Source organism: Canis lupus, chromosome X, assembly GCF_011100685.1.
Source record: "Canis lupus familiaris isolate Mischka breed German Shepherd chromosome X, alternate assembly UU_Cfam_GSD_1.0, whole genome shotgun sequence".
Lineage (NCBI taxonomy): Eukaryota > Metazoa > Chordata > Mammalia > Carnivora > Canidae > Canis > Canis lupus.
In genome coordinates this window covers 58390489-58678846 of record NC_049260.1, presented here as the reverse complement: position 1 = coordinate 58678846, position 288358 = coordinate 58390489, and the positions used below count along the sequence as shown (strand labels likewise).

At 37.3% G+C, this 288358-nt stretch overlaps 1 protein-coding gene and 1 pseudogene across 6 annotated transcripts; one reads left to right on the top strand and one right to left on the bottom strand.

Annotated features, from left to right (window-relative positions):
* The first annotated feature begins 65449 nt into the window (after nucleotides 1-65449).
* Nucleotides 65450-229991, top strand: ABCB7 (ATP binding cassette subfamily B member 7). Of its 6 annotated transcripts, none has more exons than XM_038587745.1 (17): nucleotides 65462-65657; nucleotides 76062-76120; nucleotides 147156-147233; nucleotides 149471-149557; nucleotides 158655-158774; nucleotides 183467-183599; nucleotides 184481-184749; nucleotides 185375-185463; nucleotides 185556-185643; nucleotides 186625-186799; nucleotides 187752-187909; nucleotides 188467-188630; nucleotides 188787-188916; nucleotides 193229-193400; nucleotides 196036-196139; nucleotides 205678-205785; nucleotides 228717-229991. In XM_038587745.1, exons 1-17 carry the CDS (start codon nucleotides 65609-65611, stop codon nucleotides 228930-228932), a joined length of 2199 nt encoding a protein of 732 aa, XP_038443673.1. In that variant the 5' UTR covers nucleotides 65462-65608; the 3' UTR covers nucleotides 228933-229991. The 6 variants fall into 6 exon arrangements, with proteins under 6 accessions (XP_038443674.1, XP_038443672.1, XP_038443673.1 ...); XM_038587742.1 differs by lacking the exons at nucleotides 65462-65657; nucleotides 76062-76120 and adding exons at nucleotides 94951-95122; nucleotides 97792-97936; XM_038587744.1 differs by lacking the exon at nucleotides 76062-76120 and having other exon boundaries at nucleotides 65451-65657.
* Nucleotides 229992-235193: 5202 nt separating this feature from the next.
* On the bottom strand, nucleotides 235194-236389 carry LOC100686568 (annotated as a pseudogene).
* Between the last annotated feature and the right edge of the window lie 51969 nt (nucleotides 236390-288358).

Here is a 288358-nt window from a genome sequence, read left to right as displayed (position 1 = left end):
GTCTTCTATCCATTTTTAACTGTATTATTTGGTTTTTGTATGTTGAGTTTTATAAGTACTTCATATATTTTGGATACTAACCCTTTATTAGATATGTCATTGCAAATATCTTCTCCCATTCCATAGGCTGCCTTTTGGTTTTGTTGATTGTTTTGTTCACTGTGCAGAAGCTTTTTATCTTGATGAATTCCCAATAGTTCATTTCTGTTTTTGTTTCCCTTGCCTTGAGAATGTTGCTAGTAAGAAGATAATATGGCTGATGTCAAAGAGGATACTACCTGTGTTCTCTAGGATTTTGATGCTTTTCTGTCTCAAATTTAGGTCTTTCATCTATTTTGAATTCATTTTTGTGTATGGTGTAAGAAAGTGGTCCAGTTTCATTCTTCTGTATGTTGCTGTCCAGTTTTCTCAGCACCATTAGTTGAAGATACTGTCTTTTTACTACTGAATAGTCTTTCCTGCTTTGTTAAAGATTAGTTGACCATACACTTATGGATCCATTTCTGGGTTTTCTATTCTGTTCCATTAACCTATATGCCTATTTTTGTAACAATACCATACTGTTTGGATCATTACAACTTTGTAATATAACTTAAAATCTGGAATTGTAGGGATCCCTGGGTGGCTCAGCGGTTTAGCACCTGACTTCAGCCCAGGGCATGATCCTGGAGTTCCGGGATTGAGTCCCGCATGGGGCTTCCTGCATGGAGCCTGCTTCTCCCTCTGCCTGTGTCTCTGCCTCTCTCTGTCTCTGTCTCTCTCTGTCTCTCATGAATAAATCAAATCAAATCAAATCTGGAATTGTGATGCCTGCAGCTTTGCTTTCCTTTTTCAAATTGCTTTGGCTCTTCGGGGTCTTTTGTGGTTCCATATATATTGTAAGATTGTGCTACCTCTGTGAAAAATGGTGGTGGTATTTTGATAGGGATTGCATTGAATGTCTTTGGGTAATATAGACATATTAACAATATTTATTCTTCCAATCCATGACCATGGAATGTGTATTACTTTGTGTAATCTTCAATTTATTTCATCAGTGCTTTTTAGTTTTCAGAGTACAGATCTTTTACCTCTTTAATTGGGTTTATTCCTAGATATCTATGGTTTTTCCTACAATTACAAATGGTATTGATTCTTGGATTTCTCTTTCTCCTGCTTCACTACTGATGTATAGAAATGCAATAGATTTCTGCATGTTGATTGTGTATCCTGTGACCCGATTAATTTGTATATCAATTCTAGCAATTTTTTGGTGGAGTTTCTTGGGTTCTCAACATAGAGTATCATCATCTACAAATAATGAAACTTTCTCTTCTTCCTTGTCAATTTGGATGCCTTCTATTTCTTTTTGTTGTCTTTTTGCTGAAGCTAAGACTTCTAGTACTATGTTAAAATAACAATGGTGAGAGTGATCATCTCTGTTTTGTTCCTAAGCATAGAGGAAAAGCTCTGTTTTTCACCACCAAGAATGATATTAGCTGTGGATTTTTTGTATATGGCCTTTATGATGTTGAGGTATATTCCCTCTATCCCTCCATTGTTGAGGATTTTTATCATGAATAGATGTTGTACTTTGTCAAATGCTATTTCTACATCTATTAAGAGGATCATGTGGTTCTTATCCTTTCTTTTATTAATGCTGTGTATCACTTTGATTGATATGTGAGTATTGAATCATCCTGCAACCCAGGAATAATCATGGTGAAAGATTCTTGTAATGGACTGTTGGGTTTGATTTGCTACTATTTTACTGAGAATTTTTGCATGCATGTTAATCAGGGATATTGGCCTGTAATTTTCCTTTTTAGTGTAGTCTTGTCTGATTTTGGAATCAGGTTAATGCTGGCCTCATACAATCAGTTTGAAAGTTTTCTTTCCATTTCTAATTTTTGAAATACATTGAGAATAGGTATTAACCCTTCATTTAATATTTGGTAGAATTCCCCTGGGAAGCCGTCTGGCCCTGGACTTTTGTTTATTAGGAGATTTTGATTACTGATTCACTTTCTTTACTGGTTATGTGTCTGTTCAAGCTTTCTATTTCTTCCTATTTCAGCTTTGGTAGTTTATGTGTTTCTAGGAATTATTCCATTTATTCCAGGTTCCCTATTTGTTTGCATATAATTTTTCATAATATTTTCTTATACTGTTTGTATTTCTGTGTTATTGCTTGTGATTTCTCCTCTCTCATTTGTGATTTTATAATTACTTGAGTCTTTTTCTCTTTTCTTTTTGATAAGTCTGTCTAGGAGTTCATCAATGCTATTAATTTTCTTTTAAGAAACAGCTCATAGTTTAATTGATCTGTTCTACTCAGTTTTGTTTGTTTGTTTCATATCATTTATTTCTGCTCTAATCTTTATTATTTCCCTTCTCCTGGTATGAGGCTTCATTGCTTGATCTTTGTCTATCTCCTTTACATGGAAGCTCAGGTTACTTATTTGAGATTTTTCTTGATTCTTGAAGTAGGCCTGAATTTGTATATTCCCAAATTTCTTTTTGTGGTTGACTTAAAGCTTTATAGCTTTGTGGTTGGAAAAGATGCACGGTATAACCTCAATCCTTTTGTACATGTTGAGGCCTGATTTGTGCCCTACTGTGAGATCTGTTCTGCAGAATGTCCCTTGTGCACTTGAAAAGAATGTGCACTTTGCTCCTTTAGAATGAAATGTTCTGAATATATCTGTTAAGTACATCTGGTCCAGTGTGTCATTCGAAGCCACTGTTTCCTTGTTGATTTTCTGCATAGATGATTTGTTTATTGATGTAAGTGGGCTGTTAAAGTCCCCTCTTATTATCGTATTATTATCAATAATATGTTTGTTATTAAGCATTCCTTTATGTTTGTTATGAAGTGTTTTATGTATTTGGCTGCTTCCAAGTTGGGGGCATAGATATTTACAACTCTTAGATCTTCTTATCGGGTAGTCCTCTTTATTATGATATAGAACCCTTCTTCATTTCTTGTTAGAGTCCTTGGTTTAAGATCTAGTTAATGTGATACAAGTGTTGCTACTTTGGCTTCCTTTTGACTTCCGTTTGCATGGTAAATATTTCTCCATCCCTTCACTTTCAATCTGTAGGTGTCTTTAGGTTTAAAATGAGTCTCTTTTAGACAGCATATAGATGGGTCTTCTTCTTTTTTAAAATCCATCCTGACACTGTCTCTTCATTAGAGCATTTAGTCCATCTACATTCAGAGTAATTATTGTTATATTGTGGAACTTAGTGCCAAAATATTGTTATAAGTGGAACTTAGTGCCATTTTATTAATTGTTTGGCATTGTTTCTGGAGATTTTCTCTGTTCCTTTCTAGTCTCTGTCACTTTTGGTATTTCTTTCCCACTCAGAGTCCCTTTTGATATTTCTTGCAGGGCTGGTTTAGTGGTCACAAACTCCTTTAGTGTTTTTTGTCTGGGAAACTCTTTATCTCTCCTTCTATTATGAATGACAGTCTTGCTGGATAGAGTATTCTTGACTGTGTGTTTTTCCCAAGCAGCACATTGAATATATCATGCCACTCTCTTTCAGCCTGCCAAGTTTTTGTGGAGAGATCTGTTGCTGATCGAATCCACATTCCCTTATGAGTTAGGAACTTCTTTTGTCTTGCTACTTTTAGGATTTTTTCAATCTCTACTTATTGTAGATCTAACTACAATATACCTTGGTGTTGGCTGCTTTTGTTGATTTTGATGGGATTGCTCTGTGCCTTCTGGATTTGGAAGTCTGTTTCCTCCCCCAGATTAGGGAATTTTTCAGCTATAATTTCCTCAAATAAATCTTCTGCCCCCTTTTCTTTCTTCTTCTGGGATTCCTATGATAAGAACATAATAATGTTTCCTGGAGTCATTGAGTTCCCTAAATCTACTTTCAGGATCCAAGATCTTTCTTTGTCTTTTCATCAGCTTCCTTATTTTCCATAATTATATCTTCTGTATCACTTGTTCGTTCCTCTGTCCTCCCATCTTTGAGGTCATTATATCCAGTTGGTTCATATCTCAGTTACTACAGTTTTTCATTTTGGCCTAATTGGATTTAACTTTTTTTTTTAAATCTCTGTGGTAAGGATCTCCCTGATGTCTTCTATGTTTTTCTCAGACCCAACTGGTATCCTTATGATTGTTGATTTAAAATCTGCCTCAGGCATAGTACTTATCTCTGTTTCGATTAGATCCTTGGGCATGACCTTTTCTTGTTCTTTCTGTTGTGATGAATTCCTCCATCTTAACATTTTGTCTGGGTCTTCATCTTCTTTTGTGTGTTAGGAAAGCCTTTATGTTTTCTGATCCCAAGAGTAATGGCTTTATGAAGAAGAGGTCATATAAAATGTCCAGGGCCTGCCACTTCAGGAGGTATCTCTGGTGTGTACTGCATGCACTCTGTTGCTGTGTTTTGGCTGCTTTATACCTCAGATCAGTCCTCTACAGAATTTCTCGTTGCCTGCAGTGGGGAGTGTTTAGAAATTGCCAGAGTATGTTGAGTTTTAACTAGGTGTGCTCTGGTCGGCTTGCTAAAAGAGACCTGATGGTATTTCCACTGGATCTGAAGTTTTGCAGAACTCTATGGTTGATAGATGTGGTGCATGCAGGAGTTTGTGCTGGTCTTCTGAGGGAGAAGTGCACTGAACTGGTTCTCAGGAACACTTGCCCAAAAAAGGGGTACCATCAGAGGGCAGTGGAGCAGGGCTTGGTATAAGTAGCCAGTATGGGTGCTGTGCTGTTTATAGAAGTTTGTCTGAGTTGATGGGTGGGGGAGTTAAATGCTCCCAGTCAGCAATTTTGTTACTGGTGCAGGGAGTTTCTGCTTTCTGCTGTCAGGGAAGCCCTCCCAGAAGAGCAAATAATTTCCCCTCATTTGTCCTCCGTGTTCTTCATATCACTGTTTTCGCACCATCTGCATCTAGGTTGCTTGCCTTTCTGGAGCATCACAGTACGCTTGGGCTCTATCCCAGCCAGTTTTAAAAGTCAGAACTTTAGGAACCTGGTGTGGTAGGACCTGTGCTGGTCTGGGGAGAGTTTTGCCATGCTGATACTGATGTACGTTTGACCCAGAAGCGCAGTCACACTAGAGTGCAAGAGAATGGGATGTGGAGCAAAGCACACTATAGAACCAATGTCCAGGTTAGCCATCCTCAACAGGTGTTGCTGCATCTGTGCTGAGGGGTGGTAAAGGGAAATGGTGCCCACTGGCACTTTTGCCTCCAGAGAGGCAATGCCACCTCTCTCCAGTGTGCTCCAAGAAGAGGGAACAGTCTCTCCCAGCGTGCCCTAGGCAAGCTTTCGATCATACCACCTGCCCTCAGGTTACCCGCATGGCTCTTCTACTGGAGCACTGCAACACCCTAGGGCTCTGTTCTAGCCATACCATGGACTACTAAACCTCCAGTATTTGAGTTCCACTGGCTGTAAAATCTCAAAAAAAAAAAATCAACCCCTTACATTTTCGTAGTCATTGTCTTTGCGAACTGGTTTCCTTGTGTGATCCTATGTACGCTCCTACCTGTCTCTCACACTTCTCTCTACCACCAGGGATCCCTTTCCTCCAGAGCACCCATGACTTCTCCCCGACTGTCCTCTACATATGTCCTACCTTCCATGATGTGGTCTGTTTTCTCCTTCTAGTTGTGCCATCTGTTCTTTCAATCTACAGATTGATTTCTTGGATATTAAGAATGATTTGATATTTATCTATGTGTTTGAGGGACAAACAAGCCTAAGGTCCTCCAAATACTCTGCCCTGTCAGCTCCTCCCCTCTCTCTTTCATTTATGAAGGACAATTTTGCTGGAAATAATATTTTTGGTTAGAAGTTTTTTTCTTTTTCCTTTAAGCATTTTCACTATATTATCTCATTCCATTCTGACCTGCAAGATTTCTGCTGAAAAATCTACTGATAGTCTTATGGGGGTTCGCTTATATGTGAACAGTGACTTTTCTATTGCTGCCTTCAAAATACTTTTGACTTTTTTTATAAGAATTCAATTTGCCAACATATAGCATAACACCTGTGCTCATCCCATCAAGTGCCCCCCTTAGTGCCTGACACCTAGTCACCCCCACCCCCCCCGCCCATCTCCCTTTCCACCACCCCTTGTTCATTTCCCAGTTAGGAGTCTCTCATGTTCTGTCTCCCTTTCTAATATTTCCCAATCATTTTTTTCTCCTTTCCCCTTTCTTCCCTTTCACTATTTTTTATATTCCCCAAATGAATGGGACCATATAATGTTTGTCCTTCTCTGAACAACTAATTTCACTCAGCATAATACACTCCAGTTCCATCCATGTCGAAGCAAATGCTGGGTATTTGTCGATTCTAATATCTGAGTAATATTCCATTGTATACATAGACAACATCTTCTTTATCCATTCATCTTTCGATGGACAACGAGACTCCTTCCACAGTTTAGCTATTGTGAACATTACTGCTATAAACATCGGGGTGCAGGTATCCCAGCGTTTCATTGCATCTGTATATTTGGGATAAATCCCCAGCAGTGCAATTGCTGGGTCAAAGGGCAGATCTATTTTTAGCTCTTTGAGGAACCTCCACACAGTTTTCCAGAGTGGCTGCACCAGTTCACATTCCCACCAACAGTGTAAGAGGGTTCCCTTTTCTCCGCACCCTCTCCAACATTTATGGTTTCCTGCCTTGTTAATTTTCCCCATTCTGACTGGTGTGAGGTGGTATCTCATTGTGGTTTTGATTGGTATTTCCCTGATGGCAAGTGATGTGGAGCATTTTCTCATGTGATTGTTGGCCATGTCTATGTCTTCCTCTGTGAGATTTCTGTTCATATCTTTTGCCCATTTCATGATTGGATTGTTTGTTTCTTTGATGTTGAGTTTAATAAGTTCTGTATACATCTTGGATACTAGCCGTTTATCCAATACGTCATTTGTAAATATCTTCTCCCATTCTGTAGGTTGACTTTTAGTTTTGTTGACTGTTCCTTTTGCTGCGCAGAAGCTTCTTATCTTGATGAAGTCCCAATAATTCATTTTTGCTTTTATTTCTCTTGCCTTCATGGATGTGTATTGCAAGAGTTGCTGTGGCCAAGATCAAAAAGGGTGTTGCCTATGTTCTCCTCTAGGATTCTGATGGAATCTTCTCTCACATTTTGATCTTTCATCCATTTTGAGTTTATCTTTGTGTAAGGTGAAAGAGAGTGGTATACTTTCATTCTTCTGCATGTGGATGTCCAATTTTTCCAGCACCACTTATTGAAGAGACTGTCTTTCTTCCAATGGATAGTCTTTCCTCCTTTGTCAAATATTAGTTGGCCATAAAGTTGAGGGTCCACTTCTGGGTTCTCTCTTCTGTTCCATTGATCTATATGTCTGTTTTTGTGCCAGTACCACACTGTCTTGATGACCACAGCTTTGTAGTACAACCTGAAATCTGGCATTGTGATGCCCCCGGATATGGTTTTCTTTTTTAAAATTCCCCTGGCTATTCAGGGTCTTTACTGATTCCACACAAACTTAAGATAATTTCTTCCAACTCTCTGAAGAAGGTCCATGGTATTTTGTTTTTTGTTTCTTTTTTTAAGATTATTTATTTATTTATTCATAGAGACACAGAGAGAGAGAGAGACAGAGAGACAGAGAGAGAGACAGAGACAGAGAGAGAGACAGAGACAGAGAGAGAGAGAGAGGCAGAGAGACAGACAGAGGGAGAAGCAGGCACCATGTGGAGAGCCTGACCAGGGACTTGATCCAGGTTCTCCAGGATCACACCCTAGACTGCAGGCGGCACTAAACGCTGCGCCACCAGGGCTGCCCACTCCATGGTATTTTGATTGGGATTGCATTAAATGTTTAAAATGCCCTATGTAGCATTGACATTTTTACAATATTAATTATTCCAATCCATGAGCATGGAATATTTTTCCATCTCTTTGTGTCTTCCTTAATTTCTTTTAGAAGTGTTCTGTAGTTTTTAGGGTATAGATCCTTTACCTCTTTGGTTAGGTTTATTCCTAGATATCTTATGCTTTTGGGTACAATTGTCAATAGGATTGATTCCTTCATTTCTCTTTCTTCAGTCTCATTGTTAGTGTATAGAAATGCCACTGACTTCTGGGCATTGATTTTGTATCCTGCCACACTGCCGAATTGCAGTATGAGTTCTAGCAATCTTGAGCTGGAGTCTTTTGGGTTTTCTATGTAGAGTATCATGTTATTGGCGAAGAGGGAGAGTTTGACTTCTTCTTTGCCAATTTAAATGCCTTTTATTTCTTTTTGTTGCCTGATTGCTGATGATAGGACTTCTAGTACTATGTTGAATAGCAGTGGTGAGAGTGGACATCCTGTCTTCTTCCTGATCTTAGAGGAAAGGCTCCCAGTGTTTCTCCATTGAGAATGATATTTGTTCTGGGCTTTTTTAGATGGCTTTTAAGATGCTGAGGAATGTTCTCTCTATCCCTACACTCTGAAGAGTTTTGATCAGGAATGGATGCTGTATTTTGTCAAATGCTTTCTCTGCATCTATGGAGAGGATCATATGGTTCTTGGTTTTTCTCTTGCTGACATGATCAATCACATTGATTGCTTTACGAGTGTTGAACCAGCCTATCATCCTGGGGAAAAATCCCACTTGGTCATGATGAATAATCTTCTTAATGTATTGTTGGATCCTATTGGCTGGTACCTGTTTGAGAATTTTTGCATCCAAGTTCATCAGGGAGATTTGTCTATAATTCTCCTTTTTGATGGGGTGTTTGTCTGGTTTTGGAATTAAGGTGATGATGGCTTCCTAGAAGGAATGGAAGTTCTCCATCTCTTTCTATCTTTCCAAACAGCTTTAGTAGAATAGGTATGGTTTCTTCTTTAAACGTTTTATAGAATTCCCCAGGGAAGCCATATGGTCCTGGACTCTTGTGTCTTGGGAGGTTTTTGATGACTGCTTCAATTTCCTCCCTGGTTATTGTTTTCTATTTCTTCCTGTTTCAATTTTGGTAGTTTGTGGTTTTCCAGAAGTGCATCCATTTCTTTTAGATTACCTAATTTATTGGCGTAGAGCTGCTCATAATATGTTTTAAAATCATTTGGATTTCCTTGGTGTTGGTGGTGATCTCTCCTTTCTCATCATGATTTTATTAGAGTCTTTTCTCTTTTCTTTTTAATAAGGCTGGCTAATGGTTTATCTATCTTATTAATTATTTCAAAGAACCAACTCCTGGTTTTGTTAATCTGTTCCACAGTTTTCCTGGTCTCTATTTCATGAGTTCTGCTCAAATCTTTATTAACTTTCTTCTTCTGCTAGGTGTAGGATCTATTTGCTGTTTTTTCGCCAGCTCGTTTAGGTGCAAGGTCAGCTTTTCTATCTGAGTTCTTTCCAGTTTTGGATGGATGCTTGTATTATGATGTATTTCCCCCTCAGGACTGCTTTTGCTGTATCCCAAAGATTTGAATGGTTGTATCTTCATTCTCATTACTTTCCATGAATCTTTTTAATTATTCCTTAATTTCCTGGCTGACCCTTTCATCTTTTAGCAGGATGGTCCTTAACCTCGACGTGTTTCAAATCCTTCCATACTTCTGTGATTTAGTTCAAATTTCAAAGCATTATGGTCTGAAAATATGCAGGGGATGATCCCAATCTTTTAGTATTGGTTAAGACCTGATTTGTGACCCAGTATGTGGTCTATTCTGGAGAAATTTCCATGTGCACTTGAGAAAAATGTGTATTCAGTTGCGTTCAGAAGGAAAGTTCTGTAAATATCTGTGAAATCCATCTGATCCAGTGTATCATTTAAAGCTCTTGTATCTTTGGAGCTGTTGTGCATGGAATACCTGTCAATTGTAGATAGCGCTACATTCAAGTCACCAAGTATAAGTGTATTATTATCTAAGTATTTCTTAACTTTGGTTATTAATTTATTGATATATTTGGCAGGTCCCACATTCAGGGCATAAATATTGATGATTTTTAGGTCCTTTTGTTGGATACATACTTTAAGTATGATATAGTGTCCCTCTTCATCTCTTACTACCATCTTCGGGATAAACTTTAGTTTATCTGATATAATGATGGCTACCTCTGCTTTCTTTTGAGCACCATTTGAATGGTACATTGTTCTCCAACCTTTTATTTTCAGGTTGTAGGTGTCCTTATGTCTAAAATGAGTCTCTTGTAGACAGAAAATAGATGGGTCTTGCTTTTTTATCCACTCTGTAACCCTGCGCCTCTTGATGGGGTCATTAAGCCCATTCACGTTCAGAGTTGCTATTGAAAGATATGAATTTAGTGTCATCATGATACCTATTCAGTCACTGTTTTTGTGGATATTTCCATTGGACTTCCTCTATTACAGAATCCCCCTAGTATTTCTTGCAGAGCTGGCTTCGTGGTTACAGATTCTTTCAGTTTCTGCCTGTCTTGGAAGCTCTTCATCTCTCCTTCTATGCTGAATGAGAGCCTTGCTGGATAAAGGACTCTTGGCTGCATGTTCTTCTCATTTAGGACCCTGATTATATCCCGCCAGCCCTTTCTGGCCTGCCAGGTCTCTGTGGAGAGGTCTGCTGTTAATCTAATATTTAGCCCCATAAAAATTAGAGATTTCTTGTCTCTTGCTGCTTTAAGGATCTTCTCTTTATCTTTGGAACTCACAAGTTTCACTATTAAATGTTGAGGTGTTGAGCGGTTTTTATTGATTTTAGGGCGGGGATCTCTCTATTTCCTGGATCTGAATGCCTGTTTCCCTCTCCCAATTAAGGAAGTTCTCAGGTATGATTTATTCAAATACATATTCTGGATCTCTATCCCTTTCGGCGCCTTCGGGAACCCCAATTAAATGTAAATTTTTCCTTCTGAGCCTTCATTTATTTCCCTTAACCTATCCTTATGATCTTTTGTTTGTCTCTTTTTTCCTCAGTTTCCCTTCTGGCCATCAAATTGTCTTCTACGCCACTCTCTAGTTATTCTACCTCATTAACCCTCGTCTTTAGGACCTCTAGTTTGGATTGCCTCTCATTTAATTGATTTTTAATTTCTGCCTGATTAGATATAAATTCTGCAGTCATAAAGTCTCTTGAATCCTTTATGCTTTTTTCTAGAACTACCAGTAGCTTTATAATTGTGCTTCTGAATTGGCTTTCTGACATTGAATTGTAATCCAAATTTTGTAACTCTGTGGGAGAGAGGACTGTTTCTGATTCTTTCTTTTGTGGGAAGTTTTCCTTCTAGTCATTTTCCTTCTAGTCTGCTCAATGCAGAGTGGCCAAAAACAAGTTGTACTGGGAAAAGGAGAAAAAGGGAAGAGAGAAAAGAAAAGAAAAAAAGAAGAAAAAAAGAGAAAAGAGTAAAAAGGGGGGAAGCAAACAGAAAACAAAAACCTGGGGGAGGGGCAAAATGGCGGAAGAGTAGGGTCCCCAAGTCACCTGTCCCCACCAAATTACCTAGATAACCTTCAAATCATCCTGAAAATCTACGAATTCGGCCTGAGATTTAAAGAGAGACCAGCTGGAATGCTACAGTGAGAAGAGTTCGTGCTTCTGTCAAGGTAGGAAGACGGGGAAAAAGAAATAAAGAAACAAAAGGCATCCAAGGGGGAGGGACCCCGTGAGGAGCTGGCTAAGGCCGGGGCGAGAGTCCCCAGGACAGGAAAGCTCCCTCCCGGAGAAGCAGGAGCTGCACCAATCTTCCCGGGTGTAAAGGCACCCGCAGGGAGGTAGAGCAGGACCCCAGGAGGGTGGGGATGCCCTCAGGCTCCCTGGGACACTAACAGACACCTGCGCCCCAGGGGGAGAGTGCGCCAAGCTCCCTAAAGGACTGCAGCGCGCGCACGGCTGGCCCCAGGAGCAGCTCGGAGGGGCTCCGGCAGAGACTCCGCATGGAGGGGGATGCGTGCCCTGGGAGCAGCTGGGGGGGGGGGGGCTCAGGCGAGGGCTCCGCGGAGAGGGGGCTGCGTGGCCGGAGCGCGAATCCAACAGCTCAGGCCCAGGAGCAGAGGGCGCGGGGGACACAGCCCAGGATCTGGCCTCTCCCCGGGATACGCAGAGGCCAGGAGGGCACAGGACAGCAAGGACACTCCTGCCCCAAGCGGAGCAGATCAGCGGCCCCACCCCCGGAGCATCCAGGCCCCTATAGACTGAGAACTGCGGTATTTACTGCGGGAGCTGAATCCAGGGCTCCAGAGCTGGCCCCCACCACTGTGGTTGTTCCTCCTGGGGCCTCACAGTGGCCTCACCGGATAAACGTTACTTACTGAGCCCTGCACCAGGCAGGGGGCAGAGCAGCTCCCCCAAGTGCTAACACCTGAAAATCAGCACAATAGGCCCCTCCCCCAGAAGACCAGCTAGACGGACAGGGAAAAAAAATTATTGACCAAGCAGCACTGGAAGGATCCAGGGGAAGTCAAGGGACTTACAGTATAGAGAATCAGAGGATACTCCCCCATATTTTTGTTGTTCTTGTTGTTGTTCTGTTTTTTTTTTGTTTTTGCTTTTAGATTTGTTTGCTTCCCCCACTCCCTTTTTTTCCTTTCTTTCTTTTTCTTTCCCTTTTTCTACTCTTTTTTTTTTATTCTTCCTTTTTTTCTTTTTTCCTTTTCTCTTTTATTTCCTTCTTTCTCTCCTCTCTTTTCCTCCTTTTCCCAATACAACTTATTTTTGGCCACTCTGCACTGAGCAAAATGACTAGAAGGGAAACCTCACCTAAAAAGAAAGAATCAGAAACAGTCCTCTCTCCCAGAGTTACAAAATTTGGATTACAATTCAATGTCAGAAAGCCAATTCAGAAGCACTAGTATAAAGCAACTGGTGGCTCTAGAAAAAAGCATAAAGGGCTCAAGAGACTTCATGACTGCAGAATTTAGATCTAATCAGGCAGAAATTAAAATCAATTGAATGAGATGCAATCCAAACTAGAAGTCCTAACGACAAGGGTTAACGAGGTAGAAGAACGAGTGAATGACATAGAAGACAAGTTGATGGCAAAGAGAGAAACTGAGGAAAAAAGAGACAAACAATTAAAAGATCATGAGGTCTTAACCGATACCAAAAGATTGGGATCGTCCCCTGCATATTCTCAGACCATAATGCCTTGAAATTAGAACTAAATCACAACAAGAAGTTTGGAAGGACCTCAAACCCGTGGAGGTTAAGGACCATCCTGCTAAAAGATGAAAGGGTCAGCCAGGAAATTAAGGAAGAATTAAAAAGATTCATGGAAACTAATGAGAATGGGTGTTATTCTGTATGTTGGTAAATTGAACACCAATAAAAAAAAATTTAAAAATTTAAAAAAAAGAGGCTTAGCAACTTTATAGGGGCCAGTGGCCAATGGGATACGCAGAAAGTTGCATAGTCATGCTGGTCCGCTGAGCCGGATTTCCGGTTAGGGTGTGCCCTGGTCTTTGACTAGGGCAGCGCAGTGCCCTAAGTAATAAGCAGGTCAGCACAAGGCGGGTACAGCCCAAAATAGAGTTAGTCCTGCTCTGCTTGTCCAGGGGTAGGGGATTTTGTTAAATTTCCTGGGTCCCACATTCCCCCCTTTTTCAGAGGATCCTATGCAGGACCCAATCATGGGTCCAGGTTGCTCTCAGAGTGAGCCAGGGGATGATTAAACCAGGATTTTCACCATCCTTGTTGCTGTTCTCGCTCTTATTTACAGTTAAGGCAGCACATACCCCCCCACCCTTTGTTGTAAGAAGACTAATTCTAATCCCCTTCTATTTTGAAGAACAACCTCGGACTAGGGAGTCTTGGAGGTGGGAAATAAGTGAGAATGGCACAGTCTTAGCTTTAGGGGATTGTTCTTGTCTGGTTGGCTTTTCCATTCTGTAACAAAGTCTGTGAGAATGGTGTGTGGGTCTCCACTGGCTTCTGAATCAGGTCCTTATAGGCCAAGGTCACCATCTCCTAATTCTATTTAGAAAATCTTTATTTCTTCCCATCTAGGTGAAAGTTAACTTAACCTTAATAGATTATTCTCAGATAGTCAGACAGAATACATTAAAATTTGTATCTAAACTAGTCCCTAAGTGTTACTCAAAGCCTTAAAAAATGAGTATCTTTTCTAATGTATGGCTTTATCTCAAAAACAAATCATTCCTCTGCAGTGCAGAAGATACCATTTAATGTCACTTTTATCATCAATATTTCCTTGCCCCTAACACTCATACCACAACCGCCATGTAGATTTCAGGGAATTATTCAGCCAAACTCAGCCTCTCTGGTAATCATTACCACTGTAATTAACCATATCTCTGATTAAAGAAGAAATTATTCATGGTTCAGATCATTTGGAATTCCTACTTCAACATAGCTGTCTCAAGGACCTCGTAGTATGGAACAGTAATAGACCTAAAATGAACTCCTGGGAACTGAATAGCCATACCTATGTACACTGATTAAGAACTCTTTTTCTTACAAATAACCCACCACTGATTTTTCACCTAAACTTTGAGAATTCACCAGAGCAACAAGGTAAAGAAATAAACATTTCTTATTTTATCCCTGCAACTAATAAATTGGAGACATTGGTATTTTTCACCAACCAATATGATTCATGTTCAATGTGATTACAGAGTATAATGTATTCCACCTCTAGGGGAACATCCATGGTGAGAGTTAATATCAATGACTAGAGTAAGATCCCTTTCAAATAAGGCAGATTGAAAGCCATGGTTTCTTAAAAATGAGTTAGTTAATTGATTAATTCAATTTCCTATATACTATGTTCCAGGCTTAATGCCAGGTACTATGGATACAAGATAAATAAAATAGAATCTCAATTCATAAAGAGGTCAAGGTTTAATGAGGGAGGAAGAAAGCTATGATATAACATGCTCTAATAGAGATTTGAACAAGGAAGGGAACCTCTAACTGTGCCTAAATCTTCACCAAGGATGTGATATTTGAACTAAGCCTTAAAGGAGGAGTAGTGTATGCCAGATAGAAGAAGGATGAAGAGATGGCTGAAGGAGGGATAAACAAATAAGGTAAGCTGGAAAATGCATGAGCAAAGGCATCAAAGCCTGAAATGAATGATGAGATTGGGAGGTGTTGAACAGATTACTGTGTTTGGAATGTGTAATGTTTTGGGGTGAATGACAGGATATGAGGGTATCCATGTACATCAGAATTCAGTTATAAAAGATTTTTTGGCCCTCAGGCAAACCTATCTTGCCTGGCCACTGCCCCCCTTCTGCTCCAATTTATGGCCATTTTGTCCATTTTTTCATCTATCTACCCCTCTGTTTCTTGGATCAATTTAACTCTCCAAGTTTGCTTCAGTGAGTTTCCTTCCCCATGCCTACTTCAGACAGCTTTGCCCTCTGGTTTGTAATCAGTTGAATATTTATCTTTGAGTTTATAATTTCTAAATATAATGCTTCATAATCCCCCTGTATTCCCTGGCAAGCTGAGCCCCTGACTCCTATTTCCATAGATACTGACACTATAACAACTGTGATATAAACCTATATCCATGCAACTCTTCTACAAATGCTTGCTACCTTTGCAAGCCTAGAATTTCCTCTTTGGATATTCACATTATTTCCTGTTAGTTTGATAAGAGTACAATTATAAACACATGCTTCCTTTTATTGGCTCTCTATTCTAAACTGAATGCAATCCAAATTGCACCAGCTGATAATCAAAGCACATTATACTTCCCCAAAGCTATCTTGCTAATTTATATTTCAGAACGCCTTACTATAACTTCATGCTTCTGTAAGACTTGCTTACCATTCCCCACATAAACTGCATATTTTCCCATTTATGTACTTTGTTTATAACATTCCTTCTTCCTATCACAGTTTCTGCCCCTCCACCTACCCTAATCCCACTGATCTTTCCAGGTGCAATTAAATTTCTGGTTCCTGGGACACCTGGGTGGCTCAGCAGTTGAGCATCTGCCTTTGGCTCAGGGCATGATCTCGGGGTCCTGGGATAGTCCTGCATCGGGCTTTCTGCATGGAGCCTGCTTCTCCCTCTGCCTATGTCTCTGCCTCTCTCTGTGTGTGTCTCTCATGAATAAATAAAATCTTAAAAAAAAACACCTTGCTTCTGATACTAGTCACAAACTACCCAGTGCTTATTTGAGTACATGTATTTGTTCCTACCAAATTGCAAATTCTCTAATAGTTAGGAGCCTATTATATTCAACTTTCCATTCTACCATAAAAACCTAAGGTCATTAATCTGTTATTTAGGTCTCTGTTAGACTTACAGTTAAATATTTATTTTTTATTGAAGCTATTATAGTGTTTTAAGTTTCAGGTTCCAATTGTTCATTGCGAGTATGTGAGAATATGATTTATTTTTGTATATTGGTCATATATTCTGCAAATTTGCTAAGCTCACTTATTAGCACTAGGAGGCTTATTTCCCTGGTAGGTTCCTTGAGATTTTCTAAATAGAAAAGTATGTCATATGCCAATGAGGACAGTTTTATATCTTCCTTTTAAGTCTATATGTTTTAGTTTCCTTTCTTTTTGCCTTATTGAACAGAGTAGGAATTTGATTATTGTATTGAAGAGATGAGAGAAATATAATTGCTTTCTATGTAATGATGGGGGAAAGCATTCAGTTTTGCACCACTAAGTATGGTGTTAGCTATAGATTCTTCACAGATTCCCTTCATCAGGTTGAGGAGGTTACCTTCAATTCCTAGAGTGGAGAATTTTTATCTTAAATGAGACCAGCACAGGCCCCTGACACACCAGGTCCCTAAAGTTTTGAGTTTTAAAACTCAGCTTGCCTGGCTGGGATAGAGCCCAAAGTGCACTGCGCTGCTCCAGACAGGCAATTGACCTGGACAAAGACAGTGTGAAAATGTAACCTGAGAAACACCTAATATGCACAAGAGAAAATTATTCACTCTCTGGGAAGTCTTCCCTGATAGCAGCAAGCAGAAACATCCCACACCAGGAACAAAGGAACTGCCTGGTATCTTTTGCCTCACTTGCCCCTCAGCTCAAACAAACTTCTGTAAACAGCACAGTACCAACACTGACAGCCTAACCACCTTACACCAAGTCCACCTGCACTCTGCTAGAACTGCTTTTCTCAGGCAAATGTGCCTGACAAACAACTCAGTGCGCCCCTCCCTCAGAAGATTAGCACAAAACCCTGCAGCACCACATCTGACCATAGGGTTCTGCAAAGCTTCAGCTCCAGTAGAAATAGCTTCAGGTCTCTTTAAGCAAGCAGACCAGAGCACACCTAGTTAAAACTCGACATACTCTAGCAAGGTCCAAACACTTCTCATTGCAGGTAAGGAGAAACTCTGTAGACAATTGACTTGAGGTATAGAGCAGCCAAAACTAGCCCTTTATCTGAAAGTTCATTTGCAAATATATTCTCCCATTCTGTAGGTTGTCTTTTAGCTTTGTGGACTGTTTCTTTTGCTGTGCAAAAGCTTTTTTCTTGATTAAGTCCCAATAATTCATTTTTGCTTTTGTTTCTCTTGCCTTCATGGATGTATCTTGCAAGAAGTTGCTGTGGCCAAGTTCAAAAAGGGTGTTGCCTGTGTTCTCCTCTAGGATTTTGGTGGAATCTTGTCTCACATTTAGATCTTTCATCCATTTTGAGTTTATCTTTGTGTATGGTGAAAGTGAGTGGTCTAGTTTCATTCTTCTGCATGTGGATGTCCAATTTTCCTAGCACCATTGATTGAAGAGGCTGTCTTTCTTCCAGTGGATAGTCTTTCCTCCTGATCAAAACTCTTCAGAGTGTAGAAATAGAGGGAACATTCCTCAACATCTTAAAAGCCATCTACGAAAAGCCCACAGCCAATATCATTCTCAATTGGGAAGCTCTGGGAGCCTTTCCCCTAATATCAGGAACAAGACAGGGATGTCCACTCTCACCCCTGCTATTCAACATAGTACTGGAAGTCCTAGCCTCAGAAATCAGACAACAAAAAGACATTAAAGGCATTCAAATTGACAAAGAAGAAGTCAAACTCTCCCTCTTTGCCGATGACATGATACTGTACATAGAAAACCCAAAAGCCTCCAACCCAAGATTGCTAGAACTCATACAGCAATTTGGTAGCATGGCAGGATACAAAATCAATGCCCAGAAATCAGTGGCATTTCTATACACTAACAATGAGACTGAAGAAAGAGAAATTAAGGAGTCAATCCCATTTATAATTGCACCCAAAAGCATAAGATACCTAGGAATAAACCTAACCAAAGAGGTAAAGGATCTATACCCTAAAAACTATAGAACAATTCTGAAAGAAATTGAGGAAGGCCCAAAGAGAAGGAAAAGTATTCCATGCTCATGGAGTGGAAGAATTTATATTATGAAAATGTCAATGTTACCCAGGGCAATTTACACGTTTAATGCAATCCCTGTCAAAATACCATGGACTTTCTTCAGAGAGTTAGAACAAATTATTTTAAGATTTGTGTGGAATCAGAAAAGACCCCGAATAGCCAGGGGAATTTTAAAAAAGAAAACCATATCTGGGGGCATCACAATGCCAGATTTCAGGTTGTACTACAAACCTGTGGTCATCAAGACAGTGTGGTACTGGCACAAAAACAGACACATAGATCAATGGAACAGAAGAGAGAACCCAGGAGTGGACCCTGAACTTTATGGTCAACTAATATTCTATAAAGGAGGAAAGACTATCCATTGGAAGAAAGACAGTCTCTTCAATAAATGGTGCTGGGAAAATTGGACATCCACATGCAGAAGAATGAAACTAGACCACTCTCTTTCACCATACACAAAGATATATTCAGAACATTTCATTCTAAAGGAGCAAAGTGCACATTCTTTTCAAGTGCACAAGGGACATTCTGCAGAACAGATCCCACAGTAGGGCACAAATCAGGCCTCAACATGTATAAAAAGATTGAGGTTATACCGTGCATCTTTCCAACCACAAGGGTATGAGTCTTGATTTTGACCACAAGAAAAAATCTGGAAAGACCACAAATACATGGAGGCCAAACAATATACGACCACACAGTGAATGGGTCACCCAGCAAATCGAAGAGGAAATATAAAAAAAAAAAATACATAGAAACAAAACTGAGGGGGATCCCTGGGTGGCGCAGCCGTTTGGCGCCTGCCTTTGGCCCAGGGCGTGATCCTGGAGACGCAGGATCGAATCCCACGTCGGGCTCCCGGTGCATGGAACCTGCTTCTCCCTCTGCCTACGTCTCTGCGTCTCTGTGTGTGTGTGTGTGTGTGTGTGTGTGTGTGTGTGTGTGTGACTATCATAAATAAATAAAAATTAAAAAAAAGAAAAAAGAAACAAAACTGAGGGCAGCCTGGGTGCCTAAGCAGTTTAGCGCTGCCTTCAGTCCAGGGCGTGATCTTGGAGTCCCCGGATCGAGTTCCACGTCGGGCTCCCGGCATGGAGCCTGCTTCTCCCTCTGCCTGTGTCTCTCTGTCTCTCTCTCTCTCTCTCTCTCTCTCTGTGACTATCATAAATAAATAAAAATTAAAAAATCTTTGGAAAAAAAGAAACAAAAATGAAAACACAACGGTCCAAAACCTTTGGGATGTGGCAGAAGCAGACATAAAAGGGAAGTATATTGCAATACATGCCTCCCTCAAAAACAAAAACAAAAACAAAAAACAATCTAACATTCTAACATTGCATCTAAAGGGCCTAGAAATTTGTCAATTGAACAAATGAAGCCTAAAGCCAGCAAATGAGGGGAAATAATAAAGATTAGGGCAGAAATAAATGATATAGAAATAATAAAACCCCCAGTAGACTAGAAAATGAAACCAGGTGCTGGTTCTTTGAAAAATTAATAAAATTGATAAACCTCTAGCCAGTATTATAAAAAGTGAAATAAAAAACTCAAATAAAATCACAAATAAGAGAGGAGAAAGAACAACCAACAACACAAAAATACAAACAAATATAAGAGAATATTATGAAAAATTATATGCCAACAAACTGGGCAATCTGGAAGAAATGGAGAAATTCCTAGGAACATATAAACAACCGTAACCCAAACAGTAAGGAATAGAAAACTTGATCAGACTAATATCCAGCAAAGAAACTGAATCAGTAATCAAAAAATCTCCCAACAAACAAAAGTCCAGATCTAGATAGCTTAGCAGGGAATTCTACCAAACATTTAGAGGAGAGTTAATATCTATTCTTCTTAGACTATTCCAAAACTTAGAAATAGAAAGAAAACTTACAAACTCATTTTACAAGGCAGCATTTCCCTCATTCCAAAATCAGAGAAAGACTCCACTAGAAAGAAAATTACTGGCCAATATCCCTGGTGAACATGGATGCAAAAATTCTTAGCAAAATAGTAGCAACCCAAATCCAACAGTCCATTAAATGAATCATTCACCACGATCAAGTGGAATTTATTCCTGGGTTGCAAGCATGGTTCAGTATTCCCCAATCAATCAGTGTAATACACCACATTAATAAAAGAAAGGCTAAGAACCACATTATCCTTTCAATAGATGCAGAAAAAGCATTTGACAAAGTACAACATTCATTTTTTTAAAAAGACTTCTTTATTTTAGGGAGAGATAGAGATAGAGCAAGAGGCAGGGGCACTAGAAGAGGGACACAGGGGAGGGAGAGGGACAAGCAGACTCCATGCTGAGTGCTGTGTCAGATGCGAGGCTCGATCTCATGATTCCGAGATCATGACCTGAGCTGAAACGAGAGTTGGACATTTAACTTACTGCAGCATCCAGGCACTCCCTACAACATCCATTCTTGATGAAAACTATTGAGACATTAGAGATAGAAGGAACATACCTCAACATCATAAAGGCCACACACAAAAAAACCTACAGCTCATCACTCTCAGTGGAGAACAACTGAGAGCTTTTCCTCAATGGTCAGGAACAAGATAGGGATGTCCACTCTCACCACTGTTATTTAATGTATTACTAGAAGTCCTTGACAATCAGATAACAAAAAGAATTAAAACACATTCAAATCAGAAAGGAAGTCAAACTCTCACTATTTGCAGATGACTTTATATAGAAAACCCAAAAGTCTCCACCAAAAAATTGCTAGAACTGATACAGGAATTCAGTCAAGTTGTAGGATACAAAATCAATGTGAAGAAATTTGTTGCATTTTTGTACACCTATGATGAAGAAGCAGAAAGAGAAATCAATAATTGACCCCATTGACAATTGCACCAAAACCCATGAGATACCCAGGAATAAACCTAACCAAGGAGATAAAAGATTTGTACTCTGAAAATTAGAAGACACTGCTGAAATAAATTAAACAAAACACAAAGAAATGGAAAAACATCCCATGCTCATGGAGTGGAAGAACAAATACTGTTAAAATATTTATACTATCCAAAGAAATCTACACATTCAATGCAATCCTTATCAAAGTACCACCAGTATTTTCCCCAGAGCTATAATGAACAATCCTAAAATTTGTATGGAAACTCAAGGGACCCCAAATAGCCAAAGCAATGTTGAAGAACAAAAGCAAAGTGGAAGCATCACAATTTCAGACTTCAAGTTTTTTTTACAAAGGTGTAGTGATCAAGAAAGTATGGTACTGTCACAAAACAGATACATAGATCAATAGAACAGAATAGAAAACCTAGAAATGGACCCAGAACTATATGGTCAACTGATCTTCCACAAAGCAGGAAAGATTATCCATTGATAAAATGCAATCTATTCAACTAGTGGTGTTGGGAAAACTGGACAGCAACAGGCAAAAGAATGAAACTGGACCAGTTTCTTACACCGTATACAAAAATGAATTCAAAATGGATGAAAGACCTAAATATGAGACAGGGGACCATCAAAATCCTATGCAGTAAACTCTTTGACATCAGCCATAGCAACTTCTCACTAGATATGTCTCCTGAGGCAAGGAAAACAAAAGCAAAAAGTAAACTGTTGCTACTCCATCAAGATTAAAAGCTTTTGCACAGTGAAAGAAATGATCAACAAAATTAAAAGACAACCTATAGAATGGAAGAGGATAGCTGCAAATGATATATCTGATAAATGGTTAGTACCCAGAATCTATTTGAAAACTTATAGAAGTCAACACCTAACTGTTATGCTATATGTTGGCAAATTTAACTCCAATAAAAAATTTTAAAAAAATAAAGTACAAAAAAAGAACTATTCTTATGGAGATTAACAAAGTCTCCTTAATTTAGAAAAAAAGGCAACACCTAACAAATAAGTAATCCAGTTAAGAAATAGACAGAAGACATGAATAGACATTTTTCCAAAGAAGACATTCAGATAACTAACATACACATGAAAAGATGCTCAACATCACTCATCATCAGGGAAATAAAAATCAAAACTGCAATGAGATACCACCTCACACTTGTCAGAATGGCTAAAATTAACAATACAGGAAACAACAGGAGTTGGCAAAGATGTGGAGAAACACTCTTGCACTGTTTGTGGGAACGCAAAATGTGCAGCCACTCTGCAGAACAGTATGGAGTTTCCTGAAAAAGTTAAATATAGAACTACGCTATGATCCAGCAACTGCACTCCTAGGTATTTACTCAAAGGATACAAAAATACTGACGTGAAGAGATAGATGGACTGCAATGTTTATACCAGCATTATAAACAATAGCCAAATTATGCAAAGGGCCTCAATGTCCATGGAGTCGGGAATGGATAAAGAAGAAGTGGTATGTATATATAATGGAATATTACTCAGCCATAGAAAAGAATGAAATCTTGCCATTTGGGATCCCTGGGTGGCGCAGGGGTTTGGCGCCTGCCTTTGGCCCAGGGCGCGATCCTGGAGACCCGGGATCGAATCCCACGTCGGGCTCCCAGTGCATGGAGCCTGCTTCTCCCTCTGCCTGTGTCTCTGCCTCTCTCTCTTTCTCTCTCTGTGACTATCATAAATAAATAAATATTAAAAAAAAAGAAATCTTGCCATTTGAAAAGATGTGGATGGAACTAGAGAGTATTATGCTAAGCAAAATCAGAGTAAGACCAATATCACATGATTTAACTCATATGTGGAATTTAAGCAATTGAACAGATGAACTTAGGGGGAAAAGAGAGAAGCAAAACATAAAACAGGCTGTTAAAGCGAAAAAAGTGAGTGTTGCTCGAGGGAAGGTGGGTGGGGGGATGGGTTAAATAGATGATGGGTATTAAGGAGGGCACTTCTAATGAGCACCAAGTGTTGTATGGAAATGACTAAATGACTAAATTTTACACCTGAAACCAATACTAGTTTGTTAACTGGAATTTAAATAAAAACTTGAAAGAAAAATACAATTTTTAGAACAGATTTAGGGTCCCAGCAAACTGACCAGCAGGTAACACAGCACAACCTCTCCCACTATTAAAATCCCACACCAGAGTGCTACATTTATTACAATCAATAAACCTACATGGACACATCATTATTTTCCAAATTTCCTTTAAGTTTTTATTTATTTATTCATGAGACACACACACACACAGAGAGGGGGGAGGTAGAAACATAAGCAGAGGGAGAAGCAGACTCCCTGAGGGGAGCCTGATGTGGGACTCAATCCCAGGACTCCGGGATCACGACCTGAGCCAAAAGCAGACATTCAACCACTGAGCCACCAAGGCACCCATTATTTTCCAAATTTCATAGTTTACATTAAAACTCTCTTGGTTTGTATTTTCTATGGTTTTTGACAAATGTGTAATGAAATGTGTCTACCACTTATAGTATCATATAGAATAGCTTCACTGCCCTAAGTACTGTCTATGCTCTGCCTGTTTATTCTTTGCTCCTCTAGAACCCCTGGCAACGACTGATCTTTCAATCTTGTCATTTCCGGAATGTCATATACTTGGAATTATGCCATATGTGGTGTTTTCAGGTTGGCTTCTTTCACTTAGTGTAGTATAAATACATTTGAGATTCCTCCATGTCTTTTCATGACTTGTTAGCTCATTTCTTTTGAGCACTGAGTAATATTCTATTGTCTGGATGTACCACGGTTTGTTTATTGATTCACCTAAGGAAAAACAACTTTGTTGCTTTCAAATTTTGACAACTATGAACAAAGCTGCTATAAACATTCATGTGCAGTTTTTATGTGGACATATGGTTTTAACTCATTTGGGTAAATACCAAGGAACACAATTACCAGATCATGTAGTAAGAGTATGTTTAGCTTTGCAAAACGACCAAAATGTGTTCCAAAGGCTGTATCATTTTTCATGCCCCCAGGAATGAATGAGAGTTCCTGTTGCTTCATATCGTTGCAGCATGTGATTTAGTGCTTTGGAGTTTAGCCTACCTAAAAGGTATGTTGTGGTATGTTACTGTTTTTTTTAATTTATTTTTTATTGGTGTTCAATTTACTAACATACAGAATAACACCCAGTGCCCGTCACCCATTCACTCCCACCCCCCGCCCTCCTCCCCTTCCACCACCCCTAGTTCGTTTCCCAGAGTTAGCAGTCTTTACGTTCTGTCTCCCTTTCTGATATTTCCCACACATTTCTTCCCCCTTCCCTTATATTCCCTTTCACTATTATTTATATTCCCCAAATGAATGAGAACATATAATGCTTGTCCTTCTCCGACTGGCTTACTTCACTCAGCATGATACCCTCTAGTTCCATCCATGTTGAAGCAAATGGTGGGTATTTGTCATTTCTAATAGCTGAGTAATATTCCATTGTATACATAAACCACATCTTCTTTATCCATTCATCTTTCGTTGGACACCGAGGCTCCTTCCACAGTTTGGCTATCGTGGCCATTGCTGCTATAAACATTGGGGTGCAGGTGTCCCAGCGTTTCATTGCATTTGTATCTTTGGGGTAAATCCCCAACAGTGCAATTGCTGGGTCGTAGGGCAGGTCTATTTTAAACTGTTTGAGGAACCTCCACACAGTTTTCCAGAGTGGCTGCACCAGTTCACATTCCCACCAACAGTGTATGAGGGTTCCCTTTTCTCCGCATCCTCTCCAACATTTGTTGTTTTCTGCCTTGTTAATTTTCCCCATTCTCACTGGTGTGAGGTGGTATCTCATTGTGGTTTTGATTTGTATTTCCCTGATGGCCAGTGATGCAGAGCATTTTCTCATGTGCATGTTGGCCATGTCTATGGCTTCCTCTGTGAGATTTCTGTTCATGTCTTTTGCCCATTTCATGATTGGATTGTTTGTTTCTTTGCTGTTGAGTTTCATAAGTTCTTTATAGATCTTGGAAACTAGCCCTTTATCTGATATGTCATTTGCAAATATCTTCTCCCATTCTGTAGGTTGTCTTTGAGTTTTGTTGACTGTATCCTTTGCTGTGCAAAAGCTTCTTATCTTGATGAAGTCTCAATAGTTCATTTTTGCTTTTGTTTCTTTTGCCTTCGTGGATGTATCTTGCAAGAAGTTACTATGGCCAAGTTCAAAAAGGGTGTTGCCTGTGTTCTTCTCCAGGATTTTGATGGAATCTTGTCTCACATTTAGATCTTTCATCCATTTTGAGTTTATCTTTGTGTATGGTGAAAGAGAGTGGTCTAGTTTCATTCTTCTGCATGTGGATGTCCAATTTTCCCAGCACCATTTATTGAAAAGACTGTCTTTCTTCCAATGGATAGTCTTTCCTCCTTTATCGAATATTAGTTGCCCATAAAGTTCAGGGTCCACTTCTGGATTCTCTATTCTGTTCCACTGATCTATATGTCTGTTTTTGTGCCAGTACCACACTGTCTTGATGACCACAGCTTTGTAGTACAACCTGAAATCTGGCATTGTGATGCCCCCAGATATGGTTTTCTTTTTTAAAATTCCCCTGGCTATTCGGGGTCTTTTCTGATTCCACACAAATCTTAAAATAATTTGTTCTAACTCTCTGAAGAAAGTCCATGGTATTTTGATAGGGATTGCATTAAACGTGTATATTGCCCTGGGTAACATTGACATTTTCACAATATTAATTCTGCCAATCCATGAGCATGGAATATTTTTCCATCTCTTTGTGTCTTCCTCAATTGCTTTCAGAAGTGTTCTATAGTTTTGAGGGTATAGATCCTTTACATCTTTGGTTAGGTTTATTCCTAGGTATCTTATGCTTTTGGGTGCAATTGTAAATGGGATTGACTCCTTAATTTCTCTTTCTTCAGTCTCATTGTTAGTGTATAGAAATGCCACTGACTTCTGGGCATTGATTTTGTATCCTGCCATGCTACCGAATTGCTGTATGAATTCTAGCAATCTTGGGGTAGAGACTTTTGGGTTTTCTATGTAGAGTATCATGTCATCGGCGAAGAGGGAGAGTTTGACTTCTTCTTTGCCAATTTGAATGCCTTTAATGTCTTTTTGTTGTCTGATTGCTGAGGCTAGGACTTCCAGTACTATGTTGAACAGCAGTGGTGAGAGTGGACATCCCTGTCTTGTTCCTGATCTTAGGGGAAAGGCTCCCAGTGCTTCCCCATTGAGAATGATATTTGCTGTGGGCTTTTCATAGATGGCTTTTAAGATGTCGAGGAATGTTCACTCTATCCCTACACTCTGAAAAGTTTTGATCAGGAATGGATGCTGTATTTTGTCAAATGCTTTCTCTGCATCCAATGAGAGGATCATATGGTTCTTGGTTTTTCTCTTGCTGATATGATGAATCACATTGATTGTTTTACGGGTGTTGAACCAGCCTTGTGTCCCAGGGATAAATCCTACTTGGTCATGGTGAATAATTTTTTTAATGTACTGTTGGATCCTATTGGCCAGTATCTTGTTGAGAATTTTTGCATCCATGTTCATCAGGGATATTGGTCTGTAATACTCCTTTTTCGTGGGGTCTTTGTCTGGTTTTGGAATTAAGGTGATGCTGGCCTCATAGAACGAATTTGGAAGTACTCCATCTCTTTCTATCTTTCCAAACAGCTTTAGGAGAATAGGTATGGTTTCTTCTTTAAACGTTTGATAGAATTCCCCTGGGAAGCCATCTGGCCCTGGACTCTTGTGTCTTGGGAGGTTTTTGATGACTGCTTCAATTTCCTCCCTGGTTATTGGCCTGTTCAGTTTTTCTATTTCTTCCTGTTCCAGTTTTGGTAGTTTGTGGCTTTCCAGGAATGCGTCCATTTCTTCTAGATTGCCTAATTTATTGGCGTAGAGCTGTTCATAATATGTTTTTAAAATCGTTTGTATTTCCTTGGTGTTGGTAGTGATCTCTCCTTTCTCATTCATGATTTTATTAATTTGAGTCTTCTGTCTCTTCTTTTTAATAAGGCTGGCTAATGGTTTATCTATCTTATTAATTCTTTCAAAGAACCAACTCCTGGTTTTGTTGATCTGTTCCACAGTTCTTCTGGTCTCGATTTCGTTGAGTTCTGCTCGAATCTTTATTAACTCCCTTCTTCTCTTGGGTGTAGGATCTATTTGCTGTTTTTTCTCTAGCTCCTTTATGTGTAAGGTTAGCTTCTGTATTTCAGTTCTTTCCAGTTTTTGAATGGATGCTTGTATTGCGATGTATTTCCCCCTTAGGATTGCTTTTGCAGCATCCCAAAGATTTTGAACGGTTGTATCTTCATTCTCATTAGTTTCCATGAATCTTTTTAATTCTTCCTTAATTTCCTGGTTGACCCTTTTATCTTTTAGCAGGATGGTCCTTAACCTCCACGTGTTTGAGGTCCTTCCAAACTTCTTGTTGTGATTTAGTTCTAATTTCAAGGCATTATGGTCTGAGAATATGCAGGGGACAATCCCAATCTTTTGGTATCGGTTCAGACCCGATTTGTGACCCAATATGTGGTCTATTCTGGAGAAAGTTCCATGTGCACTTGAGAAGTATGTGTATTCAGTTGAGTTTGGATGTAAAGTTCTGTAGATATCTGGGAAATCCATCTGGTCCAATGTATCATTTAAAGCTCTCGTTTCTTTGGAGATGTTGTGCTTAGAAGACCTATCGAGTATAGAAAGAGCTAGATTGAAGTCACCAAGTATAAGTGTATTATTATCTAAGTATTTCTTCACTTTGGTTAATAATTGATTGATATATTTGGCAGCTCCCACATTCGGGGCATATATATTGAGGATTGTTAAGTCCTCTTGTTGAATAGATCCTTTAAGTATGATATAGTGTCCCTCTTCATCTCTCACTACAGTCTTTGGGGTAAATTTTAGTTTATCTGATATAAGGATGGCTACCCCTGCTTTCTTTTGAGGACCATTCGAATGGTAAATGGTTCTCCAACCTTTTATTTTCAGGCTGTAGGTGTCCTTCTGTCTAAAATGAGTCTCTTGTAGACAGCAAATAGATGGGTCCTGCTTTTTTATCCAGTCTGAAACCCTGCGCCTTTTGATGGGGTCATTAAGCCCGTTCACATTCAGAGTTACTATTGAGAGATATGAGTTTAGTGTCATCATGATATCTATTCAGTCCTTGTTTTTGTGGACTGTTCCACTGAACTTCTTCTTAAAGGGGAATTTTAAGAGGCCCCCTTAAAATTTCTTGCAGAGCTGGTTTGGAGGTCACATATCCTTTTAGTTGCTGCCTGTCTTGGAAGCTCTTTATCTCTCCTTCCATTTTGAATGAGAGCCTTGCTGGATAAAGTATTCTTGGTTGCATGTTCTTCTCCTTTAGGACCCTGAATATATCCTGCCAGCCCTTTCTGGCCTGCCAGGTCTCTGTGGAGAGGTCTGCTGTGACCCTAATACTCCTCCCCATAAAAGTCAGGGATTTCTTGTCTCTTGCTGCTTTAAGGATCTTCTCTTTATCTTTGGAATTTGCAAGCTTCACTATTAAATGTCGAGGTGTTGAACGGTTTTTATTGATTTTAGGGGGGGATCTCTCTATTTCCTGGATCTGAATGCCTGTTTCCCTTCCCAGATTAGGAAAGTTTTCAGCTAGAATTTGTTCAAATACATATTCTGGCCCTCTGTCCCTTTCGGCGCCCTCGGGAACCACAATTAAACGTAGGTTTTTCTTTCTCAGGCTGTCGTTTATTTCCCTTAATCTATCTTCATGGTCTTTTAATTGTTTGTCTCTTTTTTCCTCAGTTTCCCTCTTTGCTATCAACTTGTCTTCTATGTCACTCACTCGTTCTTCCACCTCGTTAACCCTCGTCGTTAGGACTTCTAGTTTGGATTGCATCTCATTCAATTGATTTTTAATTTCTGCCTGATTAGCTCTAAATTCTGCAGTCATGAAGTCTCTTGAGTCCTTTATACTTTTTTCTAGAGCCACCAGTAGCTGTATAATAGTGCTTCTGAATTGGCTTTCTGACATTGAATTGTAATCCAGATTTTGTAACTCTGTGGGAGGGAGGACTGTTTCTGATTCTTTCTTTTTAGGTGAGGTTTTCCTTCTAGTCATTTTGCTCAGTGGAGTGGCCAAAAGCAAGTTGTATTGGGAAAAAGAGAAAAAGAGAGGAGAGAAAGAAGGAAAGAAAAGAGAAAGAGAAAAAAAAGGGAAGAAAAAAAAACGGAAAAAAAAGAAGAAAAAGAAAGAAAAAGAAAGGAGAAAAAAAGAGGGTGGGGGAGGAAACAAATCAAAAAGCAAAACAAAACAAAACAAAACAAAACAAAACAACAACAACAAAAAAAGAACCACCGGGGAGTATCTTCTGATTCTCTGTACTTTAAGTCCCTTGGCTTCTCCTGGAAGTTGTCCGTCTAGCTGGTCTTCTGGGGGAGGGGCCTGTTGTGCTGATTTTCAGGTGTTAGCAGTTGGGGGAGCTGCTGTGCCCCTGCCTGGTGCAGGGCTCAGTGGGGGTTGTTTACCCCGTGAGGCCGCAGCAGGAACAGCCCCAGTGGCGGGGCCAGCTCTGGAAACCTGGATCAGCTCCGGCAGGAACTCCGTCTGCAGGGCCTGGAGGCTCCGGGGCGGGGCCGCTGATCTGCTCAGCTGGGGCAGGAGCTTCCTTGCTGTCCTGGGCCCTCCCGGCCTCTGCCTGTCCCGGGGGAGGCGGGATCCTGGGCTGTGTCCCGGCGCCCTGTGCTCCGGAGCCTGCGCTGTTCGATTCGCGCTCCCGGAGCCGCGCAGCCCCCTCCGCGGAGCCGCCACCCGAGCCCCCCGAGCTGCTCCTGGAACCGCGCAGGCCCCTCTGCACGGAGCCTCTTCCTCTGCCCGAGCCCCTCCGAGCTGCTCCGGGTCCCACCGTGTGCGCTGCAGCCCTTAGGGAGCTCGGCGCACTCTCCTGGGCGCGCAGTTGCTCTGTTACTGTCTCAGGGAACCCGAGGGCATCCTCGCCCTCCTGGGTCCTGCTCCAACTTCCCACGAGCCCCTTTCCCCCGGGAAGGTCGGTGCAGCTCCTGCTCCTCCGGGACGGGGCTCTCCTGTCCTGGGGACACTCGCCCCGGCCTCAGCCCGGCTCCTCGCGGGCCCCTCCCCCTTGGAGGCCTTTGTTTCTTTACTTCTTTTTCCCCGTCTTCCTACCTTGATAGAAGCGCGAACTCTCCTCACTGTTGCATTCCAGGTGTTCTCTCTTTAATTCTCAGGCCGAATTCATAGATTTTCAGGATGATTGTAAGGTTTTCTAGGTAATTTGGTGGAGACAGGTGATTTGGGGACCCTACTCTTCCGCCATCTTGCTCCTCCCCCCCGTTACTGTTTTTTAATTTGAAATTATCTAATGACAAAGCGTTGACCATCTTTACATGTTTATTTGCCATTTATCTTCTTTGTTGACCTGTCTGTTCAAATATTTTGCCCATTTTTATCAATTTATTTTTTATTGGTGTTCAATTTGCCTACATATAGAATAACACCAAGTGCTCATCCCGTCAAGTGCCCCGCTCAGTGTCCGTCACCCATTCACCCCCACCCCCTGCCCTCCTGCCCTTCAACCACCCCTAGTTCGTTTCCCAGAGTTAGGAGTCTTTATGTTCTGTCTCCCTTTCTGATATTTCCTACCCAATTCTTCTACCTTCCCTTCTATTCCCTTTCACTATTTTTTATATTCCCCAAATGAATGAGAACATATAATGTTTGTCCTTCTCCAATTGACTTATTTCACTCAGCATAATACCCTCCAGTTCCATCCACGTGGAAGCAAATGGTGGGTATTTATCGTTTCTAATGGCTGAGTAATATTCCATTGTATACATAAACCACATCTTCTTTATCCATTCATTGTGGTTTTGATTTGTATTTTCCTGATGGCAAGTGATGTGGAGCATTTTCTCATGTGCTTGTCGGCCATGTCTGTCTTCCGCTGTGAGATTTCTGTTCATGTCTTTTGCCCATTTCATGATTGGATTGTTTGTTTCTTTGCTGTTGAGTTTAATAAGTTCTTTATAGATCTTGGAAACTAGCCCTTTATCTGATACGTCATTTGTAAATATCTTCTCCCATTCTGTACATTGTCTTTTAGTTTTGTTGACTGTATCCTTTGCTGTGCAAAAGCTTCTTATCTTGATGAAGTCCCAATAGTTCACTTTTGCTTTTGTTTCTCTTGCCTTCATGGATGAATCAGGCAAGAAGTTACTGTGGCCAAGTTCAAAAAGGCTGTTGCCTGTGTTCTCCTCTAGGATTTTGATGGAATCTTGTCTCACATTTAGATCTTTCATCCATTTTGAGCTTATCTTTGTGTATGGTGCAAGAGAGTGGTCTAGTTTCCTTCTTCTGCATGTGGATGTCCAATTTTCCCAGCACCATTTATTGAAGAGACTGTCTTTCTTCCAGTGGAGAGTCTATCCTCCTTTCGAATATTAGTTGACCATAAAGTTGAGGGTCCACTTCTGGATTCTCTATTCTGTTTCATTGATCTATGTGTCTGTTTTTGTGCCAGTACCACACTGTCTTGATGACCACAGCTTTGTAGTACACCCTGAAATCTGGCATTGTGATGCCCGCAGCTATAGATTTTCTGGCTATTCCCCTGGCTATTCCCCTGGCTATTCGGGGTCTTTTCTGATTCCATACAAATCTTAAGACAATTTGTTCCAACACTCTGAAGAAAGTCCATGGTATTTTGATAGGGATTGCATTAATGCAATGAGCATGGAATATTTTTCCATCTCTTTGGTCTTCCTCAATTTCTTTCAGAAGTGTTCTATAGTTTTGAGGGTATAGATCCTTTACATCTTTGGTTAGGTTTATTTCTAGGTATCTTATGCTTTTGGGTGCAATTGTAAATGGGATTCACTCCTTCATTTCTCTTTCAGTCTCATTGTTAGTGTATACAAATGCCACTGACTTCTGGGCATTGATTTTGAATCCTGCCACACTGCCGAATTGTTGTATGAGTTCTAGCAATCTTGGGCGGGAGTCTTTTGGCTTTCTATGTAGAGTATCATGTCATCGGCGAAGAGGGAGAGTTTGACTTCTTCTTTGCCAATTTGAATGCGTTTTATGTCTTTTTCTTGTCTGATTGCTGCTTCTAGGACTTCTAGTACTATGTTGAATAGCAGTGGTGAGAGTGGACATCCCTGTCTTGTTCCTGATCTTAGGGGAAAGGCTCCCAGTGCTTCCCCCTTGAGAATGATATTGGCTGTGGGCTTTTTGTAGATGGCTTTTAATATGTTGAGCAATGTTCCCTCATTCTCTACACTCTGAAGAGTTTTCATCAGGAATGGTTGCTGTCTTTTGTCAAATGCTTTCTCTGCATCTATTGAGAGGATCATATGGTCTTGGTTTTTCTCTTGCTGATATGATGAATCACATTGATTGTTTTACAAGTATTGAACCAGCCTCGTGTCCCGGGAATAAATCCTACTTGGTCATGGTGAATAATCTTCTTAATGTACTCTTGGATCCTAATGGCTAGGATTGTTGAAAATTTTAGCATCCATGTTCATCAGGGATATTGGTCTATAATTCTCCTTTTTGGTGGTGTCTTTGTCTGGTTTTGGAATTAAGGTGATGCTGGCCTCATTGAATGAGGTTGGAAGTATTCCATCTCTTTCTATCTTTCCAAACAGCTTTAGGAGAATAGGTATGGTTTCTTCTTTAAACGTTTGATAGAATTCCCCTGGGAAGCCATCTGGCCCTGGACTCTTGTGTCTTGGGAGGTTTTCGATGACTGCTTCAATTTCTTCACTGGTTATTGGCCTGTTAAGGTTTTCTATTTCTTCCTGTCCCAGTTTTGGTAGTTTGTGGCTTTCGAGAAATGCTTCCATTTCTTCTAGATTGCCTAATTTATTGGCGTATAGCTGTTCATAATATGTTTTTAAAATCGTTTGTATTTCCTTGGTGATGGTAGTGATCTCTCCTTTCTCATTCATGATTTTATTAATTTGAGTCTTTGCTCTCTTCTTTTTAATAAGGCTGGCTAATGGTTTATCTATCTTATTAATTCTTCCAAACAACCAACTCCTGGTTTTGTTGATCTATTCCACAGTTCTTCTGGTCTCGATTTCGTTGAGTTCTGGTCCAATCTTTATTAACTCTCTTCTTCTGCTGGGTGTAGGTTCTATTGGGTGTTTTTTCTCCAGCTCCTTTAGGTGTAAGGTTAGCTTTTGTATTTGAGTTCTTTCAAGTTTTTGGATGGATGCTTGTATTGCGATGTATTTCCCCCTCAGGACTCCTTTGGCTGCATCCCAAAGATTTTGAATGGCTGTATCTTCATTCTCATTAGCTGAATGAATCTTTTTAATTCTTCCTTTATTTCCTGGTTGACCCTTTCACCTTTTAGAAAGATGGTCCTTAACCTACACGTGTTTGAAGTCCTTCCAAACTTCTTCTTGTGATTTAGTTCTAATTTCAAGGCATTATGGCCTGAGAATACATAGGGGAGAATCCCAATCTTTTGGTATTAGTTCAGACCTGATTTGTGACCCAGTATGTGGTCTATTCTGGAGAAATTTCCATGTGCACCTGAGAAGAATGTGTATTCAGTTGATTTTGGATGTAAAATTCTTTAGATATCTGTGAAATCCATCTGGTCCAGTGTTTCATTTAAAGCTCTCGTTTCTTTGGAAATGTTGTGCTTAGAAGACCTATCGAGTGTAGAAAGCGCTAGATTGAAGTCACCAAGTATAAGTGTATTATTATCTAAGTATGTCTTAACTTTGGTTATTAATTGATTGATATATTTGGCAGCTCCCACATTCGGGGCATATATTTTGATGATTGTTAAGTCCTCTTGTTGGATAGATCCTTTAAGTATGATATAGTGTCCCTCTTCATCTCTCACTACAGTCTTCGGGGGTAAACTTTAGTTTATCTGATATAAGGATGGCTACCCCTGCTTCCTTTTGAGGGCCATTTGTATGGTAAATGGTTCTCCAACCTTTTATAGATGGGTCCTGCTTTTTTATCCAGTCTGAAACCCTGCACCTTTTGATGGGGTCATTAAGCCCATTCATGTTCAGAGTTACTATTGAAAGATATGAGTTTGTGTCATCATGATACCTATTCAGTCCTTGTTTTTGTGGATTGTTCCATTGGACTTCTTCTTAAACGGGAGCTTAAAGAGTCTCCCTTAAAATTTCTTGCAGGAATGGTTTGGTGGTCACATATTCTTTCAGCTCCTGCCTGTCTTGGAAGGTCTTTATCTCTCCTTCTATTCTGAATGAGAGCCTTCCTGGATAAAGTATTCTTGGTTGCATGTTTTTCTCAGTTAGGATATATCCTTCCAGCCCTTTCTGGCCTGCCAGGTCTCTGTGGAGAGCTCTGCTGTTAACCTAATATTTCTCCCCATAAAAGTTAGGGATTTCTTGTCTCTTGCTGATTTAAGGATCCTCTTTTTATCTTTGGAATTTGCAGGCTTAACTAATAAATGTTGAGGTGTTGAGCGGTTTTTATTGATTTTAGGGGGGGATCTCTCTATTGCCTGGATCTCAATGCCTGTTTCCCTTCTCAGATTAGGAAAGTTTTCAGCTAGGATTTGTTCAAATACATATTCTGGACCTCTGTCCCTTTCGGCACCCTTGGGAACCCCAATTAAACGTAGGTTTTTCTTCTTCAGGGTGTCACTTATTTCCCTTAATCTATCCTCATGATCTTTTAATTGTTTGTCTCTTTTATCCTCAGTTTCCCTCTTTGCCATCAACTTGTCTTCTATGTCACTCACTCATTCTTCCACCTCGTTAACCCTCATTGTTAGGACTTCTAGTTTGGATTGCATCTCATTCAATTGATTTTTAATTTTTGCCTGATTGGATCTAAATTCTGCAGTCATGATGTCTCTTGAGTTCTTTATGCTTTTTTCTAGAGTCACCAGTTGCTTTATAATAGTGCTTCTGAATTGGCTTTCTGACATTGAATTGTAATCCAAATTTTGTAACTCTGTTGGAGAGAGGACTGTTTTTGATTCTTTCTTTTGAGGTGAGGTTTTCCTTGTAGTCATTTGGTCAGTGAATAGTGGCCAAAAACAAGTATTGGAAAAAGGAGAAAAAGAGAGAAGAGAAATAAGGAAAGAAAAATAAAAAAAGAAAAAAGAAAGAAGGAAGAAAAAAGAGAAGAAAAGAAGAAAAGGAGAGGAAGAAAAGAAAATTAAAAAAAAAGAAAAAATCGGGGGCTGGGGAAGCAACCAAATCAAAAACAAAAACAAAACAAAACAAAAAAAAGGGGCAGTATCTTCTGATTCTGTATACTGTAAGTCCCTCGACCTCCCCTGGAACTTTCCAGTGCTGTTTGGTCAATAATTTGTTTTTCCCCTTTTCCCCTGTCTGTCTAGCTGGTCTTCTGGGGGAGGGGCCTGCTGTGCCGATTTTCATGTGTTAGCACTTGGGGGAGCTGCTTAGCCCCCTGCCTGGTGCAGGGCTCAGTGAAAGATGTTTAAACTGCTTATCCAGTGAGGCCACTGTGAGGCTCAGTGGGGGTTCTTTATCCTGTGAGGCCCCAAGAGGAACAATAACAGTGGCGGCGGCCAGCTCTGGAGCCCTGGGTTCAGATCCCGCAGTAACTACAGAGCTTTCTGTCTGCAGGGGCCTGGATGCCCCGGGGGCAGGGCCGGTGATCTGTTCAGCCTGGGGCAGGAGTCTCCTTACTGTCCTGTGCCCTCCTGGCTTCTGCCTGTCCTGGGGGGAGCGCCGGATCTTGAGCTGTGTCTCCTGGCATCCTGGGCTCCCGGGGCCTGTGCTGTTGGATTCGCGCTCCCGGCCCTGCAGCCCCTTCTGTGGAGCCTTTGTCCGAGCCGCCGAGCTGCTCCCAGGGCCTCGCAGCCCCCTCCATAGGCACCCTCGGCCGGAGTCGCTCCCGAGCTGCTCCCGGGGCCACACAGCCCCCTCTGCACGGAGCCGCCGCCGGAGCCTTTCCGAGCTGCTCCCGAGTCCAGCCATGCGCGTGCTGCAGCCCTTTAGGGAGCTCGGCTGCTGGGTGTGGCGTGCTCTCCCCGGGGCGCAGGTGCTCTATTAGTGTTCCTGGGAGCCTGAGGGCATCCCCGCCCCTCCTGGGGTCCTGCTCTAACTCCCTGCGAGCGTCTTTCAGCCCGGGAAGATTGGTGAAGCTCCTGCTTCTCCAGGCGGGCCTCTCCTGTCCTGGGGACACTCGCCCCGGTGTTAGCCCAGTTCCTCGCGGGCCCCTCCCCCTTGGATGCCTTTTGTTTCTTTATTTCTTTTTCCCCCCGTCTTCCTACCTTGATAGAAGCGTGAACTCTTCTCACTGTAGCATTCCAGCTGTTCTCCTTTAAATCTCAGGCCAAATTTGTAGATTTTCAGGATGATTTGAAGGTTATCTAGGTAATTTGGTGGGGACAGGTGACTTGGGGACCCTACTCTTCCGCCATCCTGCCCCACGCCCCAGTTGACCACATTTATGCAGGTTTATTTCTGGGTTCTCTCCTCCGGTCCACTGATCTATTTGTCTGTTCTTTTGTCATGCCACACTGTCTGAAATACAGTAGCTTTATAGTAAGTCTCGAAGTCAGGTAATATCAAGTCCTCCAAGTTTGCTCTTCTCCTTTAAAATTGTCTTGGCTTGGGCAGCCCAGGGGGTGCAGCGGTTTGGCGCCACCTTCTGCCCAGGGCATGATCCTGGAGACCCACACTGGGCTCCCTGAGAGAAGCCTGCTTCTCCCTATGCCTGTGTCTCTACATCTCTCTCTCTCTTTCTATCTCTCTCTCATGAATAAATAAATATTTTTTATTAGAAGAATCTGCTCAGCCATTAGAAATGACAAATACCCACCATTTGCTTCGACTTGGATGGAACTGGAGGGTATTATGCTGAGTGAAGTAAGTCAATTGGAGAAGGACAAACATCACATGGTCTCATTCATTTGGGGAATATAAATAATAGTGAAAGGGAATCAAGGGGAAAAGGAGAAAAAATGAGTGGGAAATATCAGAAAGGGAGACAGAACATGGAAGACTCCTAACTCTGGGAAAGAACTAGGGGTGGTAGAAGGGGAGGTGGGCGGGGGGTGGGGGTGACTGGGTGATGGGCACTGAAGGGGGCACTTGTTGGGATGAGCACTGGGTGTTATGCTATATGTTGGCAAATTGAACACCAATAAAAAATAACTTTACAAAAAAATAAATAAAAGAATCTTTTAAAAATATTGTCTTGGCTATTCTGAATAATGCCTGTCCATATAAACTTTGGAAGTAGTTTTATTGATATTCACAAAATAGCATGGTGGATTTTGATTGGGATAGCATTGAATCTATAGATCACATTGGGAACATCTTTTTATACTTATTATTGAAATATACTTGACATACAATGTTATATTAGTTTCAGGTATACAGCACAGTGATTCAATAAATATAGTCATCATACATTATTAAAATATTACTGTCTATTTTCCATATGCTGTTCTTTTCATCTCCATGACATTTATTTTTTAACTGCTAGTTTGTACCTCTTAATCTCTTTCACTTATTTCACCCATCTCATCACCACCACCACCCACAGTTTGTTTTCTGTATTTATGAGTCTGTTTCCATTTTTATTTCCCTGTTGGTTGGTTGTTTATGGTGTTTTAGAAGTTATTTATGTATTTATTTATTTTCTTAAGTAGGCTCCATTCCCAACATGGAGCCAAACATGGGACTTGAATTTACGACTGTGAGATCAAGACCTGAGATGAGATTAAGGGTTGGAAGTTTAACCAACTGTGCCACCCAGAAGCCCGTTAATTTTTTATTTAAATTCCAGTTAGTTAGGAATGCCTGGTTGGCTCAGTGTTTAAGCGTCTAACTTTGGCTCAGGGCATGATCCCAGGATTCCGGGATCTCCCCTGCAAGAGAGCCTGCTTCTCTCTCTGCCTACATCTCTGCCTCTCTCTGTGTCTCTCATGAATAAATAAATAAAACCTTAAAAAATCCAGTTAGTTAACATACCATATAGTATTAGTTTCATGTGTACAAGACAGTAATGCACCACTTTCATAGAATACTCAGTGTTTATCAAGACAAATGCACTCCTTATCCCCATCACCTATTTAGTCCATCTTTCCCCTCATGTCCCCTCTGGTAACCATCAGTTTGTTCTCTATAGTGAAGAGTCTGTTTCCTTTTTTTACTTTTAATTTACGTGTGTCTTTATACTTAAAGCTGGTTTTCTGTAGACAAGATATAATTGTATATTGGGGTTTTTTTCTGTCCACTCTGACAATTTCTGTCTTTTAAGTGGTATATTTACACTGTTGATGTTTAAAGTAATTATTGATGTAGTTGGATCAGTATTTATCATGTATTACTGCTTTGTATTTGTTTTCCTTGTTCTTTGTTCCTGGTTTTGTCTTCCAAATTTGTTCTGCATTTTTTTATTTCGATTGAGCATTTTATATGGATCTCTATACTCTTTTATTAGCATGTCAGTTCTACTAATCCTTTTTATGTTTTTTTGTACTTGCCCTACATTTTGCAATATATATTTACAACTAATCAAAGTCCATGTTCAAATAACGAGTGAGGGACATAGAAGACAAGTTGATGGCAAAGAGGGAAACTGAGGGAAAAAAGACAGACAATTAAAAGACCATGAAGACAGATTAAGGGAAATAAACGACAGCCTGAGAAAGAAAAACCTACGTTTAATTGGGGTTCCCGAGGGCGCCGAAAGGGACAGAGGGCCAGAATATGTATTTGAACAAATCATAGCTGAAAACTTTCCTAATCTGGGAAGGGAAACAGGCATTCAGATCCAGGAAATAGAGAGATCCACCCCTAAAATCAATAAAAACCGTTCTACACTTTGACATTTAATTGTTAAGCTTGCAAATTCCAAAGATAAAGAGAAGATCCTTAAAGCAGCAAGAGACAAGAAATCCCTGACTTTTATGGGGAGGAGAATTAGGGTAACAGCAGACCTCTCCACAGAGACCTGGCAGGCCAGAAAGGGCTGGCAGGATATATTCAGGGTCCTAAATGAGAAGAACATGCAGCCAAGAATACTTTATCCAGCAAGGCTCTCATTTAGAATAGAAGGAGAGATAAAAAGCTTCCAAGACAGGCAGAAACTGAAAGAATATGTGACCACCAAACCAGCTCTGCAAGAAATTTTAAGGAGGGCTCTGTAAAAGAAATAGGAAATCCAAGGAAACAATCCACAAAAAACAGGGACTAAATAGACATCATGATGCCACTAAATTCATAACTTTGAGTAGTAACTCTGAACGTGAATGGGCTTAATGACCCCATGAAAAGGCGCAGGGTTTCAGACTGGATCAAAAAGCAAGACCCATCTATTTGCTGTCTACAAGAGACTCATTTTATTTTATTTTTTTAAAGATTTATTTATTTATTTATGATAGACATAGAGAGAGAGAGAGAGAGGCAGAGACACAGGAGGAGGGAGAAGCAGGCTCCATGCCGGGAGCCCGACGTGGGACTCGATCCAGGGACTCCAGGATCGCGCCCTGGGCCAAAGGCAGGTGCTAAACCGCTGAGCCACCCAGGGATCCCCCGAGACTCATTTTAGACATAAGGACACCTACAGCCTGAAAATAAAAGGTTGGAGAACCTTTCAAATGGTCCTCAAAAGAAAGCAGGGTAGCTGTTCATATATCAGATAAATTAAAGTTTATCCCAAACTGTAGTAAGAGATGAAAAGGGACACTATATCATACTTAAAGGATCTATCAAACAAGAGGACCTAACAATCATCAATATTTATGCCCCAAATGCGGGAGCTGCCAAGTATATCAATCAATTAATAAACAAGTTAAGACATACTTAGATAATAATACACTTGTACTTGGTGACTTGAACACAGCGCTTTCCACAATCAACAGATCTTCTAACCACAACATCTCCAAGGAAACAAGATCTTTAAATGATACACTGGACGAGATGGATTTCACAGATATTTACAGAACTTTCCTTCTGAACACAACTGAATACACATTCTTCTCAAGTGCACATGGAACTTTCTCCAGAATAGATCGCATATTGGGTCACAAATCAGGTCTTAACTGATACCAAAAGATTGGGATCACCCCCTGCATATTTTCAGACCATAATGCTTTGAAACTAGAACTAAACTAAATCACAAGAAGAAATATGGAAGGATTTCAAATACGTGGAAGTTAAGGCCCATCCTGCTAAAAGATGAAAGGGTCAATCAGGAAATTAGGGAAGAATTAAAAAGATTAATGGAAACTAATGAGAATGAAGATACAACCATTAAAAATCTTCAGGATACAGCAAAAGCAGTCCGGAGGGGGAAATATATCACAATATAAGCATCTATCCAAAAAGTGGAAAGAACTCAAATAGAAAAGCTAACTTTGCACCTAAAGGAGCTGGAGAAAAAACAGCAAATAGATCCTACACCCAGCAGAAGAAGAGAATTAACAAAGATTCAAGCAGAACTCAATGAAATAGAGACCAGAAGAACTGTGGAACACATCAACAAACACAGGAGTTGGTTCTTTGAAAGAATTAATAAGATACATAAACCATTAGCCAGCCTTATTAAAAAGAAGAGGGAGAAGACTCAAATTAATAAAATCATGAATGAGAAAGGAGAGATCACTACCAACACCAAGGAAATACAAACGATTTTAAAAACATATTATGAACAGCTATACGCCAATAAATTAGGCAATCTAGAAGAAATGGACGCATCCTGGAAAGCCACAAAGTACCAAAAGTGGAACAGGAAGAAATAGAAATAGAAAACCTGAACAGGCCAATAACCAGGGAGGAAATTGAAATTGAAGCCATCATCAAAAACCTCCCAAGAAGATATTTGCAAATGACGTGTCAGATAAAGGACTAGTATCGAAGATCTATAAAGAACTTATTAAACTCAACAGCAAAGAAACAATTCAATCATGAAATGGGCAGAAATCTCACGGAGGAAGACATAGACACGGCCAACAAGCACATGAGAAAATGTTCCGCATCACTGGCCATCAGGGAAATACAAATCAAAACCACAATGAGATATCACCTCACACAAGTGAGAATGGTGACAAGTAACAGGCAAGAAACAACAAATGTTGGAGAGGATGTAGAGAAAGGGGAGCCCTCTTGCAGTGTTGGTGGGAATGTGAACTGGTGCAGCCACTCTGGAAAACTGTGTGGAGTTTCCTCAAAGAGTTAAAAATAGATCTGCCCTATGACCCAGCAATTGCACTGCTGGGGATTTACCCCAACGATACAGATGCAGTCAAACACCAAGACACCTGAACCCCAATGTTTATAGCAGCAATGTCCACAATAGCCAAACTGTGGAAGTAGCTTCAGTGCCCATCGAAAGATGAATGGATAAAGAAGATGTGGTATATGTGTACAATGGAATATTACTTAGCCATTAGAAATGACAAATACCCACCATTTGCTTCGTCATGGATAGAACTGGAGGGTGTTGTGCTGAGTGAAATAAGTCAGTCGGAGAAGAACAAACATTATAGGGTTTCATTCATTTTGGGAATATAAAAAATAATGAAAGGGAATAAAGGGGAAAGGAGAGAAAATGAGTGGGAAATATCACTCAGTGACAGAACATGAGAGGCTCCTAACTCTGGGAAAGGAACAAGGGGTAATGGAAGGGAGGTGGGAGGGTTTTGGGGTGATGGGCACTGAGGCGGGCATTTGACGGGATTAGCACTGGGTGATATGCTATATGTTGGCAAATTGAACTCCAATAAAAAATAAATTTAAAAATATAATAAGAAGAAAAATAAAATTTTCTATTTTACCTTCACTTACTCCTTCTCAATGTTCTCCTCTTATGCAGATCTGAGTTTTTGACCTGTATTATTTTCCTTATTTCCTTTTTTAAAGATTTTATTTATTTATTCATGAGAGACACACAGTGAGAGAGAGGCAGAGACACAGGCAGAGGGAGAAGGAGGCTCCATGCATTGGGACTTGATCCCTCGTCTCCAGGATCAGCCGCTTGGCTGAAGGAGGTGCTAAACTGCTGAGCCCGGACTGCCCTATTTTCCTTATTTCTGAAGAATTTCTTTTGACATTTCTTGCATGGCAGATCTACTGCGAGCAAGGTTCCTCAATTTTGTTTGTTTTAGAAAATCTTTATTTCCTTCACTTTTGAAGATAATTTCCATAAGCACAGAATTTTAGAATGGTGATTTTTTTCTCTCAACACTTTAAATATTTCACTCCATTCATTTTTATTTGCATGGTTCTAAGGAAAAGTTGAATACAATTTTTTTCTTTGTTCCTATATAAGGTGTTTTTTACTCTAGTGTCTTTCAAAATTTCTTTCTTCATCTTTATTTCTCTGCGATTTTAACAAAACATGCCGGAGAATAATCGTTTTGCTCTTTATTCTGCTTAGAGTTGTCTCATCTTCCTGGAACTGTGGTTTGGTGTCTGATATTAATTTGGAGAAATTGTCAGTTATTATGGTTTCATACATTTCTTTCATTCCTTCCTCTCTTCTCCTTCTGGTATTCCCATTATGTGCATTTTACACCTTTTATAGTTGTCTCAGAGGTTTTGAATATTCTATTTTTTCAGTATTTTTTTTCTTTTTGCTTTTTAGTTTTGACAGTCTTTATTGACATATCCTCAAGCACAGAAATTCTTTCCTCAGCCATGTTCAGTCCACTAATGTGGCCACCATAATGTCATTCATTTCTTTAATAGTGTTTTTTTCTAGCATTTCCTTTTGCTTCTTTCATACAATGTCCATCTTTTTGCTTACATTACCATGTTCTTGCATACTGTCTATTTCATCCATTAAAGCTCTTAGCATACTAATCAGTTGTTTTAAATTTCTGATGTGGTAATTCCAATGTCCCTGCCAATCTAAGTCTGGTTTTGACAGTTTTCTCTCTTTAAACTGGTTTTTGCCTTTTAGTATGCCTTGTAATTTTTTCTTGATACCCATACATGATGTAGTAGGTAAAAGGAACTGCAATAAATAAACCTTTAGTAATGTGGTGTGAGATGTGGGGAAAAGAGAAGCATTTATAGTCCTATAATTACATCTCAATCTTTTACTGAGCCTGAGCTTCTGGACTGTGACCTTCACAAATGTCTCTCTGTCCACTTTCCTGTAGGTGGACCATGATGACTAAGTGGGCTGGAATTGTGTATTTTCCTTCCCCTACATGCAAGGCTAGAGAGGGCTAAAGTTGTGTATTTTCTCTCCCTTATGTGAGTTAGTCTATGAAAAACACTTAATAGTTTAGGATCTGGTCTTGATTTTCATTTTCCCAATTATTAGTGATGTTGAGCATTTTGCATGTGCCTCATGCCACATATGTCTTCTTTGGAGAACTGTCTATGCTAAGTGCAATAAGTCAATCAGAGAAAGACAAATGCCATTTGATTTCACTCATACATGGAATTCAAGAAACAGAACAAATAAACAATGAAAAAAGCAAATATTGCTTTATTAAGAGCAAATATTCCTGTCATACTATTCTTTATTTTTTCCATTTATGGAATTATATTTAGTTAAAACTGTTTTAAACATTAAAAAATTACAGATTATATTACAGATTAAAAAGGAAAAGAGTTTTTAAAAAACAATTAGATTATAGGAACTAAGTGCAGAGGTAGAAAGCCATTTATACAATATTTCATAGCAAGTTAGAAGCAGAATAATGATTAGATTTCAAGTTTACCGATACTTGAGTCAACATTAATCCCACAGTTTGTGGTGGTTTTTCTGATTCTTTTTATGCAGCCCACAAGTTAACTCAAGAACCTTTGTGAGAAGAGCAAAACAACCTATAATTAGTTACTTTCTAACAGCAGGCTGGCTGCCCAGGGCAATGTACTGCTGATGCTAAGATTTCGACAGATGGTTTTCTCTATTCCTTTCCAAACTCCAGCTAGACGATAAATGAATCATGTCTTTCTCACTACACTGACAGGATTGCTGCTGTTTCCACTGGCCTCCCTGTGCTCAGTCTAGGTTTATTAGTGGAAAGAAAAAGGAACACATAGAGATTTGGGCCTGAGACTTGGCTTTTTAACTTGTTTCCAGGTCATAGGAAAACAGAACACATTCTGGTTAAGAAGATCTCTCTGATATACAAGTTTTTTTTATAAACAAACCATACCCTGAGGCCTGTAGTTGTGAGAAAAGGCAAGGAACGACAAACTCTGGAGGTACCAAATTCAGTTTAATTCAATTCAAAACAGTCTCTTCGACATTCCAGGCACTGTGATACTTCCTGGGGTACAACAATCAATGAAGTCGCTGTTTCCGTCTTCAAGAAACGTACAGCCTGGTAAAGCTCATTGCCATGAACACAAGTCAGTATGATGCAAGTAAATTTGAAACAGTGCTATAAAAAAATCCAGGTAGTGGGCAGCCCCGGTGGCGCAGCGGTTTAGCGCTGTCTGCAGCCCAGGGTGTGATCCTGGGGACCCGGGACCGAGTCCCACATCGGGCTCCCTGCATGGAGCCTGCTTCTCTCTCTGCCTGTGTCTCTGCCTCTGTGTGTGTGTGTGTGTGTGTGTGTGTGTTTCTCATAAATAAATAAATAAATCTTTAAAAAAAATCCAGGTAGTGTTCTGTGACAGTACAGAAGGCAAAATGGCTACTTTCCAGTAAGGCAGGCAGGATTAGCTTCATAAAAAGAATTATATTTGAGTTAGGCTCTGAGGGTTAGGAATTTAATGACTAGAGAACAAGGGCAAAAGCAGAGGACAAAGGCCAGGAGGTGTGAAATGTACTGACTGAGTTCCAAACAAGAATTAATTTGGAGGGTGAAGAGAGGGATCGTATAGAAAGCCAGATTGTGGAAAACTTGAAAAGCCATGTTGAGTGTTTGGATTCAAATATGTAGGCATATTTTTGAGAAAAAAAATGATGTGATTCAAACTGTTTCAAAAGAATAATTCTGACAGCAGTGTGGAACTTATAGCAAAAGGTAACGATACTAGAAACAAGAAGCTATTACAGTAATTCATATGAGATGGTGATGGTCTTCACTAGACCAATGTCATAGGAGATGGAAGAAATAAGCTAGATCAAAAAGATACTCTGGGGATGTCTGGGTGGCACAGTTAAGTGGCTGACTCATGATATCAACCCAGGTCATGATCTCATGGATGGTGAGACTGAGCCCCCCAGTGAGCTCTGCACTCAGCAGGTAGTCTGCTTGAGATTCTTTCCCTCTGTCCTTCCCTGATCTACTCTAGTTTTCTCTCTCTCTCTCTCTCTCCAAAGTAAATAAACAAAATCTTTAAAAAAAGATACTCTAGAAGTGGAATAGATGGAATAGGCAAATTAATTTAGTGTTGCTGGTGAGGAACACAAAGGAGCCAAGGAATTTCAGTTGTGTGACTAAAGTAATGATTATGTAGAGGAGGAAGTAAAGAAGCTATAAGTAAATAAAGTAGGAAATAGGAGAAGCAAGTTTGAGAGGTGGGGAGAAATTTTGAATTTGAGGTGTCTATGGTTATACAAATGGAAATTATTTGGTTAGCTGATAGATATAAAAGTATGAAGCTCAGGGACACCTGGGTGGCTCAGCAGTTGAGCATCTGCCTTTGGCTCAGGGAGTGATCCCGGGGTCCCGGGTTCGAGTTCCACATCGGGCATCTTGCATGGAGCCTACTTCTCCCTCTGCCTGTGTCTCTGCCTCTCTTTCTGTGTCTCCCATGAATAAAAAAATAAAATCTTTAAAAAAAAAAGAAGTCTGAAGCTCAGAAGAAAACCTACACTGGAAGTCAAGATTTGAGAATCATTGAAACATGGCAGCTGAAGTCATTTTATGACACCAGCCACAAAAAGGATAAAATGAGAAAAAGAAGAGAACCAAAGGTGCAATCTTCAATAATCCCCTAAATGTCCAAAATTAGGGTCTGGATTTATCCTTCTATTATGTGCAGAAATATGTGTAAATTAATGTGAGAGAAGACTGAATTGGGGAATTTTCACTTTTTTCCTTCCCACAGTTATTTTAAAAAAAGATTTTATTATTCACTCATGAGAGACACAGAGAGAGGCAGAGACATAGGCAGAGGGAGAAGCAGGCTCCTCGTAGGGAACCCAATGTGGGACTTGATCCCAGGACCCCAGGAGCACACCCCAAGTCAAAGGCAGACACTCAACCAATGAGCAACACAGGTGTCCCTCCACAGTTCTTTAGTCCCTACACATTTTGTCACAAGCATTACTTACACTTAGAAAAGACAGAAAGAAAAAAGAATTATATTAAGGAAATACACTATACAATTTTAGAAAAGAAAAAGTTATATATTGCCATTAACTTAACAAAACTATTTTTATTTCTCAAAGTTCCTTTCCAGTCTCTATTCACAAATTTATAAAAATGCACTTACATAGCTGTAATTGAAGTTCATGTACTACTTTTATTAAAAGTATTAAAATTTAGGGACACCTGGGTGGCTCAGCAGTTGAGTACCTCCATTTGGCTCAGGGTGTGATCCTGGAGTCTCGGGGGGGGAGTCCCACATTGGGCTCCCTGCATGAAGCCTGCTTCTCTCTCTGCTGCCTATGTCTCTGTGTCTTTCATGAATAAATTTTTAAAAGTATTAAAATTTAATCCTTTATTAAGATTTTATTTTCCATTTTATTTTACTTATTTTAAGTTCTATTTAAATTTCAGTCAGTTGGGATGCCTGGGTGGCTCAGTGGTTGAGCATCTGCCTTCAGCTCAGGACGTGATCCTGGAGTCCCAGGATCAAGTCCCACATCGGGCTCCCTGCATGGAGTCTGCTTCTCCTTCTGCCTGTGTCTCTGCCTCTCTCTCTCTATGTGTCTCTCATGAATAAATAAATAAAATCTTAAAAAAATAAATTCCAGTTAGTTAACATACAGTGTCATATTAGTTTCAGGTGTACAATGCAGTGATTCAACAATTCCATACATCACCTGGTGCTCATCTCTTCAAATGCACTCCTTAATCTCCACCTCCTATTTAACCCTTCCCCCCACCCACCTCCCTTCTGGTAACCATCAGTTTGTTCTCTATAGTTAAAAGTCTGTTTTTGGGATCCCTGGGTGGCGCAGCGGTTTGGCGCCTGCCTTTGGCCCAGGGCGCGATCCTGGAGACCCGGGATCAAATCCCACGTCGGGCTCTCGGTGCATGGAGCCTGCTTCTCCCTCTGCCTATGTCTCTGCCTCTCTCTCTCTGTGTGACTATCATAAATAAATAAAAATGTTAAAAAAAAAAAGATTTAAAAGTCTGTTTTTTTCTTTGCCTCTCTTTTTCTCTTTGTTCATTTGTTTTGGTTCTTAAATTCCACATATGAGTGAAATCATATGGGATTGGTCTTTCTCTGACTGACTTATTTTTCTTAGCATTATACTCTAGCTCCATGTCATTGCAAATAGCAAGGTTTCATTCTTTTTGTGGCTGAATAATATTCCATTGTGTGTATATACACACACACATATATATATATATCACTTCTTTATTCATTCATCAGTTAATGGACACATGGGCTTCTTCCATAACTTGCCTATTGCAAATAATGCTGCTATAAATACAGGGGTGCATGTATCACTTTGAATTAGTGTTTCTTTTATTCTTTGGGTAAATTCCCAGTAATGTGATTGCTGGATCATAGGGTAGTTCTATATTTAACTTTTCAAGGAACCTCCATACTATTTTCCACAGTGGCTGCACCAGTTTGCATTTTTATCAACTGTGAAAGAGAGATCCTTTTTCTTCACAACCTTGCCAATACTGATTGTTTCTTGTGTTGTTGATTATAGCCATTCTGACAGGTGTGAGGTGATATATTATCGTTTTGATTTGCATTTCCCTGAAGGTAAGTGATGATAAGCATCTTTTCATTTGTGTGTTGGTCGTCTGTATGTCTTCTTTGGGAAAATGTTCTCATATTCTGCCCATTTTTTAATTATATTATTCATGTTGGGGTCAAGATTTCTACCCCATACCTTACATGCTCTATATAGTCACTTCCTCTTGGGTGTGGGCAGATTTTGTGAAAATAATGGGATATTACTCTCTTGATTTAGGTAGGTTATATGGCAAAGGTGAAGGAAATTCCAAATGTATTAAGGACCTTAATCAATTGACTTTAAAATAATCAAAACAGAGATTATTCTGAGTGGGCCTCACATAACCAAGCAAACCCTTTATAAGAGGATCCAGGCTTTTCCTGAAAGAAAGATTCAAAGTAAAATAATGACCAGGGGCATAAGCCCTGCAAGAAATATTAAAGGGACCTCTTTGAGTGGAAAGGAAAGACCAAAAGTGATTAGAAAGATTAGAAAGGAACAGAGAAAAACTCCAGAAACAATGAGAAAACGAGTAGTAAAATGGCACTAAATACATATCTATCAATAATTATTCTGAATGTAAATGGAATAAATGCTTCAAAAGACAGAGGGTGTCAGAATGGATAAAAACAAAACACATCTATATGCTGCCTATAAGGGACTCATTTTAGAACTAAAAACAACTACAGATTGAAAGTGAGGGGATGAAGAAATATTTACTATGCAAGTAGACATTAAAAGAAAGCCAGAGTAGCAATACTTCTATTACACAAACTAGATTTTATTTTTTTTTAATTTTTTTTTTTAATTTTTATTTATTTATGATAGTCACAGAGAGAGAGAGAGAGAGGCAGAGACACAGGCAGAGGGAGAAGCAGGCTCCATGCACCGGGAGTCTGATGTGGGATTCGATCCTGGGTCTCCAGGATCGCGCCCTGGGCCAAAGGCAGGCGCCAAACCGCTGCGCCACCCAGGGATCCCCACAAACTAGATTTTAAAGCAAAGAATGTTACAGGAAATGAAGGAGGGCACTATATCATAGAAAGGGGTCCATCCAACAAGATCTAAGAATTGCCAATATTTATGCACCCAAAATGGGAGCACCCAAATATATAAAACACTTCATAACAAACATAAAGAAGGGACATCTGAGCGGCTCAGTGGTTGAGCACCTGCCTTTGGTCAGGGTGTGATCCTGGATTCCCAAGTTTGAGTCCCACATCAGGCTCCTTGCATGGAGCCTGGTTCTCCCTCTGCCTGTGTCTCTGCCTCTGTGTGTGTGTGTGTGTGTGTGTGTGTGTGTGTCATGAATAAATAAATAAAATCTTTCAAAAAATAAAATGAACACTTAAAAACAAACATATTATTGATAATAAATGCAATAATAGTAGGAGACTTTAATAGCCCACTTACAGCTATGGACAGATCATCTAAGAAGAAAATTAACAAGGAAACAATGTCTTTGAATGACACACTGGACCAAATGGACTTAACAGATATATTCAGATCATTTCATCCTAAGAAGCAAAATACACATTCTTTTCAAGTGCACAAGGGACATCCTCCAGAACAGATCCCAAGTAGGGCACAAATCAGGCCTCAACATGTACAAAAAGATTGAGGTTATACCATGCATCTTTTCCAACCACAAGGCTATGAAACTTGAAGTTGACCACAAGAAAAAAATCTGGAAAGACCATAAATACATGGAGGTTAAACAATATACTACCACACAGTGAATGGATCAACCAGGAAATCAAAGAAGAAATTTTAAAAATACATAGAGACAACTGAAAATGAAAACAAAAAAGTCCAAAACTTCTGGGATACAGCAAAAGTGGTCCTAAGAGGGAAGTATATATAGCAAAACAGGCTTACCTCAAGAAGTAAGAAAAGTCTCAAATTTAAAAAATCTAACCTTACACAAAAGAAGTTAGGAAAAAAACAATGAATTAAGCCTAAAGCCAGCAAAAGAAGGGAAATAATAAAGATTAAAGCAGAAATAAATGATATAGAACCCCCCCCAAAAAAAAAACCTCAATAGAACTGATCAATGACCAAGTGGTGGTTCTTTGAAAACATTATCAAAATTGATAAATTTCTAGCCAGACTTATCAAGAAGAAAAATGACCCAAATAAATAAAATCATAAATGAAGAAGACAAGCACTACAGAAATACAATTATAAGAAAACCTTATGAAAAAAATTATATGCCAACAAATCGGACAACCTGAAAGAAATGCATAAATTCCTAGAAACATATAAACTACCAAAACTGAAACAGAAAGAAATAGAAAACAGACCCGCAACTAGCAAAGAAATTGAATCAGTAATAAAAAAATCTCCAACAAAATTCCATGGTCAGATGGCTTCACAGGAGAATTCTATCAAACATTTACAAAAGAGTTAATATATATTCTTGAATTATTCCAAAAAATAGAAAAGGAAGGGAAAATTCCAAACTCATTGTTAGAGGCCGACATTACCCTCATTCCAAATCCAGACAAAGACTCTGCTAAAAAAGAGAACCACAGGCCAATATCCCTGATGAACATGGATGCAAAAATTCTCAACAAAATACTAGCGAATCAAATTCAACAATACATTGAAAGAATCATTCACCATGATCAAGTGGGATTCCTGGGCTGCAGGGTTGGTTAAATATTCACAAATCCATCATCATGATATACTACATTAATGAAAGAAAGGAAAACAACCACATTATCCTTCCAATAGAGGCAGAAAAAGCATTTGACAAAGTATAACATGCACTCATGATAAAAACCCTCAACAAAGTAGGGTTATGGGAACATACCTCAACATTTTGAAGGCCATATATAAAAGACCCACAGCTATCATCCTTGATGGGCAACAACTGAGAGCTTTTCCTCCATGGTCAGAAATAAGATGGGGATGTCCACTCTCACCACTTTTATTTAACATAGTACTGGAAATCCTAGCCTTAGCAATTGGACAACAAAAAGAAATAAAAGACATCCAAATCAGCAAGGAAGAAGTCAAGCTCTCCCTATTTACAGATGACATCATACTCTCTGTAGAAAGCCCGGAAGACTCCACCAAAAAATTACTAGAACTGATACATGAATTCAGTAATCACATGATACAAAATTGATGCACAGAAATTTTGCATTTCTATACACCAATAATGAAGCAGCTGAAAGAAATCAAGGAATCAATCCCATTTACAATTTCACCAAAACCCAAAAGATACCTAGGAATAGACCTAACCAATGAGATAAAAGATCTGTACTCTGAAAACTAAAAAACACTGATGAAATAATTTAAAGATGACACAAGGAAATGGAAAAACATTCCATGCCCATGGATTGGAAGAAAAAATACTGTGAAAATGTCTATACTACCCAAAGTAATCTAGAAATTCAATGCAATCCCTATCAAAGTACCACCAGCATTTTCCCTAGAGCTAAAACAAAAAATCCTAAAATTTGTATGGAACCAAAAAAGACCCCAAATAACCAAAGCAATCTTGAAAAAAGAAAAGCAGAGACGGAAGTATCACAATTCCAGAGTTCAAGTTATATTACAATGGTGTAGTGAATCAAGACACTACATTACTGGCACAAGAGCAGACACAAAGGCCAATAAAACAGAATAGAGAACTCAGAAATGGACCCATAACTATATGGTCAACTAATCTTCACCGAGCAAGAAACAAAATCCAATGTAAAAGGCAGTCTCTTCAGCTAATGGTTTTGGGAAAACTGGAGATCAACAGGCAAATGAATGAAACTGGATCACTTTATTATACCATACACAAAAATGAATTCAAAATAGATGAAAGACCTAAATGTGAGACAAGAAACCATCAAAATCCTAGAAGAGAACACATGCAGTATTCTCTTTGACATAGGCTGTAGCAACTTCTTAGTAGTTATGTCTCCTGAGGCAAGGGAAACAAAGGCAGAAATAAACTATTTGGACTTATAAAAATGAAAAGCTTTTCTGCAGAGAAGGAAACAATCAACACAATTAAATGGCAACCTATGGAATGAGAGAAGATAGATGCAAATGACGTATCTGATAAAGGGTTAATATCCAAAATACATAAAATTATCAAACTTAACACCCAAAACTCAAATAATCCAGTTACAAAATGGACAGAAAACATGAACAGACATTTTTTCCAAAGAAGACATCTAGATGGCTGACAAACACGTGAAAAGATGCTCAGCATCACTCATCATCAGGAAAATACAAATCAAAACTACAATATTACCTCACATCAGTTAAAATGGCTAAAATTAACAACATAGGGAACAACAGGTGTTGGGGACGATGTGGAGAATGGGGAACCCTTTTATACTTTTGGTGGGAATGCAAACTGGTGCAACCACTATGGAGAACATTATGGACGTTCCTCAAAAAGTTAAATATGGAACTACCCTATGATCTAGCAATTGCATTCCTAAGTATTTACCCAAAGGATAAAAAAATACTGATGTGAAGAGATACATGCACCCTGGTGTTTATAGCAGCAGCATCAACTATAGCCAAAGTATGGAATGAGCTCTAATATCCACTGACTGATGAATGGATAAAGAAGATGTAGTTTATACATATATGACATAGTGTCATTCAGCCATCATAAAGAATGAAATCTTGCCATTTGAAACAGCATGGATAGTGTAATGCTAAGTGAAATCAGTCACTCAGAGTAAGACAAATACCATATAATTTTACTCATATGTCCAATTTAATAAATAAAACAATGAACACAGGGAAAAAGAGAGAGAGGCAAAGCATAAAACAGACTCTTAAGTATAGAGAACAATCTGATGTTGATAGAAGGGGAGTGGGCATGAGGATGGGTTCGGTAGATTATGGGTATGGAAAAGGGCACTTTTAATGAGCACTGAGTATTGTATGTAAGTGATGAATCACTAAATTCTACACTTGATACTAATATTACAATGTATGTTAACTAATTGGAATTTAAATAAAAATTTAGGGAAAAATAACTAATCCTTTACATGAGTTCAAAAAAATTAAATAGATAACTATAATGAAACACTCCATGGTGTAGTAATAAGAAGTATGGCTTTTGACTCAGACCCTCTGGATTTGGATATCAGCCCTACCACTTCCAAGCTATATCCTTGGTCAACCCCTAAGCTTTCTTTCTTCATTTGAAAAGTAAGTGTTATATTAGAACCTATTCTGTATGGGCTTTTGAGAGTACAAAATTAGATGATAAAGTTAAAGCACTCAATTCAGTGATTAGAAAAAAATAAATATCCCCCCAAAAGTGGGGGAAAAGTAATAAACATAACTTTATTACATCGACTATTTATTTTTATTATTTTTTAAAGATTTTATTTGTTTATGCATGAGAGACACAGAGAGAGAGAGGCAGAGACACAGGCAGAGGGAGAAGCAGGCTCCACGCAAGAAGCCTGATGTAGGACTAGATCCTGGGACTCCAGGATCACGCCTTGGGCCGAAGACAGGCACTAAACCTCTGAGCCACCCAGGGATCCCCTCGACTATTTATTTTATACTGTATTCTTTTGAAATCCTAATAGTAATAAATGTGGATATGTGTGTGTATGTATGTATGGTATGGTATATATGGTGTGTGTATACATATGTGATATACATACATATGTATGTATATATGTGATATATATATATATCTTTGTATTCTGCTTTACTCAACACTATTTCATATATACTCTTCCATATACTGACACAAGTCCATATACTTTTCATGTCATTGTTGTCGAAGTTTTTCATTGCATTACTTTTTGAAGATTTGGGATTTTTTCAAAAGTTGCTAAAAACACTGATATAAACATCTTTAGGCAATTTACATACTCCAAACACACAGATAAGTAGGATAAAAATCACAACAACAACAAATTACACCTATATCTTTGGGGCAAATACCCAGTAGTGCACTTGTTAGGTCATACCCCAAAGATACAAATGCAGTGAAACAGCAGGACACCTGCACCCCAATGTTCATAGCAGCAATGTCTACAATAGCCAAACTGTGAAAGGAGCCACAATGTCCTTTGACAGATGAATGGATAAAGAAGATGTGGTATGTATATATACAATGGAATATTACTCAGCAATCAAAATGGATGAATACCTACCATTTACATCAACATGCATAGAACTGGAGGGTATTATGCTGAGTGAAATAAGTCAGTCAGAGAAAGATAATTATCATATGGTTTCACTCATATGTGAAATATAAGAAACAGTGCAGAGGATCATAGGGAAAGGGAGGGAAACTGAGTGGAGAAAAATTAGAGAGTAAGACAAACCATGAGTGATTTCTAACTCTGGGAAATAAACAAAGGGTTGCAGAAGGGGAGGTGTGAGGGGGAATAGGGTAACTGGGTGATGAGTATTAAGGATGGCACATGATGAGATGGGTACTGAGTGTTATACTATATGTTGGCAAATTGAGTTTAAATAAAATCAATTTAAAACAACAGCAACAACCTACAACACTCTCCCTGCCCAGTTTTAAAAATTACCTAGTTGAGTTTGAAAGCAAACAAAGAAACTCTCTAGGGGTCCTAAACAGAAAGGAAATGCAAAGCCAGAACAATAAACAACATTGAAACCACATGACCAGTAGAGAAATCAGATATAGATGTGAGACAAAATCTAGGGTATTTTAAAAATATTTTATTTATTTATTTATTTATTTATTTGAGAGAGAGTGAGAGAGAGGGGAAGGGGCAGAGGAGTAGGGAGAAGGACAAGTGGACTCAACACTGAACATGGAGCCCAACATGAGGCTCCATCTCACCCTGAAATCATGACCCAATGACTAAATGATGCATTCCAGCAAGACTGAAATTTAAACCAGGTAAGGAGTGTGATGTAATTAAGCAACGTTGAGCAAAGAAATTGGTAAATAGTGTTGAAAAATTCAAGTACTGACTGTAAAAATATCATGATAATAATCAATCAGAAAATATTACAGAATAAAATTTAAACTACTATAACATGGAAGATAGAAGGGGAAAGTTGAGAGTTCTAACATTGTTGTCATTTTGAGGAGGAGACTAGAAATGTTAACTTTAGACTGTTAGTAAAATGTATAGTAGTATATATCTTTAAAATTGTAAGTGGGATCACTGAAAAATGTAAATCATGAGTAGAAATCAAGAGTTGGAGGCTTAACTGGTGGCACTTCCCAAGTACCCCTTTTCTTTTCTTTTTCAAATTAAGATATAAAGTAAAATCAACCTTTTGATGTACAATTCTTCAAGTTTTATTTATTTATTTTTTATTTATTTATGATAGTCACACACAGAGAGAGAGAGAGAGAGGCAGAGACATAGGCAGAGGGAGAAGCAGGCTCCATGCACCGGGAGCCCGACGTGGGATTCGATCCCGGGTCTCCAGGATCGCGCCCTGGGCCAAAGGCAGGCGCTAAACCACTGCGCCACCCAGGGATCCCGAATTCTTCAAGTTTTAATAGATGCATATAATTGTGTAACCGCCATGACAGTTAATATAAGAAACAACACTATCATCCCCCAAATTCTTTCACGTTCCTTTATAGTCAAACTCTTCCTCCATCTCCATTTAACTGGGGTTTTAATGCCATGCTGAAATGGGTGGGTGACTACAGATCCAGTTTTTGTGGTAAGCTGGAATTGGGCCTCCTGAAATAAGAAGTACTACAAAAACTGACTGTTGGCCTACAAATGTATGCTTATAAACAGGAAACCCATTCTCAGCTGTGGGTTCTCCATGAAAAAAAAAATGCACTGGAAAACAAAACCTAGAAACCAAAGTCTGCTCTCAAATTGGTAAATTCTATAGGGATATTGCAGAAACAAACACACAACTGTTCCATAGTGACACCTCTACAACTTAATGTATATGCAGAATTCATGGGGAAGACAACTGTCTCTAAAAGAGTTCAGGGGATCCTTGGGTGGCTCAGCGGTTTAGCACCTGCCTTTGGCACAGGGTGCGATTCTGGGGTCCCGGGATCGAGTCCTGCATAGGGCTCCCAGCATGGAGCCTGCTTCTCCCTCTGCCTGTGTTTCTGCCTCTCTCTCTCTCTCTGTCTCTCTCGTGAATAAATAAATAAAATCTTAAAAAAATAAAAATAAAAGAGTTCATAACAGAAAATTACAAAGCAAACAAGGAATCTTACTACCAAAACTAAAACCAAATAAAACAAACCAGGATATGTAATAACAGGAACATTTTGGTTCAAAGAAAATCTAATTGAATAATCTATCAACTTAGAACTTGATTATCACTTGAAGTATTATACAGAAATTAGAATGAAATAAAAGTATTTTCAGGCATCCTAAGTCTCAAAGTTTACTACATATAGGACTTACGTAAAGGGATCACTAAATGATGCATTCCAGCAAGACTGAAATTTAAACCAGGTAAGGAGTGTGATGTAATTAAGCAATGTTGAGCAAAGAAATTGGTAAATAGTGTTGAAAAATTCAAGTAAGTACTGACTGTAAAAATATCATGATAATAATCAATCAGAAAATATTATAGAATAAAATTTAAACTACTATAACATGGAAGATAGAAGGGGAAAGTTGAGAGTTCTAACATTGTTGTCATTTTGAGGAGACTAGAAATGTTAACTTTAGACTGTTAGTAAAATGTATAGTAATATATATCTTTAAAATTGTCAGTGGGATCACTGAAAAATGTAAATAACACCCAGAATGGGCAAACCAGTAGGAGGGAAAGCTTAATCAATTTATCTGAAGGCAGAAAAGAAGGGGAAAAGAAGTGAACAAAAACTATAGCAAAAATGAAATACAAAGTAATATGATAGAAACAAGCCCAAATATATTTATAATTAATATATAAATGTAAACTAATAATAGGTGTCTATTAAAAGAGACTCTCAGATTGGATATAAAAACAAAATCCAGGGACTCCTGGGTGGCTCAGCAGTTGAGCATTTGCTTTTGGCTCAGGGCATGATCCCGGATTCTTGAGATCGAGTCCCACATCGGGCTCCTTGTATGGAGCCTGCTTCTCCTCCCTCTGCCTGTGTCTCTGCCTTTCTCTTTGTGTCTCTCATAAATAAATAAATAGAATCTTTAAAAAAATCCAAGTGTATGTTGCTTACAGAAAACATACCCAAAACAGAATCACACTAAAAGGCTAACAATAATGGGGTAAAAAATACACTAGGCAAAGATATGGCAACATCAGTATCAGATAAAAGAGAATTCATGGTGAAAATTAGTAACATAGGGACACCTGGGTGGCTCAGCGGTTAAGCATCTGCCTTCAGCTCAGGTAGTGATCCTGGAGTCCTAGGGATCGAGTCCCACATCAGGCTCCCTGCATGGAGCCTGCTTCTCCCTCTGCCTATGTCTGTCTGTCTGTCTGTCTGTCTCTGTCTCTCATGAATAAATAAATAAAATCTTAAAAAAAGAAAATTAGTAACATAAATAAAAAGGAAAGGACTTAATCTTTTATCAGCCACCAATAAAGTATAATGATCATGAACCTGTATGTACCTTATAATATCAGCTTAATATAGAAAACAATAGTTGAGCAGTGGGACATTTTAACACTGATATAACAATAACAAAGCATACAAATAACCAGCAAAGATTTAGAAAATCTTTACAAGTTAAAAAAATTGTATCCTCAATGGAATATTAATTATTTTGAGTTGACATTTTGTTTATATATAGGTCTTTTTTATCTGGAAAATGATATAACCTACAAATTACTACTATTTTCTCTCTTTCAATCCTTATAATTTTTGTTTCTATTTCTTATCTTCTTGTATTGACCGTTACTTCCATCCAACACAATGTCAGATAGGAATTGGGTAAATGGACATCTTTGACATATTCCCATCTTTAAGGAGAATACTACTAAAGTGTCTACATTAAGTAAAAGTTTGAAATAGACTTTTTTATGGTGGGAGAGATACCTTTTATCAGTTTATTTATTTATGCATGACACACACACACACACACACACACACACAGAGAGGCAGAGGGAGAAGCAGGCTCCATATAGGGAGCCCGATGCCCAATATGGGACTCGATCCCGGGTATCCAGGATCACACCCTGGGCTGAAGGTGGTGCTAAACCGCTGAGCCACCCTGGCTGCCCACCTTTTATCAGTTTAGAGAGGATCCTTTCTATTCCTAGTTAACTAAGAGTTTATTTTTTAAAAAAAAGATTTTATTTATTAGAGAACGAGAGCAAGAGAGTGAGCGAGAGAGCACAGGCAGGGGGAGCTGTAGAGGGAGAAGCAGGCTCCCTGCTGAGCAGGTAGCCTGGTGCAGGGCTCTATCCCAGGGCCCTGTGATCATGACCTGAGCTGAAGGCGAATGCTTAACCAACTGAGCCACAGTAACACCCCAACTAAGAGTTTCAATAAGCCAAATTATGGAAGCAGCTCAAGTGTCCATCAATAGATTAATTAATAAAGATGTGGCATGTATATATATGATGGAATGTTGTTTAGCCACAAAAAGAATGAAAGCTTCCCATTTGCAATAACATGGGTAGAGCTAGAGAGTATAAAGCTAAGTGAAGGAAGTCAGTCATAGAAAGACAAATATCATATGATGTCATTCATATGTGGAATTTAAGAAACAAATGAGCAAAGGAAAAGAATGAGAAAGAGAGACATATCGACGAACAGACTGTAAGTATACAGAACTGGTGGTTACCAGAGGCAAGGTAGGTGGGGAAATGGGTGAAATAGGTGACGAGAGTTAAAGAGTACACTTAGTATGTTGAGCACTGAGTATTGTATAGAATTGTTGAATCACTATATTATACACCTGAAACTAGTATAACACTGTATGTTAGTTATACTGGGACTAAAACAAAATCTTAATTAAAAAATAGGGCCTCTAATACTTAGGATGCAATGAAAAGCTTATACAAATATGTAATTTTAAAGAAATTACTTAAAATTGCCCTAGAATTAACTAGGAACAGGGTTGAAAGAAGAGTTTAATGAAATGGAAACTCATGAGTGGTGATCAAGAAAGTGAGAAGGCAAAAACAGTGACTCTACAACTAGTGGCGTGTAGTGGATCTGGAGCGGAAAAAAAGGTTATCAGACATTGCAGGATATCTAAGACCAGTTTTTGCCATTTTTCCTTAAATTCTAAAAGAAAGTCATTGAAATATGTGATCTTCTGTGGGGCAGAGCAAACTCAAGAAACATATTAAGAGGCTTTAATTAATATTGAATTTGAGAGACACTTCGGTGGCTCAGTCAGTTAACCATCTGACTCTTGATTTTTGGCTCAGGTCATGATCTTAGGGTCATGAGATCAACTCCTGCATTGGGCTCTGCATGGAGTATGCTTGGATTTTTCTTTCCCTCTCCCTCTGCCTCTACCCCTCCCCCAGCTGGTGCGTGGTCTCTCTCTCTCTCTATTAAATAAATAAATCTTTAAAAAAATAATAAAATCAAATTCAAATCTAAAAAATATTAGAGTCATAAAGAAAACCAATTGGGTTTTGGGAAATCTTTAAAAGTAGAGTATTTGGTATTAAGCAATAATACCAATTGGCCTGTTGAGAAACAGACGTAAGGTGGAGCACATATGCTGAACTTTGAAAATGATTCTATGGTAGAACTGTTTATGGTCCATGGAGAAGCTGAAGAAAAGACATCTGGGGGTGAAGGTCATGGTCCCTTTGGGTTTGGGGTAGGGCTATTTGAAATATCCAAAGGAGCAAATCTGACAGAATCATGAAATAAACTAGAAAATTATTTGACCATAGTGAAAAAAGTCAACCGGTCTTCTGTGATTATTGTTAGGTAAAGCAGGTGAAATTTATTAAGGATTCAAAAATTTTAATAATGCAATGAACAAGCTTGACCTGATAGAACTATATTGCACTATATTGAACTTAAGCCTTATATATGAAATAACTGAAATAAATTAATTTCAAAGAAAGTTTTAACAAATATGAAATATTTTAATCAATTAACTCCGCTGCTCATTTAGTAGTAATATTTTTGAAATAGTACATTAAATAATTTAAAAATATTAAAAAGTGGGCAATATTTCTAATGAATAATTAGAAATTTTTAGACTTAGGGGAAGTGAGATAGCTGCAAATTCTCAGACTAGGGTAGATGCCTGACAGTATATGTACTAGATGTCAAACTCTGGAATTTATAAAAATAAGCACTTGAGCAATGCAGCTAATATATAATAATAGAGTATAACATTTATAACAAAATTTATAGCTGATATTATATGTAACATAATAAAAATGAATAGAAGTAATAATAAAATAGGTTTAGTGCAATGTTGAGAAAAATGTGAAAAAACAATAAACAGTATAATCTAAACTAAAATCTCGAATGAGTGTTAAATTTTATTGAACACATTTTCTGAATTATATGTTTTTTTCTGTAAATATTTCCTTTTAAAAATTTGTCTCTCATACAGACAACAACTTTAGTGTAAGGGACACATAGGTAAACACTACACCCAGCAGTTAAAGAATACATATTACTATATGTACATATATTCAGCCATCTTTGCATTTCTGGGATAAAACCTACTTGGTCTTGATGTAATTTTAAAAAGATTTTTAATTGTTTGAGAGAGAGAATAAGAGAGAGAGAGCAGAGCAGGGAGGGGAGGGGCAGAAGGAGAGGGAGAAGCAGACTCCTCACTAAGCTGGGGGCCCCATGCAGGGCTAGATCCTAGGGTCCTGGGATCATGACCTGAGCTGAAGGCAGACACTTAATGGACTGAGCTATACAGGCACCCCTTGGTGTATTTTTTAAAATATTTATTTATTTATATGAGAGAGAGAGAGAGCGAGCGCACAAGTGAGAGGGACAGAGGGAGAGGGAGACAGAGTCTCAAGCAGATTTCACGCTCAGCACGAAGCCTGACATGGGGCTCAATCCCCAGGACCCTGAGATCATGACTTCAGCCAAAACCAAGAGTTGGACACCCATTGGACTGCATCATCCAAGCACTCCTGGTATGTTTTTTATACATCAGTACTGGATTGAGTGCACTATTTTTCTAGTTTATCATTTATGTTCATAAGTAAGATTGACATATATTTTTCTTGTTTAATCCTTGTCCATGTTTGGTATGAAGTTTGTACTAGCCTCATAAAATATATAGGACATCCGGATAATTCCAGTGGTTTAATTAAGTTTATTTGTCCCCTCTGCTTTTCAAACTCCACCCAAATAACAAAGATTTAAACAGGAATGCATCTATAAGGACAAGGGGTAATACAGAGGTCTTTGCTAAATTATTATTTTTAAGAGCTAATGAAAATACAATAAAATGGTTAGATATGACTAAGCTGGGTTGCAGGTCCATTACCATTTCTTTGTAATTTTTAGTTATGATGAAATATTTCTTTTTTTTGATGAAATATTTCTTAATGTTAAAAATACACAAAAAATAAAGATGTTAATTAAAGAAAGTTAATTAGTTAGAGAAAGTTAGAGAAGCTCTAAAAGTGCTTCTCAAATTTTAATGTATATATGAATAACTTAGGGAATTCTTATTAAAATGCAGATACTGAATCATTAGGTCTGGAGTGGGGCCTGAGATTCTGCATTTCTTTTAGGGTTCCAAGTGATGTCAATGCTGGTGGTCCGTGGATCACCCTTTGAGTAGCAAGATTTTAAGGTAAATAAAACAAGGCAATGTGATAGAGAGTGGCAGGAACAGGAAGTAGTTTCTTTAAATAACGTACTCTTGAAAAGTTTCTGTGAACAGTGATATTTGTGTCATTAAAAAGTCTCCAGGAAGAAAGGATGTTCCAAGTAGAGGAAAACACAAATGCAAAGGTACTCAGGTAGAAATACTTCTGGCATTTTCTAGAAACAGAAAAGGCTACTGTGGCCTTCTTAAAGGACTTAAGTGTTTTTTCCACATTTCAGGTGTAATTAAGTGGAATTATCACTGTATTTGGAGTCACAAATCCTAGGTTTGGTTTTCATCACATTAGTTCTGGGACCTCTGTCATGTTACAACCTGTTTCCTCATAAATATGTGAATATTAATGAATAATACCTATTATCCGGTATTGATGTGGGGATTAACTTTTAAAAAGCACTCTGTCGGGCAGTTCTAGTGGCACAGTGGTTTAGCGCCGCCTGGAGCCCAGGGTGTGATCCTGGGGACCCCGGATCGAGTCCCACATTGGGCTCCCTGTGTGGAGCCTGCTTCTCCCTCTGCCTGTGTCTCTGCCTCTCTCAATCTGTGTGTCTCTCATGAATAAATAAATATTAAAAAAATAAAAAAATAAAAAGCACTCTGTCAAAATACTGCACACACATAATTATTGCCTAATTAAAGTGCTGTCATGTGATCTGAGTCTGCAGCAGCTATTTATAGTGGCTTTTATTGTGTGTTCCTATGTCTCTTTAATCATTTCAGACACTTATGTGTCAAGTTGCTATTGGCCCAGTTGGTCTGTCGGTGCAGTTCTCTAACAGTGCATGACTCTTGCTAGAACTTCATGTTCTATTTCTGGGTGTGATGGAAATTTTCTTTGACTGATTTGGCTCATGTTTGACCCACTTTAGCTCATCAGAAAGTAACTACTTGGGTATTCCAATAGGATTCATAGGATTCACATTTCTTAATCAGAAGAGTTGACTTATAGAAAATACTACTTCAGTAAAAATACGTTGACTCCAAAGAACTCTTAACTGTTGATCCATGCCAATAATGCCTTTAGATAATTCTAATGAAACTTCTCAAGAATCCTGAGAAATTATCTATAAATTTAGGTGTTTCAGAATTCTGAGGTCTTAGCTCGTTTAAAATCTTAAGATTCTATATGGCCTCTAGACTTTCAATTAAACCTTGTCTTTGGGGACATCTGTGTGGCTCAGCAGTTGAGCATCTGCCTTTGGCTCAGGGTATGATCCCTGGGTCCAGGGATCGAGTCCTGCATTGAGCTCCCTTCGAAGAGCCTGCTTCTCCCTCTGTCTGTGTCTCTGCCTCTCTGTGTCTTTCATGAATAAATAAATAAAATCTAAAAAAATAAACCTTGTATTTGAGTTATAGACATCTTTAGGGTAAGGAATAGTGGAATTGCAGCCACGATACCCCTGTTCTAATTCTGATTCTAATACCACATGGCCCTGGTCTTCTTTATCTACTAGGAATGAGGAATACTTCAGAAAGCAATTGTTAAGAATGAACAAAATAATGTGTATGAGTGTTTCTGCAAGTATACAAATTCAGAATATTACTTTGCCACATAATATCTAACAATCACTCACAAAATATAATGGTACATAGATTACTATATTTCTTAAAAAATAGAACGTTAATGTAGAATGCTTTACCTGGGTAAAAGATACAGTGCCAACATTCAGCCCTAGTAGAAATCACTGGTAGAGTCTAGGGTTTCTCTAGTGTAGTTTTGCTCTTAACCCAGAATAGATGCTGAGTAAATATTTACTGATGACGATGTAGACATTAATAAGAGACCATTACTGATCTCTCAGCAAGATAGTAATAAGCCAGAAACATAAAACTGGTTGCTAAGTCCTGTCAATGCTATCTCCATAGTATCTCTGGAATTGGTCTATTGCTGCTGCTACTGCTAGGTTCAGGTCTTTATTTTATGACTGAACTATCGTATTAACCTCATGACTCCAATATGAATTCCCTTTGACCTTTCCATTTGAGCCAGAGTGGTTTAATGTACATACAAATCTGATCATGTTACTCTGCTGATTAAAACCCTCTCTCTATTGGCAAACAGGATCAAGCATTAACTTCTTAGAATGAAATACAAAGTCCTTCACCAACAGGCCTCTGCTTACCCAGGTTCATTTCTTACTACTTTGCCATATACTCCCTAGAATCTTGAAGATGGGAGTATTTTCTTATACCTTCTTGCTTTTAAATATGCCATTTCCTTTACATGAAAGGGGGTTCAACCTCTTCAATTGGAAACTTTATTCTTCTTCAAATAACTGCTCAACCATCCTCTTCTCTGGAAACTTGAGTGTAAAATGAATTTTGAAACAAAGTAACTGCGTGTGCCATGCATTTCCTTTGTCTTCAACAGACTTATCAATTAGTCCACGATGCCTCTATGTAAGGAGTTCATAATTATTTGCCTGTATTGTGTAAAAAATTTGAGAACGCAGCAATGAATATAAAATTGCAATTGCATCACTGTCTACAGGGTTTTAGACAATGATAACACTTGGAAATGCAGTTTTGCAGAAAACTGTAAGCATATTTCATTATCATTTTGTTTGATGATAATGATGAATGATATAGGAAAAGATATTAGGGTTCTAAGCCAACAGCAAGAAAGAGTTCTTAAGACATCTTTCATGGGAGAAGGTGGTTTTCTTGAAGCACAGAGACAGGACATGTGGGCAGAAAGAGCTGTACTGGGGTCATGGAGTGGCCTATTATATATTTTCAAGTTGGGAGGGGGTTAGGGATAGTGTAAGCCTGCCAGACATTTTGGAAACGTTTCCAGGATGCTGAGGGGGCTACCTGTTGTTAGGAAAGGTCCTTTATTACTGTTTAGTAAAAACTCTATCAAAATATTCTTCCGATGTATATCGGTGGGTCATATGCTTGGAGGGTGATTGCCAACATGTATCTGGGGTGGTGGGGGTAGAAATAAAGGAAGTTTGCAAAGAAATTTTTAGATGTTAAAGTAGACTTACAGGATCCTCTGGTGGGGGTGGGGGAGCGAAGGTTCCCTTTTTCCCTTAGTGATAGGGAGAGCTAGGTTCTTATCTCATGGAGTCAAAGAATCAATCTCGCAAAGGAGAGTGAATAAAGTGATAAAAGTTTTTTTTAATATTTTATTTATTTATTCATTCATTCATTCATTCATTCATTCATGAAAGACCCACAGAGAGAGGCAGAGACATAGGCAGAGGGAGAAGCAGGCTCCCTGCAGGGATCCTGATAGGAGACTTGGTCTCAGGACCCTGGGATCATGACCTGATAAGAATACGCAGAGGGAGGGACGCCTGAGTGGCTCCGTGGTTGAGCATCTGCCTTTGGTTAGGTTGTAGTCCCTGGGTCCTTGGATCAAGTCCCCTGTCAGGCTCCCCTTGAGGAGCCAGCTTCTCTCTCTGCCTGCGTCTTTGCCTCTCTCTCTGTCTCTCATGAATAATTAAATAAAATCTTTAAAAAAATAATATACAGAGGGAAAATGGAGTGAAGCGTTGCACTGAGTTGGGGGCTGTAAGAGAAAAGTGGAATGCTTGGACAAGATAGGGTTGGCAGATTTAGCAAATGCAGTATTTGAGACATAATTATACTAAAAAAGTGACTCGTTTATCTCAAGTTCAAATTTAACTGTGAATCCTGAATTTTATGTGGCAAATCTAGGAAAAGAGAGAAAGACACCGTTATTCTGATATTACCGGTTGTGTAAAACACTAAGGACAGGCTCAGGAAGATAAAAGCGGTTGAGCACAAGCATCTGACTCTTCACGGAGAAGCTATTTCCGGTCTTCGGCCGTGAGGAAGATAAGGGGGAGGGGAGAGAAGATTACTGGTGCTGAGTTGGTCCGCTAAAGTCCCACAATCCTCTGCTCTTGGTGTCCTTTTCCTCGCTTAAGATGGCGCTGCTCGCGATACGTTCTTCACGTTGGGTAGCTGCAGCGGCTTCTTTGGAAAAGCGCCGGCTTGTCGTGTTTCTGATCCGGCCTCTAGGTTTTGTCCGTGGCGCTGGTACTCAATGGAGATCACGTCAGCTCCGCGCCTCGGGAACCGCTCGAATTTCCCAGGTGAGTTGCCATTCACATGGTTGAGTAAGGTGAAGGACAAAGGGACCTATAGCGAAAAGTTTGCCCTTCTCTCCTTGGGTCAGAGAGAGCACCAGTCAGACAGGTTGTCAGGGCTAACTCACATCAGTAAATGAAGGAAATTGGGGTTAGTAATTGAAAGAATGAAAAAAAAAATCTTAGTGGCATTATAGCACGGGACGGAGGGTTCCGGGCAGAGGGCACCTGGAATGCTAGTGACTCTCACAGGATTTACGTGTTGTTGTTGTTGGTTTTTCCTGAAATTAAGGGGCGGGTTAGACAGAATTCCCAGATTGGTTATCCTTCTAAATGTAAGGAAAACAGGGCAACTTTCCAAAGTTAAGTGGAATGTGGGATCAGTATGTCCATGGTTCAGATTTTACTCAGTTGGAAGTAATAATTGGGGTAATTGCTGTAAGATGACAGCAAAGCTACCTGTAAACAAGAGGCAAATTTGAGTTGGCGCTAGTTAACTCTGCTGACCGTGCTTCTTGATAGGCCAAAACCATAACAATCTTTCTCTCCAATACATTGGCCGTCCAAAATTCGTATGTAAACACGATTGTCCTGTGATCTGAAAATTGTGTTCTTCTGTGCATACAGGTCACTTTGGAAACCATAAAGCTAGTTATCTTTAATGTAGTTTTTGTTATCGAGCCTCTTAATATTTTTGTCCATTTATGTTATACTTGACAACTTTGAAAAATTATTTGTACTTGTACTTTAGTATATCTTCTTATAAACTCTTGCCAAAAGTTTAATTGCCACCACTTGTTCATCAGTATTATTGAAGCATTGTCAGCTTTGTATGAGGAGCACCCTCATAAATTTCAATTCTGTGTGAATACATGTTTAACATCTACTGTAATCATAGGGCTATGCTCAATAATGGGGGTACTAGGAGAAACATACATTAATGTCTTCAAGATTGATCAATTTAGTTAAGGAGATTAGATCTGTGCATTACAAGAATAACTAAAAACAATGTAGGTTATATATCAAATAGTGTAAAAAGGGCAGTAAGCATCTAGAGGAAATGGTGAAAATTAAGGATTAGATTACAGAGAGAATTTCATGCTATTGAAGAACTGGGGAGAACATTTTAAACAGGGCAAATATGGAATGACACTAGGCATGTGGAATGCTGGAGAAATTATATCCATTTGTTCATCCAATAATTACTGAATGCTTTTACAGCAGTGAATAGAATAAAATATAGCTTGTCCTTAAGAGTTCATAATCTAGTAAGGGAAAAAGGTAAACAGGCAATTATAACACAGTAGTGCAATGATGGGGAGGGTACAAAGTACTGGAAGAGTATACTTGAAAAGCTTCAAGTCTAATTTTGAAGTGGGAAAAATGCTTTGAGTATCTATGGAAGCCAAGACCTTAAAAATTAAGTGCATTAGCTAGCTAAAGAGGGAATAGTGTGTGCAGAGGCCCACAGCTAAGAGAGAACATGGACCTTTTGTAGAACTACACGTAGTTTAGGTTACTGAGGAGTTTAAGATAGAATTGGCAGATGAGGCTAGGGAAACATCCAGATTATTTTCTTAAGGTTTTAAGAACACTTTATAGTTGAAAGTTTGTAAAACATGATTTCTTGGGAACCCTTCTTGTTCCATAGCCCTCTAAAAATGTCTGGTGAAGTTAAGATAAAATTTGTAGGACTTTGTCAGGCTGGGAGGATGGGGGTGGGGGAGAAGAAGTCATTGGTAGTTTCAGAGGATGTGATGGAAATAAAAATTAGCTTTCTCTGTTTTCATGAACACTATCCCCACAGCTTTCAGTTATAAGGCTTTTAAAGTTTTTTTTTTTTAATTTTTATTTATTTATGATAGTCACACACAGAGAGAGAGAGGCAGAGACACAGGCAGAGGGAGAAGCAGGCTCCATGCACCGGGAACCCGACGTGGGATTCGATCCCGGGTCTCCAGGATCGCGCCCCGGCCAAAGGCAGGCGCCAAACCGCTGCACCACCCAGGGATCCCCAGTTATAAGGCTTTTAGTAGAACCTGATATAACCTGAGCCACCTTCAAATAGTGATTTGTGATTAAGATCACAAAATAGAGGGGGCGCCTGGGTGGCTCAGTCAGTTAAGTATCTGACTTCAACCCAGGTCATGATCTCAGCGTTCTGAGATTGAGCCCCTGCTCCTTGCTCAGCCAAGTGCCTGCTTCTCCCTCTCCCTCTGCCTCCTCCCCTCAGTTTATGCTCTGTCTCTGTCTCTTTTTCTCTCTCTCAAATAGATAAATAAAGATTACAAAGTAGGGGCTCCTGGGTGGTGGTTGAGCATTTTGGTTTCAGCTCAGGTCATGATTTCAGGGTTGAGATTGAGGTCTGCATTGGGCTTTGTGTGGAGTCTGCTTAGGTTGCTCTCTCTCCCTCTGTGCCTCCCCCCCCCCTTCAAATAAATAAATAAATAGATAAATAAATAAATAAATATTTTTAAAAAGATCATAAAAGAGAATTACTACATGATTTTAGGACAGTCATTAGTGTATAGCATAATATTTTAGAGCTGAAAAGAACACTAAGGTACAGTGTTATCAAATCATGTTCATAGATTGGATCAGCACTTTTTTATATGAAATTCAGTAGAATAAGAAAGTATCAGTGCTTTCTACGTATGAATGGGAGTATTGTTTTATGTAGTGTTGTTTTATGTGTATATATAGACTCCCACATGTATGTGATTGCACACAGAAATGTGTTTTTCAGACAGGATTATACCCTAGAACTGTGCTGTGCAATACGGTAGTCACTAGCTTCATGTGGCTGTGGCTGTTTAAATTAAATTAAAAATGTAATTCCTTGATTGCATTAGCCGCATTTCAAGGGCTAAAAAGGCACATAGGTATGGAACATTTCCATCATTGCAGAAAGTTCTTTTCAAATGGTGCTGCTTTAGAGAAGATGATATCCAGCCTTCTAATTTTAGAGATGAGGTAACTAAATCCTAGTATAGATAAATGACCATTTATCTTTAAGGCCATTCTTTCGTTGATTGTCTTCTGTGTGTCAGGTATTTATATAAAGGCAAAGAAGATTCTGGCAGACATTAAGCATACAATAAATGTTGAATTGTAAAGATACGTCTAGTAGAGCACTGTTTGTAGAGAGGAAACACCTTAAACATAAAAGTTTTTATTAAAATTGTTAGTATTAGTATGGTAAGATTTAAATTGTAATGATTTATTATACAGTTGCCTCTCTGCTACATTAGTTAATATTAAAAAGAGGAATTTTGAGTGATACAATTTTTTCATCAATAATTATTTGGTAGACCTTTTACATAAATGGAATCATATGTCTTTTGAGACTGGCTTCTTTCACTTAGTATTATGTTTTCAAGACACATCCATGTTATGGTATGTATTAAGTATTTCATTTGTTTTTATGCCAAATAATATTCAATGTGGATATGCAATGTTGCCTTTGTGCATTCATCAGTTGGTGGATATTCAGTTTTTTCCCCCCATTTTTTGACTGTTATGAATAATGTTGCTGTCAATATTCATGTATAAGTTGTGTTTTCATTTCTCTTGGGTGTGTATCTAGGGGTAGAATTGCTGGTAACATATGATAACTCTATGTTTGATTCTGTAAGGGAACTGCTAGACTGATTTTCAAAGGACTGCACCATTTCACATTACCAGCAGAAGTACATGAGGGTTCCGGTTGCTCCATATCCTAACCACTTGTTATCCTAGCGAGTGTGAAGTGTTTTCTCATTGTGGTTTTGCTTTGTATTTCCCCGGTGACAAAAGACACTGAACATCTATCCATGTGCTTATTGGCCATTTAAATGTCTTTTTTTGAGGAATGTCTTGTCAGGTCTTTTGCCCATGTTTTAATTGGGTAACTAGTCTTTTTATTATTGAGATATCAGAGTTCTTTAGATATTATAGATCCAAGTCCTTTATCAGATATATGATTTGCAAATATTTTCTCCCATTTTGTGCATTATCTTTTGACTTTCTTGATAACGTCTTTTGAAGCACAAAAGCTTTTCATTTTGATAAAGTCAAATTTATCTATGTTTTCTTTTATTGGTCATACTTTTTGTGTTATAGCTAAGAATCCATTGCCAAATCTGAGATCTTAAAGATTTACCATGTTTTTGTCTAAGAATTTTATAATGTAATCATAGTGAGATAGAAACATTACTCTTGTGTAATTCTACTTCCATTTCCCCACTTTATTGTTTTAATATATATTACGTTTATAAATGTTAGAATCCTAACAATTCATTGTCATAATTATTACTTTATATAATTTATGACTTTAAAAGAAGCTGAGAGAAGATAGGAAGGCAAGTAAATACTATAATAATAATACTAGCCTTTGTATTTATCATTTCTGATTCTCTTTTATTTCTTCTCTTGTGTTTGATCTACCATCTGGAGTCATTTCCTTATCCCACTCTAGCTGTGCTCCCACCCATCTCCTTTGTGGTAGTATTGGCAAATATATTGCATCTATATATGTTGTAGGCTCAACAATTAATTTTATCCATATTATTTTATACAGTTGCTTTTTAAATTGGTTCAAAATGGAAGTAAAAAAGTGCATTTATGCATTCTGGTGCTCTTTGGTGTGTGTGTGTGTGTGTGTGTGTGTGTGTGTTTGTGTTTGGATTAAAGTTTGGGGTCACTTGTTTTCAGCTTAAAGAGCTTCCTTTAGTATTTCTTGTAAGGTGGTTCCATTACTAACACATTTTCCCGGTTTTGTTTAAATGGGAATGTCTTTATTTTGTCTTCATTTTTGAACAGTACGTTTTCTGGATATAGGATTTTTGCTTGACATTTTTTTTTTGAGTGCTTTGAATGTTATCCTACTACCTTCTAGCCTATGTATTAGTTTTGCTGAATCAGCTGTTAATCTTATTGGGGTCCCCTTGTTATTGAGGAGTCTTTTTTTTCCTCTTGCTACTTTCAAGATGTTCCCTTTGTTGTGGCTTTTAATGTTTTTACTATAATGTGTCTGTGGGTCTCTTATTATGTTTCCTCCTTAGAGTTTGTTGCACTTCCTGGATCTGTAAATTACATAATTACATTTTAATAAGTAAGTTCTTTTTAATAAGCTTTGGCAGTTTTCAGCCATTTTCTCATTTTTTCATTGAATAGTTTTTCTTTCCCTTTATCTTTCTCCTTTCTGTTATATTCATTATGCGTATGTTGGTGTGCTTAATAATGTCCTACATTTCTCTGAAGCTCTGTTTATTTTTCTTCACTCTTTTTATCTTTATTTTTCATATTGCATAATCCCTATTGTCCTACCTTCAAGTTCATTAATTTTATTGCCAATTCATATCTGCTGCCAATCCCCTCTAGTGAATTTTTATTTTTTTATTTTTATTTTTTTATTTTTATTTTTTCCCTCTAGTGAATTTTTAAATTTAGTTACTGTAATTCTCAACTCTAGAGTTTCCATTTAGTTCTTTTTAAATAATTCCTATCTGTATATTGATATTCCCCTTGTAATGTTACCTTGTCATCACACCTTCCTTTATTTCTTTAACATGATTTCCTTTAGTCTTTGGACATATTTATAATGACTATTTTGAGGGCTTTTTCTTTTCAATCTGACATTTGGTCAAAACCACAGACAGTTTCTCTTGCCTACTTTTCCCCAGTGTATAGATTATACTTTCCTGTTTCTTTTCATGTCTTGCAATTTTTTGGAAACTGGACATTTTAAATAATGTAGTAATTCTGGGTACTCCTCCCCTCCTTCCCAGGCCTTGTTATTGTTACTTACTTGCTTATTTGCTTAATGATTGGCTGGATTATTTTAGTGCTGTTTTTCTCCATCCTCCTCCCTGCTTCCCACTCCACAGTGTTAAAGCCTCTGACATTGCTCCTTAAGGGGCATAGGCTTGGGTATGTCCACAGTTAACCTGGGATGACTGTGGTTTTGGTGGGGATTCCTCTCTTTCCGTTATTTTCTTTAATTGCAGGCAGATTGCCCTGCTGTTTTCAACAGTGCCCTGGGGCAGAAATTGTTCCACAGACTAAAGAAATCAAATACCAATTTGATTTTCCTTTGAAGTGATAGTTCCTAAGGTCAGTGTTTGAGATTTGTTCTGACCCCAGGCAGGCTCCTCCCAGCTGTCTCTCTTGATTTTCTGCTTCTATGGGGTCACCCAGCCAACCTACAGTTTAGCTTCTATGTCCAGTGAGTCCATCAGTTTTCTCCCACTTGGCCTTTCACCAAAACCTCCACTGTTTTTGAGAGCAACCTGAGGCTAGAATTTCTCCACATCAAGTTGTAAGTGAAGTCAATTCCTGTGGAAAGAGATTAGGAGCTCTGTTTTAGGGCCTTCTCCTCCCAGGCAAAAATCTGCCAGCCACAGTTCTGAAGCTGGGGCTGGGGACAATGGTGGCTTTTCTCTGAGTGATAGCCCCACTTTAAGTGTTGAGTGCTAGGGCGGAGTAAGAGGAGTTCTTTTTGGCATACCTCTCCTGGTAAGGAACCAGCCTCTTAAGGGTCAGGGTGATTGGGCCTTCAACAATCAAATATTCTCAGTGGTACCATACACAGGGTACAGCCTCTGTCCCTTCTGTGGGGCTGTGTGGAAGAAGGGAGCCCCTACTTCTTGACCACCTTAGCCCAGAACTTAATTTCAGCAATAGGTCATTGGGGGAAAGATGAGAGAAATGCTGAAGTCCTGTCTTTCCCAGAAAGCTAGTTTTCTGACTAGGAGCTCATTAAAAGAAGGGGATGGGGAATGTACTGTGCTCTTGGCTGTACCAGTCTCAAGTGAATTTCCATATTGCCAAACTGGGAGTTGGGAGGCAGGGAGTATGTTCAAACACCACAGACTTGCTATTCTTACTATTCTTACTGAGCTCTAGTAGCTTTTCTTGAGTAAATGTTATTTCATTTGCTATATGCCCTACGACCATTTCTAGGTACTTTAAATGGTTGTCCTTTTATAACTTTTACCAGTTTTGCTAGGGAGTGTGTCCAAGGAGATCCTTATGTTGACAAGCCAGAAGTGGAACTCTCTTGTTTTTTGACTGGCTCATGTTCTTTGGTTTATACTGCATGCAGCAAAACGGTCTATCCTTTCTGTCGTTTGTAGAAGATATTCCCATTGAGGTCTGGCACACCTTATACTTTAGTTTATTTACATTGTATATTCTTTTTTTTTTAAATTTTTATTTATTTATGATAGTCACAGAGAGAGAGAGAGGCAGAGACACAGGCAGAGGGAGAAGCAGGCTCCATGCACCGGGAGCCCGACGTGGGATTCGATCCCGGGTCTCCAGGATCGCGCCCTGGGCCAAAGGCAGGCGCCAAACCGCTGCGCCACCCAGGGATCCCCTACATTGTATATTCTATTTAGTCATTCTCTTGGATAGATACTGTTTTGTTTTCATTTGTTGGTTCACATTTCATTTGTTTTCATCATGGACAAAGATGAGAGCTTTAATATCTCCCAGTGGTAAGTTCCTCCTTCCTGCACTCCCACTGCTGACTGGCTGCTGCTAAGAGACTTTACTTCTGGCCTTCATATTAACTGAAGTAGAATATAGTAACACTAGTGAACTAATCCTCTTACTTTGCTTTTTAGGGATCCTAGTTTTAAGATTTGGGTTTTATATTATAAGATGCATATCAGGAAATGACAGAGATTACTGAGAAGACATAAAGAGTAATAAGAAAATTAAAAACAGCTTAAGAGGAAAAAATTAAGGGTGTTTTTAAGTAAATTTTGTATGGAACTTAAAGAACATGGGAGGTGATTCAGTAACATTTAAAATAACTGAAGGAAAAAAAAATAAAATAACTGAAGGGCAAATTTTTTTTTTTTTAAGTTAAAAGCTATCCTCCTAGTAGTTCAGTGATACCTGAACTTACCTGGAACATTAGTTTACAAAAAGAGACATAGTCTTCAGTTGTAGGAAGAGGGATTTAATGTGCATATAAAAAAGAATTTCTTGGGATGCCTGGGTGGCTCAGCGGTTGAGTGGCTGCCTTTGGCTCAGGGCGTGATCCCGGAGTCCTGGGATCAAGTCTCACATCAGGCTCTCTGCATGGAGCCTGCTTCTCCCTCGCCTGTGTCTCTGCTTCTCTCCCTCTGTGTCTTTCATAAATAAATAAAATCTTTTAAAGAAATAAAAAAAAATTTCTTAGTCTTTTTATTGGGTGAGCAAGAAAGACCTTTTAAATGACCTAAGGGGAATAATAAATAATCATTAATTATAATTTAAATAGATATCTTTTTGAAGATAGAACTGACTTAAATTTGTATCATTCAGGATAAAACTAACTTTAAAAGAGGTGATTTGGCAGACAGAGAATTGGTAAACAGAAGAGTTGGGTTCTAGTCCTGGCTTTGGTGTTAGGAGGCACTAGGACAAATCATTAAACAATAATTTACAATCATTAGAAGAATATAAGTTACTAAAAAGCTGTGGGTTAGTGTTGAGAAAAGCAAGACATACTGTACCAATTCAGTTCTTCATATGAAAGAGTGACAGAGTACTTAGAAGCATAATCTTTTTTAAAAAATTTATTTATTTATGATAGAGAGAGAGAGAGGCAGAGACACAGGCAGAGGGAGAAGCAGGCTCCATGCACCGGGAGCCCGATGTGGGATTCGATCCCGGGTCTCTAGGATCGCGCCCTGGGCCAAAGGCAGGCGCCAAACCGCTGCGCCACCCAGGGATCCCATTAGAAGCATAATCTATCTTGATTTCAGTAAGGCTTTCAGTTATTGTACCCTGTATCATTCTCACCCAATAAGCCAGGAAGGAATGGTATTGCATACTCTTAAGGGATCTGGAGGTAGTAGTGTAATAGTAAGTAAATCTTACTGGAGAAAATACAGATAATTTGAAGGATTTTGATTTATAAATATTAAAGAGGATAAACAACTGGTATACATAGGACATAACATGATGTAGTGGAATGAGCATTTTCACCAAGCTACCTGACTGCCTGAGCTCTATTTCTACTTTTGATTATCTTGGACAGATCACTTGTTCCTTTGGACTTTGGTGTCTCTAAAATAAGATTCAACTACTTGATCTCTAAAGTTTCTTACATTTCTGTAGTTTCCTGACTCTGATCTTTTGGGACTTGTGCTTTGTATAAACAGAACCTCTACTTTGTGAGCCTAGTTTATTGCTGTTAGTAGTTTTCCAGGAGCAACATAGGCCACATTTAAATTTATGCAAGTTTTTAATGGGGCAAATTTATATTGTTCTGCCTCTTATAGCACTTGTTGACCTAAAAATAGGAGTAGAAAAAATGAGATTAATAATGAGTCTAGTATTTGCTAGTGTTGGGGAGATGGAATTAGAGTGGGGGAAGAGTAAGCTAATTTCTAAAATTATCTATGAAGGTAGAAATAGGTTCTAAGGAGATGGTGGAGAGTGGCAGCAGTGCTGTAAATGTTGTAAATAAAGATGAAGCTTACCTGGGCTATAAATGATAAAGAATGGAAATATAAATGTCTTAGTCTGAAGTGGCACTGGCAATTGAGAAGAGGAATTCAGAGGACCTCTCATTTGAAAATAGTCCAATAAATAACATTTTTTAAGCCATTGACGTAGTTATTAGAATAGGTTATTGAAATTAAAAGGAGAGGGAAGAACAGTTATTATTTCTAAATTTTCTTTCAGAATACTAGGCCCTTCAAGAATCTGATAAAGCAATACACTATTAAAAAGAAAGAATCTGGAAAAAAAAAGAATCTGATAAAAGTCCTGAAACTTCTCCCTAGGAAAATTTGCATACAATTTTGGGGGGAGGGATCAGAATATTGCAGGCTGGAGAGTCTCTAGTGGAGTTCCTGAGTAGCCAGTGGCAGAATAAAGAATACTTGACACTGGGCGGGGTGGGGGAGTGGGGGGTGTAGAAGTGGAACGGAAACTTATTTTGCTTGTATCAAAATTTTGATTAAATGGAAAATACATTGTAATACATTGATACTCTGTTCATCTGAAAGTTTTTGGTTTTTCAAATAGGAGTGTGTTCCTTCCCATATTGTAAGATAGAGTTAAAAATAGAGGCAAAATTGCCTGTTCTGTATATGATGCTTATGATTTTCTCTCCCTATTAATATATTTTCTCTTTTTAATTGTACAAAACTGCATCTAATAAAAGCGTGAGAAAAATAACCCACAGTCTTACCTCTTAAGTAATTTTCCATTTTCCCTTTGAATTCTAGTTATATGTACATACTTTTTACCGTGCTGAAATATTTTTAAATTGTTTCTTTTTACTTATAAGCATTATTTTTCTTGGTGCTTAGTCTTTACCAAAATTAGGTCTTTTAATTATATAATATTTTAGTAATTTTAATAGGTGTATATTTAACTGCAAAAGGTGACGTTTTTGTTGTTTCGTTTTTTTCCTTCCTTTTCTAGGATTTGTCTTCCTAAAGTTCTCATTTATGCTTTCAGCACCCTTGCAGAGTTTGTTACTAGTGAGTAAATATACTTTTCAGGTCTTTTATATTATTATGTCATTTGATCTTCACACTAACTCTGAGGTAGGTGAACATTTCATTGTCGTAACAATGACCTATCCTGTCTTTTTCATTCTCCCAACTTCTTTAGTTTTAGGCCCTTATAACTTTATGCATGACTTTTCCCACTGCCTCCGATATTTAGCCTTCCAATCCATTCCACACAAGACATTAAGATTATTTTTCCTAAAGAACAACTCTGGTTAAGTGTCACTTCTCTGCTTATGGATGTCAGTGGTCTCTATACTTTAGCCTAGTGTTCAAGGCCCTAAAGGATTCCTCACACAACTAGCTTGCTAGCCATATTGTTAAATATTTTCCTATAAATACCCTGCTTTTCTAGGTACACTGGATTGCTCCCTGTTCCTTGGACCTTGTGCTTTTCTGTTTTTGTTCCTTCATTTATGCCATACTGTCTGTCTGAAATACACCTTCTCTAACTCCTGTTTTTCAAATCTTAGCTCAAGGGCCAATTCTATAAAACCATTTAAAAAAAAAGATTTTATGTATTTGGCGGGGAGGGGCAGAGGGAGAAGGAGAAAAAGTCTTAAGCTCCATGGTGAGTGCAGTGCCTGACTCTTGAGTTCCATCTCATGACCCTGAGATCATGACCTGAGCCTAAACCAAGAGTCAGACACTTAACCAACTTTGCCACCCAGGCACCCCAAGAATCATTCTTTATTAGCCTGAAAGACATTGATTTCTTCCTCCTCTGAACTCCTATAACATCTTCTTCTATAAGTAGTTATCATGTGTGTCCTGTTGAAGAGATAAGATTTTAGATATTTAAAAGCCAGATACATTCCAGTCAACTTTTTTATCTTCTACAGAGCCAGGAATGGTCTCTTTTATGTGGTAGTCAGAACATATTTGTGAAATGAATGATTAAACCCTATAACCAAATGACAAAAAAAAAAAAAAGTTTAACATAAAAATAAGTATTTCCTTTGGAGCTGTACATTTGAAATCAAAGGTTCACTTTCTACCCAAAATGTTTATTTCAGCAAAATCATAATAAAATTGTGGAGTCAGTAAGTTTGAGGATAACATCCTTTTTTTTTTTCTTTTTAGAGAGAGAAGGCATGTGGGGTTGGGCCGAGGGAGAGGGGGAGAGAGAGAGAGAGAGTCCCAGGCAGGCACCATGCTCAGCATGAATCCCCATGCAGGACTGGGTATCACGACCCTGAGATCCTGACCTGAACCAAAATCAAGAGTTGGGTGCTTAACCAACTGAGCCACCCAGGCACCCCTGAGGATAACCTCTTGAGTTTGTCCATTGCATTTCTGTCATTAGGTGGTACTGTGCTAGGGTAGTACTGAATGGCAGTTTTTAGTCTGATAATCAAAACATACAGGCTTTTTTATCCTAAAATTTTTGAGTTTAAAAAAAATTTTTTTTTGAGTTTTACTTTATTAGTAGGCATCTTTTGCCAAGAAACAATGACTTAAGAGGCACTTGCAGGGTTTAGTCCGGTTGAGTATCCAACTCCTGGTTTCAGCTCAGGTCATGATCTAAGGGTTGTAAGATTGAGCCCTATTTTGGGCTCCACACTCAGCAAAGAGTCTGCTTGAAATTCTGTTTCTCCCTATCCCTCTGCCTCTCCCCCATTCTCTTATGCACATTCTCTCTCTAAAATAAATAAATAGATCTTTTTAAAAATGACTTACACGATGAAGTTCTTTGAGGAATAAGATATATAAAATTTTACTTTGTAGATATTTTAACTGAAGGTTATGTTTTGGTTCATTCATTAGTTCTCCAATTAAGTTTTCTTTACCACATCCAGAGAGGAAAGAGATGTTGGAGTGGAGAAATTGTATCCTATGGGTGTAGTTTCTCAGATACTGACACTTAAGGAAAGTAGGTTTTTAAACTGTTATCATGCTTTTCAAAGCATAATAAAAAAGAAGTTGAGGTTTCTATTTTGATTTATTATCAAATTGTTTTTACTGGTCTTGAATAACTTGAGTAATTTGTATCATTGTAATATATTCATATTTTTAAGTGTGAATATTTGCCAAGTATGAAGTTCACCTATTTTTAACTATGTTGACTAAGAGCTGTGTGTGTGTACATGTATGTATCAGTTTTCTAGGGCTTCCATAACAAAGTACCATGGACTGGGTCACTTAAACAACAGAAATTTATTTTCTCACAGTTATGGGGGCTAGAAGTCTGAGATCAAGGTGTCATCAGGGTTGATTTCTTCTGTGACCTCTCTCTTTGACTTGCAGAAGATTGTCTTCTTAGCCTTTGTATTTCCTCTATGTATGTCTGTGTCTTAATCTCTTCTCCTGAATACACCAGGCAGATTAGGGCCTACTCTAATGACCTCATCTAACATTAATTACCTCTTTAAAGCCCCAGTCATCAAATATAGTCACTTTTGAGATTAGGACTTCGACGTGAAATTTCCGGAGAGACACAGTTCAGTCCATAACTGCGTGTATGTGTGTGTGTGTGTGTGCACGTACGTGTGTGCAAGCACAGAAAACTTGAAGGATATTCTTAAACTTAGCTCTGAAGAAGGGATGAGTTGGGAGGCTAAAGGACAGTAAAAAGGACCTTTCACTTGATATTGTAGATACTTTGGCATTGTTTGATATGCTTTTATTTATTAACTTATTAGAGAGAGAGAGAGAGAGAAAGAGAGAAGTGAGTGTGCTTATGACCAGAGCTGAAGGCAGATGCTCAACCACTGAGCCACCCAAGCATCCGTATAATGAAAAATTTTATGTATAAGCTTTTCAATTGATGATCTGACCTTTTTTGTTTCTTTGTTTTTCCTTCAATATATTATTTAAATTACTTAACATACAGTGCAGTATTAGTTTCAGGAGTAGAATCTCGTGATTCATCACTTAAATATAACACCTAGGGCTCATCACAAGTGCTCTCCTTAATGCCCATTACCCAGTTACCCCATCCTTCCATCCACCTCCCCTCCAGCAACCCCCATTTCTCTATAGTTGAGAGTCTCTTATAGTTTCCTTCCCTCTCTGCTTTTATCTTATTTTATTTTTCCTTCCTTTTCCTTATGTTCATCTGTTTTGTTTCTTAAATTCCACATGCGTGAAATCACACAGTATTTACCTTTCTCTCACTGACTTATTTCATTTAGTGTAGTACACTCTAGTTCCATCCATGTCATTGCAAATGGTAAGATTTCATTGTCTTGATAGCTCAGTAATATTCCATTATACGTATATACCCATCTTCTTTATCCATTCATGAGCTGTTGGACATTTTTGCTCTTTTCATACATTGGCTATTATTGATAGTGCTGCTATAAACATTGGGATGTATGTGCCCCTTCAAATCAGTATATTTCTATTCTTTCTGATAAATACCCAGTAGTGCAATTGCTGGATTGTAGGGTAGTTCTATTTTTAAACTTTTTGAGGAACCTCCATACTGTTTTCCAGGGTAGCTATACCAGTTTGTATTCCCACCAACAGTGTAAGAGGGTTCCCCTTTCTCCACATTTTCAACATCTGTTGTTTCCTAAGTTGTTCATTTTAGCCATTCTGACAGGTGTGAGGTAGTATCTCATTGTGGTTTTGATTTGTATTTGCCTGATGATGAATGATGTTGAGCATCTTTTCCTTTTTTTAAGATTTATTTATTCATGAGACAGTGGCAGAGAAAGAGAAAGAGAGAGAGAGAGAGAGAGAGAGGCAGATGCTCAACCGCTGAGCCACCAGGCATCCCTTGAGCATCTTCATATGTCTATTACCCATTTGTATGTCCTCTTTGGAGAAATGTCTGTTCAGGTTTTATGCCCATTTCTTAATGGGATTATTATATTTTGGGTGTTGAGTTTGATAAGTTCTTTATAGATTTTGGATATTAGCCCTTTATCCAATATGTCATTTGCAACTATCTTATCCCATTCCACGGGTTGTCTTTTAGTTTTGTTGATTGTTTCCTTTGCTGTGCAAAACCTTTTCATCTTGATGAAGTCCCAATAGTTCATTTCTGCTTCTCTTTTTATTTATTTTATTTTATTTTATTTTATATTTTTTAATTTATTTTTTATTGGTGTTCAATTTACTAACATACAGAATAACCCCCAGTGCCCGTCTGCTTCTCTTTTTAGTGAGAAGTTGCTATGGCTGAGGTTAAAGAGGTTGCTGACTATGTTCTCCTCTAGGATTTTGATGGATTCCTGTCTCACATTTAGATCTTTCATCCATTTTGAATTTATTTTTGTGTATCGTGTAACAAAGTGGTCCAGTTTCATTCTTCTGCATGTTGTTCCTGTCCAGTTTTCCCAGCACCATTTGTTGAAGAGACTGTCTTTTTTCCATTGGATATCCTTCCTGCTTTGTTGCAAATTAGTTGTCCATAAAGTAGTGGGTCCATTTCTGGGTTCTGTGTTCTGTTCCATTGATCTGTGTGTCTGTTTTTGAGACAATACCATACTATCTTGATATTTACTGCTTTGTAATGCAGTTTGATGTCTAGAATTGTAATGCCTCCAGCTCTGGTTTTCTTTTTCAACATTACTTTGGATATTTAGGTCTTTTCTGGTTTAATACAAATTTTAGAATTGTTTGTTCTAATTCTGTGAAAAATGCTGGTATAATTTGATCAGGATTGCATTACATGTGTACATTGCTTTGGGTAATATAGACATTTTGAGAATATATTTTTCTTCTAATCCTTGAGCATGGAATGTTTTTCCATTTCTTTGTCTTCTTGAGTTTCTTTCTTAAGTGTTCTATAGTTTTCAGAATACAGATATTTTACCTCTTTGATTACATTTATTCCTAGGTATCTTACGGTTTTTGGTGCAATTGTAAATGGGATCGATTACTTGATTTCTCTTTATGCTGTTTCATTATTGTTGTAGAGATATACAACAGATTTCTGTATGTTGATTTTATATCCTGTGACTTTGCTGAATTCATGTATCAGTGCTTGTACTCTTCTGGTGGTGTCTCTCAGGTTTTCTACATAGAATATCAAGTTGCCTATGGAGAGTGAAAGTTTGAATTCTTCCTTGCAGATTTGGATGCCTTTTATTTCTTTGTGTTGTCTGATTGCTGAGGCTAGGACTTCCAATATGTTGAACAACAGTGGTGAGAGTGGACATCCCTTTCTTGTTTCTGACCTTAGGAGAAAAACTCTCAGGTTTTCCTCTATTGAGGATGATATTAGCTGTGGGTCTTTCATATGATGTGGGTCCTTTATGATGTTGAGGTATGTTCCCTCTATTCCTACATGGTGTAGGATTCTTATCAAGGAAGGATTCTGTATTTTGTCAAATGCTTTTTCTGCATTTACTGAAAGGATCGTATGGTTCTTGTCCATTCTTTTATTAATGTGGTGTATCACAATGATTGATTTGAGGGTGTTGAACCACAGTTGCAGCCCAGGAATAAATCCCACTTGATCGTGGTGAATAATCCTTTTAATGTACTATTAGATTGTATTAACTAGTATCTCGGTGAGAATTTTTGCATCCATGTTCAACAAGGATATTGGTCTGTAATTCTTTTTGGTAGGATCTTTGCCTGGTTTGGGGATCAAGGTAATGCTGGCATTATAGAATGAGTTTGGAAGTTTTCCTTCCATTTCTATTTTTTGGAATCGCTTCAGGAAAATAGTTATGAATTTTTCTTTAAATATTATCTCTTTAAATAGAATTCCTCTGGGAGGCCATCTGGTCCTGGACTCTGGTTTCTTGGATTTTTAAAGACTGATTCAATTTCTTTGCTGTTTATGGGTCAATTCAGGTTTTCTATTTCTTCCTGTTTTAGATTTGGTAGTTTGTATGTTTCTAGGAATCTATACATTCCTTCCAGATTGCCTAAGATGTTGGCATAAAATTGCTCATAATGTTCTCTTATACTTTTTGTATCTCTGAGGTGTTGGTTGTGATCTCTTTCATTCATTATTTTATTTGGGTCCTTTTTTTCTTTTTTTTCTATTTGATAAGTCTGGCTAGGGGTTTATCAATCTACTAATTCTTTTGAAGAACCAGCTCCTAGTTTTGTTGATCTGTTCTTTTTTTAATATTTCTATATCTTTTTTTCTGCTTTAATCTTAATTATTTACATCTTTCTCCTGGAGTTAGGTTTTATTTGCTGTTCTTTTTCCAGCTCTTTTAGGTATAAAGTTGAGTTGTGCATTTGAGAGTTTTTTTGTTTCTTGAGGAAGTCCTTTATTGCTGTATACCTCTCTCATAGGACCACCTTTGCTACATCCAACAAGTTTTGGACTGTAATGTTTACATTTTCATTTGCTTCCTTGTATTTATAAATTCCTTTTTTCATTTCCTTACTAATTATTCATTGTTTAGTAGGATGTTCTTTAACATCCATGTATTTGTGGTCTTTCCAAATTTTTTCTTGTGGTTGACTTCAAGCTTCATAGTCTTGTGGCCTGAGAATATGCATGGTGATCTCAGTCTTTTTGTACTTGTTGAGACTTTGTTTGTGACGCAGTATTTTATGTGTTCTGGAGAGTGTTCCATGTGTATTCAAAAAGAATGTGTAATCTCCTACTTAGGATGAAATTCTCTGAATATATCTGTTAAGTTCATCTGGTCTATTGTGTCATTTAAAGCCATTGATTCCTTGCTGATCTTCTGCTTCAATGATCTGTCCTTTGCTATGTTAACATCCCCTACTATTATTGTATTTTCAATGTGTTTTTCTAAGTTCTTTATTAATTGATTTATATATTTTGGTGCTCTCAGGTTGAGGCATAAATGTTTACAATTGAGGATGTTCTTGTTGAATAGACCCTTGTATTATGATAGTGTCCTTCTTCATTTCTTTTTTTTTTAAAGATTTTATTTATTTATTCACGAGAGACCCAGAGAGAGAGAGGCAGAGACACAGGCAGAGGGAGAAGCAGGCTCCATGCAGAGAGCCCAATGCGGGACTTGATCCCGGGACACCGGGATCATGCCCTGAGCCAAAGGCAGATGCTCCACTGCTGAGCCACCCAGTTGTCCCTCCTTCTTCATTTCTTATTACAGTCTTTGGTTTAAAATCTAGGTTGTCTGATACAAGATATGGCTACTCCAGCTTTCTTTTGATGTCCGTTAGCAGGGTAAATGGTTCTCCATCCCCTCACTTTCAATCTGGAGGTCTTTGGGTCCAAAATGATTATTTTCTAAGCAGCATGTAGGTAGATATTGCTTTTTTTAAAAATCTGTTCTGATACCCTGTATCTTTTCATTGTATTGTTGAGTCCATTTATATTCAGAGAAATTATTGATAGATAATGTACTTATTGCCATTGTATTACCAGTAAAGTCACTGTTCCTGTAGATTTTCTCTGTTCTTTCTAGACTTTGTTGCTTTTGATCTCCCTTTCCTGCTCAAGGATCTCCTTTGTTATTTCTTCTAGAGCTGGTTTAGTGTTTATGAACTCCTTTAGTTTTTGCTTGTCTTGGAAACTCTATCTCTTTGCTGATCTGAATGACAGCTTTGCTGGATATAGTACTTTTGGCTGCATATTTCTGCATTTAGCATGTTGAATATATCATGCTACCGCTTTCTGCCCTGCCACGTTTCCATAGATAAGTCTGCTGCTAATCTTCTGTATTTAACCTTTTGGGTTAAGGACTTTTTGTCCATAGCTTCTTTCAGAATTCTCTCTTTATCTTTATATTTTGCAAGTTTCATTTTGATACATCTTGGTGTTTTTATAGGTCACAAAATTCTTTAACATTTTATTTCTTCCTTTTCCTATTTGATGCATGGTTTTCACCAGGTCCCCCGCCCCCTCCCCCCCAAAAAAGACTTTCTGTTGCTTAGAGCTACACTCCTCAGTATAGGAGACATTAGCTACATGTGGCTATTTAAATGTCAATTCAAGTTAATTAAATTAAAATAAAATAAACTTAATAGTTTAGTCACACTAGACACATTTCAAGTGCTCAATAGCAACATGTGACTAAGTGGCTATTGTATATGACCACACAGATATAGAACATTTCTATTATCATAGAAAGTTCTGCTGGACATGGCTGGCCTAGGAAATGATTTTAATAGGGGATGATATTATCAGATTTGCTTTAGGAATATGATTCTGGTTGCAGTTTGAAGGATAGTTTGAAAATTAGTGATTGGTGTTATAGAGATCAGTTAGGAGGATACTGAAGTAATGTAGAAGAGAAGTGATAAGTGCCCCTACTGCCTGTCATAAGGAACATTGTCAGGATTTGCCACCAAGCATTCTTGTATTGCGACATTATTTTGAATTTTTTTAAAATATTTTTTTAAATTTATTTTTTATTGGTGTTCAATTTACCAACATACAGAATAACCCCCAGTGCCCATCACCCATTCACTCCCACCCCCTGCCCTTTTTTAAAGATTTTATTTATTTATTCATGAGAGATCCAGAGAGAGAGAAGCAGAGACATAGGCAGAGGGAGAAGCAGGCTCCATGCAGGGAGCCCGATGTGGGACTCAGTCCTGGGACTCCAGGATCACGCCCTGAGCCAAAGGCAGATGCTCAACCGCTGACCCACCCAGGTGTCCCAAATTTTGAAATATTTTTAAAGATAATGAAAGGTTTGGAAGCTGGAGAGTGTCACTTCGCCTTAGCTTCTTTTCTCAATCTCAGGATTTTTAAGCTACACAAATAAGCATTTGAATAAGACTTCAGCTGTCTCCCACAGTTCTGAGGCAGATCAAGTGAACCATGAAGTGCTTTAAATTTTGCTATTACAATTTTTGCCTATGGTTCTGTAATAAAAGCCCGTCTTTTGTAATCAATTTTGTGGGGACTGCCTATAGAACTTATGTGGGTAAACTACTATAACTTCTGTTTTGAATGCTCTTCAAGCGTCCAGTTACACCTTAGCTAATTAGTGACAGAATTGACACTATAACCCAAGGTTTTTCATTCATCTCTTTCCCCCTTCATCTTATTAGCTCTATTTTCACAACTCGAATGGATAAATTTTACTTCTTATTTCAGACCATTTGTGCAATTATACTCTGCTGCATTGATGAATAGCTAGAGTAAATCTATTTAAATAAAACTATAATAAAAATATCTTGTAAATGAATTCTTGTATGTTATTAATTTAGAATATCGTGATACATTCAGAAGTAGCAAAACCATACCACACTGAGGTTTTAGAGTTTACCACAAATGCTCTACATTTACAAAAAATATGTCATCATCTTCAGACAGTGCTTTAAGAAACATATATTGGGTACCTGCCATTTGGCAGACATTGGTATAAGGCACTGGAGCTACAATCACGAGCGATGTATAAGTCTTTGTCCTCCAGGAAATCACAATTTAGAGGAGAAAACATAACCAACGATTCAAATAAGGTGTGGTAAGTGCCTTCATAGGGGTATGTGCAGGATTATATGGGAGCCCAGATGCAGAGAACCACCCTCACCCTAGAGAGGTCAGGGAAGACTTTCCACAGAATTTATAGATGATTATTTTTTTTAAATAATAAATTTATTTTTTATTGGTGTTCAATTTGCCAACATACAGAATAACACCCAGTGCTCATCCTGGTAAGTGCCCCCCTCAGTGCCCGTCACCCATTCACCCCCAACCCCCACACTCCTCCCCTTCCATCACCCCTAGTTCGTTTCCCAGAGTTAGGAGTCTTTATGTTCTGTCTCCCTTTCTGATATTTCCCACACATTTCTTCTCCCTTCCCTTATATTCCCTTTCAATATTATTTATATTCCCCAAATGAATGAGAACATACAATGTTTGTCCTTCTCCGATTGACTTACTTCACTCAGCATAATACTTTCCAGTTCGATCCACGTTGAAGCAAATGGTGGGTATTTGTCATTTCTAATGGCTGAGTAATATTCCATTGTATACATAAACCACATCTTCTTTATCCATTCATCTTTCGATGGACACTGAGGCTTCTTCCACAGTTTGGCTATTGTGGACATTGCTGCGAGAAACATCGGGGTGCAGGTGTCCCGGCGTTTCACTGCATCTGAATCTTTGGGGTAAATCCCCAACAGTGCAATTGCTGGGTCGTAGGGCAGGTCTATTTTTCACTCTTTGAGGAACCTCCACACAGTTTTCCAGAGTGGCTGTACCAGTTCACATTCCCACCAACAGTGTAAGAGGGTTCCCTTTTCTCCGCATCCTCTCCAACATTTGTGGTTTCCTGCCTTGTTAATTTTCCCCATTCTCACTGGTGTGAGGTGGTATCTCATTGTGGTTTTGATTTGTATTTCCCTGATGGCAAGTGATGCAGAGCATTTTCTCATGTGCATGTTGGCCATGTCTATGTCTTCCTCTGTGAGAGTTCTCTTCATGTCTTTTGCCCATTTCATGATTGGATTGTTTGTTTCTTTGCTGTTGAGTTTAAGAAGTTCTTTATAGATCTTGGAAACTAGCCCTTTATCGGATACGTCATTTGCAAATATCTTCTCCCGTTCTGTAGGTTGTCTTTTAGTTTTGTTGACTGTATCCTTTGCTGTGCAAAAGTTTCTTATCTTGATGAAGTCCCAATAGTTCATTTTTGCTTTTGTTTCTTTTGCCTTCGTCGATGTATCTTGCAAGAAGTTACTGTGGCTGAGTTCAAAAAGGGTGTTGCCTGTGTTCTCCTCTAGGATTTTGATGGACTTTTGTCTCACATTTAGATCTTTCATCCATTTTGAGTTTATCTTTGTGTATGGTGAAAGAGAGTGGTCTAGTTTCATTCTTCTGGAGGTGGATGTCCAATTTTCCCAGCACCATTGATTGAAGAGACTGTCTTTGTTCCAATGGATAGTCTTTCCTCCTTTATCGAATATTAGTTGGCCATAAAGTTCAGGGTCCACTTCTGGAATCTCTATTCTGTTCCATTGATGTATGTGTCTGTTTTTGTGCCAGTACCACACTGTCTTGATGACCACAGCTTTGTAGTACAACTGAAATCTGGCATTGTGATGCCCCCAGATATGGTTTTCTTTTTAAAAATTCCCCTGGCTATTTGGGGTCTTTTCTGATTCCACACAAATCTTAAAATAATTTGTTCTAACTCTCTGAAGAAAGTCCATGGTATTTTGACAGGGATTGCATTAAATGTGTAAATTGCCCTGGCTAACATTTACATTTTCACAATATTAATTATAGATGATTATTGAAGGATTTGTTTGTGGGTATTGGTTTGGTGGATGAATGAGGACAAAGGGATATTTTAGGGTAAAAGATACTAAATGATATGTCTTCTTTGGAGAAGCTGTAGTTTGGAGGTGGACAAGACTGAAGTAGACATTTGGTTTGGATGGAACATTTAGAGGGTTTACTGTTAATGGAGATCAGGGATGATGACTTTGACTAAGGCTATGACTGATTATAGAGCTATTTAGGAGGTAAAGTTGATAGGAGTTATGAGTGGTTTGATGCAGAGGATAAAGAACAAATAAACATTAGTGAATAGTTCCTAGTATCTGGCTTAGGCTCCTGGGTGGATAGTGATGCTGTTAACTAAGATTGGAGGAGCAAATTTGAGGGGTTGGAGATGATAGTCCTTAATGTACACAGCATAGCGGCTGAACCATTTTGTATTTTTACCAGTAGTGTGTAGAGGTTCCATTTTCTTAAATCACTTCCAAGATGCCCTATTTTTGTTATTTTTTGTTTGGTTGTTTTTTGTATTTTTGGTATAGCCATCCTTGTGAATGTGAATAGATTGGTGGTTTTGATATGCAGTTGCCTAATGACTAATGATGTTGAGAATAATTTCATGTGTTTGTTGGCCATTTGTATATCCATTGTCAAATTTGAGGTAATAGGAATTTCCTCCTATGTTTTCTTTTAAGAGTTTTATTGTTTTAGCTTTTCTATTTTGGTCATTGATCCAATTTTGGGTTGACTTTTTGAATGTGATTTGAGGTGGGGGTCCAACTTCATTCTTTTGTATGTTAATATCCATTTGTACTAGAACCATTTGTTGAGGAGACTCCTCTTTCCCCTTGGAATGAACTTGGCACCCTTGTCAAAAAAATCAATTGCCATAGTTGTATGGGTGTATTTCTGGACTCTAAATTCTGTTCCACTAGTCTATATGTATATCCTTAAGTCACTACCACACTTTCAATTATTTTATTTTTGTAGTCAGCTTTTCAGGAAGTGTGTGTCCTCTAACTCCCTCAATCCCTTTTGTCTTTTTCTTGCCTAGTTGCTCTAGCTAGGACTTCCAGTAGAATATTGCGTAGCAGTAGTGAAAACTGTTGCCCATATCTTGTTCCTCATCTTAAGGGGGTACATTGAGTTTTTCACCATTGAGTATAATGTTAGGCATAATTTTTACATATTTTATCATGTTGAAGAAATTTCTTTCTATTCCTAGTTCTCTGAGTGTTTTTTTTTTTTTTTAATTTTATTTATTTATGATAGTCACATAGAGAGAGAGAGAGAGGCAGAGACATAGGCAGAGGGAGAAGCAGGCTCCATGCACCGGGAGCCTGACGTGGGATTCGATCCGGGATCTCCAGGATCGCGCCCTGGGCCAAAGGCAGGCGCCAAACCGCTGCGCCACCCAGGGATCCCTCTCTGAGTGTTTTTATCACAAAAGGATGTTGGGTTTGTCAAGTGCTTTTTCTTCATAAATTGAGATGATAGTATGACTTTAAATTTCTTTTTAACTTTTAAAATGGCTTATTGGGATTTTTAAAATTTTAATTCTAGTATAGTTAACATACACTGTTACATTAGTTTCACGTGTACAATAAAATGATACAACTATCCCATTCATCACCCAGTCCTCTAAAAAACTGTTTTAAGTCATCGCTTTTATTAAGTGGCTAAGTAAACATCTTTCCAAAAAATAGATAAAATTGTTCATTGGAATCTTGTCTCTTCCCCCACTTTACTCCCTTGCTTAAAAGTAATCAGCAGCTTCACATTGTTCAAAGTTCAAGTCAGAAGTCACTGACATCGCTCCAAGAGCCTTGCAACAGGTGCCCCTCCAGTTTCCTCTATAGCCTCTCCTGTGGGCCATATCAGCCTGGTGTTTGCCCTTAGGACTTGCCAAACTCTATTCTGCCTTGGAGTATTCATCGAAGCTCTCTTGCTACCTGGATTCCAATATATTCTTCATTACAGCGTTTTGTTCATGACATTTTTCTCATTTCCTAGACATTTTTAAGTGTCAATTTATTTACTTCTGTACTGTGTTTGCCAGACTAAAATTTCTTGAGGGCAAGGCAATTCCTTTTTCATTCCCCACTGTGCCTTACACCTGCCTGGCATGTAGTTGATATGGTGTTTATTTATGTAAATATACAGTGAATAAAGGAATGAATCAGTAAATCAAAGAGTATTGAGGAATACTCAGATATTGCACCTAATGATTCTTCATGCGTTGCATATAGCAGGGATTCTAAAATGTTGCCACATATTAGAATTACCTGGGTAGCTTTTAAAAATGTATACTCTCAGTATACATTTTAAATCTTATACCTGTTATAACAGTTGGGGTTGAGAGCCAAAAATCAGTAGTTTTTATTTTTAAATTGTTTTACACTTAATTTTTTAAGTTTTTATTTTAATTTCAATTAGTTTACATACACTGTTATATTAATTTCAGGTGTACAATATGGTAATGTAACACTTCCATACAACATCTAGTGCTCATCAAATCAAGTGTACTCTAATCCCCATCACCTATTTATCCCATCTCCCAACATCTCTCCCCTCAAGGTAACCATCAGGTTGTTCTCTTGCTTTGTCTCTCATTTTTCCCCTTTGGCTTGTTTTGTTTCTTAAATTCACATGAGTGAAATCATGGCGTTTGTCTTTCTCTGACTTATTTTGCTTAGAAAAATACTCTCTACCGCCATCTATGTCATTGCAAATGGCAAGATTTCATTTTTTTTTATGGCTGAGTAATAATAGTCTATTCTGTATATATATGTATACCACATCTTTATCCATTCATGAATTGATGGACTGCTTCAGTCCATCAGAATTGATGTAGACTGCTTCCATATTATTTTGGCTATTGTAAATAATGTTGCTATAGACATAAGAAGTGCATATATCCCTTTGAAATAGTGTTCTTGTGCCTTTGGGTAAATACCCAGCAGTGCAATTGTTGGATCATAAGGTAGTTGTATTTTTAACTTTTTGAAGAATCTCTGTATTGTTTTCCACAGTGGCTTACGAGTTTGCATTCCTACCAGTAGTGCAAGAGGCTTCCTCTTTTCCCGTATCCTCATCAATACCTGTTGTTTCTTGTACTGTTAATTTTAGGCATTCTGATAGGTGTGAAGTAGTATCTCATCATTGTTTTGATTTGTATTTCTTTGGTGAGGAGTGATCTTGAGCATCATTTCATGTGTCTGTTAGCCATCTGGATGTCTTCTTTCAAAAAGTTTCTATTCATGTCTTCTGCCCATTTCTTAACTGGATTATTTGGGGTTTTTCTGGGGGTGTTGAGTTTGATAACTTCTTTATATGTTTTGGGTACTAACCCTTTATCAGATATGTCATTCGCAAATATCTTCTCTCCCTCAATAGGCTGCTTTTTAGTTTTGTTGATTGTTTCCTTCATTGTAAAGAACTTGCTTATTTTTATGAAGTCCCAATAGTTCATTTTTGCTTTTGTTTCCCATGCCTGTGATGATGTGTCTAGTAAGAAATTGCTATGACCAAGGTAATAGAAATTTCTGCCTGTGTTCTCCTCTAGGATTTTGATGGCTTCCTATCTTAGATTAAGTTATTTCATCCATTTTGAATTCATTTTTGTGTATGGTGTAAGAAAATGATTCAGTTTCATTCTTCTGCATGTTGCTGTTCAGTTTTCCCAACACCATTTGTTGAAGAGACCATCTTTTTTCTGTTGGATATTCTTTCCTGCTTTGTCAAAGATTAGGTAACCTTGTAGTTGTGGTTACAATTCTGGGTTCTCTCTTTTGTTCCATTGATGAATCTTCATTACATTACATTTAACAGATGAATGTGTCTGTTTTTCTGCCCATACCATTCTGTCTTGATGACTACAGCTTTGTAATGTAGCTTGAAATATGCAATCATGATGCCTCCAGGTTTTCTTTTTTAGAATTGCTTTGGCTATTTAGGGTCTTTTGTGGTTCCATACAAATTGTAGGATTGTTCTAGTTTTGTGAAAAATGCTGGTGATATTTTGATAGGAATTACATTAAATGTGTAAATGCTTTGTGTAGTGTAGACATTTTAACAATACTTATTCTTCCAATACATGAACAAGAATGCTTTTCCATTTTTTTGGTGTCCTCTTCAATGTCTTTCATAAATGCTTTACAGTTTTCAGAGTAAATATCTTTTACCTAGGTTTATTCCTAGATATCTTAATGTTCTTGGTGCAATTGCAAATGGGATTGATTTCTTGGTTTCTTTGTTGCTTCATTATTGGTGCATAGAAATGCAACAGATTTCTGCATATTGATTTTATATCCTGCAGCTTTGCTGAATTCATGTATTAGTTTTAGCAATATTTTGGTGGAACCTTTAGGGTTTTCTACATAGAGTATCATGTTGTCTGCAAGTAGTGAGTTTGCTATCTTCCTTACCGATTTGGATGCCTTTTCTTTCTTAGTGTTGTCTGATTGCTGAGCCAGTAGTATATTAAGTAGTAATGGTGAGAGTGGACATCCCTGTCTTGTTCCTGACTATAGGGTAAAGGCTCTCAGTTTTTTTTTCCATTGATGATAGTAGCTGTGGGTCTTTCATAAATGTCTTTTATGGTGTTGAGGTGTTCTGTATATCCATTCACTTTTTTGAGGGTCCATGTGTTTGAGGTCTTTCCAAATTTTTTCTTCTGGTTGACTTTCATAACTTTGTGGTCTGAAAATATGCATGGTATGATCTCAGTCTTTTTGTACTTGTTGAGGGCTAGTTTGTGACCCAGTATGTGATCTGTTCTGAAGAATGTTCCGTGTGCACTGAAAAAGAATGTGTACTGGGTTGCTTTAGAATGAAATGTTCTGAATTTAAGTCCATCCAGTCTGATGTGTCATTTAATGCCATTGTTTCCTTGTTGATTTTCTGTTTAAATGATCTGTCTATTGCTGTAAGTGGGGTGTTTAAGTACACTGTTATTATTGTATTATTATCAGTAAGTATCTTTATGTTTATTATTTATTGATTTATATATTTGTGTACTACCAAGCTGAGTATATATTTACAATTGTTAGATCTTCTTGATGTATAGACCCCTTAATTATGATATAATGCCCTTCTTTATCTCTTGTTGCAATCTTTGTTTTAAAATCTAGTGTAGCTGACGTACACATGGCTACTCTCTGGCTTTCTTTTGATGTCCATTTGCATGATAGATGGTTCTCCATCCCCTCACTTTCAATGTTCAGATGCTTTAGGCCTAAAATGCATCTTTTGTAAAGGAAGCATGTAGATCTTTTTTCTATACATTCTGATACCATATGCCTTTTGGTTGGAGCATGTAGTCTCTTTATACTCAGTGATTATTGTAAGATAAGAATTTAGTGTCATTGTGTTATCTGTCGAGTTGGTGTTTCTGGTGATGTTCTCTGGTCCTTTCTAGTCTTTCTTGCTTTTGGTCTTTTTTCCCCACTCACAGAGTTCCCCTCAGAATTTTCTCACAGAGATGGTTTAATGGTCACAAACTTCTTTAGTTTTTGTTTGGGAAACTCTTTTTCTCCTATTCTGAATTACAGCCTTGCTGGATAAGAAATTCTTGGTTGCATATTTTTTCCATTCAGCAATTTAAATATATCCTTCCATTGCCTTCTGGCCTGCCAAGATTCTGTGGAGAGATCTGCTGCAGTCTGATCTGTCTTGTGGGTTAAGGCCTTTTCTTTTCCTTTCTGCTATCAGGATTCTTTCTTTGTGTATTTTGTAAATTTGACTATCATATGCCTTGGCTATGGTTGACTTATGTTGAATTTAATGGGAGTTTTTTGTGTTTCTTAGATTTTGATGGCAGTATCCTTCCCCAGATTAGGGGAGTTTTTAGCTACAATTTGCTCAAATAAACTTCTGCCCCTTTTTCTCTCTCTTCATCTTCTGAGATTCCTATGCTACAGATATTACTCTGTTTTAGTAAGTCACTGAGTTCCCTATGTCTCCTGCCATGATCTGTTGATCACCACTGTATACCTCTTCTTTTCAACTTCATTATTTTCTATAATTTTATTTTCTGTATAACTGATTTGTGTCTCTGCTTTGTCCATTCTCCTTTTTTATGGTATCCATTTGGTTCTGTATCAGTGATGGCAATTTTAATTTTGGCCTGACTAGATTTTAGTTCTTTTATCTCTGCAGTAAGAGAGTATCTAGTGTTTTCTATGCTTTTCTCAAGCCCAGCTAGTATTGTTATAATTGTTTTAAATTCTATTTCAGACATCTTATATCTGTATTGATTAAATCTCTGGCCATTATTTCTTCCTTTTCTTTCTTTTGGGGTGAATTTCTCTGTCTTGTCATTTTGGAGGAAAAAAGTAATGATAGAAATAATAAAAAAATTAAAGATTGAAAAAAATTAAAATAAAATAAGATAGAATAAATAAAGGAAGCTAGATCCTAGGTATATTTTGGTCTGCTTGTTATGAGAAGCTTGTTACAAAAAAAGGTAGAAAGAAAGAGAAGAAAAAGAAAGAAAGAAAAAAATGAAAAATTAAAATATATATAAAATAAAAAATATAAAAAAACTTGTATTCAGAAAAGGAAATGAAAGACAAAAACAACAAAAAAAAAGGAAACAAATGACAAAATAACCCCAGAGGAAGCTAGATCCTGTTTCTCCTAGAATTGAAGCTTTCCAGCACTCTAAAATCAGCAGACTTGGGGCAGCCCAGACGGCTCAGTGGTTTAGCGCCACCTTCATCCTAGGGCTTGATCCTGGAGATCCCGGATCGAGTCCCATGTCAGGCTTCGTACATGGAGCCTGCTTCTCCCTCTGTCTGCGTCTCTGCCTCTCTCTCTCTCTCTCTCTCTCTGTGTCTCATAAATAAATAAAATCTTTAAAAAATAAAAATAAAATCAGACTTGAAGTGGGTGGGGGGTTTGTGCTGGATTTTTGGGGGAGGGACCTATTTCCATGATTCTCAAGTGGAATTCCTCTAGTGGAGTGTGCCTTCAGGGCAGGCGGAAGGGGTGGGGCTAGGTATAGTGGCTCTGTTACCAACTTGGCACTGTTTAGCACATTTAGGTGGATCAAGCTGGTGGGTGCAGGGAGAAAATGGCTTTGCATCATTCTCCTGTCTCTGGAGTGGGAAATGTGCACCACCTGTTTTTAGTGAGCCCTCAGAGACATGCAAACAATGACCCTTCCTGTGTTCCTGGTTTCTGTCAGATCCCTGCCTTCACCCTGTGTCTGAGGTGTTTGCCTGCCGAATGGCATAGCATTCCTGTGTTTTTTCTCAAGTGGGGCTGTGTTTCAAAACCCCACACTTTAGAGATCCCTGAAGGGCAGATCTGCACTGATCCTCTGGGGGAGAGTTTCTCTGCAATGTGGCTGGTGCTGGCTTGTAGCAGAAGTCAGTGGCAAGATGGTGCTGCAGTTCAGAGTTCATAGTGAATTGCAGCACATAACCAGCGGCAGGTTTTGTAGTCCTCAGCCAGTGTCTTTCTGTATTGGTGGAAGGGGCAGCTCAGTGTCGCCCACAGGGTCCTTTGCCCACAGAGAGGCCAAGCCATATCACCACTCCCAAATGTCCTCAAGCTGTTTCCAGTGCTGGCTTGTTCCAGAAGACAGTTAGTTGCAAGACCATACAGCCATTGGGTGTTTATGGAAATTGCAACACATAGCCTGTGCCAAGGTTTGTAGCCCTCAGCTGGAGTCTTCATTTCTATACTGGTGTTGGGGTGGCTGGATGGCCCCACAGGATCTTGCCCTCAAAGATGACATATCACCTCTCCAAAATGCATTCCAAGCAAGGGAACCACTTCTCCCCATGTGACATTGAGGATCCTCAGGCTGCCTGCTGCTGGGACTCAGCTCCACTCTTCCACCAAAGCACCACTCAACTCTCTAGATGTAAACCTTGGTATGTCACAAGCTTCTGAAACCTCAGAATATGCACTTTGCTGTTTATAGGAAACTGGCAGTATTGTAGCCTTCTCCTTTCCCCCCGTCAATGGTTTTGAGTAATAGTTTTCTTGTATTGTTCTCTGCATATGTTTTTGCTCTTTTTTTTCCCATGCTTTTTCTCTCTCTTTTCCTTGTCTCTCACTACTCCATCTTCTGCCAGAGCTCCCTGCCCTAGGGAGCACCCACCACTCTTTTCTCCTATGTGTGAACTCTCTGTAGTTCCTACCTTCTGTGGGTTGTTTTTCTGGTTTGTAGACATGCAGCATTTTCTCCAAGACTTCCAATTGATTTCTTGGGTGTTCAGAATGATTTTATATTTATCTAACTGTGTTTGAGAGAGGAGGCAAGCTTAGTTACCCTACCCTGCCATCTTACCTCCTTCCTGCCAAAGAACAAACTTTTGCTTGCATTGCTCTCATTCTTTTTTCTTTATTTCATTTAACTCCCCTTATATCTTTATTGTTTCCTTTCTTCTAGTGTCTTTGAATTTAGTTTACTCTTTGTTTTCAACTTAAGATGTAAAGTTAGGTTATTTATTGGAAATATGTCTTTTTAATGTAGGCTTTTAGTGCTATAACTTTCCCTCTGAGCACTACTTTCATTGCAACCCATATATTCTGATATGTTGGTTTCTTTTTAAAATTTGGGTCATTTTTTAATAGTTAAATATATATAACATTTTCCACTCTCACCATTTTGAAGTGTACAGCTCTGTAGCACTAAGTATATTCACGTTGTTGTTCAGTGATCACTATCCTCCATCTCCACAGCTTTTTCTTCTTTTCCAGTTGATACTCTGTACTCATTAAATACCAATTTGCTCTCAAGTCTTTCCTTTTACCTGCCTCTGGCACCCACCATTCTACTTTATGTTTCTATCAATTTGATTATTCTAGGTATTTCATATAAGTGGAATCGTAAAATATTTATATCGTCTTTTTGTGACTGGTATTTTTGACTTAAAATAATGTTATCAAGGTTGATCCATGTTGTAGCATTGTTAGAATTTCCTTCCTTTTTATGGCTGTATAGTACTCCATTTTATGTACACACTGCATGTTGTTTATCCATTCATCTGTCAGTGGATACTTGAGTTGCTTCCACCTTTTGGGTGTTGTAAATGTGGGTGTACAAATGTCTGAGTTTCTTCTTTGAATTATTTTGGTTATATGTCCAAAAGCGGAATAGCTAGATCATATGGTAATCCTATTTTTAATTTTTTGAGGAACTGCCATTGCGTTTTCCACAGTGACTACAGCATTTACATTCTCAACAGCAAAGCACAAGAGTTCCAGTTTCTTATTCTCCTTGCCAACACTATTTTTTGTTTGCGTTTTTTGATCATAGTCATCCTAAAGAGTGTGAATTTATATCTCATTGTGATTTTGATATACAATTTTCTCATGATTCATAATGTGGAGTACCTCTTCATACAGTTATTGCCCATTTTTATATCTTCTTTGAGGAAATGTCTATTGAAATATTTCACTGAATTTTGAAGCTTTTCTTTGTTATTGCCAAGTATAGGAGTTCTTTAAATATTGTGGATATTAATCCTTATCAGACATGATTTTGCAAATATTTCCTCCCATTCCACAGATTGCCTTTTACTCTGCTGACAGTATCCGTTTATATACAAGTTTTTAATGTTGATGAAATCTAGTTTCTTTTGTTGCCTGTGCATTTGGTGTCATATTCAGGAAATCATTGCTAAATCCAATGTGATGAAACTTCCATTATAATTTCTTCTAAGAGTTTTATAATTTTAGCTGTTATATTTAGATCTTTGGTCCATTTGAGTTAATAATTGTGTTTGATGTTAGGTAAGGGTACAGTTTCATTTTTTACATGTGGAATTTACTTTTGCCATCATAATTTGTTGGAGAGAAGGTCTTGACACTGTTGTTGAAGATCATTTGACTGTAGATACATAGCTTTAATTCTTAGCCCTCTCTGTACCATTGGTCTGTATGTTTTTTTTTTATGAATTGACCATACTAGTTTGGTTATTGCACCTCTGTAATATGTTTTCAAATCAGGAAATATGATGCTTCCGGCCTTGTTCTTCTTGCTCAAGATTGCCTTGACTCTTTGGGACCTTTTCTGGTTCCTTAAACTCACGATTAAAACTTCTCAACAAAATAAATATAGTAGAAAGCATTAATCGTAGGATTTTATTCTATGAAAAATGCAATTGGAATTTTAATAGAGATTGCACTGACTCTCTAGAAGGTTTTGGGTAGTATGGACGTTTTAACTATCAGTTTTTCTGAATCATGAACATGAATCTTCCCATTCATGTGTTCTTTAATTTTTCATCAATATTTTATAATTTTTAGCAAGTCTTCCACATGTTTAGATTACTTTATTCCTATTTTAATTTTTTTGTTAATTAGCTACTTGGGTAGTATGTTGTTTATGTATAGAAACATGACTGATTTTTGTGTATTGATTTTGTATCCTACAAGTTTACAGCATTTGTTTATTCTAACAGTATTTTATTGACTCTTTAGGGTTTTCTACATAAATGATCCTGTCATTTGTAAACAAAGATAATTTTATTTCTTCCTTTCTGATTTGGTTGCCTAATATTATTTCTTTTTCTTGTTTAATTGCTCTGGTTAGGACTTCCAGTACTATGTTGAGAAGAAGTGGCCAGAGTGGGCATCCTTTCCTTGTATTGGATCTTAAAAGGGAAAACTTTCAGTTTTTCTCCATTGAGTATGATGTTAGCTGTGAGCTTTTCATATATGGCCTTTATTATGTTGAGGTAAGTTTCTACTATATTTATTTTGTTGAGAAGTTTTAATCGTGAGTAGTTACTGAACTTTGTTAAATGTTTTGTCTGCTCCTACTAAAATGATCATTTTTTTACCCTTCATTTGGTTAATGTGGTGTATTGCATTGATTTACTTATACTGAACCATCCTTGTACGCCAAGGATAAATCTCACTTGGTCATGGTGTATAATCCTTTTAATCTGCTGTTGAATTTGGCTTATTAATATTGTATTGTGGATTATGGCATCTACATTCATCAGGAATGTTGGTGTATAGTTTTGTTTTTGTCGTGTCTTTGATTTTGGTATCAGTATGATGCTGGCTTCATAGAATAGGTTTGGAAATATTCCTTCACTTAGTTTTTGGTAGAGTTTATCCTTGTAGACCTCTGGTCCTGAGTTTTTCTTTGTTGGGAGATTTTTGATTACTGATTCTCTTTATTTGTCATTGTTCTATAGAGTATATTTCTTTGGTTCCGTATTGGTATTTTTGTATATTTCTAGGAATTTATCCATTTTTTCTAGGCTTTTGTTTCTTGACATATAGGTCACAATAGTCTCTTATGTTCGTTTTTATTTTTGAAGGAAATATAGTATTCTCTATTCTTAATTATTTACTTGAGTCTTTTTTTTCTTAGTCTAGCTAAGGGTTTTTATGTTTTTTTCTTTTTCTATTTTTTTATATGTAATACTTTTTTTTATTAATAAAATAATTTTTATTGGTGTTCAATTTACCAACATAACACAGAATAACACCCAGTGCTCATCCCGTCAAGTGTCCGCCTCAGTGCCCGTCACCCACTCACCCCCACCCCCCGCCCTCCTCCCCTTCCACCACCCCCAGTTCGTTTCTCAGAGTTAGGAGTCTTTATGTTCTGTCTCCCTTTCTGATATTTCCCACACATTTCTTCTCCCTTCCCCTATATTCCCTTTCACTATTATTTATATTCCCCAAATGAATGAGAACATATAATGTTTGTCCTTCTCTGATTGACTTACTTCACTCAGCATAATACCCTCCAGTTCCATCCACTTTGAAGCAAATGGTGGGTATTTGTCGTTTATAATGGCTGAGTAATATTCCATTGTATACATAAACCACATCTTCTTTATCCATTCATCTTTCGATGGACACCGAGGCTCCTTCCACAGTTTGGCTATTGTGGTCATTGCTGCGAGAAACATCGAGGTGCAGGTGTCCCGGCGTTTCACTGCATCTGAATCTTTGGGGTAAATCCCTAGCAGTGCAATTGCTGGGTCTTAGGGCAGGTCTATTTTTAACTCTTTGAGGAACCTCCACACAGTTTTCCAGAGTGGCTGCACCAGTTCACATTCCCACCAACAGTGCAAGAGGGTTCCCTTTTCTCCGCATCCTCTCCAACATTTGTTGTTTCCTGCCTTGTTAATTTTCCCCATTCTCACTGGTGTGAGGTGGTATCTCATTGTGGTTTTGATTTGTATCTCCCTGATGGCAAGTGATGCAGAGCATTTTCTCATGTGCATGTTGGCCATGTCTATGTCTTCCTCTGTGAGAGTTCTCTTCATGTCTTTTGCCCATTTCATGATTGGATTGTTTGTTTCTTTGGTGTTGAGTTTAAGAAGTTCTTTATAGATCTTGGAAACTAGCCCTTTATCTGAAAGTTCATTTGCAAATATCTTCTCCCATTCTGTAGGTTGTCTTTTAGTTTTGTTGACTGTATCCTTTGCTGTGCAAAAGCTTCTTATCTTGATGAAGTCCCAGTAGTTCATTTTTGCTTTTGTTTCTTTTGCCTTCCTGGATGTATCTTGCAAGAAGTTACTGTGGCCAAGTTCAAAAAGGGTGTTGCCTATGTTCTCCTCTAGGATTTTGATGGAATCTTGTCTCACATTTAGATCTTTCATCCATTTTGAGTTGATCTTTGTGTATGGTGTAAGAGAATGGTCTAGTTTCATTCTTCTGGAGGTGGATGTCCAATTTTCCCAGCACCATTTATTGAAGAGACTGTCTTTCTTCCAATGGATAGTCTTTCCTCCTTTATCGAATATTAGTTGGCCATAAAGTTCAGGGTCCACTTCTGGGTTCTCTCTTCTGTTCCATTGATGTATGTGTCTGTTTTTGTGCCAGTACCACACTGTCTTGATGACCACAGGTTTGTAGTACAACTGAAATCTGGCATTGTGATGCCCCCAGAGATGGTTTTCTTTTTTAAAATTCCCCTGGCTATTCGGGGTCTTTTCTGATTTCACACAAATCTTAAAATAATTTGTTCTAACTCTCTGAAGAAAGTCCATGGTATTTTGATAGCGATGGCATTAAATGTGTAAATTGCCCTGGGTAACATTGACATTTTCACAATATTAATTCTTCCAATCCATGAGCATGGAAAATTTTCCATCTCTTTGTGTCTTCCTCAATTTCTTTCAGAAGTGTTCTATAGTTTTTAGCGTATAGAACCTTTGTCTCTTTGGTGAGGTTTATTCCTAGGTATCTTATGCTTTTGGGTGCAATTGTAAATGGGATTCACTCCTTAATTTCTCTTTCTTCAGTCTCATTGTTAGTGTATAGAAATGCCATTGATTTCTGGGGATTGATTTTGTATCCTGCCACGCTACCAAATTGCTGTATGAGTTCTAGCAATCTTGGGGAGGAGGCTTTTGGGTTTTCTATGTAGAGTATCATGTCATCGGCAAAGAGGGAGAGTTTGACTTCTTCTTTGCCAATTTGAATACCTTTAATGTCTTTTTGTTGTCTGATTGCTGAGGCTAGGACTTCCAGTACTATGTTGAATAGCAGTGGTGAGAGTGGACATCCCTGTCTTGTTCCTGATCTTAGGGGAAAGGCTCCCAGTGCTTCCCCATTGAGAATGATATTTGCTGTGGGCTTTTCGTAGATGGCTTTTAAGATGTCGAGGAAAGTTCCCTCTATCCCTACACTCTGAAGAGTTTTGATCAGGAATGGATGCTGTATTTTGTCAAATGCTTTCTCTACATCTAATGAGAGGATCATATCGTTCTTGGTTTTTCTCTTGTTGATATGATGAATCACATTGATTGTTTTACGAGTGTTGAACCAGCCTTGTGTCCCGGGAATAAATCCTACTTGGTCGTGGTGAATAATTTTCTTAATGTGCTGTTGGATCCTATTGGCTAGTATCTTGTTGAGAATTTTTGCATCCATGTTCGTCAGGGATATTGGTCTGTAAATCTCCTTTTTGGTGGGGTCTTTGTCTGGTTTTGGAATTAAGGTGATGCTGGCCTCATAGAACGAATTTGGAAGTGCTCCATCTCTTTCTATATTTCCAAACTAGCTAAGGGTTTTTAAATTTTGTTTTCAAAAAATTAACTCTTTGTTTTTTTCTATTGTTTTTCAATACCATTTGTTTCATTTATGCTCTAGTCTTTATGATTTTCTTTCTTCCACTATCTTCAGGTTTAAGTTTGTTCTTCTTTATCTACCTTGAGGTGAAGAGTAAGGTTGTTTGAGATTCTCTTAATTCAGGCTGCTATAATAAAATATCATAGATTGGTGGCTTATAAATACCAGTAATTTATTTTTCAGAGTTCTGAAGGACCAATATCAAGTTGTCAGGAGATTCATTGATGAGAGTCCACTTTTTGGTTCATGATGGCTGTCTTCTTGCTGTCTCCTTCTGTGGTGGAATAGCCTGGGGATCTTTCTCAAATCTCTTTCATATGGGAACTAATCCCCTTAATGAGGCTGTACTTTCATGATCTAATCATCATTCAAAGGCCTCACCTACAAATACCATTGCATTGTGGATTAGGTTTTAACATAAATTTGGGTGGAGGACACAAAAATGCAGTCTGTTGCAAAGATCTTTCTTTTTTTACATGGGCCCTTATCACTATAAACTTCCATCTAACTGCTACTTTTGCAGCACCCAATAAATTTTGGTATGTTGTGTTTACCTGTTTGTCTCAAGAGACTTTTTCTTTTTTAAAAGACTTTATTTATTCATGAGAGACACAGAGAGGCAGAGATATAGGAAGAGGGAGAAGCAGGCTCCCTGCGGGGAGCCCCATTCGAGACTTGATCCCAGCACCCTGGGATCACTACCTGAGTTGAAGGCGGATGCTCAACTGCTGAGCCATCTCATCATCTGCTTGAAGATTCTCTCCTTTGCCCCTCTCCCCAACTTGAGGGGCACCTCCATCTCTTTCTATCTTTCCAAACAGCTTTAGTAGAATAGGTATGGTTTCTTCTTTAAATGTTTGATAGAATTCCCCTGGGAAGCCATCTGGCCCTGACTTTTGTGTCTTGGGAGGTTTTCGATGACTGCTTCAATTTCCTCCCTGGTTATTGGCCTATTCAGGTTTTCTATTTCTTCCTGTTCCAGTTTTGGTAGTTTGTGACTTTCCAGGAATGCGTCCATTTCTTCTAGATTGCCTAATTTATTGGCGTATAGCTGTTCATAATATGTTTTTAAAATCGTTTGTATTTCCTTGGTGTTGGTAGTGATCTCTCCTTTCTCATTCATGATTTTATTAATTTGAGTCTTCTCTCTCTTCTTTTTAATAAGGCTGGCTAATGGTTTATCTGTGTTATTAATTCTTCCAAAGAACCAACTCCTGGTTTTGTTGATCTGTTCCACAGTTCTTCTGGTCTCGATTTCGTTGAGTTCTGCTCCAATCTTTATTAACTCTCTTCTTCTGCTGGGCGTAGGGTCCATCTGCTGTTTTTTCTCTAGCTCCTTTATGTGTAAGGTTAGCTTTTGTATTTGAGTTCTTTCCAGTTTTTGAATGGATGCTTTTATTGCAATGTATTTCCCCCTCAGGACTGCTTTTCCTGCATCCCAAAGATTTTGAACGGTTGTATCTTCATTAGTTTCCATGAATCTTTTTAATTCTTCCTTAATTTCCTGGTTGACCCTTTCATCTTTTAGCAGGATGGTCCTTAACCTCCTCGTGTTTGAAGTCCTTCCAAACTTCTTGTTGTGATTTAGTTCTAATTTCAGGGCATTATGGTCTGAGAATATGCAGGGGACGATCCCAATCTTTTGGTATCGGTTCAGACCCAATTTGTGACCCAGTATGTGGTCTATTCTGGAGAACGTTCCATGTGCACTTGAGAAGAATGTGTATTCAGTTGTGTTTGGATGTAAAGTTTGTAGATACCTGTGAAATCCATCTGGTCTAGTGTATCATTTAAAGCTCTTGTTTCTTTGGAGATGTTGTGTTTAGAAGATGTATCGGGTGTAGAAAGCGCTAGATTGAAGTCACCAAGTATAAGTGTATTATTATCTAAGTATGTCTTAACTTTGGTTATTAATTGATTGATATATTTGGCAGCTCCCACATTCGGGGCATATATATTGAGGATTCTTAAGTCCTTTGTTGGATGGATCCTTTAAGTATGATATAGTCACTCTTCATCTCTCACTACAGTCTTCGGGGTAAATTTTAGTTTATCTGATATGGGGATGGCTACCCCTGCTTTCTTTTGAGGACCATTTGAATGGTAAATGGTTCTCCAACCTTTTATTTTCAGGCTGTAGGTGTCCTTCTGTCTAAAATGAGTCTATTGTAGACAGCAAATAGATGGGTCCTGCTTTTTTTAGCAGTCTGACACCTTGCGCCTTTTGATGGGGTCATTAAGCCTGTTCACGTTCAGAGTTACTATTGAAAGATATGAGTTTAGTGAATGACAGAAAATTTAAATGCAAATTTGGAAATGTAACAAGTGCTATGCTCAGAGATGTGTGCTGCCATGATTTCTGTTATGTATAGTTTGACCTAATCAGAGAAGTTAAAGAGGGCTTTCCTAACCAATGTGGGTTCTCAAGAATTAGTAGGATGTAAGTAGGCAAAGAAGAAAAGAGTGTTTCAGTCAGGGGAAAACATATCTAGAAGCTCTGTGGTGATAGGAAGAGGAGCACATGATAAGCTGCTGCAAGATACAATTGGAGGGATAGGTGGCAACCTAAGTATGCAGAGCCTTCCGGGCCATATTAGTTAGCCACTGATGTTAATGATCATAACAGCTTATTCTTAGGTACTTATGCGGTAGTCAGTTGTTTCAAGAAATTGTGTTGGCTGGGAAACGAACAAGGCGTAGTGGAAAGCGAGGTCGGTAGGGGGTTGCGGTGACTGGGTGATGGGCACTGAGCAGGGCACTTGGGATGAGCACTGGGTGTTATGGTATATGTTGGCAAATTGAACTCCAATTAAAAAAATTAAAAAAAACTGATCCCTGCGTGGCGCAGCGGTTTAGTGCCTGCCTTTGGCCCATGGCGCGATCCTGGAGACCCGGGATCGAATCCGTCGTCAGGCTCCCGGTGCATGGAGCCTGCTTCTCCCTCTGCCTATGTCTCTGCCTCTCTCTCTCTCTCTCTCTCTCTCTCTCTGTGTGTGTGTGTGCGTGTGTGTGTGTGTGTGACTATCATAAATAAGAAAAAAATAAAAAAGAAAAAAAAGAAAAGAAACTGTTGGTCTGTGGTAGGAGTGGGGGGGGATATTATTTAAAAACTCAAGTAATTCTGATAATATCAGGATAAATTCCTGCATATAAGCTTTTAATCTGTAAGTGTATGATTGTACATACTAATAAAACAGGTCTAAATTCTTTCGTGTATTTTGAAGATGCCCTTAGTTTATAGAAAATACATTGAAGGGATTTCTCATAATACTAACGGTATACACACACATTCGGAGTAAACTTATGTAGACTGTTTAAGACCTTTATGACCAAAGCTAATAATCATTACTGAAGATCGTAAAATAAAATTTGAATAATTAGAGAAAATACTAGTGTATTTAATACTATATGGATATTGATTCTCCCCAAATTAATTAATAGCTTTAAATGTATTCCAGTCAAAATTTGTATAGGAGTTTTTGAGGAGACCTCCACAAAATTATCTCAGTAGCTTACCTGGAAGAATAACCTGGTGAGAAAAAAAAAAGAATAAACTGGTGAGAAAAGCCATGAAGATTTTGGTGAATAAAAGTACTGCATGTGTTTTTGGGAGGAGGAACTTATTTTACCAGATATTAGACTATATAAATTAAATATTGGTACCGGCATATGAATAGGAATAATAATGAGACCAAATATCAAATTTGAAACAGACAGATATATATATATATATATTTAGTGTTTCACAAGTTCTTTAAATTTCAAATTAGTAGGGGAAAAAAGACTTCGATTTTTACCTAATACTATATGCAAAATAAACTTTGAATGTATTAATGATTAGATATTATAAAATTATACCTTAAATCAATGAAAATATATGATACGGCCATTTATCTACTCTCAGGGTAAGAGTGGCATTTGTAAGTATGAGAGAATGGCATAAACAAAATGGACAAGTGTGATGGTGTAAATGTACATAATCTTTGTGAAAGTTGATATAACAAAGCAATTTTTGTATAAGAAGCCAATAAAGAGTTGATTTCTCTAACATATAGTGAACTCATACATTTTTTTAAAAGATAAAAATGTCAATTCAAAGGTAGGTAAAGAGGTTAAAAGACCATTTTTACAGAAGGAATACTGGATAAATAGTAAGCAAATGAAAAGATTCTCTAATTCAGTATAAAAACAAGAAACAAAAACAACCCACAAAGAAGTATGAGTTCTAAACAGCTGAATCTTTTACATTCTGCTCAATTGACAACAGTAGAAACATATGCAGTGTTCCTATAGTGAAATGATTCTAGGCAGTGCTACTGGTAATGTAAGGTGGCATAGCCTTTCTGGGGGGGCAATTTGCCAAATAGATTAGAAAGCTTAAAAAATGTTTATTCCTAGGGAGATATCAGCAAATTTGTAGAGTAGTGATATTAGCTTTCTGACCAACCCGAAAAGTAATAATTAGATAGCTACCTATGAAAGAAATAGCCCTGGAGGAGGGGACTCCAGAGTCTAATTAAAACCTATAGGAACAGAATGGAGCAAAAAATAAACAGAGAACAACCATGCAGAAAGGATTGCTGGGGAGATAGGCATAATAGCCGAGACATCTAGAGAAGCTAGAAACAAAGTAGTGTAGGAAACATCAGTAATCAGCCATGGGGCACGTTAACACATGATCCCCAGTGGCCTGCTCTGCTGAGCACCTCAGCAGCTTCTGCAACAGCCTCAGCCTCCCTTTGCAGCTTTCACAGATGATGTTCTCATGATGTTTTTTTTTTTTTGGTGTAAACCCTTGTGGTCTCCTCTGCTGAAAACACTGGCAGCTTTTACCACTAAGGTAACCGACACCATCATACCATGGAGCTCCTCCTCCAAAACATGAAATACTGCTATCCTCGCGTCAAGAAGGAACTTCTGTTGTACTGCCAACCCCCTGCCCACACACCCCTGCCTTGTACCTCAGAACTGTGATCATCCTGCACATGCTTGTGCTCCACACCTTGGCTCTTTGGCTGCAAATTAATAAAATTGATGTACCACATCAACAGAATGAAGGATAAAATCATATGATCATGTCTACAGATGCAGAAAAAGCATTTGTCAAAATTCAACATCCTTTCATGATTAAAAAAGCTTTCAAAAAATTAGGTATGGAAGGAAAATACCTCAGAGTAATAAAAGCCATGATATGACCAACCCACAGTTAGCATCATATTCAATAGTGAAAAGCTAAAAACTTTTACTCTAAGATTTGGAACAAGACAAGGTTCCCACTCTTACCACTTTTTGTTCAACATAGTACTGGAAGTCCTAGCCAGGGACATTTGACAATAATCAAACATTATGTTGAAATTATTTCTCCATTTTTTTTCTTGACACCCTTCTCAAAAATCAGTTGATAATAAATGTATTGGCTCATTTCTGGAATCTTAATCTTGTTCCATTAATCTATATATCTGTGTCCTATGCCAGTACCACTTTGTCTTAATGACTGTAGTTTCATAGTAAGTTTTGAAATCAAGAAATGAACTTTAATTTTCTTCTTCAGGGACATCTTTTATTCATATGCTGGATCATCTTTTCTTATCTCCAATTATGTCATTTTCTTTTGAATCCTTATTTTTCATATACATTTTTATTAATATATACTCTTGTTTTTGTTAAGACATTTTTTGTTGAGTTCATTTGCCCTTGTGTATTTGTTTTTGTGTTCCTTCTAATTTGGATTTTATTTCTAAAATGTGCTTTTTAAATTTCTAATTATTTTTTGAATTCTCATTATTTCTGAATTTCCCCAATTTTGCTTTATGTTTTTATATGTTGTGTCTTTCTCTTAAAATTCATATCTTATTTTGAGGTATTTTATACTTCTGACCTGTTATATAAGCATGTATTATACTTTACTTGTCTGTGGTGCTGTCATTCTATTTTTTTAATACCAAATTTGAATGGGGTTTGATCCTGATAGCTTTTGTTGCTTATTTTTATGTGAAATGATTTTGCCTGAGTTTTTCGAAGGAGGCTTGGTTCGACTAGCTTTTCTTTTCTTTTTTTTTTTAAAGATTTTATTTATTTATTCATGACAGACACACACACACAGAGAGAGAGGCAGAGACACAGGCAGAGGGAGAAGCAGGCTCCATGCAGGAAGCCTGACGTGGCACTCAATCCCCGCTCTCCAGGATCACACCCCGGCCCGAAGGCGGTGCTAAACCCACCAGGGCTGCCCTGCCCTCGACTAGCTTTTCTAACTTCAAAGTTCCCTTTTGTGATGTTTTCAGCTTGTTTTCTGTGATACCCTTTATCTCTTACCCTTTTGTGTGGGCCTTCTTTTCCTTTGTTTCTATTGTCCTTATCATGCCCAATTTTAACTCTAATTCCAACAGTTTCTCCTCGTTGTGTCTTGAAAGGGAGCCCCTGTTAGTCAATTTTGAGGACTCCTGGGATTAGATTGTTCCAGCTGTTTCAGAATTTGTTATCTGAGAATCCTTGCATTGCTCCACTACTGGAATGGATAGAAGGCCTTCCAGTTTCATCTACTGTTCCTAATGTGGCCACTAGGTTTTCCAGTGAATAGTATATGGTTATTCTCCTGGTTTCAGGTCTGCATATGGCCTCTACTTATTACCACAGAATTATTGATGCTATTCAGATCATGTGGCTGTGGTGGTTTCTCTCCTGTGCTTGTATTTTGAGGTTCAAGGGAATTCCTTATGTCCTAAATTTTTTGTAAATGTTGCTTATAAGTTCTGTTCTTGGTTTTGTGTCTTCTGTCTGTAATGTTAGAATTCAAGAATATGAAAATATTATGCTTCCACTGCCCTGCTATCTCTCCTGTCATGTTAATTATTATTTTTTATTGTGGTCAAAAAAAATACCCAGGTCTGGGATTTGTAGTTCTATTTTTAACTTACTGAGGAGTCTCCGTACCTACCTACCTACCTACCTACCGACCTTCCTTTCTCTCTTTCTTTCTTTCCTTTCTTTTCTTTCTTTTCTTTCTTTTCTTTCTTTCTTTCTCTCTCTTTCTTTCTTTCTTTCTTTCTTTCTTTCTTTCTTTCTTTCTTTCTCTTTCTTTCTTTCTTTCTTTCTTTCTTTCTTTCTTTCTTTCTTTCTTTCTTCTTTCTTTCTTTCGATTTTATTTATTTACTTGACAGAGAGAGAGTACACAAGCAGGGGGAGTGGCAGAGGGAGGATAAGCAGACTCCCCACTGAGCAGGGAGCCCAATATGGGGCTTGATCCCAGGACCCCTAGATCATTATCTGAGCCAAAGGCAGACCCCTAACTGACTGAGCCACCCAGGCATCCCTCTATACTGTTTTCCATAGCAGCTGCATCATTGCATGTTTCCACCAATAGTGCACAGGGTTCTAAATTTTCCATGTCTTCATCAGCATTTGTTTTTTTCATAATGACCATCGTAAGAGTTATGAAGTAATATCTCACTGAAGTTTTGATTTGTATTTTTCTTTACTGCCATTTTTGTTACCTTCTGTCTTGTACTTTTTTTGTCCTGCCTTTCATTTCTTGCTTCTTTTGTGTTTCATTGATTTTTTTAGGGATATTCTTTGATTCCTTTTCATTTTCTTTTGTGTATCTTTTTTTAAGTTTTTAAAAAGATTTTATATATTTATTCATGAGAAACACAGAGACAGGCAGAGGGAGAAGCAGGCTACATGCAGGGAGCCCGATGTGGGACTTGATCCCGGGTCTCCAGGATCACGCCCCAGCTGAAGGCGGCGCCAAACCACTTAGCCACCAGGGCTGCCCTTTTTGTGTATCTTTTACAGGTAATTTTTGTGGTTATCATGGGGCTTTCATAAAACATAACAATATTTTTTATGCTAACAGATTTTGATTGTTTATGAAAAATTCTAATTTTACTCTCACACACACACATTATTGATGCAGAATTGTCTTTTTATGCTGTATATTCATTAAATATTTCTAGTTATAGTTATTTATTATTTTTATCGTTTAACTCTATAGTAGAAAAAAGTTATTTTTGTACCACTTTTGCATTATTATAGTATCCTTTGTCTATATATATCCTTTTACCAGCTAGCTGATTCATGCTTTCATATGCTTTTGTGTTACTATTTAGTGTCCTTTTCTTTTCAGTTTGAAGAACTCCCATTATCTTCTCTTGTAAGGCAGGCCTAGCATTGATAAACCCTGTTAGCTTTTGTTTATCTGAAAGTCTACTTTTTGAAGGCTGTTTTTGCTGAATATAGTATTCTTGGTTGGCAAGGCTTTTTTTGTCACTTTGAATATGTCTTCCAATTCTCTTCTGGTCTGTGAAGTTTTTGCTATTAGGCTTAATTGGTGCTCTATTTTCTATGATGAATCACTTTTTCTGTTTTCAAAATTCCTTGTCCTTGAGTTTTTACAATTTGATTATAAATGTGTCTTGTGGATTTTTTTTTGGATTAGTGTTTGGTCCCTTTTGGGTTTTTTAACTCTGATTGTCAGTTTCCCCTCTCTGGATATGGGAAGTTTTCAGCCATTACCTATAGAGATAATTTTTATGCACCTTTCTCTCTCTTGTTCTCAGATTCCCATAATATGAAAGGTGATTTGTTTTTTGGTACATCTTAAGTCCCTTAGGCTTTCTTCACTATTTTTATTTCTTTTTACTCCTATGGGTGGATAATTTCTAATGGCTTTTCTTAAAATTGACTGGCTCATTCTTCTACTTGATCAGGTCTACCCTTGAACCCAAGTATTGAATTTTTCAGTTCACGTTTTATACTATTTAGGTCCAAAATTTTCTTTTTTATATTTTCTTTTTCTTGTTACTTTCATTTTGTTTATGTACCATTTTACTAAGCTCATTGAGCATCTTTTTGACAATTTTTGTCATGTTATTCATATAGCTTCATTTCTTTATTGTCAGTTTCTGAAGCTTTATTTTGTCCCTTTGATGAGACTTTATTTCCCTCTTTTTTTTCATGTTCCTTTTAGCTTTGCATTGGTATCTGCACCTATGGAGAAACAACCATATTTCCTAGTCTTTATGTACTGACTGTGGCAGAAAAGACCTTCACCAATCATCCCAGCTAGACATTCTGAGGGCCTGTGTATATATCTTCTCTGGACTTGTATATGTAGATTTTTAATTAAAGGAATTTATTAGTTTATTTTTGAAGCTTGTAATTTCTTGTTCTTTTGGGTGTCTGTTATACTTTTGGTTTTCTGAAACATTACCACATCACCAAGGTATGTTTTTATTTTCAGCTTCCTCATGCATCTATAATATTCCATGTTTAACCTGTACTCTAAATCAGACAAGACAGAAAATAGACCTTTGGACAGCCTGCTAATAAGCCAGAATGTTGGATATATGCTCCAATCCTTCCCTCCTTCCCAGAGAGAAGCCTTGAGTTGTGCATCTTCTGATCATGGTGAGTGTACTACTCACTGCTTACCACTCTCTGTTCTAAGCAGCCCAAAGGCATCCGGACTGTGTTGGTTCTGTTAGAGCTTCAAGTGAAATGAGACAGAAACCGTTGCCTTGGACAGTACTCTGAAAGGCTAGAAATATGGATGCATGTTTCTCCCTCACTGTCAGGAAGGAAGCCTCAAGGTATGTGCCTCCTCCCGGTTGTGCAAAGTTGTGCCAGCTGTAGAAATGCACCAGCCACTTCTTTTGTTGTTAGCTGCCCCAAGACATCCAAACTATTCTGGTTCCATCAGCATTCCCAAGTAAGCTGAGACAGAAACCAGTACCTTGGGCAATACTCTATATGATTCTAAGATGTTGAACACAAGTTTCACTCTCTCTTCTCCTTAAGGAATAAGTTGCAGGCTGGAATGATCTGTCTTGGAACAGCTCTGCTGGCTTATGGGAAGGGTTCATTGTGGACAAAGTGAATTTGCTCTTATGTTCTTCAGTGCAACTGTTCTCAGGTACTTCAACTTGGAATGTGAAATTCTCCTTAAGGTATTTTGGTCCATGTATCCCTATCAAATCAGTGTTCCTGTGGCAGAATGCTAGGATTTTCTTTTGACTTCTTGTGATGTCATTCCTTTAACTCTAAGTAATATATGAGCAGAAAAATGCAAATGTCACAAATACACAGCTTGATGACTTTTTAAACTTAACAGACCCATGGAAATCTGTATCAGATTTGAAAGGCAATTTAGTTGTATCTAAAACTCTAGGTTTAACATTTTTTTAAAGCTCTAGAAATCCTATACTGTTTTTTTTTGCATTCAGTATAACTTATTGAAAAATATTTCTAGATTCCTTTAGATTATATTATTTTACTTTGATATTCCTAAGTTTTATTGTGAATATGTCTAGGTGATAGGGTTTTTTTGTTATTTCTCCTCTTGGCACTCTGTATGTTCTTCTAATATGAAATCTTCCATTTTTAGTTTTGGCAAATTTAATCTTTATTTTTAATTTTTTATACTTTGTTTTTAATTGAATCATAATTAACATACAGTGTAATCTTAGTTTTAGATGTAGAATATGATTCAACAATTTTGTACATTACTCAGTGCTCATCATGATAAGTATACTGTTAATCCTGTTCACCTATTTCACCCATTCCCTCCACCCACCTCCCCTCTGACAACCAGTTTGTTCTCTGTATTAAAGTGTCTGGGTTTTTTTGTCTCTTTTTCCTTTATTTTGTTTCTTAAATTCCATACATGAGTGAAATCATATGGTATTTGTTTTTCTCTGACTTATTTTATTTGGCATTATACCCTCTAGGTCCATCAATGTTGTTGCAAATGGCAAGATATCATTCTTTTTTTAAGAGTAAGGAATATTCCATTGTGTGTGTGTGTGTGTGTGTGTGTGTGTATCACATTTTCTTTGTTCATCCACCTATAGATGGGCATGCGGGCTGCTCCCATAACTTGGCTATTGTAAATAATGCTGCAATAAACGTAGGGGTGATACATATATATATGTGTGTATATATATGTGTATATATACATATAAATATATATATACACACACACATACACATACACACACAATGGAATATTACTCAGCCATCAGAAAGGACAAATGCCTTATATTTGCTTTGATATGGATGGAACTGGAGGGTATTATGCTGAGTGAAATAAGTCAATCAGAGAAAGACAATCATCATATGGTTTTACTCATATGTGTAGTATAAGAAATAGTGAAAGGGATTATAAGGGAAAGGAGGGGAACTGAGTGGGAAAAATTAGAGAGGGAGACAAACCATGAGAGACTCCTAACTCTGGGAAACAAATAAAGGGTTTGTAAAGGGTTGCAGAGAGGGTGGGGGGATGTGGTAACTGGATGATGGGCACTAAGGAGGGCACTTGATGAGATGTTATACTATATGTTGGCAAATTGAATTTAAATACGATATTAAGAAAATAAACATAGGTGTGCATGTATCTTTTTGAGTTAATGTTTCATTTCCTTTGGGTAAATATGAAATAATGGAATTCCTCGATAATATAGTAATTCTGTTTTTAAGTTTTTGAAAATATGCTTCTTTACATTTTAATTTTTCTTGGTATATTAAGTAATTGTTAATACTTACAGTTTGTGTCCCTTTATTTAACTTTTGTTACTTTTCTTTAAAATTTTATTTATTCATTCATGAGAGACACACAGAGAGAGGCAGAGACACAGGAAGAGGGAGAAGCAGGTTCCATGCAGGGAGCCCGATGTGGGACTTGATCCCCATACCCCAGGATCATGCCCTGAGTGGAAGGCAGAGGCGCCTAACCGCTGAGCCACCCAGGCGTCCTAAACTTTAAAATCTAATATTGCTATTTTCTTTCAAAGTCCTTATTCTCCCAAGCATCTCCTTCCCCAGACTCTTCCTTCCTGTACTTTTTATTTTTATTTTGTTTCCTGCTTGCCCTGTTAATCCTTGCCCCAGGCATCTGCAGCTAGTATATGCCTTTATATGCTTACAACAAATAACAGCACTGAAGGGTGCTCCACATCATAAGATAGTTCTGATGAGTGTAGAATAAGTTAAGCCCCTGAGGCAGTGTTCAGGAAGCTGCCAGACAAGTTATACAACCACATTTCTTTGAGCACAAGGCCCATATTTCCCCTTCTGGTACCAGGAAGCCATACCAAAAACCAGAGATGCTATCCATTCCCATGGCTGCCTCTAATTGGGGAATTGGGGATGGTGGGCGAGTTTGTACAAATGTCAAAACTTTCTACTGAAATTTATGAACCTTCTTCATTATTCACTCTCTGGTTGTTATAAGTTTTTAAATTAGATTCCAGAGTTTTAAAAAAGTTGTTTCTATCAGTTTTTGATAGCTTACTCATTGCTTCAGTGGATGTCACTGTTTTTGGCATTACAGTTGCATTGACGCTCTTATCAAAAAACATCACGTGTCTTATTTTTTTAAGGATTTATTTATTTTTCATGAGAGACACAGACAGAGAGAGAGGCAAAGACATAGGTGGAAGGAGAAGCAGGCTCCTCACAGGGAGCCTGATGTGGGATTCGATCCTGGATCCCAGAATCATGACCTGAGCTGAAGGCAGGTGCCCAAAAGCTGAGCCACCCAGGCGTCCCATGTCTTATTAACAGTAGAAAAATTAACCTAGGTATTTCAAGGTTATCAATCAGGAAGATGGCAGTAAACTTTCTAGGTCCAATACATTGTTGATATTGTTAGTATCGATACTGTTAGGGATCTGCATCTCCAGTCCGCCACTTACTGGCTGTGTGAATTTGGGCAGAGCAGCCGTTTTGAGCCTCAGTATCTAGTCTGTAAAATGGGAATAATATTAGTAGATACCTTGTAAGTATGTAGTGAGAATGAAATAAGATAATATAGCTTTGGACCTAAGACCAGCCAAATAGTGACTACTTGGTGAATGGTAGCAACCATGGTTCTTACTAAAAATGATTATAGCTGTTTCTAATCCACATTGTTTGTAATGCAAAAACACTTTTGCGAACCAAGAGCAGAATGAAAATCTGAAAAGTAGATAAAATACTAACTACTGGGGTGCCTGGGTGGCTCAGTGGCTGGGTGTCTGCCTTTGGCTCTGGTCATGATCCCGGGGTCCTGGGATTGAGTCCCACATCAGGCTCCTAGTGGGGAGCCTGCTTATTCCTTTGCCTATTGTCTCTGCCTCTCTCTCTCTCTCTCTCTCTCTCTCTCTCTCTGTGTTTCTCATGTTTTTACTTTTTTTAATTTTTATTTATTTATGATAGTCACACAGAGAGAGTGAGAGAGGCAGAGACACAGGCAGAAGGAGAAGCAGGCTCCATGCTGGGAGCCTGATGCGGGACTTGATCCCGGGACTCCAGGATCACGCCCTGGGCCAAAGGCAGGCGCTGAACTGGTGAGCCACCCAGAGATCCCCATATAAATAAAATCTTAAAAAAATACTAACTATCCTGGCCTTCAGTGAATCTATTCTGTTGTGGGCTGAGCATCTCTAAGGATGAACTAAAATTGAAGAGTTTTTTGGATGGATGATACTGGGAAGTCAGTCAAGATACATCGTACCATTGCATTTGTATTTCTGTGATATTTATGCCTGCATCTGTTAATTTTATATTATAAACTCATAAGTATAAGGATCATGCATTTAAATTTTTTGTTGCATACAATGTGTAAGATAATAATCTTTTGGTGTTACAACAGTGAATACAATTTAGGAAGGTTTATATGGCAATTTAGAGCAAGGTTTGTTTATTCTTGAAACATTCTAAAGTGACTTTAAGACCTTTTGGTGCTTCTTTTTAAGGCACCCAGGCACCCCAGTAGTTAGTATTTTATTTTAAGGCATTTAGAGGAAAGTACAGCTCTTAAAATGCTTCTAAGAGAGCTGCCAGTTTTCTTCCTGGCGTTATGTGAAAATAAATGTTTTAGTCATTGTGTGAATTATGGTTACCTTATGAAATTTTCAAAGTGCAGTTGAAAAGAGGAGTGGATATTTTTAGAAAAAAACTCTGACAGGTCTTCAGGGCTCAAGTAGATAAATGAGAGCAAAATTAAGATGTTTTTGTGTATGTATGTTTGGGATTGGGTACAGTATCTTTTGAAAAGGTTATTTTTTCTTATTTGAGAAGCTAACTCAATTGTTTGGTGCAGTAATGTGTTACCAGAAATACATAGTTGTGTTTTACATCACATCTCTCTTTAATTAGACTATGAAGAGGTAATGGAATAGAGGTTAGCAACCTTCTCAGGTTTGAGTGCCATTAGCAATACAATTAAAAAATATACAGAGAGAAGAGAGAGAGAAATCTAACACAAAGAGAAACAAAAAAAAAGAGTTGCAAAGAGATAAAAAGGAGACACCCATGGTGAGGACAGTGGCAGATTGCTATCAGTATCCCCTAAGGCCCATGTTTATGTACCTCTATAGTAGAAATTAACTTTCAGCATGCTAGAAACTTGATATGATAAGCTGAAAGGAATTTAAAATTCACAAAACCAAATACTTTCTTTAAAATACCTTTTCCATCTCGTGCTTAACAGAACTCTTAAGGTATTATTTGTAAGCCCTGGAGTTGGGTTTGTGTTTACATCAGTATTCTCTTACTCTGTACTTGTGTTATATAAGCAGAGCTTATGCCACATACTTCTTTTTTTTTTTTCACATACTTCTTACCAAAAGACTGCCTGTTACTAGACTTTTTTGGAATGCTTATTAAGAAAACCAAGGTATTTTGGATATGATTTACATAGTAAGTCTTGCAGAGTAACCAAGTAAATGAATATTCTATCTTGTATGAATTTAGTATTATTTTCTAGGTAACTGACTGATCAGAAGCAATCTGACACGTCCATAGAAGCATTAAACACAAATGAGCATTTATAGAAAAAAGTAACTAAATAAAGTGACAGGTCTGCTATTGATTCAAATTGCCCAGCTATGGAACTTAAAGTTAAGAAATGTGCTTGAGAGTTCTCTACCAAGTCCATATTAGTAAACATAAAGACTGAAAGGTAAAACTGTAAAGTAGCAGAAAAGAGGTTCAATTCCACCTTCTCAATTTCTTTCACATTATCTCATCATTACAGCTGTAGTGTAAAATGTGTGGTAACATCTCCATTTTTTATGTATAAATGTAGTAAGGCTAGGAATCTTAAAAGACCAAGAGATTCATACCAATTTCCTAGAGTTCTTGGGTTCTAATAAGCCAACTCAGTGAAATAATTATGAAATGTGTCTAAAATGTATCTTTAGTGAATTACTCTAACAATAAAGTTCTCTTTAGGTGTCCCCTAATGTCATGATTTAAAAGGCATTGGTTCTAAAATTTTTCCTTTAATATTGTCATTGATTTTTATTGCCTTGAATTTGGCAAATTCATTGTTCCTTGTTACTTTATTAACAAATAGCGTGAAATCTCACATACCACTTAGCTGAAATGTAGGAAGTAGTGACCAAGTTTCATGGTGACAGAAATGTCAAATAAGTGTTATATGAATAGAAACAATGCCTAAACTTCACAGAAGTTGCTTAAAATATTGAAAAACTCTATGAAGAATTTTTATGCTGTGCTCTAAATAGTCCTTGCTGCTGATGTTAAGCTCCAGAGATGTGAAAATTTGGTTGAGGAAGAGGGGAATTTTGTGCATATTGTTTGTTCATGAGTTGTTTTTCTGTGATGGTGGTGGTGGCAGTGGCAGTTTTTTGGATAGAGGTGTTTTTACTTGTTTTGCTATGGCATTCACAGAATCTTTGGAGGCTGCAGGGATTTTAGAAGTTCTCTAGAGCAAGAATTGGCAATCTATGACCCTTAGGCCAAATTCAGAATGACAGCCATTATTAGAAGGCCTCTGTGCTAAGAATTTTTTTTTTTTTACAGTTGGGGAAACCATCAAAAGAAAAATAATATTTTTGTGACATGACAGCAATTATATGAAATTAAAATTTCAGTGTCCCTAAGTAAAGTTTTATTTGAATATAGCCACACTCGTTTATTTATGTATTATCTGTTATTGCTTTTGTCCTACAATGACAGAGTTGATCAGTTGCAACAGATTAAATGCCTACAGACCCCAAAATATTTACTATTTGACCATTTAGAGGAAAAGTTAGCTAGATCTTCTTCTAGAGGCATCAAATTTGAAGCAGTGGAGTTCAATCTGACGATTTGGTGGCTTAGTGAATAAAGACTCAGGTGACAGGAGTTGTTTAAAATGTTTATGCTACACTGCCATTTATTCATTTGTTAAGCAAGCATTTATTGACTAACACAATGAAGGGAATACCTTATCCTTCAACTTTTAGCTGATAAATATTATAAAATCTAAGAAATCTGTCATTTTTTCCCTTTATCCTGCTCTCCCCCTGCTCTCTGTTCCTGTTCCCCTCATCCCCCTTTTCTTCTTACTTCCTCTCAGCTAGTTTCTAGGCAATTGGAAAGAAAATCAATTTTAAATAACATGTATCTCAAGCTTTTGATCTTTTAAAGTAGGTTAAATGTAATTTTAAATTATAACACTTTCTGTTAAAAATTTATTGAGAGCTTAATTTTAAATATTTTAAGTTTTATAATGATCAGATTATAACAATATCTACACATGACTATTTGATATTGTTCATCATCACATGCATTGTGGATGGATATTTGTAAACCCAGCTTTGTTTCCAAAGCTGCATGAATGAAGACTATCTAACTGACTCAAAAATCCCTGATGGGTTGACAGTTTATAAATTGTTTTGTAATCCCCTTTTTTAGATAATTCTTCAAGTCATAAATCCTCAGTATAACTTGAATTATGAAAGTTAACTATTGTAAAAAAGGGTACATTCATATGTAGTAATTACTAAAGAAGTTATTTAATGGGTTTATTTTTAGTAAAGATTGAATATTTACCTTAAAGAATTTAGTTTGATGGAATATGTTTCAATTTTATTAGCCTCCTCACTTAGTTCTTGGTCTTATTTACATGGAGATAGTCTGACAAATAGATGGTTTAGTGTTGAAATTTATTTTATATTTATGGAATGTCTACACAAAGCAAGATATTGTACCAATGCAATTGTCTATCAAGGGTTAATATTTTAAAAGCATTTTTGAGTATAGTTGACACACAGTTTTACATTAGTTTCAGATGTACAACATAGTGATTCAACTTCTCTGTCCCTTATACTGTGTTCACCACAAGTGTAGCTACCATCTGTCACCATACAGCACTATTACAATATCATTGACTGTATTATCTATGCTGTGCCTTTTATTCCTGTGACATATTCATTACATAACTGGAAGTCTATATCCCCCACAAGGATTAATATTTGTAATGATTATTGGATGAATAGTGCTGATCTAAATGAGAGTATACATTTATTTTCAAGGGCCACAGAATCCTTAAATCTTGGGTTCTTCCAGAATTTTCCCCCCCTCAGGTAAAATCAATAGAATTCTACAGCATAAACTTTTTAAATTACCTACCTTTTTAAATGGACTGACACATTGTCATTTTCATTATACTGTATTTATTTGGTATCTGTGTATATTAGTCATATCTATTATCTTCATTAATATATGGTTTGTTGCTTTGTGCGTGTTGCAAGGGATGTAAATAAATTCAGATGCTTGATTTATTGAGCAAATAAGTTATAATCTCGGTTAAGATTTTTAAAATCATGTTTATAGCATCTTTTTAATTTGTTTCATGAAAATCAATGAATTTTAGAGTTAGAAGTGACCTTAGAGGACATCTAATCCAAGCCTTTTAATTTTCAAATCCAGTTTCACAAAATTAATCACCTTGTTTTCTCTTGCTGCCTAAGACCACTTTAAAAAAAATTTATTGAGTTATAATTGATGCATAATATATTAGTTCTAGGTGTACAACATAGTGATTCAATATTTATATACATTGCATTATAAGTCTAGTTACCATTTGTTACCGTACACATTTAAGACAATATTATTGGCAGTATTCTCCATGCCGCATATTAATTTCCCGTGATTATTTTATAACTAGAAGTTTGTGCTTCTTAATATCCTTCACCCAGTTTGAGGCCCCACATCTCCTCCCCTATGGCAAATAGCCTTGACTCTGTATTGCTTTTTTTTTAAAAGATTTTATTTATTTATTTATTTATTTATTTATTTATTTATTTATTTATTTGACAGGGAGAGTATCAGCAGGATGAGAGGCAGAAGGAGAAGCAGACTTCCCACTAAGCAGGGAGCCAACTGTGGGGCCTAATCCCCAGGATCATGACCTGAACTGAGGATAGACACTTAATCAACTGACCCACCTGAGCACTGCCCCCCCCCCCATTCTGTATTGCTATTGTAAATAGTGATGTATTGAGCATAGGGGTGCATATATCTTTTCAAATTAGTATTTTTGTTTTCTTTGGATAGATACCTAGTAGTAGAACTGCTAGATCATATGGTACTTCTATTTATAATTTTTTGAGGAACCTGCATATTTTCTATGGTGGCTACACCAGTTTACATTCCCACCAACGGTACATGAGGGTTCCCTTTTCTTCACATCTTTGCCAACACTTGTTATTTCTTGTCTTTTTGATAATAGTTATTCTAGCAGGTGTAAGGCACTATTTTACTGTGGTTTTTATGTGCATTTTCTTCTGATTAGTGATGTTGAACATCTTTTTATATGCTGATTGGCCATGTATATGCTTCTTTGGAAAAGTGTGTATTCATATCCTGCCATTTTTTAAAAAGTTTTTTTTTATTTATTCACGAGAGACACAGAGAAAGGGGCAGAGACATAGAGAAGCAGGCTCTATGCAGGAGGCCTGATGTGGGACTCGATCCTGGGACTCTGGGACCATGCCCTGAGCCAAAGGCAGATGCTCAACTGCTGAGTCACCCAAGTGTCCCATATCCTGCCATTTTTTTTATCCTGCCATTTTTTAATTGGATTGTTTATGTTTTCTTTTTGTTACTGATTTTTATGGGTTCTTTGTGTATTTTGAATATTAATCCCTTATTGGATATATGATTTGCAATATCTTCTCCCATTTAATAGGTTGCCTTTTTGTTTTGTTGATGGTTCCTTTGCTGTGTAGAAGCTTTTTAATTTGATATGTCCTATCTGTTTATTGTTGCTTTTGTTTCCCTTGCTCTTAGGATCAAATCCAAAAACATCACTAAGACCAGTGTTAGTGAGCTTACTATGTATGTTTTCTTTTAGGAGTTTTATGGTTATAGGTCTTACATTCAAGTCTATAATCCATTTTTAAAAATATTTTATTTATTTATTCATGAGAGACACAGAGGAGAAGCAGGCTCCATGCAGGAAGCCCAACGTGGGACTCGAACCCTGGACTCCAGGATCACACCCTGGGCCAAAGGCGGGCGCCAAACCGCTGAGCCACCCAGGGACCCCCCAAGTCTTTAATCCATTTTAAGTTAATTTTTACATATGGTGTAATATAGTGGCCCAGTTTTGCTCTTTTGCGTATAGTTGTCCAGTGTTCTCAGCACTATTCATTGAAGAAACTGTTTTTCCCCATCGTATAATGTTGACAACTTTGTTGTAAATTAGTTGACTATATATGTATGGGTTTATTTCTGGGCTTTCTGTTCTTTTCTGTGATGTATATGTCCATTTAGGTTACTATAACTTTGTGGTATAGTTTAAAATCAGAGAGTGTGATACAGCTGGCTTCGTTCTTTTTTCTTAAGATTGTTTTTGGTATTCAAGGGCTCCTGGGTGGCTCAGTCAGTTAAGTGTCTGACTCGTGGTTACATCTCAGGTCATATTCTCATGGATCATGAGATTAGTCCCATATGGGGCTCTGTGCTCAGTGGGGAGTCTGTTTGAAGATTCTCTCCCACTAGTTGCACGCACATGTGCTTTTTCCCCTACTCTCTAAATAAATCTTTTTAAAGAAAGCTTTGTTTGGGGTATTCAGAGTCTTTTATGGTTTCATACAATTTTATAATTATTTTTGCTAGTTCTATGAAAAATGCCATTGAAATTTTGATAGGAATTGTATAGAATCTGTAGATTGCCTTGTATTATGAACATTTTAACAATATTCCTTGAAAACATGAACAAGGAGTACCTTTCCATTTATTTGTATCTTCATTTTTTCACCAGTGTCTTGTAATTTTCATTGTAAAGGTCTTTCACCTTTTTGGTTAAATTTATTCCTAGGTATTTTGTTCTTTTTGATGTGATTGCAAATGGAATTTTTTTCTTGATTTCTCTTTCTGATATCTTGTTATTAGTGTATAGAAATACAACAGATTTTTGCATGTGAGTTTTATATACTGCAGTTTTATTGAATTCGTTTATTCTAACAAGTTTTTGGTAGTCTTAAAGTTTTCTATGTAGAATATCATGTCATCTCCAAATAGTGAAAGTTTTATTTCTTCTCTTCTGGTGTTAATGTCTATTTTTTTTTTTTTTTTGCCTATTTGCTATAGTTAGGCCTTCCAATCCTATGTTGAGTGACAGTGGAGATAGATGGCCCACTTGTCTTGTTCCTGATCTTAGAGGAAAATCTTTTAGCTTAGCACTGTTTAGTATGATATTTACTGTGGGTTATTCATATATGGCCTTTATTATGTTTAGGTACATTCTCTCTATATCCAATTTGTTGAGTTTTAAACATAAATGGAATTTCAATTTTGTGGAATGTTTTTCTGCATTTATTGATATAATTTTTAAAAATTTATTTAAATTCAATTAATTAACATATAGTGTATTATTAACTTTAGAGGTAGAGTTCAGCTATTCATCAGTTGCATATATCACCTGGTGCTCATTACAACACATGCCCTTCTTAATGCCTGTCACCCTGTTAATCCATCTCCCCCCGACATCCCCTCCAGCAACCCTCAGTATGTTTCTTAATAGTTAAGTCTCTTGTGGTTTGTCGTCCTCTCTGATTTCATCTTATTTTATTTTTCCCTCCCTTCCCCTATGATTCTGTTTTGTTTTGTAAATTCCGCGAGTGAAATCATATAAATTTTTCTCTGTTTGACTTATTCCGCTTGGCATAATACCCTCTAGTTCCATCCACATTGTTGCAAATGGTAAGATTTCTTTTTTTGATGGATAAGTAATGTGTGTGTGTGTGTGTGTGTGTGTGTGTGTGATTACATACATACATATACACCACTTTTTTATCCATTTATCTGTTACTAGACACCTGGGTTCTTTCCCTAGTTTGGCTATTATGGACATTGCTACTGTAAACATTGGAATGCAGGTGCCTCTTCAGATAACTATGTTTATATCCTTTGGATAAATGCCTAGTGTGGTTGCTGGGTTGTAAGGTAGCTCTATTTTTAAGTTTTTGAGGAAATTCCATACTGTTTACCAGAGTGTTCATATTTTTATCTTTCATTTTGATATCATTGTGTATCAAGTTGATTGATTTACCTATGTTGAACCATTCTTGCATCCCTGAAATAAATCCCACTTGATCATGGTGTATGATCTGTTTAATGTATTGTTGAATTCAGTTTGTTGATATCTTGTTGAAGATTTTTGCATCTATGTTCTTAAGGGATATTACCCAAAGTTTTTATTGTTGTTGATTGTTTTTCGTTTGTTTGCTTTTTGTTTTGTTGTATCCTTATGTGGTTTTGGTATCAGGTTACTGCCAGCCCTGGAAGGTGAGTTTAGAAACTTTTTCTCCTCTTAAGTTTTTTTAGAAATGTTTTCGAATTATAGGTATTAAATCGTATTTGAATATTTGATAGAATTAACTGGTAAAGCCATCTGGTATAGGACTTTAGTGGTTTTTGATTCCTGATTCAATTTTCTTACTACAAATTGTCTATTCATATTTTCTATTTCTTCATGATTCAGTCTTGGAAGACTGTTTCTAGGAATTTATCCATTTGTTCTAGGTTGGCATATAATGACTCATAATAGTTTGCTAAGATCCTTTGTTTTTCTGTGATATTGGTGTAACTTACCCTCTTTCATGTCTGATTATATTTTATATATAATCATATCTGATTTTATATATATATATATATATATATATATATATATATATATATATATGTAACATCCAACCATCTGGTCTAATAAGGCTGATATTTCCTATAGATTTTCTGTCTGGATGATCTGTCCATTGATTTAAGTGGGGAGTTAAAATCCCCTGGTATTATTGTATTACTTTTAGTTTCTCCTTTATGTCTGGTAATATTTCCTTTATGTATTTTGGTGCTCCTATGGTGAGTGCCCATATGTTTATGAGTGTTATATCTTCTGGCTGAGTTACTCCTTTGTTTATTTAGTGTACCCCTCATTGTTTTTTATTGAAGTCTTTGTTTTAAAGTCTGTTTTGTCTGATATAAGTATAGCTACCCCAGGTTTCTTTTCAATTTTTTTTTTTTTTTTTTTTTTTTTTTAATTTTTTTTTTTATTTATTTATGATAGTCACACAGAGAGAGGAGAGAGGCTGAGACACAGGCAGAGGGAGAAGCAGGCTCCATGCACCGGGAGCCCGACGTGGGACTCGATCCCGGGTCTCCAGGATCGCGCCCTGGGCCAAAGGCAGGCGCCAAACCGCTGCGCCACCCAGGGATCCCCCAGGTTTCTTTTCAATTCCATTTTATGAAATATCTTTTTTTCATCCCTTTCAGTCTGTGTGTGTCATTACTTTTGAAGTGAGCCTCTTGTAGGCAGTATATAGATGTTTTATTTTTTTAGTCCATGTGGCACCTCTGTGTGTTTTGATTGGAGAATTTAGTCCATTTACATTTAAAGTCATTATTAATAGTTTGTACTTATTGTCATTTTTTTCATTGTTTCTGTTCATTTCCCTCTATTCCTTTCTTCTCTTTCTCTCTTCCCTTGTGGTTTGCTGAGTTTCCTTAGTGTTCTGTTTATATTTCTTTTTCATTTTCTTTTGTGTATTTGCTATAGGCTTTTGCTTTATGTTTACTGTGACATTCCCTGTATCATCGTGTATATACATATATATATATGCACATATATATACATACACACCTATATATGTGTGTGTGTGTGTTTAGTAACAACTTAAATTTGAAAACATTTCAAGACTCCACATTTTTAACCCCCTTCCATTTTATATTTTGATCTCACTTTTTATATCTTTTTATGTATCCTTTATCTAATTACTGTAGTTTTAATTTCACAACTTTAATCTTTTAACCATCTTAGTAGCTTTATAAGTAATTAATCTACTTTTTTAGGTGATTTTTACTTTTATATGTATTTTTGTTATTTTTTTTATTTTTTATTTATTTATGATAGTCACACAGAGAGAGAGAGAGAGAGAGAGAGAGAGAGAGAGAGAGGCAGAGACATAGGCAGAGGGAGAAGCAGGCTCCATGCACCGGGAGCCCGATGTGGGATTCGATCCCGGGTCTCCAGGATCGCGCCCTGGGCCAAAGGCAGGCGCCAAACCGCTGTGCCACCCAGGGATCCCTGTATTTTTGTTATTAATCAGTGCCATTTCTTTTCTTTTTTTAAAGATTTTATTTATTTATTCATGAGAGACACAGAAAGAGAGAGGCAGAGACATAGGCAGAGAGAGAAGCACGCTCCATGCAGGGAGCCCGACGTGGGACTCGATCCTGGGACTCCAGGACTACGCCCTGGGCCAAAGGCAGATGCTTAACCACTGAACCATTCAGGGATCCCCATAACATTTCTTTTCAACTTAAAGACGTCTCTTAATATTTCTTGTAAGGACAATTTAGTAGTGACAAACTCCTTTAGCTTTTGATCTTCTGTAGAATTCATTATCTGTCCTTCAAATATGAATGATAATATTCTTGGTTAGAAGTTTTTTCCTTTCAGTACATTGAATATGTAATGCTACTCCCTTTAGCTACTGACAGTCTTATAGGGTTTCTTTAAAAAAGAAAAAAGATTTACTTATTTATTCATGAGAGGCAGAGATACATAGGCAGAGGCAGAACCGGCTCCCTGCAGGGAACCCAATGTGGGACTCAATCCCAGACCCCGGAATCATGCCCTGAGCCAAAGGCAGATGCTCAACCACTGAGCTACCGAGGCATCCCATGGGGTTTCTTTCGTAAATAACAATTTGTTTTTTTCTTCTTGCTTTTAAGATTCTTCATCTTTAACTTTTGACATTTTAATTCTTATGTATCTTGGTGTGGCTCTCTTTGGGTCATTTTATTAGGAACTCTCTTTGCTTCCTGGGTCTGGATGTCTGTTTGCTTCTCTAATTGAGGAAAGTTTACAGCCATTATTTCTTCGTATAAGATTTCTGCCTCTTTCTTTCTCTCTCTCTTCTGGAACATGTATAGTGTCAATGTTATTCCACTTGATGTTGTTCTAGAGGTCCCTTATGTTATCTTCAATTTTTAAAATTATTATTCTTTTCTCTGTCTGGCTGATTTTCTTTACATTATCTTCCAGCTTGCTGATCCATAGTTCTGATTCATCCAGAACTATGCTTTTGACACTCTATATTTCGGTTCCATTATGGTAATCTTCAGTTTCGTGACTTCTGTTTGGTATTTTCTTATGCTTTCTATCTTTTTTAAAGATTTATTTATATGAGAGAGGGCACAAACAGGGGGGATGGCTAGAGGGAGAAGGAGACTCCTCACTGAGCAGGGAATGTGATGCAGGATTTAATCTCAGGCCCCGTGGATCATAACCTGAGCTGAAGACAGACGCTTAACTGACTGAGCCACCCATGCATCCTTGCTTTCTATATTTTTGTTGAAGTTCTCACTGTGTTCATTTTTTCTCCCAATTTTGGTACATCTTTAATGATGCTTTATTGTTGTTTTGAATTCTTTAGCAGGTGGATTACTTATCTCTGTATCATCGAGATCATTTTGTGAGATTTTGTCTTGTTTTTTCATTTGGAACAATGAACATTGTTTTTTCATTTGGAACAATGAACATTTCATTTGGAACATGGAACATTGAACATTTTTCCTCTTTTTGCTTGACTCTTTTTATATATCTCTTAGGTAAACCAGCTACCTTTGTAATTCTTAAAGGAGTGGTGTAGTGTAGGTGATGGTCTTCTCATTTAACATTGCCCAAAGTATTGGTTGTCTTTTAAACCTTTGTGATGTTCTAAGCTAGCTGGCTTATTTTTGGTATGTCCCCTTTATGGTGTGCCAAGATCTGTCAGTGATCTAAGGGGAGGAATCTAATTTAACACCTAGTTTCAGGCTGATTGGAAATCAGACCTTTAGGCAGTAGCTTTTGAAGTATGCAAATACATAGAGTTCTGTAGAGCCACAATCATAATCCCTGCAGGAGATCTGGAGGTTTTCCCTGGGCGGCATTTTAAAAAATTAGGGCTCTAGAGAAATATATAACCTCTTTTCTGGTATCTTGTTGAGCTGTAGCAAGGGAAGGGTGGGATGCATAAGGATGCTGTCTTCTTGCTTATGTTCCCTGATAGCTCCTTCTTAATGTTTGGGTATATGGAAACCCCAAAGTTTGTCCCTCAGTCTAGGAGCTCCAGGCTAATAAGTAAATTGGCCTTTATTTATTTATTTTTTTGGAAGGCTGTAGTTATGATTTAGTTTGCTATCTGTACAGTGCCATGGGGGTGGAGGCCTGCTAGGAACTGTTTTCAATTGTTATATTCCCATGGATCTCAGAAATGTCACCCCTCTTGGAACCAGGACTAGGCAGTCAACAGTGTCCTCTGTGTGGTTTGCGTGAGCCCACTTACTTTCTTTTAGCAAGGTGGCTGGACAGTGTAGAGGGCAGGACATGCCACTTGCCTAGTTCAGAAAGGCAGCAGGGAAAGATCTTGACTCTGGGTGCTCATGGATTTTTGTACTGCAGCTACAGAGTGTCCTGTATTTCCCTGTGTGCAGCCTTTAGGCTGTGATTTGGAGAATGCACAACTGCCTTCTCTTGCTAGCCCAAGCCAGGGGACAGGAGAATGTCTCAGTCACTCATGCTCACAGAGTTTAGCTAGAGAGTGGGAGAACTCTGTGTGACTGTTCATACCTGCCCCAACCAGGGAGCAAGGGGACACAAAAACTTCCCTTCCCCATTCCCTCGCCTCAGCAAGTGCCATGGCCACTGTTCCTTCCCATCCCAGCAAATAGTGTAAGTGACACATCTGAGCTCACCTGCCTGTGCTAGCAGTATATGTGGAGAGTGAAGTAATGGTATGAACCAACATCTGTGTCCAGTGAGTGTTTCAACTGTCCTCTACCCCCATTGGCAATGCCCACAGATCAGTAGATGTATCTCCCTCACAGATATTCTAGTCTCTTAAAGCAGCTGTTTTCTTTGTTGTGTCATGGGCACTAGTGAGACCACAGGTTAACTCTCTAAAAGGAGAATCTCAGTTTTCCATAGCACTTTGGGATATCCTGACACCAGCCCATTAGTTTTATAAGTGGGATGTTCTGGAATCTTGTCTCTTCTCTGCAGATCTTGTCTTTCTGCTAGGGTACCCAAAGTAGGGCATCAAAACCTATCTCCTCTGAAAGGTGTTTCCAACAAAGAGATTCCTACTTATTGTGTGTTGCTGAGAGGGAGGTTGATTTTTTTTTTTTTTGCCTTATGTGTCTCTGACTTTCCTACCCATCTCAGTGTGATCCTTCTATTCTTTTTTTGTGGAGATCAGTTAACCTAGTTTTCAGAGAAATGAACCATATGTAGCTATAGATTTGGTGTATCTATGGGAGGAGATGAATTCAAGATTTTCCTGTGCTGCCATTTTGGACTGCTTTCTCCACTCCATTTATATGTGAAAGAGTTTTTGTGATATAAATCCTTCATTTAGGGTTTTAAAAGTAGAGGTAGTCCATACTTTATAAATGTGTTGTATTTCAGAAGTATTTGTAAGTATATTGTTAAGAACCTAGAACATTTTTTATATGAAGAATATTTTTTAATTGAGGTATAATTAACATACAATGTTAGTTTCAGTTGTGCAACATAATGACTTGACAATTCTATACCATTACTCATTTCTTACAATGCTAATTGTAGTCACCATCTGTCACTGTATAATATTATTACAATAATTTAAGAAATTGTTGGGTATAGTTAACACACAGTGTTATATTTGTTTCAGATAGTTTCACCATAGTGATTCAGCATCTCTATTTGTTATGCTATCCTCACTACAACTTTATTAATTATGCTGTACTATTTATTCCTATGTCTTATTTATTACATAACTAGAATTGTACCTCTTAATCTATATCAATTTTGCTGATTGACTCACTTGTCGTTTGGCAACCATCAGATTGTTCTTTGTAACTAAGAGTCTATTTTTTGTTTCTTTGTTTTTGTTTTTGTTTTTGGATTTTACATATAAGTAAAATCATATGGTATTTGTCTTTCTCTAACATATTTCACTTAACCTCATATACTCTAGGTCCATCTGTTAGTGCATGTAGTGAGATTTCATTCTTCTTATGAGTAATATTCTGTTGTAAGAATATACCACACTTTTAAAACTTTCATATGTTTACAGTACAGTGTTATATTAGTTTCTGATGTGCAATATAATGATTCAAAAGTTTTCTGCATCACTCAGTCACAAACTTATTTATCTATTTCACCCATGTCTCCTACTCACCTCTTCTCTGGCAACCACCAATCTGTTCTTTGATTTTCAGAGTCATTTATTTTGTTCTTTCTTTTTTCTTTGCTTATTAGTTTGTTTTGTTTCTTTATCCATTCAGCTATCAATGAACACTTGGCTATTTACAATAGCCATTTTTTGGCTATTGTAAATAATGTCGTAAATATAGATGTTCATATATATTTTCCAGTTAGTGTTTTCATTTCCTTTGGGTAAATACAAAATAGTGGAATTTCTGAATTATATGGTAATTCTATTTTCAATTTTTTGAGGAACCTTCATAATGTTTGCCATAGTCCCTGCACCAGTTTGCACTCCTACTGAAAGTGCATGAGGGTTCCTTCTCCTCCACATCCTCACTAACACTTGCTATTTGTCTTTTTATTCTAGCCATTCTGAACAGGTCTGTGATATGTGCATTTCATTCTGGTTTTGACTTGCATTTACCTGATGATTAGTGATGTTGAGCATCTTTTCATGTGTCTGTTGACTATTTACGTCCTTTTTGAAAAAAATATCTCTTCAGATCCTCTGTGCATTTTTAATCATGTTATTTGTGTTTTGGTGTTGAGTTGTGTAAGCTCTTTTTTTTAATTTATTTATTTATGATAGTCACACACAGAGAGAGAGAGAGAGAGAGGCAGAGACACAGGCAGAGGGAGAAGCAGGCTCCATGCACCGGGAGCCTGACATGGGATTCGATCCCGGGTCTCCAGGATTGTGCACTGGGCCAAAGGCAGGCGCCAAACCGCTGCGCCACCCAGGGATCCCTGTAAGTTCTTTATATGTTTTGGATATTAACCACTTGTTGGATATATCATTTGCAAAAATTTTCTCCTATTCTTTCAGTTTCCTTTTTATTCCGTTGTCTGATTGCTGTGGATAGGACTTATAGTACCATGTTGAATAAAAGTTGTGAGAGTAGACACACACTTGTCTTGTTCCTGAACTTAGAGGAAAAGTTCAGTTTTTCACCATTGAATATGATGTTAGCTCAGGGTTTTTCATACATGTCCTTTATTAAGTTGAGATTTATTTCCTGTAAACCTACTTTATTCAGATTTTTTTTAATCAAAAATGAATGTAGTCCTTTGTCAAATGTTTTTTTCTGCATCAATTTTATCCTTGCTTCTTTTAATATGATATATTATGTTTATTGATTTGTGAATATTGAACCACTCTTGCAATCTAGGAATAAATCCCACTTGATCATGGTGAATGATCTTTTTTAATATATTGTTGGATTTGCTTTGCTAATATTTTGTTGAGGATTTTTACATCTATGTTCATCAGGGTTATTGTTTTATAGCTCTCTTTTTCTGCAGTGTCTTTTCTTGTTTTTCATATCACAGTAATTCTGGCCTTGTAGAATGAATTTGGAAGCTTTCCTCTTCTGTTTTTTTGAAGTTTCAGAAAAACAGGTTTTAACTCTTTAAATGTTTGGTAGATTTTTATCTGTGAAGCCACCTGGTCCTGAGCTTTTGTTTATTGGGAGTTTTTTAATACTGATTTAATCACATTGCTAGTAATTAGTCTCTTCAAATTTTCTATTTCTTTTTCATTCATGTTTATATATTTCTAGGAATTTATCTGTTTCTTTGGGTTGTTCAATTTATTGGTGTATACTTTTTCATTATATTCACATTTATTTTGTATTTCTATGGTGTTGGTTGCTATTTCTCCTCCTTCATTTCTGATTTTATCAGTGTCTTCCCTTTTTTTTTCTTGATGAGTCTGGCTAAAGGTTTATTAACTTTATCTTTTCAAAGAACTAGCTCCTGTTTTCATTGATGTTTTCTATTTATTTTTCTACTCTTTATTTCATTTATTTCTCCTCCAATCTATTATTTCCTACTTTTTACTGGGTTTGGGCTTTGTTTTATTTTTCTAGCTATTTTATGTGTATGTTTGGTTGTTTATTTGAGATTTTCTTGTTTCTCGAGTTAGGCCTGTATTGGTATAATCTACCCTTTTAGAATAATTTTGCTTCATCCCAAAGATTTGGGACTATTCTGTTTTCATTTTCATTTATCTCTGTGTATTTTTCTATTCCTCTTTGATATTGTGGTTGGCTCATTTCATTGTTTAGTAGCATATTATTTAGCCTCATGTATATGTGTTCTTTCCAGATTTTTTCTTATGATTGATTTCTCATTTCATACTCTTGAGGTCATAAAAGATGCATGATATGATTTCAGTCTTTTAAAATTTATTGAGAGTTGTTTCGTGGCTCATCATGTGATACATTCCAGAGAATATTCAATGTGCACTTAGAACGAATGTGGATCTCGCTTTTTTTGGTTGGATAGTTCTGTACCTGTATGTTAGGTCCATCTGTTCTTATGTGTCATTTAAAGCCACTGTTTCCATGTAGATTTTCTCTTTGGATAATATATTCATTGATGTACATTGGGTGTTAATGTCACATACTACTGTTGCTGATAGTTTCTTCTCTTAATAGTTGCTTTAGGTATTTAGGTGCTCCCATGTTGGGTGCATAAATATTTAGAATTTATATTCTCATTTTGGATTGTTCCCTTTATCATTATGTAGCAATGACAAATGTTCTTGTCTTGTGCTGTATCTGTTTTATTTTTTATTTTTTAAAAGATTTTATTTATTTATTCATGAGAGAGAGAGAGAGAGAGAGAGAGAGAGAGAGAGAGAGAGAGAGAAACACAGGCAGAGGGAGAAGTAGGCTCCATGCAGGGAGCCTGACGTGGGACTCGGTCCTGGGTCTCTAGGATCACACCTTGGGCTGAAGGTGGTGCTAAACCACTGAGCCACCTGGGCTGCCCTGCTGTATCTGTTTTAAAGTATATTTTGTCTAATATAAGTATTGCTGTCCTAGCTTTCTTTTCACTTCCACTTGTGTGGTAAATGTTTTCTGTCCTTTCACTTTTGATCTGCATGTGTCTTTAGGTTTGAAATAAGTCTTGTAGACAGCATATAGATTTGTCTTGCTATTTTATCAGTTCAGTCACTGTATTTTGTGATATGAGCATTTAGTCTATTTACATTTGAAGTAGTTAATGATATGTATGTATTGCCATTTTGATACTTGATTTATGGTTGTTTTTTGTAATCTCTTCCTTTCTTCTTCTCTTGCTCTCTTCCCTTGTGATTTGATGGCTTTAGTCATGCTTCGATTCCTTTTTCTTTGTGTTTTTTTTTGTATCTATGATTGGTTTTTGATTTGTGGTTACCATTTGGTTCATACATAACATCTTATGTGTATAGCACTCTATATTAAGTTGATGGTTGGTTAACATTGAAGCCATCCTGAAGCACTTAATTTTCACTCCCTACCCCCACATCTTATGCTTATAGTATTCTATTTTACATTCTTTTATTTTGTGAATCCCTTGACTAATTTTTGTAGATTTAATTGATTTTACTGCTTTTGCAGTTTAACCTCCATGCTGGTTTTATTAGTGATTAATCTACTACTTTTACTTTATGCTTGCATGTACCTGTGAAGTCTTTATCTTTTATAAATTAGTTCTCATTATGGCGTTTTATTTCTTCTCAATTTCTCTTAACATTTCATATAAGGTTGGTTTAGTGGTGATGAACTCCTTTTAAGTTTTGCTTGTCTAGGAAATTGTTTATCTATCCTTGTTTTCTCAATGCTAACCTTGCTGGTTAGAGTATCTTTGGTTGAGGGTTTTGTTTTTTCAGTACTTTGAATATAGTCAAAGTATATTTTTCTGACTTTTGACTATACTCAAAGTACTATACATGTCACTTCCTTTTGGTCTTCTGAAAAGTCAGCTGAAAGCCTTAAAGAGTTTTCCTTGCATGTAACTGTTTGCTTTTTTCTTGCTGCTTTTACCATTCTCTCTTTATCATTACTTTTTGCCATTTTCAGTATTATGTGTCTTGGTGTGGACCTCCTTGGGTGTTTTTGTTTGGGGGCTCTCTGTGTCTTCTGGATGTTTGTGTCATTCTCCAGATTAGGGAAGTTTTCAGCTATTGTTTCTTCAAATAAAATTTCTGACCCCTTCTATGTCTCTTCTTCTGGGATTCATATAATGCTAATATTATAATGTTTGATGATGTTGGTGAATTCCCTTAACCTATTGTCATTTTTTATTACTCTTTTTAAAATTTTTGCCATTTATCTTGGTTATTTTCTGTTACCCTGCCTTCCAGACGACTGATCCTTTCTTCTGTATCCTGTAATCTGCTACTGATTCCTTCTTGCGTATTTTTAATGGCAGTTATTGAGTTCATCTCTGATTGGTTCTGTTATTTTTAAGATTTATTTATTTATTTTTTTTGAGAGAGAAAGAGAGTGTGGAGTGGCAGAGGGAGAGGACCTTCAAGCAGACTCCCTGCTGATCACAGAGCCCAACAAAGGGCTCAGCTTCAATACCCATGAAATCATGACCTGAGCTGAAACCAAGAGTGGGATGCTCAACTAACTGAGCATCCAAGTGCCCTTGCTTGGTCCTTTTTTTTATATTTTCTCTCTTTGTTGAAGGTCTCACTGAGATTCTCTACTCTTCTCAGATCCAGTGAGTGTTTATGACCATTACTTTGTATTCCTTATTGGGCATATTGTTTATCTTTGTTTCATTTAGTTCTTTTATTGTGGTTTTGTCCTGTTCTTTCATTGGGACATATTTCTCTGTCTTCTCACTTTCTATAGCTCTTGGTTTGTTTCTATTTGTTGGGAAAGTCTGCTATGTTTCCTGATCTTTAAAGCAGTGACCTTACTAAAAAGAACTCTATGGTTTCCTGTAAAGCAGGTATATCCTATGTGGGCTGCATTGGCCCTACCTCAGTGGCTAAATCACCTTTACCCTCAGTCTAGTCAGGATAGTTGCTCACTTTGCCTGTTTGGGGCTCACTGAGCAGGATTTGTATCTTTGTTGTTAATGGGCTTGTCTGGACATGTTGCAGGCTTGTTGTTGAGTGGTGTCATTGGCCAGAACAGATGACTACCCTTACTCCATCTACCAGGGCTGTACTCTCACTAATTGGTAGTATGGTCTCCCTGTGCTGCCTCCTGAGAGACTTTCGTTGGTGGGCAGTACTCAAGACCAAGTTTCTGCTCCCAGACTGTTTTTTTTTTTTTCATTGCAGTCACAGGGAACTCTAGGATGCTTTCCCTGCCATTCACCTTTGGAGTTTTTTGTTGGTGGGGCAGGGCAGCAGTCAGATCAGATGCCTACCAACAGTCCATCTGCCAGGGCTACAGTCGCCCTAAACTGCAGGGCACTCTCCTTTAGCTGTCCAGGAATAAGTTTCAGCTGCTCAGACGGTGGGCACACAATTATTTTTTTTTTTTATTGGTGTTCAATTTACTAACATACAGAATAACACCCAGTGCCCGTCACCCATTCACTCCCACCCCCCGCCCTCCTCCCCTTCTACCACCCCTAGTTCGTTTCCCAGAGTTAGCAGTCTTTACGTTCTGTCTCCCTTTCTGATATTTCCCACACATTTCTTCTCCCTTCCCTTATTTTCCCTTTCACTATTATTTATATTCCCCAAATGAATGAGAACATATAATGTTTGTCCTTCTCCGACTGACTTACTTCACTCAGCATAATACCCTCCAGTTCCATCCACGTTGAAGCAAATGGTGGGTATTTGTCATTTCTAATAGCTGAGTAATATTCCATTGTATACATAAACCACATCTTCTTTATCCATTCATCTTTCGTTGGACACCTAGGCTCCTTCCACAGTTTGGCTATAGTGGCCATTGCTGCTAGAAACATCGGGGTGCAGGTGTCCCGGCGTTTCATTGCATTTGTATCTTTGGGGTAAATCCCCAACAGGGTGGGCACACAATTATATGCAGTCATCTTCCTCAGAGTAGGAGTCATTTTGTAGTGGCTTCATTCACTTTCAGGTTTGATTGTAGGGTGTTTGGGGCAGGAGCTGCTTCAGTGGGATGCTTGCCAAGTGGGCCAAGTTGGATGGGGCAGATAGGCAAGAGAACTCGGATGTAGGGCATGTGCTAGCAAGATAGATTGTTCTTGTTCATTCCCTCAATTGTCTGGCCATCTAATCTGGGGTTTGGGGAGAGAAAGCATGCTCACTGTACTTGTTCTTAGGGAGTGTGCTAAAGATCCCTGTCCGCACCAGCAAGCATTCTATAACTAATGAATAAATGCCCATCATATATATCCTAGGTATATTTTAAACTGCTGGTTCTGTGCTGTGTTTTGGATGAGTTATTTTTATGCTGGGTCTTTAAGGGCAAGCACTCCGTTTCCTATGGCCCTCTGGCTTTCCTAGAGCTAAACTAGTTTTAAAGTACCCAGAGTTTATCCCCACTGATTGTAAAATCTCACAAAGTTAAGCCCCAATGGTTAAGTCTCAGTGGGGGGTTTGGTTCTCAGCTGCATCTCTGTTCCTCCTGCCATTTTTGATGTGGCCTTCTCTCTAAGATTAACTGTGGTAATAAGTCTTTTCTGTTAGTCTTCAGGTCATTTTCAGAGTTAGTTTCACAGGTCTAGCTGTTATCTTGGTGTGTCCATGGGACAAGGTGAGCCCAGGATTCTCATACTCTGCCATTTTCCCAGTAGTTGAAGCCACATCTTTTTTAATCTCTTCATCCACGTACACTTGGGCTGTTTCCAAATCTTGGGTACTGTAAATAGTAGGGAAATAAATATAGGGATACATATATCTTTTCAAATTAGTTTTTGTTTTCTTTGAGTTAGATATCCAGTAGTGGCAGTATTACTGGGTGATAACGGTATTTCTATTTTACTTTTTTTAGGAACCTCCATACTGTTTTCCACAGTGTTTGCACCAATTTATATGAAAAAGTTTTCTGTCTCCCTCTCTGTCTTATTCTAGGATTCCTATAATGCTTGATGATGCACTCTTCCCTTATCTTATTCTTATTTTTTATTATTGTTTATTCTTTTTGCTCTTCAGCTTACTTTCCATTACCCTATCTAGTAGATTGATGATTAATTCCTCTGTATCTTCTAATCTGCTCTTGATTCCCTTATAGCATATTTTTTGCTTTAGTTATTGAATTTTTCAGATCTGAGTAGTTCTTTTTTATATTTTCAGTCTCTTTTTTGAAATTCTCTATATGTTTATCCACCTTTTTTTCAAGTCCATTGAGTATCTTTATGGCCATTACTTTGAATTCTTTATCAAATATATTGCGTATCTCCATTTCATTTAACCTTCTGTGGTTTTTTCCCTTGTTCTTTAATTTAGGAAATATTCCTGTTTCCTCTGTGGTGGGACATGCAGTGCTAGCAAGGTAGATGAAGAGTGTTAGTGTTGGCTCCTCCACAAACATTCAGCTTTCTAGGCTGGGAGAGGGGAAGAGAAGTGGCACATGCCAACGCTTTTGTTCCTAGAGAAATCTATAGATAATTTTCTGTCCAGCACACGTCTTAAGATTAGTCAGTAAATCTTCACTTATACCCCAGGGGCTTTTTTTTTTTTTAATTTGAGAGAGAAAGAGCTTAAGCGGGAGGTGGGGTAGAGGGAAGAGGGAGAAGTAGACTCCTCACCGAGCAGGGAGCCTGGCAATGGGCTCAATCCCAGGACCTTGGGATCATGACCCAAGCCAAAGGCAAATGCCCAATCAACTGAGCCATCTAGGCCCCCCTCAGGTACTTCTTAAACTGCTGCTTCTGTGCTGTATCTCAGGCTGAGTTATTTAGTGTGCTGGCACTTTAAGGCTACAGACTGGGTTGCCTTCACGAGTTAAGCCCTGTTGGTATTCAAAGCTAGACTAGATGGGGACTTGTGTTCCCAGTGTGGATTCCCAGTGATGGAGATGCTTGATATGGGATCTGATCCTCTTCTCAGTGCTTGTGATGTCCCTACATGCATAGTCAGTTGTGCTGGGGGTTTAGTTCACAGCCACGTCTTACTCATTTTATCCTTTTCTATGTGGCCTTCTGTCCACAATTAGCTGTGGAAGTTCTGTCAGTCTTCAGGTCCTCTTTAGAGTTATTAGCACATAGATGTAGCTGTTACTTCAGTATGTCTTTGGGACAAGCTGAGCTCGGGATCCTCCTACTCTGCCATCTTTCCTGAGTCTAATTGAAACAACATTTTAAGTGGAGGGACTAGCCCTCAGAAGAAGTTAACCCATTATGTGACTATTATTTTTTCTTTTGTAGTGAAAGATTTTAAATAATCAATGCTGATTCTCTCTGAGGAATAGGAAGCAGATAACGTAGAAGGGCATATCAGAGATTTCTTTTTATCTGTTATTTCTTAAGCTGGATACTGACTGTACCTGTATTCATTTTGTTTCTGAACTTTTATATGTTAGAAATAGTTTATAATTTTAACAATGCTATTTTTAGTACTAGAGGTTCAATTTGAATATGAACAATTTAAAATTATTCACCTTGAATCCTGATGCTTATGGAACAAAATGGTTTGATTAAAGAAGTTTAGATAGCTGGATATTCTGAAGGGGTTTATAGATATTTTCAGGAGTTTATATTTTATGGTAAGTTGTTTTAATTTTGATCAACATCACTTCAGAATGGAAAGTTTTGCTATTTAAGTGTATTACCAACATTCATGTGTTAGATATTGGCCATTTATAGGCATCATTTTGAGAGAGCAAAGAAGGTGGATATTTACTTGAGATAACTGGGCAAAGTTTGAAAGGCAAAGAATATTAAATTGCATATAAATGTGCAAACAGACAAGATTTTCCTCGATGTCTGGTTACTTAAACTGGGAACTTATGGAAAACAGGAAATTTGAGAGTAAAGATTGTTTAAGGTATGAATATGGAGAAAGTCAGTGAGGGAAACAATTGCTTTAAGCCCCCAAAAGGCACCAATTACAGTGGATGGCTTGTGGAGTTTGAGGATATGTAGAGTCATGTGGGAGCTTGGGTTTGGCAAGTCAATATGAAAATAGCCATTAGTATTTTTGAAATATTTATAATTCAGGATATGTATTATATGTTCATAAACATACATAAACAGGAATGTACAACTGCTCATTACATTTTAGAAATCAATGGAGTTAATTTGGTTACCTTTTTTGTATATGGATGTTAGTTTTTGATTGATTTATTTTTTTTCTGTTTTGCAGTGTACAACATTAACATTTATATTGAAACATTAATCCATTTGTACCATGTATTTATAGCTTAAGGAAAGCCTAAGTATTATTTGCCATTTAGGGGAGATTTGACCTGAGAACCATATTTCTTCCTCACTAAATTGAATGTGCATTTCAGAAGGATGTGTGTCCATTTTACAGATACCTCTGGTATTACCATGGAGAGGTTGTTAATTCTGGCTCCTTTCAACTCCACTTTTTAAACATTATTAAAACAAAAACTTGGCCTACGGAATCTTTTGCTGGAGTCCATCTGCTAGTTATATGGACATATTTAGCAAAACTGATCTTGGGACCACTCTTTAAATTTAGCATTTAGATTTAGACTAAACAGGGAACAGATGTGAGGTAGAACATAATAAAATACAGTAAAGGGAGTTAGTAAAAGGGGGGGAGTATTTTAAAAGTGAATAAAATCCATTTAGAAAGAATTGGGGTTGAAGACTTTGAGGACTTCAGGGGGAAAAAAAAGGCAAACCTAGATTAAAAGAAGGAAAAAAGAAAATACAATTTGACCGTTTAAATAAGTGATATAATTTACTTTATACCTGAGCCCCACATTTAATTTTTATTTTTTTATCTTTTAAGGCATATATAGAAGCATAATCATCTCTCTAACATTGCCTGTGGTTTGGGATTTATGTGTATTTATGAGCAATAAAAGAAATCTCTTAAGTTTATTCCTAGGTATCTTATTCTTTATGGTGTAGTTGTACATGGGATTGTTTTCTTAATTTCACTTTCTACTACTTCATTATTAGTGTATAGAATTGCAAGAGATTTCTGTGTATTAATTTTGTATCCTGCATCTTAATTTATCAGTTCTAGTCATTTTTTGGTGCTTTGGGGTTTTTATATATAATACCTTGTCATCTGCAAATAGTGAATGTTTTACTTCTTTACCAATATGGATGCTTTATTTATATTCTTTTTGTTGTCTTATTACTATGGCTAGGACTTCTAGTATTATGCTGAGTAAAAGTGGACACCCTTTGTCTTGTTCCTGATCTTAGAACAGGACTTTTCACCTTCGAGTTTGATGTTACCTCTACGTTTTTCACATATGTCCTTTATCATGTTGAGGTATGTTCTCTTTAAACTTACTATTGAGAGTTTTTATCACTAATGGATGTAGTCCTTTGTCAAATGCTTTTTCTACATCTATTGAAATGATCATATTCTTTTTATTTTTTCTCATTAGTGTTATGTATCTCGTTGATTGATTTGTGAATATTGAACCACCCTTGCATTCCCTGGAATGAATTCCACTTGGTCATGGTGAATGATTTTTTTAAATGTATTGTTGGATTTGCTTTGCTAATATTTTGTAAAGGATTTATACATCTATGGTCATCAAGGATATTGGCTTGTAGTTTTAATTTTTGTGTTTGTCTTTGTCTAGTTTTGGTATCAGCAATGTTGGCCTCTTAGAATGAATTTGGAAACTTTGCTTTCTCTTCTATTTTTATGAATAGCTTGAGAAGAATAGGTATTAACTCTGCTTTAAATGTTTGATAGAATTCACCTGTAGAGCTGTCTGGTTCCAGGCTTTTGTTTGTTGGGAGTTTTTTGATTACTGATAAAATTTCCTTGTGTATAATGGATCTGTTCAAATTTTCTCTTTTTGATTCAGTGTTGAAAAGTTATATGTTTTTAGGAATTTATCCATTTCTTATAGTTTGCCAAGTTATTGGCATATAAGTTTTCATACTGCTAATTTATAATCCTTTGTATTTCTGTGGTGTCAGTTATTTCTCCTTCGGTTCTGATTTTATTTATTTGAGTCATCTCTCTTTTTTTTTGATGAGTCTGGGCTAGAATTTATCAATTTTGTTTATCTTTTCAAAGAACCAGCTCATGGCTTCATTGATCTGTTCTATTGTTTTGTCAGTCTCTATTTCTTTTATTTCTGATGAATTTTTAAAATTTTCTTCTACTTGCTTTGGTATTTGCATGTTCTTTTTGTAGCTCCTTTAGGTGTACAGTTAGGTTATTTTAGATTTTTCTTGTTTCTTGAAATAGGCTTCTGTTGCTATAACCTTTCCTCTTAGTACAGCTTTTCTGCATCGCAGAGATTTTATACTGCTGTGTTTTCATTTTCCTTTATCTCCATGTATTTTTAAAATTTTCTCTTTGATTTCTTGGTTGACCCATTCATTGTTTGGTAGCATGTTATTTAGCCTCCATGTGTTTGTGTTCTTTTCAAGTTATTCTTGCTACTGATTCGTTTTATACCATTGTGTTCAGAAAACATGCATGATATGACTTCAGTCTTTTAGAATTTATTAAGTCTTGTTTTGTGACCTCACATGGGATCTGTCCTGGAAGGGCAGCATGTGCATTGGAAAAGAATGTGTATTTTGCTGTTTTGGGGTGGAATTATGTATATTATGTGGGAAACTCCATAAGGCTATCAGTTGATTTTTCATCAGAAACATTGCAGTTAAAAAGGAAGTGGCATTTAAAAGACTGAAAGGAAAAATATGCAACCAAGAATACTCTGCCTGGCAAGGTTATTATTCAGAATAGGAGCGATAAAGTGATTCCCAGATAAACAAACAAAAGGTTAAGGAGTTCATAACCTTTAAACTGGCCTTCAAGAAATATTAAAAAGAACTCTTTGAGTGGAAAGAAAAAGTCATAATCGGGAGTAAGAAAATTATGAAAGGAAAAAATTTCACAGATAAATAGAATAAAAGTGGTAGATTAATAACTTATAAAACCAGTATGGATGGGCAACCCGGGTGCTCAGTGGTTTAGTGCCACCTTCAGCCCAGGGCCTGCCCTGGAGACCCAGGATCGAGTCCCATATCAGGCTCCCTGCATGGAGCCTGCTTTTCCCTCTGCTTGTGTCTCTGCCTCTCTCTCTCTCTCTCTCTCTCATAAGTAAATAAAATCTTAAAAAAAATAAAATATAAAACCAGTATGGAGGCTAAATACAAAAACATTAAAGACAGTTATATATTCAAACATCAGTCAAGGTATTCATAAAAGAGTGGAAAGTATGACATCATATACATAAAACATGGCAGTAGTAAAAAAATTTAATGCTTTTAGAATGTGTTTGATATTAACAGCTAGTAACCGAATATAGACTGTTACATTTTAGATGTTATTTATGAACCTAATGCTAACCACAAATCCCAAACCTGTGTACATACACAAAAAATAAAGAGAAAGGAATCAAAGAATAACGCTAAAGAAAGCTATCAAACCACAAGGGAAGAGAGCGAGAAGAGAAAGAACTGCAAAAACAACTGTAGAACAAGTAACAAAATGGCAATTAGGTACATACCTGTCAATAATTTATTTAAATATAAATGAACTGAACGCTCAATTTTAAAGATATAGGGTGACTTAATTGACAAAATTGCAAGACACATCTGTATGCATCCTGTAAGAGATTCCATTCAGACTTTTTCCGTTTGTTTGGTTTTTTGTTTTTTTCCTGCTTCTCCTCCCTGTCACCCTCCTCTCTATCTATGCTTTCTCTGTCTCAAATAAGCAAATAAAACCTTTTTTTTAATAAAACCTTTTTAATTGAAGTTCTATTTGCGAACATATAGAATAACACACAGTGCTCATCCCATCAAGTGCCCTCCTCAGTGCCTGTCACCCACTTACCCCATAACCCTACCTACCATCCCTTCTGCAACCCTTTGGTTGTTTACCAGAGATAGGAGTCTCTCATGGTTTGTCTCCCTCTATAATTTTTCCTGCTCAGTTCCCCTGCTTTCCCTTACAATCCCTTTCGCTATTTCTTATATTCCGTGTATGAGTGAAACCATATGATGATGATGACCATATGATGATTGTCCTTCTCTGATTGACTTATTTCATTCAACTTAATACCCTACAGTTCATCCACATTGAAGCAAATAGTGGGTATTTGTCTCTTCTGATGGCTAATATTCGATTTATATATATACCACATCTTCTTTATCCATTCATCTGCTGAAGGACACTGAGGCTCCGTCCACAGTTTGGCTATTGTGGACATTGCTGCTATAAACGTTGGGGTGCAGTTTTCTTGGTTTATCACTGCATCTGTATCTTTGAGGTAAATCTCCAGTAGATTAGTAGTAGCAGTGCAACTGCTGGGTCGTAGGGTCACTCTATTTTTAACTCTTTGAGGAACCTCCACACTGTTTTCCAGAGTGGCTGTAACCACTTTGCATTCCCACCAACAGTGCAAGAGGGTTCCCCTTTCTCCACATCCTCTCCAACATTTGTTGTTTCCTGTCTTGTTAATTTTCACCATTCTCACTGGTATCTCATTATGGTTTTGATGTGTATTTCCCTGATGGCAAGTGATTTGGAGCATTTTCCCATGTGCTTGTTGGGCATGTGTATGTCGTCTTAGGAGAAATGTCTATTCATATCTTCTGCCCATTTCATGAGTGGATCGTTTCTTGAGTGTTGAGTTTGATAACTTCTTTATAGATCTTGGACTAGCCCTTTATCAGATATGTCATTTGCAAATATCTTCTACCATTCTGTAGATTCTCTTTTAGTTTTGTTGACAGTTGCTTTTGCTGTGCAGAAGTTTTTTATCCTGATTAAGTCCCAATAGTTCATTTTTGCTTGTTTCCTTTGCCTTAATAGATGTATCTTGCAAGAAGTTACTGTGGCCAAGTTCAAAACGGGTGTTGCCTGTGTTCTCCTCTAGGATTTTGATGGATTCTTGTCTCACATGTAGATCTTTCATCCATTTTGAGTTGATCTTTGTGGATGGTGTAAGAGAATGGTCCAGTTTCATTCTTCTGCACGTGGCTGTGCAATTTTCCCAGCACCATTTATTGAAGAGACTGTCCTTTTTCCCGTGGATATTCTTTCCTGCTTTGTTGAATATTAGTTGACCATAGAGGTGAGGGCCCATTTATGGGTTCTCTATTCTGTTCTACTGAGCTATGTGTCTGTTTCTGTGCCAGTACCACACTGTCTTGATGATCACAGCTTTGTAGCACAACTTGAATTCCAGCCTTGTGATGCCCCCGGCATTGGTTTTCTTTTTCTCTCTCTTTTTTTTTTTTCCGGCATTGGTTTTCTTTTTCAATAGTCCCCTGGCTATTTGGGGTCTTTTCTGATTCTATACAAATCTTAAGATTATTTGTTCCAACTCTGAAAAAAGTGCAAAGTATTTTTATAGGGATTGCATTGAGCGTTTAAAGTGCCCTGGGTAGCATAGACATTTTCACAATATTAATTCTTCCAATCCATGAGCATGGAATATTTTTCCATCTCTTTGTGTCTTCTCAATTTCTTTCAGAAGTGTTCTGTAGTTTTTAGGGTATAGATCCTTTACCTCTTTGGTTAGGTTTATTCCTTGGTATCTTACGGTTTTGGGTGCCATTGTAAATGGGATTGACTCCTTAGTTTCTCTTTCTTCAATCTTATTGTTAGTGTATAGAAATGCCACTGACTTCTGGGCATTGATTTTGTATCCTGCCACACTGCCAAATTGCTGTATGAGTTCCAGCAATCTTGTGGAGATTTCTGGGTTTTCTGTATATAGTATCAAGTCATCTACAAAGAGGGAGAGTTTGACTTCTTCTTTGCCAATTTCAATGGATTTGGTTTCTTGTGGTTGTCTGATTGCTGAGGCTCGGACTTCTAGTAATACATTGAATAGCAGTAGTGAGAGTGGACATCCCTGTCATGTTCCTGATCTTAGGGGAAAGACTCAGTTTGTCCCCATTGAGAATGATATTTGATGTGGGCTTTTTGTAGATGACTGTTAAGATGCTGAGGAATGTTCCCTGTATCCCTGCACTCTGAATAGTTTTGATCAGGAATGGCTACTGTCTTTTGTCAAATGCTTTCTCTGCATGTAGTGACAGGATCATATGGTTCTTGTGTTTTCCCTTGTTGATGTGTTCTATAACATTGATTGTTTTATGAGTGTTGAACCAGCCTTGCATCCCAGGGATAAATCCCATTTGGTTGTGGTGAATGATATTCCTAATGTACTTTTGAATCCTTTTGGCTAGTATCTTGTTGAGAATTTTTGCATTGGTGTTCATCAGGGATATTGGTTTATAATTCTCCTTTTTGGTGGGGGTTTTATCTGGTTTTGGAATCAAGGTGATCTGGCTTCATAATAGGACTTTGGAAGTATTCTGTCCCTTTTTATCCTGCAGAACAGCTTTAGTAGAGTAGGTTTATTTCTTCTTTGAACATTTAATAGAATTCTTCTGAGAAGCCATCTGGCCCTGGACTTTTGAGTTTTGGGAGGTTTTTCTTGACTGCTGCAATTTCGTCCCTGGTTATTGGCCTGTTCAGGTTTTCTATTTCTTCCTGTTCCAGTTTTGGTAATTTGTGGTTTTCCAGAAATGCATCCATTTTTTCCAGATTGTCTAACTTGTTAATTATTACTGCTCATAATACGTTATTAAAATAGTTTGTATTTCCTTGGTATTGGTTGTGACCTCTCCTCTTTATTTTATGATTTTATTAATATGAGTCTTTTCTCTCTCTCTTTCTTTTTTAAACAAGGCTGGTTGGGAGTTTACCTATCTTATTAATTCTTTCAAAACACCAACTCCTGGTTTTGTTGATTTGTTCTACAGTTCTTCTGCTATTTCATCGAGTTCTACTTGAATCTTTGTTATCTCCCTTATGCCTGGTGTAGGTTTTAGTTGCTGTTCTTTCTCCAGTTCCTTTGGTGTGAGGTTAGCTTGTTTATTTGAATTTTCTCCCAATTTTTTGAGAGATGCTTGTATTGCGATGCTTTTCCCTCTTAGGACTGCTTTTCTGTATCCCAAAGATTTTGAACGGTTGTATCTTGTTTTTCATCAGTTTCCATGAATCTTTTAAATTGTTTTCTAATTTCCTGGTTGACCCATTCATCTTTTAGTAGGATGCTCTTGAACCTCCATTTGTTTGAGTTTCTTCCAAATTTCTTCTTGTGATTGACGTCTAGCTTCAAAGCATTGTCATCTGCAATTATGCAGGGGACAATCCCAATCTTTTGGTATCAGTTGAGACCTGATTTTTGACCCAGTATGTGGTCTATTCTGGAGAAAGTTCCATGTATACTTTAGAAGAATTTGTATTCAACTGCGTTTAGAAGGAAAGTTCTGTAAATATCTGTGAAATCCATCTTGTCCAGTGTATCATTTAAGGCCTTTGTTTCTTTGGTGATGTTGTGCTTAGAAGATCTGTCATTTGCAGAAAGTGCTGTGTTGAAGTTTCCTACTATTAGTGTATTATCATCTAAGTACGTCTTTACTTTGGTTATTAATTGATATATGTGGCAGCTGCCACACTAGAGGTATAAATATTCATGATTTTTAGGTCTTCTTGCTGGATAGACCCTTTAAGTATGATATATGTCCTTCTTCATCTGTTACTACAGTCTATGGGATAAACTTTAATTTATCTGATACGAGGATTGCTTACCCCAGCTTTATTTTGAGGACCATTTGAATGGTAAATGCTTCTCCATCCCTTCATTTTTAGGTTGGAGGTGTCCTTATGTCTAAAATGAGTCTCTTGTAAACAGCAAATAGATGGGGATTGCTTTTTTATCCAGTCCGATACCTTCTGTCTTTCAATGGTGTCATTTAGCCCATGTACGTTCAGACTATTGAAAGATATGAGTTTAGTGTCATCGTAATACCTATTCAGTCTCTGTCATTGTGGATTATTTCTTTGGGCTTCCTCTTTGTTTTAGAGTACCTGTTAATATTTCTTGCAGAGCTGGTTTGGTGGTTATAGATTCTTTCAGTTTCTGCCTATCTTGGAAGCTCTTTATCTCCATCTCTTCTGAATGACAGCATTGCTGGATACAGTATTCTTGGCTTCATGAAGTTCTTCTCATTTAGTACCTTGAAATATCATGCCAGCCCTTTCTGGTCTGCCAGGTCTCTGTGTTGAGGTCTGGTGTTAATCTGATATTTCTCCCCATAGAATTTAAGAATCTCTTGTCTCTCACAGCTTTAAAGATTTTCTCATTATCTTTGGAATTTGCAAGTTTCATTATTAAATGTCGAGGTGTTGTATGGTTTTTACTAATTTTTCGAGTGGACCGGTATATTTCTTGTTTCTTTTTTTTTTTTTTTTTATTTCTTGTTTCTGAATGGCTTTTTTCCTCCCCAAATTAGGGAAGTTCTCAGGTATGATTTGTTCAAATATACTTTGTGGCCTTCTCTCTCTCTCTCTCGGCTTCTTCTGGAATCCCAGTTCTATGTGGATTCTTCCTTCTCAGGCTATCATTTGTTTCCCTAAGCCTTTCCTCATTGTTTCTTAATTGTTTTTCTTTTTTCCTCTGCTTCCTTCCTTACCATCAACTTGTCTTCTATGGCACTCACTCTTTCTTCCACCTCATTAACCCTAGGGGTTGGGACATCCAATTTTGATTGTATCTCATTTAATTGATTTTTAATTTCGGCCTGGTTAGATTTCAATTCTGCAGTTACAAAGTCTGCTTTTTTCTTGAGTCACCACTAGCTTTATAATTGTGCTTCTGATTTGGCTTTCTGACATCGAAGTGAATTCCATATTCTGTAAGTCTGTGGCAGAGAGTACTGTTTCTGGTTGTTTCTTTTGTGGTGAATTCTTCCTTCTAGTCATTTTGTTCAGTGCAGAGTGAGTGTATTAGTGGGCTGAATCAAAAATATCATCCACAACCTAAGTAAAATGCACCCTTGTTTGAATCGAAAACTTTTTTCTCTGTAGCATTCCAGTGTTCTCTCTTTAAATATCAGGTCAAATTCGTAGGTGTGCAGGATGATTTGAAGGTTATCTAGGTAAGTTCGTGGGACCAGAGGAGTTGAGGACCCCTACTCTTCTGGTATCTTCCTCCTCCTCCCAAGACTCCATTCAGACTTAAAGACACATGTCCATTGATAGTGAATGTATGGAAAAACATTTATCATGCAAATGAAGTGAAGGGAAAGCTGGGATAGTGGTACTTATATGTGACAAAAGACACTTTAAAACAAAGAGTGTAACAAGATACAATGTAGAATAGTATTTAATGATAAAAGGGAAAGTTCCAGATTGAGAATATAACAATTATATATGTAGCCAACATAGAAGCATGTAAATATACAAAGTAATTACTAAGTGACATGAAGAAATCGGTGGTAACACTGTAATAGTAATGGTTGAGAACATCAACACTGCTTATATCAGAGATCAACTAGTCAGAAGGTCAAGAAGGAATTAGTAGCTTTCAATGACATTTTATACTAGAGGTTCCTAACGTATATATCGGAGAATAGAACAAACTTTTAATATTACTTACTCTGAAAATTTTTCCTCATTCTTTTCTCTTTTTCAGATCCCAGAATCGTTAAGATATACTACATGGCAGAGACTGGGAAAAGGCAACTCTAGACAGATATTAGATGTTACCAGGGTAAGATTAAGCAGATACTTCTATATATAACTCAGAAAAGTATGCAAGCCCTTTGAACATTTTCAAATTTGTACTACATATTTTGTGTTTCTCATTTTTTCAAAATACTTTTCTAAATACTGAAAGATGAATAAGAAATTACGTTCTGGCTACTGGAAATAGTAGTAGATACCTTGATTATTTTTCTACTCCTAAAGAACTCTCTGAATCACTTGAGATCAGTGCCAGCTAAAGTACCATTTTCAGAATCCTTTTTTAAATGTAATGGCAGCTTGTTGACACTTATATTTTTCCCTGTAATTTGTATCCCTGTAATTTGTATCTAATACAGGGAATGGTATAAGCTTTTCAAGTGAGTGAAGTTCCTTTACCTTAGAAGATATTCAGATGTCAGAGTATGAAGGGACTCTAAGCTTTTTGGAGCCTGATGGTTACTTTACTTGTTGATATGGGTTATTTTACATTGTTAATATAAGTGGAAGACAACTTTACAATTTCTCAGTGCTCTAAAATTATACAGGCAATTCTCCATGATAGAAAAGGCTAGAAAATTAGAAGACAGCCTAGCCTTGAGTACTTCCTTTATTATTTCTTTTTGATTAATGATTATTTGCCACTATAAGGTACAATGGTTTGTTCTAATTTATGCAGATGCTGTAAAAGTGAATTACATTTCAATCTTTTGCTTTGTCAAAGACCTCATTATTTTTTTTGGTATTCATCAGACCCCTTGAAATAATTTGTTGCTTAGTCTTTTCAATGGAGAAAAAAAAATCCCACAAAAAACACTGTAGCACTAAAATTTATATTTCATGTTTTCCTTTTATTTTATTTTTTTTTTTAATTTTTATTTATTTATGATAGTCACAGAGAGAGAGAGAGAGAGAGAGAGAGAGAGAGGCAGAGACACAGGCAGAGGGAGAAGCAGGCTCCATGCACCGGGAGCCCGACGTGGGATTCGATCCCGGGTCTCCAGGATCGCGCCCTGGGCCAAAGGCAGGCGCCAAACTGCTGCGCCACCCAGGGATCCCAATGTTTTCCTTTTAAAACTGCTTTAAGATTGTTGATCCAAGAATCAATAACCCATTTATGACAATTATTTTTTTTGTTCTCCACTAGTATGAATAAGAAGGCACTTTTGCTTTTTGTGATTCCATTTTCATAGCTTGGCCCAAAGCTTATACTATTATAATTTGGCATTGATACACATTTGTGTCTGTAAAGATCTTGCCCTTCATTAATTCAGTAATTGTTGATTATTATGGCTACTGAAGAAACATTATATGTATTTATTTCATTAAGTATGATTTAATTGTGGAAAAACTTTAAATATTAAGAAGTTTAGATTTTGAACCTAAGCTTTACTGTCTTTCTTAACTATTATATTTTCTCAAATGACCATTATATTTTCTCAAGTATAACTTTTATATTTCTCTAACCTAAGAATCTTAAAACCTTTTTAAAAAGTAGAAAGATGTTTCTGTATTTTTAAGGCTAGTTGGGAGATTTATAGATAGGTCTATTTTATAAAGTAATCCATTAAGCATTGAAATCTGTCTTGCCCATGTGCAAGACACTGTGGTATAGACCATGGGAGATACAAAGATAAAAGAGAGTGTCTTTAATTTCAAGAAATTTACCATATAGCAAGAAAGACAAAATATGCATCCATTTTACTATAGCATATGATAGGAAGTATTAAATACATTGATATGTATATATACATACATCTATATGAGCAAGAATAAGGAAAAGAATCAGTTATGTAAAATGAACTATATTAAGGTATAAAGCAAAAATGTATACATGTGGAATGCAGATAAGATATGATGACTTAACTGCATGATATACTTTCCTTGCCAGTGATCTAGTAAAATTATATAGTACTATAGTAGCAAATGACAGTATGAAAGCTTGTATAAAGTCAAATAGAAGTGTAATGTAAGTTTTTAAACATTAATTTCAAAAGCTATTTAGAGAAAGTAATTTATGTATGAGTATTATATTTCAATATTCTTTGTATAAGTGTCTCTGTAAGCTAATTGTGAAGTTGTTTTGCTTTGTTATGCTAAACTGAAAGCTATGCTTATGAATTTGTATGAAGTATATTCACTAGATTAAGCTAAGTCAGGTTTTTTTTTTTTTTTTTTTTTTTTTTTTTTTTTTGCTAAGTCAGAGTTTTAAAGATCCGAAATCCTGTAATAACTGATGGTCAACTTGGTATCATCTTCCACTAGGCTCTCCAGGGCCGGCCACTACCAGAAAAGAGGACATGTTGGCATGGTCATGCAGGAGGAGGACTCCACACAGACCCAAAAGAAGGGGTAAGAGCGAATAACAAATAACTGGAAATTCTTACACATGATTGTATTGCATAGAATACACACACATGTATGCACGCATATTCAAGATTATTGTCTTCCAAAATATTTTGATTGACTCATATAACTACAGGTTTTCTATTTTTTTAAGATTTTATATATTTATTCATGTGAGACACACAGAGGCAGAGACATAGGCAGAGACATAGGCAGAAGGAGAAGTAGGCTCCCCGCAGGGAGCCCGATGCAGTTCTTGATCCCAGGACCCTGGGATCACGACCTGAGCCAAAGGCAGATGCTCAACCACTGAGCCACCCAGGCACACAACTACAAGTTTTCTAATGAAAAACCTTATTAATTGACCATGGGTATATGGATGAGATTTTTCTTGGGCTGAAAACAATATATGTCATGATTTCTAAAAAAGAAAAAGGTTATCAACCTAAACATTTAGTTCTTTATTTAAAATAGCATTGGTTGAGGTTGTTATATAATCCAGCCTCACAAATAAATAGGTAAATTAGAGTTAGCACTTGCAAGCAATTTGTGTGTGTGTGTTTTTTGAGTTTAGCATTTCCTCTTCTATATGTATAGTTTATAAAGATCCTAAAATGCTCTATAGCTGCCTGATAAATCCTCCATTTACCTAATACATTTATTTACTTCTCCATATTCTTTAAAAATTTTTTTAATTCCAGTTGGTTAACACAGTATTATATTAGTTTCATATGTACAATAGTATTATATTAGTTTCAGGTGTACACTATAGTGATTCAACGCTTCCATGCATCACCTGGTGCTCATCATGAGAAGTCCACTCCTTAATCCCTGTCACCTATTTAACACATTTCTAAACCTCCACCCTCTGGTAACCATCAGTTTGTTATCTGTAATTAAGAGTCTTTTTCTTGTTTTGTCTCTTTCTTATTTTTTTCCCTTTGCTTGTTTGTTTTGTTTCTTAAATTCCATATATGAGTGAAATCATTTGAGTATTTGTCTTTCACTAACTGATTTATTTCACTTAGGATTGTACTCTGTAGCTCCACTCATGTCATTGCAAATGGCAAGATTTCATTTTTACGGCTGAATAATGTTCCATTGTATGTATATACCACATCTTCTTTATCTGTTCATCAATTGATGGGCACATGGGCTGCTTCCATATCTTGGCTATTGTAAATAATGCTGCTATAAACATAGGGGTGCATATATCCCTTTTAATTGGTCTTGTATTCTTTGTGTATATACCCAGTTGTGAGATTGCCAGATCATAAAGTAGTCCTATTTTTAACTTTTTGAGGAACCTCCACATTGTTTTCCACAATGGGCTGCACCACTTGCATGTTTTTAACACTACTAATAAAAATTAATAATGCTGCTTAGAAGGTATTTAAGCCATCTGTTTAATCCCTGTAGTAAACGGGATCATGAAAAAAGTGACAGTTTTAGTGTTTGGAATCTCTTGTTCTTAAAATAGATAAATTATTTGTTTTATAATAGAATCTTCAGATTTTAAAGAACTTTGGTACTATACTCCTGCATTTAAACTTTTTAAAAATGCTTCTTTTGAAGAACCCTCTACTAGTAAATTTAGTTCATTCTGTGCTCATAATAACATGAGTAATAAAGAACTTAAAATGAGGACTACTTTCCAGACTTTGCTTGACATAATCTTTTTATGCTGGAAATAGATCCTCATTGGATATAGTCAGAAGCTAGTAGTATTAAAAGAGAGATTAGCACTTCCTAGAGCAATCAGAGAGCTTTGGTATAAATCTTGATATAATCAGAAGGAGTGGAATAGCAACTTGGAATATTAAAAAATTGGAGGCCTGGGGAGATAATTGAATTATGAATCTCCAGGCTTCATAAAATGAGTGGACACAGACCAATGGACAAGAATACTTGGATGACGTGGAGAGGCTGTTTTCTAGCTCTGATTTTACTCATCATGAAGCAGCCTTATGGTCTTTATTTGATTTTTTCCAATTGACTTCCCTTTGGGATAGATGATTAACTGATTGGGCAATGTGAGTATCAGTCAGCTTGTTATTTTTTAATTATTAAATTAACTTTTGGGTACAAATAAATCTCATATGTACAATAAGCTATTTTTAGGGCCTTTTCACTGTTAGATAAACTCTTCATTAGTGGTATCAGACCAGCAGAATATGGAAAACAAACCTTAGTGTATAGAGAAAGAAACAATAATAGCAAAGCTTTTTCTGACAATGTAGCATTCATCTCCCATCCATAAACTTACTATATACTTAAATCCCCAATTATTTTGGAAAATATTTCAGTTATTGTCGATTTTTCCCTCAGACATCTGTTCGACTTGCTTGTCTTTTGACTTAGATTTTATTAAACCACTGTTATTTCTAAGAATATTGAGGTAATGGTTGAATTTATTCCTTTAATTGCAGTTAGTTACCTTCAGCATAGATTGAAGAGACCGTACTCTTCTGGACAGTTTCTACTGTCCACTTTTGGCACTTCCAAATTATCTGCTGCTAAATTTGTTCTTAAGAGAGAAAACATTCAATTTATAGTGCACATTTCTACAAAACAAATTGTACCCAAAGTTTTTAGTATATATTTTATTCTTCCTCACCACAGATTTTGCCCCCAAGTTATTTCTTTATTAACTAGTTCCTTGATCTAGGATTAGAACATTTCTTGCTATTAGAATTCAGAAATGTATTTTTTTAAAGTAATCTCTACACCCAACATAGGGCTCAAACTCACAACCTCAAGATCAAGAATCACATGCTCTACTGACTGATCCAGCCAGGTGCCCCTCAATTCAGGAAAGTCTTTAAAACCAGAATTTTTAGATAAATTCCAAATCAGTTAAAGAAAAGGTGATTCTCTTACCTTTATCAAGTGATCATTTTCTTTTTTCTTACTTTTATTTTCTTATCAAAGCTGAGTGGACTGCACAGCCTTGGAAGCAATGGACTCTTGATGGAAAAAATTGTCCTTGCTTCCGTGCTTAACAACCTTTTCTGCTGAAAGATACGAGGTTACTGACTTGAGAAGCAAAACATGTATTTAGCTTATTAAAATGTGGTTCTCTGTAATATCTTAAAATTCTACTAAGTGAGCTGCTCCAGATGTGTTTTGATTTTTTATTGTCCTTTTTGTGCCCTATCCATATAGTTATTAGCTATAGGTGTACTTATAGCACCTATAGCTATGAGAGACTACATCTCTCCCTCCGGTCACACGGTCGACTTCAGTATTGCTGCATATAAGCAGTGCAGTTTGTGACTTTCCAGTTTTACTCTATTGGGTCAGATGCTTCCAGTTTCATTTATGCATTTGTTTTTGGCCTACTGTGCTATGATTGTGCTGTTTCAGCTCCCTGTATACAAATAAATATTCCTTTCATTATTTCTTTTTACCTTCTCAGCCTCACAAGGCTTATGAAAGTATATATTAATACCAAATAAGTAAATAATTAAAAATTTGTCAGAAGTTATGATGACTTAATTAATCATATAATAGGTATACCTCCTGAATATAATATTAATAACAATTTGTCCTCGTGTTTAAGAATAATGAATTAACTGAATAAATACATATATTTTTTAAAAGATTTTATTTATTTTTTCATGTGAGACATACAGAGAGAAGCAGAGACACAGGCAGAGGGAGAAACAGGCTCCCTGTGGGGAGCCCAATGCGGGACTTGATCCAGGGATTCCAATGCGGAACTCAATCCAGGGATTCCGGGATCACGACCTGAGCCAAAGGCAGACACCCAACTGCTGAGCTACCCAGGTGTCCCTGAATAAATACTTATTTTACATTATTTCTGGTATTAGGTATCTTTTTGTGACACCTGCTTTTTTTCTGCTGGCCCACCTTATTTTTAGTCACTTTCATCTTCTCCTTGACAGCTCTCTGATGTTCCCAGGTCTTTTTTTCCAAACTCATTTCTAGGGAAAAAAATACAGTTTGTTACCATACAGAGATCATAGTGAGCCTTTTGAATTCTTTCTTGTATTACTTTGTGTTTTCTTTCTGAACCCATTTGATTTCCTTTCTTATGGCAAGCTAATTCCAGTATACATTTGAGGCTTTTGTAAAAACTTATTCCTCATACTAACATACTACTAGTTTTAATGGGGCTTAAAATGTCAGTTCCACATTTTAAATTTGAAGCTATTTAGCTATAGCAAGAAGGCCCCATTGTATTTATTGTTCGTAAGGAGGAAAGTAGATTCACTCCAACTTTTGTAGGCCTTTTAATATTTCTATAGCATTCAAATTTAGAGAGCTTTTGTTATTATGATATGTCATCACAGTTATGTTTTTAAAATAACTTTTAAATATTACTTATTGTGAAAATGATAAACAGTATAATGAAAGAATTTCATGTTTTCTGTTTACATGTAAGTGAGGCTTAAATAAAAATTATTATATCAATCATTGGTTACTTCATCAATTTTGACTCCTGAGAAAGAACTTCTTTCCTTAGATTATTGTTTTTTTTCCTATACTGTAATTATTCCTTACACAGTATGTTTTCAAATAAGCCAATTTCTTACCATTTTCCTTGACCATTTTCTATATTTCCCATCCTTTCTTTAAGAATGTCATCTTAAAGATGCAGCCATTCATCTTAAAGAAAGGAGGGGAAATATAGGAAATACAGGGGTGTGTATGCTATTTGCATTCCTTAGCCTGAAATGTAAAGGTAAGTTGATATGAAAATGATTTTGAATTCAGTCACAGGCTTGTGGCTTTAGATAACACTTGTCTTTCAGGATTACCATTGTGTGTCTAATGTATAAATTACGAGTATCCATAGAATGCTGATTGTGGTGATTTTGAGAGGTGGTATATGGTCTTTCAGAATCTGTGTTGAGAACTCCAGTGTTATTTTACTCTTGTGCAGCAGGAATGAATTGATTTAAACTTATTTAAAAGTGTGCCTCATGGGACACCTGGGTGGCTCAGTGGTTGAGCGTCTGCCTTCGGCTCAGGGAGTGATCCCGGGATCTGGGATCGAGTCCCACATCAGGCTCCTTGTGGGGAGCCTGCTTCTCTCTCTGTCTCTCTCTCTTCTGTCTCTTATGAATAAATAAATAAAATCTTAAAAATAAAACAAAAAAACCCCAAAATATTGTTATTTAAAAATAAATAAATAAAAATAAAAGCATGCCTCAGCCTCTGATATGCCTTTTTTTTATTTGGCCTCCAGTTATAAAAAAGACATTTTTCAAACTTTATAGTGTATCTAAAGTATAAGTGAAGTCATATACTTTATAGCTGAATGGACTCATAATGCATGATTACACAACTTCAGAACCCATTTTGTTAAATGGTGACATTTTATGCACTATTAAGCCAACTAGAATAATTTTCTTGCTCTTAGCCACAACTTCTCTGTGTCCTTATTGAAAAATTTTGGGGTGTGTCATAGAAGGTTTTGACAAGAGAGAGTGTTGAGAAAGATATGCAGAAACAGGGCCTTTTTGTCATTATTACATCAAGAGAAATAACACAGATAAAACTGTGAAGTGGGAAAGTGGTTGAAATGCCTCAATTTGTGTTATAATGCATTAAATTATATTTATTTAGTAATAGTTTGATTGAAAAAAGTAAATTTTAAAATTACAGCCTTATTCCCATTTTTAAAAATACCTTACTAGTTAGGAGAGTATATATGAGTATATGTGTATATAAACTAGAACATTAAGAACTGTACTTTCAAAAAGAAAAAAAAGGACTGTACTTTCAGCATTTCATGTTTTTGCAACCTTATATCTTTAAAGCGGCCAGGAATATAGTCCTGTATTTAGTACAATATGAACAGTTTTCTTTCTGTTGCTGTTTACTTAATGAACTGAGACTTAAACTACAAAAATGGTAGTTATTGGAGACAATAAGCATAATATAAAAGTACCCTGTATAACACGATGTGTTACCCTGAATTTCTTATATGTTGATACTTTTCCTCCATTCCTTGCTGTGTAAATCTACTTGAAATTTGAACTTTCCTCCTTCAAAATAAACTAAATTTTTTCTTATATATGAACTACATACAGAAAATACAAGGAAGCAAAATGAATATAAAAAATTATCAGTGTTTCCATTTACTTGCAGCTACTTATTTTAACTTTTTTGGTGGTATTGCTTTCAGACCCATTTGTTTACATATGTAAACTCATGTACACATCACTTTTTTAATGTGAAAAAATAAGTTTTGTACTCTGCTTTTTTCACTCACATGTTTCTCTGTGTCACTACATGTATTTCTGAATGGCTGCACTTTGTTGTATACATTGACTATGACTTGTTTACACAGTTCTCCATTATTGATTTTTTAGGCTGTTTCCAAAGTTTTCCTATTAAAACAGCATGAGAATAAATGTCCTTATAGTTAAGTTTTTCATTCCTTTACTCAGTAGATACTTGTTGAATACCTCCTGCATGTCAGCCACTGTGTTTGGTGTTGGGTAACAACAGTGAGCACAAAACACAAAGTTACTACTCACATAGAATTAAATTCTAACAGGAGAGCAGATGTTAATCAAATAATCAATCACATTTCTGTATATGCAGTTTATAGCTGAAATGGATGCTCCGGAAGGAGGAATACTCTTCTGTGAAAGAATACAGCCAAGGATCCTGACTGGGGTTAGGGAAGACCTCATTGAAGAAGTTCTGCTTGAGCTGGCAGTTAACTAATTGGAAGAGGTTGGACAGTGGGTTGGTGTTGCACAGAAGATTATTCCACACAGAATGAGGAGTTATGCAGATGCCCTGTAGCAGGGGGACTATAGCATATTTGAGCAACTAAAAGAAAAGAAAGCCAATATGGCGTGAACCCTGAAAATAGTGGTGTAAGATATCGCTAGAGATATAGTCTGGGGCTAAGCCAAACAGAGCCTCACAAGCAGTGTTACAGACTTTGATATTTAAGAGTGGTAGAATGCAACTGAAGGGTTTTAAACTGTGAGTAATATCTGATTGCAGGGTGTACTTACTTACTGAACAAGGAGCAGGGTAGATGCAGAGAAATCATTTAGGAGGATGTTGCAAGTAGCCTACGTGAGAGATTATGATAGCTTGGATTAGGTTGGTAGTGAAAATGTGGAAGTAGGTTCAAGAAATTTTTATGAAGTAAAATTGATTTAACTTGGCACATAGTCTTAAGTATTTTTTAAAGCATAAGTGTTCAGAAATGGAATTCTTGACACAAAGGGCAAATTGTTTTAAAGCTGATGCAGATACCAAAATGCTTCCTGGATAGACTGTTTCAGTTTACTCTCCCATTAACAGTATGTTAGAGTGCCTGTTTCAATACTTCATCAGCAATGAGCATTAAGTTTTTTGGGTTTTTAAAATATCTATTCCAGAAATTGAGTAGATACTTCAATTTCTAAAATAGAGATTAAATTGCCAACTACAATAACATGATAGTTTTGGACTATATATGTATTGATCTTATTTTAGCTTTACAAAGTGTGATTTTGATTCTTAATATTCTGCCTCTAAAAACAAACTAAAAGATTTCATGGGATTGTTGCTTCAGGAACTTGAGAGAAAGAAAAATGTAAGATGATTTGGGTCAGATTAAACATCACTAGAAAAATGTGTTCTTGTTGAAATTTGCAATAATTCAACCTCTGTTCTTTCTAATTAATACCAAGATTCCTACTTTCCTAAACATAGCATTACAACTCTATCATAAGTTTTGACTGAGGGCTCCAAACTATTTTAATTAAACATATTGATAAAGAGCCCAAGAGTATATGAAGATTTTGACCACAAAGGTGGAAATACTGAAATATTTATTAAATTTTGTATAATGTATTGATAGCTTAATAGATGAGAAATTAATGTATAGTACGTGTCCTCTTTCCTCCACTGAATAGCTTTTTGGCAATATGAGGATGGCTATAGCTGGAAGTAAAAAATTAAGGGATGTAAGTAGCTTTTTAAAAACAATTTATATAGTTTCTTTTTTTCCAGGATAGTTTGAGCTTGAAAGATACTAAGCTTAGATTCAGAATAAAAGTTATGTTTGTAAATATCTTCTCCCATTCATTAGGTTGCTGGTTTTTTTTTAATGGTTTCCTTCACTGTGCAAAAGCTTTTTATTTTCTTGTAGTCCCAATAGTTTAATTTTGCTTTTGTTTCCCCTGCCAGAAGAGACAGGAAAACGTTTCTGCAACTGGTGCCAAAGAAATTACTGTTACTGTTTTCTTCTAGAAATTTTATGGTTTCAGTTCTCACATTTAGGTCTTTCATCAATTTTGGGTTTCTTTTTATGTATAGTGTAAGAAAGTGGTCCAGTTTTATTCTTTTGCATGTAGCTGTCTGGTTTTCCCAGCACCATTTGTTGAAGAGACAGTCTTTTTCCCTTTGTTTATTCTTGCTGCTTTTGTCATAATGTACCATAAAAGTGCAGGTTTATTTCTGGATTCTCTATTCTGTTCCATTGATCCGTGTGTCTTTTTTTGTGCCAGTACCATATTATTTTAATTACTACAGCTTTGTAGTATATCTTGAAATCTGGGATTATGATACCTACAGTTTGGGGTTTTTTTTAGTTTTTATTTTAATTCCAATTAGTTAACATACAGTGTAATACTAGTTTCAAGTGTGTGTGTGTGTGTGTGTGTGTGTGTGTGTGTGTGTATTATATATACCACTTCTTATTTATCTATTCATTAATCAATGGACAGTTGGGCTGCTTCCATAATTTAGCTATTGTAAATAATGTTGCTGTAACCATAGAGGTGCATGTTTCCCTTTGAATTAGTGCTTTTGTGTTCTTTGGGCAAATATCCAGTAGTGTGATTGCTGGATCATAGGATCGTTCTTCCTTTTCAAGATTGCTTTAGCTATTCAGGGTCTTTTGTGATTCCATACAAAATTTCATATTATGTGTTCTAGTTCTGTGAAAAATGTTGTTGGTGTTTTAATAGAGATTGCATTAAAACTATGTTAATTACACTTGAATAAAAAAGTTATGTTTGTAATGTTTGCATATTTCTCAATCGTACATAATTCTGCATTATTGAAATGCAGTTATTGAAATGACATGTTACTTACTGCTTTGTTTTCTCTCTTTGAACAGTTAAAAGATGTTGATACTCGGAAAATCATAAAAGCAATGCTTTCTTATGTGTGGCCCAAAGACAGGCCAGATCTACGAGCTAGGGTTGCCATTTCCCTGGGATTTTTGGGTGGTGCAAAGGTAAGAATAGGAGAAATTATACATTGTTTGTTTCTGTAACTAAGAAATAGTATGCATTTTCTAATAGTAAACTTAAGCTGATATAAGCTACTTTAGGAAAGCAATTGTTAACTTTTAGGACCCTTGTTTACATAACTATTTTATGCAGTCAGAAATTATATGGTAATGCCCAGTTGATCTGTGGTTCACATTTAATGGCCTCAACTTAATGGAATTCACGTTAAGATACAGGCTCATTGGTTGTAACGAAGCATTAAGGAACTTTATAAAAGAAACTGCTTAGAGCCCTGTTGACTCTTACTTTAATACATATTTCTTGTAAGCTTGGTTCTCTGTTACCAGTAAATTGAAAAGACGATGAAGAGGCATTTAGGTACACTGATAGCCATAAGTGGTAAACAACAATGTAAAAGGAAAAAAACCAGGAAAACTTAAAAAAAAAAACATAAAAGCTGGGCATTTCTGTAAACTCAGTTAGGGGCCCTCTATATCTTAGCAGCCTCATCTGTTTATCTCTGTACTGTGTGTAGCACATTTTAATAAGGCAGTTATAATAACTCAACCTTCAAGGAAAGAAACCTTATTTTCAATTTATTCAGATTTTAAAGTTAGTGAAGATATGTCTTTAGGTACAATATGTAGTCATGGTACGTGTGTAGTCTTTGGAGTTAGAATTCCTGGACACTGGCACTTAATAATGTTATAATATTGGGCAATTGCTTAGTCTTCATGCTCAGTTTCCCAATTCATAAAATAAGGTAAAACACTGTTTTTATAAGGATTAAATAAATTAACATACAAAAGACTTGAAACAGTGTTTGGCACATAGTGAAACATGTGTTAAAATAAATTAATTTCTTTCCATCAAAAATATGATAAAAATATCTGCTAAAAATATAAATGAGGTTTGGCTATATAACTCTTAGGAGTAAGAGTTAATATATTGTTTTAGAACCCAGATCCTATCACTTATTTCTTCTCTGTGTCATGTATGTCCCCTTTTATTTACTTATTCTTTTACCCTAAAAATATGTATTGAGAACTTGCCATATAAAGGACTGTTCTTGGCCCTGTAGGGTATTCAAACATTAATAAGGGACACTTCTTCTCTCAAATCATACAGGATAAGACAAATTATATTTTATTGCTATAATGCAAAGTAGGTCATAATGACTTAAAAGAAGTATCATTCACATGTTGGGGGATTTCAAAGGAAAGAACCACCAAGATGGGGAGTCTGGAAAGGTTTCACAGAGGACGTGATGTCCGAGATAAGTCTTGGATTGAGGTAGTATGGTTACAGGTATAGGAGTAACATGAGCAGGATGACAGAGGACAGATAGTGTGTGTGGAGTAGTGAATACTCCATCTTTTCTCCAGTAAGGGGATAATGTTTCAGAGAAACTAAAAGTAATCTTGGAAAGAAAGATGGAGCTCCTAATGTGAAATACATTGACTGTGAAAAAAATTTAATTATGTTGGAAGTAGGAACATATATTTTGAGCAGAAGAGTAATAAGGTTAGAGTTGTACTTTAGAAAATTAATCTGACCCTGTTGTATAAAATGGATTAGGGTGGTAAGACAACTAAAGTAGGGATACCATTGATTTTCATTTCACGTATTCATTTAGCAAACATTTACTGACCAGTTATGAGGCTAATGTAATAGTCTAGATGAGAAATAGGGTCCACTTTATACTGGAGTAATGGTAGAAATGGTAATATGGAGAGAAAAGATTCCAGAGATATTGTGAGATATGGGAAATCAACAGTATTTAGCAATGGATCAGATATTAGAAGTAAAAGAGAAATAGGATTCAAAATTGATGCTAAGGATAAGAGAAGAAAAATGCTTTGAACAGAAGTAGATAGGAAGGTCTTCTTTGGGAAGACGAAAATTTTTGTTTGGGGCAAGTTAAGTTTGAAATGCTAATGCAACCTTGAGACAGATATTTAGCTGATAAGACAAAATTGCAAGGCAAGTTTAGGAAGGAGCCCCAGGCTAGAGAGTTTAAGAGGTAATAATTGAAACAATGTAGATTAGTTCACCAAGGAATAGAGTAGAAATAGAAGATGACTATAGACAGAACCCATGATAACTGTGTTCCTGTAGGGTAATAAACAGGAAAGGAGTGATTGGAGAGTAAAACTAGAATAATTCAGTCTGACCATTTATTGTCTTTTGTTCTTTCTCATCTATGGGTTCTGTTGAGTACTCCCCCAATGAACGGGACCCCTGCCCTTGGAGAAGACTAAATTTAGATACTAAACAACAGACCAAGAATCCATACTTTATTCTGTTTGTTTAAACTGAACAGAGAGGATAATATTACAAATCTAATTTTGGTAGCTAATGTTGAAATTCTTTTAACTCCTATTTCTAGCACACTACTGGTTGCTGAATCATCTTTTACCTACAAATTACATAAGGATAAAAGTTATTCTGAGCTCTTATGCAAGGCCAAATTACCAAATTGGCCTTTATTAGCTGAATGAAAGTACTTTGCTAACAAGTTTAAGGTAGATTGTTTTCTGGACTGACTTATGAATTGAAGAGAACAGGTTAGAACATGACTAATTAGGTTAGTCAGAGGGAGGTGTGTTAAATAATGACATTTGTATTAGATTTTATTTTTAGAATGTATTTCAGTTTTTCAAAATATAGATTTCTTGGTGACAGTGTAGCTTGGTGACAGGTCAATGTCAGGATATAAAAACTAGGTCAAGGTAAGTTTCTTAAGGACTGAAATATTTTTAGAAGACTAATATTTGAATCTTCTCTCAATAAATAGTGAGAAACCTGAGCACCCAGTTAATGGATAGTGCTGTACTAACCTTATATAAACTAATTATAAGTAAACAAATAAATATAGAAAAATCAGTCCTCAAAAAGTATGTTTGCTTCCTTTTGAGTCAGGAAAAGAAATAAATTTCCCTGATGTTATAATGATTACACGCTTGTACTTTTAGAACATAGAGAAAAACAGTTAACTTTTTCACTAGATAGGAACTAGAGTATAGAATAACCTTAGGAATATGTAGTAGTAGCATTTAACCATTCCTAATGTCATTTTTCTAGCTTCTCTACTGTCCTCAGTTTAAAAGTGATTACTCTCCCAATCTTTAAAACCTGGTCATTGTTTAATTTTGGTAGTATTGCGGATATGATTTATACTTGATATGCAAAGATGGATTGTTATCCCTTTAATTCCTTGGCTTCCTATTTTTTTTTAAACCTGATTACATGCTTTGACATATAACCACTTTGGACTATTCTATTCCCCTTTATGTTCTGATCTTCCCTACCTCTTCCACATATTTGTGGGAATCTTAGGGCCAGGTTCAGGAATCTTCTCAGCTATAAATGAATGCCACGCAGCCATCTGAGCATCATGTGGTGGTTTCATAGTAAGGCCAGAGCACCCATGGAGGAGAAGAAGGACAGAAAGAGAAATGTCAAGTCTGAAGAAGAAAAATAGAAGAGGATTTCATGCTTAACCTATGGGGCCACAGCATACCATCTGCTTACTGATTTGTCTATTCATACTCTTTTCATTCTGAAGGTCTTAAGGCTATCATTGTCTCTAGCAAAGATTTTTAAGATAAATTATTATGTAAAGATGCCTTGCATCCCAGAGAAGGCCAAGAAGTATTGATTGGTATTTCTTCAGAGTTGCAGAAATTCTATTTTTAATACATTGGAGTCCCATATAAGATCTATTTTAGGGGTTCTGCTGCCAAGAGAGACCGAGATAGAGACAGGCAGAGAGATAGAACACTTATTTGCCTTCATTCCTTAAATACCTACAGATCATATGCAGTGCCCTTTTTTTTTTTTTTTTTACCATCCACACATATATCCTAGGAGTATCATATTATCATTAATCTGGGAATTTTGAGATCCAAGGATTTTTTTTTTAATTTTTTTAAAATAATTTATTTATGATAGTCACACACACACACACACACAGAGAGAGAGAGAGAGAGGCAGAGACACAGGCAGAGGGAGAAGCAGGCTCCATCCACCGGGAGCCCGATGTGGGATTCGATCCCGGGTCTCCAGGATCGCGCCCTGGGCCAAAGGCAGGCGCCAAACTGCTGCGCCACCCAGGGATCCCAAGGATTTTTTTTAATTTAACCCATTAGTATATCATGTACAGCTGTGCCAGAATTTAAGGAAAATATAAAACACATTTACTACAATCCTCTGTTTTCATAAAATAAGTGTTTATTTTAATGTTATAAAAAATTTTACTCATATTCTCTAACCAGCACCATCTTTGGAACCACTTAGTTGACAGAGAACTTGGGAGCACAGAACATTAAAGTATCATGTATAAAAGATATATCAAGAATGTTAGAAATGAAAATGAGCTTTATTTAAAATTATAAAATAATTTTTAAGGGAGAGGATATTTTATCAAAATTTAATTAATATCCTTTTTTTTCAAGAATGCATCTATTATATCAAAGTAAGGAATAATATATGTCTCAGTCTGTTTACCTGCTATAAAAAATACCATAATCTAGGTGGTTCATAGATGGCTCTTTTCATTGTAACTTACATGATATAAGAGGTAGGAAGGGTCTTTGGGGACTTTTTTTATAAGGACACTAATCTCATAAAGCCCTGATCACCTCTTAAAGGCCCCACTTTTAATATCATCACCCTAGGGGGTTAGGATTCAATATGTGAATTTGGCTGGGAGACCCATTCAAATCATAGCAGTATGTATTAAACAACATTTGTTGAGTGACTATTAGGTACAAGATACTGTGCTAGGCAGCTAGGAATACAAAAATGAATAAAATGTGGGCCTTGCCCTCCCTCCCTCCTGGAGTTGTAGTGTAGTGAAGGAGAAAAATACACAAATAATGATAAAATATATATAACATAATAAAAATATCCAAAGGGAGTCACAAATGAAGATATATGGGAATTCCAGCAATTAGGCATTTATGGAAAACTTCATGGAAGAGCTAGAGTTTACCGGTAACTAGTGTCTTGACATTTGTAACTTCAAAAGATTCATGCACTTTTTGCTTAACTTCGATTCTTTAAAAATTTTCTGAAAAATACTTTTTAAAATGAAGCAATGCTACCTAAAACCTTTAAATAGGAGGCATGATTTATATCCTGGAATATTTTTTTAATTAAAAGACTATATTTTATAGAAGTTTTAGGCTTATCGAAAAATTGAGCAGTAAATGCAGAGAATTCCTGCATATCCCCTCCAAACCCCACTCAATTTCTTCTATTACTAACATCTTGCATTAATGTGGTACAGTTGTTACAATCAATGAACCAATTATTTAAAAATATAGTATTCTTATTAGCTAACTTCATAGTTTACATTAGGATTCACACTTTGTGTTATGTACTTATATGGGTTTGGGGAAGTGCATAGTGTCCTGTGTTCACCATTAAAGTATCACAGAAGAGTTTGCCCTAAAAATCCAGTGTGTTCCACTTACTCATCTCCATCCTCCCAAATCCCTGGCAACCATTGATCATTTTACTATCTCTTGTTTTGCCTTTTTCCATATCACATAGTTGGAATCATACAGTGTGTAGCTCTACAGACTGGCTTCTTTCACGTAATTATATACATTTCAGAGTCATTTATGTCTTTCTTATGACTTGATAGTTCATTTCTTTTTATTGCTGAAAAATATTCCATTGTATGGATATACCATATAGTGTGTTTATCCATTCACCATTTGAAAGACATTTTTCATTGCTTCCAGATTTTGGTAAAAAGTAAAGCTGCAATAAACATTTGTGTGCAAGATTTCATGTGACATAAGTTTTCAACTCCTTTGGGTAATTACTAAGAAATGCAATTACTAGATTATATGTTAAGACTATGTTTAGTATGTGAGAAACTGCCAAACTGTCTTCCAAGGTGGCTGTCCCATTCTGTATTCCCACCAGCAGTGAAAGACTTTCTCTTGCTCCACATCCTTGTCAGTATTTGGTGTTATCAGTGTTCTGGATTTTAGTCTTTTTAGTAGATGTATAATGCTATCTCATTTTTTTCTAATTTGATATTGCCTAATGACATGATATTGTGCATGTTTTCATATGCTTACTGATCATCTGTATATCTTCCTTGGTGAGATATTGTTAAGTCTTTTGCCCATTTTTAAATTGGATTGTTCATTTTCTTATTGCTGAGTTTTAAGAGTTTTTTTTGTATATTTTGGATACAAGTCCTTTATCATATTTTTTGCAAATATTTTCATTCAGTATGTGGCTTATATATTACTTCTTTTAACAGTGTCTTTCAGAGAACAAAAATTTTAAATTTTAATGTAGTCCAACTTAACAGTGTTTCATGGATTGCGCCTTTAGTGTTACATCTAATGTCATTACCAAACCAAAAGTCACCTAGATTTTATGTTATCTTCCTCAAGTTTTATAGCTTTGTGCTTTACATTTAGGAATACAATCCATTTGGAGTTAATTTTTGTGAAAAGTCAGTGTCTGGATTTTATTCTTTTTATTTGCACATTCAGATATTCTAGCACAATTTTTTGAAAAGAATATTTTACCCCCAGTGGATTGCCTCTACTCCTTTGTCAAACATCAGTTGAATATATTTATGTATATTTGTCTGTTCCTGGACTCTCTATTCTATTCTGTTGATCTATTTATCTGTTCTTCTGCCAGTGCCACACTGTCTTGATTATTGTAGCTTTATGGTAAGTCTTGAATTCAAGTAGTGTCAGCCCTCTGACATTGTTTGTTTTTTTTTTTTTTTTCCAATGTCGTGTTGGATATTCTGGGTCTTTTATTTTTCTCTATAAAGTATAGAATCATTTTGTCCATATCTACCGAATTACTTGCTGGGATTTTGATTGGGACTGCATTGAATATATCAAGTTTAGGAACAGCTGACATCTTGATAATATGGAGTCATTCTATGCATGAACTGTTGTGCCCAAGATTGCGAATCCGAGAAACCACCAAGGAGCCTACACCAATGCAAACACACGAGGGCTTATTTACAAGCTCGAGCTTGGGTCCAAATATACCCTACACAGCAGAGCAGGGACTTGGACCCCAAGGTGGGTTTCAGCTGAGTTTTATGGGCTGGTCTAGGGGACCTCCAGAAGGGGTGGAGGAATTTCTCAAGTTCTGTTTACATTCTGATATGGGGCTTTCAAGGGCATTGAGCTCTGTTCTCATTCTAATATGGGGCTTCCTGCCACTGGCTTGGGCTCTGTTCTCATTCTAATATAGGGCTTTCTAGGGCTTTAAGCTGTAAGCTGTTTATTTTTCCTGTAACTGAAGTAATGTAAATTTCAGCTCTTATTCACAGGGGCCTGGGATGGCTGTACTTGTGCTAATGCTGAACTTAAAGTGGAATAGCCTTAATTTTTCTCGGCCTCCACATGCACATGAAATCCATTCATTTCTTTTTTGATTTCCTTCATCAGAGTATTGTAGTTTTCCTTATACAGATTTTGAACATGTTTTGTTACATTTATAGCTAATTATATCATTTTGGGTACTAATTTAAGTGATTTTTTATTTCAAATCATGTATTATTCATTGGAGATATATAGGAAAGCAATTTAGTTTTGTATATTAACCATATATCCTGCAACCTTGCTAGAGTTGCTTATTAGTTTCAGGAGGGTTTTTTGTTGTTGTTTTTGTCAATTCTTTTGGATTTTCTACATAGATAATCATATCATCTGCAAAAATGGTTTTATTTCCTCTTTCCTAATATGTATGCCTTTTACTTCCTTTTCTTATTACATTAGCTAGGACTTCCAGTACCATGTTGAACAAGAGTGATAAGAGAGGGCATCTTTGCTTTGTTCCCAAACTTAAGGGTAAAGCATCTAGTTTCTCATCATTAAGTATGTTGTTAGTGATAGGGTTTTTTGTAGGTGTCCTTAATCAAACTGAAGAAGTTTCTTTCTATTCCCAGTTTGCTGAAAGTTTTTCTCATGAATAGGTGTTGGATTTTGTCCAATGCTTTTCTTTTTGCCTTGATTGATATCATATGATATTTTTTCCTTTTAGGATTTTGATGTAATGAATTACATTAATTGATTTTCCAGTATTGAACAAGATATGAATTTCACTTGGTCATGTTGTATAATTATTTTTACACATTATTGAATTTGATTTGCTAATATTTTGGTGAGAATAATTTTTTTAATCTATGATCACAAGAGATAGTGGTCTAGTTTTCCTTTCTTGTAATGTCTGCCTGGTTTGGGTGTTAAGGTGGTGCTGGTTTCCTAGAATGAGTTCAGAAATTTTCCCTCTATCTCTGTTTTTTGGAAGAGATGGTATTTACAAATAGTCTAAGTATGTTGTCTACTTTGCTTTTCTACTTGTTTTGCCCTGCTAATCATATCTCTTTTTAGTACTCTTGTCCTTATGTTCTTTCTCTCCTTCTGATCCTTTTGAGACTGGAGAGGCAAACAAACAAAATTCTCTTTTACCCTCATATATGTGGGTCCCTCTTGGCAGCACTAGTTACAGAGTTCTTAATTATCAGAAGCTGCAGTAAAAGATATTAATTATTGAGGAATTTAGGTATAAAAAAGGTCTGGAAGAAATGGGTTCCTCAGATGACATAGATCATGACCAAGAAGGAAAAAGTTACTTTAAAACCTAGAATTTGAGTCCAGTAAATTTGGCATCATAAATATACAGCATAATTTTGGCTTTCCTTTATGGTGATTGTACTTCTTTATTAAGTCCATTCTTTAAAGTCCCTATTTGTGTGTTTCCAAGTTAAAATTAAACAAATACAATTTCTCTGAAAATTCAAGAATTTAGAAAATTATTTATTGATTTAAACTTTTTATCTACAAAATAAAACAAATTATAAGTCCCTTTTTTAATTTTAAATTTTTGTTTTTTAAATTTTCTTTAAATTCAGTTAACATGCAATATATTACTGGTTTCAGAGGTAGAGGTAGCTGATTTATTGGTTTTATTTTTTTAAAGATTTTTATTTATTTATTCATGAGAGAGAGAGAGAGAGAGAGAGAGAGAGAGAGGCAGGCTCCATACAGGGAGCCCGATGTGGGACTCGATCCCAGGTCTCCAGGATTACACCCCGGGTCAAAGGCAGGTACTAAGCCGCTGAGCCACCCAGGGATCCCCTTTTATTTTTTGTATATTCTTTTATTGGAGTTCAGTTTTCCAACATCTAGTATAATACCCAGTGCTCATCCCATCAAGTGCCAGCCTCAGTGCCTGTCACCCAGTCAACCCATCTCCCCACCAACCTCCCCTTCCACTATCCCCTTGTTCATTTCCCAGAGTTAGGAGTCTCTCATGTTCTGTCACCCTCACTAATATTTCTCACTCATTTTCTCTCCTTTCCCCTATAATCCATTTCACTATTTTTTATATTCCCCGTATGAATGAAACCATATAATGTTTGTCCTTCTCCAATTGACTTATTTAACTCAGCATAATACCCTTCAGTTCCATCCACATTGAAGCATGTGGTGGGTATTCGTCGTTTCTAATGGCTGAGTAATATTCCATTGAATACCTATACCACATCTTTATCCATTCATCTGTCGATGGACACCGAGACTCCTTCCACAGTTTGGCTATTGTGGACATTGCTGCTATAAACATTGGGGTGTAGGTGTCTCGGCCTTTCACTGCATCTATATCTTTGGGTAAATCCCTAGCAGTGCAACTGTTGGGTCTTGGGTAGCTCTATTTGTAACTCTTTGAGGAACCTCCACACAGTTTCCCAGAGTGGCTGTACCATTTCACATTCCCACCAACAGTGCAAGAGGGTTCCCCTTTCTCCACATTCTCTCCAACATTTGTTATTTCCTGTCTTGTTAATTTTCACCATTCTCACTGATGTGAGGTGGTATCTCATTGCGGATTTCGTATGTATTTCCCTGATGGCAAGTGATAGGGAGCATTTTCTCATGTGCTTGTGGGCCATGTCTATGTCTTCTTTGGTGAAATTTCTGTTCATGTCTGTTGCCCATTTCATGATTGGATTGTTTGTTTCTTTGCTGTGGAGTTTAATAAGTTCTTTATAGATCTTGGATACTAGCCCTTTATCTGATAGGTCATTTGCACATATCTTCTCCCATTCTGTAGGTTGTCTTTTAGTTGTGCTGACTGTTGCTTTTGCTGTGCAGAAGCCCTTTACCTTGATTAGGTGCCAATCCAATTCATTTTTGCTTTAGTTTCTCATAGATATATCTTGCACAAAGTTGCCATGGCGAAGTTCAAAGAGGTTGTTGTTGCCTGTGTTCTCTTGGATTTTGATGGATTCTTGTCTCACATGTAGATCTTTCATCCATTTTGAGTTTTTCTTTGTGTATGGTATAAGAGAATGGTCTAGTTTCATTCTTCTGCGCGTGGCTGTCCAATTTTCCCAGCAACGTTTTTTGAAGAGGCTGTCCTTTTTCCAATGGATAGTCTTTCCTGCTTTTTCGAATATTAGTTGACCATAGAGTTGAGGGCCCATTTCTGGGTTTTTTATTCTGTTCCATTGATCTATGTGTCTGTTTTTATGCCAGTACCACACTGTCTTGATGACCACAGTTTGTAGTACAAGTTGAAATCTGGCCTTGTGATGCCCCCGGGCATTGGTTTTCTTTTTCAATAGTCCCCTGGCTATTTGGGGTCTTTTCTGATTCCACACAAATCTTAAGATGATTTGTTCCAACTCCCTGAAGAAAGTCTATGTTATTTTGAGAGGGATTGTATTGAACATGTAAGTTGCCCTGGGTAGCATAGACATTTTCACAATATTAATTCTGCCAATCCATGAGCATGGAATATTTTTCCAACTCTTTGTGTCTTCCTCAATTTCTTTCAGAAGTGTTATATAGTTTTTAGGATATAGACACTTTACCTCTTTGGTTAGGTTTATTCCTAGGTATCTTATGCTTTTGGGTGCCATTGTAAATGGGATTGACTCCTTAATTTCTCTTTCTTCAATGTTATTGTTAGTGTATAGGAATGGGACTGATTTCTGGGCATTGGTTTTGTATCTTGCCATGTTGATGAATTGCTGTATGAGTTCTAGCAATCTTGGGGTGGAGATCTTTGGATTTTCTATGTACAGCATTATGTCATCTGGGAAGAGGGCGTGTTTGACTTCTTCTTTGGCAATTTGAATGCTTTTTATTTCTTTTTGTTGCCTGATTGCTGAGGCTAGGACTTCTAGTACTATGTTGAATAGCAGTGGTGAGAGTGGACATCCCTCTTGTGTTCCAGATCTTAGGAGAAAGGTTCTCAGTTTTTCCCCATTGAGAATGATATGTGTTATTGCCTTTTCATATATGGCTTTTAAGATGTTGACGAATGTTCCCTCTATCCCTACACTCTGAAGAGTTTTGATCAGGAATGGATGCTGTATTTTGTCAAATGCTTTCTTTGCATCTATTGAGAGGATCATATGGTTCTTTTTTATCTTGTTGATGTGATCTATCTTGCTGATTGTTTTACGAGTGTTGAACCACCCTTGCATCCTGGGGATAAATCCCACTTGGTCCTGGTGATAATCTTCTTAATGTATTGTTGGTTCCTATTGGCTAGTGTCTTGTTGAGATTTTTTTGCATCTGTGTTCATCAGGGATATTGGTCTATAATTCTCCTTTTTGGTGAGGTCTTTGTGTGGTTTTGGAATTAAGGTGATGCTCGCCTCAAAAAACAAGTTGGGGGACAGCCTCTGTGGCTCAGCGGTTTAGCTCCGCCTTCAGCCCGGGCGTGATCCTGGAGAGCTGGGATCGAGTCCCCTGTCGGGCTCCCTGCATGGAGCCTGCTTTTCCCTCTGCCTGTGTCTCTGCCTGTCTCTCTCTCTCTGTCTGTCTCTCTGTCTCTGTCTCTCATGAATAAATAAATAATTAAAAAAAATAAAACAAGTTGGGAAGTATTCTGTCCCTTTCTATCTTTTGGAACAGCTTTATAAAAATAGGTAGTATTTCCTCTTTAAATGTTTGATAGAATTCCCCTGAGAAGCCATCTGGCCCTGGACTTTTGTGTCTTGGGAGGTTTTTGATGACTGCTTCAATTTCCTCCCTGGTTATTGGCATATTCAGGTTTACTATTTCTTTCTGTTCCAGTTTTGGTAGTTTGTGGGTTTTCCAGAAATGCATCTTTTTCTTCTAAATTGCCTAATTCATTGGTGTATAGCTCCTCATAAGACGTTTTTTAAATCGTTTGTATTTCCTTGGTTTTGGTTGTGACCTCTCCTCTTTAATTCATGATTTTATTATTTTGAGTCTTTTTTCTTTTTAATAAGTTTGGCTAATGGTTTATCTTATTAATTCTTTCAAAGAACCAACTCCTGGTTTTGTTATCTGTTCCACAGTTCTTCTGGTTTCCATTTCCTTGAGTTCTGCTTGAATCTGTATTATCTCCCTTCTGCTTGTTCTAGGTTTTATTGCTGTTCTTTCTCCAATTCCTGTAGGTGCGAGGTTAGCTTGTTTATTTGAGTTTTCTATAATTTTTTGAGAGATGCTTTATTGCAATGTATTTCCCTCTTAGGACTGCTTTTGCTATGTTCCAAAGATTTTGAATGGTTGTATCTTGTTTTTCATTAGTTTCCATGAATCTTTTTAATTGTTTCCTCGTGGTCTCTTAGTTGTTTTTCTCTTTTTTCTTCAGCTTCCTCCCTTACCATCAACTTGTCTTCTGTGTCAATCTTTCTTCCACCTCATTAACTCTAGGAGTTAGGACCTCCAGTTTGGATTGCATCTCATTTAATTGATTTTTAATTTCGGCCTCATTAGATCTAAATTCTGCAGTCATGAAGTCTCTAGAATCCTTTATGCTTTTTCCCGAGCCACCAGTACCTTTATAAATGTACTTCTGAATTGGCTTTCTGACATCAAATTGTAATCCATATTCCGTACCTTTTGTCAGAGAGTACTGTTTCTGATTCTTTCTTTTGTGGTGAGTTCTTCCTTCTGGTCATTTTGGTCGGTGCAGAGTGTCTGTATGAGCGGGCTGAGTCCAGAATACCAACCATGACTTAAGTAAATTTCACCCTAGGTCATTCTGACAATGCCAGAGACCAGGAAATGGAAAAAAAAGATGGGAACAAAATAAAACAAAAGGACCACTAATGTGAAAAGCAAAATTTTTTTCTCAAGATTTTATTTATTTATTTAGTCATGAGAGACACAGAGAGAGAGAGAGAGGCAGAGGGAGAAGCAGGCTCCACACAGGGAGCCTGATGTGGGACCCAATCCAAGGACCCGAGATCACGCCCTGGGCCAAACGTACCCAGGCACCCCTGAAAAACAAATTTTAGAACAAAGTAGTAAAAAAATAAAAGGCAAAGAATCCCAAAGTAAATGAAAAAAAAAGAAAAAGAGAAAAAAGCAAAAGTAAAGAGGAAAAAAGAAGGAAACAAAAGGGGGAACTGGGAGTTGGTGGTGGTGAAGAATTTGTAGTGGAGGGAGAATGTTGTCTATCTCAGGGGTCTTAGAGGGTGATCCTCTCGGTTCTGAGTGTATTAAATTCTGTATGTTAGAAGATGCTCAGTCCCAAATGTATATAAACCAGCAATATTTATAGAAAGTCCCAACACTGACCACCAAAACATGTAGAAGATAAAAGAAGGGGGGAGAATGGGAATGAAGAGAGAATATCATCTCACAGAATCAACCAACAGGGTATACCACGTGGTTCCGGGTGCATGCTGGTTATATTTTAAAAGGTATTAACTTCCAACATTGTGATCAAAATGAGGCAGAAAAAATTAAAAACACAAAACAAAAAAAACATATCTCGTATATCTATCAAAATTAAATTATGTTGAAGGGAGTCTAGAAGTGGAAACCATATGTAAGACCTATAATTGTAGAAATATGAAAGTCAAAAAGGAGGAAACTTAAAAATTAAAAGATGGTAAAATATTATAGTAAAGGTGGGAAAAAATATTGGAAATTTTTTTTCCAATAATTTTTTCCTCTAATTCTATATACTATAAATCCCTCCACTTTCCCTGGAGCTTTCCAGTGCTACTTGGTCAAGAACTTGCTTTTACCCTATCCTTCCAGCTGGCCTTCTTGGGGAGGGGTCTTTTGTGCTGTTTCTCAGGTGTCAGTGCCTGGGCAGAGATGACCCCTCTGCTGGGTGCAGGGCTCCATGGGAGCTGTTTTTCCTGTCAGGCCTCTGTTCCCTGGCACCCGCCTCTCTCTTGGTGAAACAAGGGGGGAAAACAACAATTGAGGTGGCCAGATTTCTAGCTCTGGAGTCAGCTTCCCACTAGTAACTAATGCAGTCTCCCAGTCCACACTGGCCTAGATCCTCCTGGGGCTGGCACAGGTGCGCTGATCAGCATAGCTTGTGGGGCGCCCAGCAGCTGGAGAGTTCTCAGTTTCCTGTGCCCAACCTGCTCCCACCTGTCCCGGGGGAGTGCAGGATCTTGGGCTATGTCTGCTCAGCGCCCTGGGATCCGGGGCCCTGTGCTGCTGGAATTGCACTCCTGGGGCATCCAGCTCCCGAATGCAGCAGGGCACAAACACTTCAGTCCAGAGCTGCCTGTCTGACTGACAGGCTTCTCCCAGATGGCTCGCCGGGTGCACTAGGCTCCAGCCCTTTGAGACTGGCTCACAGTCTATGGTGCACTCCCCCACCTCTGCGCACTTCCTCTATTAGTGATTCTGGGAAGCTGGAGGCTTCACTGTCCCTACTGTGATTCTGCCCGAGTTCCCTGCTAAGCACTTATCCGCCTGGGAAGAATCCGGTGTGAATTTTTAAAGTTCCTGCTTTGCCTGGCTTTATAGCCTGACTCCTCTTGGTGCCCCTCCCCCACTTGATTCTTTTTTATTTTATTTTTTTCCACCTTCCTACCTTGCTAGAAGCAAAAACCCTTGTCTCTATAACATTCCGGCAGTTCTCTCTTTAAATCTGAGGTCGAACGCATAGGTGTTCAGGATGATTTGAAAGTTATCTAGGTAAGTTGGTGGGACCAGGTGAGTTGAGAACCCCTAGTTTTCCACCATCTTTGCAAATCTCCCAATTCATCAGTTTTATATAACACTCAGAGCTCGTTACACCATATGCCATCCTTAATGTTCTTCACCCAGTTACCCTGTCCCCCCAGCCTGCTCCCCTCCAGAGACCCTGTTTCCTATGATTAAGAGTCTCTTATGGTTTGTCTCCCTCTCTGATTTTGTCTTATTTTATTTTTTCTTCTTCTATAATTGTTTTGTTTCTTAAATTCTACATATGAGTCAAATCATATGAGAATTGTGTTTCTCTGATAAACTTATTTCACTTAGCATAATATCCTCTAGTTCTGTCCACGTCGTTGCAAAGGGTCCTTTTATTTCTCCTGAACTTAAATTAATGGTAAATAAATGGGCACATTGCAATTAGAGATTGAGCATAACTTTTGTCACATGATTATAATTCAGTAAAAACAGTTTCTCAATTTTTAGAAAACAACAGAGGGATTAAACTCCATATTGAGTCAATTTTGATTGAAATAAATTAGCATCTAGCCTTATTTTTAGAACTCACAAGCCTCTAGGGAGCCAGGTCAAAAGACACTGGCTTTATTTTTTAAATTTTACCTTTAATATACACTGCAGTAAAGTGCACTCCTTTATGGTTTTTAACACATGGATATATTCATGTAACTACTGCCACAGTCAGAGGATATAGAAAAGTGCTACCACCCCAAAAATCTTTGTGTAACCCCTTTGTGAATATATCCTCTTCAGACTCCTAAGTACTGGATACTGTTGATTTGTCCTGTATCATTATAGTTTTGTCATTTTGAGTATACCATATAAATACAATCATATGCCTTTGTCTTTCATCCAAATCATTGAGTATATCAATAGTTCATTTTTCTTTTTATTGCTGAGGTGTAGTTCATGGTATGGGTGTACTATACTTTGTTTATATATCCACTGGTGAACATTTACTTTCTTTCCACCTTTTGGCAATTATAACTAGAGGGACTATAAACATTTAGATATGGTCTTTTGTGTGAACCTGGGTTTTCATTTCTCTGGGACAAAAATCTAGGAGTGGAATTTTTGGGTCATGGTTGCTGTATGTTTAACTCTATAAGAAACTACCAAACTATTTTCCAGAATGGCTATTTTTAACTTCCTGCCAGCAGCGTATGAGAGTTCCAGTTGCTTCACTTCTTTCCCCACAAATGATATTGTCAGGCATTTAGTGGTGTCTTGTGGTTTCAATATATATTTTCCTAATGGCTGATGGTGTTGAATATGCATGTGCTTACTTGCCAGCCATATATCTGCTTTGGTAAAGTGTCTGTTCAAGTGTTTTGTCTGTTTGTATTTAGACTATTTTTATTCTTTAGTGAGTTATTTATAAATTCTGGATATGAGACTTTCCTCAGGTATAATTTGCAAATATTTTCTCCCATCTGTAGCTTTTAAAACAATGTCCTTAATAGTGTTTTATATAGAACAAGAGTTTTAAATTTTGATAGGTTCCAGTTTATCATTTTTTTTCATTTATGGATTGTGTTTAGTTCTTGTGTCTAAGAATTGTTCAACTCAAGGTCATTACAACTTTCATCTGAGTTTTCTCCTAAAAGTTATATGTTTACCTTTTACATTTATGTTTATGTTCCATTTTGAGTTAATTCTTGTATCCAGTTTAGTTGAAAGTTCATTGTTTTGTCCAATTGTTCCTACATGGAGGCTATCCTCTGCCAGTTGAATTTCCTTTGTATCCTATTGCTGCTATAAAAACTTGACACTTGAGGGCCTAAAACAACACATATGTATTATTTTATAAGGTTGGAAGTCCCAAATTAGGTTTCCTGGGTCAGAATAAAAGCATTTGTCAAGCCTATATTCCCTCTAGAGGCTCGTTGGGGAGAATCTATTTCCTTGCCTTTTCTATCTGCATTCCTTGACTTATGGCCCCTTCCTCCATCTTAAAGCCAGCAGCATCTTCAATCTCTGACTCTGACTCTTTTGGTCTGTGTAGTCCTATCTTTTCTCTTGACTTTGACCTGCCCCTGCCTCCTTCTTATAAGGACCCTTTTTTACTATACTTGGACCCCCCAGGTAATTCAGGATACTCTCCCCAGCTCATATTCTTTAATCACATGCAAAGTTTGTGTTGCTATGTAAGATATCATCTTCATAGGTTCTGGAGATAATTACATTAGTACATGGAGATTTTAGGGAGCCATTATTCTCCCTACCATAGTGTGTGTGTGTGTGTGTGTGTGTGTGTGTGTGTGTGTGCGCTTATCCATTGATCTATACATACGTGTCTCTCCATTCATCAGTACCACATTGATTTTATCATTGTAGCTTTAAAGTAAGACATAAAGATAGGTGGTGTGATTCTTCCAGTGTTTTTCCTTTAAAAAATTTTTTTGGCTATTCTAGTTTCTTCCTCTGCCCATATAATTTTAAAATAATCTTGTCTATAGCTACAAAGAAACCATACGGGATTTTTATTTTTTGTTTTTTAAAAGGTTTTATTTATTTATTCATGAGAGGCGCAGGCAGAGACACAGGCAGAGGGAGAAGCAGGCTCCATGTAGGGAGCCTGACATGGGACTTGATCCCAGGTCTCCAGGATCAGGCCCTGGGCTGAAGGTGGTACTAAACCACTGAGCCACCTAGGCTGCCCCCATACAGGATTTTTAAATGGATTTTTATTAAATCCCTAGACCAATGAGGGAAAATTGACATCCCTACTATACTGAGTGTTCCAGTCAGTGCACATAGAATATTTCTCCATTTACATAGATCTTCTTTGATTTATTTCATCTGCATTCATAGCTTTCAGCATACAGACACTGAACATGTACAATTAGACTACTGGTTTCCAGTCAGGGGTGATTTTGCCTTTTAGGGGACATTTGGCACTATCTGGAGACTTTTTTGATGGTCACAGTTTGGGATGAGGGTGCATGTAGTAGGTAGACTTTAGGGATACTGGTAAACATCCTAAAGAGCACAGATTATCTCTTCCCTTAAGAAAGAATGATCTAACCCAGAATGTCTATAGTGCTGAAGGTTGAGAAATCCTGCATTAGGTTTATACTTAAGAATTTATTTGAGGGGGGAGGGGTATTGTAATTTTTAAAAATATTGGTTTCCAGTTATTCATTGCCAGTATATTGATACATTAATAATTATTTATGTTGGTCATTATAATTTATTGATAATTTTATTGATAATTATTGATATATTTGGAGTTTGGTCTACTATTATTTGTTATGCCAGTTTCCTTTCTTTTGTTACTCTCTTACACCTTTGCTGCCATCTTTTGTGTTACTTAAACATGTTTTTCTATCCCATTTTATCTATTGTGCCTTTCAGTGTATTTATTCATACAATTTTTTTGTAGTTGCTCTAGGAATTAGAATATTGATACTAAACTTTTCATAGCTTACTTAAAATGAATATTTTACCATGTAAAGTGGAATATAAAAACCTTACTACCTTTTAAGTCCCTTTACTCTCTCCCTTTATGTTTACCGATTATCTTATGTATTACATCTGTATACATTGAAAACCCCATTAGTCAATTATTTAACTTTTGCTTTTGTCCGTCAAACATATTTTAAAGAACTTAAGAGAATAGGCTACTATATTTGCACAGATATTTACTATTTCTGTTGCTTTTCCTTCATTCCCGATGTTCCAAGTTTCCTTCTGCTTCCATTTCCCATGTGTATGAAGAGTCCTTTAGCAGTTCTTTTAGAGGAGGTCTGCTAGTGATTTATTTTTCCTGAGAACATCTTGATACTCCTTTCATTCTTGAAGGCTAATTTTGCTGATTACCGGATTCTAAGTTGACAGTTCTTTTATCGCTTGAAAAATATGCCACTTCCTGCTGGCCTCCTTGGAAATCTGGTTTCTTCAAATTGTTTTTCCCCTTACATATATTGTATGTAGTCTTTCTTTCTAGCTGCTCTTAAAGGTTTTAAATTTGTCTTTAGCTTTTGGAATTTTAATGATAATGTGTCTTGGTGTGAGTTTCTTTGGTTTTCCCTATTCAGGGGGTTGCTCAGCCTCTTGAATCTGTGAGTTTATGTCTTTTGCCATATTTGGGGAATTTTTAGTCATTATTTCTTTGAATACTTTTTTCAGCCTCACACTTTCTCTCCTAATCTTCTGAGACTATAAAGAGGAGTGATAGATCTTTTTTATAGTCCCATAGACCCTAGAGTCTTGTACCCTCTCCCTCCCTTTTCAGTGTTTTCTCTCTCTTGTTCATATGCAATAAATTTTCTTGTTCTGTTTTCAAGTTGACTGATTCTTTCCTTTGTTCTCTCTATTCTGCCATGAAACCCATACATTCAGATTTTTTTTAATTAGTCATTATATTTTTTGTTTCCAGATTTTTCATTTGGTTCTTCTTTATGTCCTGTATTTTTCTGCTGAGACATTCTATTTTTTGTTGTTTGAAGCATGTTCATAAATGCTCCTTGAAGCACTTTCATGATGGCTATTCTGAAATCCTCATCAGGTAGTTCTAACATTTGTGTCTATTGATTGTATTCTTTTATTTCCAGTTGATATCTTAGTAGTCCTTGGTATAATGAGTGATTTTTTTTACTTTATTGAAACCTGGATATTTTGGATATTCTATGAGACTGGCTTTTTAAAAAGTCTATTACTTAGCAGGCCTCCTGTGATACTGCTCCAATAGGGATGGGTTGCTGCCTCATTACTTCAGGTGGGATTGAAAGTCCAGGTTCTCATGTTGGCCTCCATTGACTCTGAAAGGAAAGGACTCCTGATGGCTACTAGGGTGGGGTAGGAGTTTAGGCTCTTCAGCAGGATGAAAAGCAAAGCTACACACTAGGAGAAAATGTTTGCAAACTACATACCCAACAAAGGCCTCTATATCTAGAAAAAATATCTAGAACTCTTAATAGCAAAAAAACAAAAACAAAAACCATCCCAAAACAGTCCAGTTATAAAATTTACAAAAGATGTAAACAGATATTTTATCAAAGAGAATATAAGGGTGGAAAATCAGACTACAAAAAGATGTTCAACATCATTTCTGTTAGGGAAACACAAAACCATAAGATAATACTATATGCTTATTAAAATAGTTTCAAAATAAAGGGGTGCCTAGGTGGTTCAGTTGGTTGAATGTCTGACTCTTGGTCTCAGGGTCATGCATTTAGGCCCCACATTGGGCGCCAGCGTGGAGCTTACTTAAAAAAAAGTTTCAAAATAAAAAATAGTGATGATATAAAATGTTGGTGAGGATGTGGAGGAATTGGATCACTCGTACTTTACCGGTGGTGGGAATGTAAAATGGTACAGCCACTCAGAAAGAGTATGGCAGTTTCCTAAAAAAGTTCAGTATAGACTCACCATATGATTTACCAATTACTCTTGGGCATTTATCCCAGAGAATTGAAAACTTATGAACACTTGTATGAAAATTTCCACAGCATCTTTTTATTTGTATTCCAAAACTACAAACAACCAAAATGTCCTTCAGGGATGAATGGTTGAATAAACTTGGTACATCTATGGAATAGTACTTAACTATAAAAATAAGCTAATGAGGGGTACCTGGGTAGTGCAGTTGGTGTTAAGCATTAGACTCTTGGTTTCAGCTCAGGTTATGATATCAGGGTCGTGAGATTGAGCCCCATGTTGGGCTCCATACTCAGTGCAGAGTCTGCTTAAGACTCTCTCTCCCTCTTCCTCTGTCCCTCCCCTCCACACATGTGCATGCTTTCCCTCTCTTTCTCATAAATAAATAAATAAATAAATAAATAAATAAATAAATAAATAAATCTTTTAAAAAATGAGCTATTGATACATTCATCATCCTTGATGAACCTCAGGGGCATCGTGCAGAGTGGAATAAAAAGGGTCAATCTCAAAAGATTACAAACTATATGATTCTATATATATAATATTCTCAAAATGACTGAACTATAGAGATTAGTGGTTGCCACAGGACAGAGATTGATATTGTGGGGCCAGGTGGGATGGGAGTGAATATAAAGAAGTAGCACAAGAGATTTCTTTTGTTGTGATGGAATAGTTCTGTATCTCGATTGTGGTGATGGTTACATGGATCTGAAGATGGGGTAAGATAGCATTAGGACCATGTAGGCAACATATATAAACCATACATACATGAATATACATTTAAAAATGGTAAAAAACTGAATGGGTTCTGTAATCTAGTTAATAGTAATGTGCCAATATACATTTTTGGTCTTGATATTGAACTATAGCTATGTAAGATGTCATCATTAGGAGATACTGAGTGAAAGGTTATAAGTCTCTTTGTACTACTTTTGCAATTTCTGGATCTACAATTATTTCAAAAGAAAACGTTTTTAAAAAATTCATATTCCTCTGAGGTGGTTTAAGTGTAGTTATCATGAAAGCAGAATATTATGGAAAACCAATATTTGCCACCCCCCACGCTCAAAATACCACAAGGCCAGTGCAGCCAACACACATGTACTAATAAAAACATCTATGCATAATATACTCCTTTCTATTTCATTTATGTTTTTTTATTTCTTTCCTTTAAAAATTATTTATTTGGGGAAACTGGAAGTAATCACCAATTATTATTAGTGGTAGTATATGTTCTTAGCACTGTGCTAACTGCCTTTTTTTCTGTCAGTAAAAATACAAGACAGATAATATTCACATTCTTTACACATTTACAACTATGCTCCCAAATTTGACCAAACATAAACACATTTTCAAGAAAGTAAAATTACACAACTTTTCTTGGTGATAATTTAGTTTCAGTCACTACTCACTCTGGCTGTGGCAAAGATATAATAGGCTGTAAGTTAAAAGAATTGCATGCTAGCTGTACCTATCACTTTTTCTCTCACTCAGGAAATTGTATTAGAAGACAAGTGAGGGGAAAAAAAAGAAGGCAAGTGAGGATGTGGTCTTATTTTACAGAAACCCAGGAATCTGCTCAAATTTATTTAAATTACTTGTGCCATACTTTATATCTGCTTTCAACAGCAGGTTTGAAGGCATCTATTTTAGGGTGCAAATGAAGAATAATAATATGGCCCCTTGCTTTATGAGCTGCTAATATGGCTATGGTATACTAGAAAAAATTATGAATTTCAAATCAGTCTTAGATTTTAATCCTAGCTCTGCTGCTTACCAGACAAGTCATTAAACCTCATGGAACCTGAGTTTACTCAATTATAGGGTTATCCATTTAATAGAATTGTTATTTCATTCAGCTCTCTCCTTTGCAAAAGGTACCTAGCACCATACATGAGTCCGGTAGCTGTTCACGAAATGTTTGTTTTGCCATGAAAGGTTTGTGAACTGAGGTTGAGAAGCCAGTATATCCATGCACATTACACCTAGAAAGCAAATAAATATATAGTAAAAAGACAAATAATAAGATATAAACTATAAAAAAAAGAGGAGTTGGAAAATGGAAAGTGCCAAATGGGCTTCAGTTTTCATAATAGGAATGGTATTCAGAGTGGGTTTTAGAAAATGGAGAAATAGAAAGGTAAATCAGGCAGGCAGGGCATTTCAAGGAGAAACAAGAGCTTGAGGTTATATGATTATATGAAAATCAGAATTGTGAAATTTATCATACTTGAAACCTGCTTTTCTTTTAGATTATATTTTAAAAGTTAGAAAAAATTTTGAGCAGTTTATCCCATACTGTTATATTCTTAGAAGTATTCCAACATCTGCTGTGTATTTTAATGATATTGTTGAACCTGCTTAGTTGTTAGGACACTTGTATACTTTACTTTGAAATCTTGATTCGGAAGATTTACCTAGCTCCTATCAGTTTTCAGCTGAACTTAGGCTTGTTGACAATATTTTTTATGTTTAACAAGGATGAATGATATAATAATGAGACTTTAATAAGAGCTGGAATTTCATTGTTTTTGTTAAGCCTTATAGAATTGCTTTCAGGGCGCCTGGGTTGCTAAGTTGGTTAAGCCGCTGCCTTCGGCTCAGGTCATGATCTCAGGATCCCAGGATCAAGCCTCGCTTTGGGAGTCCATGCTCTGCTTTCCCCTCCCAACCCCCCCCCCCCCCCACACACACACACACGCTGCTCTTGCTTGTGTGCTCTCTCTCTCTCTCGGAAATAAATATAAATATCTTTTTAAAAATTGCTTTCATATGTTATTAATGTATATGAAATTAAATCTTTTTTTTTAAAGATTTTGGTTATTTATTCGTGAGAGACACACAGAGAGAGGCAGAGACATAGGAAGAGAGAGAAGCAGGCTCCCTGCAAGGAGCCGGATTCAGGACTCAATTCCCGACCCCAGGATCAAGCCCTGAGCCGAAGGCAGATGCTCAACCGCTGAGCCATTTGGCGTCCCTGAAATTAATTTCTTCAAAGCTTTGGCAGTCTAATCAGTTTTCTGTTCTTAAATGATAGTTGGTGTTTTTGATACTGTAACCTTGCAGAAAATATGACATATGAGTGAATGAATATTTGCCTTGAATACATGAAAGCAGTATACCCATAATTTTCATACTTTTTGGTATATTCTCACGGAGAAATAGGTTGGTTTTTGAAAGCTTAGTTTGGTATTTAGAGGGTTTTGTTTAGTGTTGGAGCAAAGGAATCTTTTTATTTTTATTTTTTTTATTTTTATTTTTTAAATTTTTATTTATTTATGATAGTCACAGAGAGAGAGAGAGAGAGAGAGAGAGAGAGGCAGAGACATAGGCAGAGGGAGAAGCAGGCTCCATGCACCGGGAGCCCGACGTGGGATTTGATCCCGGGTCTCCAGGATCGCGCCCTGGGCCAAAGGCCCGCGCCAAACCGCTGTGCCACCCAGGGATCCCAGGAATCTTTTTAAATTTATGTTATTGAATTATAGTTGACATATAATGTCAGTATTAGTTACAGGCATATAACAAAGTGATCCAACAATTCTGCACATTACTCAGTGCTTACCACAATAAATGTAGTCACCATATAACATTACTACAATGTTATTGACTATATTTCTTATGCTGTACGTTTCATCTCCACAACTTTTTTTATTTTATAACTGGAAGTTTGTACCTCTTAATCCCCTTCACCTGTTTTACTCATTTCTTCACCACTTCTCTGACCAAAGGAAGATTTTTGTGGGACAAATAGATCTACCAGTGTTACGTTGTTGTTTTTTTCCCATTGGTGACTCAGCCACAGATACTTGGAATTAATCCACTTTTGAGATACTTTTTTGCTAAATAATTTTAGTTTTACCATTATTTTGGTGGACAAATAATTTTATATATTTGATTGAATACCAACTATATACAAAGCATAGTAGCACTCAACAAGAGTAGGACAAAAAAAGGAATATGATATAGACCATTAAAGATCTAGTAAGAAAGAAAAAATATATATATACATAAATAACAATAAGGCAGTTTGCCTTAAGGTGCCATAAGCTCTGTAGGATTTCAGATAATGGAGAGAGCATTTTGAGTGGATAATCGGGGATTATTTCATGGAGGCATGAGCATTTGACTAATGCGTGTAGCTTGTAAATGAATATTAACATGGCAGTCAGTGTGAGGTAGGAATCCTGAAATGACAGCTCTCCAAAGCCGAAGATTTTATCTTTATAAACTGGGAAAATCATTTCAGTACTAGTAAATGATTAATATCTAAACATTACCATAAATACTAATTTAAGGTAAATATTTGTACTTTTAGAAAATATTTTGTATATGATGGATAATTACTGCTTTTATATTTTTAGGCCATGAATATTGTGGTTCCCTTCATGTTTAAATATGCTGTAGACAGCCTCAACCAGATGTCAGGAAACATGCTGAACCTAAGTGATGCACCAAATACAGTTGCAACCATGGCAACGGCAGTTCTGATTGGCTGTATGTGTGATTCTTTTATCTGTCTACAGGTGTTGACTTTCTTCAAGAAGGTTTCATCATATTTGAGATGACCTTTTCATCACAAACACAACGTAGCATTTTCAGTGTCTATCATTTTATGTGAGAGTTTTGATATGTAATATTTAAAGATTTTTATGATCTACTTTTTAAAAATTCTGTAATAGCCTCATTTTTCAAGTTCTAGAAAAACTAATATGAAATAAGACATTAAATTCATAATAATATAACTTTTAATAGTCTCTTTATAAGATAACCTTTTCAGTAATTCTAGTTTTTTCTTGCTGTTGTTGTTAATTATTTAATAAATAGCTAAATAATGATATATGTACATTAATGCCTTATTAAATTATATTCAATAGCCATGACACAAATATACCATTTATAAAGAACAGCACATGTTGCTTTGTTCCCTCATGCATTAGAAAGGACACTTTATTGAGACTCAGGAGACTTGAATAGGAGTATTCTTTAGTCAAGGCCCTTGATTTTTCAGGATCTTGATTTTTATCATTTGTTATTTTGGGGAGTTAAAGGAGATTTAAAAAAAAAAACTACAGACATATGGTACATTTGTCCACAGTAAGGCCATATGGGCTACTATTTACTAAAAATATTTAGTTGGAAAAAAATCTTTCAACATCTGGAATTTATAGAGGAAAATAACACTGAAAAGGATCCATAGTGGTGGAAAGATTGGTACTCATTAGGCTAGATTCTTTCTAGGTTTATTTTAATGTAAGTTTTTTGTGATGTATTCATTTAATGTATATACACTTTCTTACTATATACTTATCATTTTACCCTCCTATGATTCTAATGTTTTTACAACCCATTTTTTTTTCTTTCGAATGTATTGCTAGATGGTGTATCAAGAGCTGGAGCTGCCTTTTTTAATGAAGTTCGAAATGCAGTATTTGGCAAGGTAGCACAAAATTCAATCCGAAGAATAGCCAGAAATGTCTTTCTCCATCTTCACAACCTGGATCTGGCTTTCCACCTGAGTAGACAGACAGGAGCTTTATCAAAGGCTATTGACAGAGGGACAAGGGGTATCAGTTTTGTCCTGAGTGCTTTAGTATTTAATCTTCTTCCCATCATGTTTGAGGTGACTCTTGTCAGTGGTATTTTGGTAAGTAATACATTTTTCATAACAGGCTTTTATCTTACATTCTCATGAGTAGTTATTTAGTACTTGAAGCTCTTGTGCTATTGAATGCTCATGGTTTGAAAGCAAAATTCTGTGGTATCAGAAGGGTTATTCAGTTCACTTAATTATTTTGCCATAAACTTCAAGAGACTGTCCAAAATCTTGTTATTGTAAAGAGTTGGTTGGTTCTATGTATAGATCAGTCATTTAACTAGTGCTTGTAATTTTTTTGTTAGTAGAGATATTTGTATATGACTTTGGACTGGTATGCTCAGATTATCTAGATTTTTATTTACCATTTATTACAATTTCATACTTTGTAATTAAAAGTGTATATATACTCTTTATCTCTCTTAAGGCTTATTGCATTATTTTTGTCACATTAAACAGTAGTATCAATGTGGCAAATGTAGTTTGGCTTTCTTCCCTTGCTACCTAATGTAGCTTTTCTAAGGTATTTGATTACTCACATAATTATTTATTTATTTATACAACTTCCCATCAACATATTTTTATTAAAATCTTTTGACTGATACTTGCTGTTGTATATTGTAAACTGTTTCGCAAGAACAATGACTTTATCATTTCTGCATTTTGCCTTCTCCAGTATTATAGATGTGGTGCCCAGTTTGCTTTGGTAACCCTTGGGACACTTGGTGCATACACAGCATTCACAGTTGCTGTTACACGGTGGAGGTAAAGTATTTCCCAGGAGCCAGTCAAGGTTCAGAAATTAGTTATGCTTTCATAGCAAAAATTTCATGTCTATGCGAATCTTTGTCTTACAGAACTAGATTTAGAATAGAAATGAACAAAGCGGATAATGATGCAGGTAACGCTGCCATAGACTCACTGCTGAATTATGAAACTGTGAAGGTAATATGTTTAATTATGCTTTCCTCTGCCTTTCACATCACACAAAGATTTGTTCTGCCATTTAATTGAATAAGTGCTGTTAAGTTAGAGCTTCAGATTAGGATAGGACCTTTAGGTGTGATAGATTAATTGTGCTTTATTATTTTTCTTTATTTGGAAATTGTCCTTTCTACCTCCATTTTTGTATGGCAGCATCAGACTTTTACCTTCTGAATTAGCACCTTGATTTAGAATAAACACTAAGCTAAACAAACTGACATGTAAGTTCTTGACTCTGTCCCTCAGTGTACCTAGCATAGTGCTCATTTATGTGTTCATTTTTCATTTAACAAGTATTACTGAATGCCTTTTGTATCCAAAGCACTACACTAAGTCTTGTGATGGGGAAGGGTGATAAAAAACTATTAATATTTAATCCTTGCCCTCCCAGAATTAACTCCATAAACTGGGAGAATTTAAGTATGCAGGTGACTATACAAGAAGGCATAATGTAGTCGGGACAGTGAGATCTGTCAGTTCAGTCTCGGGGGATCAGGGAAAGGCTTTGTGAAAGAAGTGCCTTTAACAGCTTTTGTTTTTTTAAGATTTTTTTTTTAAGTAATCTCTACATCCAGTGTAGAGGCTTGAATTTAAAACCTTGAAATCAAGAGTCGTCTGTTCACCAACTAAGCCAGTCAGGCATCCCCCTTAACAGCTTTTTTAGATCTGGATTTAAATTAACCAGGCAAAAAAAATATAAATAAATTAATTAATTAACCAGGCATTCATCAAAATGAGATGAATTTTATGGACTTTTCGAAATACAGTTCATTATGGAAAAGTATAGGAGTACCATAGTCCAATGTATTGAAAGTCAGTTTTTTAAATGGAGTATACAGTATAGAGTTGTATGCATAACATAAAATCAGATGAAAAAGATACTAATCACTTAAGAGAATAAATTCTAATTGTACTTGTATGTAATTTTTATATATTTTGTAGTATTTTAATAATGAAAACTATGAAGCACAAAGATATGATAGATTTCTGAAGACATATGAGACTGCTTCATTGAAAAGTACCTCTACTCTGGCTATGTTGAACTTTGGTCAAAGTGCTATTTTCAGTGTTGGTTTAACGGCTATTATGGTGCTCGCCAGTCAGGGCATTGTAGCAGGTAATGGATCTGCAATTTTCACGTTTATAGATGTTTCACTTAATCTTTATAAATAAAGATTAATGAAAGGAATGTATATATTAGTCTTAGTTACAAAATATATTCAGTAAGATGCTTTAAGATCCTCTAACTTTTCTTTTTGTACGAGAATGTGTTTTCTTAATTGTATGATGTTTAACTTATTTTTGTTTGATACTACAAGTTTAGCACTAGTTAACTAATTAATTAGGACTACTATTTATACATTTTGTGGGGCTACATACTGACTCTTTCAGGAGTAACTTCTTTTTTTTAGCATCTAATATTTCTAATTTCACTTGTAGACCTGGAAAGCAATGTAATTAATTTAGTGTTTAGTCCAAAGGACCAAAATGCAAACATACTTTTTTTATAATTACTATTTACATTTTAATCTAGGAAGATTCATTTGCAGAACATTTCAAAAGTAAATAATGTCTCTGCCTCTTTTCTGTAACCTACCCACTCAGGATTTATTCATTTACTGTGACCTTAATACGTGGTTTATCATTCCCATTCATGATATCCATTTTCTCCATTTTTTTAATATATACTTTAAAAAAGTTTCTATTTCACATTACAAAGAAATTTGCCAGTGTCTTATGAAGAAGTGAAAGATTTTTAGCCATCCATTTCTATCTTCACTTAGACCATTATGTATATGTATATAGTATATATGTATGTAGTATAGTATGATCCTATATATATATATAGTATATGGGTGAACAGTTCCCATTCCACTTATATCAAGTTCCCTATATTCCTAAATCATGAATTAAAATGCCTTGAAATTTGAGTAGGCCTTAAGAGTTGCTGGTTATTTGCATTTTGTAGCATATTCCAGACTAATAGACTATAAACTCCTCTGTCTTAAGCTGGGAAAGTATATAACATCTAAAATACCTTTTTTCCCTTCTGCCAACTACATATTAAGGTACCCTTACCGTTGGAGATCTAGTAATGGTGAATGGACTGCTTTTTCAACTTTCATTACCCCTTAACTTTCTGGGAACTGTGTATAGAGAAACTAGACAAGCACTCATAGATATGAACACCTTGTTTACTCTACTCAAGGTAGACACTCGAATTAAAGTAAGTAATCTATTTAGTACCTTTTTAAAAGCATGTGAGCATCATCCCATTAATAGGATCATTGTCAGGGAATATTTACATCACCATTTCAGCAAACTGGTTTCCCTTGTGCAAGAATTAGAGCTATCATGTGTATTAAGAAGTTGTTACAGCTTTTACTTTCATGTTTAGAAACATTACAGTGTTAGTAAATATTATTCCTAAAAGCTAAATTTTGTTAAATTGAATTATTTGTACTTGGACTTGATTTACTTCTGCTAATAATGATATATGATGTGTGATTGCCTTTCCTCACATCCTCAGCTTCCTTACTACCCTGCCCACCATCCCTCTACCTGCCCCACAAAATTGCTCGAAACCAAAGCATTTAAGTGTTTTTGACCTTAGTGAAGAATGGAAAACAAATCTTTAAAAGCATGCTTGGAAGTGATCTAACTCTATTTATAAACCTCCTCTTTCCCCATTATTCTCCTTTTTCTCTCTGAATTAGAGAATTGTCTGCTTGACTGTACTCTACATGGTGTATAAAAGTGGCTTTTTTCCTTCTTCCCTACTAGGACAAAGCAATGGCATCTCCCATTCAGATCACACCACAGACAGCTTCGGTGGCCTTTGATAATGTGCATTTTGAATACATTGAGGGGCAGAAAGTCCTTAGTGGAATATCTTTTGAAGTCCCTGCAGGAAAGAAAGTGGCCATTGTAGGAGGTAGTGGGTCAGGGTGGGTAATTCAGTTATTTATAAAATTCTGCATCATTGATTGATGATTCCCAATGTAATATTTTTTCTTTACCATAATAAAATGATTATAATGGTTTAAAACATGTTCCCTAATGCCAGTAAGAGCTAAATAATCTTTCCTTGTCTCCAATTTCAGGAAAAGCACAATAGTAAGGCTGTTGTTCCGCTTCTATGAGCCTCAGAAGGGTAACATTTACCTTGCTGGTCAAAATATACAAGATGTGAGCCTGGAAAGCCTTCGGAGGGCAGTGGGAGTGGTACCTCAGGTATTTAAAAAAAAAAAACCCTATTTGGGGGAAGGTTTATTGGGTTGATAGATATTTTGTTAGAATAATTTGAATTCAGAGTCAATATAGGGGAGCCTGGGTAGTTCAGTCAGTTAAGCATCCTGAGATGGAGCCCTGCGATGGGCTCTGTGCTGGGCATAAAACTTGCTTGGGATTCTCTCTCTCCCTCTCTATCTGCCCGTCCCCACTCTGCTCATGTGTGTGCTCATTCTCTCTCTCTCTCTCTCTCTCTCTCTCTCCCTTTCTCTCTCTATTTTACATTTTTTCCTTCTTTTCTGCTATTATTTTTTTAAAGATTTTATTTATTCATGAAAGACACACACAGAGAGAGGCAGAGACACAGGCATAGGGAGAAGCAGGCTCCATGAAGGGAGCCCAACATGGGATTCGATCCCGGGACTCCAGGATCATGCGCTGGGCTGAAGGCAGGTGCTAAACCGCTGAGCTACCTAGGGATTCTCTCTCTCTCTCTCTCTCTCTCTCTCTCTCTCTCTCTCTCAAAAAAAAAAAAAAAACAGTCAATATATGCTAAGTAGGAAGCATTAGGCCCTACAGTCTAAATTCTGTTACCAAAAAGACTAAAAAAATGTGAATGGAAAATGTGCATGACGGAAAGATTTTTTTTTTTAAGTCTTAGAAAGCATAATATAAAGGAAAGAGCCCAGACTAAACTCAGATAGATATGGGTTCTTTTTTTTTTAATTTTTATTTATTTATGATAGTTACAGAGAGAGAGAGAGAGGCAGAGACACAGGCAGAGGGAGAAGCAGGCTCCATGCACCGGGAGCCCGATGCGGGATTCGATCCCGGGTCTCCAGAATCGCGCCCTGGGCCAAAGGCAGGCGCCAAACCGCTGCGCCACCCAGGGATCCCAGATATGGGTTCTAATCCCAACTCTAACCCTTATAAGTTGTGTTCTTGGTCCTCAGTTTCCTTGTCTTTAAAATAAGGATTAAAAAAAAATAATAAGGATACTAGCCATTTTTCTTATATGATAAAATTATTATCCTATATAGATTAGAGATAATATAAAGCACCAAGCACAATGTCCATCACAATTGCTCAGTAAATGAAAACTATTACTGTAATTTTGAAAGTTTTTGACACTGAAGCAGTATGGCTCTCTGCTTCCATGTTTGTATGCCTTGTTTACCACTGTCCTCTTTGTGCCAGCCACAGTGCCTGACTTGTAGTAAGTATTTAATAAGTATTTGTTGAATGACTTTAGAGGGGAAAATAAATTCAGAGCAAACTCTGAGAAGACAACAAGGATGCCTTATAGCATATGAATTTTTCTTATGCAAAAAGCCAATAGAGAGACCTGGGAACAAGTTGCAGGCTAGAATCTGAATTAAATTCCTGAGAGAACTGTAAGAAAGAGATCAGACAGGGATGTGTAATTTATAAAAGGTCCCCATATGAACTGAGACATGCCATTCTGCACTCCCTTTTTCACTAAGAATCCCAAATGTTAGTGTGCATGAATCACCTAGGGAGATTATTGAAATTCCAACTCTTTGACACACCTTAGTTCTGGCTTAGGAGGCTGTGTAGGGCCCAGGAACCTGCATTTTTTAATATGCCTCCTAGATTATTCTGATATAGATAATTCATAGACTCTGTTGAGAAATACTGACCTAAACTGTATATTAAGTGAACTGAATTTTGGATTTTTCTGTGTAGGGCTCGGTGTCCTCATCTATGCAACTAGATTCCTGTCATTCTCTTGGGCTATGTAACAGTTATTCTTTACCTTTTGAAAAATAAGACATTTGATTCACTAAGGGAAAAAATACATAGTTAATAAAGAAAAGATCCTAATCCTCACTGGAGGGTTTACCAATATAAATTAAATTAACAGTGGAATACCATTTTTTGCCTGTCAGCAAGATTTTAGAATTCATGACATCCATTTTGGGCAAGGCTGTGTGAAATGTCTAGTCTGTTGTTTGGCTAGTGGAAGTATACAGCTTTTCTGACAAGCATCTTGGCAATATATGTCAAGAGCCAGAAAAATATTGATACCCTTTATGCCAATAATTTTGCCTCTAGGAAGTTTTAGTAAGGAAGTAAACAGAGATGTGAACAGATTTTTACACGCAAAGATGTTCAGTACAGCATTATTTATAGTATCAGAAGTTGAAAACAATGTGAATATCCAACAATAAGTAGATGGTTAGATTTATCAACATAGGATCAAATGTCATACAGCCATTTATAGATATGCTGCTTGTAAAGAATATTGTCATAGAAAAATACTTAGATACAAAATGTAAAAAGAAAGCACACCTGGATGGCTCAGTGGTTGAGTGTCTGCCTTTGGCTCAGGTCATGATCCCGGGGTCATGGGATCGAGTCCCACAACAGGCTCCCTGCAAGGAGCCTGCTCCTCCCTCTGCCTATGTCTCTGCCTCTCTCTGTGTGTCTCTTATGAATAAATAAAATATTTTTAAAAAATGTGAAGAGGTGATACCATGTGAAGTATAACATCCAGGGCAGTCCGGGTGGCTCAGCGGTTTGGCGCTGCCTTCAGCCCAGGATGTGATCCTGGAGACCCAGGATCGAGTACCACATCGGGCTCCCTGCATGGAACCTGCTTCTCCCTCTGCCTGTGTCTCTGACTCTCTCTCTGTGTCTCTCATAAGTAGATTAATGGAATCTTAAATAAATAAATAAATAAATATAACGTCCCAATTTTATAATACTAAATGAATACATGTAACTAGAGAAGAAAGGAGAAATACACCAAAATGTTAATAGTTATTGCTACATGATAGGATTATGAATAATTTGATAAATTTTTATTTTACCATTTTTAAAGATTTTCAAAGTTTCCAGTTAGCATTTGTTAGCTCTTTTTTGAATATAAAATATTATTTTAAAAATAAGTATTTTCTCTTTATAGAACTTTAAGGTTATTGGGTTTAAGTACCATTTCAATGTAAGAACACTTTATATTAGTAGTTGATATAAAATGATTAAAATATTTTTTGAAGTAATATCTGAAACTCGAGCTGATTGTGTGGTAAAAGATCTTAATTAATTATCTTAGCTAATGTGAACTAATGGAGCCATTTTATTTAATCTAACTAACTGTTGCCTTTCAACCATTTAGAGACTAAAAGGAAAGTGGAGATGGATGTTTACTTTAAGTAAATTAGATTTAGTGTGCTATGTCAGAATAAGATGAAATGTCAAATGAATGCTTGTAGTGACCTTTCTCCAAAAAATATCTATAATGTATAAGTCCTTTGAGTCCTTTGTTTTCCATGTCCAATTAAAAAGCTTGTTTTCTGTGTCCAATTTAAAAGTTTCTGAGAAAAAAAAATAAAAAAATAAAAGCTTCTGAAAAACATGTAACATATGTAACCTCATTAGTAATTAGAGAAGTGCTAATTTAAACAAAAAGCACATTTTACCCCAAATGTAGCAACAGCTGAAACTTATTAATCTGCAGGGTTGCTGAGGATATGAGTGTCTGACACCCTTATACACTCTGGGTTGTAGTATGTATACTTTTGGAGCATTTTGGAAGACAATTGGGCAGTACTATCAAATGATAAATATATGCTTACATTTTAATTCATCAGTCTATTCCTAGGAATCTCTCTTCTTTTTTTTAATAAATTTATTTTTTATTGGTGTTCAATTTACCAACATACAGAATAACACCCAGTGCTCATCCCGTCAAGTGCCCCCCTCAGTGCCCGTCACCCATTCACCCCCACCCCCGCCCTCCTCCCCTTCCGCCACCCCTAGTTCGTTTCCCAGAGTTAGGAGTCTTTATGTTCTGTCTCCCTTTCCTAGGAATCTTTCTTATAGAAATATGCAAGTGCACAAAGTCCTATATACAATGATATTTTATTCCAACATTGTTTGTAGTAGCAAAAATTTGTAAACTACATTAATGTCTATTAGTAGAGAAATAAAAAAGCGAGGTAGGATTCTGTTACTGACATGAACAATTACTAGGGTATGTTAAATGAAAAGATCAATTTATCAAATTATATATATATATATATATATTATATACTATATATAACATGACCCCACTGTGTTGAAAAAAGCAAACTATATGGTATATAAATTCATCCAAAAAAGTCTGGACTGATAACTCAACAAATTGTTCATGGTGATTATAGTTGGGAAGGAAAATGGAATTGTAGGGATGAGGGGGGTGATAAAGGAGTTACCACATTTTATTCTTTATGCCTTTATGTCTTTACTAAGTTGTTTGAATTTTTTGTAATGAACATACATATATGTGTACATATATATAAATCTGCTTCAGGATGCTGTCCTATTCCATAATACTATTTACTACAACCTCTTATATGGAAACATCCATGCTTCACCTGAGGAGGTATATGCGGTGGCAAAATTAGCTGGACTCCATGATGCAATTCTTCGAATGCCACATGGATATGACACACAAGTAGGGGAACGAGGACTCAAACTTTCAGGTAATTAGAGATTTTAGATCTGCCCCCACTGTGTACTCCCTTCAAACTTTAATTTGTCAGAGCCATTGTCTAGAAAATGTAGTGACAGAGTATACACCGAGTGCTCATCTAGTCACTCTCAACAAGGTCAAGTCTCAGCCATTACTATAAATGATTCAACATGTTGGAAATAACTGTTCTCAAGTCATGCAGGTGTCTTTTTTTTCTCACATGCAACTGCAAACTATAAGTGCTTAATGGTAAATTACTAATACATGCTCAGGTCAGTGTTAATTTATCATCCATAATTTTAATATTAAAGGAAAGTCAGCATCATTATTCACCTGAGAAAGTAGTAAGAGTAGGGAAAAGTAATTTGATAGTAAATAGTATATCTCACCATATTTCCTAGATTGTTATGGGGTGCTTTCAATACTTTAGACTTCCTTATACTTGACTTTCATTACAGCCAATTTCATTTTCATGTCCCTGCTGGCTCAGTGGTCAAGTACATTTTGGGGCTGGTCCATTTCTATTTAAGTGTTTAATTATGAGATTGCTAGGTTTAATGATTATCCTACAATGCTTGAATCTTTTGGAGGAACAAGAAAAATGTATTTTCACCCAAAATTATTTGAATTCCAAAAGTATAATGATATCTATGCCTGAAAGTATTAATGTAACTCATATAAACACACTATATATCCTTTATATTTATTCTTCATTCTAGTTTAAGGAGGGATGGAAGTGAGGCAAAAAGAGAATGAAGAACACTACATGAATTTTAATGATTCCCCGTTCCTTTCATTACAAACTGACCATTTCATTACAAACTGGCTTTATTTATTCACAGGAATGATTAGGTACATACTGTGTACAAGCTAATATGCTAAATGATTTTAGAGTTAAAAAGATGAAGCATAAACAGACTTGCTGTCAAGGAATTTGCAGTCCATTAGAAAGTTTTCATCTAGATTTAGAAAATGTTAAGCAAAGATCATTTTTAAGTTAGTTTGGTTTATAATAGTTTTTTGATTATCACCTGGTAGTATAAGATGCTTGCATCATTCCAGTCCCCCTTTATACTTTACCACAGCTTTTAACAGGAGTAGTGTCCAGCTAACTAGATCACTCCTGGATGATTTGTCCATTTGGCTAATTCTAAAGATCTCCAGGTTTTCACATAATATAACATATATTTATAGGCCTCTCAACATATGACTCTGCCTCAAATAGCTATGCCACATGCCATTTTCCAATCATTTTTTCACCCTCTCTGCATGCCTTTGGGAGTAGGAATGGCTAAAGAAATTTTGTTCTTTCCTAATATCCATTGCCTTGGAGTTAGACCTCTCTAAATGAACAGCATTGTATTATTTAGCATCTATGCCAATATTTATGGTAGGGAACAAACAAATGTTTCTTCTCCAAGTTCCAAATTTCTATTGAATAGAATTGAAACTGGGCTGGATTCTACTTGAAATTTGGAGGCATGTTTAAACTAGTCCTTCCTCTGAGTATCTGCTTCTTTTAGGAGGTTTCTGCTGCTGAGTTGCTAGGTGGGTAAGGAGACAGTTCTGGCATGATGCTTGCTTTTGTAGGAGAATTTTGATCTTACTAAATGAGGAAGAGTGTGGATAGTATAAATACAAACTTACTAATATTAGATATAAGGAGCTCCCTTTACAAGTTGAAAATAATAATTGCAGAAAAAATAAAACTGAAACAATATCTGGTATACCAGATAATAAATAGGTGGTGCTTATTTCCTGAAGAGGTTACTGAAGCTGAAAATTACAAGTTTTTTTAGACATTAATAAATTAATTGAAAAAAAAGGTTAAAGGGGGCATATTCAGCAAAGCATCATTCTCTGTAGTTCTATGTAAGATTGATGACCTTAGACCTATAGGAGTCCCAGTGAGGAAAGAAAGATTGCTTTATTTTCACTAGAATATATTTAGGAACAAACATGGCCTTGGGTATTTTGTTAGGAAGAGCATTGAACTGGGAGTCCGGTCTGGTCCAGATTCCACTGGAAGTTGCTCTGTGATCTTGGGCAAATCACTAAACTTTTCTGGGCCTCTTTTTCCTTTCTGCTGTTCTAGAGACCCATAGCAAATAACCAAGATGAAATAGGTACCTAGTGTATACCTTTAACTTTGAAGAGTGCTGTGAAAATAGTATATGTCAAAAGAATTCTTGAGAAGAATACTGGCTGAATGGTACTTTTTTTAAGAAATAAATGTAGATATTTATAGTTTGTCATTGCCAGGTTTCAGATATTGAATTTTATTTGGCATTGTTGATTCTCTAATATTGAAATTTTCCTGAGATTGCTGTACATTGGGAAGTAATATAAAGTAACACATGTAATGAGCATATTCTTGGTGAGAGAAATAATTGTGGAATGGAAGCTGTTCTCCTCGTACTCTCAGCTGCCACAAAGTCAAAATCCAGAATTATATTCATATTCCAGGGTATATAATTTGTCAAAGGATATCATATACAAACTTAGACTCTTCTGAGTAAAATAAACAGTTGTCAGAGTAGACAGATATGTTGAAGGCATTACTTGGTGGTTATGATCAGTGGAAATACTAGAAACATGAAATGTGTTAATATTATACTTCTTTAAACTAAATATTTCTTTACCAGGAGGAGAAAAGCAAAGAGTAGCAATTGCAAGAGCCATTTTGAAGAACCCCCCAATCATTCTCTATGATGAAGCCACTTCATCATTAGATTCAATTACTGAAGAGGTAAATGATGATGAAATGCAATGCTCTTCAATTCTCGGTGCTTAACTTTTCTCCTTAGAAGTTTCAGTAAAATGGCTACATTCTTTTGTATTTTGAATGAAGTTCAGGAGGAGGTACTGTAGTGCAAAAAAACCTAGCCCTTTTTCCCCATATAGCAAGTGTTGTTAATAAGAATGCCAAAAAGCATTGAACTATCACATTGCTAAGTCCATTTGCAAAAGTGTCTCCTTTTAGAACCTTGTAAGTATTGTATTATTCTTGTATCTTGCAAAGATTATAAGAATTGCCTAATCTGACAAAGGAAAGATGTTTTAGTCTTTCTGCTATTGCCACTTAACACTCATGAAAATAGGTCATGTAAATGATAATGACACAATAAACACCAGAAAGCCTTTCACTTATCATGGAGCAACTCACTGAAGTTCAAGTCATGCACACAGCCTGTAGTGCTACTATAAATTTATATGCATTTCACAAAAAGTATTGTGGAACCTCAAGATGTCCTGATACTCAATGTCATGGTATAACTCAGGAACTACATTAGACTTCATAACAACATCTTTGCATTATATATAAATGTTTTAACAATAATTATAATTTCACGAATGGATCTCCTTAATCTACTACTGAAGATAAGCAGATATTATCAATCTCTTACCTCCATTCACCTACATTTTACTCATATATGGTGAAAAACTAGTGTTGAAGGATAGACTAAATTTCAGCATTACAGCAAAATATTTGCATATGTAGTTAAGTTTCAGGGCATATTATTCGATCTGCCTGCCATATGTTTAAAACAGTTTATTATCTAAGTGACTTGTTTACCATAAGGATTTGTTCTTTGTTTGTTTGTTTATTTATTTATGTATTTATTTATTATTGGTGATCAATTTGCCAACATATAGACTAACACCCAGTGCTCATCCCGTCAAGTGCCCCCCTCAGTGCCTGTCAGCCAGTCACCCCCACACCCCGCCCACCTCCCATTCCACCACCCCTTGTTCGTTTCCCAGAGTTAGGAGTCTCTCATGTTCTGTCTCCCTTTCTGATATTTCCCACTCATTTTTTCTCCTTTCCCCTTTATTCCCTTTCAATATTTTTTATATTCTCCAAATGAGAGACCATAAAATGTTTGTCCTTCTCCGATTGACTTATTTCACTCAGCATAATACCCTCCAAGTCCCTCCATGTCGAAGGAAATGGTGGGTATTTGTCATTTCTAACAGCTGAGTAATGTTCCATTGTATACATAGACCACATATTCTTTATCCATTCATCTTTCAGTGGACACCGAGGCTCCTTCCACAGTTGGGCTATTGTGGACATTGCTGCTATAAACATCAGGGTGCAGGTGTCCCGCTGTTTCATAGCATCTGTAACTTCGGGGTAAATCCCCAACAGTGCAATTGCTGGGTCGTAGGGCAGGTATATTTTGAACTCTTTGAGGAACCTCCACACCATTTTCCAGAGTGGCTGCACCATTTCACATTCCCACCAGCAGTGCAAGAGGGTTCCCCTTTCTCCACATCCTCTCCAACATTTGTTGTTTCTTGCCTCGTTAATTTTCCTCATTCTCACTCGTGTGAGGTGGTATCTCATTGTGCTTTTGATTTGTATCTCCCTGATGGCCAGTGATGCAGAGCATTTTCTCATGTGCTTCTTGGCCATGTCTGTGTCTTCTGTGAGATTTCTGTTCATGTCTTTTGCTCATTTCATGAATGGATTCTTTGTTTCTTTGCTGTTGAGTTTAATAAATTCTTTATAGATCTTGGATACTAGTCCTTTATCTGATAGGTCATTTGCAAATATCTTCTCCCATTCTGTAGGTTGTCTTTTAGTTTTGTTGACTGTCTCTTTTGCAGTGCAAAAGCTTCTTATCTTGATGAAGTCCCAATAGTTCATTTTTGCTTTTGTTTCTCTTGCCTTCATGGATGTATCTTGCAAGAACTTACTGTAACCAAGTTCAAAAAGGTTGTTGCCTGTTTTCTCCTCTAGGATTTTGATGGACTCTTGTCTCATATTTAGATCTTTCATCCATTTTGAGTTGATCATTGTGTATGGTGTAAGAGAATGGTATAGTTTCATTCTTCTGCATGTGGATGTCCAATTTTCCCAGCACCATTTATTGAAGAGACTGTCTTTTTTTCCAGTGGATAGTCTTTCCTGTTTTGTCTAATATTAGTTGACCATAAAGTTGAGGGTCCACTTCTGGATTCTCTATTCTGTTCCATTGATCTATGATTCTGTTTTTGTGCCAGTACCACACTGTCTTGATGACCACAGCCTTTTAGTACAACCTGAAATCTGGCATTGTGATGCCCTAGCTATGGTTTTCTTTTTCAATATTCCCCTGGCTATTCGGGGTCTTTTCTGATTCCATACAAATCTTAAGACAGTTTGTTCCAACTCTCTGAAGAAAGTCCATGGTATTTTGATAGGGATTGCATTGAACGTGTAAATTGCCCTGGGTAACATTGACATTTTCACAATATTAATTCTGCCAATCCATGAGCATGGAATATTTTTCCATCTCTGTGTCTTCCTCAATTTCTTTCAGAAGTGTTCTGTAGTTTTTAGGGTATAGATCCTTTACTTCTTTGGTTAGGTTTATTCCTAGGTATCTTATGCTTTTGGGTGCAGTTGTCAATGGGATTGACTCCTTAATTTCTCTTTCTTCAGTCTCATTGTTAGTGTATAGAAATGCCACTGACTTTTGGGCATTGATTTTTGTATCCTGCCATGCTACCAAATTGCTGTATGAGTTCTAGCAATATTGGGGTGGAGCCTTTTGGGTTTTCTATGTACAGTATCATGTCATCTGCGAGGAGGGAGAGTTTGACTTCTTCTTTGCCAATTTGAATGCCTTTAATGTCTTTTTATTGTCTGATTGCTGAGGCTAGGACTTCTAGTACTATGTTGAAAGCAGTGGTGAGAGTGGACATCCCTGTCTTGTTCCTGATCTTAGAGGAAAGGCTGCTAGTGTTTCCCCATTGAGAATGATATTTCCTGTGGGCCTTTCATAGATGGCTTTTAAGATGCTGAGGAATGTTCCCTCTATTTCTACACTTTCAAGAGTTTTGATCAGGAATGGATGCTATATTTTGTCAATGCTTTCTCTGCATCTATTGAGAGGATCATATGGTTCTTGTTTTTTCTCTTGCTGATATGATCAATCACATTGATTGTTTTACAAGTGTTGAACCAGCCTTGCATCCCAGTGATAAATCCCACTTGGTCATGGTGAATAATCTTCTTGATGTATTGTTGGATCCCATTGGCAAGTATCTTGTTGAGAATTTTTGCATCCATGTTCCTCAGGGATATTGTTCTATAATTCTCCTTTTTGGTGGGGTCTTTGTCTGGTTTTGGAATTAAGGTGATGCTGGCCTCATACAACGAGTTTGAGAGTATTTCATCCCTTTGTATCTTTCTGATCAGCTTTAGTAGAATAGGTGCGGTTTCTTCTTTAAACGTTTGATAGAATTCCCCAGGGAAGCCATCTGGCCTTTGACTTTGGTGTCTTGGGAGGTTTTTGATGACTGCTTCAAGTTCCTCCCTGGTTACTGGCCTGTACAGGTTTTCTATTTCTTCGTGTTCCAGTTTTGATAGTTTGTGATTTTCCAGGAATGCGTCCATTTCTTCTATTTTGCGTAATTTATTGGCGTATAGCTGTTCATAATATGTTTTTAAAATTGTTTGTATTCCCTTGGTGTTGGTAGTGATCTCTCCTTTCTCATTCTTGATTTTATTAATCTGAGTCTTCTCTTCTTTTTAATAAGGCTGGCTAATGGTTTATCTATCTTATTAATTCTTTCAAAGAACCAACTCCTGGTTTTGTAGATCTGTTCCACAGTTCTTCTGGTCTCGATTTCATTGAGTTCTGCTCGAATCTTTATTAACTCTCTTCTTCTGCTGGGTGTAGGATCTATTGGCTGTTTTTTTCTCCAGCTCCTGTAAGTGCAAGATTAGCTTTTGTGTTTCAATTCTTTCCAGTTTTTGGATGGATGCTTGTATTGCGATGTATTTCCCCCTCAGGACTGCGTTTGCTGTATCCCAAAGATTTTGAATGGTTGTATCTTCTTTCTCATTAGTTTCCATGAATCTTTTTTATTCTTCTCTCATTTCCTGGTTGACTCTTTCATCTTTTATCAGGATGGTCCTTAACCTCCACATGTTTGAAGTCCTTCCAAATTTCTTCTTGTGAATAAGTTCTAATTTCAAAGCCTTATGCTCTGAAAATATGGAGGGGGTGATCCCAATCTTTTGGTATCAGTTAAGACCTGATTTGTGACCCAGTATGTGGTCTGTTCTGGAGAAAGTTCCATGTGCACTTGAGAAGAACGTGTATTCAGTTGCGTTTTGACGTAAAGTTCTGTAGATATCTGTGAAATCCATCTGGTCCAGTGTATCATTTAAAGCTCTCGTTTCTTTGGAGATGTTGTGTTTAGAAGACCTATTGAGTGTAGAAAGTGCTAGATTGATGTCACCAAGTATAAGTGTATTATTATCTAAGTATGTCTTAACTTTGGTTATTTTTTTTAATTTTTTTTTAATTTTTATTTATTTATGATAGTCACAGAGAGAGAGAGGCAGAGACACAGGCAGAGGAAGAAGCAGGCTCCATGCACCGGGAGCCCGATGTGGGATTCGATCCCGGGTCTCCAGGATCACTCCCTAGGCCAAAGGCAGGCGCCAAACAGCTGTGCCACCCAGGGATCCCTTAACTTTGGTTATTAATTGATTGATATACTTGGCAGCTCCCACATTCGGGGCATAAATAGTGGTGATTGTTAAGTCCTCGTGTTGGATAGATCCTTTAAGTATGATATAGTGTCCCTCTTCATCTCTCACTACAGTCTTCGGGATAAACTTTAGTTTATCTGATATAACGATGGTACCCCTGCTTTCTTTTGAGGACCATTTGAATGGTAATTGGTTCTCCACCCTTTGATTTTCAGGCTGGAGGTGTCCTTATGTCTAAAATGAGTCTCTTGTAGACAGCAAATAGATGGGTCCTGCTTTTTTATCCAGTGTGATACCCTGCGCCTTTTGATGGGGTCATTAAGCCCATTCACGTTCATACTATTTAAAGATATGAATTTAGTGTCATCATGATACCTATTCAGTCCCCGTTTTTGTGGATTGTTCCCTTGGACTTCCTCTATTACAGAATCCCCCTTAATATTTCTTGCAGAGCTGGCTTCATGGTCTCATATTCTTTCAGTTTCTGCCTATCTTGGAACCTCTTTATCTCCCTTCTATTCTGAATGAGAGCCTTGCTGGATAAAGGATTCTTGGCTGCATGTTCTTCTCACTTATGACCCTGAATATATGCTGCCAGCCCTTTCTGGCCTGCCAGGTCTCTGTGGAGAGGTCTGCTGTTAACCTAATACTTCTCTCCATAAAAATTAGAGATTTCTTGTGTTTTGCTGCTTTAAGGATCTTCTCTTTATCTTTGGAATTTGCAAGCTTCACTATTAAATGTCAAGGTGTTCATCGGTTTTTATTGATTTTAGGGGCGGGTCTCTCTATTTCCTAGATCTAAATGCCTGTTTCACTTCCCAGATTAGGAAAGTTTTCAGCTATTATTTGTTTAAATACATATTCTGGACCTCTGTCCCTTTCAGCACCCTCAGGAACCCCAGTTAAACGTAAATTTTTCTTCCTGATGCTGTCATTTATTTCCCCTAATCTATCCTCATGATCTTTTAATTGTTTTTCTCTTTTTTTCTCATTTTCCCTCTTTGCCATCAACTTTTCTTCTGTGTCACTCAGTCGTTCTTCTACCTCGTTAACCCTCGTCGTTAGGACCTCTAGTTCGGATTGCATCTCATTTAATTGATTTTTAATTTCTACCTGATTAGATCTAAATTCTGCAGTCTCTTTAGTCCTTTATGCTTTTTTTAGATCCACCAGTAGCTTTATAATTGTGCTTCTGAATTGGCTTTCTGACATTGAATTGTAATCCAAATTTTGTAACTCTGTGGGAGAGAGGACTGTTTCTGATTCTTTCCTTTGAGGTGAGTGTTTCCTTCTATTCATTTTGCTCAGTGCAGAGTTGCCAGAAACACGTTGTATTGGGAAAATGAGAAAAAGAGAGAAGAGAAAGAAAAAAAGAAAAAGGAAAAAAAGAGAAGAAAAGAAAAGGAAAAAAATGGGGGGAAGCAAACAGAAAACAAAAAACAAGGGGGAGTATCCTCTGATTCTATGTACTGTAAATCCCTTAACTTCCCCTGGAACTTTCCAGTGCTGCTTGGTCAATAACTTGCTTTTTCCCTGTTCGTCTAGCTAGTCTTCTGGGGCAGGGGTCTGCTGTGCTGATTCTCAGGTATGAGCACTTGGGAGTGCTGCTTAGCCCGGATTTGTTATATTTAATGGGGTCCTTGGGGTGTCTGGGTGGCTCAGTTGGTTAAGTTTCCCATTTTTGATTTTGGCTCAGGTCATGATCTCAGGATTGTGAGATGAAGTCATGCATGAGGCCCTGCAGTGAACATGGAGCCTGCTTAAGATTTTCTCTCCTCCTTTCCTTCTGTCCCTTCCTCCTCTCTCTCCTATTCAGAGGCAGAATAGGAATCTGTTTACAATAACTTTATACTTAGAAATATATTGTCCACATTTACCAGGAATTAAAAGTCCTAACAGTCATTATTTGAATCCTGTAGCTTTATTATATCACAGAGCATAACCTATTAGGAGCTAATAAATAACTCCCCAAGGGAGTGAGTTACCAAAAGATTTGGTAAATTTTAAAAAGGCCCAGAACTCTTAGTAGGATGTCAGAGCTTAAGTTCTTGAGAATAAGGAAGATGAGTCCCCACAAACATCACAATTTTTCTTAGAATTGGCCCTGCCCTTAATTTTCCATCTGCTTTAGTCAAATAAAAGGTATTCCCTTCCTGGCTAGCCATCTACTCTTGTTAATTTTATTCCTTTAATAAATACGATGTTTAGAAGTATCTGTACGGAGCCATTGGGTGTATGCCCAACACCACACTGCTATTTCCATCCTGTAGCTATACTTAGACCCAGGTTTCCAAGTATAGCTAAATATACATAGAACTCTCTTACACTTTATTATTTTTTTAAAGATTTTATTTACTTATTCATGAGAGACAGAGAGAGAGAGAGGCAGAGACACAGGCAGAGGGAGAAGCTGGCTCCATGCAGGGAGCCCGATGCGGGACTCGATTCTGGGATTGCAGGACCACGCCCCAGGCTGAAGGCAGGCACTAAACCTCTGAGCCACCCAGGGATCCCTCTCTTACACTTTAAAGGCAATAAACAAAAATATATTTTCCAAACAAATTCTTAAATGCAGAGAACGCATTAGTGGTTGTCAGAGATGAAGTTGGTGGGAGGATGAGTGAAATAGATAAAGGGGATTAAGACTATACTGATCATGATGAGCGTTGAGTAATTTATAAAATTATTGAATATTATACACCTGAAATTAATATAACACTGTTATTTATACTGTAATAAAAAGTGTTTTTCAGAATTCATTAAGAAGTCACAATAGTTTCTCCCTCCCCCCATTTCCTTCCTTTTGCTCTTTATTCAGTTGGCTATTCAGGCCCAGGGTCTGAGAGTCATTCTCTCTGTTTATAACTGGGGAGATTGGCCTATTTCTTGTGAATCGTGGATATTTTGGGGGGAAAGCATTCTAAAAACTTCCTTTTCAGAATTATTGTGACAAAGGTAGTCCCATGCCATTTCAATGTGCCCTGCATAGAATGCTTGTGTTCAGGGAATGCCACAGGTGTTGAGAGGAAGCTGTTCTTGTTTCTGGGGCAAGGGGAAATGGAGCTAGACATTTAATTCTCGGCTTTATCTCCTGTCTTGTAAAATGTTAGCTTTGATCTCCCTGTCACCATTTCCATCCTCTTGCTCTTTTTTCAGTTCATTATGATATGAGGATTTTTGTGATTTTATTTTCTGTATTTTATTTTTATTTTTAGTTCCAGTATAGTTAACATAGAGTGTTATATTAGTTTCAGGTGTACAATATAGTGATTCAACAATATCATACATTATTCAGTGCTTATCATGACCGTTGTACTCCTTATTTCCCATTACCTATTTCACCCATCCTACCTACCCTCTGGTAACCATTCATTTCCTTTCTATATGTAAGAGTCTGTTTCTTGGTTTGTCTCCATCTCATTCTCTTTTTTTCTTTTTGCTCGTTTGTCTTGTTTCTTAAATTACTCTTATGAGTGAAATTTTGTGAGTTATTTTCTGACGTATTTCACTTAGCATCATACTCTTTAGCTCCATGCATGTCATTGCAGATGACAGGATTACATTCTTTTTTATGGCTGAATTTTTTTTTTAAGATTTTATTTATTTATTCAAGAGAGACGCACAAAAAGAGAGAGAGGCAGAGACACAGGCAGAGGGAGAAGCAGGCTCCATGCAGGGAGCCCGATGTGGGACTCGATCCCGGGTCTCCAGGATCACAGCCTGGGCTGCAGGCAGCACTAAACCACTGCTCCACCAGGGCTGCCCTGGCTGAATTGTTTTCCATTGTATATTTAAATAAAAACATTCTAACAAATTTTAAAAATGGGCAGAAGACATAAACATATTTCCCCAAAGAATACATACAAATGCCCAACAGACAAATGAAAAAATATTCAACATTGCTTATCATCAAGGAAACGCAAATCAGATCTACAGTCAGATTATCACCTCATACCCATCAGAATAGCTAAAATCAGAAACACAGGAAACAACAGGTGTTGTTGGCAAGGGTGTGAAGAAAAAGGAACATTAGTGCCCTGTTGATGGGAATGCAAATTGGTGTAGCCACTCTGGAGAGCAGTATGGAGGTTCCTCAGAAAGTTAAAAATAGAACTACTACATGATCCAGTAATTGTGCTACTGGATATTTACCCAAAAAATACAAAAATGCTAATTGAAAGTAATATATGCATCCCTATGTTTATAGCAGCATATTTATAATAGCCAAGATATTAAAGTAGCCCAACTGTCCATCAATTGATGATAAGTCAGACTACTTTTGAAAAGGAAGTTTGCTCAAGTTAAACATACACAGTTGTCTTTGTTGCCCTCTCTTCTGAGTTTGAATTAATGAAAAGCAAATGTTCCTGTATCCTTTGAATCTCCTTTCTATTGATTGTTTTGAAATTTTCTACATCCTATTACTTCAATCCTCAACTCATTTTATTTTTGTTCTCATTGGCCAGATAAACATACTCAGCTATGTTCCTGATATCACTGTATTCATCATTGTTTACTTTTTTATTTTTAAGTTTAGAAATATCTGCCTTCTCCTAGTCTAATTCAAAGAAGTGTTACCTGTCTAAAAGATAATTTTTTCCATGATAATGGGGTCATATTTGCCTTTCCTTTTCTTAGTAATTATTAGATTAGGTCAAGTATTTGGTATTGGTATATAGTTTATATAGTCCAAAATTTATTGGCTTTTTATATGTTCCTTTAAGAAATGTATGATTATTTTAATTTGCATTTACCTAATCTTTTTTTCCTACTCTTCTTGTTAAACTTGCAGACTATTCTTGGTGCCATGAAGGATGCAGTCAAACATAGAACTTCTATTTTCATTGCACACAGATTGTCAACAGTGGTTGATGCAGATGAAATCATTGTCTTGGATCAGGTAAGAAATTTAAATTTAAAGTTTAGTATGTAGAGGGTTTTGGGGAAGATAGCAGAGTAGGAGGATGCTGAGCTCCCCTGGTCCCACAGACACATCTAGATAATCACATCAGTGCAACTAATTCAAAAATACCATGGCAATACAGACTTTGCACAGTTTATTGCAGAGAGGAGGCCACATTGAAAAGGGTAGGAGGAGCGATGCAGGCTGGAACCAAAATCCCACTGAGACTAACCATGAATGGAAGGAACAAGCATGGAAAAGAGAGAGGATCAGACCCCACACCAGGTACTTAGGCAGGAGGTAACTACATGTTAAAGATAGGTGCCCATATTAGGCTTTAAAAACTCATGGGGCTTAACTTTATGAGTTTTTACAATCAGTGGAACTTAATGCCAGGTGCTTTAAAAATCAGCTGGCTAGCTGTGGGAGACTCACAGGGCAATCAGAAACTGAGGCTTGGGCCTTAAAGAGCCAGCAAAACAAAAAATCCAACCAAGATATAGCACATAAGCAGCAGTTCCAAAAGTGCCTGGTGTACACATGAAGGACATTTATTTTCTAATCTCAGAATGTGTGCTAGAGGGGCAGGGATCTTTAGATTTCTCTAAAAACAAAAGAGCTAGTGGGTCCCATTTCTCTCCCCCCACCCCTAGCCTAGATAGCTAGATAGTTGTAAGAATCAGAAGGAATACTCTCTACGTATCTTGCCAACACAACATACACCACATCCTGCATTCTGGGGATCCACCCTACTTAGCAAGTATCCCTACAAAGCAATTCCTGCCAAGACACACCCTGTAAGCAGCCCTGGCACAGACCTGCATCACTCCAAAGTGACTCCAGTCCTGAGGAGAGGAGAAGATAACCACACACAGCAGTGCAACTGCAGCAACAGCAGACACACTGGGCAGGCATCTAGTCTGACTGTTGGCCCCACCCGCCATCATTAGCCTCTCAGGAAAAGGCAGGAAGAGCACCCTAAAAGTTGATACTACTGCAACCCTAACAAATGGCCTGGGAGCAGGCATCTGGTTTGACTACAGGCCCCACCCACCAATGAAAGCCTCTCAGGAGGCAACAGAGGGAGAGCACCCTGCAATTTCATATGATGGCAGCCCAGGCAGAGGAGGTTCATCTCCTCTGAGATGAGAGCAGGCATCTCATCTGGCTGCTGACACCACTGAATTACAAGCCCACAGTGACACCAGACTTTTCCCTTAATAGAACAGGGACCAATCCCTGCCTGGTATACCCACAACATGAAAAGTGGACCATCTAATAACTAAAGGCAAACACAGCGTAGCTATAACAGTAGGGTACACACAACCCACTAGGAGATACTCCTGAAGCTCTGGATTCTGGAGATCAGTGGACATTATGCTATAGGACACCATAAGACCCTCTTCTTCATAAGGCCACTAATTTCAAGATCCAGAGATCTAGCAGACTTTCCTAATACATAGAAACAAACACAAAGAGTTAAGCAAAATGAGGAGACAGAAGAATATGTCCCAGATGAGGGACTGGGACAAAAGTAAAGGAAGAGAACTAAATGAAACAGAGATGAACAATGTGCCTGATAAAGAATTCAAAATAATGGTTATAAAGATACTCACTGGACTAAACAAAAGAACCAATCAGAGATGAAGAACTTAATAATGCAAATTAAAAATACATTGGAGGGAATCAGTGGCAGATTAGAGAAGACCGAAGAATGGATCAGTGAGCTATAAGACAGAGTAATGAAAAGAAATGAAGCTGAACAGCAAAAAGAAAAAAGAATAGTTAAAAATAATAATAGATTAAGAAAACTCAGGGATGTCATTTAAGCATTATAACATTCACATTGTAGCAATCTCAGAAAGAGGAGAGAGAAGGGTCCATAAAATTTATTTGAAAGATAATAGCTGAAAACCTCCCTAAGCTGGGGAAGAAAACATCCAGATTCTGGAGACACACAAAACCCACAAGAAAATCAACCCAAGGAGAGCCACACCAAGACACATAATAACTAAAATAGCAAAAAGTAATGATGAAAAGAGAATGTTAAAAGTAACAAGGAAAAAAAAAGGAAATAGTTACATACAAGGGAAACCCCATAAGGCTTTCCCCTGATTTTTCTGCAGAAACTTTGGAAGCCAGAAGGAAGTTGCATGGTATATTCAGACTACTGACAAAAAAATAACCTGTAACCAAGAATATTCTCCATATTAAGGATAACTTCAAAATACAAGGAGAGATAGAGTTCTTCAGGCAAATAAAAGTTCAGAGTTTATCACCATTAAACCAGCCTTCAAGGAAAATTAAAGGGAATAATTTGGGAAGAAAAGACTAATTAGGAGTAAGGAAATTATGAAAGGAAAAAATTCCATAGGTAAATGAAAACATATAATAAAAGGTAGTGTATTAATTGGTTATAAGACCAGTATGGAGGGGCAGCCTGGGTGGCTCAGCGGTTTAGCGCCGCCTTCAGCCCAGGGTGTGATCCTGGAGACCCAGGATTGAGTCCCACCTCAGGCTCCCTGCATGGCGCCTCCTTCTCCCTCTGCCTTTGTCTCTGCCTCTCTGTCTCTCATGAATAAATAAATAAAATCTTAAAAAAAACAGTATGGAGGTTAAAGCACAAAAACATCAAAATAAATTGTGTCTATGAAAGTAATCAAGAGATTCACAAAACAAAAAGATGTGAAGTATGACGCCCTATACATAAAATGTGGGAGAAGTAAAATTGTACTACTTTAAAAAATGACTTCAAACTTAACTATCAACCTAACATAGATTGCTATATGCATAAAATATTATATATGAACCTATTGGCAACCACAAACCTGTGGTAGGTACACAAAAAGTAAAGAGAAAGTAATCCAAGCATAACAGTGAAGAAAGTCATCAGATTACAAGGGAAGAAAGTTAAATGGGGGAAAAAAGAAAAGAACTACAAAAACAACTATAAAACGTTACAAAATGGTAATAATTACATACCTGTCATTAATTACGTTGAATATAAATTGACTAAATGCTCCAATCAAAACACATGGGAGGAAAAAACTAACACATAGGATGACTGAATAGATAAAAAATAATACAAGCTCCATCTAAGTGCTACCTACATGAAACTCAGTTCAGATGTAAAGACACATGGAGATTGAAAGGAAGGACACAGATATTTACCATGTAAATGGAAATGAAAAGAAAGCCAAAAGAACAACACTTTTATTGAACAAAACAGGCTTTAAAACAAAGATTTTAACAAGAGACAAGGACACTACATGATAATAAAGGGAAAAATCCAACAAGAAGATATAATACATGTAAATATTTATGTACTCACATGGGAACATACAGAAGCATACATGTGTTACCAGACATAAAAGAAGAATTTAATACAATAATAGTAATTGACTTTAACACTCCACTTACATTGATGGATACGTCATCCATACAGAAAAGTAAGGAAATAGTGACTTTGAAAGACACAGTGGACCAGATGAAACTAACATCATATATATTCAGAACATTCTATCAAAAAACATCAGAATACATACTATTTTCAAGTGCACATAGAACATTATCCAGAATAGATAACAATAGGGCACAAAACAAGTCTCTCAATTTAAGAAGTTAAAACCACATCAAGCATCGTTTCCAAAGAAAATGTTATAAAACTACAGATCAGTTACAATAAAAAGATGGAAATAAACAAACACTTGAAAGCTAAGCAACATGCTCCTAAATAACCAGTGGATCAACAAAGAATCAAAGAGGAAATCAGAAAACACATGGAAACAAGTGAAAATGAAAACACAATGGTTCAAATTCATTGGGATACAGCAAAAAGTATTCTAAGAGGGAAGATTATACCAATATAGGCCTAGCTCAAAAATAATAATCTTGCATAAAAACGTAACCTTACACCTAAAGGGGCTAGAAAAGAAAGAACAAAGTCCAAAGCCAGTAGAAGGAAGGAAATAATAAAGATTAGAGCAAAAATAAATGAAATAGGGACTAGAAAATTAAATAGATCAATGAAACCAGGAGCTGGTTATTTCAAAAAACCAACAAGCTTGATAAACCTTTAGCCAGACTTGAGAGAGAGAGAGAGAAGGAGACACAGAGAGAGAGAGGACTCACAATCAGAAATGGAAAAGAAATAGCAACTGACAACACTGAAATACAAAAGATGATTGAATACTATGCAAAATTATATGCCAACAATTTGGACAAATAGAAGAAGTGGTTAAATTTATAGAAATATATAACCTTCCTGGGATGCCTGGGTAACTCAGCAGTTGAGCGTCTGCCTTTGGTTCAGGGATTGAGTCCCAGATTGGGCTCCCTGTGAGGAGCTTGCTTCACCCTCTGTCTCTGTCTCTGCCTCTTTCTCTGTGTCTCTCATGAATAAATAAGTAAAATCTTTATATAAGATTTTATTTATATATATATTTTTCCATATATATATATATATATATATATATATATATATATATATAACCTTCCCAAACTGCATCAAGACGTAATAGAAAATTTGAACGAACCATTTATTTGCAGTGATTCTGAATCAGTAATCAAAAACTCCCAACAAACAAAAGTCCAGGACCAAATGGCTTCACAGGTGAATTCTCCCAATTAACTAAAAGTTAGTACCTATTCTTCTCAATCTATTCCAAGAGATAGAAGAGGAAGGAAAGCTTCCAAATCCATTCTATGAGGCCAGCATGACCCTGATACCAAAACCACATAAAGACACTACAAAAAAGTGAACTTCAGGCCAACATCTCTGATGATGAATATAGATAGATGCAGAAATCCTCAACAAAATATTAGCAAATCAAATCCAACAATACACTTAAAAAAATCATTCACCACAATTAAGTAGAATTTATTTATTCCCAGGATATAAGGGTGATTCAATATTTGTAAATCAATCAATATAATCATATGAATAAGAGAAAGGCTCAAAACCACATGATAGTCTCAAAAGATACAGGAAAATCATTTTCAAAGTACAACATCAGTTCATGATAAAAATTCTCAACAAAGTAGGTTTAAAGCAAACATACCTCAACATCATCAGGCCATATATGGAAAACCCACAACTCACATCATACTCAATGGTGAAAAATAGAGCTTTTCCGTATAAGATCAGGAATAAGACAAGGGTGTCCATTCTCACTTTTATTTAACATAGTACTAGAAACCCTGGCTGAAGCTATCAGACAAGAAAAACAAAGGCATCCAAATTGGTAAGAAAAAGTAAAATTTTTCACTGAAATGAATTCAGTAAAGTCACAGGTTACAAGATTAATACAGAAATCTACCTTTCTACAAACTAATAATGAAGGAGAAGAAAGAGAAATTAAGAAAACAATCCCATTTACACTTGTACCAAAATTAATAAAATACCTAGGAATAAACTTAAGGAGATAAAAATTCTGTATCATGGAAACTATATAAAATGTTGATGAAAGAAATTGAAAATGACACAAATAGATATTTCTTGTTCATGAATTAGAAGAATTAATATTGGTGAAGTGTCCATACTACCCAAAGCAATCTATACAGTTTCAGTGTAATCCCTATCAAAATACCAACAGCATTTTTTACAGAACTGTAACAAATAATCTTAAAATTTGTATGGAAACCACAAAAGACCTCAAATAGCCAAAGCAATCTTAAAAAGAACAAAGCAGAATGTATCACAATGCCTGATTTCAAGATATATTACAAAGCTGTGGTAATTTTAAAAATATGGTACTGGTATAAAAATAGACACAGAAATCAATGGAAGTGAATAGAGTCCAGGAATAAACCCACACTTACATGGTCAGTTTATCTATGATAGAGGAAGCAAGAATATACAATGAGGAAAAGATAGTCTCTTCAACATATTGGTGGTGGGAAAACTGAACAGCTACATGCAAAAGAATGAAAACCAGACCACTTTCTTACACTCAATAAACTCAAAGTGGATTAAAGACCTAAATGTGAGACCTGAAACTATAAAATTCCTAGAAGAAAAACATAGGCAGTAATTATTTTGACATTGACTATAGAAACATTTTTTTAGGTAAATCTTTTCAGTCAAGGAAGACAGTGGCAAAATTAGACTGTTGTGAGTACACCAAAGTAAAATGCTTTTTCATACTGATTGAAACCATCAACAGAACTATATAAGGCAACCTACTGAATGAGAGAAGATACTTGTAAAATGATATATTTGATAAGGGCTTAATATCCAACATATATAAAGAACTTATGCTAAAAAAAAAAAAAGAACTTATGCTACTCAGGACCCCCAGAACTAATAATCAGATTAAAAAGTGGGCAGATAATTTTTCCAGAGAAGCCATATAGATGGCCAACAGACACATCAGGGAAATGCAGATTAAAATCACAATGAGATATCACTTTATTACCCTTCAGAATGGCTAAAATGAATCACAAAAAATAAGAAATGCTGATGATGATAACAGAGAAAAAGGAACCCTCATGCACTGCTGCTGGGAATGCAAATTGGTGCAGCCATGGTGAATAGCAATATGGAGGTTCTTAAAAAATTTGAAAATACGTAATTCCACTACTAGCCATTTACCCAAAGAAAATGAAGCTGCTAACTTGAAAAGATATATGCACTGCTATGTTTATTTCAGCATTATTTACAATAGCCAAGATATGGAAACATTTAGGTGTCCATCTATGAGTGAATGGATAAAGAAGACTATTAACCTGGCCATAGAAGAAACGATATCATGCCATTTGCAACAACATGCATGAACCTAGAGGGTCTAATGATAAGTGATATAAGTCAGAGAAAAATGAATACCATTCTATTTCACTTGTGTGGAATTTAAGAAACAATACAAAGAAAAAGGGACACAAAAGATAGACCTTTTAAATATAGAGAACAAATTGGTGGTTGTCAGTGGGGTGGTGTGGGGAGGGATGGGTGAAATAAAGGGGAATAAGAGTACACTTGAGCACTGAAAAATGTATAGAGTTGTTGAATCAATGAATTTTAAACCTGAAGCTAACACTGTATCTTAATTACAGTTCAATAAAAAAGTTTAGTATGTGAAGAACATTGGAAATTGTCACAAACACAAAACAACTTAAATATTGTTTCTAAGGAAAAATGTAGAATTCTTGTTCTTTAAATGAGATCAGGACTCCATTTTTACTTCCTTTTGATAGGAAAACAAAGGCACTTTTCTCCCAAGAAGATAAAAACTTTTCATTGAAGTATTAAAAGCAAACTTATATCAGGAAAACATTAATGCCTCGTATGAGAGAGTCAGGTTTTAGAGAGTGTATGTATAAAAAAAGTTTTCTGCATTCAATTTTGCTCTATACAGAATCATTGTTCATTATTGCTTTTCTATTTTGTATTTTTATTTTTCTAATATCTACACATACCCTTGAAGTCTAAAAGAAAATTACCATAAAATTAAGTCTTTGCAAACATGGTTTTTATTTTTTCCTCCTGGGGGAAGAAAATGGATAGGCTGCTTTATCTCTTTTGAGGGATTTACTGTAGCAGTGTACTATCTAAATATTCTGATCAACTCAGAATACCATTATGATGATTGGTAGATTTAAAAATGAGGATAATTTTCCTTTTCTCTGCTCTTCATAAGGATATATTTTCCCACAACCTAGCACTTGGTTATTTCTAACATTGTTCAATTTTTCACCTTCCATCAGCCTCTTTTCTATGATTGTTTCCCTTCTAATATAAACCTTCCATTCTTTATCATTTTGAGAGCATGAATTCTAAATGTTGAGAGAGGAAAAAGCAATCTCATGTATTTTCTATATTGAGTTGAGAATTTTTCACACCACTAAAATTTCATATAAGGTAGTGATTTTTCTATGTAAAATTATAGATATAGTTTTCTGTACAATTGTATATATCATGTGTGTGTAAATATATATATGTGTGTGTGTGTGTGTATATATATATATATATATTCTATATAGCATAGTTATATAGTTTTATCTGTGTACTTGAGCAACCATAGATCTTTTTGTTGGTTTTTCATAAGTACTTAACATTCATTAGGAAATAAACTAATTTTCAGTATGATTATATGCCAGGATGCCTTAAATGTGAAATGTTGTAAATATACTTTCTTATCCATTGATGCTCAAAAAAGGCACTTTTGATAAGCACTGGGTGTTGTATGTAAGTGATGAATTACTAAATCCTGCACCTGAAACTAACATTACACTGTGTGTTAACTAACTGGAATTTATTTTTTTGTATATTTTTTATTGGAGTTCGATTTGCCAGCATAACACCCAGTGCTCATCCCGTCAAATGCCCCCCTCAGTGCCCGTCACCCAGTCACCCCATCCCCCCACCCACCTCCCCGCCCACTACCCCTTGTTTGTTTCCCAGGGTTAGGAGTCTTTCATGTTCTGTCACTCTCTCTGATTTTTCCCACTCATTTTCTCTCCTTTCTGCTATAATCCCTTCCACAATTTTTTATATTCCCTGTATGAGTAAAACTGTATGATGTTTGTCCTTCGATTGACTTACTTCACTCAGCATAATACCCTCCAGTTCTATCCACATTGAAGCAAATGGTGGGTATTCATCGTTTCTAATGGCTGAGTAACTGGAATTTAAATAAGAACTTGGAGGACAGTTCAGTCACCTGGATGGCTCAGTGGTTGAGCATCTATCTACCTTTGGCTCAGGTCATGATCCCGGGGTCCTGGGATTGAATCCCACACCAGGCTCCCCATGGGGAGCCTACTTTTCCCTCTGCCTATGTCTCTGCCTGCCTCTCTCTGTGTCTCCCATGAATAAATAAATAAAATTTTTAAAAAAGTACTTGGAGGAAAAAATTAAAAAGAAAAAAATCTGAAATAAAATATACTGTTGTGCTTTTTACACAACTTTGCATTGTATGCAGGGATGCAGATAGTCTATTCTTAAAATATAAAAATGTTAAAAGTACTTGAACAAGCTTGTGCTCTCTTGTCTCGTGCTATGAGGTTGACAGTATCTACAGTTAATCACAACATTGCCACTTGAAGTTTGGGTTATTATTGGAACTAATTTATTAATGATTATAGTACATATATCTAAAATATCTTTATGTTTATAGTTTGCTGATTCTGTATTTGCTTGATTATGAAGAACAGAGGCTTTCATTTTCTAGTGAAACTTAAATGTGACCTCATGTATTCCATAAGCAGTGTCTTCTAGTATTAATGTTCTCCATAAGAAATAGAAGGCCCCTCCTTACCCCCACAGCCCGGTGATTACCACTTACCACCAGCCTTAGCAAGAGGCTGTGGGTTGACTTGTCAAGAAATTGAGTCACAGAGTCTCTAAACAGAAAACTATCAAGCACATGAACAAAGATGTTGAAGCTTAACTGAAAATCAACACACACTAAAAAAGAAGCCTCTTCTGCCACTGGCTCCAAGAACCTTGCTAACCATTTCTTTATTTCTACTATCACTCCTTCCTTCATTAGGAGATAATTAGAGAATTCTCTGTAGAAATACACGTAGCTCCGGGTGGGGGGGGGGAAGATACTTGGATTTGGAGACCCCAGCAAAATGACCATGTATCCATCCATATATGATCATCCTTCATTGAAACCCCACAGTTGAAAATCCAATTCCCATGCACGTAGAGTTTCCAGCCAGCTTTCTAATGTGTCATTATTAAGTGTAAGTGGATAATAAAGGAAGGCCTCTTAAGCAGAAGAAAAGGAACTCGTAGAAAATATAGACAGTGCAAAGAGCATAAGGCAACTTACATAATTATATCATCACAGGTCATGGTAAATAAAGCATTTCTAAAATAAGGACAAATGTTTTTAAGAACAAAAAAGTAAATGGAGTTTTATATGACATGAGTTCCAGATATGTTGTTAAATGAAACAAAGACCAATTCACAATCTTTTGTATGCTGCAATTTGCAAGGGGGGGGGGGGATGTGTAATACTTATTTCTGTAAAAAGAAACTCCACGAGTTTGTACCTCTTAATCTATTTCATTTTCCCCATTTTCTCATTCACCTTCTTTTTAGCAACTACCAGTTCTCTAAGAGGTACAGACTTCCAGTTATAAAATAAGTAAGTCAGGGAGATGAAAAGTACAGCATAAGTAATATAGGCAATAATATTGTAATAATGCCTTATGGTGACAGATGATGACTGCATTACCATGGCCAGCATTGAATAAATGTTTACAGTTATCTAATCACTATGTCATACACCTGAAAGTAATATAACATAGTATGTCAATTATATTTCAATAAAAAGTTACAAAAAATGGGAATATCCTAAATTGAGCTGAAAAGAATTTAATATTTGATGATTCACAGTCTTTCAGTGGCTCAGAGGTATGATTATGGATATTAATTATTACTATGCTAAGGCAATTCTGGACAGTGTTTAATATTTTAATTAACATAAATATACTAAAGCCTTTCTTTTTTGTATTTCAGTGCCAAATAAAAAGAACTCTTAGCAGTAGATAAAAACAACAAACTCAGGACTCATAAACTAGAAACTAGAGAAATTAACTACTTATAGAGTAGGGAGAGAAAGGGATAGAAAAGATAAGAAAGGGAACATGACTTTCCTGATTATAATTTTTTATATTTTTTTATACTTTCAAGTTTTTAAATTCTAGTTAACAGACATTGTAATGTTAGTTTCAGGGGTAGAATTTAGTGATTCATCGTGGCACCCATTGCTCATCACAACAAGTGTCCTCCTTAAACCCCATCACCCATTTAACCCATCTCCCTACCCTGCTCCCCTCCAGCATCTCCCAGTTTATTTTCTATAGGTAAAGAGTCTGTTTTATTATTTGTCTTTTTTCCCCCATGTTCATCTGTGTTCTATCTTAAATTCCACATGTGAGTGAAATTGTATGGTATTTGTCTTTCTCTGACTGACTTATTTCACTTAGCATAATACTCTTTAGCTCCATCCACATCCTGGCAAAATGGCAATGTTTCATTATTTTTAATGGCTGAGTAGTATTCCATTGTGTATATATGCATCACATCTTTATCCATTCATCAGTCAGTGAGCATTTGGGCTTTTTTCATAGTTTGGCTATTGTTGATAATGCTGTTATAAATGTCAGGGTGCATGTACACTTTCAAATCTGTATTTTTGTATCCTTTCAGTATATACCTAGAAGTGCAGTTGCTGAGTTCTCTTTTTAACTTTATGAAGAACCTCCATACTGTTTTACATAATGGCTGCACCAGTTTGCATTTCCACCAACACTGTAAGAGGATTCCCCTTTCTCTACATCCTCACCAATGCCTATTGTTTGCTGTGTTGTTAATTCTAGCCATCCTGACAGGTGTGAGATGGTATATCATCATGCTTTTGATTTGTATTTCCCTGATGATGAGAGATGTTGACCATATATTCATGTGCCAGTTAGCCATCTGGATATCCTCTTTGGAAAAATGGATGTTCATGTGTTTGCCCATTTTTAAACTGGATTGTTTTTTGGATGTTGAGTTTAATAAGTTCTTTATAGATTTTGTATACTAACCCTCATATATGTCATTTGCAAATACCTTCTCCCATTTTTTTTTAAATTTTTATTTATTTATGATAGTCACAGAGAGAAAGAGAGGCAGAGACACAGGCAGAGGGAGAAGCAGGCTCCATGCACCGGGAGCCTGACGTGGGATTCGATCCCGGGTCTCCAGGATCGCGCCCTGGGGCAAAGGCAGGCGCTAAACCGCTGCGCCACCCAGGGATCCCTCTTCTCCCATTTTTGAAGGTTGCCTTTTCATCTTGTTAATTGTTTCCTTCATTGTGCAGAAGCTTTTTATCTTGAAAAGTCCCAATAGTTTGTTTTTGCTTCTGTTTCCCTTGCCTCTGGAGACATACTGAGAAAGATGTGGCTACAACTGATGTCACAGTGGTTACTCTGTATTTTCCTCTGGGATTTTGATGGTTTCCTATCTAACATTTAGGTCTTCATCTATTTTGAATTTATTTTTGTGTATGGTATAAGAAAGTGGTCCAGATTCATTCTTTTGTATGTAGCTGTCTAGTTTTCCCAACATGATTTGTTCACCTATACTTGTGGATCCATTTCTGGGTTTTCTGTCCTGTTCTGTTGATCTGTGTGTCTGTTTTGTGCCAGTACTATACTGTCTTGATTGCTATAGCTTTGTAATATAACTTGAAGTCTGGAATTGTGATGACTCCAGCTTTGTTTTTCTTTTTCAATGTTATTTTGGGTATTCAGGGTCTTTTGAGGTTCCATACAAATTTTAAGATAATTTGTTCTAGCTCTGTGAAAAATGCTGTTGGTTTTTTGATAGGGATTGCATTAAATGGGTAGATTGCTTTGGGTAGTATAGATGTTCCAATAATATTTGTTCTTCCAATCCATGAGCATGGAATGTTTTTCCCTTTCTGTGTAATCCTCAATTTATTTCATCAGTGTTTTCTGGTTTTCAGAGTACAGATCTTTTACTTCTTTGGTTCCATTCATTCTTATGGTTTTTGTTGCAATTGTAAATGGGATTGATTTCATGATTATTTTTTACTGCTTCATTATAGGTGTATAGAAATACAACAGAATTCTGTACATTGATTTTGTATCCTGCGACTGGACAGAATTCGTTTATGAATTTTTAGCAGTTTTTTGTTGGAGTCTTTGCTTAGAGTATTCTGTCATCTGTGAATAGTGAAAGTTTGACTCCTTCTTTGCTGATTTGGATGCCTTTTGTTTCTTTTCATTGTCTGATTGCTGAGGCCAGGACATCCAATACTATGTTAAATAAAATTGGTGAGAATGGACATCCCTGTCTTGTTCCTGATGGTAGAGGAAAAGCTCTCAATTTTTACCCATGGTTCATGATATTAGCTGTTGATCTTTAACATATGGGCTTTATGATGTTGAGGTATGTTCCTTCTTGCCCTCAGTTGTTGAGGGTTTTAAATCAAGAATGGATGTTGTATGTTGTCAAATGCTTTTTCTGCATCTGTTGACAGGATCATATGGTTATTATCTTTTTGTTATTAATGTGGTGTATCACATTGATTGGCTTTTGAATATTGAACAATCCCTGCAGCCCAGGAATAAATCCCACTTGATCATGGTAAATAATTCCTTTCCTGTACTGTTGTTTTCAATTTGCTAGTATTTTGTTGAGAATTTTTGCATCCATGTTCATCAGAGATACTGACTTGTAGTTCTCTTTTTTGATGAAATCTTTGGTTTTGGAATCAGAGTAATGCTGGCCTTGTAGAATGAGTTTGGAAATTTTCCTTCCATTTCTCTTTTTTTGGAATAGTTGAAGAATAGGTATTAACTCTTTTTTAAAGGTTTGATAGAATTCCCTTGTGAAGCCATCTGGCTCTGGACTTTTGTTTGTTGGCAGATTTTTGATTACTGACTCAATGTCTTCACTGTTTGTCTGTCTGTTCAAAGTTTATGTTTCTTCCTGTTTCAGTTTTGGTATTTTATATGTTTCTAGAAATTTATCCATTTCTTCCAGATTGCCTAATTTGTTGGCATACAATTTTTCATAATAAAAAAATTTTTTCATAATATTATCGTATACTTGTCTGTATTTTTGTGATGTTGTGAGTTCTCTGTTGTTTGTTATTTTATTTATTTGGATCCTTTCTCTTTCATTTTTGTAGGTTTGACTAAGGAGTTATCAATTTTATTAATTTTTTCAGAGAACCGCTCCTGGCTTCATTGATCTCTTCTACTGTTTTTTTTTTTTTAATTTCTGTATCATTTATTTTTGCTCTAATCTTACCATTTCCCTTCTTCTACTGATGTTAGGCTTCATTTGTTGTTATTTTTCTAGTTCCTTTAGGTGTAAGGTTAGGTTGCATATTTGAGATTTTTCTTCTTGAGATAGGCCTATATTGCTACATACTCCCTCTTATGTCCTGTTTTGCTGCATCCCAAATGTTATGAACTGTCGTGTTTTCATTTGTTTCTTTGTTTTTACCTAATTTATTTTATTTTCTTGTTGACTCATTCATTGTTTTGTAGCATGTTGTTTACCTTCCATGTACTTGCAGTCTTTCTCAAATTTTATCTTGTGGTTGGTTTGAAATTTCATAGTGTTGTGGTCAGAAAGTATGTATGGTATGATTTCATTCTTTCAGTACTTGTTGAGGCTTGATTTGTGACCAGTATGTGATCTATTCTGGAGAATGTCTTACAAGTACTTGTAAAGAATGTGTATTCTGCTGATTAGGGTGAAATGTTCTGAATATATCTGTTAAATCCATTTGGTCCAGTGTGTCACTCAAAAACATTGTTTTCTGGGGATCCCTGGGTGGTGCAGCGGTTTGGCGCCTGCCTTTGGTCCAGGGCGTGATCCTGGAGACCCGGGATCGAATCCCACGTCGGGCTCCCGGTGCATGGAGCCTGCTTCTCCCTCTGCCTGTGTCTCTGCCTCTCTCTCTCTCTCTCTCTCTCTCTCTGTGACTATCATAAATAAATAAATAAATAAAATTTAAAAAAAAAAAAACATTGTTTTCTTGTTGATTTTTGCTTAGATGATCTGTCCCTTCGTGTAAGCAGGCCCTACTGTTTTTGTATTATTATCGATGAGTTCCTTTATGTTTGATATTAATTGTGTTACATATTTAAGTGCTCCCAAGGTGGGGAAGATCTTCTTTGATAGACCCCTTTCTTTATTATATAATACCCTTCTTCATCTCTTGTTCCAGTCTTTGGTTTAAAATCTAGTTGGTCTGATATAAGTATTGCTACTCTGGCTTTTTTTGATGTCCACTTGCATGGTAATTATTTCTCCATCCACTCACTTTCAATCTGCAGATGTCTTTAGGTCTAAAATGAGTCTCCTGTAGGCAGCATATAGATGGATTTTTTGTGTTTTTTATCCATTTTGACACCATGTCATTTGATTTACATTCAGAGTAATTATTGTTAGATATCAATTTAGTGCCATTTTATTACTTGTTTTGTCATTGTTTCTGGAGTTTTTCTGTGTGTTTTTTTAAATAAAGATTTATTTATTAAGAGAGAATGAGAGAGCATGAGCAGGAGGAGTGGCAGAGGGAAAAACAGACTCCTCACTGAGCAGGGAGCCAGATGCATTGCTCAATCCCAGGACTTCAGAATCATAACCTGACCTGAAGGCAAACAGTTAACCAACTGAACTACCCAGTTCCCCCTATATTACCTTCTCGTCTTTGTTAGTTTTAGTCTTATTTCCCACTTAGTGAGTCCTCTTTAATATTTTTTGCAAGGCTGGTTTAGTGGTCATGAAATCCTTTATTTCTGTTTGTCTGTGAAACCCTTTCTATTCTGAATGACAGCCTTGTTGGATAGAGTATTCTTACCTGCATATTTTTCCCATTCAGCATGTTGAATATATCATGCCACTTTCCTTTGGACTGCTAAGTTTCTGTGGATAGGTCTGCTGCTAATACAGTTTATTTTCCCTCTTAAGTTAGGAACTCCTTTTGTCTTGCTACTTTTAGGATTTTTTCTGTATCTCTGTTTTTTTGTTTTGGGTTTTTTTTTTGTTTTGTTTTGTTTTTTGTGTGAATTTAGCTACAGTATGTCTTGGTGTTGGCCTGCTTTTGTTGAATTTGATAGGAGTTCTCCCATCAAAAAACCTTCCCCTTTTCTCTCTTCTTCTGGGACTTCTTCTTTGGATACAAATGTAATTATGTTTCATGGAGTCACTGAGTTCCTTAAGTCTACTTTTTCGTCCTAGATTTTTCCCTCCTTTATATTAGTTCCCTTATTTTCCATAATTGTATCTTCTGTATCATTTATTCATTCCTCTGCTTCTTCCTTCCTTGTGGTCATGGCATCCAGTCAGTTTTGAATCTCAGTTATTGCATTTTTCATTTTGCCCTGGTTATTTTAAAGCTCTTTTATCTCAGTGTTAAGGATCTCCCTGGTCTCCTATGGTTTTCTCAATCCCAGCTAGTATCCTTATGATTGTTGCTTTAATTTCTGAATCAAGCATATTACTTACATCTATTTTGTTTAGATCCTTGACCATGACCTTTTCTTGTTCTTTCATTTGTCCTGAATTTGTCTGTCTTGGCATTTTGTCTAGGTCTCTGTATTCTTTTATGTGTTACAAAAGTCTGTTATGCTTCCTGCTCTTGATAGTAATGACTTTATGTAGAAAAGATCATACAATGTCCAGGGCATGGGACTTCATTAAGTGTCTCTGGTGTGCTATATGCACTCTGCTGCTGTGTTATGGCTGCTCTATGCCTCAAATCAGTACTCTGCAGTTTCTCCTTGCCTACAATGGGTAGTGTCTGGACCTTGGCCAGAGTCTGACTGGTTTTAACTAGTTGTGTTCTGGTCTGCTTTTTAAAAAGAGACCTGATGCCATTTACACTAGGGCTGAAGCTTTGCAGAAGTCTGTGGTCAGTAGACATGATGCCTATGGGGGTTTGTGCTGGTCTTTGGGAGGAGGAGCCTGCTGTGTTAGTTCTCAGGCACACTTGCCTCAGGAAAGCAAAACCAGTAGAGTGAAGAGAGGCAGGGTTGGTGTAAGCAATTAAGCAGCCTGTGTTGGCACTCTTCTATTTATTGAAGTTAATTTATGGTGGAGGGCAGTGGAAGGAAGTGGCACCTGCCAGTTCCTTTTCCCGAGAGAGGGAAGTTCGTGCTCATGAATGTCAGGGAAGCACTCCCAGAGGAGCAAATAAAGTCCCTTTATGCACCCTAAGTGTTTTTTAGATCATTGTTTTCTCACTGTCTATGTCTGGGTTGCTTGCCTGCCTGTTGCAGTACAGTGCATGTTGGTCTCTTCTCCAGTGAGGCTGGCTGAGTTTTAGCGACCTGGTGTGGTGGGGACCTGTGCTGGTCTGGGGGAGGGTTTTGCTGTGCTGAGGGTGGTACAGGCTTAAGACAGAAGGGCAGTCTCACCAGAGCTCAGGAGTGTGGAATTTGGAGCAAAGCTCACTAAGCAGCCAATGTCTGGTTTCACTATCCTCAGCAGGTGTCTCTGTACCTATTCTGAGGGGTGAGGGAAGGAAAATATTGCCCACTGGCTCCTTTGCCCCCAAAGAGGCAATGGTACCCATCTCAGATGCACTCCAGAAAGGGGGAGCCATTTTTCCCAGTGCATCTCAGGAGATCTCAGATAATGCCATCTGCCCCTGGTTTACCTTCCTGCCTTCTCTATGGGAGAACTGCAGCACCCTCAGGGCTCTGTACCAGCTATGCCAGGGACCTCTAAAACTCCAGTCTTCAAGCCCTGCTGGCTAAAAAAAAACTCACGAAAATCACCCCCTCTTGTTTTCTCAGTTAATGTGTTTGGGAAGTGTATTCATTGTGTGATTCCCTGTGTGCTCCTCTCTCTTGCCTCCCTCTGCTACCTGGGCTCCTTCACCTCTACAGCACCTAAGATCCATTTCTCCCCCAAACCAGGTTTCTGCATCTCCTACCTTTTACGATGTGGCCTCCTCTCTCTCTCTAGTTGTGTACTTTGTTCTGTCAGTCTTCAGATTGATTTCTTGGGTATTCAGAATGATTTGATACTTATCTAGCTGTGTTTGAGGCATGCAGCAAGCCTACAGTTCTCCTATTACTCTACCACCTTAGCTCCTCTATTTTTATATTATTTTTATTTTTGAACCATGATAATATTTTTATATATTAAAAGTTTTGAAAATCAGCAGGGATGGGGAAAAACAAAAGGTGATTACAACCATAAGGAAGTGAAACTAACTGCATAACAAATTGATAACAAGCATACAGAAAGAAAACAGTCCGAGTAACTGTTGAACATGTTACTCTGATTATTTACCCTTAGTGGAATTAAGGACAAAAATAAATCAAAATATGAACCTAATTTTGTTATTAGTAGTACTATGGGAGTAGACTGTTTTAAACTGTTTTTTTTTTTGTATATTTTAAGTGTGAGCATATGCATAAGTATATCAATGTTGTAAAACAGATAAAAATATGGAACAGGAGAAAAATAGGAGCAACCTTGTGACATTACATTGGAACAGAATTATCAGTATGAATTCAAGATTATAAGGATTATAAAGAAGTCCCTAACTTTTCACCAGAAAGGCCTGGAAGCATTGAAATCCCAATAGTAATAAGTATAACTAGCATGTAGATCTTGAGTACTAAATATTATTCCTCACTAAAAGAAACCAAAATTCTTTGAATAAAAGACTGATTCAGTATCTGGAGTGAGTAAAGTAATGAATACTTATCACAAGGACACAAGAACTATTTTGCGTTGGCTCCCACTGGCCCAATGTAGGATAATTTGAACATAAAAAAACAATAATAATACTTATGAATTACAACATGTTTAGTAAGAAATTATGCTATAATTTCACAACAATGCAAAAGTATGGGGAAAGGGAAAGCTCTTCCTTAAGAAGGATGTCAGCACTTGTAAAAGGAATGATAAAATTTTGAAAATCATATTTTGCAACTACCATTGTAATAATGACTGCAGGTAACAATCATCGTTGGTTGCTAAAACTATATGGTGAGAAATTATTGGGAAATGGGATATTTACACAGTTTCAAAATGTAACCTATTGACTTTTACTTATTAATTTCAAAGAGAAAAAGTATCCTTAAAATAGAGAAGTCTGGTACACTCCCTTAACCAAATGATCAAACTTAATATTATTAATTCTGGTGCAAAGCAACATTGTGTACCACCTGATCTGACACACTAGGGCGCATCACCTATATTGTATTTCTACCAAAAATGTTTATCATGGATCTAATAAGCAGGAGCAACTAAACAAAACAACTTAATGGCATTCTTTAAAAAAACCTACCTGGACATTTTAGAAGTGTCAGTGTCACACATACCTACACAGACTAGGAAACTTATAAATTCAGTGTACTGATCATGATTGGATTCTGGGTGGAAAAATATGTATATAAAGGGACAGTGGGTGAAATCTGACTATGGACTATGTGTTTTATAAATTTCTTTGGTGTGATAACATTTGTATTCTAGTCAGTATGAAAGTATTCTTGTTTTTAGGAAATATATACTAATATTTAGGAATGAAATGTAATGATGTCTGTAACTAATTCTCAAATGAATTAGCAAAAAGTAAATTTAGAGAGAGGATGAAGTGGGAAAAAGTGTCTGTGGCAGTTGCTAAACAAGGAGAAGCATGAGTTTCCAGATTGAAAGGGTCTACCAAGTACCCAGCACGATGAATGGAAAGGAAAACATACACACATCACAACACATTATCATAAAATTTCAGAGTTGAAGATAAATAAAACAACCTTAAAAGTTATAAGAAGAATACCTCAAAGGGGAGTTGATCATGAGGGGATTGAACTAATAGATTACCTAATATGATAATGAGAAAAATAATATTCAGATGGGCTTCATAATTCTGGAAGAAAGTTTAGCGAGAATTGCCAATAGTGACATAGAAAACTAAGAAAATGAAAAAACAAGGCAATTACTAAGTCCAGGAAGAATTAAAACTTTTATGAGAAAAAAAATATATATAGGAAGCAGGGCAAGATGGCAGAAGAGTAGTGTCCCCAAGTCACCTGTCCCCACCAACTTACCTAGATCACTTTCAAATCATCCTGAAAACCTACGAATTCGGTCTGAGATTTAAAAAGAGCTGGAATGCTACAGAGAGAAGAGTTCAGTCGGGCAGGATCCCAGGAGGGACAGGGATGCCCTCAGGCTCCCAGGGGCACTAACAAAGGAACTGCACCCCAGGGGAGAGTGCGCCACACACCACTAGCTGAGCTCCCTAAAGGGCTTGAGCGCGAGCCCCCTCGGCCCGGGAGCAGCGGGAGCAGCTCCGGGGGGCGGCTCCGTGTGGAGGGGGCTGCGCCTGGGGAACGCGATTCTAGCGGTGCAGGCCCTGGAGCCCAGGGCGCTGGGGGACAGCCCAAGATCCGACGCTCCCCCTGGGACAGGCAGAGGCCGGGAGGACACAGGACAGCAAGGACGCTCCTGCTGCCTGCCGGCCCTGAACTGTGCAAATGAGCGCCCTCCGCCGGTGGAGCATCCAGGCCCCTGCGGACTGGAAGCTGCGGTAGTTACTGCAGGAGCTGACCCCAGGGCTAGAGAACTGGCCGCCGCCACTGTTGTTGTTCCTCCTGGTGTCACCTTGTACCTGTGGCTGAGCAGGGGCCTCACAGGATAAACAGCTCCCACTGAGCTGTGCACCTGGCAGGGGACTGAGAAGCTCCCCCAGGTGCACACACCTGAGAATCAGCACAGTAGGCCCCTCCCTCAGAAGACCCACTGGAAGGACAGGGGAAAAGCAAGTTATTGACCAATCAGTACTGGAAAGTTCCAGGGGAAGTGGAGGGATTTACAGTATATAGAATCAGAGGATATTCCCCCTTGTTTTTTGTTTTCTGTTTGTTCCCCCCCCCCTTTTTTTTCCTTTTTTCTCTCTATTTTTCTCCTTTTTCCAGTACAACTTGTTTTGGCCACTCTACACTGAGCAAAATGACTAGAAGGAAAAACTGACCTCAAAAGAAAGAATCAGAAACAGTCCTCTCTCCCACAGAGTTACAAAATCTGGATTACAATTCAATGTCAGAAAGCCAATTCAGAAGCACTATTATACAGCTACTGGTGGCTCTAGAAATAAGCATACAGGACTCAAGAGACTTCATGACTGCAGAATTTAGATCTAATCAGGCAGAAATTAAAGATCAATCAAATGAGATGCAATCCAAACTGGAGGTCCTAACGACAAGGGTTAACGAGGTAGAAGAACGAGTGAGTGACATAGAAGATAAGTTGATGGCAAAGAGGGAAACTGAGGAAAAAAAGAGACAGACAAAAGACCACGAGGATAGATTAAGGGAAATAAATGACAGCCTGAGGAAGAAAAACCTACGTTTAATTGGGGTTCCCGAGGGTGCCAAAAGGGACAGAGGACCAGAATATGTATTTGAACAAATCATAGCTGAGAACTTCCCTAAAGTGGGAAGGGAAACAAGCATTCAGATCCAGGAGATAGATCCCCCCCTAAAATCAATAAAAACCTTTCAACACCTCGACATTTAATAGTGAAACTTGCAAATTCCAAAGATAAAGAGAAGATCCTTAAAGCAGCAAGAGAGAAGAATCCATTACCTTTATGGGGAGAAGCATTAGGATAACAGCAGACCTCTCCACCGAGACCTGGCAGGCCAGAAAGGGCTGGAAGGATATATTCAGGGTCCCAAATGAGAAGAACTTGGAGCCAAGAATACTATATCCAGCAAGGTTCTCATTCAGAACAGAAGGAGACATAAAGAGCTTCCAAGATAGGCAGAAACTGAAAGAATATGTGGCCACCTAAACAGCTCTGCAAAAAATATTAAGGGGGACTCTGTAAGAGAAAGAGGAAGTCCAAGGAAACAATCCACAAAAACAGGGACTGAGTAGGTATCATGATGACACTAAATTCATATCTTTCAGTAGTAACTCTGAACGTGAATGGGCTTAATGACCCCATGAAAAAGCGCAGGGTTTCAGACTGGATAAAAAAGCAAGACCCATCTATCTGCTGCTTACAAGAGAGTCATTTTAGACATAAGGACACCTCCAGCCTGAAAATAAAAGGTTGGAGAACCATTTACCATTCAAATGGTCTTCAAAAGAAAAAATATATAAAATTTTAGTACCTACTTGACTCAACAGGTAATGCTTTACATGGTCATAATAAGGAAAACACTAAATATTAACACTTGTGCTAATACATATATGTATGTGTAAATACCAGAAGAAATAGCTATGCATTTGAGAATAGGAAAGAGATAGTCAAGCATGAAGGAGAAGGAAAAAGACCTTTTTATTATAAGCTTTTTAATCTTAAGTTTTTAAGATCTATACATTTGTGCTTAATACAAATAAAAGTAATTTAAAATCTATTTTTTACATTTTTACTACTTATTAATTCAAATGTAATTAATTTGAATAAAAGACTGATTCAGTATCTGGAGTGAGTAATGAGTACTTATAGTAATATTAATATTATTATAAGTATAATATTAAATGATGATAATTATTTGTGATTTATTTCATTGGTATTTCCACAAAAGTAATTCTTTTTTTTCTAGTAGCTTTTGATGAAGTTTTCACTGAGGATTTTATTTTGTTTTTGACAGTATTAAATAAAAAAATATGAAATACGTAATCCATGGGGAGTTTTGTGCCAATGAAGTGGTCCATACATGCCAAGATTGAGAACTACACTCTTCATAATCCAGAAGAATTAAATAGCTGAGCAAAATAGTTCATTTTTAAGCTGCCTAGCTAGCAATGAAAGAGGAGCCTTAACCACTCAGATGTGGAAACAAATTTTAGTTGTTTTGCTTAAGGGTGTATTTGTAAAAGTCCTATAACTGGTAGTACCAGTAAAAGTAACAAAATTCCTTTTGTCTCCCAGCATGTTAAGCAGTAGCTGTCAAGAGACAAATTAATTGTAGATAAGAGTTTGGAATCTATACCACATCTCCAAAGTTAACTTTAATATCCATTGTTAACAAAAATAGCTACTGAAAGAAGCAAGCTTTTCAGGAGAAAATTTATTTTAAAGTATATGTCAGGATTTCAGGGTATTATTTTTAAGTCCCTTTAATAGATAATAGTGCTTTTGATTAAATATTTATCAGTTACTATCACCTTTAAAATTTTTCACCCTTTGTCCTTCAAAATTAAAAATAAAACTTTAAAATTTTATTTCTTTTAAGTGAAATGTTTTACAGCATATGGGATTTCACAGCTTTTTGTTTGTTCACTGGACTAATAGTTTAACAGTAAAAAAAGCATTCCTACCTCATTTTTTCCCACTTGTACTATGGTTGAGGAATTTGGAGAGGCACTAAATGAATGCAAATCCTTCAGAGTCCATAGTTAGAAATTATGTATTTTCAATTATTATGCTAGTTATATGACTTTTTTCTTTGTTTCTCTTGCTTTTGCTTTTTAGGGTAAGATAGCTGAACGTGGTACCCACCATGGCTTGCTTGCAAACCCTGGCAGTATCTATTCAGAAATGTGGCATACACAGAGTAGCCGTGTGCAGAACCATGGTAACCCCACATGGGATGCAAAGAAAGAAAATGTGTCCAAAGAGGAGGAAAGGAAGAAACTACAAGAAGAAATTGTCAACAGTGTAAAAGGCTGTGGAAACTGTTCCTGCTAAGTTGTATGAGACATTTTTTTTTACACATTTGCACTGAAGCAGAATTGTTTTATTAAAAAAAAATCATACATTCCCATTTTCTATAATCCTTCTTTTAGGTGAGATTTATTTGAAAAGGAGTTTGAGTTTTACATCTTTCACAATATTTAATGTGAGGTCTGTATTTAGCCCCAGATTATTTTCTTGTTACTGCCTTAGTTGTGCCCTAAGCATAGTTTTTGTTACCATTTCACTTTTCCCCATTTCTATTTTTGAGGCCTGATAGCCATTTGATATCTATAACCAGATTAATTATACTGGATTCCAAATTTTAATAGTTTTTTAAATCTGCTTTATGTTGACAATTGAGATGGAAAGTATCCATTTCTTTAAAAATAAAGGACAGTAAAAATTCATTGTTTCTCCTCCTCTCTCCCCACTCACATACTTTAATAATAGCAATTCTTTCGTTTTTTTAAAGCATTTGCAATTGTATATCTTTTGGAGGAAAAGCCTTAATTTTCATGTATGTATGTAGAATGTTCTTCATCATTAACCAGCATCTCTAATGTTGGGAATTTTATTTTTTCATCAAAATGATTTGCTGCTTTTATTTTGGACCAAAATTTATAGTTTTCTCTTTAAACACTTAACACCCTGATGTAATTTGACAGTTGTCCTACTGGGAATGATCTAAAAAGCTTAAAAAGTTAATTGTTCTTCTATTTCCATCTTAACTATAGTGCTTTTCCTGTCTGAAGTTATATAAAGAAACAACTAAGTGGAATGTATGCATGCATATATATGTGTGTATGCACATGTTCATATATGTATTTAAAGTAACAACCACTTAAAAATTATTAATGACCTTGAGGTAAATAAGAGAAGATTATATATATATATATATATATACTCTAGATGATTGGGACTTTAATCAGTGTTGACATGTTAGAATTTATTACAAGGTTTTCCCTTTTTCAGTAATTTAATGAGTTCATTTAAGTGTGACATAACAAGGAAAAGCCCAAACAAAACAAGTTTTACCTGCTAAATAATTAATAAAACGTTGTTATATGTTCACTGAGAAGCTCCTCTCTTTTCCAGTTTGAATAGCTTCTTTTTGAAGAAACTTATTTTATAATTTTCATATGATTAGAGGTGGTCTCTAGACCACTGGATCATGTGGTCATTAACCAGTATTTTCAGCTAATAAAAACTTGAATTACCTGAAAAACACAATTATAAGGGCCATTAAGTAAGCCTTAAATATTTTTCTCTTATTAAGATACAGTAAAACAATAGGCAAAACGAAAGAAAAGCTACCTAGGATGATTCACTCAGAAGAAAATGTCAAGAAAAGGGGCATTTATTATAATAATAATTTTACATTACAATATTACATATTCACATAAGAGGCTATAAAGTATAAATTTTTAAATCAATGTTGAAACATAATTTTTTTTAATGGTTTGGGATAAATAAGCTACAGTTTTAGAATATGGGCTCTGAAAATGGAGCAAGATGATACGGTTTTCTCATCCATTTTAAAGATTGTATATTTTCTTTCTATAGGAATCCCAGTTTACAAAAATTAAATTGAAACCAGGGTAATTTGGGATCAGATTTGGAAATTTTTCAACAGTTATAAAGTCTGAGGGTCAGCTGTGAGAATTATAAAGAGGCCTAGGCATTTGGACAAACTCGGAGTATGCATTTACTTTTCCTCTACAGGGATTTGCACCTTTTATACACCTTAAGATAAATATTTTGCCTTTTCCCTTAGATGTTGACAAAGATAAGTTTGCACAAATGGCTAGTTTAAAAATAAGTTTTGAGGGACACCTGGGTGGCTCACTCTCTTAAGCGCTCAACTCTGGATTTCAGTTCAATTATGATTTTAGAATCATGAGATCAAGCCCTGCATCAGGCTCTAAGCTGGGCATAGAACCTGCTTAAGATTCTCTCACTCCCTCTGCCTGTCCCCCACCCTACCCTTGCACGTTCACATATTCTCTCTCTCTCTCTCTCTCTCTCTCTCTCATAAATAAGTTGGTTTAACCAGCTTAAGATTCTCTCCTGCCCTTCCCCCACCAACCCCCCCACCCTCTCTCTCTTTCTCTCATAAATGAATAGATAATAAGTAAAAATAAGTTTTGCTTTAAGGACAAGATATTTAAAGATTATATGAATTCTTGTTCCCGAATCACTGTCTATATTGTCATCTCACTGTCATCCTTCCTAATTGCAGGATGTGTCAGTGAGTAGCAACTTTTGCCAATGTAGATTCATAATTCATATATACCTTGTACCTTTATCATTGGATATTCTGTTGTGGATTGTTGTTGTTGAAAGCTTTTAAATATAGTTGCATTGGCAGCTTTCTTAAATTATAGAAAATCCCCTTTCCCCCTGCTTTGAGTATATAGATTTTGAATGTAAACTGTATAATAAATGACAATATTAAGTCAAATAAGCTGGTTAAAACTGATTAGTTAAGACAAAATGACTCAGCAAGGGAGGCTCTTTACCACAGTTTTTTTATTGTTACAGCAATTTATGCAGATAATTATTACTAAATAAACAATATGTGTTTGTTAGAAATGGGTGGCCCATTGAAGCAACTCTTTTTCTGCATTGCATAGGTAGAACTGATATTTTGTCCTTCACACCTTCAGAGTAAGTATGGATAATTAGTAGACACTCTGGAAGTATGGCCTTAGATCCTTATGCAGAAGATGAAAACTTGGGACGCCTGGGTGTCTCACCAGTTGAACGTCTGCTTTTAGCGCAGATTGTGATCCCAGTCCAGGGATCGAGTCCCGCATCAGGCTCCCTGCGAAGAGCCTGCTTTTCCCTCTATGTCTCTGCCTTTCTCTCTATGTCTCTCATGAATAAATAAATAAAATCTTTAAAAAAATAAAGAAGGTGAAAACTTGGAATTGCCTCAGAGAAAGTAATCGCTTGCAGAGTTCATAATATGGGTAAAATGATAGGAAATTATGGTACTTTCATTTAGCTGTCACATTTTTGATGACCAATCAGTGAAAGGCAGCTCTCTGTTGCCCCAAGTTTTTCAGTTCTAATGATTAGGGAGGAAACCTTTGGGGTAGAGAAATTTTTGACTGCAAAGCATGCAAAACTAGCATTTTGATTAAGTAGAGTTGGAAATGAAGCACCTGTTCTAATTAAAAAGTTGGAACATTTTGGTTTAAAAAGGAAGTGGATAGTTTTTATATTTCCTGTTCTCACACAGCTGCACAACAATGTTTTTCACTGATTACTTTCTATTCCATTTCTACTTCATAAAATCATAGGATTTTTAGAGTTGGAAGGAATATAGAGGTCTTTAATACAGTTTCCTCATAAGGAAACTGAATTTCAGGAGAAGTTACTGAGCTTGCTAGGAACCAAGTTGGAATGAAAACCCTGGCTCTTGACACCTACTCCATTTCTCTTTTTGCTGTATATTTCTGCTCAGAAGTTAGGTTTAAAATATATTGAAGGCTAAGACTTCGAGAATGTTGAAGTGAGCTCAGTAGACCCTCTCCACCAAAACAACTGTTTGAAATTATGTTTTTAAAACAATAATTTAAAGTCTTTAGAAATTGTCCAAAGAGCATATAGCAATTGGAAAAACATTGATTCAAGAAAACCTATTAAATATCAGAATAGCAGGAGTCTGTGGCATTTCAAGAATTACTGGCATATCCTCTAGCATAACCAGTCTGTGTTATAGAAGCTCTATCTTGGGTACACTATTCTAGGCAGATGTGGTGAAGATATTAGGGCTCCTCTCCCCACCTCCCATCCTGGATCTGTGGTTTCAGCTGCCTTGTATTTCTTTCCCCCCAAACTCTGTATTGCAGAAATTTATTCCACAGACACAGCCAAGAGGACTGGTAACCTTCCACCTTTTAGCCTACATTCTTTTTTTTTTTAAGATTTTATTTATTTATTTATTTATTTATTTATTTATTTATTTATTTATTTGAGACATAGAGAAAGAGGCAGAGACACAGACAGAAGCAGGCTCCATGCAGGGAGCCCAACATGGGACTCGATCCCAGGTCTCCAGGATCCCACCCCGGGCCAAAGGCAGCGCTAAACCCCTGAGCCACCGGGGCTGCCCCATTCTTTTAGTGGAAGCTCTATTCTTTGTGTAGGCTGAGAATACTGAGGCCTTGATTTTTTCCACCCTACCTGACTCAAAGTTTGGTTGTTTCACTCAAGGAGAGGAAAACTGAGAAGGACTGACACCGTGCTCCAGTGCCCACTCAGGAGGTTCTAATTAAACAGGAGGTTTTACTCTGGGCCCCTTCCTTCAGGGTCAGTTCAGTGGTGCACAGGTTCTTTTTAAGTGGGAAGGTATGCAATGAGGACAAAGAATTCCACCACTCTGTCCAGGGGACTGACTTCATTTGAAACAGCATGGTGAACTCTGCCCCTATGGACATTGTCAAAACAATGGAGATCTTGATGGAGAGCAATTAGGAAGAGCTGATACAAGCAAAGCAGCAGAGCAGCCAGAATTTTAATAAAAAGAAATCAAGAGGGAACCAAAAAGAGACCTCCTGGGAGCACAGTCAACTCTCGGGATTGGAAAGACTGTGTACATGTGCTGGTCGGCACCTACTCAGGACAATTAGAGCAGAACATGTGGCACACTTAAAAGCATTTCCCAGTACATGCAGACCCATGAACACAGAGCAAAAGCTTTGCTGGTACAAGGAACTTGACCAAACACAACAATAAAGTGTTCTGATCTAGAGGTGACTATTAGGGATATAGGCATAAAAATAAAATCACACTCCTTGGCAGTCTGGAAAACTATGTATATGTCTAAAACTGTGCCCTCCTGGGACAGAAAAGGAACCTCCCAGTTACTAGTTCTTGGCTGAATATGGGTCAAAAGAAAACTCCCTGACATAAAGCAGCCTCTAAGCGCATACAAATCCATTGGTAAAGGGTAAAAATCTTGCCAGTAAGTGCATTATGCCCACCCAGAGACAACCCTTAGGTGACTAGATAAAATAGATAACAACAGGCTGCACACTGCAAGGGAAATAACCAAGAAAATACTGAGCCCTTGGAGGAGGAGGATCATTATCCAGAGTTGCTTTAAGATACTATTATAAAATGTCCACTTATAACAAAAGATTATAAGAAATGCAAAGAAGCAGTGTCATGCATACACAGGAGAAACAGGCAGTAAATGCGGCCTTAAGGAGCCCAGATGGTAGATGTAGCATACAAAGATTTTTCAATAAAGAAATATAAATCATTTTAAAAGAACCAAATGGAAATTCTGTAGTTAAGAAGTACAGTAACTGAAATGAGAAATTTACTAAAGGAGCTCAATAATGTATTTGAGCTGGCCAAAGAAAAGAATCTACAAACTTGAAGATAGACCAGTGGAGAGAATGCAGTCTGAAGAACAGAGATAAAAATGAGAAATATCCTCAAGAGAAATGTGGAACACCATTACAAATACCAATGTATTCATAAAGTAAGTAGCAGAGGAGAGGAAAGGAGCAGAAAAAAATATTCAAAGAGATGGATGGAAACATCTAAATTTGATGAAAAACATTACACATCAAAAAAGCTCCAAAAACACCAATTAGGAAAAAAACAGATGTTCAAAGCTAAAGATAAGTAGAAAATTGTAAAAACAATAAGAGAAAAATGACTCCTCACATACAAGGAAACCCCAATATGATTAGCAGGTGAAGTTTCTCATAAGAAACAGTAAAAGCATGAGAGACTCCTAACTCTGGGAAACAAACAAAGGGTAGTGGAAGGGGAGGTGGTCAGGAGGTGACTGGGTGATGGGCACTGAGGGGGGCACTTGACGGGATGAGCACTGGGTGTTATACTATATGTTGGCAAATCAAACTCCAATAAAAAAATATACTACAAAAGTAAAAACCAGAAGACAAAGGGATCACATATTCAAATTGCTGAAATTAAAAAACTGTCAACCAAGAATATTATATCCAAAACTATCAGAAATGAAGGTGAGATAAAGATGGAAGTTAAAAGAAAATGCATTACTAGTAAATCTTTATTACAAGAAATACAAAAATACAAAGGAAATTATTCAGGCAAAAAGCAGGTGACACCAGACGGTAATTCAAATACATAAAACAGAGCACCAATAAAGTTTCTTGTGTGATACTTAATAAAAGTATAATTGCATGTTTCTTCTTTCTTTTAGAAGAACTTACATTTTCCACTGGAAAATAATTATTGAGATCCCATCAGTTGTACAATCTGCTTCTGACATTAAGCTCCTTCATTTGCAGTTTGGTCTTTCATAAGTGATCCCATGAATGTTTTCTTATCCTCCACAATCTGGAATCAGTCATGGCCAAACCTGGAGGTGGTGTCAATGAACTTAAGGTCAATTTTCTCCATGTCCTGCCACTTGATCTGCACCAACAATGACTTGTGGAGAGTAAACACTTGTTTCTTGTTTCTCACTAAACAGCCATTCAGCATGACAAAGTCATTGGTCATTTCACCGTAGTTGACAAAGCCAACTCAGAGGGTTGATGCTCTTGTCAGACATCATAATCAGTGGAAGCATTGTTCTTGATTAGTTTGCCATCCTTGACGAGGTAGCCCTGACCAATCTTGTAGATATTCTTGTTGATCTCCGTGCAGTGATGGTAGCTTTTCTGTCCAGCCCATTCCATGGAGCCACTTGGGCAGGATGCCATGCCCCAATACAGCCCACCATGCACAGTCTCTGGTAGGTCTTGCAGGGTATCTTGATGTGCCAGTGGCTGGTGACCTTTGTAACCTTTGCCCTTGGTAACACTAATGACATCTACTCATCTTGCCCAAACACTTGGTTCACAGGCACCTGCTGTTCCATGTTCTTAAGGGCCCAGTCCAGCTTTTCAACCACTGTGCCTCTATTCACCTGGATCTCCATGGGGTGGGCTTTCTTTTGGAATAGAGGAAGCAGGGGCATCTGGGAGTGGATGATGATGTGGATGATTTGGTAGTACTTCTTCATGCTGTTGAAGTCGTTCTCTAGCTGCTGCTTGCCATCATCATCCTATCACTTGCATCCTACCTATTTGGTTGAAGGCCTTCTTAAACTTATGCCAGTTGTTATAGAAGTGCTTTTTGCACTCATCATGGATGTGCTTAGCAAGGATGGTCTTCAAAGTACAGAGGCCTCAAGGGGTTTCTTCATAGCCCATGATGCCCATAACGACCATAGATGGTGTTTCCACAATGGTCACATCCTCCACAATTTCCTTCTTGTTCACTTTGGATCCTGGCCTGTTGACCTCTCACACAATGTAAGTCATGCCAGCCTTGTAGCCCAGGAAGGCTGTGAGGTGGATAGGTTTGGAAGATTCATCCTTGGGGAAGCTCTTCACCTTCCCATGGTGCCAGCTACTGTGTTTCTAGGGCAAGAAGTCCAGGGACCCATGTCTGGGAGCAGAGAATTTCCTATGAGACATTCTGCCGCCAAATGCAAGGAGAGCAAGAAATTTTTTTAATTTCATTGAAGTTGACTTAGAAAGCAGTCCTGTGTAGCAATATGTATTCTTCTGTTGGGAATGGAAAAAAAGTCTTGTAGTAATGAAAGTAATTCTTGGAAATGAAACCAGATGATATCCAGAATACACAAGAATAAATGAAGGGAGCTAGAAATGGGATATATGATGATTAAAATTAACAAAAATCTATGAATATACACCTGCCCTTAGGTGTTTTTGAAAGATATAAGATCATATAAACTAATAGTTTTAACTATGTATTGTTGAGTTTAATATATATACATATATATGCATATGAATAACAAATGTAATACATATAACAGTAGTACAAAAAGGTGGTATGGAAAGGAGCTATATAGGAATAGGTTCTATAATTTACTGGAACAAATCAGTGCAAATATGAAGTAAATTCTGAGAGGTAAGAATGGATATTGTAAGCTCTAGAACAACAACTAAGTACCTGAAGAAATATACTTAAAATATTAAAGGGATCAAAATGTTACACTGGAACAGATCCACTTAATACAAGATGAAGACAATAAAATAGGAATAGAAAAAAAAGAGGCATATAGAAAAAAAGTGGAAGATGTAACAATATAAAATATGAAATAAGTCAAAAGGCAGAGATGGTCAGATTGAATATAAAAATCATGGTCCAACTTGATCCAACAAGTGTCCTGTCTATAGGAGAAGCACTTCATATTCAAAGATAGTGCCTATACTAATATCAGACAAAATAAACTTTAAAACAAACAAATGCCACTAAATATAAAAGAGATATTTCATAATATCAGAAATTCAATCTTTTAGGAAAATATGACAATTTTAAACATGCACCCAAGAACCTATCAAAATAGATGAAACAAAAACAGAATTGAAGGGAAAAATAGACAATGCAACAAATAATAGTGGAAGATTTCACAGCCCCTTTCAATAATGGATAGAACAACTAGGTAGAAGATCAAAGAAATAGAAGACTTAAACAGAATACACACTCTGCCCAAGTGCACATGGAAGATTCTTCAGGATAGACCATATGCTAGGCCAAAGAGCAAGCCTCAATAAATTTTAAAAGATTTGAAGTCCTACAAAACATGTTCTCTGGCCACGATAAAAATACTAGAAATCAGTACTAGAGGAGGAAAACATGGAAACTTCAGAAGGAAATTAACTCACTTTAAATGTGGGTCAAAGAAGAAATCACAAGGGGAGACTAGAAAATATTTGGAGGTGAATGAAACAGAAATGAATGAATGGGATGCAGCTAAATCTATCACTCAAGGGAATTTTATAGCTGTAAATGTCTATAATTTAAAAGAAGGAACATCTCAAATCAGTAACCTAAATTTCTGCCTTAGGAAACTAGAAAAATATGAGCAAATTGAATCAAAAGCTAGCAGAAAGCTTAGAGCGTAAATTCATGAAATACAAAATTAGTGGAGAAAGTTACAAAGCCACAAGTTGGTTCTTTGGGAAGATTAACAAAATCAAAAATTTAAGACTAGACCAATAACAAAATAATGAAGATTCAAATTAGTAATAAAAAAATGAAGGGATATCACTGCCAATTTTACAGAAGTAAAAAAGAGGTAAAAGACTCAGAACAACTATATGCCAACAAATGAGAAAACTTAGATGAAAGGGACAAATTCTTAGATACAAATTACTGAAACAGACTTAAGAAATAGACAAGTAATATAGATCCATAACAAGCAAAGAGATTAGATTACTAATCCAAAAATTACCCACAAAGAAAAAGCCCAGGCCTAGATGGTTTCACCAACTGAATTCTACCAGGCATTTCAAGAAGGATGAATACCAATACTTCACGAGATTTTCTAAAAAATAGAAGAGGGTTTTTTTCCAACTCATTTCAAAAATCAGTATTATCCTGATATCAAAAGCAAAGACATCACAAGGAAACTAAAGAGCAATATCTGTTGATAGATGATTGATGGATACATTACACAAATCCTCAACAAAATACTAGCAAACAAAATCCAGCATTTTAAAAGGGTTGTACATTGTACATTATAGCCAAGTGGGATTTATCCCAGGAATGCAAGATTAATGGAATCCAGAATCAATGTAACATACTATAGTAATAGAATATGGACAAAAAACATGATCATTTCAATAGACAAAGAAAAAAATTGTCAAAATCCAACACCCTTTCATGATAAAAACACTTAATTTGCTAGGCATACAAGGGAACTTCCCCAATCTCATGGAGGCCATCTACAAAAAAACTCACTGTTAAAAAATCATAAATGTTGGTGAAAAACTGAATGCTAACATCAAATATGAGACAAAAATGCCTGCTCCTACAATTTCTAGTTGCTATTGTACTGGAGGTTCTAGCCAGGGAAAATTGGCAATAAAAAGCAATTGGAGGACTCTAATTTCCCAAATGCAAAGCTTTTTCCAAAGCTACACTAATCAAGGTGTGTGTGGTGTTGGCATAAGGATGAAAATATCGATCAGTGGAAAGAACTGAGAGTCCAGAAAAAAGCCATTACATTTATGAACAATTGATTTCTAAGAAAGGGTGCCAAGATGACTAAATGGGGAAAGAAGATGCTCTTCAACAAATGATGCTGAGGAAACTGGATATCCACATGCAAAAAAAATGAATGTAAACTCCTTCACACTATATATAAAAATTAAAGTAGATCATAGACTTAAATGTAAGAGCTAAAACTGTAAGCTCTAAGAAGAAAACAGTAAATATCTTTGTGACATTGGATTAGTCAATGTTCAACAGCACAAGCAACACAACAGAAAATAGATAAATTGAACATAATAATTAACTTGTGCTTCAAATTATGCCATCAAGGAGGTAAAAAGAAAATAAGTATTGGAGAGTATGTGGAGAAAAGGAAACTTTTGTACACTGTTGGGAATGTTGATTGGTGCGATCACTATGGCAAACATGGAGATTGCTCCAAAGCTTAAGACTAGGGATACGTGGGTGGCTCAGTGGTTGAGTGTCTACCTTCAGCTCAGGGCGTGATCGCAGGTCTGGGGATTGAGTCATGCATCGGGTTCCTGTGGGGAGCCTGCTTCTCCCTCTGCCTATGTCCCTGCCTCTCTCTCTCTCTCTGTCTCTCATGAATAAATAAACCTTAAAAAAATAAGACTAGATCTATCAAATGATCCAGCTATTTCACTTCTGGGTATTTATTCAAAGAATACAACAAAAACCCACCACTGATTTGAAACAATATATGCACCCCTGTGTTCATTGCAGTATTATTTACAATAGCCAAGAATTGGAAAAAAACTAAATGATTATCAGTGGATAGAGAAAATATGGTATATATACACACAGTGGAATATTACCAAGCCATAAAAAAAACCAAAATCTTCTCATTTGCAGCAGCAGGGATGGACCTAAAAGTATTATGCTAAGTGAGATAAGTGAGATGGGGAATGACAAATAACTATATGATTTTATTCATATGTGGAATCTATGTAAAATAAAACAAATAAACAAAACAAACTCATAGATACAGACTACAGATTGTTGGTTAACAGAGAGGAAGGGGGAATAGGGGTGGGCAAAGTGGATGAAAAAGATCAGTTGTATGGTGATTAATGGTAACTAGACTTTTAGTAGTGCTCACTCTGGTTTTTTTAAATAATAAATTTATTTTTATTGGTGTTAAATTTGCCAAAATACAGTAAAAAAACAGTACTCATCCCGTCAAGTGCCCCCCTCAGTGCCTGTGACCCATTCACCTCCACCCCCCACCCTCTTCCCCTTCCACCACCCCCACTTCGTTTCCCACAGTTACGAGTCTTTATGTTCTGTCTCCCTTTCTGATATTTCCTACCCATTTCTTCTCCCTTCCCTTCTATTCCCTTTCACTATTATTTATATTCCCCAAATGAATGAGAACATATAATGTTTGTCCTTCTCCGATTGACTTACTTCACTCAGCATAATACCCTCAAACTCCATCCACGTCGAAGCAATGGTGGGTTTTTGTCATTTCTAATGGCTGAGTAATATTCCATTGTATACATAAACCACATGTTCTTTATCCATTCATCTTTCAATGGACACCGAGGCTCCTTCCACAGTTTGGCTATTGTGGACATTATTGCTATAAACATCAGGGTGCAGGTGTCCCGGCGTTTCATTGCATCTCTATCTTTGGGGTAAATCCCCAACAGTGCAATTGCTGGGTTGTAGAGCAGGTCTTTTTTTAACTCTTTGAGGAACCTCCACACAGTTTTCCAGAGTGGCTGCACCATTTCACATTCCCACCAACAGTGGAAGAGGGTCCCCTTTTCTCTGCATCCTCTCCAACATTTGTTGTTTCCTGCCTTGTTAATTTTCCCCATTCTCACTGGTGTGAGGTGGTATCTCATTGTAGTTTTGATTTGTATTTCCCTGATGGCAAGTGATGCAGAGCATTTTCTCATGTGCGTGTTGGCCATGTCTATGTCTTCCTCTGTGCGATTTCTCTTCATGTCTTTTGCCCATTTCATGATTGGATTGTTTGTTTCTTTGGTGTTGAGTTTAAGAAGTTCTTTATAGATCTTGGAAACTAGCCCTTTATCTGATACGTAATTTGCAAAAATCTTCTCCCATTCTGTAGGTTGTCTTTTAGTTTTGTTGACTGTATCCTTTGCTGTGCAAAAGTTTCTTATCTTGATGAAATCCCAGTAGTTCATTTTTGCTTTTGTTTCTATTGCCTTCGTGGATGTATCTTGCAAGAAGTTACTGTGGCTGAGTTCAAAAAGGGTGTTGCCTGTGTTCTCCCCTAGGATTTTGATGGAATCTTGTCTCACATTTAGATCTTTCATCCATTTTGAGTTTATCTTTGTGTATGGTGAAAGAGAGTGGTTTAGTTTCATTCTTCTGCATATGGATGTCCAATTTTCCCAGCACCATTTATTGAAGAGACTTTTTTTCCAGTGGTTAGTCTTTCCTGGTTTGTCTAATATTAGTTGACCATAAAGTTGAGGGTCCACTTCTGGATTCTCTATTCTGTTCCATTGATCTAAGTGTCTGTTTTTGTGCCAGTACCACACTGTCTTGATAACCACAGCTTTGTAGTACAACCTGAAATCTGGCATTCTGATGCCCCCAGATATGGTTTTCTTTTTTAAAATTCCCCTGGCTATTCGGGGTCTTTTCTGATTCCACACAAATCTTAAAATAATTTGTTCTAACTCTCTGAAGAAAGTCCATGGTATTTTGATAGGGATTGCATTAAATGTGTAAATTGCCCTAGGTAACATTGACATTTTCCCAGTATTAATTCTGCCAATCCATGAGCATGGAATATTTTTCCATCTCTTTGTGTCTTCCTTAATTTCTTTCATAAGTGTTCTATAGGTTTTAGGGTATAGATCATTTACCTCTTTGGTTAGTTTTATTCCTAGGTATCTTATGCTTTTGGGTGCAATTGTAAATGGGATGGACTCCTTAATTTCTCTTTCCTCAGTCTCATTGTTAGTGTATAGAAATGCCACTGACGTCTGGGCATTGATTTTGTATCCTGCCATGCTGCGAAATTGCTGTATGAGTTCTAGCAATCCTGGGGTGCAGGCTTTTGGGTTTTCTATGTAGAGTATCATGTCATCAGCGAAGAAGGAGAGTTTGACTTCTTCTTTGCCAATTTGAATGCCTTTGATGCCTTTTTGTTGTCTGATTGCTGAGGCTAGGACTTCCAGTACTATGTTGAATAGAAGTGGTGCGAGTGGATATCCCTGTCTTGTTCCTGATCTTAGGGGAAAGGCTCCCAGTGCTTCCCCATTGAGAATGATATTTGCTGTGGGCTTTTCGTAGATGGCTTTTAAGATGTTGAGGAATGTTCCCTGTATCCCTACACTCTGAAGAGTTTTGATCAGGAATGGCTACTGTCTTTGTCAAATGCTTTCTCTGCATCAAATGACAGGATCATATGGTTCTTGGATTTTCTCTTGCTGATGTGATGAAACACATTGATTGTTTTACAAGTGTTGAACCAGCCTGTGTCCCGGGAATAAATCCTATTTGGTCGTGGTGAATAATTTTCTTAATGTGCTGTTGGATCCTATTGGCTAGTATCTTGCTGAGAATTTTTGCATCCATGTTCATCAGGGATATTGGTCTATAATTCTCCTTTTTGGTGGGGTCTTTGTCTGGTTTTGGAATTAAGGTGATGCTGGCCTCATAGAACGAATTTGGAAGTACTCCATCTCTTTCTATCTTTCCAAACAGCTTTAGGAGAATAGGTATGGTTTCTTCTTTAAACGTTTGATAGAATTCCCCAGGGAAGCCATCTGGCCCTGGACTTTTGTGTCTTGGGAGGTTTTTCATGACTGCTTCAATTTCCTCCCTGGTTATTGGCCTGTTCAGGTTTTCTATTTCTTCCTGTTCCAGTCTTGGTAGTTTGTGGATTTCCAAAAATACGTCCATTTCTTCTAGATTGCCTAATTTATTGGCGTATAGCTGTTCGTAATATGTTTTTAAAATCGTTTGTATTTCCTTGGTGTTGGTAGTGATCTCTCCTTTCTCATTCATGATTTTATTAATTTGAGTCTTCTCTCTCTTTTTTTTTAATAAGGCTGGCTAATGTTTTATCTATCTTATTAAGTCTTTCAAAGAACCAACTCCTGGTTTTGTTGTTCTGTTTCACAGTTCCTCTGGTCTTGATTTCGTTGAGTTCTGCTCGAATCTTTATTAACTCTCTTCTTCTGCTGGGCGTAGGTTCCATCTGCTGTTTTTTCTCTAGCTCCTTTAGGTGTAAGCTTAGCTTTTGTATTTGAGTTCTTTCCAGTTTTTGAATGGATGCTTGTATTGCGATGTATTTCCCCCTCAGGACTGCTTTTGCTGCATTCCAAAGATTTTGAATGGTTGTATCTTCATTCTCATTAGTTTCCATGAATCTTTTTTAAAAAAATTTTTTTATGATAGTCATCAGAGAGAGAGAGAGAGGCAGAGACATAGGCAGAGGGAGAAGCACGCTCCATGCACCGGGAGCCCGATGTGGGATTCGATCCCCGGTCTCCAGGATCGCACCCTGGGCCAAAGGCAGGCGCCAAAGTGCTGCGCTACCCAGGGATCCCTCCATGGATCTTTTTTTTTAATTTATTTTTTATTGGTGTTCAATTTACTAACATACAGAATAACCCCCAGTGCCCGTCACCCATTCACTCCCACCCCCCGCCCTCCTCCCCTTCTACCACCCCTAGTTCGTTTCCCAGAGTTAGCAGTCTTTATGTTCTGTCTCCCTTTCTGATATTGCCCACACATTTCTTCTCCCTTCCCTTATATTCCCTTTCACTATTATTTATATTCCCCAAATGAATGAGAACATATAATGTTTGTCCTTCTCCGACTTACTTCACTCAGCATAATACCCTCCAGTTCCATCCACGTTGAAGCAAATGGTGGGTATTTGTCATTTCTAATAGCTGAGTAATATTCCATTGTATACATAAACCACATCTTCTTTATCCATTCATCTTTCGTTGGACACCGAGGCTCCTTCCACAGTTTGGCTATCGTGGCCATTGCTGCTATTAATTCTTCCTTAATTTCCTTGTTGACCCTTTCCTCTTTTAGCAGGATGGTCCTTAACCTCCACGTGTTTGAAGTCCTTCCGAACTTCATGTTGTGATTTAATTCTAATTTCAAGGCATTATGGTCTGAGAATATGCAGGGGATGATCCCAATCTTTTGCTATCGCTTCAGACCTGATTTGTGACCCGGTATGTGGTCTATTCTGGAGAAAGTTCCATGTGCACTTGAGAAGAATGTGTATTCAGTTGAGTTTGGATTAAAGTTCTGTAGGTATCTGTGAAATCCATCTGGTCCAGTGTATAATTTAAAGCTCTCGTTTCTTTGGAGATGTTGTGCTTAGAAGACCTATCGAGTATAGAAAGCACTAGATTGAAGTCACCAAGTATAAGTGTATTATTATCTAAGTATGTCTTAACTTTGGTTATTAATTGATGGATATTTTTGGCAGCTCCCACATTCGGGGCATATATATTGAGAATTGTTAAGTCTTCTTGTTGGATAGATCCTTTAAGTATGATATAGTGTCCCTCTTCATCTCTCACTACAGTCTTCAGGGTAAATTTTAGTTTATCTTATATAAGGATGACTACCCCTGCTTTCTTTTGAGGACCATTTGAATGGTAAATGGTTCTCCAACCTTTTATTTTCAGGCTGTAGGTGTCCTTCTGTCTAAAATAAGTCTCTTGTAGACAGCACATAGATGGGTCCTGCTTTTTTATCCACTCTGAAATCCTGCCCGTTCTCGTTCAGTGTTACTATCGAAAGATATGAGTTTAGTGTCATCATGGTATGTATTCAGTCCTTGATTTTGTGGATTATTCCACTGGACTTCTTCTTTAAGGGGAATTTTAGGAGTCCCCCTTAAAATTTCTTGCAGAGCTGGTGTGGAGGTCACATTCTTTCAGTTCCTGCCTGTCTTAGAAGCTCTTTATCTCTCCTTCCATTCTGAATGAGAGCCTTGCTGGATAAAGTATTCATGGTTGCATGTTTTTCTCATTTAGGACCCTGAATATATCCTGCCAGCCCTTTCTGGCCTGCCAGGTCTCTGTGGAGAGGTCTGCTGTTACCCTAATACTCCTCCCCATAAAAGTCAGGGATTTCTTGTCTCTTGCTGCTTTAAAGATATTCTCTTTATCTTTGGAATTTGCAAGCTTCACTATTAAATGTCGAGGTGTTGAACGGTTTTTATTGATTTTAGGGGGGGGCGGATCTCTCTATTTCCTGGATCTGAATGCCTGTTTCCCTAACCAGATTAGGAAAGTTTTCAGCTAGGATTTGTTCAAATACATATTCTGGCCCTCTGTCCCTTTCGGCGCCCTCGGGAACCCCAATTAAACGTAGGTTTTTCTTCCTCAGGCTGTCTTTTGTTTCCCTTAATCTATCCTCATGGTTTTTTAATTGTTTGTCTCTTTTTTCCTCAGTTTTCCTCTTTGCCATCAACTTGTCTTCTATGTCACTCACTCTTTCTTCCACCTCGTTAACCCTCGTCGTTAGGACTTCTAGTTTGGATTGCATCTCATTCAATTGATTTTTAATTTCTGCCTGATTAGATCTAAATTCTGCAGTCATGAAGTCTCTTGGGTCCTTTATGCTTTTTTCTAGAGCCACCAGTAGCTGTATAATAGTGCTTCTGAATTGGCTTTCTGACATTGAATTTAATCCAAATTTTGTAACTCTGTGGGAGAGAGGACTGTTCTGATTCTTTCTTTTGAGGTGAGGTTTTCCTTCTAGTCATTTTGCTCAGTGCAGAGTGGCCAAAAACAAGTTGTATTGGGAATAGGAGAAAAAGAGTGGAGAGAAAGAAGGAAAGAAAAGAGAAAAAGAAAAAAGGAAAAAAAGAGAAGAAAAAGAGAAAGAAAGAAGGGTGGGGGAAGCAAACAGAAATCAAAAAGCAATCAATCAATCAATCAATCAATCAAACACGGGTGAGTATCTTTTGATTCTGTATACTTTAAGTCCCTTGACTTCCCCTGGAACTTGTCCGTCTAGCTGGTCTTCTGGAGGAGGGTCCTGTTGTGCTGATTTTCCTTTGTTAATACTTGGGGGAGCTGCTCTGCCCCCTGCCTGGTGCAGGGCTCAGTGGGGGTTGTTTGCCCCGTGAGGCCCCAGGAGGAACAACCACAGTGGCGGCGGCCAGCTCTGGAGCCCTGGATTCAGCTCCCGCAGTAACTACGGAGCTTCCAGTCTGCAGGAGCCTGCATGGTCCAGGGGCGGGGCCGCTGATCTGCTCAGCTAGGGCAGGAGCGTCCTTGCTGTCCTGGGCCCTCCTGGCCTCTGCCTGTCCCAGAGGAAGTGCCAGATCCTGGGCTGTGTCCCCGGCGCCCTGGGCTCCCGGACCTGCGCTGTTGGATTCGCGCTCCCGGCCGGCCAGCCCCCTCTCCGCGGAGCATCCAATCGAGACCCTCTGAGCTGCTCCCGGCAGGGCAGCCCCCTCTCCGCGGAACCACTGCCTGAGCCCCGCCGAGCTGCTCCTGGGGCCGCGAAGCCCCCTCCGCGCTGAGCCTCCGCCCGAGCCCCTCCGAGCTGTTCCGGGGTCCAGCCGTGCCCGCGCTGCAGCCCTTTAGGGAGCTCAGCGCACTCTCCCCGGGGCTCAGTTCCTCTGATACTGTCCCAGGGAGCCTGAGGGCATCCCCGCCCTCCTGGGGTCCTGCTCCAACTCCCTGGGAGCGCCTTTCTGCCCGGGAAGGTTGGTGCAGCTCCTGCTTCTCCGGGACGGAGCTCTCCTGTCCTGGGGGCACTCGCCCCGGCCTTAGGCCTGCTCCTCGCGGGGCCCCTCCCCCTTGGATGCCTTTTGTTTCTTTATTTCTTTTTCCCCCGTCTTCCTACCTTGATGGAAGAGTGAACTCTTCTCACTGTAGCATTCCAGGTGTTCTCTCTTTAAATCTCAGGCCAAATTCTTAGACTTACAGGATGATTTGAAGGTTATCTAGGTAATTTGGTGGGGACAGGTGACTTAGGGACCCTACTCTTCCGCCATCTTGCCCCTCCCCCTTTCAGTGGTGATCACTTTGTAATGCATACAGATGTGGAATTATAATGTACACCTGAAACTTAGACACCAATCTACCTCAATAACAAAGATTTTTTTAAAAGTGAAAAGACCCTTAGAATCGGAGAAAATATTTTACAATAATGTATCTGATAAAAGACTGTTTATGTTTTTAGGTCAATAACAAACTAATAACCCAATTATAAACGGGCAGAAGATCTGAATAGAAATTTTCCAAAGAAGATATACAAATATGCAATAAGCACATGAAAAGTTGCTCAACATCATCTGCCATTAGGTTATATGGAAATCAAAACCACAGAGAGATACCACTTCACACGCACTGGATGGGTATAATAAATAACAAAATAAGAATGTTGGAAAGGATGTGGAGAAATTTGAACCTTCCTACATTGCTGGAGGGATGTACATTGGTGCAGCTATTTTGGAAAACAGTGTGATAGTTCCTCAAAGTTCCACTCCTAGGTAGTAACATCATTCCCATATATTGTATGCTTCCCCTCTAGAACATGCAAATCTATAGAGATAGAAGGTAGATTAATAGCTGCCTCAGGATAAGAGTGTGTTGTGAAGGAATGGGAAGTTACTGCTAAAGGGTACAAGATTACATATATTGACTATAGCCTCTGTTGTCATGTGGCTCATGACACAAAATGTCTTTCATACATATGTTGTGCTAACCTTAAAAAATAAAACTGCCCATTATACTATCAGCAAAAGATGGATTTATTCAGGAATAGCAGAGAATTCCCGTCTAGGAAAAACAGGCTATGACAAAACCTTAGGCAAGTCCACCAAACAAAAGAGAGAGATGCTCTTTTATAGAAGAAAATGAGAAGTTGGGAAGGCTGTTTATAAACAAAAAGTTTATTGGAGTAAATTGGGAGTCCTAAGTATAGGGGCTTTTCATTGGCTGAGATGTTGCTAGGGGAGGAGGAAGCCTTCCTTCCTCCTGCTGGGGTAGTAGTGTCCTGTGGGGGCAAAGTCTCTTCCAAGGTCTCTTCTTGTTGGGTTTGCAATTGACTATGAGTGATAGACTGTTAGAGCTCCCCCTGTGGAACCTCCCAATTCTTTCCTTTTATTAATGTTCACATTTCCCATTTTTGATCAAGATCTTTCTTTGAAAGCATCATTGATCAGTAGTCAGGTTCTTTATATTTAGTGGGGTCTTTTCCCCACAGAGCCAGGAAGGACCTTTTATACCTGTCGTGTCCTACATCGGAGTTGAAAGTGCATGGTAGTTTAAGTTGTAAACTTAAAGCCACATTTGAGTAACAAGGAAGATTAGAAGGAAGAAACTCTCAAACACTTCCCACCTAAAGTCTACTTCTTAAGGTCATAAGTGTGGCAGATCATCTTGAAACATTAACCCATCATCTTTTTACTGGATAACAGCTTTAATACCAAAAAGGTTCAATAGTCAACCAAATACAAAACCTCATTATTCAAAACAGAAGTAACATAACAATTCCAAGTTATACATGATGGTTCTAAACCAGGACTCTAGGTCTGAAAGTAGCCAACTTAAATATCAATTGGCACTTACTGCAGCTTAGGGGAGAAAGTTTCTCCCTATAAAGACAAACCTGGAGTCATGTATGCCTCTTGGAAGTCTCTGCTTAAAGCAACAATGAAAGCAAAATAGTGAATCATGCAGGAGCACACTGAAGGAATTAGCTGAGTGCATTTGGGAAGATACAGTATAGGTATATATATGAATCAGTAGCTAATGAACTTTTTGTAAAACAGCAAAACTTCAAAAACAATTTAAAACAGTATTTTTATCTTAGAAGAACTGTTTAGAACTATATGTGCTATTGATAATACAGTCTGTAAGGTTGTAAACTCAGAGACCATGAGTTTGAATAAGAATCCAAGTTAGTTAATAGTTTAGGTGAAAAAGACTTTTGTAAACTCTGAACCTTCCAACCTTTCAGAAAAGACAAGTAAAAAATTTATCACAGGACCATGATGAGGCTCTTTGCAAAAGGTCATTATCACAGAAGTTTCCCCCTTTTGTAAGACTTTGGGAAATGCAGACAATAGCATTTTCTTCCCACAAAAGAACTAGAAGATATGACCACTAGAAAAAGGTATACAAGCCTAGTCCAGATATCTTGAGAAAGCTGTCTCATCAGATGTCATCTGCCCCAATTCTAAGAAGTTTTTACTTTCGGGTCACTATGTGGTATGTAGGTTCAGTCAGAGTTTCGTACTTTTCTTTTTTAGATGTGTCATGTAAACCCAAGTCTGTTCCCTGGGATTTGGTGGCACATGGATTGGTTAGCAGTTCCTGGTGAAGGCCTTTCCAGTGAGGTTGAAGGAAGAATCGTTATGGAGGTGTCTTTTCCAACAGACAAAATCTCCAGATTGCAAGGTGTGATGCTTAAAGTCATCATCTCCCAGGAGTGCACTGTGAAAAGATTGCTCTGCCAAAGCATTTTTTTTAATTGAAACAATTAAGTCTTTACAATATTTAAGTATATCTCCTTATATCAACTGTGGGTCAAAAGAGACAGGGGCCAAATGGAGTGGACGTCCTATGACTATCTGTGATTTTGTGAGTTCCCAAGGGGGTGGACCTGAGATTTAGAAGGACCAGCAAGAGTCTCTACAAATTTTGTCAATTAAGTCTTAATAGTGCCATTAGTCAGTGTGACTAACTCTGAGGATTGAGGATGTTATGCACAATGAAAGTGTTGTAACACCAGCAAAACAACACAGAATTGTCAAAGCACCTGACTGGTAAAATATATTCCCCAATCACTATAAGGTTCAAGAGGGGTTACCCAAGTAGGGATAATCTTTTCTAACAGAACTTATCCAGGGAAGAGGCATTGGCCTATCTACCAGAGAAAACTTTGGTCCAATGAGAAAACATACAAACCATGACTAAAACATATGTACATCCATGAGATGGAGAAGCTGTGTGAAATCCATTTGTACAAACAGGTTTCCCTGGATTGTACTTTGGACAGGTGAGAGAGGCAAAGTAGGCACCTTTGCAGCCTTATTAACTTTTTCCCACCAATATTGGTTCATGAATGCTATCATTTTGTCAGTAGATAAATGGTTTAATGCATATATAGTTGAAATAGTGGGAATTTTAGAATGTCTGGTAGGGCTGGATTGGATTGGTCCAAACCAAAGTTCTCTTTTTATTGAGCCAACAATTATTTTATTTCCATTTTTCCCCTTTCTGGGGCCAATTGTGTATCTCTTGTCAATTTTTCTAAAACTTATAACTTGGGGAAACATCTCCTTGGACCATGATAGGGGTTTGGCTATTGGTGTCCTTAAGAGCAACATTTTTGTTGGAAATATCAGTGAGGTTACTTTGGCATCCAGGATGTGGAATCTGGAATACCCAGGAAACTTAATACCCAGAGCAGCTGACAAGAGTATGGCATCAAAACAATGTGTTGACATAGGAACCATTTTTAATATTGTTGCCATTGAAGGTAAGTACCTCTCATTGTTTCCATAATATTCCAAAGTCGTGAACTACACCAAAGGCACACCAATTATTGGCATAAATAGTTGTAGTTTTGCCTTTGGCTAAAGAACAAGAAGCTTGAGTAAGGTTTTATAATTCAGCCTATTGGGCTGAAGTAGCTAAACTATAAAGGTGCCATCTTAATCACTTCAAAAGGAGTTATATAATAGCATACCCTATACAATATTTACCATTTTTGTTCTTTAAGAACTGTCAGCAAACCATGAAAAATCTGCATTGGTCGGAGGAGTTATTTATAAATTGTCACGAGGAGTCAAAAATTAACCTGTAAATATTAAGTAGGTGTGAGGAGTTTCATCTGGATCCAAATGTAGTCCTTGTTTTGAGATCTGATGCCTTTAGTATCTAACCTGAGTTGAGTAAACTGCAGTTGTTCTCTGAAGACTTTATGTCCTTTAAGGCCAAAAGTGAAACAGGTTGATGTGATCTTCCTGTGAAGAGGTTTGAGAAGGAGGAGCAGAGAAGCAAATTATCTGCATGTTGTAACAAAATAGAGCCTACAAAAATTTTTATTACAATTTAAATCAGTTTGCAAGGTTAGTGAAAAGTAAGAAGGACTTTATGTGAAGCCCTGAAGCATTACTGCACAGGTGTATTTCCATTCTTCCCAAGTGAAAACAAAAAGATATCAGCTACCCTTAATCAACTGGAATACTAAAAAGTCACTACGTAAGTGATTACAGTGAGAAACGAACTAGGGGTGGTAGAAGGGGAGGAGGGCGGGGGGTGGGAGTGAATGGGTGACGGGCACTGGGTGTTATTCTGTATGTTAGTAAATTGAACACCAATAAAAAAAAAATTTGCTTTCGGGGGTAATGGATATCAGTAGTGTATGGGGCTTAGGGACAATGGGGTACTGAGGGATAACAATGTTATTTATTTATTATTCGGAGCTCCTAGACAGACCTCCATCCTCAGTCATTGGATTTTCTCACAGGTAAATTAGGAGTGTTACAGGGACTAATGTAGACCCTGGGCCTTGTAATCTAGTATGGGTTTGATGCCCTGAAGTTCTTCTTTACTACAACCATTGATTAATTCTGGAGAGAGATTTTGAGTGATCTGTTTGAATCTTGGAGGTACACTGTCGATTCTGCCAATATCAGAAGGATATTGAGGATTTTGCCCATAAAGAGGATGGTAGCTGATCTAACAGGTATAAATGATTGGTGTCCTCAGATTCAGCTATAGTGCCATCAGAGATAGAGCATAGAAAAGATGCTGAAGGGTCATTTATTTCTCCTGGTTGGCTATTTTGGTTACTACTGTCAAACGATATAGTTGTTTCTCCCTTTTGAGAAAAATTCTGGTGTGATAATTTTCTACAAAATATTGCCCCAATAAATGCATAGGGGTGGAGGAACTAAGAAAAAACAGGCTGAGTATCCCTCAAAGGGCCTAGGCAGATGAGAATAGGTTAAGAGACAGCAATCTGGGGATGCCTGGGTGGCTCAGTGGTTGAGCGTCTACCTTTGGCTCAGGGCATGATCACAGGATCCAGGATCAAGTCACACATCAGGCTCCCTGCGGGGATCCTGCTTCTCTCTCTACCTATGTCTCTGCCTCTCTCTCTCTCTCGCTCTCTCTCTCTCTGTCTCTCATAAATAAATAAATAAATAAATAAATAAATAAATAAATAAATAAATCTTTTAAAAAAGAGGCAGGTATCTGTTAAGATTTATTAGATACCACCACTATTTGAACCGTTTAACTACTCTAAGATAGGGACTGCTTTATAGCATGGGGGTTAAGCACCAAAAGTGTAGCTACAGTGTCAATAAGGACAAAAAGAGAGATTCATTCCCAATCTAGAGAGTGATTTTTTCTAAGCTGTTTAAGAAGGAAGATTGGGAGGAATCCCATTAGTTCCACAAAGCCCTATCACTGGGAATTTGGAGGATATTGGAAAGGTTGATTAGAGGGCTCAAGGTGCCTGGAGCACTTAAATTTGTAACAATCTTTTCTTTTTTAAAACGTCCTGGTTCTATCCAATAATAACATAAAATAAAAGGCTTTGGTTTTGTTTGGGGGCTTTCATTTGCTGAAGTTAAAAATTGAGAATTTTATTTATTTATTTATTTTAATTTTTATTTATTTATGATAGTCACAGAGAGAGAGAGAGAGGCAGAGACACAGGCAGAGGGAGAAGCAGGCTCCATGCAGGGAGCCCGACGTGGGATTCGATCCCGGGTCTCCAGGATCACGCCCTGGACCAAAGGCAGGCACCAAACCACTGCACCACCCAGGGATCCCAAAAATTGAGAATTTTAATGGTCTTTCTTTGGGTGACTCAAACAGGATGTACATGAGCAGGCCTTTTTAACCAAAAGAGAGTAATCCTGATTCGTCCCATTAATGAACATAGAGGTAAAATGCTACCCAAGTGGTTTTAACATCTAAAGAAGACCAGACTTTTCTTTAAAAGACATTTTGGAGTTGACTATAATAGTCATGAACAGGTTCGTGAGACTCTTTGTGTGCAAGCCTGAATTTTGTTCCAATTAGCAGCCTTATAAAAGGCTACTGTAACTGTTCTGTGAAGATTTCCAGTGAGTGATCTAGCATCTTTCCAAAAGTTAGGGAATTGTTTCTCTTAAAACCTTTCAGGATGTTCCCTTCTGGCTAGCTTCATCCAATGTTCGGCCTGGTCTTCACAACAACATGTGGACTAATTGATATAAATCTTAGATACGAAGTTAATAAGCTGAAATAGCTACACTAAAATTTTTAGCAAACCTACTGGGGCCCTTAATCACTGTAACAAACTCTTTAAATATGGTTTGCAATTCAGGCTTATTCCAGGGAACATAAGAAAATTGATAAATATTTAAATGTTTAAAAGATTTAATTTAAAGAGGCAGATTTCAGTAGATGCAGGAGAGGAGTGGGGAATGATTCAGAGGACAAGGAAAGTTTGGCAGAGAGAATAGAGAAAATGGTGCAAGAGGCTGGGCCTGAGCACGAGGTGGCCACATGTTTACAAAGAAAACTGGGGAAGAAAAAAGAGGCCTCAGAAGTCATTTTCACTTCTTTCAATTGCTTTCCTCAGTTAATTTAGAAATAGTATTTTGTAGAAGAAATTTAAATTCCTGAAAACATCTGGAAGCCTCAAAGTATTACTGAAAATCAGCATCCCATGCAGCTTTATTTTTTTTCCCTTTTCTCATGAGAAGCCATGTTTTTTTCTTTTCTTTTTAAGGTTATAAATTCCTTCCTTACTTATTTCTTTTTTTACATTTTTAAAATTTAAATTCAATTTGCCAACATACAGTTTAACGCCCAGTGCTCATCCCATCAAGTGCCCTCCTTAATGCCCATCATCCAGTTACCCCTCCCTCCACCCACCTCCCCTTCGGCAATACTTTTACTTCCCAGAGTTAGGAGTCTCTCATGCTTTCTCTCCCTCTTTAATTTTTCCCACTCGGTTCCTCTCCTTTCCCTTATATGTTTCTTATATTCCACATATGAGTGAAACCACATAATTGTCCTTCTCTGACTGACTTATTTCACTCAGCATAATACCCTCCAGTTTCATCCACGTTGAAGCAAATGGTGGGCATTTGTCTCTTCTGATGGCTGAGTAATATTCCTTGTATATATACCACATCTTCTTTATCCATTCATCTGTCGAAGGACATTGTGACTCCTTCCACAGTTTGGCTATTGTGGACATTGGAGTTCAGGTGTCCCAGTGTTTCAATACATCAGGATCTTTGGGGTAAATACCCAGTAGTGCAATTGCTGGGTCATAGGGTAAATCTATTTTTAGATTTAGATTTAGTGTAGAGGAACCTCTACACTATTTTCCAGAGTAGCTGTACCACTTTGCATTCCCACCAACAGTGCAATAGGGTTCCCCTTTCTCCACATCCTCTCCAACATTTTGCTGTTTCCTGTCTTGTTAATTTTCGCCATTCTCACTGGTGTGAAGTGGTATCTCATTGTGATTTTGATTTGTGTTTCCCTGATGGCAAGTGATCATTAATCCCATTCACATTCCGAGTAACTATTGAAAGATATGAATTTAGTGTCGTCATATTACCTATACAGTCCCTGTTTTGTGGATTGTTTCTTCAGGTTCACTCTTTCTTTTACAGGGTTCTGCTTTATATTTCTTGTATATCCAGTTTTGCAGTCATGTATTCTTTCAGTTTCTGCCTATCCTGGAAGCTCTTTATCTCTCATATTCTGGATGACAGCCTTGCTGGATAACGTATTCTTGGCTGTATGTTCTTCTCATTTAGTACCTTGTCTGTATCCTACCAGCCCTTTCTGGCCTCCCAGGTCTCTGTGGAGAGGTCTGCTGTTAATCTGATATTTCTCCCCATATAAGTTAAGAATCTCTTTTCTCTCACTGCTTTAAGGGTTTTCTCTTTCTCTTTGGAATTTGCAAATTTCACTATTAAATGTGTTATTGAATGATTTTTATTGAGTTTTTGAGGGGTCCTCTCCATCTGTTGGATCTGAATGCCTGTTTCCTTCCCCAGATTAGGGATTTTCTCAGCTATGATTTGTTTAAATATACTTTGTGGTTGTCTCTCTGTCTCAGCCTCTTCTGGAATCCAATTATACGTAAATTCTTCCTTCTCAAGCTATCATTTATTTCCCTAAACCTTTCATGGGCTCTTAATTGTTTTTCTCTTTTTTCCTCAGCTTCCTTCTTATCATCAACTTGTCTTCTATGTCGCTCACTCTCTCTTCCACCTCATTAACCCTAGCAGTTAGGACATCCATCCAATCAATTAATTGATTTTTTAATTTCGGCCTTAGATCTCAATTGTGCAGTAACAAAGTATAGAGTCCCTTATGCTTATTTTCAAAGCCACCAGTTCCTTTATAATTGTACTTCTGAATTGACCTTCTGACATCATATTGAAGTCCAAATTCTGTAACTCCATGGCAGAGAAAGAGTTTCTGGTTCTTTCTTTTGTGAATTCTTCCTTCTAGTCATTTTTCCAGTGCAGAGTGGCTATATGTGCGTGCTGAGTCAAAAATATCAACCAGGACCTAAGTAAAAATCAACCCTAGATGATTCTGAAGAGGTCAGAGACCAGAAATTAAAAGAAAAAGAAGAACAGAACAAAATAAAAGGATCACTAAAATGAAAAACAAATTTTAAAACAATGTCATAGAAATAAAAAGCCAAAAACAAAGAAAAAAAAAAGAAAAGAAAAGAAAAAAAGGGGTGGGGTGGTGGTGATGAGGAAGTGGCTGTGGAGAGAGAATATAGTATCCCTCAGGGGACGTAGAGGGTGATCCTGTTGGGTCTGAGTGTATTTTGTTCTGTATCTTAGAAGATGCTCAATACCAAATTTATATAAACCAGCAACACTTATATAAAGACCCAACATCGACCACAAAAACATAAACAAGATAAAAGAGGGGGGCAGAATGGGAATGAAGAGAGAATATAATCTCACAGAATGAACCAACATGATGTTCCTCTTAGTTCTGGGTGTATTTGGTTGTGTGTTAGAAGGTACTAACTTCCACCATTGTAAGACAAAATGAGAAAGAGAAAACAAAAAACAAAAACTGATATCACATGTATCTTCCAAAATTAAATTGAATATGTTGAAGGGAATCCAGAAGTGAAAAATATATCTAAGAAATGTAATTGTAGAAATATGAAAGTCAAAAAGGAAAAAACGTAAAAATGAACAGTTGGTCAAATATTGAAGTTAAGGTGGAAAAAGAGAAAAAATGTTGGAAATCTTTAGCCTGACATAAAAATGATTCCTAATGAAAAAATGTTAAAAAGGACCTGCCTGTTCTATATACTATTTTCTCTCAGTCCTGGAACTTTCCAGTACTGCTTGTTCAGTAAAATTGCTTTTCCCTTGTTCTTCTGGCAGTTCTTCAGGGCGGGGTGGGGCACTGATTTTGAAGTATCTGAGCCTGGGTAGAGTTGGCCCACCCCTTGCCAGGTGCTGGGCTCAGTGTGAGCTGTTTGTCCTGTGAGGCATTTGTTCCCTAGAGGACCCGCCTCTCTCAGGCACAAGGTGAAACAAAGAGAAAAAAATGGCAGTGCCCAGATTTCCATCTCTCCAGTCGAGCTGCCTGCAAGTAAGTAACCAGTCTTCCAGTCCACACTGACTTAGATGCTCCTGGGGGTAGGCACGGATGCACTAATATGCACAGCTTGCACGGCACCCAGTGGCAGGATATATCTTTATTTCCTCTTCCCTCCTGGGATCTTTTTTAAAGATTTTATTTATTTACTCATGAGAGACACCGAGAGAAGGCAAAGACATAGAGGGAGAAACAGGTGCCTCACAGGGGGCCCAATGTGGCACTCAGTCCTGTAACTCTGGGATCACGCCCTGAGCCAAAGACAGATGCTCAACCACTGAGCCACCCAGGAGTCCCTGGCCTACTGGGATCTTAAAGCCATATCCAAGAACTACAAAGATTCCTTACACTATGTATTTGTGGATAAGAAAGTTATAATAAGATGTATATTTGTCAATTAGTCTAATTAATTCTAATTGGTCTCTTCTATTGTTCAGTTTTAATATGGTTTTACTAACCAAGCCTATGCGATTTGTTTCTAAGATTCACAGGAGAATTCTAAGTAGTTATTTGCAAATCAGGGGCTAAGGAAAAAATTAAATTATAAAAAAATTGAAGCCATTGAAAATACAATATATTTGCTTTGATCAATGTTCCTAGTCAGGAAAGTTCCTTTGTTATGCATAAGGTTATTCATTTGATGTAGTCCCAGTTGTTTATTTTTGCTTTTGTATACTGAGTTTTCGGTGTTTTATCCAAAAAATTATTGTCAAGACAAATATCAAGGAGATTTCTCCTTGTGTTTTCTTCTAGGAGTTTTATGGTTTTAGGTCTTACATTTAAGTATTTAATCCACTTTAAATTGATTATTTTGTAGAATAATATACAGGTCCAATTTTATTCTTCTGCATGTGGATATTCAGTTTTCCTAGCACCATTTGAAGAGACTATCCTTTCCCCATTGTATATTCTTAACACCTTTGTTGAAAATTCATTGACCATATATGCTTGGGTTTATTTCCAGGCTTTCAGTTCTGTTCTATTGGTCCATGTGTCTGTTTTTATACCACTACCATATAATTTTGATTAAATTTGTAATATAATTTGAGACCAGGAAATATGATGCTTCCAACTTTATTCTTTTTCAAGATTGCTTTGGATATTTAGGTTCTTTTGTAGTTCCATACAAATTTTAGGTTTGTTCTATTTCTTTAAAAATGCCATTGGAGGGATCCCTGGGTGGCTCAGTGGTTTAGCGCCTGCCTCCGGCCCAGGGTGAGATCTTGGAGACCTGGGATTGAGTCCCACATCGGGCTCCCTGCATGGAGCCTGCTTGTCCCTCTGCCTGTATCTCTGCCTCTCTGTGTGTGTGTGTCTCTCATGAATAAATAAATAAAATATTTTGGGATCCCTGGGTGGCGCAGCAGTTTGGCGCCTGCCTTTGGCTCAGGGCACAATCCTGGAGACCCGGGATCGAGTCCCACGTCAGGCTCCCGGTGCATGGAGCCTGCTTCTCCCTCTGCCTATGTCTCTGCCTCTCTCTCTCTCTTTCTCTCTGTGACTATCATAAATAAAATTTAAAAAAATTTAAAAAAATAAAAATAATATTTAAAAAATAATAAAAAATTTTAAAAATAAAAATGCCATTGGAATGTTGTTATGGATTGCATTAAAACTATAGATTACTTTGGGTAGTATGGGCATTGTAACAATATTCTTCCATTGCATAAACATGGGGTATCAATTTTTATTTGTACCTTCTTCAGTTTCCTTCATCAGTGTTTGAGTTTTCAGTGTACAATGGTTACATTTATTCCTAAGTATTTTATTCTTTGTGATGCTACTGTAATTGAGATTGTTTTATTGATTTCATTTTTGGATAGATCACTTTTGGTGTAAAGAAATGCAACTGACTTTTGAACATTGACTTTGTATCCCCCAACTTTACTGTATTTGCTTATTAGTTCTAAGAGGTTTTTTTTTTTTAATGAAGTCTTTAGGGTTTTCTACATATAGGGTCATGTCATCCACAAACAGATAATTTTACTTCTTTACAGAATTGGATGCCTTTATTTCCTTTTGTTGTTTAATTGCTCTTGCTAGTACTTCCAGTACTATGGTGAATAGAAGTGGTGAAAATGGGCATCCTTGCCTTGTAAACAGATCTTAGATACATTGATTATGTTATTTATGGGACTTTCATAAATAGCCTTTACTTTGTTGCGGTAAGTTCCTTCCATATCCATTTTGTTGGGACTTTTTATCATGGATGACTGCTGAAATTTTTCAAATGCTTTTTCTACATCTATTGAGATTGTCATATAATTTTTATGTTTTATTTTATTAATTGGATGTGTCTCATTAATTGATTTGCATATGTTAAGCCAACCTTGCATCTCAGGATTAAACCTCACTTGGTAATGGTGTATATTTTAAATGTGCTGTTGAATTTGGTTTGCTGGTATTTTATTGAGGATTTTTGCAACTATGTTCATCAGAGATATTGGCCTGTAATTTTATTGTACTGTCTTTTTCTGACTTTAGTATCAGAGTGATGCTGGCCTCATACAATGAGCTTGGAAGTATTCCCTTTACTGTTTTTTGGAAGAGTTTGAGAAGAATTGGTACTAATTCTTTTGATGTGTGTTAGATTTCAGTTGTGAAGCCATGTAATCCTGGGATTTTCTTTGTTGGGAGGGTTTTTTTAAATTTCTACTTCTATCTTTTGTTTGTTATTGGTCTGTTCAGGCTTTCTATTTCTTCTTGATTCAGTCTTATTAAGTTCTATGTTTCCAAAAATTTGTCCATTTCTTCTATGTTATGTAATTTGTTGACATATAATTATTCATAATAGTCCCTTATGGTCATTTTTCTTTCTCAGGCACCCACTACAATGTCTCCTCTTTCATGTCTGCTTTTGTTTAATTGAGAATTCTGTTTTTGTTCCTAGTCTGTTTTGCTCACTTTTTAAAGAAACACAAATCTTATTTTTGTTGATTTTTTCCTTTTTTTCCATTCTCTATCTGATTTTCCTTTCTTCTTCTAAGTTTGGGCTTCGTTTGTTCTTATTTTCTATTTCCTTGAGATATAAAGTTGGGCTGTTTATATGATATCTTTCTTTTTTTAATGTAGGCATTTATCACTATAAAATTCTCCCTTTTTACTGTTTTTGCTGCATCTCATAAATTTTCGTATGCTGTATTTTGGGTTGTCTCAATTTATTATTTAATTTCCCTTTTGATTTCCTATTGATTCACAGATTTTTTCAAATGTATGTGATTTAGTTTCATATATTTGAATTTTTCCACTTTCTTACTGTTATTGACTTCTAGTTTCATTCCACTGTGGTTGGAAAGATACTTGGTATGACTTTGATCTTAAATTTATTAAGAGTTGTTTCATGATATCTATCCTGGAGATGTTTTATGTGCATTTCAGAAGAATGTGTATTCTATTGTTATGTGAAATGTTCTATATCTGTTAGGTAACATTTGGTGTTAAGTCGGCTGTTTCTTACTCATTTTCTGTCTAGATGTTATAAGTATTATTGAAATGAGCACTGGGTGTTATGCTATATGTTGGCAAATTGAGCTGCAATTAAAATAATAAATAAATAAATAAATAAATAAATAAAGCAAAAAAAGCAGAAAAGGGGGTATTTAAATCTCCTACAATTATTGCATTTCTGTTGATTTCTCCTTTCAGATATATCAGTATTTGCTTTATATACTTAGATGCTGATGTTTGGTAAATATGTATTTGCCTTTGTTATATCTTCTTGTTGAATTGATTTTTTTATCATTATGTATTGACCTTTATTTCTAGATACGATTTTTGATTTAAAGTCTACTTTGTCTTTCTAGATATGATTTTTGACTCAGAGTCTACTTTGTCTAAGTATAGCCACTCCTGATCCATTTTGGTTACTTATTATTTTCGTGGAATATTTATTTGCTTCCATTTACCTTTGGCCTATGCATGTCCTTGAATCTAGTTTCTTATAGACATAACATAGTTGGGTCTTGTTTTTTTTTAATCTATTCAGCCATTCTATATCTTTTTATTGGGGACTATACTCCATTTACATTTAATGTAATTATTGATAGGGAAGGATTTACTATCACCATTTTGTTAACTGTTGTTGTTTGTCCTGTCGTTATTCCTCTTTTTTTCTCTTACTATCTTCCTTTGTGTTTTGTTGTTGTTATTGTATTGATAGGTTTTGATTCATTTCTTTTTTTCTTTGTGCAACTTCTATAGGTATTTTCTTTGTGGATACCAAGGTACAGTAATAGATATTTTAATTGTTCATGACAGTTAGGAACATATTTCTGTGATTTTTCTATTCCAGAAACTGGTTTGGCAGGTGAAAAGGAGGGAAGTATTGGGAACTCTATGTTGCTTTGAGAGAGAAAATGTACTGACAAGCTTTTCTGTGAATTCTTTGTTCTCAATATTTCATTTTTAACTGAAGTAGTCACATCAAACAATTTCAACTGAATCATAAACAAGATCAAATGGGAAAGAAGAGACCTGGAGGAGCTGAGGTGTAATTATTCTGTTAGTTATTCCCCTTTCTATCTGAGGTTTCTAAGTAATTACAGGCGATCACCCATTCTAATTTTTCTTCATCTTGCCAGTAAAAAAACATGCAGAAATTTATTGAATAGTTCCATGTCATATTGGAAAGTGGGAAGTCTAGATCAAATGTTTGCATAGTGGAATCTAGGGGTTCCTGAGACTCTTTTAAGTCTGTGAGTCCAAATCAGTTTATATACTTATATTAAGACACTTGCTTTTTCCACTCTCATTTTTTACAAGTATATACTATTTCCTAAAGGCTATATTATATATGACATTATTATTCTGACAGTAATTGATATTTTCTTGTGTATAGGGCATAAATATGAGTATGTTCATATATATACAAATGACTCCATTTGTTCTCATTACTTCTATTGTTTTCATACTGGCTATCTATACTTTACCTGCAATAATCTCTGTAATCTTATTATTTACCAAATACCTACTTTAAAATTCTACAGGTTCCTTAATGCCTTTGTGGAGACACATAATGTACATTTGATATTTTGTGTGTTTTACACTTACAGTTCATAAATTTTTTCAAAAATTTCTAAATGTTTACATTTTATCTAAAACTTATTTTAGATTTTAATAATATTCTATACTAAAAGTTTTACCTCTGTTTTTCCTATACTAAGAGATGGATCATTGGATTACAATTGGTGAAATAGAAGAAGAAACACTTTTTAAAAAAGATTTATCATTTGAGAAGGAGGAAGATGAGCAGAGGTAGAGGGAGAAGCAGACTCCCCACAGAGCAGGCAGCCCAATGGTGGGCTTTATCCCAGGACTCTAGGATCACGACCTGAGCCAAAGGCAGACACTTAACCAACTGAGCCAACCAGGTGCCCCAAAGAATCACTTTCTAAATTCTTAACTGCTCCAACCATTTCTAAAGATGCTGAAAATCATTTTCACCTTGAAGCAGACATCTTAGGGGAGTTTGTTGACTCAAGGAAGGGAGGACTATACTCCAAATATACTGGAAAAACTGTAAATTAAAATATGATGAAAACTATTTCTCTTAGCATTATAGATGTTAATAATTCATCCTATTGTATCTCATGTGACATCATTTTAGATAGTTTAAATTTTTTAAATTTAAATTCAACTTGCCAAAATATAGTATAACACCCAGTGCTCATCCCATCAAGTGCCCTCCTTAATGATCATCACCCAGTAACCCCATTCCCTCACCCTCATACCCCTCTGCAATCCTTTATTTGTTTCCCAGAGCTAGGAGCCTCTCATGGTTTGTCTTTCTTTCTAATTTTAACCCACTCAGCTTGCCCCACTTCCTTTATGGTCCCTTTCACTGTTTCTTATATTCCACGTGTGAGTGAAACCATATGATACTTATCTTTCTCTGATGGATTTATTTCACTCAGCATAATACCCTCCAGTTCCATTCACATCGATGTAAATTATGGATATTTATCCTTTTCTGATGGCTGAGTAATATTCCATTCTCTCTCTCTCTCTCTCTGTATGTATATATATATATATATATACACACATATATATACATATATACATATATGTATATATATATACATATATATATATCACATCCTCTTTGTTCATCTCTCGAAGGACATAATGGCTCCTTCCACAGTTTGGCTATTGTGGACATTGCTGCTATGGACATTGGGGTGCAGGAGTCCCATTGTTTCATTACATCTATATATTTGGGGTAAATACCCAGTAGTGCAATTGCTGGGTCAAAGTGTAGCTCTATTTTTAACTTCTTGAGGAAAATCTACATTGTTTTCCAGAGTGGCTGCACTGGCTTGCATTCCTACCAACAGGGCAAGAGGGTTCCCCTTTCTCTATATCCTCGCCAAAATTTGTTGTTTCCTGTCTTGTTAAATTTAGCCATTCTCACCAGTTTAAAGTGATATATCATTGTGATTTTGATTTGTATTTCCCTGATGACAAGTAATGTGGAGCATTTTTTCATGTGCTTGGTGGCCATGTGTAGGTCTTCTTTGAAGAAATGTCTGTTCATGTCTTCTGCCCATTTCTTGACTGGATTGTTTGGTGGAGCTTGGGATTGATAAATTCTTTATAAATCTTGGATATTGGTCTATAATTCTCCTTATCAATGGAGTCTTTGGTTTTGGGATGAAAGGTAATGCTGGCCTCATAGAAAGAGTTTGGAAGTATTCCATTTCTATCCTTTGAAATAACTTTAGTAGAATAGGTATTATTTCTTCTTTAAATGTTTGGTAGAATTCCCCTGGGAAGCCATCTGGCCCTAGACTTTTGTTTCTTGGGAGATTTTTGATGACTGCTTTAATTTTCTTGTTGATTATTGGCCTGTTACAGTTTTCTATTTCTTCCTGTTTCAGTTTTGGTAATTTATAGGTTCCAGGAATGCATCCATTTCTCCCGGATTACCTAATGTGTTGGCATATAGCTGCTCATAATACATTCTTAAAATTATTTGTATCTCCTTAGTATTGTTTGTGATGTCCCCTCTTTCCTTCATGCTTTTATTAATCTGAGTATTTTCTCTTTTTAAAAATAAGTCTGCCTAAGGGTTTATCTGTCTTATTAATTCCCTCAAAGAACCAGTTCCTGGTTTCATTGATCTGTTCTACAGAGCTTTTGGTCTCTATTTCATTGAGTTCTACTCTAATCATTATTATTTCTCTTTTTCTGCTGGGTTTAGCTTTATATGTTGTTCTTTCTCCAGTTCCTTAAGGTGTAAGGTAAATTTTTATATTTGAGATTTTTCTACTTTTTTGAGGGCAGCTTGTGTTGAGATGTAATTTCCCCCTTAGGACCACCTTGGCAGTATCCCAAAGATTTTGAACAGTTGTGCTTTCATTTTCATTAGTTTCCATGAAACTTTTTAATTCTTATGTAAATTTCTGACTGACCCATTCATTTTTAAACAGGGTGGTCTTTAACCTCCAAGTGTTTGAGTTCTTTCAAAATTTCTTCTTGGGATTGAGTTCTAGTTTGAAAGCATTGTGGTCTGAAAATATGGAGAGAAAATCCCAGTCTTTTTGTACTGGTTGAGACCTGATTTGTGACTCAATATGTGGTCTATTCTGGAGAAAGACCCACATGCACTGGAGAAGAATGTGTATTCTGTTGCATTAGAATGTTCTGTGTATGTCTGTGAAGTCCATTTGGTCCAGTGTGTCATTCAAAGCCCTGCTTAAAAGATCTGTCCTTTGCTGAGAGTAGAATGTTGAAGTATAGTATTCTACTATTTTTTGTATATTTTTTATTGGAGTTAGATTTGCCAACATATATCATTACACCCGGTGCTCATCCTGTCAAGTGCCCCCCTCAGTGCCCTTCACCCAGTCACCCCATCCCTCCGCCCACCTCCTTTTCCACTACCCCTTGTTCATTTCCCAGAATTAGATCTCATTTCTGCAGTAGGAGATTCTCTTGCATCATTTATGCTTTTTCCAAGACTCATTGGTAATTTTATAATTGTAATCCTAAATTCTGTCTCCATCATATTCTTACTTAAATCCATATCCATTAAATCTATGGCAGAGATTATTACCTCTGATACTTTCTTTTGTGGTGAATTTTTCCTTGTAGTCATTTTGTCCAGTGTGGAATGCCTGTATGAGTAAACAGAGTCAAAAATATCAACCATGACCCAAACAAAATACACAGTAGCAAATTCTGAAGAGGTCAAGGACCAGAAAAATAAATGAAAGAAGAAAACGAAAATGAAAAACAAATTAAAATGGATGGGGGAGGAAATGTTGGAGAGAGAATATAATCTCACAGAGTAGACCAACACAGCAATCCACTTGGTTCTGAGTGTATTTTGGTTTATATGTTAGAAGGTACTAAATTCCAAAATTATAAACTAAACAAAGCAAAACAATATACACACAAAAATTAAATTGAATATGGTGAAAGGAGCTGAAAATTAAGAATATATCTATAACATATAATTGTAAAATATGAAAGTCAATAAAAGAAAAAACTTAAAAATGACAAATTGATAAAATATTGTATTTAAGACAGTAAAAAAGAAAGAATATTGAAAGTTTTTTTTTTTTTTAGAATATTGAAAGTTTTTAACCTGAAAGATAAACGCATCATAAGGAAAAAGCCTTGATTTCTATATATTATTTTCCCCTAGTCCTGCAGTTTTCCAGTCCTGTTTGGTCAATAAACTTGCTCTTCCCTTTTTCTTCCAGCTGTTCTTCTGGGGGGCCCTGCTGCACTGATTTTCAGGTGTCTGTGCCTGGGCAGACATGCCCCACCCCTTGCCAGGTGGCCAGGATCAGTATAAGCTGTTTGCCCTGTGAGGTCTTTGTTCCCTGTAGGCCACACCTCTCTTGTAAGAAGTGATCTCTCTTCTATTTGTAGTATTCCAACTGTTCTTTCTTTACATATCAGATTGAATTCATAGGTGTTCAGGATGGTTTGATAGTTATCTAGCTAAATTTGGGGGACCAGATGAAACGAGGACCCCCTACTCTTCTGCCATCTTGCCTTCTCTCACCATTTTTATATAATAATATGATACCAGTTTAATTGCAACATCATTTTGAGATTTATCACTCAGTGATTTTAGAAAAAAATAATTCAGTATTTTAAATAGATGGGGTTATCTCTTTAAATCCAAAAATTATTTATTACATACTAGAAATAAAGCCACCAAATCAATTTATGGGTAAACTATCATAAATTGGCTGGATAGGCACACATAGTAACTAAGAGACTAATTAAGCCTTGCACAACTGACATTGCTTAATTAATGCCTACTGCATGACAACTCAGTAAAAGAAATTGTGGTACTGCGACTTCCCAATGATATAATATCTTATCTAGTTAAATATTTATCTGAAAATATAAAGAATGACTTATTATCACAACCTTAAAATTATAATTTTGCCTTCCGAATGGGTAACTCTACAAATTTGGCTGAAGTTGCTGTAAATGCATAAACACAAAATGGATTTAGGATATACATTTGATACCTGAAAAAATGAAAATCCCAGAAGAGAGCCAGGCAGTAATTTCTCTGACATTGACAATAACAACATTTTTCAAGATTCGCTTCCCAGGCAAGGGGAACAAAAGCAAAAAATAAAACTTTGGGAGTACATAAAAATATGTATGGCAAAGAAAACTATCAACAAAACTAAAAGGTAACCTACTGAGTTGGAGAAGATATTTGTAAGTGACGTATCTGATAAAAGGTTAGTATCCAAAATATATTAAGAATTTATACAACTCAATACCAAAAATGCAAAATAATCCAATGTAAAAATGGGCAGAGGAAATGAATAAAAATTTCTCCAAAGAAGACACATAGAAGCTCAATGGACACATGACACTCAACATCACTCATCATCAGGGAAATGCAAATCAAAATTACAATGAGATATCACCTCACAACTATCACAATGGCTAAAACAAAAAACACAAGACACAGTGTTGTTGAGGATTTGGAGAAAAGGGAACTCTTGCACTGTTGATGGGAATGCAAACTGGTGCAGCAACTGTGGAAAACAGTATGGAGGTTTCTCAAAAAGTTCAAAATAGACAATCCAGTAATTGTGGTACTGGGTATTTACCCAAAGAATACAAAAACACTAATAGGTGAAAGATATATGCACCATTGTGTTTATTGCAGTATTATTTACAATAGCCAAATTATGGAAACAGGCAATGTGTCCACTGGTAGATGAATGGATAAAGAAGATGTGCTATGTATTCATATATAAGTACCAAATTAACAAAAGGGAAATAAAAAGACAGCAAAAAATGAAACAGATGTTTACAAAAGAGGAGGTGAGTGGGGCAATGGGTGAAAGAGGTGAAGAGGATTAAGAGCATACTTATCTTGATGAGCACTGAGTAATCTATAGAATTTTGATGTTTTTTTTAAAGTTTCTATGTAGGTTTATTTTTTCCCAAAGTTTTATTTAAATTCTAGCTAATGCACAGTGCAATATTAGCTTCTGATGTAGAACTTAGTAATTCATCAGTTACATGCAACACCTGATGCTCATTACAAATGCTTTCCTTAATACCCATCACCTGTTTAAACCCTTTGCCCTCCCCCTTGCCTACCTCCTTTCCAGTAACCATCAGTGTATTCTCTATAGTTAAGAGTTTGTTTCTTGGTTTGCCTCTTTTTTTTCCTGTTATGTTCATTTTTTATATTCTTAAATTCCAGATATGAGTGAAATCATGCTATTTGTCTTTCTCTGACTGAGTTATTTTGCTTAGCATAATACTCCCTAGCTCCATCCACATCCTTGCAAATGAAAACATTTCATTCTTTTTATGGCTGAGGAATATTCTGTTATATATATGTGTGTGTGTGTGTGTGTGTGAGTGTGTGTGTGTTCATATATTATATCTTTCTTTTTACAAATTTTATATGTATATATATTTTTATTGGAGGTTGATTTGCCAAAATATAGTATAACATCCAGGGCTCATCCCATCAGGTGCCCACTCAGTGCCCGCCAACCAGTCACCCCATCCTGTCACCCACATCCCCTTCCACTACACATTGTTTGTTTCCCAGAGTTAGGAGTCTCTCATGTTCTGTCACAATCACTGATATTCCCCACTCATTTTCTCTCCTTTCCCTTTTATTTATTTTTTTAATATTTTTTTTTAATTTTTATTTATTTGTGATAGTCACAGAGAAAGAGAGAGAATGAGGCAGAGACACAGGCAGAGGGAGAAGCAGGCTCCATGCACCGGGAGCCTGACGTGGGATTCGATCCCGGGTCTCCAGGATCGCGCCCTGGGCCAAAGGCAGGCGCCAAACCGCTGCGCCACCCAGGGATCCCTCCTTTCCCTTTTAAACTCTTTCATTATTCTTTATATTGCCTGAATGAGTGAAACCATGTAATGTTTGTCCTTCTCCAACTGACTTACTTCACTCAGCATAATACCCTCCAGTTCTATCCACGTTGAAGCAAATGGTGGGAATTTGTCATTTCTAATGCCTGAAGATATTCCATTGAATATCTATACCACATCTTCTTTCTCCATTCATATTTCGATGGACACCGAGTCTCTATCCACTGTCTATCCATTGTAGACAAAGCTGCTATAAACATTAGAGTGCAAGTGTTCCAGCGTTTCACTGCATCAGTATATTTGGGGTAAATTCCCAGCAGTAAAATTGCTGGGTTGTAGGGTAGCTCTATTTTTAACTATTTGAGGAACCTCCACACAGTTTTCCAGAGGGGCTGCACCAGTTCACATTCCCACCAACAGTGCAAGAGGGTTCCCCTTTCTCCACATCCTCTCCAACATTTGTTGTTTCCTGCCTTGTTAATTTTCCCCATTCTCACTGGTGTGAGGTGGAATCTCATTGTGGTTTTGATTTGTATTTCCCTGATGACAAGTGATGCAGAGCATTTTCTCATGTGCTTGTTGGCCATGTCTATGTCTTCTTTGGTGAAATTTCTGTTCGTGTCTTTGCTCATTTCATGATTGGATTGTTTATTTCTTTGCTGTGGAGTTTAATAAGTTCTTTATAGATCTTGGATACTAGCCCTTTATCTGATAGGTCATTGGCAAATATCTTCTCCCATTCTGTAGGTTGTCTTGAGTTTTGTTGACTGTTTCTGTTGCTGTGCAGAAGAGAAGCTTTTTATCTTCATGAAGTACCAATAGTTCATTTCTGATTTTGTTTCTCTTGCCTTCATGGATGTATCTTGCAAGAAGTTGCTGTGGCCAAGTTCAAAAAGGGTGTTGCCTGTGTTCTCCTCTAGGATTTTGATGGAATATTGTCTCACATTTAGAACTTTCATCCATTTTGAGTTGATCTTTGAGTATGGTGTAAGAGAATAGTCTAGTTTCATTCTTCTGAAGGTGGATGTCCAATTTTCCCAGCACCATTTTTTGAAGAGACTGTCTTTTTGCCAGTGGATAGTCTTTCCTCCTTTGTCAAATATTAGTTGACCATAAAGTTGAGGGTCCACTTCTGGATTCTCTCTTCTGTTCCATTGATCTATGCGTCTGTTTTTGTGCCAGTACCACACTATCTTGATGACCACAGCTTTGTAGTACAACCTGAAATCTGGCATTGTGATGCCCCCAGCTATGGTTTTCTTTTTTTTAAAAAATAATAAATTTATTTTTTATTGGTGTTCAATTTGCCAACATACAGAATAACACCCAGTGCTCATCCTGTCAAGTGCCCCCCTCAGTGTCTGTCACCCATTCACCCCCCCCCCCCCGCCTTCCTCCCCTTCCACCATCCCTAGTTCGTTTCCCAGAGTTAGGAGTCTTTTTTTTTTTTTTTTTTGAGTTAGGAGTCTTTATGTTCTCTCTCCCTTTCTGATATTTCCTACCCATTTCTTCTCCCTTCCCTTCTATTCCCTTTAAATCTCATTTATTTCCCTAAACCTATCCTCGTGATCTTTTAATTGTTTTTCTCTTTTTTCCTCAGCTTTCTCCCTTGCCATCAACTTGTCTTCTATGTCACTCACTATTTCTTCTACCTCCTTAACCCTCATCGTTAGGACCTCCAGTTTGGATTGCATCTCATTTCATTGATTTTTAATTTCTTTCTGATTAGATCTAAATTATGCAGTCATGAAGTCTCTTGAATTCTTTATGCTTTTTTTTTTTAGAACCACCAGTAACTTTATAATTGTGCTTCTGAATTGGCTTTCTTTTTTTTTTTATTTTCTTTCTTTCTTTTTTTTTAATTTATTTTTATTGGTGTTCAATTTACTAACATACAGAATAACCCCCAGTGCCCGTCACCCATTCACTCCCACCCCCTGCCCTCCTCCCTTTCTACCACCCCTAGTTCGTTTCCCAGAGTTAGCAGTCTTTACGTTCTGTCTCCCTTTCTGATATTTCCCACCCATTTCTTCTCCCTTCCCTTATATTCCCTTTCACTATTATTTATATTCCCCAAATGAATGAGAACATATAATGTTTGTCCTTCTCTGACTGACTTACTTCACTCAGCATAATACCCTCCAGTTCCATCCACGTTGAAGCAAATGGTGTGCATTTGTCATTTCTAATACCTGAGTAATATTCCATTGTATACATAAACCACATCTTCTTTATCCAATCATCTTTCGATGGACACCGAGGCTCCTTCCACAGTTTGGCTATTGTGGACATTGCTGCTATAAACATCGGGATACAGGTGTCCCTGCATTTCATTGCATCAGTATCTTTGGGGTAAATCCCCAACAGTGCAATTGCTGGGTCTTAGGGCACGTCTATTTTTAACTCTTTGAGGAACCTCCACACAGTTTTCCAGAGTGGCTGCACCAGTTCACATTCCCACCAACAGTGCAAGAGGGTTCCCTTTCTCCACATCCTCTCCAACATTTGTTGTTTCCTGCCTTGTTAATTTTCCCCATTCTCAGTGGTGTGAGATGGTATCTCATTGTGGTTTTGATTTGTATTTCCCTGATGGCAAGTGATGCAGAGCATTTTCTCATATGCATGTTGGCCATGTCTATGTCTTCCTCTGTGAGATTTCTCTTCATGTCTTTCACCCATTTCATGATTGGATTGTTTGTTTCTTTGCTGTTGAGTTTCATAAGTTCTTTATAGATCTTGGAAACTAGCCCTTTATCTGATATGTCAATTGAAATATCTTCTCCCATTCTGTAGGTTGTCTTTGAGTTTTGTTGACTGTATCCTTTGCTGTGCAAAAGCTTCTTATCTTGATGAAGTCCCAATAGTTCATTTTTGCTTTTGTTTCTTTTGCCTTCGTGGATGTATCTTGCAAGAAGTTACTGTGGCCGAGCTCAAAAAGGGTGTTGCCTGTGTTCTTCTCTAGGATTTTGATGGAATCTTGTCTCACATTTAGATCTTTCATCCATTTTGAGTTTATCTTTGTGTATGGTGAAAGAGAGTGTCTAGTTTCATTCTTCTGCATGTGGATGTCCAATTTTCCCAGCACCATTTATTGAAGAGACTGGCTTTCTTCCAATGGATAGTCTTTCCTCCTTTATCGAATATTAGTTGCCCATAAAGTTCAGGGTCCATTTCTGGGTTCTCTATTCTGTTCCATTGATCTATGCGTCTGTTTTTGTGCCAGTACCACACTGTCTTGATGACCACAGCTTTGTAGTACAACCTGAAATCTGGCATTGTGATGCCCCCAGCTATGGTTTTCTTTTTTAAAATTCCCCTGGCTATTCGGGGTCTTTTCTTTTTTTTTTTTTTTAAATTTTTCATTGGTGTTCAATTTACTAACATACAGAATAACCCCCAGTGCCCGTCACCCATTCACTCCCACCCCCCGCCCTCCTCCCCTTCTACCACCACTAGTTCGTTTCCCAGAGTTAGCAGTCTTTACGTTCTGTCTCCCTTTCTGATATTTCCCACACATTTCTTCTCCCTTCCCTTATATTCCCTTTCACTATTATTTATATTCCCCAAATGAATGAGAACATATAATGTTTGTCCTTCTCCGACTGACTTACTTCACTCAGCATAATACCCTCCAGTTCCATCAATTGAAGCAAATGGTGGGTATTTGTCATTTCTAATAGCTGAGTAATATTCCATTGTATACATAAACCACATCTTCTTTATCCATTCATCTTTCGTTGGACACCGAGGCTCCTTCCACAGTTTGGCTATCTTGGCCATTGCTGCTATAAACATCGGGGTGCAGGTGTCCCGGCGTTTCACTGCATCAGTATCTTTGGGGTAAATCCCCAATAGTGCAATTGCTGGGTTGTAGGGCAGGTCTATTTTTAACTCTTTGAGGAACCTCCACACAGTTTTCCAGAGTGGCTGCACCAGTTCACATTCCCACCAACAGTGCAAGAGGGTTCCCTTTTCTCCACATCCTCTCCAACATTTGTTGTTTCCTGCCTTGTTAATTTTCCCCATTCTCAGTGGTGTGAGATGGTATCTCATTGTGGTTTTGATTTGTATTTCCCTGATGGCAAGTGATGCAGAGCATTTTCTCATATGCATGTTGGCCATGTCTATGTCTTCCTCTGTGAGATTTCTTTTCATGTCTTTTGCCCATTTCATGATTGGATTGTTTGTTTCTTTGGTGTTGAGTTTAATAAGTTCTTTATAGATCTTGGAAACTAGCCCTTTATCTGATATGTCATTTGCAAATATCTTCTCCCATTCTGTAGGTTGTCTTTGAGTTTTGTTGACTGTATCCTTTGCTGTGCAAAAGCTTCTTATCTTGATGAAGTCCCAATAGTTCATTTTTGCTTTTGTTTCTTTTGCCTTCGTGGATGTATCTTGCAAGAAGTTACTGTGGCCGAGCTCAAAAAGGGTGTTGCCTGTGTTCTTCTCTAGGATTTTGATGGAATCTTGTCTCACATTTAGATCTTTCATCCATTTTGAGTTTATCTTTGTGTATGGTGAAAGAGAGTGGTCTAGTTTCATTCTTCTGCATGTGGATGTCCAATTTTCCCAGCACCATTTATTGAAGAGACTGTCTTTCTTCCAATGGATAGTCTTTCCTCCTTTATCGAATATTAGTTGCCCATAAAGTTCAGGGTCCACTTCTGGATTCTCTATTCTGTTCCACTGATCTATGTGTCTGTTTTTGTGCCAGTACCACACTGTCTTGATGACCACAGCTTTGTAGTACAACCTGAAATCTGGCATTGTGATGCCCCCAGATATGGTTTTCTTTTTTAAAATTCCCCTGGCTATTCGGGGTCTTTTCTGATTCCACACAAATCTTAAAATAATTTGTTCTAACTCTCTGAAGAAAGTCCATGGTATTTTGATAGGGATTGCATTAAACGTGTATATTGCCCTGGGTAACATTGACATTTTCACAATATTAATTCTGCCAATCCATGAGCATGGAATATTTTTCCATCTCTTTGTGTCTTCCTCAATTTCTTTCAGAAGTGTTCTATAGTTTTGAGGGTATAGATCCTTTACATCTTTGGTGAGGTTTGTTCCTAGGTATCTTATGCTTTTGGGTGCAATTGTAAATGGGATTGACTCCTTAATTTCTCTTCTTCAGTCTCATTGTTAGTGTATAGAAATGCCAATGACTTCTGGGCATTGATTTTGTATCCTGCCACGCTACCGAATTGCTGTATGAGTTCTAGCAATCTTGGGGTGGAGACTTTTGGGTTTTCTATGTAGAGTATCATGTCATCGGCGAAGAGGGAGAGTTTGACTTCTTCTTTGCCAATTTGAATGCCTTTAATGTCTTTTTGTTGTCTGATTGCTGAGGCTAGGACTTCCAGTACTATGTTGAATAGCAGTGGTGAGAGTGGACATCCCTGTCTTGTTCCTGATCTTAGGGGAAAGGCTCCCAGTGCTTCCCCATTGAGAATGATATTTGCTGTGGGCTTTTCGTAGATGGCTTTTAAGATGTCGAGGAATGTTCCCTCTATCCCTACACTCTGAAGAGTTTTGATCAGGAATGGATGCTGTATTTTGTCAAATGCTTTCTCTGCATCCAATGAGAGGATCATATGTTTCTCACTCTGAAGAGTTTTGATCAGGAATGGATGCTGTCTTTTGTCAAATTCTTTCTCTGCATCTAATGAGAGGATCATATGGTTCTTGGATTTTCTCTTGCTGATATGATGAATCACATTGATTGTTTTATGAGTGTTGAACCAGCCTTGTGTCCCGGGGATAAATCCTACTTGGTCATGGTGAATAATTTTCTTAATATACTGTTGGATCCTATTGGCCAGTATCTTGTTGAGAATTTTTGCATCCATGTTCATCAGGGATATTGGTCTGTAATTCTCCTTTTTGGTAGGGTCTTTGTCTGGTTTTGGAATTAAGGTGATGCTGACCTCATAGAACGAATTTGGAAGTACTCCATCTCTTTCTATCTTTCCAAACAGCTATAGGAGAATAGGTATGATTTCTTCTTTAAACGTTTGATAGAATTCCCCTGGGAAGCCATCTGGCCCTGGACTCTTGTGTCTTGGGAGGTTTTTCATGACTGCTTCAATTTCCTCCCTGGTTATTGGCCTGTTCAGGTTTTCTATTTCTTCCTGTTCCCGTTTTGGTAGTTTGTGGCTTTCCAGGAATGCGTCCATTTCTTCTAGATTGCCTAATTTGTTGGCGTGTAGCTGTTCATAATATGTTTTTAAAATCATTTGTATTTCCTTGGTGTTGGTAGTGATCTCTCCTTTCTCACTCATGATTTTATTAATTTGAGTCTTCTCTCTCTTCTTTTTAATAAGGCTGGCTAATGGTTTATCTATCTTATTAATTCTTTCAAAGAACCAACTCCTGGTTCTGTTGATCTGTTCCACAGTTCTTCTGGTCTCGATTTCGTTGAGTTCAGCTTGAATCTTTATTAACTCTCTTCTTCTCCTGGGTGTACGATCTATTTGCTGTTTTTTCTCTAGCTCCTTTATGTGTAAGGTTAGCTTTTGTATTTGAGTTCTTTCCTGTTTTTGAATGGATGCTTGTATTGCGATGTATTTCCCCCTTAGGACTGCTTTTGCTGCATCCCAAAGAGTTTGAACGGTTCTATCTTCATTCTCATTAATTTCCATGAATCTTTTTAATTCTTCCTTAATTTCCTGGTTGACCCTTTCATCTTTTAGCAGGATGGTCCTTAACCTCCACGTTTTTGAAAACCTTCCGAACTTCTTCTTGTGATTTAGTTCTAATTTCAAAGCATTATGGTCTGAGAATATGCAGGGGACCATCCCAATCTTTTGGTATCGGTTCAGACCTGATTTGTGACCCAATATGTGGTCTATTCTGGAGAAAGTTCCATGTGCCCTTGAGAAGAATGTGTATTCAGTTGCGTTTGGATGTAAAGTTCTGTAGATATCTGTGAAATCCATCTGGTCCAGTGTATCATTTAAAGCTCTCGTTTCTTTGGAGATGTTGTGCTTAGAAGACCTATCGAGGGTAGAAAGAGCTAGATTGAAGTCACCAAGCATAAGTGTATTATTATCTAAGTATTTCTTCACTTTGGTTAATAATTGATTTATATATTTGTCAGCTCCCACAGTCGGGGCATATATATTGAGGATTGTTAAGTCCTCTTGTTGAATAGATCCTTTAAGTATGATATACTGTCCCTCTTCATCTCTCACTACAGTCTTCGGGGTAAATTTTAGTTTATCTGATATAAGGATGGCTACCCCTGCTTTCTTTTGAGGACCATTCGAATGGTAAATGGTTCTCCAACCTTTTATTTTCAGGTTGTAGGTGTCCTTCTGTCTAAAATGAGTCTCTTGTAGACAGCAAATAGATGGGTCCTGCTTTTTTATCCAGTCTGAAACCCTGCGCCTTTTGATGGGGTCATTAAGCCCGTTCACATTCAGAGTTACTATTGAGAGATATGAGTTTAGTGTCATCATATCTATTCAGTCCTTGTTTTTGTGGATTGTTCCACTGAACTTCTTCTTAAAGGGGAATTTTAAGAGTCCCCCTTAAAATTTCTTGCAGAGCTGGTTTGGAGGTCACATATTCTTTTAGTTGCTGCCTGTCTTGGAAGCTCTTTATCTCTCCTTCCGTTTTGAATGAGAGCCTTGCTGGATAAAGTATTCTTGGTTGCATGTTCTTCTCCTTTAGGACCCTGAATATATCCTGCCAGCCCTTTCTGGCCTGCCAGGTCTCTGTGGAGAGGTCTGCTGTTACCCTAATACTCCTCCCCATAAAAGTCAGGGATTTCTTGTCTCTTGCTGCTTTAAGGATCTTCTCTTTATCTTTGGAATTTGCAAGCTTCACTATTAAATGTCGAGGTGTTGAACAGTTTTTATTGATTTTAGGGGGGATCTCTCTATTTCCTGGTTCTGAATGCCTGTTTCCCTTCCCAGATTAGGAAAGTTTTCAGCTAGGATTTGTTCAAATACATATTCTGGACCTCTGTCCCTTTCGGCGCCCTCAGGAACACCAATTAAACGTAGGATTTTCTTCCTCAGGCTGTCATTTATTTCCCTTAATCTATCTTCATGGTCTTTTAATTGTTTGTCTCTTTTTTCCTCAGTTTCCCTCTTTGCCATCAACTTGTCTTCTATGTCACTCACTCGTTCTTCCACCTCATTGACCCTCATTGTTAGGACTTCTAGTTTGGATTGCATCTCATTCAATTGATTTTTAATTTCTGCCTGATTGGATCTAAATTCTGCAGTCATGAAGTCTCTTGAGTCCATTATGCTTTTTTATAGAGCCACCAGTAGCTGTATAATAGTGCTTCTGAATTGGCTTTCTGACATTGAATTGTAATCCAGATTTTGTAACTCTGTGGGAGAGAGGACTGTTTCTGATTCTTTCTTTGAGGTGAGGTTTTCCTTCTAGTCATTTTGCTCAGTGCAGAGTGGCCAAAAGCAAGTTGTATTGGGAAAAGGAGAAAAAGAGAGGAGAGAAAGAAGGAAAGAAAAGAGAAAGAGGAAAAAAAAGGAAGAAAAAAAGGAAAAAAGAGAACAAAAAGAGAAAGAAAAAGAAAGAAAGGAAAAAAGGGGATGGGGGAAGGAAACAAATGAAAAAGCAAAGCAAAACAAAACAAAACAAAACAACAACAAAAAAAGAAAGAAAGAAAGAAAGAACCCCTGGGTGTATCTTCTGATTCTGTGTACTTTAAGTCCCTTGGCTTCCCTTGGAAATTGTCCGTTTAGCTGGTCTTCTGGGGGAGGGGCCTGTTGTGCTGATTTTCAGGTGTTAGCAGTTGGGGGATCTGCTCTGCCCCTTGCCTGGTGCAGGGCTCAGTGGGGGTTGTTTACCCCGTGAGGCCGCAGGAGGAACAGCCCCAGTGGCGGGGCCAGCTCTGGAAACCTGGATTCAGCTCCGGCAGGAACTCCGTCTGCAGGGCCTGGAGGCTCCGGGGCGGGGCCGCTGATCTGCTCATCTCAGGGCAGGAGCATCCTTGCTGTCCTGGGCCCTCCCGGCCTCTGCCTGTCCCGGGGGGAGGCCGGATCCTGGGCTGTGTCCTGGCGCCCTGTGCTCCGGGGCCTTCGCTGTTGGATTCGCGCTCCCGCCCCACAGCCCCCTTCCCGGAGCCGCCGCCCGAGCCCTCAGAGCTGCTCCTGGAACCACGCAGCCCCCTCCGCGGAGCCTCTTCCTCTGCCCGAGGTCTTCCGAGCTGCTCCGGGCCCAGCCGTGCGCGCTGCAGCCTTTGGGGAGCTCGGCGCACTCTCCTGGGCGCGCAGTTGCTCTGTTACTGTCCCGGGGAACCCGAGCGCATCCTCGCCCTCCTGGGGTCCTGCTCCAACTTCCTGGGAGCCCCTTTCCGCCCGGGAAGGTCGGTGCAGCTCCTGCTCCTCCGGGACGGGGCTCTCTTGTCCTGGGGACTCTCGCCCCGGCCTCAGCCCGGCTCCTCGCGGGGCCCCTCCCCCTTGGAGGCCTTTGTTTTATTTCTTTTTCCCGTCTTCCTACCTTGATAGAAGCGCGAACTCTTCTCACTGTAGCATTCCAGCTGTTCTCTCTTTAATTCTCAGGGCGAATTCATAGATTTTCAGGATAATTTGAAGGTTTTCTTGGTAATTTGGTGGAGACAGGTGATTTGGAGACCCTACTCTTCCGCCATCTTGCCCCTCCTCCCCTGAATTGGCTTTCTAACATTGAATTGTAATCCAAATTTTGTAACTCTGTGTGAGAGAGTACTGTTTCTGATTCTTTCTTTTGAGGTGAGTTTTTCCTAGTCATTTTGCTCAGTGCAGAGTGGCCAGAAATATCTTGTACTGGAAAAAGGAAAAGAGAGGGTAAAAAGGGTGGCAGAATAAACAGAAAACAAAAAGCAAGGGGGAGTATCCTCTGATTCTATATACTGTAAAACCCTCGAATTCCCCTGGAACTCTCCTGTGCCGCTTGGTCAATAACTTGCTTTTCCCCTGTTTCCAGCTGGTCTTCTGGGGGAGGAGCCTGCTGTGCTGATTCTCATGTGTGTGCACCTGGGGGAGCTGCCCAGCACCCTGCCAGGTGCCCAGCCTCCTCAGTGGGAGCTGTTTATCCTGTGATGCCCCTGCTCAGTCCCAGGTACAAGGTGACACCAGGACGAACAAAAACAATGGCGGCGCCAGCCGTCCAGCTCTGGAATCAGCTTCCGCAGTAACTACCGCAGCTCCCACTCCGCAGGGGCCTGAATCCTCTGGGGGTGGGGGACACTGATCTGCACAGCTCGGGGCCACCTGGCAGTAGGAGCGTCCTTGCTTCCTGTGTCTTTCTGGCCTCCGCCTGTCCTGGGAGGGAGCGGTGGATCCTGGGCTATAACACCCCCACCTTGGGCTCAGGGGCCTGCGCCGCTGGGATCACGCTCCTGGGGCCGAGCAGCCCCCTTCACAAGGAGCCACCGCCTGAGCCGCCTCCTGAGCAGCTCCAGGGGCCCTGCCGGGTGCGCTCCAGCCCTTTGGGGAGCTCGGCCCAAGGTGTGTAGCTAGCTCTCCCTAGGGGTGCAGTTCTTCTGTTAGTGTCCCCGGGAACCTGAGGGCATCCCTCCCCCTCCTGGGATCCTGCCCCAGTTCCCTGTGAGTGCCTTTCCGTCCGGGAAGATTGGTAAAGTCTCTGCTTCTCCGGGTCCGGGGCCTTCCTGTCCTGGGGGCACTCGCCGCGTGACCTTAGCCCGGCTCTTCGTAGGGCCCCTCCCCCTTGGATGCTTTTTTATTTATTTATTTTTTCCGTCTTCCTACCTTGATAGAAGCGCGAACTCTTCTCACTGTAGCATTCCAGCTGTTCTCTCTTTAAATCTCAGGCCAAATTCGTAGGTTTTCAGGATGATTTGAAGGTTATCTAGGTAATTTGGTGGGGACAGCTGACATGGGGACCCTACTCTTCCGCCATCTTGCCCCCTTCCAAAATGAATAAATCTTTAAAAAAAGCAGTTTTATGTAAAACTGCCAGTCCTTTAGCATAATGATGTTGGTTAACACGCTGTACTAATAGTAATTCTATTCTTCACCATCGTGTACTTACAATAAATAAATTTGCTAGTGTCATTTAAGAATATTCTTTTTAAAAATATTTTTTTATTATTTACTTGACAGAGAGAGTGTGCGATTGCAAGCAGGGGGATTGGTAGTCAGAGGGAGAGGGAGAAGGAGACTCCCTGCTTGAGTGTGTGACTCAATCCCAGAACCCTGGAATCATAACCTGAGCTGAAGGCAGATGCCTAATGGACTGAGCCACCCAGGTGACCCTCATTTATCATTCTTGATAAAGCACTAAATGTTAAATCTTAACCATTAAGCACTTTTAAATAATATTCTGTATGATAAAATAGAAAGTATACATAAAGCACTTTTACCATACACTGAGATATGATGGTCATCTTAAGTGAAAGTACTTGTGCATTTGTTTGAGACCTGACCTTTTTTCATGGAACACCACTTTCATTTTTTAAAAAAAATTTTATTGGTGTTCAATTTGCCAACATATAGCATAACACCCAATGCTCATCCCACCAAGTGCCCCTCTCAGTGCCCATCACCCAGTCACCCCAACCCCCCCTCCTCCCCTTCCACTACCCCTTGTTCATTTCCCAGAGTTAGGTGTCTCATATTTTGTCACCCTCACTGATATTTTCACTCATTTTCTCTCCTTTCCCTTTATTCCCTTTCACTAATTTTTATATTCCCCAAATGAATTAGACCATATAATGTTTGTCCTTTTCCAAATGACTTTTTTCACTCAGCATAATACCCTCCAGGTCCATCCACTTAGAAGCAAATGGTGGGTATTTGTCGTTTCTAATGGCTGAGTAATACCACTTTCACTTGAAGGAAGTACTGATAGAAGAACATGGCTATTCAGATTTGAGTATTTGACATTTTCTCAAATATTAATGAAGTGAGCAAGGAAACCAATGAACAGTACTTATAACCAATGATAAAATTTTAGTCCTTAGGAATAAAATCAAATTTTGAATAACTTGTATCCACCACTCCCAGTCTGACAGTTTCCTGATACTTAGTGATGAATTGTGATATTAACAAATGTGATATTTTGGATATTTTATAATGGAATGCATCAACATTTGGAATACTTACATAATTCAGTATATTAGTATTTTCCATGTGAATGGTGTTCCAAAAATATGCATAGGTAAGAGATACATTCAAAGTGCAACATAGACTAGTGGATTTGAACACTAAAATGCCTGAAAAATTAATCAATATTGTTTCAGATTCCACAGTGCAAACTTTAAGAAACTACCACTTGTAAGTTTTGTTGTAGAATCAAAAAAGAGGGATGCCTATGTGCCTCAGTGTTTGAGCATATGCTTTCAGTTCAGGGAGTGATCCCGGGGTCCTGGGATTGAGTCCTGCATCAGGCTCCCTGCAAGGAGCCTGCTTCTTCCTCTGCCTATGTCTCTGCTTCTCTCTGTGTGTCTCTCATGAATAAATAAATGAAATCTTTAAAAAAAAAAAAGAATCAGGGCAGCCCCGGTGGCGCAGCGGTTTAGTGCTGCCTGCAGCCCAGGGTGTGATCCTGGAGACCTGGGATCGAGTCCCATGTCAGGCTCCCTGCATGGAGCCTGCTTTTCCCTCTGCCTGTGTCTCTGCCTCTCTCTCTCTCTCTGTCTCTCATGAATAAATAAATAAAATCTTTAAAAAAAAACTTCCTTGATCGTTTAAAAAAAAAGAATCAGAAAAGAATATTCACAATTATATGAAAAAATTATTAAAATACTGCCCTTTTCCAGCTATATATCCATGTAAGGCAAAATTTTCTTCAACCAAAACAACATATCACAACGGATTGAATACAGAAACATATTAAAATCCAGCCATCTTCTCTTAAGCTAGACATTAAAGAGAATTGCAATACCGTAAAACAATGCCATCCTTCTCACTAATCTGTTGTAAAATATATTTCTTACTGAAATGTTATGTTATTTGTGTTATGTAATTTGTTTATCACTATAAAAAAACTTATAAACACTTTTAAAATCTTTTCCAGGTTTAATTTCCAGTACAGTAAATATTGATAGATATAAAACATATGAACAAAAGCTACTTGGGATCCTCAATAATATTTAAGAATTATAAAGAAGGGGGATTCCTGGATGGCTCAGAGGTTGAGCATCTGCCTTCAGCTCAGGTCATGATCCTGGAGTTTGGGGATTGAATGCCACATCAGGCTCTCCACAGGAAGCTTGCTTCTCCCTCTGCCTATGTCTCTGCCTCTCTTTGTGTGTCTCTCATGAATAAATAAATAAAATCTTTTTAAAAAACAAATTATAAAGGGGTCCTGAGACAAAAATGTTTTAGAAGTGTTTTACTTATATAACTTGAATTCATGACTCAACGCTCCAAGTATTATTAGAAATGTATGTTCAGAGAAATTGGTTTCTAAACAGAGATGAAGTCACAGTGGCAGCAGTGACTTGGAGTGAGGTATAGGAACTCCATGAAGATTAAGCAAGTTAACCCTTGAAAATGAGTGTGGGAAAAGAAACTGTGATATATGGTATCTTTGGACAACCTAGAAGTAAGTATATTATTACAAATTTGTATTACCATTTGCAAAGGATTTTCATTCCCGAAGATCAAGTTTGAGACTTTCATTTTTTAACTTTTTATTTAAATTCCAATTAATTAACATACAGTGTAATATTAGTTTCAGGTGTACAATATAGTGTTTCAACACTTACATACAACACCCGGTGCTCATCACAAATGCAATCCTTAAATCACATCACCTATTTGACCCATCCCCCCAATCACCTCCCCTCTGGTAACCATTAGTTTGCTCTCTATATGCCTCTGTTTCTTGGTTTTACTCTATTTTTCCTCTATGATCCTTTGTTTTGTTTCATAAATTCCACATATGCGTGAAATCATAAGGTATTTGCTTCTCTCTGACTGACTTATTTCACTTAGCATAATACTCTCTAGCTCCATCCACATCATTGCACATGACAATATTCAATTATTTTTATAGTGGAGTTATATTCCATTACATATCTATATATACTCACCTCTTCTTTATCCATTAGTCAGTTAATAGACATTTGAGGTTCTTCCATAATTTAACTATTGTTGGTAATGTTGCTATAAACATCAAGGTGTATGTATCATTTCAAATTAGTATTTTGGTATCCTTTGGGTAAATACCTAGTAATGCAATTGCTGGATCATAAGGTAGTTCTATTTGTAACTTTTGAGGAACCTCCATACTGTTTTCCAGAGTGGCTGTACCAGTTTGCATTTCAATCAACAGCATAAGAGGACATGTATTTCTGTATTTGTATTTCTGTATTTGTGTATTTCTGCACAATCTTGCCAACATCTGTTGTTTCCTGTGTTGTTCATTTAGCCATTCTGACAGGTATGAGATGATATCTCATTGTAGTTTTGATTTGTATTTCCCTGCTGGTGATTGATGTTGAGCATCAGGATGCCTTCTTTGGAGAAATGGCTGTTCATGTCCTCTGCCCATTTTTAAATCGGATTATTTGATTTTGAGTGTTGACTTTTCTAAGTTATTTTTGTATTTTGGATACCAGCTCCTTATCAGATATATAATTTACAAATATATTCTCCCATTCTTGAGGTTGCCTTTTAATTTTGTTGATTTTCTTTGCTGTGGAGAGGCTTTTTATTATGATGAAGTACCAATAGTTTATTTTTGCTTTTGTTTCCCTTGCCCCAGGAGACCTATCTAGTAAGAATTTGGTATGGCCAGTGTCAAAGAAGTTAGTGTCTGTGTTCTACCTACAATTTTTATGATTTCAGGTCTCGTATTTAGGTCTCTAATCCACTTTGAATTTATGTTTGTGTATAATGTAAGAAAGTGGTCCAGTTTCATTTTTTTGCTTGGTGCTCTCCAGCTTTCCCAGCACCATCTATTTGTTGAAGAGACTCTCTTTTTCCTTTTGGGTATTCTCTTCTGTTTTGTCAAAGATTAATTGACCATATTATGCATTCTTTTCTGGGATTTCTATTCTGTACTATTAGTCTATGTGTCTATTTTTGTGTCAGTACCATGCTGTACTATGATCATTATAGCTTTGTAATATAACATGAAGTCTGGAATTGTGATGCCTCCAGCTTTGCTTTTCTTTCTCAAGTTTGCTTTGGCTATTTGGGGACTTCTCTGGTTCCATATAAATTTTAGGATTGTTTTGTCTGGCTCTGTGAAAAATGCTATTGGTATTTTGATAGAGATTACATTAAATGTATAGTTTGCTTTGGGTAATATAGACATTTTAACAATATTTATTCTAGCAATCCCTGAGTACTAAAAGTCTTTCAATTTCTTTGTGTCATTTTCAATTACTTTCATCAGTGTTTTCTAGTTTTCAGAGTACAGATCTTTCACCTCTTTGGTTAGGTTTATTCCTAGGTATCTCATGCTTCTTGGTACAATTGTAAATGGAATTGATTCCTTAATTTCTTTCTGTTACCTCATTTTTGGTGTATAGAAATGCATCAGATTTCTGTACATTAATTTTGTATCCTGTGACTTTACTGAATTCATGTATCAGTTCTAGCAATTTTTCAGTGGAATGGCTTTACTGAATTCATGTATCGGTTCTAGCAATTTTTCAGTGGAGTATTTAGGGTTTTCTATATAGAGTGTCATGTCTTCTGCAAATAGTGAAAGTTAGACTTCTTCCTTGTCAGTTTGGTTGTCTTTTTTTTTTCTTTTTGTTATCTGATTGCTGTGGCTAAGACTTCCGGTAGTACTCTGTTAAATAACAGTGGTGAGGTTGGGTATCCCTGTCTTGTTCTTAACTATAAAGGAAAAGCTCTGTTTTCCTCATTGAGGATGATATTAGCTGTGGGTTTTTCATGCATGGCCTTTTATGTAGAGGTGTTCCTTCTACTTTGTTTTGTTTTTTATTATGAATGTATTCTGTACTTTGTCAAATTCCTTTTCTGGATTTATTTAAAGGATAGTATGGTTCATATCCTTTCTCTTATTGATGTAATGTGTCACGTTGATTGATTTTTGAATATTGAACCAAATTTGCAACCCAGGAATAAATCCCACTTGATCATGTTGAATGATTTTTTTATTGTACTGTTTGATTTGATTTGCTAGTATTTTATAGAGAATTTTTGCATCCATGTCATCAGGGATATTAGCCTGTAGTTCTCTTTTTGTGGTGTCTTTATCTGGTTTTGGTATATGGATAACGCTGGCCTCATAGAATGAATTTGGAAGCTTTGGAATTTCTTTTTGTTTTTTAGTAGTTTGAGAAGAATAGGTATTAATTCTTTAAATGATTGGTAGAATTTACCTGTGAAGCCATCTGGCCCTGGACTTTTGTTTTTTGGAAGACGTTTTTTATTACCGATTCAATTTCTTCACTAGTTATTGGTCTGTTTAAGTTTTTAATTTCTTCCTGTTTCAGTTTTGGTCATTTATGTGTTTCTTGGAATTTATCCATACATTCCAAGTTGTCCAATTTGTTGGCATATAGTTTTCATAATATTCTCTTATAATTGTATTTCTATGGTGTCGGTTGTCTTCTCCTCTCTCATTTGTGATTTGATTTAATTGGGTCCTTTTCTTTTTGATAAGTCTGACTAGGGGTATCGATTTAATTAATTTTTTCAATGAACCATGTCCTGGTTTCCTTTATCTGTTCTATCTGTTTTGTTTTGTTTTGTTTTGTTTTATATCCTTTATTTCTGCTCTAATTTTTATTATTTCCCTTCTAGTGGCTTTAGGCTTCTTTTCTTGTTCTTTTTCTAGCTCCTTAGGTATAAGGTTAGGCTAATTATTTGAGTTTTTCTTGCTTTTTGAGGTAGGCATTTATTCCTATAAACTTCCTTCTGAGGACTGCTTTTGAATCAACCCAAAGATTTTGGACCATTGTGCATTCACTTTCATTTGTTTGCATGCATTTTTAAATTTCTTCTTTGATTTCCTGCTTGACCCATTCATTGTTTAGTAGCAGTTGTGTAATTTATTAATTTATTTGTGGTCTTTACATTTTTTTCTTATGGTTGATCACGTTTCATGGAATTGTGCTAAAAAAATGCATGATATGATCTCAAACTTTTTGTATTTATTGAGGCCTAATTTGTGACCCAGTATGTGACCTATTCTGGAGAATGTCCCATGTGCACTTGAAAAGAATGCATGTTCTGCTGTTTTAGGATGGAATGTTCTGAATGTATGTTATGTCCATCGGGTTCAAGGTGTCATTCAAAGCCATGATTTCCTTGTTGAATTTCTCCTTAGATTATCTGTCCATTGATATAAGTGGGATGTTAAAGTCCCCTATTATTGTATTATTATCAATGAGTTCTTTTATGCTTATTATTAAGTGTTTTATATATTTGGGTGCCCTCATGTTCAGGGCATCAATATTTACAATTGTTAGATCGTGTTGGATTGTCCCCTTTACTGTGGTTTACTATCCTTTTTCATCTCTTGTTACAATCTTTGTTTGAAAGTTTACCTTATCCAATATAAATATCACTACTGTGGCTTTCTTTTGACATCCATTTGAGTGGTAAATATTTCTTCATCCCTTTACTATTGATTTTCAGGGGTCTTCAGGTCAAAAATGAGTTTCTTGTAGGCAGAATATAGATGGTCTTGTTTTTTGTTTTTTTATTTTTGTTTTATTATTCTTTAAACAATAAATTTATTTTTTATTGGTGTTCAATTTGCCAACATACAGAATAACACCCAGTGCTCATCCCGTCAAGTGCCCCCCTCAGTGCTTGTTGCCCATTCACCCCACCCCCTGCCCTCCTCCCCTTCCACCACCCCTGTTCATTTCCCAGAGTTAGGAGTCTTCATGTTCTGCCTCCCTTTCTGATATTTCCTACCCAATTCTTTTCCCTTCCCTTCTATTCCCTTTCACTATTATTTATATTCCCCAAATGAATGAGACCATATAATGTTTGTCCTTCTCCAATTGACTTATTTCACTCAGCATAATACCCTCCAGTTCCATCCACGTTGAAGCAAATGGTGGGTATTTGTCATTTCTAATGGCTGAGTAATATTCCATTGTATACATAAATCACATCTTCTTTATCCATTCATCTTTCGATGGACACCGAGGCTCCTTCCACAGTTTGGCTATTGTGGACACTGCTGCTATAAACATCGGGGTGCAGGTGTCCCGGCGTTTCACTGCATCTGTATCTTTGGGGTAAATCCCCAGCAGTGCAATTGCTGGGTCGTAGGACAGGTCTATTTTTAACTGTTTGAGGAACCTCCACACAGTTTTCCAGAGTGGCTGCACCAGTTCACATTCCCACCAACAGTGTATGAGGGTTCCCTTTTCTCCGCATCCTCTCCAACATTTGTGGTTTCCTGCCTGGTTGATTTTCCCCATTCTCACTGGCGTGAAGTGGTATCTCATTGTGGTTTTGATTTCTATTTCCCTGATGGCAAGTGATGCAGAGCATTTTCTCATGTGTGTGTTGGCCATGTCTATGTCTTCCTCTGTGAGGTTTCTGTTCATGTCTTTTGCCCATTTCATGATTGGATTGTTTGTTTCTTTGCTGTGGAGTTTAATAAGTTCTTTATAGATCTTGGAAAGTAGCCCTTTATCTGATACGTAATTTGCAAAAATCTTCTCCCATTCTGTAGGTTGTCTTTGAGTTTTGTTGACTGTATCCTTTGCTGTGCAAAAGCTTCTTATCTTGATGAAGTCCCAATAGTTCATTTTTGCTTTTGTTTCTATTGCCTTCGTGGATGTGTCTTGCAAGAAGTTACTGTGGCTGAGTTCAAAAAGGGTGTTGCCTGTGTTCTCCTCTAGGATTTTGATGGAATCTTGTCTCACAATTAGATCTTTCATCCATTTGGAGTTTATCTTTGTGTATGGTGAAAGAGAGTGGTTTAGTTTCATTCTTCTGCATGTGGATGTCCAATTTTCCCAGCACCATTTATTGAAGAGACTGTCTTTCTGCCAGTGGATAGTCTTTCTTCCTTTATCGAATATTAGTTGATCATAAAGTTGAGCGTCCACTTCTGGATTCTCTATTCTGTTCCATTGATCTATGTGTCTGTTTTTGTGCCAGTACCACACTGTCTTGATGACCACAGCTTTGTAGTACAACCTGAAATCTGGCATTGTGATGCCCCCATCTGTGGTTTTCTTTTTTAAAATTCCCTGGGCTATTCGGGGTCTTTTCTGATTCCACACAAATCTTAAGATGATTTCTTCCAACTCTCTGAGGAAAGTCCATGGTATTTTGATAGGGATTGCATTAAACGTGTAGATTGCCCTGGGTAACATTGACATTTTCACAATATTAATTCTGCCAATCCATGAGCATGGAATATTTTTCCATCTCCTTGTGTCTTCCTCAATTTTTTTCAGAAGTGTTCTATAGTTTTAAGGGTATAGATCCTTTACCTCTTTGGTTAGGTTTGTTCCTAGGCATCTTATGCTTTTGGGTGCAATTGTGAATGGGATTGACTCCTTAGTTTCTCTTTCTTCAGTCTCATTGTTAGTGTATAGAAATGCCACTGACTTCTGGGCATTGATTTTGTAGCCTGCCACACTGCCGAATTGCTGGATGAGTTCTAGCAATCTTGGGGTGGAGGCTTTTGGGTTTTCTATGTAGAGTATCATGTCATTTGCAAAGGGGGAGAGTTTGTCTTCTTCTTTGCCAATTTGAATGCCTTTGATGCCTTTTTGTTGTCTGATTGCTGAGGCTAGGACTTCTAGTGCTATGTTGAATAGCAGTGGTGAGAGTGGACATCCCTGTCTTGTTCCTGATCTTAGGGGAATGGCTCCCAGTGCTTCCCCATTGAGAATTATATTTTCTGTGAGTTTTTCATAGATGGCTTTTAAGATGTTGAGGAATGTTCCCTGTATCCCTACACTCTGAAGAGTTTTGATCAGGAATGGATGCTGTCTTTTGTCAAATGCTTTCTCTGCATCTAATGAGAGGATCATATGGTTCTTGGTTTTTCTCTTGCTTATATGATGAATCACATTGATTGTTTACGAGTGTTGAACCAGCCTTGTGTCCTGGGAATAAATCCTACTTGGTCATGGTGAATAATTTTTTTAATGTGCTGTTGGATCCTATTGGCTAATATCTTGTTGAGAATTTTTGCATCCATGTTCATCAGGGATATTGGTCTATAATTCTCCTTTTTGGTGGTGTCTTTGTCTGGTTTTGGAATTAAGGTGATGCTGGCCTCATAGAATGAGGTTGGAAGTACTCCATCTCTTTCTGTCTTTCCAAACAGCTTTAGTAGAATAGGTATGATTTCTTCTTTAAACGTTTGATAGAATTCCCCAGGGAAGCCTTCTGGCCCTGCACTTTTGTGTCTTGGGAGGATTTTGATGTTTTTTTTATTTTTTTAAAGATTTTATTTATTTATTCCCAAGAGACGCAGAGAGAAGCAGAGACACAGACAGAGGGAGAAGCACGCTCTGTGCAGAGACCCCAGTGTGGGACCTGATCCTAGGACTATAGGATCACACCCTGAGCCAAAGGCAGA

What these genes read in the sequence shown, in the direction of transcription:
- ABCB7 (XM_038587742.1), top strand. Translation starts at nt 94,977, where the DNA reads ATGACATATCACCTCTCCAAAATGCATTCCAAGCAAGGGAACCACTTC. An exon ending in AGATATTAGATGTTACCAGG is followed by an intron (nt 147,234 to 149,470) that starts GTAAGATTAAGC and finishes ATCTTCCACTAG; the next exon opens with GCTCTCCAGGGCCGGCCACT. An exon ending in CAGTCAGGGCATTGTAGCAG is followed by an intron (nt 186,800 to 187,751) that starts GTAATGGATCTG and finishes CTACATATTAAG; the next exon opens with GTACCCTTACCGTTGGAGAT.